This window comes from Stegodyphus dumicola, chromosome X1 (genome assembly GCF_044657685.1).
Source record: "Stegodyphus dumicola isolate Sdum_Otavi_A_Nest chromosome X1, ASM4465768v1".
In the NCBI taxonomy this organism is placed as follows: Eukaryota; Metazoa; Arthropoda; class Arachnida; order Araneae; family Eresidae; genus Stegodyphus; species Stegodyphus dumicola.
The window spans coordinates 80,077,411-80,291,272 of record NC_140780.1 but is presented as its reverse complement, the minus strand read 5'-3'; the positions used below and the strand labels follow the sequence as shown (position 1 = coordinate 80,291,272).

At 32.1% G+C, this 213,862-nt stretch overlaps 2 protein-coding genes, 1 long non-coding RNA gene and 3 other non-coding genes across 6 annotated transcripts; 3 read left to right on the top strand and 3 right to left on the bottom strand.

Moving 5' to 3' along the window:
- The first annotated feature begins 16,378 nt into the window (after positions 1-16,378).
- On the top strand, positions 16,379-108,130 carry LOC118186880 (gamma-aminobutyric acid receptor subunit alpha-6-like). The gene is made up of 9 exons (XM_035357049.2): positions 16,379-16,603; positions 76,110-76,276; positions 77,245-77,312; positions 84,683-84,903; positions 97,671-97,753; positions 98,175-98,309; positions 101,512-101,664; positions 103,266-103,531; positions 106,429-108,130. The coding sequence occupies exons 1-9, from the start codon at positions 16,560-16,562 to the stop codon at positions 106,720-106,722; spliced, it is 1,431 nt and encodes a 476-aa protein (XP_035212940.1). The 5' UTR covers positions 16,379-16,559; the 3' UTR covers positions 106,723-108,130.
- LOC146993203 (uncharacterized) lies at positions 22,222-26,855 on the top strand. Its single transcript, XR_015038553.1, has 2 exons — positions 22,222-22,321; positions 26,691-26,855. It is a non-coding gene; the product is annotated as an uncharacterized LOC146993203 (long non-coding RNA).
- Positions 73,203-73,275, top strand: TRNAT-CGU (transfer RNA threonine (anticodon CGU)). The gene has a single exon. It is a non-coding gene; the product is annotated as a tRNA-Thr (tRNA).
- An 11,737-nt stretch (positions 108,131-119,867) lies between the features above and the next one.
- LOC118186879 (gamma-aminobutyric acid receptor alpha-like) lies at positions 119,868-199,554 on the bottom strand. Its single transcript, XM_085808168.1, has 10 exons — positions 199,322-199,554; positions 196,073-196,182; positions 167,079-167,146; positions 164,513-164,733; positions 161,005-161,087; positions 160,143-160,277; positions 147,039-147,041; positions 133,630-133,782; positions 127,552-127,829; positions 119,868-120,933 (listed from the first exon to the last, which is right to left on the bottom strand). The coding sequence occupies exons 1-10, from the start codon at positions 199,552-199,554 to the stop codon at positions 120,601-120,603; spliced, it is 1,617 nt and encodes a 538-aa protein (XP_085664294.1). The 3' UTR covers positions 119,868-120,600.
- Positions 124,935-125,042, bottom strand: LOC118186884 (U6 spliceosomal RNA). The gene has a single exon (XR_004757856.2). It is a non-coding gene; the product is annotated as a U6 spliceosomal RNA (small nuclear RNA).
- An 8,069-nt stretch (positions 199,555-207,623) lies between the features above and the next one.
- Positions 207,624-207,731, bottom strand: LOC118186883 (U6 spliceosomal RNA). Its single transcript, XR_004757855.1, has one exon. It is a non-coding gene; the product is annotated as a U6 spliceosomal RNA (small nuclear RNA).
- Between the last annotated feature and the right edge of the window lie 6,131 nt (positions 207,732-213,862).

Here is a 213,862-nt window from a genome sequence, read left to right as displayed (position 1 = left end):
AACTTAGCTTTGGGATACTCTTTTCACTCATTTTCTTTGGAAGGGGCATATTTACTTCTAAAATATGTCACGACATATGAGGTAGGAAATTTAAATTATTATCAATGTCCTTTATGTATATTTAATTTTTAATGTATCGAATTTATGTTAGAAAAATTTCAAATAGTGCATATTTTACGTGAGGCAAATATATGCATCACTTTCATATATATTTATTTAAGAATTCTGAAAGTATCTATTCAAGCGATGCGTAAAGGGGAAGTCGTAAAAGGAGGCAGAAATATATTTAATATCATAATTTTAAAATGTAGTGTATACAGTATTGATGCCACTGCCGTTATATATTTTACGCCATTACATGAACTTGGATTTCTTTTGATCACTGGAAAAAAAAAATATGAAATGTTTACGTTTAGTGTCAAAGTAACAAGTTTTGAAGCGAAAATTTCACCCACAGTTAGGGAAACTACTTTTCCATAGTAAAATGTTTTAACTAATCTAAACACATTGCATTAAAATAAGCAATTAATCTTATAAAATTACGTTTTTTCGTCAGAACAAAAATTATTAAATTTAATGCCATAATATATCAACTAAATTTATTTAAAAAATAATTTTTAAATACATTTTTATCAATTAAGATCCCCATTTTAACTACATTCCTATTACTTCAGTGATGCTCACGTACCCAGAGGATTCCTATAAATTCAAATGTGAAAAGTCATAAACCTCTCCAAAATCTGCAATGGAATTTTTTATTACGCGCAAAATTGTCATGAGAATTTGTTATCAGTAAAGATATTAAAACAGCATTTCTTTTTTTTATCTTACACGAGGCTAAATATCATTATGCTTGAAGTATTTCAATAGCCAAATTTCAAATAAAATATCAGCTGCTGCTTAACACTGAAAGAAATAATTTCTGCTTTGAAAAAATTATCAAAAACCTTGAAGATGCCTTCAGTTTATTACCTTCAGTTAATATGTAAACTCACGTGCAGCCAAAATAAAATTCGTAGACAGAGTCATGCATAGAAAAAGGAAATCGAAAGACAAAAAGCGATTTAAAAACACTAAATTTGAATTTTAGTAACTTAAATATTTATTTTATTTTTTAATAGTCTGTAGAACTGCAATAATTTAAATTCATTTAATTTTTAATTTATCCAACTGATAACTTCTATAAACAATAACAGATTTTCGTAATTAATGAAATATATTTCTAACTCAATATATTATATGTTTCCATATATCAGAATCTTATATAATTTCATCAGTTTTATGCATTTTATATTTTAATATTTTTACAATTTACAAAATTCTTTTTGTAAAATTTTTGGACATTAAGCTTTACATTGAAGTGTTCAGATTACTCTTAGATATCAGACTCCTCGCTTCCCTTTCTTTACTTCTTTTTAGAATTTTCATATTATATATCCACAGTTGTTAGAGTTGTGAGAATTTATGACACAGAATAAAGATGAGAGATGCACGAATTTTATAAAACATAATACAGGAAAGGTCATTTCAGCAGGTAGATAGATACAAAAGTGAAGCGGAAGTATTTATTATTAAGATAAATAGGCGTACTAATCATTGCGAATATAACTAGTCGATCGTATTATTGAAACGAATGCAAAGCTATTAGGATTTAAATGTATCACAGATATCAAAAAAGTACAAAATTCTGAAAGTCAAAATTCTTGAGGAACCGCTGATGCAGCAAAAATATTTCACTTCTTTTGCCAGGAATTACTCACTCTGCATATATTACAGCTTTCAGAAAAAATCTAATACCCAGGGAAGTTGCAATCATGAAACATTTTATATCCAGAGGAATTCAAATTCAAGGACTGGGTTCATTCCTGTACGTAACCTTTAAGTCCTATTCTGCTTTTAAGTTATACAGTAAAGTTTTAAAGTAAATAATTTAAGTTAATTTCAGACCTCAAAAAATGAAGGCTTTGTTGCTACACCTTAAATTGGTTAAGAATTCATAATATAATATCGTACTGTGACTTTCAGTCGGATATCGTATTTTTTGCATAGCATTAAAATCGTTTTAAAAAAGTTTCGTGTGTACTTTGAATAGTTCGCTATGCATTTTCATTGCGTTTCCATCCTTAAATCACAGAGAATCATATAGCGAAATTAAAACAGTTTAAAATTTGTTGTAAAATTTCCGACCGAAAACTATATGTTTTCTATTTTAAACCATGATCACGTAAAGATACTCGAAGTTATGTATTAAAATACTATAGTTACTCTTTTTTTAACAAATTCCTTATCAGATTTTAACATTAGAGGTATTGCGAGCATCTAAAATTACTGATGACAACGTTCTAGACCCCACTTTGTTTTCCATGTGCGCAAGTATTTGACTTGGCTTTACAGGTATCCAACCTGTCATTTTTCATGGCATTACTTTTTTCATTTATATATATGCTGAAAGTCTATTTTAAAGAACCTATTCTTGTATTCTAAGAGCTCAATAATGCCCAGCAAATCTTCCTTGGCAAGTTTTTGCCCGAATAAAATCTCCTTATTTTTTACTTGAACGTATAGTTGCTATTATTGTGACAAGGCTTTTGTTAAAAGCTACGTCATATTTTTCACCTGTCTTTAGATTAACATTAAATTAATTTTCTTACGTGACATAATTATACTTCAAGACATTGCAAGGAAAATTAAGCAACAGGTTTTCGATTATGGAAAGCGAGAAGACCAAGTGTTTTATCATTTTATTTATTTTTCGGGCATCTGCTACTGATTTTTAAACTTTACAGATGGTTAAGGGAAAGTCTATCTTCCTCTCAGATAGTATAACAAAGTTAAAATAACAATTAATCATTGGGGGGGAGGAGTTTGTGTAGTGTGCAATCGGTTGCATGCATACATTACATTTCTTCACTTAGCGACAAGAAAGAACGTTATCATTGTCAGTTTTATGTATAACAATAAGAGAATAAGAGGTAAACATTGAATGCTTTTAAAGCAAATCCCGGTAATGTTTAACAAAGCATCAGTCACAGGGCTGCATTTTGTATAATATTATTTGTCTGCCATGACAGTGAAGATTTTTAAAGTTTATTTGATATTTAGCAACTTGCAGAAAATCAATGATTTACACCATTTCAACTTGCAGAAAAGGAATTACCATTAATAATATTTAATTATTTTATCTTTGAAATTATCACCTGATTAAGTACTTCGTATAATATTTTGTTTCTTGTAGTTCCGATATTTGATATTCTGCCGTGCACTGAGAGGCCCAAGATACACGGAACCCAAAGCAAGTGAAGAACGCATGAACTATAAAACGATATCATATAAGAATACATTACTATATGAATGTATACCACGTTATCATCTGCATCTGAGACTTCAGCTGATTAATTTCAAACCTAGGAAATCCTTTTAAACTTTAAACTTCAACACAAAGTTTTTAAAAAACCACCTTTTTTTTAATTTGATAATTTAATAGGAAGGGCTTAGGAATTTTCTTTACTTAAACTTTCCCTTAATTCCTTACTGTATCTTTCACAGCCTTACATTAGAAGCATTTGTTTAAAACACAGGTAAAGCAAATTACTATTGAAACTACAGGTCCAAACACCCACTGCGCAAAATTCAAGTATAAATTTACAGTAACAACAACTTAAATTAATAACTTAGACGTATAATCGTAGCTTTAAGTCTATCTGAGTCATTTACCTCGCTTAAGTGCAGTACGTTTTGGATACAGCAAATGGAAAGCACCCGGTAAAAGATCTAATTTCTAAAGGAAATAAAAAATTATTAGTAGAAACTGTAGTGAAGCAGTATTATATTTTCTGAGGTCGAATCGAACCTTCGTATTCATGACTCATTTTTTTTTCGTTTGCAAACGAACAAAGAGAAATATGTGCTTTCAATGAGACCACAGAAGAAGTTTCAAAAAAATTCTGGCCAAATGATAAGAAATGAAAACTTTAGTGCCATCAAGTGATCGAAACGCAGACCATAAGCAATTAAGAATTAAGCCGTATTTCAAAGCTAACGGTAACTAGTTGTTGGAATTCGATTATTTACAAAAATCAGACAGATTTTGGTGGATGCGGAAAGACTTCAGGATGCTTGTTTCACCAGTAGATGTTCTTGAATAACTTTGACTCCACAGAACTGAAAAGCGTAGTTTCCAAGGAAGAAAGTAGAACTTTATAGCATAAATTTCCTGGTTTTTGGTGCGATTTTTAAGGGTTGCCTTTTTTGAAGGGCGCCACACTAACAAAGAACGAAACAACTAACCCAGGAATTTTGCGATGGTGTCTGTAGGGACCGAACTACGAATTTTATTAGCAGAAAAAAAATAAGTGAAAATTTAAGCTTATGTAAGATAAGTGAAATCTTGTAGCTAATAGAAAGGAATTATAAACTAACTTCCAAATTCTTATTATCATGTGAAAGAAAGAATGCTTTATCTTGTGATAAGATATTGTTTAACGCTTTGAACAATAATATGGTATCTAAAATTTCTAAACTTAGAGAAGCCAATTTCTAATGCGTGGTTAAATGAGCTTTACTTAGAAGATTGACAAAATTTGGAATGAGACGGGCTGCACTCTAAGAAAGGTTGACGAAACAGAGTAGTAAAAAAAAATAGATTTAACGCTTGTGACTAGAATATTAAAGAATAGAAGTCAGTTATATCTCTGGAGTTCAAAATTGAACTGAATAGTAGGATCTGCTCAATTCATGACTGAAAGAACTTCGCTATGACTTCAAAGGTAAGCTAAAAATAGGTTGTATTGAATTCATAATTAAGAAAAACTTTGGCTTCTAGTTTAAAAGAGAAATAAATCAATCGAACTATTGAATTCATGATTAACAGAACTTTAATTAAATCTACATTACTGTCTAGTAGAATAAATGCGTTATTAGCATTTATTCTACCATTTTAAACTGAGCATATTATAGAAATTAATTCGCAACAACAATCCATCTAAATGTCAGAGAATAGGACTGGGGGGGATTCACTTCGCTAATTTAACAGTCTATCAATAGTAATCATTCTTAAATGAAGTGTGTTTTGATTAAGACAAAGAGAGATTGATTTATCAGCTTACTTTTACGAGAAAGAAATTTTCCGAAGTCATTTTTAGACGTTTCTGCATACGTTCTACTGATTATTAGTACATAATGATTGTATATTGGACCAAAAATGCTAAAATTATTGGGAGAAATACTTGTTACCTATATTTTAAATATTTGTACAGAGTGGAATATCAGCTTTATGATCTTTGAGAAGAGAAATCTAGACACTGCGTCTTACCTTTTATTAAATATTCAGTTATCAAACTTTTTCTTTACTGATCCACAACACTTGCATCATAAAACATTTTCTTGAGTTTGTTAACAAATTAAAAAATATTTTTTCCTTTAATATCAGTATGGATTCATTCGATTAAAAATTATTCAAAAATACTCCAGTGATATTGAAATATTTAAAAGAAATGGAGTTTCCTTTTTTATGCATCAAAACTGGTGAAATAGCTATTATGATCAGATTTAAGGATTAGCCATGGCAATTGCTCTCATTCTTTTACCGGGTGAAATTTGAAGGCATTCTTATGAATCCAAATTACTTACAATATTAAGCTCCCTAAATTGGATGAACTGTCTTAGACAGAAATACAGAAGATTTAACTATAGTTAACTCAGTTACGCATACTAGTTCGTTTCTGAACTTGTATCAATCTGAACTCAGTAGATCCTGACACTCAGTTCAATTTTGAGCTCAATACATCAGATTAACTTCAGGTGCTCGACATTTTCTTGTCAGGCAATAAATCCAATTTCAGCGCTGCTGTGTATCGTAAAACACTTTTCTCCCCTATTCAAAATCTTGTTTTTCTGTTAAGCAAATATTGACATAAGTATTTTCCGTTGATTCAACTTTTGCATCTTTTCGGTTACTTTTAAAATAGAATTCATTTCTTAATGACCCTGCTTCATGCATAAATTCCTGTTTCATTCAGAGTATTCTTTTTGACTGCTATTTAATATTTGAAATTTCGCATTAAAAAACAGGCAACTCATGTTTGATAATTGTAGTTTCATAAACCCCGCATTTCAGACTATTGTTCCTTGTGAAACCAAACTTCGTAGTTTTTTGTGACTAAATTATTCAAAAACTGTTTTTAGGACTTGCCTCAAGTGCTTTGTACAGCTGAGGTATCGGAGATGAGGATGTTAAGCATATTCTTCTTGAGTGCATTCATCATGTCCAACAGAGGAAAATACTTCAAGCAATTTTGAAGCATCTGTCTGTATCTTGGCCGCCAATATTTTCTGATCTTTTTCGTACTAATAAGATAATTTCTGCATTCCAAAACTTCATTCACAATACAGACTATTGAGTTATCATTATTTTATTTTATTCTTCCTTCACTAATTTTCTTTCTTTATTTATTATTTTAGTTTAGTTCTTGTTTTTTATAATGTTTAGCCATTTGCAGTGCTATTGTACATTTGTTTATTTAGTGGTATAACTTATTGTGTAAGCCTCCTTGTATACGTTGTAGAACACGAGGAGATAAAATTAGAGTTCACACAAACACACACACAAAAAAAAGTTGGCGACTTGAATTTCCTAGAAGGTTTTCAGATTCATAAAAATCTTTATGTTTCAGTTAATAATCAAACTTCTAAAATATATTTACCACTGATCTTTTAGGGATATAGTTTTTAATCCTCTTGCTTTCACCTTTACATAAAAATATGATGTTAACTATTTCATTTCTTGTTATTTGATCAGAAATTTCTTGAGGCCTGTTCTGCGTTCTCCAGTAAGCTCATGCTTCGTTTCGCCTCATTTTCTCATTCACAGTTGAAGGACAAAGATTTTATCGACTTTTAAAATTACAGAATAACACGGTTTGCTTACTTTAGCCAGCTTTTTTTGTTAATTTTTATTCAGCATTTTTATGACAACTTAGTACTGTGCTTAAAACTCATCAGGTCGGCTAAAATCAAAGAATGGTACTCTAAAATTACAATTAATCTTAATGATTTAAGTTAATCTCAGTGAGATTAATAAATTATCTATCATTGTCGGATCTTCTTAACTCCATATATTTGGCCATTGATTTAAAAGTGGCGAATTTCTGGAGAAAATCGTTATAAATAGAAAGAAGATAGATAACAAGCTGAAGGAGTAGCTTTTTAGTTAGAGTAAACGAAGTAGATTCACTCAAACGGCAGTCTCATCGAACAGAAAGGATGACATACTGAGCTAAGCCCACGAGATGGTAAGCGTGAAAACGTTAACTCTTTAAAGCGAGTATAAAAATATCATTTTATTGTGTGATTTAGCCGTTTCTAAAGAGCAAAAACACAAAGAACGAAAATCCATGATGAATAAATACTCACCATAAACTGCTATTCAAGATCTCATTTTTGGTGCGAGTAAAATGCGAAGTAAAATGCCTTTTACCTATTTGGTGGGCAACTAAGTAAAATATTAAATATCTAAGCTAAGTAAAATGCATTAAAACTAAGTAAATATTAAAATCTTTTAGCTAAATTCTCATTAAATAAAACCACGAATCTCATTTTACATTTAAAGCTTCTCTCATTTTACATTTAAAGACACGAAGGATTATAAACATTTATGACAATATATACATAAGGGCGCTTTTATTATATGTCCAAGTAAAATAATTACTTTTTAAGCCCTCAATTTACATTCTGTTTATTTTTCCATGCCTAAGGCTTTGGCAAAATCTTTCGAGTTTAATCTATTTTTAAAGGTAATAGCATTTTACCTATGACTTAGTTTAAAAAATAATAGATTTTTACTTTTACAAGATTTTTCTTTTATTTGTTAAGACGATTTTCCGGTGATTTGGCGCAGTTTTAAATTGGGAAAAATTATAATCACTTCTAAAAGAATTCCGCAAATTATCTTATGAAATTTCCTATAAACCATTCCCTGATTCAGAATGATTTAATAGCGAAACTCTTGTAATCTAATAGTGTGTGTTTAATTATGGCAAAGCACACTAAGGCTATCTGCCTAAGGGGAGGGATGTCCTCGTGGAGGACTTTCTAAGGGAAACTGGCTCGTATACACGTTACACATGGGGAAAACCACGAAAACACCCATGCAGCCAGCCCGTTCGCGGGATTCGAACCTCGGACCGAACTACCAGTGTTCAGCGACTTTACCGCTCGGCCGCTGGTGGGCTTGTAATCTAATATATAAGTGTTTTGTTTCTGTTATTACTAATATAAGTAATAGGTTTCTGACAAGTATGTTTAAAAAGGAATCACTTGTTGCCAAGAATATATTTAAAATATCAGCATAGCTTATTTTATTAAAGTACAATCTATTAAACTGAAAATATTTTTTTCTCAAGATGAAAGTTTTATTAAAGAGTGTTCACTTTTATAGTTATAATAGCAGCCAGATATTCCCAGTACGATTAATCAATCACCGGAAAGCTTATATGAGTTCTTGTTCTTAGATTTAAAACTATCATTTTTATTTTATTTTTTAGTAATGATAAAACATCCTCAGTATTTAATTCCGATTTGCCAACGTATACCTTACTAAATCTCACAGTCAGTTCTTAATAACATATCCTAACTCCCTCAAGACTTTTAATTTGCATTTTAAATTAAAACAGAACTTGGCATATCAATGCAACAAAATAATTCATTCAGAAGGAATATGCTTCTTAATAAAAGTTTGATATTTTTCGTTGGCAAAATGTTTATTACTAGAATATTTACTGTTTAGGTAAAGGATGAATTAGTCATCTAGCGTATTTCTAAAGAAAATGTTAATACTTGAAGGTAGAAACTTTAACGTAATTCAATAATTAAAAATAATATTGCAAATAAAAGTCATGCATAAATATTTACAGCAAAATAAAGAATGACTTTTGTAACACTAAGTACAGGATTAAAATTTTTAAAATATTTACTTATGCAAATTTAATTCAATGTTTCACTGATGGAGAAAGTTATTAGATAAACAAATTCAAATAACTGCGACATATATTACCACTAACATTAGTTTTTAAAAACCAGAAGAAACATTTTCGACCGTTATAGAATTAAATATCCGATTTCGGTTCCACTTCTTATTAAGGTATAAAATAAGTGTGGGACAGTGACATAAGGAAGTATTTTATAAGCAATAAAAATATTTAACATGCCTAAACCATACATCATATTTCAATTAACCAATTTTAAGTATTTGTTAATTTATTAGTGCATCCAAATGATTAAAATATTATTTCAATCATCATGGAACAATTTTCAGTATTTTTAATTTATTAATAAATACAAATGATTTGAAATAAAGTTCCTGAAATTTGCGCTAGTCATTTAAATGCTATGGCAATTTATTATTGATTGCTGTATTATAAATAAGTAATAAAATAAAGGAATACAGAAAGTGTTTAGTCAAAGTAACGACTAACAGCATCAATAAATTACTGCCAACAAATGGACAGGATGCTTATACCACGCACGAAAATTTGAACGTGAAAGTAATGAAATATTCATTTTTATGGTAAATAGAAAACAATTAGGTAAAACGTTTCCCTTAAAAAAGGTCCATGTGCCACATATGTGCATTCGTAGTTAAAGGTATTAAAGAAGATGAAAACGCAATTTTGAACTCATACGGTGTATTTATTTTTTTTTTTAGTTTCCAGCATTGATGGGGCTTAGCTTTGTTTTTGAGCTGTGTATGCTGATGAGTGTTGACTACTTAATGTAATACTTTTGTAGATATTTGCGTAGTACGGAACCGTTCATTGTGGTTTAATTTGTGAGAAAAATGAATGGAGATGTAGGAAGAAATGAATATCTTACTAGTTCTATCCTCTTCGAATGCAATTCTTATGTTTGAGGTAACAGGGGACATTCTTTTACCTCATTCTAAGCTGGTCGTAATGATTTTTGCATAATTTTCAATTTATGCAAACGATCACGATATTCCGATAAAAACCTTTAGTATCTACTTCATTCAGGACAATGAAGCATACTTAGAAATGCTTTGCCTAATTCAATTTTAGAGCTGCGGCAGCACACAAATATGATATAAAGCTTTATGACTTCACATATTAAATACCAAGAAATAGGTGAAAAGGAGACATAAATCTTCTGGCCGACCATCTTTTGATTTGTCAATGAATCCCATTCAGTCAGATACTTTAATAAGTTAAGGATAACTGAAGAAGCTGCAGATGATCTGTTCATTTCCAGACTTGTAATCTCTTAGATTTAATTTTATCAACCGATAAAAAATAACATGTTTTGCAATATTTCCTAAGCTTTATGATTATTTTTAACTGCAGGCTACGTAGAATTCTTCGATTTAAAACTCATGCATGTCCTTATCCGATCTGTTACATGGTGACATGGGACTTCATTCTCTAGTGGTTTTCACTGTTACGTATTGGTTATAGTATTCAGCAGCCTTTGTAACGCCCATGCTTGCACCAATCTCGAATAATCAAAACTTTTCTCAAATTGCAAATCTAACTTTATCAAAGCCGCTTTAAAAATTAACTTGATTAGAAAAACACGAAAGCGAAGTAAAATATCAATCCTCTCATAGCAACTACTAATATTTACTGCTTAAATAAAGCAACTGCTATTTGAGATATATTATAAGATATTTTTCCCGCCTTCGTGGTGTAGTGGTTTTGCACGCTGGGCCGGTATCCAGAGATCCGTGGTTCGATTCCCGGCGAAAGCGTTGCTAATTTTTCATCTCTCCTGGTTCCAAAAAAATACTTAATATCTCTACAGTGGCGCCCGAACTAAAAGGGTGTTGGATGATTCTTCTCCTCACCCAGGATTTGGCGATTGGGTCCCCTAAAAACCCCAGTCGCGCTTTAAAAGGGGGAGTATATAAGGTATTTCTCCCGCCTTCCTAGCATGCCTTCGTGGTGTAGTGGTCAGTACACTGAGCTGGCATTTCAGAGGCACGTGGTTCGATTCCCGGAGAAGGCCACTGCATATTTTTCAATCTCTCTTGCTTCCAAAAAATCCTAATGTCTCTATAATCTCATTTGTGAGTTGTCCTACGGTTTGATACAACTGACATGCAGTTAGTAATCTTGCGAATGATGTAAATGTTTAAACTGACAAGCAGTTAATTATTTTGCGAATATCAATATTTGAGGGTTGATGGAAAATCTTACTTTACAAATAACGCGCTAACGTCGAAATTTATTTATTCGAGATGTCCCATTGTTTTCATAATAAAGGGCTAAAATAGAGTAATTAAATGAAACAAAGCTTCTGTTAATTTACATACCGTTCCAACAAAATGAGCATCCCTTTTACTCATTTAGAAATATTTAGCCGTTCCCCGACAGCGAAATGGAAGCTTACACTATCTTCCTCATCTTGTATCCATGTCCCGGGGCAACATGGGGAGTTGCAATTCATCTCGGACACATCAGGAAAATAAAATAAAAAAATAGAATAAAATCATCATCGGATCATTTTTGATTATTATATCTTCCGGCACACCCCTCATCTGACAACCGTGACGGGATATATAACTGAGAAATTCACTACGTCCCTGCAAATGCAAAAAAGCCTCGGCTTAATGCAGTTTCTGCAAAATTTAAAATTACATTACGGGCGAAATGCGTAATTCGAAGAACTTTTTACTTCTTTAATTTATCCAGCAAACTTGATATGATTTAGAGGTTATCGCAAGATGTATTTTTATCATAAAATTCATTAAAAAATAAAATCAGTTCAGAACGTTCCACAGCTTTTAACAAATTGCATAAGGGGCTGGAGATTCGAGGATGCATTCTTAAATAAATTACCTTCCCTGACTTACAATATTTAAAAATAATTATTTGGAAAAATTTTAGAACGTGAAATCGCTAAATTTAAATCAGATGAAATAATAATAAGCAAATGAATTGTGTTTTTCCCCAGTGACAGTTTATAATAATAATGACAACAGAAATCTTTGACATTTCCTACTGATGCCAATTTCAGCAAAACCATTAGGATAACAGGTGTATTTTTTATGTGACACCTTGTACTAAATAATGCAACACGTTTTTAGGGAGACGTTTTAAAATACTTTCCAGATCTCTAGATTTGTTAAAATTAAAAATAAATAAAGGCCGCCTAAATTATAAAATTAAAAATTCGAAAAAAAATGAGTTCGAGAAAACCCGGAAGAAATATGTCGTACACATAGCATAATTAAAAGCATTTCTTCTCTAAAACACATTGAAAGTAATGAAAATAAGGAAGTTCAATATACTGTCACTTAAGATCATCATGTACCTTAGTTTCTTAATAAAAAAATAATATCAATTGCAAATATTGTTGCAATTGGTATTATTATCTGCAACTACTGTTGCAATTACTGCAACTATTGCAACTACTGTTACAATTCATTTGGAATTACAGCTCTTTATTTCACTAATTCAGGATTTTAGCTGATTGCTGTAAAGTTAATTTTGGCACTAGAAAAATATTACCGTTTCAATTTTAATACGTAAAGTCAAATTATAACGCATTTCCATCCTCCATTCTGCATGTCTTCGTGGTGAAACGGTAGCACACTCGGCGCGCATTCGAGAGGTCCAAGTTCGAGTCCCGGCTAGGGCACTGCTCATTTTTCACGTCTCCTTCTTCAAAATAACTTAATGACTCTACAGGGAAGCCCGAACTAAAATAGATGGTGGATGGTGGATGATGATTCTTCACCACCAGGATTTGACGATTCGGTCCCTTAATCCCCAGCCGCACTTTAGAAGGGAGAGTATATAATGTATTTCCTGTCTCCTTTCTGCATGCCTTCGCGGTGTAATGGTTAGCACAGTCGGCGCGTATTCGACACGTGCAGGTTCGACTCCCGGCGAGCGCATTTCTCAATTTAACGTCTTCAGCATAAAATATCTAATACTCTAAATAAAAATAAAATAAACAATAAAAATAAACTTTTCAACATGAGAAGGAAAAATATTTTCAATTTAATGGCCTATGCTTTAATAAAATAGGCTGTGCTGCTACTTTAAATAATTTTTGGAAACAAGTGATTCTTTTTAAACATACTTGTTAAAAACCTGTTACCCATATTACTAACAACAGGAATAAAACACTGATATATTAGATTACAAGAGTTTCGCTATTAAATTATTCTGAATCAGGAAATGGTTTACAGGATGTTTTATAAGAGAATTTTGAATATAAATCTTCCCATTTTAAAACAGAGTGAAGTCACTGGGATAAAAAGTCTTAAAAAATAAAAGTCCTGTAAAATGGAATATTGTTTAAGGGGACTCACACATCTTAAAATCCACAAGATCTTTCGAATATGTGACTGTTGCAAGAATTGGGATAACTTATTTATTTTAAAAGCAATTATTTCCAACCTTTTACAGCTGTCTACATAATATAGTCGCTTTCTAAAATAGTAACGAGAACGTTTGTGTTGCCTCAAATATTTTTTTATAATTTAATCCACTTTGTGACAAAATTTTTTGTAATATTTCCACCTTGCGCGCGCAGTTTAAGACATTCTATTGCATAATTTAATTCCATATTTAATATATAGCTTTTATAACATTTGGAAATTACTGTGAACCCAAAATTCTAAAAATTTCACGTTAAATTTTTATTTTATTAGGAGTTGAATTTATAAAATGTATTTTATTAAAAAATTTTGTAATGTTTTCGTGCATAAAATTTTTTAATATTAAAATATTCATCAGATTTTTGGTTCAGTTAGAAAATAATGTCCATATAAAGAATTCAATTAAATTTCAAATATGTACCATTAGCCATTTTTAAAATATCATGCTCGCAAGATGGAAACATGACGAAACCTTTTGTCACAAAGCGGATTAAATTACAAAAACAGTTGGTGCAAAGAAAACTTTCTGGTTACTAGTTCCCAAGGCAGCTATATTATGGAGTCAGGCATAAAAAGTTGGAAGTAATTGCTTTTAAAATAAATAAAATATCCCAATTCTTGCAACAGTCACATATTCGAAGATCGTAATGGGTTAAGGTGTATGAGCCCCCTTAAACTAAGTCATAGGTAAATTGCTGTTAACTTTAAAGAAAGCTTAATCTCGAAAGATTTTACCAAAGCCTTAGGCATGAAAAAATAAACAGAATGTAAGTTAACGACTTAAAAAAGCAATTATTTTACTTGGTCTAACATAATAAAATCGCATTTATGTACAATTGTCAAAATGTTTATAATCTTTTATGTCTCTTTACTGCCGTAAAACTATGCACAGGAATGCAAACTAAATCGCCGAGAAAAGAAATTTGAGACAAGCACTTTAAAATAAATTCATCACGTTCTACTTACTTACCGGAAAGAAACCTTCATTTTAAAATGAGATTCATGGTTTTATTTAATGAGAATTTAACTAAAAGGTTTTAATATTTTACTTAGTTTACCCATCTCCTTTACCCACCACAGAGAAAAAAAAGACACAACACAAAATTCACTTCCCTTTGTTGATGCACCAAAAAAGTTAGATCTTGAGTAGAGGATTATGGTGACTATTTGTTCATTATGGATTTTAATTCTTTGCGTTGTTGATCTTTAGAAACGTCTAAATCACATAACAGATATTTGTATACTCCAGCATAAAATACCTACTGACTTAAACGGATGCTGATTAAATCTATTAAAAAAACTCTTGTAGTATAACTTTTCTGGCTGAAATCTTATTAAAAGAAGATTTTTTAAAATACCAATTACTCATGCTTAGTTTTTCGGATTCTTTTCCTGGTTGTCCTGTCAGTTATCTGTATCAGCAGTTTAGTGGTATCGCATACGTTTATGTAGATATTAAATTAGGTTTCTTTAAAAAGTTCTTAACAAAACAATCTTTCTTTGGCACATAGTCGTTAAATGCTCAACAATAGAGCAGGATATGAACAGAAAAAAATAATAAATGCCATCCGTTGAATAAGCATAGCAGCTTAGAATTTATGCATGGTGTCATTTTCATGCAGTATTCAAGACAAAAATTTAATAGTAACACTGTTTATTTTTCTATTTACGTTCTCGTATTTCATTGTCCTGTCAGTTTCGTTGTCCTGTCAGTTATCTGTATCAGCAGTTTAGTGGTATCGCATACGTTTATGTAGATATTAAATTAGGTTTCTTTAAAAAGTTCTTAACAAAACAATCTTTCTTTGGCACATAGTCGTTAAATGCTCAACAATAGAGCAGGATATGAACAGAAAAAAATAATAAATGCCATCCGTTGAATAAGCATAGCAGCTTAGAATTTATGCATGGTGTCATTTTCATGCAGTATTCAAGACAAAAATTTAATAGTAACACTGTTTATTTTTCTATTTACGTTCTCGTATTTCATAAACATAAATAATAGCTTAGCTTTACTTATCTCGCTGTATACCTAATATATAAATATATTATGTAAAGTAGCAAAATAAATGGACAATAAAATGAAGAGATCAAAACCGAAGCATACAAATACGATAAAAAGAAACTCCTGTAATCACTATACTCACGCAATGAAATAGTTATCTTAGAAAGCATATAAAAACAAGTAAACAGTTAATTAATAAAAAGTCAGAAAAAATTGTATAGGAAGCTAAGGCAGCTACAGTAGCATTTGAAAATGTTCCCGTGAAATTAAACAACAAAATGAAATGCATTCAATTCGTTATTAATTGCTACAAAATAAATATTTTTATAACAAAAGGCATAGCAATAATAAATACAGCCTCTTATCTGGTACCTACTTTCGAATTTCTAATTTTCTGTATATATGCTCGAGAAAAAAATTTCAAAACATCCTTTATTCGCTAGTTTTTAAGAAAGATTCCTGATCAGAATTTCAAATTTAAACCTTTCTTGGAGAAAGAGAATTTTCATCCGTTAATAGTGCACTTTAGCGTGCATGCATGAAACACATTCTACTATCTCTGAAAACAAATTAAATGCACTAGTAGTTCAAATTTGGTAATGCGTAAATAAGAAGAAATTAAATTTGAGTTCTAGCTCGAACAGCTAGACTTTGATCATATTTAATGCCAACTACATTATACACTGGTCTTATTAAATATATATTATGTACACCTGAAACTTTTGTCGCAGGTACTTTTACATCTTCAGTATAGTTTTGTTTGCTTCCCGTTACATTTATGATAGCTGTTTTCAGAGAAAATTATTTGACCTACCTTTCGGGGAAACATAGGCAAATCAAGGGTATGAAATCAAATATGCATCTGTGCAAACCATTTTCATTTAATTTCGAGTGTTATCACGTGGTTGAACGAACTTCCAAGTTGACCACATTGGCGCAATCGCTTTAGCTTCGATGACGTATGCGATGGTTGTGGAGGGTGATGGGAGCTCCAGAAAAGGTGGATGGGAGAGGTTAGGGAGCACGTGGAGAGCGCGTATTTTCTATCCTTGCCTCTTCCAACTCCCCGCATCCTGTAAAACTCTGAGAAATGAGGCTCGCAATGCTAAATCTTTACATTACTGACTGAACAACTTGCACTGGATTCGTTTTGAAGAGATGTTGGTGTTTTACACGATAGCCTTACTTGTGCAACAAGTCAGGTAGGAAATTTTTTAGTCTGTTTGAAAACAACTTCTAAACTGTTAATTGTTTAAATGAATTATTTTATTAAAGATTTCTGATGAATCCGCTTGAAATTTAAGTCATTTATAACTACTCGACAAGTTTTCTGAGTGGCTATCACTTGACAAAGTGAACTAGCATGCAAAATAAAATCTGAGTATCGATACTTTTCACGAAATAATGTAACCAAAGAAAGGTATAAATGCACATAAATATGAATAAAATTCAATTCGAAAGTAATATCTTACACGTTCAATGGTCTCATTTCTGAAATTCAAATTGCATCTTTTCCTCTGCATAAATGACTTCTTTTTATGATGTAAGACAAAATATATGATTCAACTTCAAATAACTTGCATTTGAGAAAAATAAGTAAATGAAAAGCTTGTTTCGAATGTGTACTGCATGATGTAGATATAAAATTAAAATTTTTAATAAACTGTGCCCAAAATTTAGTACAATGTGCTGTGCAATAAATATGCAACATACATTACACTTTTCTTAAACGAAGTAAAAAGTATATTTTAATGAGAAAAGGTGAGTTCTTAAAATTTTATAAACTCTCAATAATGAGCGATATGACTGTATTTTAGCGGGGAAAGATATTTATTTGAACTATTAACATACCGAAATCATTAATAAGTAATAATCTTTATTACAGATGTTACCAATTGAGGACCTATTATTATAAGATTTTTTTAAATAATCGTTAATGTGTTGGTGAGGTAAATTAAAGTAGTTATAAACAAAAGGTAACATACTTAACTTCGCCATTTAAATTTACTATGTTATTGCAATCAACCAAAAACATAATTATTCCGCTCTCATCTGTATTTCATTTTGCGCTAATGTTTAATTTTTTTCAGAAACTGAATTTCAGGACTTGGTATTAAAATGAGCTATTTGTATTAACATCACTACCTGGAAATTTTTTGGAATATTAATAATATTAAAGCTGTTATATATCTCAGTCTGCGTGGCGCGCATAGCTGACAAATGTAATGTTTTTTTAATGCAGCAAGGATTAAGCGTCTGTCTTAGCAAAATGTGTAAACATTAATATGGTATTAATATTTCATAATGTTATCATTACGATACATCAAACAACTAACGTATTTTAGAAAGCCCTTAAAACGATCGAACTGTAGTCGCTTTAAGTGTGTCAAATGTATCATGAAAGCACATAACCTCATTTTATAATTAAAAGAAATTTAAAAAGGTTATATAATTTGTTCCTCTTTATTATTTTATTAATTTTATTGATAGAAAAAGCAAATTAGAACAATCTTTTCAATGCATCAAAATTTTATTATTTCACACATATGTCTTTTAAAGGGAATACCATGCACTTTTATTTAATATACGTGTACTTACAATACGTTTCTATTTACAACAATTTGCATGCATAATAAAATATCCCTGAACTTATAAATTGCATTTATAAAGCTAAAAGTTACTTTTTATACAGTTTAAATACATTAGCACACGTATTTCCCTAGAGAGACAAATTCTTGAATATTCAAGTGCTTGGCACATTGTTATTCTGAGATTTTAAGCCAAATATTATTTTATGCGATTAAGCTTGATATTTTCTTTTCTTTTATTGATTTTGTTACTATTGAAATTTTTGTAAAAAGCATAAATTAAATTTCTAAATTTTTGATAGATAATAAAACAGAAATTGATTTTTAGAAGCAATCGAAATTCCTTTCTCTTCTGCGGACATATATATGTTTTCCCTGTAATTGGTAAAGAGATATAAGAAAGTAACGTTGCACATTTTAAAATAATTTCAAAAGCACAACTATATTGCTTGTACGTAGGTCATTATTTTGGATTTAGAAGACAAGCATCACTTTAATTCCAGCTGATTATTGCCCAAAAGTAGTTGAAACTGTTTTGTTACACGTACTGAAATGGAATTTACAGAAATGTTTATTTCTTTTCTTGTTTACTATTTTTAGCGCCTATTTAAAAAGGAATTGAAAGAGAGAAATATCTTGAAGTTTTCCTAAAGTTCTTTTGCCAGCATTCACGGCCTGAATTGTTGCCACACTTTAGAAATTATACAGCAATGCTTCAGTATGTGAAACTGAACAATGACCAAAAATGTAGTAATATTGCAACAGAATAAAAAAAAAGAATGAGTTATAGTGGTTTAGTCATAATCTATCAACGCGCATGTTTTCTTTAATTATTAAAATCTTTAGAGCAATGGTCAAATAGATTGCTTACTTGGAGAACAAATATGCAAAGCAAAGGATGCAGATGAAGTAGGAGAAATAAATGTGGTATACAACTAAAAATGAAACTGTTATTATTTGCACAAGAAACGTTTGTGCGAACTATATCATTAACAATTAACGAAATATTGTAAAAACAATTATTGATATTACCTGCTCACTACATTACAAAAGGAAAAATTGAAGCAATTGTGCAGATAGTTAATTACAACTTTAAAGAGTGACAAAAGTCGCTCACTGAGCTTTGATGTTTCATATATATCCCATTCGATTCTGTGAAAATTTCACGTTTATGATAAACGCTATTTAATGCTTGCTAACACAGTTTAAGGTTATATACAAAATGTTAGTTTTAAAGGACATGCCATATTTCGCCTAAAATTAATAACTTTAAAAAATGCTTTATCTTCTTTTGCTCTCATGAAGCATAACAATTCAATGAGCTTTCATTAAAATTACAGCTGGCATATACACATTTGAATTTTCATTTAAGTTGACTAATAGTTATCAAAGTTACGTTGATTACGTTGATTCTTTCCTGTGTGCCTTGTTTCGTTACGTACTTGCTTAGCCTAAAGGGTTATGTAGATTTTATGGCAAGCGCTGTAGATTAAAATGAAAACGAGAATCATGACAGCCGTGATTTATAATCCCGACTTGTTTCTTACCGCCACTGCAGCTTTCTTTTAGAAAGAAAGATGCTGATAGAACAGATGTGAATGCCTGACATTGCACTGTTGGTAAAAGGTAAATATTAGCTGAGCTTTATCTGTCCAACCAGTTAGTGTTGTATCTTCGCCTGGATTTATTGCGAATGTAGCTTAGTTAAAATACCGCCAGCTTCAGCCAGCTGATGGGTTAAGAAGACTTTGATGTAGTGTTGCATTATTTCAATTTAAATTCATTAATTGTGAGGCTATAAAGTTTTAAGTTTACCTTTACGTTGGGTGTAGTATCTTGTCTCCACTGTCAGAATTTAGGAAAGGGGATAACGTGCTGTAGAGGCCACTTCTAAAGGTAGCTATATAAAGTCACCAGAAATTTTTTTCCATCAGGAATCTGAAGAAATCCGAAGGGCCTTAGTTGGGATTCAAACTACTACCCTTCCGAATACGAGTCGAGCATACTTCCAGTAACACCAGGAAGGAATGCGGAAAGATGGAAGAAAATACATATACATATTATAAGTTATAGCAGAAGTGCTTGAGTAGTAAATACCCTTAGACATTCTGTGTAAACAATTGAATTTTGTATTCTTATAACCTTACCAGATTGTTCTTTTAAAAGAAAACGTTTTCAGAAGTATAAATTTGAATAAATTATGCATTAGAAATTGTCCTATGCTACTTTGAATAACAATAGAATAAAAATAAATAAATAGATGCAATTAATTATAACCATTCATACATTATATGCAAATAACCAAGGTTGAAAAACAAGGGCAAATATTATTGAATAAAACATTATGACAGAAAAAAATGCAGCAAATCTTAAAAATTAAAAATTATTGCCATTAAATTATGGAAGAAGAAAATAAGATATTGTGTAGAAACTTTTATTAAAACTAATATATAATTATTTAATTTACCCGTACAAAAGTTTCAAAAGTATACACACAGCACACTTCTTAACATTAATTTCTTATAACTGTTATCTTCCAAGGAAATTTTATATAACATGTGAATGACATATAAATGTTCTGTATTTTCAAAGCCGTTCACTGTTTTTTGATTTTTCTGGGCATGCAAAAATCTACATCGTTATTGCTTAATAAAGTAAAAACCTTGTATTTTAAACTTCTGACATACAGTCAAATTTATAAGTAGCTCGAAAGAGGTTATAAGGTATTTCTCCCACTTTACTAGCGTGCCTTCGTGGTGTAGTGTGGTTCTGCATGCTGGGACGGTATTCCAAAGGTACGTGGTTCGATTCCCGGCGAAGACGTTGCTAGGTTTTCATCTTGCCTGCTCCAAAAAAATATCTAATGTCTCTACAAGTTTAATAAATGTAAATTATAGACTGTGAAATCTAGAACCGAATTGCTTTCGTAGATCAGCAGTGTCCTACCCCAGTTGAAATCCTGGCAGTCTGTCTCTTTATCTGAGGTTTTTTATGGCTCTCTTCGTGTATAATACGAATATGAACCACTTTTGCTTAGAAAATGCTTATTGAAGGCTTCTCTTTCTTTAAGCTTATGTAACCTTAAATAATTAATCTAATTAATTTTTATCAAGCCTTAAGATTATGATCATATTTCACACGCTTATTTGGGCACATTTTATTTTAAATTTAACTAATAAAACACCTATTCCTGCAGTATTTTGTATCTGCTTTTTTCTAACATCTTTTGGAGATGTTTATAATAACAAAGTTTTGATTACTGCTTCTCCATACTAAGATATATCACGATGTTTTGGAAGTGCAATATTTTCAGTTCCTTTTTCTGTTAGCTTGACCGTACGATGAAGGTTTTTGATTGCAAGCTTTGTCATTACTTTGTTTCCCGCCGTAGACTTCTTTTAAATTTGTTTCCTGCATGAACATTTGATCAAGGAAATTTTAAGCCAATGCATTTTAGATATGAATAATTTCAATTTCTTATAATATCTTACTTTAAAAATAACGTTTATTTCGAAATTCTAATTAGATTAAGGTGAATGGTGATAATTTTTTATTACTGCTGAAGAAGAAAGAAATCAGTAATAAAACTCTTTCCTCGACTTAAGAGAACAGTTTAAAGAAACCTCGTAGTCAGTAGAAACCTCAGTCACTGCCAAAGTTAAGAGAAGAGAAATTACCAAGCAAATTTGAATACTAAAACTCATATAATGTTTGTACTACTGTAAAATCACATTGTTTGTTTATCATTTTATCTATGTTTCTTGATTTAAAAATTATTTTTGATTACACATTGTTGCTTTCTCTCCCTCATTCACATTTTTATAAAAAGAACAGATATATAGAAAACGATTTAAAATTCGCCAAATTTTTCACAGTACTGTAAATCACACAGAAACTGGTTCATTTCTATGTAAGAAACCTTGGAAGTCCTTTTTAAAGGTACGTCAGCTTCAGTCTTATATTTGTTTTAAAAGTCAGTCAAAACTTACAGCTATTACTATTACTATTTACTGAGCGATCACTTATTTACGTTTCAAATTCTCATGTGCCCCACGGAAGTGCACTGTAAAAAAAAAGTTCGCTCTTTACAGGCAAAAGTTTTGTAAAGTTACAGAAATCAAAAAGTTACAGAAGAATTTCCTGTAATGGTAACAGGTTGAAAGCAAACTGTAGCGGTAACATCTGATTTGCTTGTAACATTACAGATAAAATTTCAGTAGCCGCGCGGAAGAATCACGTGACTGACTGGAAATTAGCCAATCAGGAGAAAAGTGTTTGAAAGCTAGTTGCAGAAAAAAACATGGCTGAATGCATGTTGGTTGTATAGCGCAGGTAAGTAAGAAAATGTTAACAATTACTACTTGAAATATTTATTGTTCATTTTATGCAGATTATTCTCATGCACTTTGCACTGTTATATGTAGTGAGTAAGTATTTAAACGTTTAAGCTTTGCGATTAATTAATATCAGTGTTCGTAATGTCTAATGAGTTGAAAGAGTGCAAAATATTTATTCCAAATGCAGATCTAATAGTAGTATTTTGTCATTGTGCATCCGATAAATTACGCCTTAAATTGCCCGTATTATTATTTAAAACTAATTATTCCAAAATTTAATCACTGCTTGTGGTATATAATTGAAATGGTAATGTGGTTGTTGAAAACAAAACTAATCATTTTAGCGTTCTTTTCCAATCGTCTGACCAAAGAACATTTGACATCTTTTTCCCGGCAGGCCTTGCGAGAAACGTTTATATAAACATTTAGAATTCTGAATGTAATCTATATATTTTTTTGCTTACAAGGTTTAATTTATTCTTTTTCTAGTATTATCTGATTAGTTATACCTGGTTTATAATTCAGTCTAATATGTTTATGTACGACTGTGTTATGAAGTAAAATTACAAAAACTTGAACAACGCGGTCGAGAATCTCGTTTATTCCTTTAGTGTAATAATATTTTTTTCATTGGTATTAATTTCTTACGAAAATATTATAACTCCAAAATGAAGTAATTATATTGATTAAAAATATGCCGTATCATACTTTTCGTAATGTTTTGTTGTACTAACTAGATGCAACTTAATTATTCCATATATTTTAATATACCAATATCAACAGGGGAAAAATGGAAATGACCTAAAATATTTTTCTAACAATTCGTTAAACTAATTATAAAACAAAACTAAAATTTTGTGCATTATTTCCAAAAATACCATTTCATTAATATTTTATAAATGACAACATATATTATATTGTATATATAACTACCATTGCATACTTATAAGTTTTTAAACATTTAATGTAGAATTTATGTTGGTTTTATTTTGCCCAGTTTTAATACAGTTTTGAAGTATGATAATCTTGTTACTAGGATAGCATGAATCTGCTAATACAAGTTTAATACATTTCTTGACAAATATTTCTCTTATTCATGTAATATAATATATAAATCATAAAATAAGTTTTCTTAAAAATAAATTATTATTGTTTATTGGAATTTAAAACAATTCTGTATCTGTATGTTGTATTAAAATTAAATAATAATGAATTTTTAATGAAGCATTGATTTTAGCATTAACAATATAAATATATATATATACACACATGAATAAATGGAAATGCAAGCTACTTTTCCTTACAAAACCGCCCATGAATATATACTTCAAGTGCTTCCATACTTCCCTTTAGGCTGATAGCCTTTGCATGCTTTGCCATATTCTATCAATCCAAATGATGCAAATATGCAGAAAATTTTACCTTCTTTGAAAGTTAATACCGGAAATAAAATTCAGTGCATTTGTAAACTACATTAGTTTTCTTATAGCTTGGCATTTAATTGCCCTATGATTTACTAGTCCAAACTAAGGCAGAATTCAGATATCGTTCAAATAAAAGAAAATTAATAAGGTCTGATTTTTAGACGTATATATGAAGATTTATTTTTTTAAATATTATTTTAAGTCAACCAAATTAATTTCAAATTTAAGTAAGTATTCATGCCTTTCAGTAGCATTATTTTTGATATCTTAAATTAAATAACTGAATGCAATATTTCTTGTTAATAAAAGAAAAGCAATGTTATGAAAGACTAGCGAAGTGGATTTGCAAGTTCTAATTACGAAAGGTCCCATGCTTTAAGGGGTCATTTTTAAAAATACTTAATTAAAAAAAATTATTTAACGTAAAACTTCCAAACTTCACACATGTGGAATATTAATTCTATATATTTTATCTCATTCTTATTTTATTAATTTCATAGCATTTCTTGTGACACTAGTAGTAATTATTAATTAAATTTTATGCAGTTTCTGATCTATGTTTTGATTTTGTTATTAATTACGTTAGTTTACATAAGATTTAAAATTATGTAAGGTACAAAAACCTTCTGCATCTATTAATATATGCTGAAGTGAATGAAATTATGCCAGTGAAATTTTTTAAAATCAAAAACAAATTTCTGTGGAAAATTAAAGTTATAAATTCTAAATGCAAACAAAGGAGTGAATTTGAAAGTTATCAAATAAGCCAAAGTTTTGGTCATTTTTTCAGTTTTGCAGAAGAATTTTTATACTTTGCAGAATGGGAATATGATGTTTGGTTTTGTTAGTATTAATTATTACATACATTATTGAATTATTGCAACTTACATTGCAACACATAATTTAGCTTAAAATTTATTTGAACTTAATTTTCTTATTTATTTTGATCATGTATATTTCATGTGTCATAAGTCTTTGAAATGAACTTAATTCTCATCCTATTTATTTATACAATTTTTTTAAAGAAGAAAAAGTCACATTTGTTTTGCTTAGTTGCACACGAAGATACATGTCTATATATAGAGAGAGAAAGAGGAGTTATGTTTACTTGCAGACTTTTTTCTTCCTTTTATATTATAGTATGAAAATCAAGGGGGAAATTGAGCAATCAATTTAATTTTGAAGGATGTGATTACAATAAGATCATAACCAATCAAAAATATTAATGAATGAACTACTGGTAACTATCATAGTATTATTATTTAAAAGAAACCGACATTCCAATAAGAAAGTTTAGTAACATAACCATTTAAGTTATCTGATAAAAGTAATTTTCATTCCTACTTCCCTATACCTTGAATTTCACTCTTAGTATTGCCCACTGCTACTTCCTAGACCTCAAAGCATTTAATGCATCTGGAACTGCAATTTGTGTCTTCTTCTACAGCATGCAAGTTATCACCGTTTAGTTTGTACTGCCCCGAGCAATGATCTTCAGAATTACCGTATTGCGTTGCATATTCCACCCCACCGAGCTTTAGAACCAGATTCTGAAAATTAAAAAAATATTTACATAATTTTCCCCCTTTTAATGCATTCAGAAAATGAATATCCCAAGATTTTAAAATGGATTTATCAACATAATGATTGTTTTCGTCATACTAACAAAGGCAAACTTTTGCACACTTACGGCCCCGTTGAATCTTTCTCTTCTAACTGTTGAATATTATGTCAGCCTAATACAAACAATGATCTATGATAGTGAAAGCAAATACCAACTGCCATTCACTGTGCAATTTTGCCATATCAGCTGAATGTTCACCCTAGCAAGCATCGGACCACAACCTTCTCTAATTATTTATGTATGATCTGAGGCCTAAGGATTTGCAAGAACAACAATGAGAATGACAGAAGTTCAAATTATAAAGAAGAAATAAGATAACTTATTAGATGTTGCAATTATGTGTATTCTTATTGAAATAGAGGTTTCTTTTAAGTAAATAATATTGTGATAGTAGTAGTTTATCCATGATTACTTTTCATTTGTTATATTCTTACTGTGACTCTGTCCTTTGGAAATTAAATTATTCGTTTAATTTTTCCCTCTTAATTTTCAGAAGATAAAATTAGTAAAAATAAGTGGGAATATGGCATCAAGAGCATTAGATATCCCAATTTTCTTGAAGCTGTTCACTATTATTGTTTCATCAATGATAGGCCATGCACCCAAAATCCACTAGCAAATCAGTTAGTAAGATGAAAATGACCACTATGCGGACAAAACATTTAGGGTAACTTGTTTTGTGAGCGCCTTAAGGAAGACAAACATTACCTAAATCTTTAAAACATATTCAGAATCCTGTGCTAAAAGAAAGCTAGGGGGAAAATGTTGTCCGAGTCCCAGTGATTCCTTTGGACGAATATGTAATATTGTTTTAGAAATTTAAGGTAATAAATATAATATTTTTCGAATGCTGAAACAGTTCGAGAAATTTATTCAAGTTCTGAATTCTGAATATAAGTATACTGTATATTATATTTAATAACTATGGTGGCTTCATTTATGAAAATATTTGAATATTGGCTGTTTTTGTACAATGAACCTTCTCTAAGCTAGCTATACGTGATTCCTGAAAATTTTGATCTTTAAATGATAGTGGGCATCCTAGAGAAGTTATGTTTACTAATTAGTTATTTTATGAAGAATGCTGGTTAAATTTAAAAAGTGATTGACTGAGGTAGCTTGTCGTAATGAGACGGCTCACTGTAATCCAATTTTTTAAAGAATTTAAGCTGTCCTTAATTAATTAAGATATTATAAAGAAATATGATTAAAAGTGTTATATAAGCACATGTTTAAAACATCTATTAAAATAATTTTTATAAGCTTTTTAAGAGCATGATTATGATTTTAAAAGAAATGTTTTTTTCTTTATTTAGGAGACATGGTTTACAAAGAGGAGAAAAACCATTCATTTTTTCCAAGCAGTCGAAACGAATTTTTATGAAATGTTTATTAAATTATATTATGTTATTTTTTAATTAATTCTTTTTTTCAGGTTTTATGTAAAGTTTATGAATTAATAAATTATTTTTACTTCTGTATTTTAATTAGCATATCATTTGCTTCATAGTGTTTCACAATAAAATTATAAATTCAATAAACTTCTTAATTAACATGCTGTAATATAGAGAGAGCATAAAGTTTGTTTTCTGTTGTCACACGTTTATTTCACAATTTTGTATGCGAATCTCGAAATTTATAATAACTATAGTATCACTTTCGAAATGGTAAAAATGGTAAATATTAAGCTTAGATTTATTACATATTATGTTTGTAAAAAATTATAGGTAAAATTAAAATGCATTAAATTTTAAGCTAAACTGAAGTATTAATTTTAGAAATAAATTTCTTAAAGGCATAGTTGTATTAAGAATTTTAAGGGAAACAAGGCTTTAAAAATTAAGGTCAGTTGGCAAAGTTTTATGCTTATTGAAAAAGCATGACATTAGGTTTTTAATGAAAGACTTCTATCTGTTAATTCAAAGGAAATTATTTGAAGGTAAGTAAAAAAATTATGCATTATTTCAAACAATAGCAGACTGTTGATAAACACTGAGTGCAGATAAGAACAAAAAAATTAGTTAGACGTTGTAATTCAAGCGTATGAACAAAATTTGAATTCCTTGTAGTAACAAAATGAAGTTCATTGCTATGTTGAATTCTTTAATTTACTGAAAGTGTCATTTTTTAGAAGGAGAGAATATATTTTTGAAATATGAAGAACAGCTGTTCTGAGTTCTTCATAGAAATATTTCACAAAATGTCTTTTACTGTAATAATATGATCATATCAACATGCAACACGTTTACTCTAAAGTTAAATCTAAAGCAACATGTGTCTATTTTAGCTAAAATTACTAAAAAGAAAGTTCTAGAACATATCTTATTAACTTACACTAAAACATGCAAATAAAACATACTATTTTTTTCAGCTATTTTACAGGGCAAATATAAGGAGTAGTATATCAATTTGAACTTTTAAATTAATCAAAATGATAATATGAAAGGCCTTTCAATAATATCAGACATAAGTTTCTCTTCATAAAACAAAAATACTCTGCAACAGACTAATGTTACTTTTTGAAAAAAGAACATTGCTGTTGAAAGTGCATCTTTTAAATTAATGCTATGAGGTCAAATTGACTAATTTAAAAAGCCAAACTATTATGCTTCACTTGCATATATCTGTATAATGATATACACATGCAGATATTGTTTTACTCAAAACATCTTGATTTCAGTATATTTTATTATAATAAGCATCATTTTAGACAAAAAAATCTATTACTTTTATAGACATATCCTTTAGTATTATCTATGAAAAATATATTCTACACACATAATTACTTAATGGGATATTAGAAGGAAATAATCTGAAACCTTTACAGATACAACCATTGGAATTTTACGTAAGAAAAGTATCTTCTACTCACATAATAACTTGCTATAATAATACAAGCAAATAACCTGTAACGGTTACAGATATATCTGTTGAGATTTTACATGAGAAAAACATGTTCTTTTTACATAATTATTTGCTGTAATATTACACGCAAATAATCTGTAACCATTACAGATATATCATTTGGGAATTTACATGAGAAAAATATGTTCTACTTACATAACTATATGCTGTGATATTACAAGAAAAAGATCTGTAACCATTACAGGCAAAACGCTTGTAACGTTACAAAGAAAACACCTGTTTCTGTTACTCAAATAACCCATGGCATCCCAGTTTCCATGAGTTTTCTTAGTAACCTTACAGATTTTTTTTTACAGTGTGTTACATTATTAAAAATTAAAATATTAAGTGATGGTAGATTTTTCTGTTACAAAACTTAAAACGTTACATGCGCCAGACGTATAGTATTAAAACATTAAGACGTGAGCTAAATTAAATGTTATAGAACGAAGAAAAAAGAACTTTTTATTTTTGATATACTCTATAAAAATTTATCTTCAAAGAAAAATTTCGCTTTCTATTCATACATAAATTAATGTGAGTTTAATTAAAATTCACTGTGTTGAACAAAAAAATCAGAAAAGTGCAAGCAAAATTTGAAAATTTATCTCAATTAAATATGATCTCTTTCAAAGTAGTTGCCACATGTATTATGCAATGATCGTAACGCGTTGTCTATGACTGTAATGTCCTTGACGTCTTTTAATGGAAAGACGTGTAGTGACTGAGACTAAAAGTCCTTTACTGAATCAAAATAACGACGTTTAATCACTCATCTGAACTAATCAGAAAAAGATAACAAGGATAACAAGATTGCGTCTGCCACTAGCATAAGCCTTAAACACCATATAGGTGGCAGTACGATTTTGCACAGCTCCGTCTCAATTTTGAAGTTAAGCACCCCGGTGGACGAATCCGAGAGTCTCCTCTAGCCACCAAACCATTCAAGAGTACCTTCGGCTCGCCGTATATTTTGAGTGACACTGTGTTGCACATTCACTACATACAAATATGCAGCCCTTCTCCAGGATTCGAGCGCGTGCCCTACGATAGGGGAATCAGAACAGCTCTTCGGTACGGCAGTCATTGTTATCGTGATGAAAATATTAAGTTCTCATCTTCTACTGCAGAGGTATTTCGCTGCGAATATTTATGCTCAGTAATCTCAAAACTTCGCAATAAATCACAATATTATCTGCCCGACTAAGACAATGTTTCGATGAACATAATCCACTTCAAACAAAAACACCTATTAACGTTGTTTTCACTGAACGTTTTACTTCACTCTGTTTTTCTCTTATATGTTTTTTTAATAACTATTTAAGATCCTTTTATGTGTCCAGAAACTTCGACTCAGGCAATTTACGGTAATGAATCAAACTATTCATTCTATGATGACCGGGGCCCACCAGCGGCCGAGCGGTAAAGACGCTGAACACTGGTAGTTCGGTCTGAGGTTCGAATCCCGCGAACGGGCTGGCTGCATGGGCGTTTTCGTGGTTTTCCCCATGTGTAACGTGTATACGAGCCAGTTTCCCTTAGAAAGTCCTCCACGAAAGGCATCCCTCCCTTTAGGCAGATAGCCCTCGTGTGCTTTTCCATAATTAAATACACCAACACCAACTATGATGACCGTAAAGAGTATTTAAGCCGAATCGTAGAAAATACTATACACGTTTCAATTAAAATATTTCAAGGAAGAATTCCAATCAAAGCATAAATACTGGGATTTATACATATAAAAATGCTGAAGGGAAATACATTGAGTATGAAAGATTCAAAATATGGCTGTCCGTGTTTGGTTACTTTCTGAGCTACCTGATCTGATTGACTACCGAACAGCGTAAGATCGCGTAAAGTTCTTTAGCGATGAGAAGAGTGTATTCCTGAAACTAATGATTTAATTACAGTGTAAATAACGAATGATTCTTCTATAAAATATACCAGAGGAATTTACGTAATATTATAACTAAAATATAATATTAAAACAAAAGTGTTCTTTTGCATACAAAACTAGAATAAGTAATTACAGTACTGGTCCTAAATATTATTAATTATAACTTTGCCATTTTGAGATGTGATTTGTAATCAGTATGAATACCTGAGATATCTTCATAATAATGCTTAATCACCCATTTGATACGAAATATCTTTATGTAAGTTTTGCATCGATTTGCTTCCAGCATTTAAACTTGCCAGTTTTAATATTTGGCCTCTCTTTCGCTTATTTATTCATGTTACTCCCAACTCCTCCTCAAAATTAACATACTTTCGACTTCAAAAATTTAAGGCATCAAATACGGTGCAGTAACTGCTGGGTGAGTTTTATTATAACTTATAGGCCATGATCATATAAGCTCAAAAATTACTATTGCCTAGATATTGATGAATCCTTTCCTCTGATATCACACTTTCCCTAAAAATTTGTGAGCTTGCACAAGACTTAACTGTAAGCTTATCTTTCCTTCTTTACTACTCGCGATTACCCGTTTTCTCAACTTTTCATACCAGCACCAATTTCAGCAGCTCTGCGTGATACTTTTTATCATTAAGGTACATGATTTAATGAATATTATGCTTGTGAGAAAGAGTGAAAGGTTTTGAGATAAACGGTAAATTTAAATACTGTATTTTCAACTTAATTGCACAACTAACAGCACTCAATATACAACTTATAATATGCACACTTTATATCAATCCTAAGGATTAGGTGTTTTCCTCTTGCTTAAAAATTCTTCAACTACTTGTCCCTAAATGCGATTAGATTCACTTTTAAGACATCACAAGTGTATTAATGATGGAAATGTACACTATCATGCTTTGTTAATAACTAGAGATCATGTGCTTTTTATTTGATTTATACTCAGTAATTCTGAAAGTTAGTCTTATTTTTTAGTATCGTTCAAATTGAAAACAGTTTGTGCATATATATGAATATCAAATATTAATTCGCTTTTGAAATGACTAGTGACTTTTGAAATGACTCTAAATTTCGTTTGCCTTGCTTTCTGAAGTTACTTATCTAGTTAACGCTTAATATTCGAAGTCAAATATAGGACAAACACTGACACAACAGTATATGGTTTTGAGTTCTTTCTCAAATATATTTTTATGGGTTGTTTTTTTAATGTATTAATTTTTCTTGTATGGTTTCTTAAGTCCTTTTTGGCTTCTATTTCTACTTCGATTTTTTGTTTCTATCTTTCTTGAGTACTTAAAGCGCTCATTTTATGCCACAAACTTCCTGTACATGTATAGGTATGCATTTGGGTACATATGTGAAGCATACTAACTATATCAAGTACACATATTTTGCTTAAAATAAGACTCTGTCCAAAATTTAGTGTTTTGTAACGTCGCTTTGTGATGATTGTAGGATTAACTTACTATGAACTGTTAGGTAGCAATTTGACTTCAGAGAAGTTTTTTTTTTTTTTTTTTTTTCAGGTATTTTTCAGGTATGACTCTTTGGAGTTGTACCGATTTTTATCTTTACAGCAAGGAATACGACCTGTCATCTTCATTTCAGTCTTGTTAAAAAATTAATTTCTCTTTCGTTAATTATATTGGTAAGCCAAGCTTATTATTATAAACTGCGTATTTCTTTAAGACATTTCACGAGTTCATGAAAACCTCTCTATTAAATATAATATGAGATTGATGTTCGGACGAAACATTTTAGGAACTAGAAATAGTTAGAATTACTGCAGCGCGTAATTATTATTGAAACATTAGAACAATATGCTTGAATTTCCTAGAATTACCGTAAAAGTATCCGTGCCATATCTGCAATTTACTACTCTCCGGCAGCGCACCTACGCCCTTGAGCGCGATGATTTTTAATTAGTGATTTACCAATACTTCTTCTTTTATATTAATGTCAACTGAGATAGAACGGCATAAATGGAAAAATGTCTCATACAAACCTAAAATTAAGCAGGTCAAAGGCTGAATATACGAATTTCGGCACGCTTTCTCTAAACACTAGTTTCAACAACCAAATAGGCAACTTTCGATTCTGTCTCATTAAGCAAATGTGGGATAGTAATCTTTTAAGAAGCCCTCTCCTTAGATAGATAACTGTCACGAGTTCAAAGTCATTATTTAATTGAATCTAGTAAATGAATCCGGTAAATGATGTACTTTTTCGGTTAAGAGGAAAGCAATGAAGTAAATTCCTGTCAAATTGTCTTGAATTCGAAATTATTTTCTTGATATTGCATTTGTTAAAAAGAACACACTGTGTTCTGTATGTGTAAGAGAATACAAACCAGTGTTTCTTAAAATGTCCTCCATGAAAGCATCGTGCACTTTAGGCAGTCGAATAATCCTCGAGTGCATTACCATAATCATTTAAAGGTGCAAGCAAACGTTTTAAGTAACAAATGCTAATTATTCAGAAGTATCTTGTAGCGATAAAACAGATAAATATTTGGAAAAACAGTTGTAACAGAGGCAATGTCCAAATGAAGACCTCTAACATGTAGCTAAGATTAAAATATAAACGGCGAAAATTAGTTAATGTAAATTTCAATCAAGATGAATAAAACTGATGATCATTTTAATCTGCATAAATACAAAATGCATCATCAATAACGTATTAAATGCTCTAAATTAGGTACTTTCAAAGGAAATTAAAATCTAACAGACGAATGTTCTCAGCTTTATTTTACTATCTTTCACTGCAGTAATATAAATATGTAATAACAATTAAATTGAGAATGGAAGTAAAAATCATAACTATTTGATAAGAATAGTACTGAGGGTAACATAAAGGTATCAAGTAACAAAATAACAGAAAATTTCAGGAACATGTTTTCTATTCCGACTCATCGTGACTTAATAATTCTCATAGGTACAGTCGTGTGTATAAATACTTATGATAAAAGAAAAACAGTGAGAATAAAAAACCCGAACATTATCTTCCATTTTTTTACTAGTCAGAAAAATATTCATTTAGATTTTAAAATCGGGTTAATTCAAATAAAAACCTATAGCAATAATACAGGCAAGTAATTATGTATACCTCTTACATTTAATGAATTAATGGCTTATTAACATATGGATCTAAAAGCTGAAAAGATCTTAATTTTCCGTTTTTATTAGACATGTTTCTTTTCTTTCATGCCATTTAATCCTTTACATTTTTGTATAAACTAAGTTATAAACCATTTAAACATTTAAAGTAATGTGTTAGTGTAAGAAAAACTAAAATTGCACCGCAAATAACAGTAAATAACATGAAATAAAGTATTAAGTTATTTAAAATCAAATGAAAATAATAAAACATATGAAGTAATACATTATTTTACTTTTGAATAAACAGTGTTTTGAAGATCAACAGCATTACAAAAAATTTAAATAACTACGAAAGACGACGAAAACATTTTCCGTAAATTATTAAGGGAAGAGGAATTTCTATTAAGGCACAATGTAGAGTCATTAGGATTTTTTGGAAGCATTTTTTTAATGAAAAAATAGTAGCCGCCTTCGCCGGGAATCGAACCACGGATCTCTGAAATACAGGCTCAATGTGCTGACCACTACACCACGAAGGCGGGAGAGATACCTTATAACTACAAATTATAATGTCATGCTTATTTTCTAAAAGTGCGTACTCTATTAAAGTTCAAAATGGCGTAATTTATCCCGCAATTTGTAGCACGGTGATTTTCTTAAAAGATTTAAATACATCAGAAAATATTAATCCAAATAGCAACACTGCTCAATTACACCTTAAATAATTCATTTTTCTGATTATATTTAGTATGCAAATATTACATATATTTTTATAAAACTACCAAAAAAAAAGATATCTGATTAAAATCAATGTATGAAAAAATGCTAGGTTTTACTTAACTCTTAATAAAATGATTTTATTTCATTTTCTAACAATGAAATGCTTAATAATTTACACCTTCGAAAGGAATTCTGGTTTCACTTACTTCCAACTATTCTTTTTTTCAAGACCTGAAACACTACCAAGCGTAATTCTTGAGTTGAACAGATCAGAGATGAATGCATCGACGATATTACTGACAAATATACGTATGTTATATATTTTGTTGTTTCAAATTACAAATGTTCTAGGATTAAATATAATAGTAAAAATAGTAATAGGATAAATATTTCCTTTTGGGTAGTTATAGAATATTGCTTAAAGAATTATTTATTTCTTCTGCAGATAGTTCTCTTAATTACAATAGTCATGTTACACATATGTGTAATACAGTAATTTTTCTCAAACTATTCTTAAATATGGGCATTTAAATTCCGTTTTTATTTGTGGATTTAATTTACCTCCAAAATATGTCAATAATTAGCAACATCGTACTTAAAACGTAAATATTTTTAAATTTATTTTCTCATTTGTGTAGACATATTTATTACGAACTATGATAAAATAGCTCCAAATGAATGAAATAAAAGTAAAAAATAGATTCGATTATGCTTTCATTATTCAATACTTGTTTAATGTATTTGTAACATAATACTTGCCAATACCGTTCCGAAATTATGATTAATACTTTCTCTAATTGCCTTTGAAATCTTCATCATTTGGATACGATGAAATCTGGGAAGATCTTTGCGTGGAAAACCGTGTAGAATATTATATTTAATTTCGGTTGGATGTGTTGAATGAACCTCACTTACTCTCCACTGAGAGACATGACAATCAAAACTAACTTAGAATCGTATCGATAGAACATCGAATTTCAGCTAATTAAAGGAGTTTAACGCATTTGTTTAATTTCTGCAGTTTTAGAATACGCTGAACAACGTTTTAAATTGAATAAAAAATTAGAAAAGACCTTTACCCTTTAACAATACTAAGTCTCGCATGCTAGATGGAATTTCAAGAATTTTAATTCCTCATCAGCATTTTTTGTGAACAATAATAAAGCAATGCTTGCCTTCATTTTACGATGCAAATTTCCTTTTTATTGGATTGCTGGGTTCTTCCGAGTAAAATACCATCGTCTTATAATGTTAGCAACATTCGCATGACTACGTTATATAGTACATACATAATTTTTAACAATTATGTACATATATGTATACAGTTAGATTAGGTTAGGTTGTTTGAATATGGCAAAGCATAAGAGATTGTTACCTAAAGAATGGGGTGCCTTCGTAGAGAACATTCTGAAGGAAACTGGCTTCTATTCACGTTACACATAAGAAAATCACATTTATGTAGCCTGCCCGGTTGCCTGAGTTCGAAACTAGGTCGAAAGCGTATAATAATACATTTAACGCGCATATGGCAGCAATAAAAGGTGTGTAATTTATTAAAATTCAAAATATGTTAAAAACGTTTTGTATACCTTGCGGATAGTACTCAGAATAAAATTTTCTTAAGAAAAATTCAAATGGATTGATAAATTTTAATCTTTGAAAAGAAGAAAAAGTATATCAATATAAAATTAAACTCACACCACTCTTATCCTACTGGGCATGCCGAATTAACGCTTCTTCATTTCAAAATTCAAACAGTTGTTGCACTAATATTGCAGATTAAAAATGTAACTCTTCTTTTTATTATTTCATGTTTTTTGCATCAAATTTTCATTTATCATTTCTTCATACGTTGTATTGCTTGTATTTACATGTTCTGATTTTTGGATTTGGTCTGCTGAAAAAGAAAATAATTTTTATTAATTCATATTTTATTTTTAAGGTTTTCTAGGCTTGTTTATGGTTTTGATGCTGTAATTTTGCAATTTTTTTACTCCGGCCTCTATGGTTTCAAATTTTAATATGTTGTTATCTTTTACTATTATGTTGGATTCTTGCATTTACATTTTTGTTGGATTTGGTCTGCACAAAGAGAAAAATAGTGTTAAGATTTTTAAGCTTTTCTAAACATTTTTATGGTTTCGGTGCTAGAATTTTGCAATTTTTTTGCATTTCTTACTTTGACCTGCAAAGGTTGGACCTCATAATGAAACAGTTTACTTTGATTAATTTTCTGAGGCTATTCCAAGAATTAAACTCTAATTTGGGTCTTTGTAGTTCTGAAATAGCCAGATATAAATACTTCTTCCACTTCACCTCGATGCAACGAAAAATGTAAATTGTTTCTTTTTTTTTTTTTTTTTTTTTTTTTTAGTTTTAATAATTTTTTCGCCTTTCATGCAATTGTCCACAGTGTTTCGAGTTTTTTAATTTCGTATACGGTTTGTTCGGAATTAAATACGAGATGGATTTTAAACGTATTAATTAAATTTATTTGATTTTCATCACACACATGTGTTATGAAGCGTGATGATGCAGAAGCATTAATAGAATAAATTTACAAAACCTACATTTCGTAGATATGGATCCGTTATAAAGAGCAACTTGGCAGCCGAAGCAGATTAAACAATCACCTTTATTTAAAAAAAAAATTACATTGCCGCCACAGTCAACATATCACAGTACTTCTACCTTTCTTTAATTTTTACAATTTTGGTAGCTTTTCAGTAAGAAGAGAGCAGCAAGCAGCAGTCCAGCTAAGCCGAAGTGTACAAAACAATTAAGTTGTGCTCAACATGAAATCTTAATCCAATCTAGTGCACTGAGAACCGAAACTAACTCATTTTGAATAAAGATTTCATCCTAAGCGAATCTTGCTTTCTACACTTCAACGTAGGCAGTCCGCTGCTTGCTGCTGTCTTCTTACTGCGAAACCATCAAAAATGTAAACGTTTCAAAATAAGCACGTGTAATGTGCCAAGTGGTTTGTGACCGCAAGATGTTTTTCAAAAGATAAATACTTAATCTGCCTCAGCTGTCCAGTTTGCTCTTCATTATGGATCAACATTCTGCGCAATCAATATTTCTACAGCATCATTACTTCTAAGTTTGCTTTCATTATACACAAACAGAGTCGGGGACATATTATTCAGAAAAAATATAAAATTAAATTATTTAATAAGTAAAAAATGTAATTTCCATAGCCGAATTATTCTAACAGTTACTAAATAAAGAATTAAATGAAAACTTCTGATGCAATCACAATTGCCTGTAATACCATTAATTAAAATTTTGGGTATTTAAATAATATTAAAGTTTAGAATGTACCGGAATTTTTAAATTAAAATAATAATAAATAAATTTCTAAAAGATAGTTTTTCTGTCAGATAATATGAATATATAAATATTGGTTTCAAGTTGATATATATATATATATATATATATATATATAACTATAATTTAAAAGTAAATTCTTCAGGCTATAGCCTATGAGCTAAAGTGATACTTCATTCCTTTGCAGAAAAGTATAAACACAAAGTAAAGATCCAATTGTAATGCAAAATGTAAAAACATAATATGTATGAAATATTAAGAAAAATAGCAAAAGATGAATGCTTAACTTGATTCATATTTAAAAGTTAATATGTAGAATAAAGTGTAAGCTATTGCAAAATATATTAGGAAAAAACTACAAAAACATCTAATTAAAAAAACACTAAGTACTACAAGCAGCAGTACATGGAATAATTAGCCTAATTCGAACATCACCATGGACTTTTCAAGGGAAATGCATGATGACATTCGAACTCTTCTGCTTTTTAACTTCTTAATTTTATGTCAAATTTTGCAGCTCAATGCGCAAAATTCTTGACCTCCCAGGTCCTTTTTAGTTTAGTTAATATGCCTTTCTTACGTTTTATATAACTATAGATATAGACATATAAATGGCCGCCACACGGCATAGTGTTTAGCGACGCTGACTCTCATACCGAAGGGTTCGGGTTCGAACACCGAAGAAGGCATGGTTGTTTGTAAATGTACAGTGTCTGTGCGGCTTAGGAGCACACTAAATATGCAGTGAGCTGAAATTCCTCTCGAGAGGTTGGGTGTAAAGGAATAGGGGTGAGAGACCCTCGCACCCGCTCTTTTGGGAGCTCTCTTTCAAACTTGGTGGCGGAATTGAGCAAAGTCATACTGTTACCTGCATAGCGCTCAACGCTTTTGTCAACGGCAGGCGCAATCTCGCCTGTTTGCCACGATGAATTTCGTGGGATTGCTGTGATATAAGACAAGCGAGATTAGTCACAACTACAGATATATAAATGCCAAAATTTCTAAAATCTTCAGGGACTGACTTGATGTTCTCTACAGCAATTTCTTCAGACTTTGATTCTAAAACCATGCATAATATTTAAACTCCGTACTATTTTACCATATGTTGTCACGTAACCAAAATTGTCCTAGTCTGAATGCCTACTTTATTTGATTAAATTTTTAATTTCGAGTCATGTCCACCTGCAGCCGAGCGGTGAAGTCCCTGCACACTGGTAGTTCAGTCCGAGGTTTGAATCCCGCGAAAGGGCTGGATGCATGGGCGTTTTCGTGGTTTTCCCCATGTGTAACGTGTTAATACTAGCCAGTTTCCCTTAGAACGTCCTCCACGAATGTATCCCTCCATTCCGTGTAGTGCCTATGGTTACCATCTACTCGAAAGTTGTTTGTTTGGACAAATTTTTGAAACACCAAGCAAACGTTTTACTTACCTTGCTTCAACAGTCTACTACTGGTGGATTTATATTGTTTTATTCTGAAAGCTTTCCATTCATTACTGTTATTTAATTCCTCTGAATAAGCAGTTGAACTTTTCTTTAAAAAATGTCTGCAGGGAGTTAGAAACATATTAGTCAAACTTTAAGAGTTTTTTACAAAAGAGCGTGTATAAGCAAACTCCAGACACGTGTTAGAAGGCTTTGTTTACCAGAAATTGGCCTTAGATTGGTTAGCGATTATTATTTGGGGTGTTGATATTGTGACATAGTTCTGACATTAACCTCCTCTCAAGAGTATTGGATGAAATTATACTTGTCCACGAAAGACCTGCCATTTTTTAACGCTTTTGCTTATTCATGAGCGGACGTTGTGAGGTACGTATTTCTGCTGATGAAATGAAATTTTTACAAATATATATATATGTTTACAAATATATTACGTTACTTGTATTCCTTAATTTTTTTCATCCTCTATCTCTAGTACATTTGGAAGTCATTCGCAAGCTACATATTTCTATGTATAAATGGTTTGTTTTTTTATTCTTGAGCCACTCACGAAACTTGTCTAAGACTTACGTAATCACCTTGCCAATCCAGCATTTTTACTAATGAATTTCAAAAATCATTTTCAATAATTTTCTCTTTAAATATCTGATATAGAAAATTTTAGCATTCATAAAAAAAGAAGTGAAGTAAAATGTAGGTGGCAAGAAAACTATTTTCTAAGTGGATGTATGTCATACTAGGGAGTTAAAAGCCACTTTTGTTAATAAAAACAACAGAGCTAGTGTTCAGTAAAAGTTATCAGCTGAATAAAATGTACAATATATCAATTATAAGTACTTTAAATCATAGTTTCTACCTCCAATAAGCATTATTGTCAATGTGATTTTCCTACGATTCGTAAATCATGTTAAATATTAAGTTACGATGTAAAAAATCCCTATCTATTACAATGCTAATGCGTTTAATTTCAATAATACTGTTGGACTTAGTTAATTTTATCTCCAATCATTTGTAAGCACTTTTAAACTATTAAATTTCTTTAATTCAAAATAATATTCTGCTGCATCACATGCTTCTGTCTAAAGTAGTTCACAACCTCCTTGTAATAGTCTCCTCCCATAATTTCAAAGCTTTTAAAAAATAGCACTCAGATTTGTCTAAAGTTTTCAGCCACAAGCACTGGATGCGTTAATTTTTAAACATAGAGCAAGCCATGAATATTTAAAAGTTCATATTGCGTTTCAAAACGAGTACTTTTCATTCATTGAAGTTGATAACTTGTTGTCCCTTATGAATTGTTTCGTTTTTGAAAATAAGCATAAAAAAATATGCGAGCATTTTCAACAATTCCATTTAGGTTCGGAATAAGCTTATCAATTTACTTTTCCTATTAACTTATTGATTTTTTTTCAATAATACGTTTCAGTAAATTACTAAAAGCTTATAATACTCATATACTATTCTTAAGCATTTAGTTCTAATGCTTTTGTTAATTTTGTTAATTTAGTTCTAATGCTTTTGTGTTAGTTAGTTCTTGTAATGTTTTTGCTTCAGTTAGCTTAGCTCTGCTAATGTTTATGCGTTAATTAATTTTCAGCTTACTGTATTCTAATACATTGAAACTTTCACGAAATTTGCGCCAGTAATGCTACTACACAATATCTTATTTGGAGCTATATTTATCTGAACGTCCTAATAATTTAAACAAATAAAAGATAATTAAAAACTCGTTTTTGGAAACTGTTTATTTATATTTGAAATGAATACATGTAAACTTATATACAATTTGTATCGTTACTTTTAATTATTTTAGAGCATCAGCATTATAAAGCAGGATATTTTTAAGCCTACTGAGCAAATTTCTGCTAAAATATAGGCTGTATATGTAGGTCATATATATTCTGGAATTTGTTTTATATATTCAATTTCTGTCATATGCAGAAGAAGTAGAAAATAAGTGTTGTGTGAGTAGGAAAACGCTTAAAATACGGACACGTTTTGACGATTCAGATTGTTTCAGTGGTTTCAATACTTGAGAGACTTGAGGTTTAATTTTTGATAAGAATATAGCTCTCCTATCTATTCACCATTACGTCATGAATGATTACATTGGGCGTTGTCCGATTACAACCAGTAAATTTCAGAGATACTCTTATCCATTTACAGTTAAACAGTCTAGAGCGAGTTTCACTACATAGAAAATAATACTTACTTCTTGCTAATGCATGCAGTATTTTGAACTACTTAATATTTTTAATGCTTGACTGTTTAAAATATTGTATTGTATTGCAGATATAAAAACTCTCAAATAGAGCCCTTGTAAAATGCAACTTTACAGGCTTGTTTTCTAGAAACTAGTTAGTGTGTTGTAGAATAATATGTACTATGGTTTAATCAACAATTTAAATGAAATTAAGTTTTAAAATTTTAAACTAGTATGTTTTCTTAATTTTTAGCAACCCTTGGCTGCGAATTCTCACGTGAGTCTCCTCATATTATATATAAAACTGAAACCCCGCTCTTCACTTTGATACTGATGTAGTATACAGGAAACAACTATCATTAAACGAAATAACCAAGAGAGGGAAGAAAAGGAAAATCGAAATATTGTCATTTCTGGAAACTACTGAATCTTTATGAATATGTTTGAATCTATGTTTGAAATCTCCATCGTTGCATGTTCCTAGCTAAAGACGCAAACGGCTGCCTCTTCCTTTTTTCGACTTTTGTGCTGACATGACATTTCGGAACAATGAAAATGATGAATTTCAGCGTTTTCCAAAGCTGATTAGCTCGAAATTCCCAATTGATTGCAACTACTTCTAAGTTTTTATGGATGCACTATCTTCGGGATATTTTAGTATGTAAATAAATGCTCTTTTGAAACTTTCCCTAGACTTATTGCATATGAGTAAATAAAAAAATCGTTCAGTTAGTCGATTAGCGAATTGAAGAATATCCTTTTAACTGATGTACTTTCAGAAAGGTTTTAAATAGTAACAGTTAATCATGATAGGTTGCATCTGTGTCAAGGATTTAAAAAATCGTAATTTTTTTCCAGTTAACAGATCACATGGAAACAAATTATTCGAAATAAAATTTAAAATCTCTCTCATTAAGTGTGCGTTTTATATGTATTCATAATTCAAAACTACAAAAACATATATAAATTTTTCAGCAGAGACTGAAGGAATTTTCTTTGTAAAAAATTATTATGTAAATATTTTGAAAAACTGTCATTATAAATTCACTTTATTCAAAAGCTGAAAAATACCAATAAATAAATAAAACTCTCAATTCTGTGAGACGTAGTAATAACATATTAACTGCTTTAGATGCATTTTTCAATTTACTCCCTTATGAAGAAAGCTGTAATTATCCTCCTTATATTATATATTGTATAAACTAGGCATAGTAAACTGACAATTTTGAACGGCCACAAATTCTAAATAATATTTTTTTGTAAATCGATATGCATATGTTCTTACATAAGCACAGTTTTATTATTAATGTCATTTAGCTCTGCTTTCATCTGTGCATTTCCGATTGTTGTTAAATTTTGTAAATTTATAGTTACATCTCAAACAACATTTATGTAAAAAGTTAACAACAAACGAAAACGATTTCACCACCCCTGCTAATTGGATTCTTATTACTATAAAGTACAAGTGTATAAGACAATTTATTTTCACTGATATACATCAAGCATATATCCAAGCATTAGCTTTTAGGAAAATAAATAAAGGCAAAAAATTTCAGAAAATTAGGTTTGTTTTAAAATACAAATTGTTGCCGTTATGACATCAGATAGTAAATGTAGTAAAATAACTTTAGATGTCAAATATATATCGGAGAAGATGGTGCATAATCTGTTTTCATGTTTTATAGCCAATTTTTTGAATTGGAAACACAAGCAAATGCACAAATATACGCTATCTTCAACCCAGTATTACGAGTAAATGATCTTTAGTGATTTTGTTTCAGTAATTAATAAATCATTTACAGTAACAACGATTATGGATTAATTAGACAACTTCGGATGAAAAAAGCAAAAACCAAGAAAATGGTCTTCCCAGAATGTTTAATGCTGTCTCACTGTTAATTGAAAGATTTATTGTATTTTATATGTATATTTAGTTTTGAAACAAAAATTGCATCCAAGTTCAATTTGCAGTTATATCTCTCAAGTATCCATGCGTTTAACTTGCTAAGCCAAAAAATAACAGTTTTTAATCTTCCTCAAAATTTTTATGAATTAACTACTCAAAACGGTTTTTACATAAAGGATTTTGTAGATTAACGCATTTTTCTTCGAATGTGTTTCTTATTTATACTGAAATTATTTGTTGGGATCTAATACTTTTGCATTTTACAACTAAACAGAACATTATTGCATTAAAGGATGTGAGAAGTACAATTAAGTAATAAATAAATAATCAAAAATTTACATGGACGTTTATATCTTTATTGATTGTTTATCTTAGTCAAATTGGCAGATTAAAGTTATAAGTTTGGCGATTACTTAAACATACCGCAATCATACTATTTTCAGATTTAGTTCTTTATAGAATAGGTAAAAGATTTCAACAAAAAGTAAAGCATGTATATATTTATAAATCAATATGATATGGAAATTAGTCGACAGCAGTTTAGAGACATTATACTAATTACACCTAAAATTAAATGTTTTGTAGTGATGTTACATATTTAATGGAATTCAAATTAAATTGTTTTAAAGTCTGAAGCAGTATTTCGGTTGCCAACAAAGTAGTTTATCAAAATGAGTTAGCAAACATAATATGGCAGTTAATAGCTTGAGTCTTTTATATATCGGTGGTTTGGTCAGTTCTTTCGGTTTCATAAAATTGTTCATTCTTATAAATTAAATATGCATTTATAGTATTGATCTAAGGAAATAGCGGTTTCCTGATTTTGAATTGTATGGTTTAACAGAATTTAAAATGTCAAATGTTTTGTGAAATATAAATATCATCCTTAAAAATGCATGTTTAAATATATGTTTTGTTACTCAGCGAATGCCATCTTGTTTCACTATTGTAGATAATAAACGTTATCGCCCATTTTGGAGGAGGAAAAAACTCATGCAGCCCTTAAACTTTCTGAGCATTACGCATTTTAATGAGATCGTAAATGACAACAATAGAGCTTTTTTCAGTTTCTCAGTCTGGCTGAAAAAATAAGGAACAAGAAAAATAATATTTCTAACACTTTTTCAATATCCTATCGTATTTGGAAAACTTCTATTCTTCCACATTAAATATCAAGGAAAAAAAAGGCATTTTTCACATGTAAATTGTGTTTCCAATGTACCAGTCCTTCTGTCAATTGTAAGAATAACTGAAATTTAAAAGGCAGAAAGTATTTTAAGATTAATGAGGGAAATTTAAAACTCAGACTGTATTTCTTTTTTGTAGCATCCACATAAAGCAATGTCTCTAATTTAAATTCGTAGGCATAGTTTTAAGTGGATGTATATCAATTAATATCTCACGTTGATAATTTACAGTTTCTTATTAAAATTGAAACAACCGATTTACGTAATATTTTACTCCTTTTTTAACACACAAAATTGTATTTTTCTATTTTAACCACCTTGAAATTAAAATAAACGGTTTAAATTCCTTAGAATGCTAATAACGAAGAGAAAGTTAAGTTTTATACCCCTTTTACACTCTTTTTTCTTGCCTTGAATATCATTCCTACGACAATAGAATACGTACTAATAGAATAGAACTAACACTTTTGCTTTATACAAAAATAATTTTTATTTACATGGTTTACAAAAAGAAGGTCATATGTTTCATCTGACATCTACTTCAAATACTATTTATATTACTTCAAAGTACAATGTTTACTACTCCTACTACTCTAAAATTAAATATTAGTTCTTGATTTACATGAATCGATGAAATTTTCAATCTACGTCATAAAAGCCTACCAGTAAGCAAGTATAGAAAATCATACATAAAGAGTTATAAAATATTCTTAATACTTCATATCTTAGACAGAAACAATTTATTTTTTAAATTTCAAATATTATATTATTAATATTTAAGTTGCTTAGTTCTTGGCCACTAGAATGCTTTGTAAAAATTTCACAACTTCCTTCAAAATAATAGGAGCTACAGTACTGTTGCGTGCGTACGGGTTCGTTTGAATTGAATGCACAAGTCCGATGAAAAATGAACAAAATTTATTATTATCACAACAAAAATGCTTAAATTTCTTCAGATATTTGTTCAGTATTACAATATCTCACAGTAGTTATCTTTTAACTATTCAAACGTTCAAGAGAACTTAATTCAAAACAGCTAGAGAAAGCTAATCCGCGAATTCACTACAGTCAACAAAAGCAGTTTTCTAAACAAACATTTAAAACAACAACAAACAAACTAAAATCACACGAACTGAGAGGATTTCCTCCTTTTATAAGATTTTAAATCGCGCCCGAGAATTTTCTGGAACTTTCTCGAAATCAAGAAGAGATATTTATTTATTTATTAAATTTTAAATGCACGTGCTCTTGTACTTTTGATTTTCCGGCTTAGCTTTCCTTTAATATTCGTCACGTGCTGCACTGCACGGAGAATAAAACAATTTAACTAACATTAGCTATTTAAATACCAAATCCGTAACAGTACTTTAAAAATTTTGATAACAATAACAATCTCTAAACTTTATTGCCTTAAAAATTCCTTCTATCTCACTTTTTACATTATATTTCATAATCTCTCTAATTTGTTTTATTACACTTTTTTGTTAGCAAATTAAATAATTATATTTCAGTCCTCGTATAAGTCTTTAAAAATTGCAAGTTTCAGTTTTATGCTAATTAATTTTGATTACCTCAAAATGTTATTGCACTTTCATTAGTTTAAAAGTTTATTGCACTCTTTACTTAGCTCGATATACTTTTGCTGTTACTTTAGACAATTAGGGGTAATTTATTAAAAAATCTCGAAATTAATAAAAATTTTCTTTCAGAAATTATAATTTACTTTTTTAAATGCTTAAAACCCAAAGCATGCTTTTCCGTGTTCTTATGTACTAACAAATTAAATTTTAATAATAAACAACAAATTAAAATTCAAATAGTTTCGAAATACAAAATAATATTCACATTACTAAACTATTTCAGAATTAAAAAGTATTTGTAAATGAAGCAATGAATAAGCTTTCTACTTTATAATGATGAGGTTAAAAGACTGGAACTTGGAAGGCTGCCTCCCTTTAACTATTAATTCTAGATTTTTTAAATAAATTCTTTCTTAAGTACAGTCGGAATTCAATATCGTTTCAAAATATTTTCTGAAAACTTCATATATCTAGGCTCTTTTTCATTAATCTGCCCTTAATAAGCTTATTTTAGAAAAGTTCTTAAATTTATTCGTTTACGAAACTTCTTTTTTTTCCTTTGACTGACATCATATCTAGGCATCTATGATTTTTTTAAAAGACAAACATTTCACCATTTACATCTGCTATCAGCAGAATGTCGATCACCGTTTTGTAGTTGATTCTGATATGATATGAATGTAAAAATGTCGCGGTATATGGTATATATAAGTCGAACATTACTGTGGTTCATACCAGCGCTACTTCACTTATATGTGTGAACCAATTGTCTTTTTACATTAGTACTTCGATTATCCCAAATCCGAACTGAATTTCGAAAAGTAGAATTCCAAATGAATGTTACATATTCTTCACAAACTCAATCTTTAATCTTTGTGAATATTTCATATTCGACTCATGAAGTTCGACAGCATCTTTTTTTTCTTTTTTCACTTTTTGCTTTCCGTTAGCCATTTCGGTTTTACCTACGCATCATTTTCATCATATTTATTTTAAGCGGTGACAAGTTGAAATAATTTAAATGAAGTTTTACTTTCTAATAAATCGTTTTTAAGTTTTTTTTAATATTTTAGCAAAACCACAATTTTAACCTTATTTACGAGATTTATGCTTCACCTATGAAATGTGACTAAAGTTAAAAATACCATTAAAAATTAAGTTTAGATTTGTTTTTCTTATTTACCTGCACAAATTTATATTCTTAATATAAGTAAGCTTATAAATACAGTAAACATTATGAATCATGCAAGTCAAATATATGAAGATTTTGACAGAAAGAAACTTAACAATTCTTTTACCTTTTTGCGATTTAAAATTACCTTTTTACTTACCTTAATAACTTAAAATATTTATGTGAAACTTTTTAAATGATATTTCCCTTTATATCATTTTGTATAAATCGCGACAACGTAGAAGAGACTGACAGTTGCTTCTACACGACAATGTAATTCCTATGACTAATATTTGACAGATAGGGCGTTTAACATAACCTAGCTTAAAAATCTTATGAAACATTATGTTAGTAGAACAAAGTATTTAAAGTGGAAATAAATACATACTTATGAACATAAATTCACGCTAGTTCATGTCATGTGTGTCTATGCAAAGAAAATATTTTTCAAATAACATTCACTGCCAATATTGTATTTTGCCCTTCTACACAGAAATCACACATTATACAGTTCATTAGGGTTGTGGAGCAGGAAACATGCAAATCAAATGTGCCTCAAGAGGAACCGAACCGCAGATTTTCCACTTGCTACCTAGATGTATTAATCCCTCACACCATGACTCTACTCACGGAGGAATGTGAGAATTCTTTCAAGTTTACCCAAGGATTGGACTTAGCATTTAGACGTTCAATTTAGGATCATATAAAATTTTCAAAATAGTATTACTCTGTAATTTAACAGAATTTTAGAAGCTACGTTTGGATTGTCAAGAATAAAAAATTATATGTATATACAGCCAAGTGCACAATAAAGTAACAAAAAAAAAATAATTACACCGAATGTATACGAATGTTACACTAGAGTTAGAAACATTGACAGGAATCTAAAGGAAAACAAAATGCAAAGTAACGCTGTATTTTTTTTTTCATTATACAAAGTGCAGAAGAAGTCTACTTCAGTGGCTAATATATATTTCTAGCAGACAAATAGATGATAATCAAAGATTCAAGACCATGTGCTCTGCTAAATTAAATATTCCCTTCCAATCCAAAGATTAATAATCATGAAATCAAATAATCTAAAAACATAGGGTCCAGGTAAAATTATAATTAGGTGAAAAATGACTGTTTGATGACAGTCCCGCTTAAATTTAGAAAGTTTGCAGGCTTAATGGCGTCCTTAATGCAGTCAAAATAGATCGAATTAATTGCTTCATAATGCAGTTTAATGATCAGAGTAGTTAAAAAAACTTAGGTAAATGTATGGAAAATTGTATGAATATTTTGGATCGAAAAATAGTCTAGAGGATAATAAAATGCATTTGCGGTTTTAAAACTTTTTCCATAATCATAATAACATTCGACTTATTTCTAATTATTAATAGAATTTTTTAGCTTTCATCCATTCAATGTTAGATTAGGAAAGACCATATTAATATTACCCTTCTCTATTTATTATATTTAATATTCCCAAACGAGAATGGAAAAATTAACTGTATCACAAAAACGAAAAAATTATTCGTACGCTATACTGCCTTACTAAAACCTTTCTCCTTATTAGTTCAAATATTTCTATAAATCAGTGGTAAAGGCTATATTTCTATTTAAAATTGTCTTTCTTTATTGTGTTAGCTGAAGCATTGACATTTTTTATATTTACATCTTTATTTTGCATACTTTATTTCTTATTGCACGTTTTCAAGTACAACATCTTCCGTAGTAAACAACGATTTCCAGACAGTTTTGCTTTTGAAAGATATGCAAACAAATATGGCAACAGTACACATCTTTAATAAAATCCTTTTTCCATTTTTTGAGATTCTTTCATAGTTTGATTCTTTTTACAGGCTTAAAGGAAGACCCACAAAAACCATATATTGTCACCATATTCTGTCAAACCATATATTTGCGATATTAAAATTTATGAGTATTATTAGCTATTTATGAATGCAATCATAAACGTCAACCTTGCGTAATATATAATTATCATGTATAAAATTTAGTGAAGAACAATTCCTTCTTTAAAATAGCGTGAGTGGTATTTTAAAGAAGATACGTAGAATATGTTTTTTGACAATTTCGCCATACGATTGAACAAAAATCTGTTCTTCAATGCCTCTCTCTTCGACCTAGTTTCTATAAAAATATTATTTATATATAAAAAATGATAATCATTAAAATACTACATAGTTTGTGGGTCTGAAATGTTTTATGACTGAATTTGAAAATAATCTGAATTAGAAGAAAACAATTTCGTCACTACTGAGGATTTTACCCAGATTTCTTCTAATTATGCATTTCTCGTTTTATGCTCATAGGATTTCTAGGTACCTTAAAGAAACCAGTTTTTTCATTACTATATAATTCCCTAATTACTTATTTCATAATTTTCGAAATGCTCTAAAAAAGATGGTCTATAAATGTATTGTTGTTGAACACTTTTGAAACCGAAGTTATGGATAAGGCGAATTTTTCCTAACAAGTCCGATGATTCTCATCTTGCATCTTGGTTTAAAAAGATACCAACTTTGGTCCCTATTTGATTTCTTTTTATGGTTTGAATTATTTTTCAAAATGGGATTACTGTCTGCTGTTTCAATCAAATCTTGATATTCTGTGGTTCAAGTTTCCTTCATTCTTCTTTCAATAACTTCCTTTCAGGAAAAATGTATAACATTTATCTAAGCCTTTTTTTGTCTTTGAAGTTAACTGCAAAATGAGCCATACAAACTTAAGTTTGCTTCATAAGCTACTAAAGGCCACAGCATCGGTAACTGTTTTTTATAAAAATGGGTTTAACATTTTCGAGTCGCCTGTTTAATATTTTGAGGACAAATCATACGTAGCTTACATTAACAGCCGTTTCGTGTTCGTTCTAACTCATCCATGACATTAGTAAACATTAGATCGATTTACTGCTTGATAACTACAGATTTCCCCGCATGACCTGAAAGGTTCTCATAGCAGATTTAATTGCTTTAGTTTTAAATGGTATAGTACTTAATGTTATCAGCCTTTAAATTCTTAACTGAAGATATGCTACATCAGTTCAAGCAACACTTGCTACTTACTATTCATTCTGAAAGCAGGCTTAATTTAAAAGAGACAGTTTGAGACAGTTCAAGTGAAAACTTCTACTTAAAATACATTCTGCAAGCAGACATAATTGAAAAGAGACAGTTTGAAGCTATCATCATGAAAGATCGATAGACCATTTTGCAGAACTGGTTGAAAACGTTAGTCCTAAAACAGTATAGATTCCCTGTGTAAACTTCGTTTTACAGCTTTCATTTCAAGATATTAAATTTTATATATTGGGTGCCATTTGTGTAAATAATGTATTCTGAACTTCAGAGCTTTTGTAATTATCAGTAAATGTTACGTACTTGTCGAAAGATTTAGTTCCTGAAAAAAGAATCACGGTTATAATAATCAAAATATTTAAGCAACCCTTTTAAAATTCCATTTAATATTAATTTATATTTTGTATGTTGCATTTATTCTTTTGTTTTTAATTGTGCTACCTGTATGCGAATACAAGTTATTTAAATTATCAGAAAAATTATGCTCAAAGAAGCCTTCTGTACCAAAATATTCCAAAAAAAATAAAACAATTTCCTACATTTCCTTCAATACGAATCAACGGAATGTAGAATCATTTTGGAAAATTTAAATTTCTGGTAACTTTTATGCCGTTGTAAGTTGAAAAAAAAAAAAAGATCAGCGGCCCCTGATGAGATTAATGCTGAATTGCTGAAGGGTGACGAACCTGATCTGATTAATACTATACATGCTATTGTTTACAGGGTTTGGACATCAGAAGAGATGCCCATTGAATGGGATGATGGCTCTATCAGTCCGATCTTTAAAAATGGTGATAGACAAGACTGTTTCAACTACTGCATAATTACTGCTACTCATCAAATTCACGCCCTGAGGTAGATTTTGGAGAAAATAAGAGAGTACAATATTGGCACCTGATATCTTTTTATCGACTTTAAAGCTGCGTATGAAAACATTATTCGGCAGAAACTATACGAGGCAATGGAGGAATTTGGAATACCGGCTAAGTTAATTTATCTAACAAAAGCTATACTTAGAAGAGTAAAACTTAGAGTTAAACTTATTACTGATTTATCTGAAGTTCGTTACACTGACAAAGGTCTATAGCAGGATGATGCCCTGTCCTGTTTATGTTTCAACCTGGCCCTTAAGAAGGCTATCAGAGCTTCTGGTCTTATGAATAGAGAAATTATTTACCATAAGACAATACAAATCTCGGCATTCGCCGACGACATTGCTTTAGTGGGTAGATCCAGAAAGTATGTCGCAGAATGATTCAATCTATGCTGAATGATCAATAAAGCTGAATGATCGCAGAATGATCAATAAAGCTGAGGCAACAAAATTAGGCCTAATCATAAATGAAGATAAAACATAATTTTTAGAAATTGCCCATAACGACTACACTTTTGAAACTGTGGCGCAATTCAAGTATCTTGGAACTTTTGTCACTAATAATAATGATCTATCTTTGGAAATTAATAACAGGCTCATTACTGCAAATAGATGCTACCATAGTCTTAAAAATCAGTTCAAATCTCGATTTATCTGCCATAATACTAAACTTAATCTATATAAAATCATGTTACATTTCATCACAATATGGCTGCGAGTGCTGGGCAGTGACTAAAATACTTGCAAGTAAACTACTGATCTTTAAACGTAAAAAAAAAAAAAAAAAAAAAAAAAAAAAAAAAAAAAAAAAACTAAGAAAATATTTGGCGCTGTTTGTGAAAATGATATTTGGAGATCAATGTGTAATCATGAAATCTACAGAACCTTTAGACAGCCTTGTGCTGTTAAGGTCATAAAAAGCCATAGAATTCGATGGTTTGGTCATTTATATAGAACTGAAGACACAAACCCAGTGAAACAATTCACATTTACGAAAGCTATGGGAACCTGAATGCGAGGAAATCCACCAATTAGGTGGCTTGATGCTGTTGAGGATGACTTTAATACTATACATAAGGTAGACTGAAGGAGTGTTGCAATTAATAGGTCCAGATGGCGTACATTAATTGAAACGTCCTTGCCCAGCAGTTAGCTCTAAAGCCTCAGAAGAAGTTGCAAAAATATTAAAAAATTGCCAACGGAAATCTGAAGTGAGTTTAATTAAAAGATTTTAAGAATTTTTTTGGAATATTTTGGACACGTCTTACCCTCAAAAATATTAAAATAAAACAAAAAATTTCAATTTCATAATGCATTAACCATTTTAGGGTGATTCATAAGTCATGGAACAAACTTTAAGGACAAGTAAAGTATTCTGCAACAAATATTTTTTCATAGAAATAGATGGGCGCAAGTGACGCGGAAAGACACAAATACAAATAAGGCATAAAAGTGTACATAAATTGTTTACTTACAGCATCGTGATACAGTTTTATCTGGATTCTCGTAAACAAAGGCCTTCAAATGTTCCTATAACAAGTAATTGAGCCTCGATAAATCAGGGGCTCGGAGTGACCAACAAACTTACCCACCGTGGGCAGTTTATTGCGTGTTAGAATAATATGCCATCGAGCCCACATCCAGATATCACGTGTCATGAACATATCGTGTATTAAGACAGTATGATTTTTATGACCGATCATACGCATGTCTGATCGAAATTTATGGACTGCATGAACTGTGGACATAAGCATTTTTAAATCACTTGTATTGTATTTTAATTTTAGACTTTTATTCCTCATTCATGTATATATATTTCAAAATTTCTTCACTTAAATCATGTATTGAAATATGAAATCTTGTTAACCATCGGTATAGGGCAAGTGTTCCCATTTATCATTAACTGTACTGAACTAAAACCAGACACACGCAGGCATGGTAATCGAATTATTATAAAGCAAATCTGGTAAAACATCTTGTAGGAAAATACGATAACATCTGCCATCAAGTCGCTTTGACAGCAGATATAGGTCAATCAGAGTTTCGTTCACAATAACTGTTCACATAATCACAGGGAAGCATATTCGCAAAGTAGCCTGTGGTTTGAGGATTCTCATACATGATACATGTTTAGATGTGTAACATGAAAACACCTTCTCGTGTAGAAAATCGTCCCATTTATGACTAGCACCTGCGGTGGAAAGTCTGACTGCTATGCACTGTAAACATTACTGGTAAAATATCCCACATAAAGAGTAATTTTCCGTTTCCGAAAATTTAAATTCACCCAAAATTAATGATTGCAATCATGATTTGTTTTCGAAACTGCCACCTATGCGACATACAACAGCTCTTTTACTTGTAATAGGGCTATCTTCTGCAAGGTTATAAAGTATAACTTATGATTCTAACAAGTTATTTTATGCTAATGTGCTATCATAACAGCCTAATTCCCATTTTCCTGCCAGAATATAAGTTTCTAGCTCGCGCTGTATTTAAATGAGGCAGAAAGCACAGAGTATTTAAAGGGAGGTTTTTAGAGTTTAAAATAAGAGAGCGTTCTGCCTGCTTGAAGGCCACACTGCTAAATTTGATTCTCTAGCGGTTAGTATTCTGTGACGTTGATTTGTTATTACCATTAGGCTTGTTTAGGCCGACTTCGGTCACAGCTAGCTTGCGTTTTGTGAAGCCGTTAGATCATACTTAACTTCTTAAGTTCTATTTCATCTATTAGCTTTGATTTTAGCCAAAATTATTGGCTTCTGTATGCAAGAGTTAGAATAGTTGAATCATTGTTCAACTTTGTTAAACTTTAAAGTTAAATAAAGCGTCCTTTACACCCTTTCCCTGTCTCTGTCGTATTTACAAGACATAGTGAAAATTCACTAACTGTCTTTTAGATTTCCGATCTAATTTTATGTTACCTAAGAAGGCCAGACCTTATAAGGTTCAAGATGAATTCATCCACGCCTAGAAAGCATGCTGGTCTTAGTCGACTTGCGTCTGATCTATTAATGTCAAATGCTACTTGGTAATGTCAAATGCTATTCCAGCAGCGGCTGAGCAGCAAAGTTGCTCGGCGATCTGGGGTTCGAATTCTGGCTAACGGGGTGGCTGTATGGGCGATTTCATGTTTCTTTCCCATGTGTAACGTGTATACGAACTAGTTTATCCTAGAACGTCCTCCACTAAGTTATCCTTCCTGTAAGCCAGATAGATATGAGTGCTTTGCAGTAATCAAATAAACGAAACCAAACCATAAATTCGGCACTATTGTTATAATAAGAGCACCAAATGTAGTAATAATTAATGTGCAACTGTGATAATAGAAGTGAGCCGCTAAATGTGATACCGCAATAACCCAAAACGTGGATACATGCAGGATGAAATGTGTGATCTAAAAATAAATAGAATTAAGTTAACTTACCCCCAAAGGATGACACTTCAAATGATGTGAATTACGAGAAATTTATTGTACCTTGACATCGTGAAAATGCAAAATAATATTATCATAAATCAAGCAATATAACACGACATAAGACAATTTACTACGTGCTACTATTTTTTAGTCCTAACATTCGTGCACAAACGCGTTAAAGATCCAGTCTAATAAATCTCAGTCCATCTTCGTTGCAGAAAGTTACAAGATACCAGAATTGAAATTTTATAGGGATGGAGTGGCACTTCGATAATGATTTCAATATATTTTTTGGAACATGTGTCCAACTCAAGATGCGACACGTGCACGGAAATTCCTCTCAAGTTGTCAAGCACCATTCATCTACCGCAGAAGCCAACATCTAAGTCAATTTGGGTAAATTCTTCATCCGCTTACTGTTATTTTTTTTTTATTATTTTAATTTTTTTTATTTTATTTATTTATTTATTTTTTTTTTATAAAACTGCATTCTCTTGAAACTATGTGGAGGTGGTCGTTAGCAATGCACGAAAAGGAACAAATTGCAGACACGCATCATTGCAGGTGAGGACGGTCAGAAGTCCGCCCTACACCTTCGGAGTCTCGCAGCAGAAGAGGCCGAAAACCGGTTGTCATCGTCAACCTCGCTCTGTTATAGAGCGATCGCAGTGAAGACTTGAAGCTGAATAAATGTGGAGGCTTGCCTGCACAACTATAACCACTTAAATGTTTTGTGATCCAGAATTCGTCGGTTTTCTTCTCGAAATAACTGTACAGATATTCTGCGTTACCATTTGAAGACCCCTACATTCAATGAATATGTGTCTCGTCGGCATTCATAAAGGTTTCTTACATAATCGTAGTTGGCATGGTTCATCAAATGCATAAGTTGATGGATGGTAAGTCACGTATTCTGCTCCGCGAGAAACAGTGAAAGCAAATCAGTCCAAGAATAGTAAAAAACGTTTATTATTACTACTGGTTGACTCAATTTTCAGCATTTATTGAAAAACTCGTCAGTGATGCGGCAAATAAACTATTTATGTTTTCAGAGTCTGCTCCTCAGAGCTTCACTTGCAACAATATATTCCTATGCAAACGTTGACTGTTTTAGTTCTCTCTTCCACTCCTTAAAATTCATCTCACGAGTTAAACAGGGTGCGTCAAAAAATGTATACACACTTTGAACTCTCATAGAAAATTTATTTTCCAACCTACAATGTTATATTCCTCGGAATGGTAAGGTTTATTACATTTGAAAAATAAGTGTGTGAGGGATGTGCAAGAATGCCTGGATCAATATGTACCAGGCCCGTGGATAGGACTCAGGTTACCAAACGAGTTTCCTGCGCATCTCCAGACATTACTCCGCTCGATTGTTTTACGTGACACAGTCAAAGATAAAGTGTACCATCGTTGACTACATAACATTGACACACTCTGGGATGAGATTCAAGTGGTGTGCGCAGAAATCCCATTAGACATTTTGGTGTGAAGTATGGAATCAGTCCTGACTCGTACTCAGAAATGTATCGAAGCTGTTTGAACATTTACTTTAAACACCATTTAGAACATTCAGTTTGACCAGAAAGTACACTTATTTTTCAAATTGAATATAATCTTTGTCATTTCGAGAAATTTAACCTGGTAGGTTGGAATATAAATTGTCTATGATAGCTCAAAGTGTGTATACACGTTTTTGACGCACCCTGTATAATAATCATCCTTATATTTTAGTATTATTTTTCTAGTTCTATAAACTTTACTTGTCTGAAGTAGTTCCTCGAAGTGAAATTCAAATGTCATTATTGTTCGAAACTACATATATAATATAAATGAAATAATAATTATGATTAGCAATCTATGCCAGAGTTTAATTTCTACGAAGTCAGCATAAATAAAATGATTTTAATTCTCTAATATTTCGCTGAAATTGAATAAATACGTTTACATGCCTGCACAATGATTTTGTTTTCTTACGATAAAAGTCACTTTAAGAAATACTTTTTCCTTTCCTTTGTTTTTGTCCTTCTTTTACCTTAATTAGTATGCATGTTAGCTTTTATGCTTAGTTCTCTGCAGATGCTTACACGTATGCATAGTTATTATGCTATAATTATTTTATTCCTAAATTAAGATGCACTCTTAATAATTTGATGCACATTTCACAAAGCAATATTAAACATATTATGATCCATCTGATTTGATGACATTACGACATTTTTCTCATGACTGACTCTCCCATTACTTATGACAGTTTTATACATAACAGTAAATATAACTCAAATTTGATCGTAACACCAATTTAGTATTTTTAAGTTTAATGTGTAGTTTGAACTTATTTGAACTGCAGAGATTTGATACATTTTCGCATTTTGAAAAATAAATTTGAGGTTCTCTCTCATCTTCAATGCATTTTCAAATGAAATTAATGCATAAACTAAGATTAAATTTCGCATAAATTTAAAATTACATCTAGTAAATTTTGATTTATATAGCATATACAGATGGTTTTAAAATTGTTTCTCCCATTTTATACAGTTTTTATTGGCTTGTATAAAGAACAAAAAGTCCAATTTCTTCTAGTTCCTCCTCTTCATGCAGAAGCAAAGTAGCATTTTGTGAAGGATCAACACTTCATTGAAACATGAGGTTCTAGATATTGAAACGCATAGAAGCCCGTTTAAATATTTGATCGATAGTCTTCTGCTAGAATTACTTAAGTTTACATAGAGAAGGAAAGAAAAATTCCGGTACTCTAGAACCTGCTTACACAACTCCTCTACCTCCGTTTCAATTTCGAGGAGAAAGAGCTATCACAAATGCAAGTCTTTCGAAATCAATGCAATCTCTAACGCTTCACAGTCCACTGATAATTTTTACCGTGAAGTGTCGAAATTTCAATTCGTTTTGCATTTTAAAGGCATTTTGTGTTCTGCATGGGGACAAAGTAACGACGGATATCTTTCAAAGTTTTAAATCTAAGTTGTATTTCGATGCAGTGACCTTCTGAACTCATTCCAGCTTTACGGGAAGCTCAGAATATAGATTTGAAGTTATAAATTTGGCATTCATATACTGTTTCTCATTGAATACTAACACGGATTCGAACTAGATCGGTATATTTATCAACTCCATTCATCTCTACGCCTCATTAATGACCCTTATTTACTGACATATTATGAACCCCAGCAAAGGCGACGAATCGACATTTTTACTATTCTTCTTTAAATGCATTTTCAAGGGTTTCTTCCGATGTTTCTTAATCATACAAAGAACAAAGCAGAAAGATACAAATGAACAAATTACTGTATACTAAAATCTTAATTTTCAAATATTAAACTCCGTAAATCCGAAAGGAAAAAAAGTTAAATACGATTATTTTCGAAAAAATTAATTTAAAACTGTCTTTCTAAATTCGAAATCCTGACCGTACTTTCCCCTTCAACAACAAATAAAAATACTACTTTTCTTTCTCTAACATTTTGCACTGCAAACAAAATTTGTACTTCGATTCTTAGAGATTTCATTCCAGATATGAAATGTTTCGAAATCTGTAGTATATCTTACCAGCACGGTTTTACTTACTCTTGAAATATAATAATATTTTTAAAAGAGTTTTTCGTTTATATTTTGTTTGTAAGTATTTTTTTTTGTTTTGTTTTGTTTTTGTTTTGTTTTTGTTTTTACTTTGATGCATTTTTATGGCTTTGATTTGTTTCTGTTTATTTTTTAATCTTTTTAATGTATTTTATATGATAATTTTAAGCTGATTTATTGTTTAATGTTTAGTTTCGAATTTGTGGTCAGTTATTTTGTTTGCAAATATTTACTTCGTGCGTTATCTGGTACAGCTTTTAATTCTGAGTTCAAGTAATACTGAAATTGTGAAGAATGCTCAGTGAACCAAAGACATAAGCTGAAGAGGCCCTTATTTGCTGAATAGTGTAACTTTGGGGATGTGCCAAGATGGTGTGGGTAGGTAGCGTGCGTCGTTTAGCGTACTAAGAAATAAGATGCCTTATTAACAATATTGTTTAATTATTTAGTCTTAACGAGACAACAAACAGTTATTACAGCGAGTACATTCCAATCGCATAACAAAAATGCGACGGGAAAGTGCTCCGTCAAACAAACTGATACGGTTGCAAGTACGAAACATCCCGCCCGGCGTTGAAATATTACACTATTTGAAATTTAAAGAAAAAAAGTACGAATACAAACTTACAATGACCTAACATACAATAATGATACTGATTAATAATCCATTGATAATAAAATAAATTATTCAACAGTAGAAATATAGTTATCTATAATGGGTAAAATACAAATTTTGGTCTTCTGAAAACACCCTTTGGCGTGCGTACGTCTGCAATTCTGGCGTTTCCATCAAGACCTGGAATCACCTTAATGATTTGACCCAAAGACCAATTCCAAATGGGAAGTTAAGAGTCTTTTAGAAAAATGAGCATGCCAGGAGTTATATTTGGCCTTTTAAGCACCCACTTAGAGCGTTGTTGCATATGGATTAGATAGCTGTTTTGCCAGCATTTTCAAATGGTTTGAACTAATTTTTTAGTCCTCTGCCACCTAATTAGAAGATTGTCTCTTTTGTCAATTTAATTTGGTTCTGGGATGGCGTTTATCGGTTTCCCTATCACAAAATGTCCAGAAGTTAATGCTTGAAAATCATCTGTAGCAGTAGATAAGGGTGAGATTGGCCGAGAATTAAGGATGCTGTCAATTTTAACCATTACTGTTAGAAATTCTTCTAGAGTTAGCTTAGCAGAGCCTACCACTCTCTTTAGATGGTATTTGAAGTCCTTTACACTCGCCTCCCAAAGACCGCCGAAATTGAGTGTTCTAGGAGGCAAAAATTTCCACCTGATACCTTCTGAGGATAACAGGCTCGAAATCTCCTCACTGTTTAACATTAATTTATGCAAACTTTTTAACTTGTAGAGACATTAGGATTTTTTTAGGCAAGATGAAAAATTAGCAACGCCTTCGCCGGGAATCGAATCGCGGACCTCTGGAATACGTGCCGAGCGTGCTGACCACCACACCATTCCAAGAACGTGGGAGAAATACCTTATATACTTCCCCTTTTAATGGGCGACTGGGGTTTTAGGAAACCCAATCGCCAAATCCTGGCTGTGGAGAATCATCATCAAACACCCTTTTAATTTGGGCGCCACTGTAGAGACATTAGGATTTTTTTGAAGCAGTCAAGATGAAAAATTAGCAACTCTTCCGCCGAGAACCGAACTGCGGACCTCTGGAATACGCGCCCTGCGTGTAGACCGCCACTCCACGAAGGCATGCCAAGAAGGTAGGAGAAATACCTTATAAAGTCTGTAGAAGCTCCAGTGAAGTTGGTTGCGTTAGCGCTAAAAATTATTGAACTCTTTTTGCGTCGTGCAAAAAATCTCTTCAAGCAGCAATTAGAACTTCTGAAGTAACATCTGACACAAATTCTATGTGAATATCTTTAGTGGCTATAGATAAAAATATAACTACATAGATTTTTTGAAAGGTATCCTTTCTCGGCCCTTTGTATTTAATTTCAATGGGTCCACATAAATCTATTCCTTCATTTAAAAATGCTCAACTAGACATTACTCGCTCTAAGGAAAAATTTCCCATGACCTGGTTGCAACAACTGGTTTATTCTCGAAGCATTTCACACAGTCATTGACGACGTTTCGTGCCGTACTTCTACCACCAAGTGGCCAATATTTAATATGAACAGCATTTAGTAGGGCTTGAGGACCTACGTGAAAATCTCGCTTGTGACAGTATTGAAATTTTAGAGTTACTAGTTGATTTCTAGCTGGAAGAATAACAGAATGTTTACGACTGAAATTTAAATCTGAATGTGAAAGGTCTACCATCAACTCTTATTAATCCGTAGATGGATCTAAAAAAGGGATTCAAAAATTTAAGCTTACTCATAGTTGGAACTGAAGATCTCCTTTCTAAAGCTAACGTTGATAATCTGTGAAATCTGTGAAGAAAAGTTAGAAAGATAATTTCTAAAAGTGGTGATATCACAACGTTTCATCAACCTCAACAAATTCACAAGATATGGTGGCAAATATTTTACGTTTTCGCTGCGTTGTAAAGACGTCATAAAAGTTGTCGGAATCTTATTGCAACTTCTCGGACCAGTTCGCAACGTCTTTGCTACGTCATGTGCTACTTGGGATTTAAGTCCTAGTAAAATTCACAAAGGCGGGCAATTTTTCTTTAAGCATTATTTCAATATTTTACCTGTTCCTATCTCTTTTAATGTAAGCTGACAGTCACCACACGCATGTTTTGCATAAATACCTTGGAATTATTTTCGACGACAAACTCAATTGGATTCCCCATGTGTTAGATCTCAAGAAGCGTACTGCTGTGATTGCTCAACGCCTTAAACTTATGAAGGGAATCCACTGGGGCTTAAATCCACATCTTCTTAAAGTTTTATATGCAACAGTAACTGAAAAGATTGTTTCATATGGTGCTGCAATTTGGGCAGCACCAATGCAAGGACGCAAAGTCCGACATTTAAATAGTATACAGAGACCATTTCTCTTAAATATCACTCGTGCCTTCCGCACATCACCAACTAACGCCCTCGCAGTTGCAGCTGGAGTCTTGCCTTTACCTATTGCGGTTGAAAAGGACGCAGCTTATCAGTTGATTAGACAACTTGGCTGTTCAGTTCAGTTTGGAGATCACTCTTTCTCCTCCCATGATTATGAAGCAGCAATAAACAGAGAAGACCAACACCCCTCCCTCTATGGTACGGGAGTTAAAGTTAATCTCAAACCGAGTCATCAAGTTTCTCATGCTGATCTGGTCTTTTATACTGATGGCTCTAAATTGGAAGATCAGGTTGGCTGTGCATATATAGCCATACTGCAAGATCAGACAACTCTTCACCAGTGGAACTGCCATCTGTCTTCTTTTAACAGCGTCTTCCAGAGTGAGGCTATTGCTATTCGACAAGCAATACAAACAATCATTAATCATCGATATTCACATTCCTATGTTCTTACCGATAGTCTCTCCACATTGTATGCCATTTTAAATCCTCTGCATTCATCCCCCATTATTGTGGACATTCAAACTAGCTTGTCTCGACATAAAAATCTACACATTTGTTTAGAATGGACAAAAGCTCATGTGGGGAACTACGGTAATGAAACTGTCGATAGGCTTGCTAAAGAAGCAGCACAGAATCACGAGATAACACAGACCTTGACGGTTTCACGCCCAGTATCTAATCTAAAGCGTCACTTACTTCTCACAGCCATCTCTTTGTGGCAAAATGCATGGAGTTCGGAGGAAACTGGTCGCCGAGCATTTGCCCATGTCCCTAAAGTAGATTTAGACCGATTAATCATGCCACCACAGCTGATCTTCTACATTACGGGCCACGGGCCTTTTCCCTTATATTTCGAGAGACATGGACTCTCTTCCTCAGCACTCTGTAGTTGTGGACAACTGGGCAATCCAGAACACTATCTAATCGATTGTCCACTTACTACTGAATTCCATATTCCTTTTCCACCAACGGATAGGACTGCCTTTAGTCGTTTTTTGATTAAGCAACGGCATCAAGTCAAAAAGATAGTCCGTTTAATTGACAAACTGATGAATCTGGGACTTGATCTTTGTGCCTTATAATATCGACATATGATTCAACTTCTTCAACTGCTTGTATATATTATAACCCATCTACTTTTATGCTCTGAAGTGTTTGTAACCATTGTAATCTATTGTAATCCATCTGTTATAAGTCGCTGTGTATAGCAGCAGTCAAATATTTGTATATTCTCTCTCAGCATCTTTTTCTAAGTGCAACCAGGTAATATTGTCTATAACAGCTGTCCTTGTACCTATGGTACATTTAATACCAGGTGCTGTTTAGTATCTGTATATCTTGCATTTGCCTATTTACCGATGAATAATAATGTTATCTTTTGCATATGCACATTTATTATCAAGTGCTGTTAAATATCTGTATATATTGAATTTGCATATTTATCTGTTGCATATGTATTGTCCTAATAGTCTCTTTGTTGTCCATAGCAGCTATCAATGTACTTATGGTACATTTTTTACCAGGTGCTGTTAAATATCTGAATATATTAAATCTGCATATTTACCTATGAATAATAATGTTATTGTCTTTATTTTTATCTTTTGCCCATGTATTATCAAACATATAACTGTCTGTATTCCCTCATAATGCACTATGATAATATCTACATTGAACGTGTTTTGCGTTTTTCACTGTATAATAGTATATAATATCTTGGCATATTTAGTTGGGCGTATTAATGGTACATTGTTTGCCAGTTGCTGTTAAACATCGGTATACCATATACTTGCATATTTGGCTATACATTATACTGTTACTGTCTTCTTTTCATCAATTGCCCATGTAATATCATTCATTTAATTCTCTGTGTAATAATAACACTGAATGTATTGGGGTCGCTAGAGATTTTCATTGTATAATATATCCAACCATTATCCATTGTTTTAAATATATCCATTGTATTTATACCAACATTGAATGTATTTTGTGTTTTTCACGGTATAATATATGTTCATAATTTGTGGCATACTTAAGTCTATATTTCATCCTTTGCAAATGTATAGTAACACATTTAACTGTCTGCATCAATTTATTTGCTGCATAAGGATCACAAGTGTCATGATAATTTTAAATGTATATTTGTGTTACCAACACTGAATGTATTTTATATTTCTATTGTATAGTATTGTATAGTATCTACTGTATCGTATCGTATTATGGTATTTTTTTTTTTTTGTATTGTATAGTATCTTATATCAATTGGCTTTATACAGGTTAAATATGTTAATTTTTATTCATTATAATCGTTTAATTAGCTTTTGTATTGTATTGTATTGTAGTATTGTATAGTATTGTATGGTATCTTATATAAGTTATCTTTTATGCAGGTAACTGCATCAATTTATTTGCTGCATTAGGATCACTGGTATCATGACAATTTTAAATGTATTTTTGTGTCACCAACACTGAATGTATTTTGTATTTTCATCACTAGTGTCATGACAATTTTAAATGTATTTTTGTGTCACCAACACTGAATGTATTTTGTATTTTCATTGTATAGTATTGTATAGCATCTACTGTATCGTATTATATTGTGGTATTGTATTTACTGTATCGTATTGTATTGTGGTATTGTATAGTATTGTATAGTATCTTATATCAGTTGGCTTTTAGTACAGGTTAAATATGTTAATTTTTTTTTTGTATTGTATTGTATTGTAATATTGTATAGTATTGTATAGTATCTTATATTCGTTAACTTTTATGCAGGCTAAATATGTTATTTTTATTCCTCATAATCGTATAATTAGCCTTATTGCATGTTTTTCCCACAATACCACGTGATCAAGTGTATTGTACCGCTATTGCATTCTGTTACATTGTATTCTTTTATTTTTATTTCTTTTGGTATATCCTCTCTGTATTGCTGTAATCATTTACATTCATTATTTCACTATGTTCTCTATTTTTATGTTATATTGTCATTAAGTCTAATTCTACTGTCTATATTTTATTCATTGTATATTATTGGGCTGCCCAACATCAGACTGTACTTTAGCTTATGTATATTCTATATTTGTGTGTATTACACCTTTGTAAAATTTTTGCTTATTGTCCAAACTCGCCCTTTTTGGCCCTGCATGCTTTTGTTATTTTATTTAATAAATGTGGGGCCTGGGCGGTTGTTGGGACTGTCTTTCGTGGGCATTTGGTCTGTTGGACTGCCCCCGGGTTGAATTTGGCTCTGGGTTTGGGCGCCCGGCGCGTGGCGTCTTGTGATTCCTCTTTAGGCTCTAGATATAGGTGGACGTGGTGCTATACCGATTAACCTTTTGGTAAAGGGACAGTGCCCACGTCCTCCGTTGCTTATCGCTTATAATGTACGATCTGTATCTTACTATTCTGTGTTCGGTATTCTCATGTTGGAAGGAGTTGAACGTCTTAAAGAGTGCAGTGTTGCCAGAAACAATATACTTGATGATACTAAAATATATACACTGAAAAGCAAATTATTATACACACTGCTCAATTCTGTATCTTCCAACTTTCTGCGCGAATAATAGAAGCAGTGTGCACGGAAAGAGATGAAGTGCTTAAAGAGAGGTGATGGTATTATCCCCTAGCAGATCTGCCCCCCCCCCGTAAATCTACTTCAGAGTATTGTGTTGAATCCAGAGAGTGAAGACACCGTTGCAGCTCGTCGACTCAGGCATACTCGAAGAGTTTCGCAAAAATGGGTCCCCGCGTTTCATCGCTAACCCGGTGTAAACAGGATGCCGATTTTCAATACGTGAGAAGTTCGAGAGTGACAGTGGAATATCAGAGGATGTAAAGTACTAGGAGAGAGTTCTTGGCTCCCTTGTCATGGCATCATTCATCGTCTTAGGAATTCTCTTGGGAGGGGTTTTGAGTTTTTCACTGTAGCTTGGCTTTGAATTAGACTGTACAGGAACTTCTTCCGTACTTTTAAATGCAGGAAAATTGGTCTTAGATTTTTCCGGAGCTGGAGGGGATGTTTTCTTATTTTCAAATCTTTCCTTATATGTCTTATACCCGCGGTAAGACGAGACATGTCCTTCTCTGCAGAAAATACAGATGAGTTTATCCTCAGGATTTTTTCGAGCAGATATTGCTTCTGTGTACGTCACCGCACTTCACACACCTTTCCGGATTGTTACATAGGTGCTGAGTGTGTCCGAAGGCCTGGCAACGAAAGCATTGCACAGGCCTTTTCTTCGGGTTGTGCTTTTCAATTTCCATATCAAAGCTGAATATATTGTTCAGGTGAAAAATGATGTTTCCGCTTTGATTTCTTTTCAACTCGATAACGAGTATCCGTAACTTCTCAGTAACACCTCTTCTTTTGCTGGAAAATTGTCTTACTTTTATCACAGGAAATTTACGTCATACTAGGTCGTTAAAAATTGCCTCTTTCTTAATGGAAGCCGGTATATTCTTCATGATTACTTTAAAATTTCTTTCGCATTGCAGAAGGAATGTATGGAAAGGTATGGACTTTTAGAGAATAGCTCCATCATTTTCGATAATCTGCTGAGTTCTTTAAGTAGACGTGAATACTTCTATTTTTGATGTTAGATTCATGCTTTTCCGAACAGTGGGATTTGAAGAGTTCGTCTATTTTCAACCAATCAGTAACGTTCAATCGGGGAGGGGGAATCTCTGAAGTTCCCGCTACTACTTCGTTCTCATTTTCTGGCTTATTCAGCACCTCAAAACGGATTTTTTGCACTATCTCCATTGTTTCACTCACTTTTGTCGGTTTAGAAGTTTTCCTGGGAGAAATCCATCTCTGGTTTTCCGTCGAACTCAGATCTGCAGAGCCAGGCTGGGTGATTTTGTGAGTTTTGAGTTTATTGAAGGGCTGGGCTAGCGGGATACTGCTATTTTCCTTCACAAATTTCAGATTATTTTCAACGCCGTGTTCTTGTATTAGCCTTAATATTTCTGCCTCGCTTAGTTTCCTGGATCCACCCGGTTACGCATTTACATCAGGAGTACTCTATTCTTCAATCTTGGGAACTGATTTCTCAGCCTTTTTTCCTTTTCCATTCTTGAGGATGTTCTGGCTCTTGAAAAATTCACTCTTCTTATCCGGAACAGGTAGGGATATCGCAGAGTACTCAGAATTAGCTTTACTTAACTCCTCATCCATACGCAGCTCGTCTCACAGATTCTCTAGAGGATTCATATCTGGGGGCCTTGAAGACTAGGTAGGTATCTCACCTCACTGCCATCTTCATTGAACCATTCCTGTGCAACGTGTGACTCATGTGGGGGCGCATCATCCACCTGATAGGGCGGGATCAGTAAGCGCGTGTAGGAGTGTAGATGATGAACCAGCAGCTTAACCTATCTCGAACTCGTCAGTGTTCAGTTCAGCGCATATATTTCACAAATTAACGACTAAGGCATATATTTTACAAAATAGTGCAATGCATATTTTGCATAAAATAACGAGTCCTCAGATTTAAACTAATTATTATCTCACATTTAAATGTAGTGTTTACAAAATGCCGGTAGATATCTTACGGATGCTGGTAGATACGTAAGAATGCCCCAAAGCAGTTACACTCAGCCACTGGCATGTACAACGCCTATCTTACACAAGGTATGCAGTACTTCGTGCAGTTTATACCACACATGAACTCCTTCATCCTTCTACAGTAGATGCAATCTTGATTCACTTGACCAGATACTAGGTAACCATTCTTCAACTATCCAGTATCGGAGCGATTTGGCAGACTGAGCCCGAAACCATCAACGTTGTCCTTTTTAGCAGTGGAATCATGGATGCCATTGAATGTTATAACCGAACTGTGCCATTTCAAGACGAACATTAATTGTGCTGACGCTGAGCGAATCACCTGCACTCAAATCTGTCGCAGTATTAGGTAAGATTGCTCTTTTTCATCGATATGACTCTAAAAGCACCTCGGGCATAAATCCACACTGATCGCTTGTTCCGATTGTGCTCATTTTCTATTAACTAAATATCCTTAACATTACAATACCATTAAGTAAACGTCATTGTAAGAATAGCTTATTATAGTTACATTTCAATGTGATCAGTTATTTAAATTCCAGCAAGGAGGTTTGCTCTCAATACTAAATTTTAATATACGTCTGTTTCACATATAGGTGAGTTAATCATTTGATTCTCATAATTGTAACGCAATATTGTCCTGAAACATTCTACAATTAGTTTTGAATATTCATATTACTTTTCCATAACAATCAACAAAATAAATAGAGTAACAAAACAACAAAACAAATAGAATCAACAAAACAAATAGGAATTGGTTTTTGATTATATTTTTTTAAATAGTGATTTACAAAGTTTTACTTAGAATATCGTTTACACAACAGGAAAAGAAGATGAAATAATTTAACTAAACAGCTTCACTAATCATATTATAAAGAGAAATTCAAATTATTCCGTTGCTTACCTAATTCAGTTGCCAGCTGACACTTTTTTAATTCATGCATGCTATTTGAAAACAGATACTAATTAGTACAGAAATTTATTATTTTTTACAGTTTTTCGCTTTAAAAAATGGAACTTTTAGTTCTAAATTCCAAAATTCGCATTTTTATGTAGTTATTTTTTTATATCTTGAAAACATACGAACTTTGTAGATGAGCAAAAGTTTCTAGAAGTTTGCCTATCAAGAATTAAAACAAAGCATGTATAGCACCAACTCAATTAATTAACGCTTATACCTCAACAGTGCAATAAATTTACGAAATAAGTTATTAAAAATAACTTTTTATTTATTAAACGTTTTTTAAAAGTTTACTTTTTACTTTAATAAAATGCTTGTGAAATTCTTTTTAAAATTTTTATCAAAGAAAACACATCCTTTCTATTCGGGAATTTATTGAACTTGTAAACAGATTACAAAGACGATGAAGTGGAAAAAAATTTATTCTGCAGTAAACTTTTCAAATGATGTTTCACGCTTTGCTTCGGGTACTCACATATTTCTGTGGTGAATAAACGAAAACGTAAAGTCCTTAGAAATGATTTCTGCAAATGTTAGATAACTCAATGCTCCGTATAGAAAATCAACGTCTTATTTTTCAGACAAACATACAAAATGAATTTTTAAGGCATATTTTTAACACTTGAAACTTTAGAGATGGAACATTGAAAAGAATTCTTTTTATTTTACATCTTTATACAATAGAACAGGTATTATTTATAGAAATGTGCCTGAATTCTGAAGCATGGCCCTTTACATCTTTTATTATCATCCTAAAGGGATGACGTATTTATTTCAGGATTATTTTGAGTTAATACTTATAATTGTTATAACTTGAGCTACGAAAATATTATTCTTTATTTAAAATATACCAGTAATCTGAAAAATTACTCACTATTTTATTTTGTTACATTAGCTGATGAACGGATTGATAATTTACGCTGTATTGCTCATTGTTACATTATCAACCAGCATCCGAATGTGTAAGACTGCAGAATGCTGGCAGTTTTTTTCATCTTCTATTCTCGGCAAACGCTCTGCCTCAATAGCATTTCTATGGTTTTCCATATGTACGGTGAAAAGGAGCTAGTTTCCTGGGAAAGGCTTTCAGAAAGCGTATCTAGTAATACAGATAGCCGTAACATTCTTTGTTGTAATTAATGTACTAACGCAGCGTAATGTAAAAAAGAAGCGATAATTTGTTCTCTTACATTATTTTGAAGATTACACTGCTGTGTATTTAGAAACGTTTCTCCCTTTAATTTAATTTCTGTGGATGATTCATACAGATTTTTATCCAAGCATGGCATTCACCTTTCGCTAACACATATCCGTTTTAAGAGAATTCAGGAGTTATATGAAGTTAAAATACATTTTAAAATTATTATTTATTCATTTTAATATAAAAGGTCTTTAAATATGAAAACTAAATCTATCATAACTACTTCCGCTTTGCATAAATCGAATTACAAAATCTTTATTTTTTGTCTCTTTAATTTTATATATATCAACTTGCGTGATGTTATATAAAACTACAACATTTGTTAAATAAACATACACTGACATGAAAGCTGTCACACTGACTGTTGTGTCTGACAGGAAAAAAATTCGCCATGAAAGAACAATTGAAAGCGAAGCAAATTTTGCACATAGACAGATAATTAAGCATTTAATAATTGCTTTAATTTTCAAAGATATATAACAATAAGACGTATAGTTATACAAAATATAAGATGTCGCGGCTTCATTTTGGGTATTACATTCTTGAACACGTGGTTACATCTAGCCAATGAATGTCCAAAATATAAAACGCATCTTGTGTCCTCTTTCACCATGCGTTGTTGATGTGACCCACAAAGTTCATCTATTTTTCGGAGAGGATTAAATATGTTCAACCGATGTCTGATCATCTCCCACAAATTCTTGAGTTTAGAGAAATCGGAGGATTGAGCTGGCGACGTAAGTATTTACACATGTTGAAGTACATTCCGGGTGAGCGGGTGAGAATTACAATGTGTAATTCCACGTTATCTTACTGAAATATAACGCCTTGAATGCCCGTAAAATACGGAAGAAAATGGGACTGCAGCACGAAATAAACATAGTGGTATACCGGTAATATAGAAAATAAACATAGTGATATCCCAGTAATATACCTGAACTACTGGCTGGAGGTGAAAGGTTATTTATTAGCTCTAATGTCACCGCAACCGGTATTTTACCTAAACGGGCCGCGTTTCACTCGAAATCGATAGAGACATTCGCCCAATGGCTACGTCACCTCCATAGCGTTACGCGTCGCAGTACGTGCGAGGCACATGCGAGCTTTGTCACTAAAGACTACATTGTCCCATTTTGCAGTCTGCGTAACTTTGCTGCAACACCATTGCAAAGGTTTAAGACCATACCATGTTATTAATGGAAGCTTTCTCAAGGGACAGTTAGACGCCAATTCCAGTAAACAATCGTTGTCAAATTGTCCACGCCGATTTAAAATTAGATAAAAAAGCAACCTTAGTTTGGTTCAAATTCCGAATAAAATTCTATAAATTTCGAAAGCGATCAGACCCCTTTTCAGCAGAGACAAAAGCATTTTTGCACAAAATGGGAGTTTTGCAACCCTGTTATAGATAAAGCAATGAGGTAGGGCAAACCTAGAATGACTGTAGCAAAGGAAAATGCTAATAAAATGTGAAAAATTAAGATATTAGAATTCTGAAAGTTAGGAAGAATTGGACTAGAATTAATTTCGATAAGTAAGAAAATAGTTCTTCATGTGAAGACCACCAAGGAAGTTCGGTTTATCAACTGAAAACGTTTGTGGGTAATTTTCGCGAAACTAAAGTTAAAATACTGTTTAAGTGCCCAACTATGATTAGTTATTGAAAATTTGTTTATTCCTCTTTTAATTACATCAGCCTAGAGTGATCTTTGACTTTTCAAAGTTTAAAAGAGAATATGTTAAATTAAAGAGCGGAAATCAGTAATTACAAGTAATGAAATAATATATTTTTTCCTTTTAAGTAGCTAATAATAGCTGGAGAGATAAGCGCAATTTTGACTTATATTCTAAAAAAAATAGTATAGCTCCTTCAGCTGATCATTCAGATTTCCTTAAATCCCTTCCCTTCTACAAAATTTCATCTTCTTTAGTTAATAACATTTATTACAGTCCAGTTCTTCTTAGTACTTTCAGAATTCAAATATCTTAGTTTTTTCATGTTTCAAAACTGCTTTCCTTGACTGGAACAAAAAACTCATTTTCGCTTTGCTCCGCCCATTGTTATCGATATGAGATAGTTGTCGCTCGTCCCCCATTTCTGCAGTTTTTCCGCTGAATAAGAGGGATCTATGTAATAGCTTTCGAAATCCAGATTGTTTTATTCAAAATCGTATGACACTAAGGTTACTTTTCTGGCTAGTTTTAAATTTTACATTGATGTGTATTCATTTTAATTTATTATTATTGAATTCGCAGTTGAAATATTCTGTACCGTTACCAAACCGTCTCCAGGTACCTTGCATCAGATGCAGACTGAAATTTTATGACCACAACTGAGTTATCAGACTACGTTTCCTTCGCCATACGACAAAAAGGCCTACCAGTAGCACAGACGTGGAAGTCTCTTCGTGAACTCAATCGTTTGTTCCTACGTCATGTTTAATGGCCATTGCCTTGCCTTCTTCATTCACCCAACTTAAAATCAGCAGAAAACTTCGCATATCGCAGCCGTGACTCTGCCCAAACTGATGATTTCGTGTGTTCTATGAATGCTTGTATTCCACTTGTTAATCATCTGATTAACTTGCAAATGCAATTGCATAACTTGTGCATATGTAAAAAATGTACATGTCATTGCGTATGCTCTCTATTTTCTCTGTAAGCTTTGTATTTGAGTTCCAGTTTTCATAGTACCTTTTTTCCCATGTAAGCAGTGTTTTACGAAATTTTCCCTCACCTTCATCTTCAGTTTGAGTGATGTACCTGCAACCTAGGGCTTAGAAGTATAAACTCAATTCGTCCACATAATCCTTACAGTTTCCAACACTTTTATGTCCTAAAACGTGTGGCAGACATTTTAAAATAACATCACATTATCTTTTCCCTGCTTCATATAAATCATCTTTACCTTAAAACTTGTTCTTGGTGTAGAAAACATTTGTTTTTCCTTTTCCTTAGAACTACTTATATGCAAAACGTTTCCTTTAAAGTAAACTCATCATTTTTATTTCAGAATTTATGAGACCAAATTTTATATGTTAATATGTCATTTACTTGTCAAACTAATGCCTCGCGTGATTGTTTTTTCTCACAAAGTATAATATGTTGATGTAGACGTCATTTTGTACAGTGATTATTTTTGCATGGAAAACAGTGTTTCATAAAAACTTCTTGCATTTTATTCAGTATATCCGCAAAATTTTAATAAACGAAGTAATGCCGAAACATATCATTCAGATAACATTTTTTTTGTATAAAACAGAGCAAGAAAATCTTAAGAACAAAAGTCAGTAATTTAAAGGAAATTTGAACCAATGCATATGCGTAATTAAAAAACGACTTTATAGCTGTCTAAATAAAATTAATTTCAAATTGAATTTTGCACAGGAAATTTTTTAATTTTTTTCATCTTTTTTTCAGATGTATCATATATATTCGCTTATTACAAATAAGACATTAGGAGCAGGTTTCGAATCCTGGTAAACTTCTTAAAGATTCCCATAGAAGAAATCATTATTAGAGATTAGAGAATATGAACTTTTGTTCTGCCTTAGCAAAACTAAAAACTATTGTCACAAACAGATAACAACAAATGCATTAATTAACTTATTAATTCAAAAATTTTAATTATAATGGTAGATTTTCATGATAGGTATAAATTTACGAGGAAATATTTTAATTTTTTTTAACTTTTCATCGATATGAGATAGTTGTCGCTCGTCCCCCATTTCTGCAGTTTCCCGCTGAATAAGAGGGATATATGTAATAGCTTTCGAAATCCAGATTGTTTTATTCAAAATCGTATGACACTAAGGTTACTTTTCTGGATAGTTTTAAATATTACATTGATGTGTATTCATTTTAATTTATTATTATTAAATTCGCAGTTGAAATATCCTGTACTGTTACCAAACCGAACTTACTAAGACTTTTAATCTATGCATACATATGTACTATTATTTATTTTTTTAATTTAAGAAAACAAATACAAAAATAATCATGTTCTATAAAGTATACCACGAGGCTTACAGATGTATACAAGCAACTCAATAATAATAGCATGGTAATGCATAATAATAATAATAATAAAACAAAGGAAATATAACACAATAATAAAACAATGCAATAACACGCAGTATCTGTGTCTGGAGAGAATAAGGAATATATATATGCAATACAAATAATATTTATTATAACAAGAAAATACTGTAATTTGGCGTTCACTCGTATGTATGAACAAATATTACTGATGAAAAGTAATTCAACAGCTATAAAAGTTAATTAAAGGGTATTTAGATTTGTTTATCATTAAGAAGCATTTTGATGTTTGAAGAAACGCCAGCAATTAAATGTCAGTCGGAAAGTAATACTTATAAACTTAGTGTTTGCAGCTGTGCTGTAAATGATTATAACCTTATGTTTGGCTTAGATTTAGTCAAATCTACTCCCAAACACAAGCTTGTTGCTTTGCTAATTTTATGTTTCACTCTGGCGTGTTTCTCTTCTGTCTTGACTCTAATTTTAGTCAAAAACCTAAGAAATTCGTTTCGAGGAAATAAATATATCTTAGAATCTTTAAAATATGTCATTCGTTCTTAAGCTGGCTTTCGTAATCATGCCTTTTTTTTTTTTTTTTAATTAGGATTATTGGGTATTTCTCCCGCCTTCTTGGTGTAGTGGTCAGCACGCTCGATGCGTGTTCGAGAGGTCCATGGTTCGAGTCCAGGAGAGGGCACTGCTCATTTTTCACGTCTTCTGCTTCCAAAATACATAATTTCTCTACATTGGCACCCGAACTTAAAAAAGGTGGTGGATTATGATTCTCCGCCACCGGGATTTGGAGATTGTGTCTCCTAAATCCTAGTCGCAATTTAGGAGGGGAAGTAGACTGAGTATTTCTAACGCCTTTTTGGCATGCCTTCGTGGTATAGTTGTCAGCACGTTCGACGCATGTTCAAGAGGTCCGTGGCTCGAGTCCCGGCGAGGGCATTGTTCAATTTTTTATCTCTCATGCTTCGAAAAATCCTAATGTCTTCACAAGCTCAGCAGCTTTTTTTGGCCTTTGGGAAGCATTCCTTTACTGTTCTTTCATCAGGAAATGGTTTTGTTATTCTTGTCAAAATTAAACTAACAATGTATTTTGCATAAATTGCAGAATCAACTATTAATGAGGTACTCTTAATATATTTTGGTGCAGTATAAGGTATATTTTTCAGACCAAATGCTTTTTGATATTATTATTCACTCACGGCAGGTCAAGTAAACAAAAGCGTCTTTATTTTAATATGAAAAGGAAAGGAAAAATACTCTGGTTTTGTTAAACTAATAATTCTGCTCCGCAAACTTCCGTTTTTTTTTTAAATTTTATTTTAAACTTAATACAGATCTTTATTTATGAATAAGTATAAAGAAAAAAAAAGTAGACATGTAATTTTTAAGCAAAAGATATATATTGCTCTTAAAAGGAACTATGATATGCTTAAGCTTTGAAAAGAACACATGTTGGTAAAGTTTCTGTGAAATGATTCACTTTTCTTCGGAAATGGTTAAAATGTGTTTACTCATGGACAGGTGAGAGTACAAAGGTGGTAGCTAACCAAAAACGTGTACCCCTTTCCATGTATTTTGAAATAAATGTTTCGGATGCTTTTTGGAAGAGTCTCAAGGGATCCGAATTTTTGGCGCTAAACTGAAAAGGCCAAACGGCAGAACTGTCATCCCATGCAAACATTTTTCAAATGATCACTTAACGTGTTAATGTTAAGCTACTCATTTTGCCTGCATGTTTCGTTTCAGATAAAGGAAGTGAAAAAGCTTCGGAGAGTCTCTAGTAAATATGTAGCTGCAGGGCCTAAAGTTACTCCTCAATGGTACAAATCGTGGATATAAAAAAAAACAGCTCAAAATTTAAGAATGTTCAGATATCGAAGCTTTAAATGGCTACAGAACTTTGTGCTATTATCAATATCAATGATATTCAAAACTAAATTTCGATAATATGCAATAAATTTATTTTATGCTTGCACAGCATTTTTACTGTCTCCCTGTCTTTATACATGTATATATATATATATATATATATGTGTGTGTGTATGTATAAAATCAAATGAGATATCTATGAAGACTTTTTCATATATGTATGCTCAAAAATGACGTGACATTTCTCCCCCATGGCTCACATATGTGCTCTCAGCTTGTCTCAAAAGTGGTAGAGAAACATAGCAAGCTGACAGTTTACGAAAGTGACAGCTGGAACCTATCATACAGATATTATGTAACAGCCAACACCTAAATCTCTCCAATGAACGTTCTCCAAAGAAATATCAATGCGATATACTAAGATCTAAGATCGATCAGTTTCTCTAAGATCGATCTTTTTTCTTTAAATAATCTTCAAATGCGTTTTTCGTATTATTTAACACGTAATTTAAATAGCTATTATTAATATGTAGTATAATTTTATAAATGAAAAATGTGCTTTCAGACATTTATTTATTTGTTGAAACGGATTTTCAGGTATTTATTTTATTCTTGAGTTAAGTTGGCATTTAATTTTTCCTTAATTTCTTTTTACTTTTTTCAAGCGAAATTTAATAAGAATTTCAATTCCTGAAGATAAAAGGTTAATCATGCGCTTGCGCTTAGAAACATGTTTAATTGTTTCTTTTGCGTCATCAAATTGTTGTTTTAGAAATTTTAGCTGAACCGAATTTAGAGCAATTTGTATTATACAACTGTTATCACATTCTGTCCTAAATAGGAAGTTTGCTTGTTTGCTTTGTTTCGAAACAAAAAGTAGACTTTTGAATGATATCAAAGTAACAATGACACATTTAGCAGTCAATGAAACGTTTTGACATGTGTGGTTATCTTAGACGTCAAATATTTTCTCCATATTCTATGAGCCATACTAAATAGTCAGTCTAAAATACCTGCCAGTTTATAAAGTTAATATGCTTTCAACAAAAGGCGCAAGCACTTTTAATATCTCTCATTAAGAATTTTGGATATAATCTTTATAATGATGTAAATAAAATAAGAATGAAAATGAAATTGATGAAGGCACAAAATTTAGATGATGATAATGCCATTGTATGACCATTATTGTCAGAAGTATCTACATTATTCTCGGAAGCTTACACATGTTTAAGAAATATCACTGAAAAATGTGTGACTATTAAAAGAAGTTATTAGTAATTGTATATAATTATTTTAATTTTTTACACAGAAGTGTAAACTTATTCTAGCATTTTATTCGTGTACATAAAATAAAAGAAAGAAGCTTCACTGCAGATCAAAAATATCGCTTTAATACACGAATTGTGGTGCACTTGCTGTATTTTTGAAAAAGGAAAATTGCTTTCATCCAGTTTCACTAAGTATAAAAGGTGAACAAAAGAAGTCTATAAACAATTGGAATTTTTTTATAATTCAAAGACGATTTCAAAAGTTTACATAAAGAAATATATTTAATACATTAAGTGAAGCACCATATTTATAAAAAGCTTTATTCAAAAAGCTCTGTTGTCTTACACTTTAGCCACCTATTTATATCAAATTTCATTGTAGATGTCATTCCAAGATCAAATTTCCTCAGACACCGTCGACAGGTGGTATGGTGTCTACAAATAAGCCAAGTGATGCTTCTACTACACTGGAATTAAGTAGAAACATTAGCACGGTTCTCGAGCATTTGCTGCGTAACTATGACAATCGTCAAAGACCAGATCATGGAGGTTAGTTTCTCAATATAATCTTTACTTAGCATAACTAATCATAAAAACTGTACTTAATTTGTAAGCACCAGGTACATGTAGATTTATTTTTCGTCTTTCCTCTGTAGTATAATTTTTACTTATGTTAAATTAAAAAGATTAAAAATACTGAAAAATAGCAATGTTGAAATCCAGAGTGTTTCGCATACTTCACGTATTTTATAGCGTCATATGTAGCGAAGAGAAATTGGCAAAAAGCTTCTTTATGTGAAACTAATTTAACGTAAAACACGGATTGAGACGTAAATAAAATGCCCTAAATCTTTTTTGCCCCATTTATAAATTTATGTTGCTTTTAATTTGTTAAAAGAATCAGTGTTTCCAGTTTAAAGTTGTACATTCGATGATTGTTTTCGAATACTAATGAATACTTAAGAATTAGAATTTAATCATTTTCAAAATAATTTATTTCAATAATACGAGCTTACGTTAAGTTAATTTTTTTTTTTTTTTTGCGTGGAGTGTTAATTCTTTTACACGCGCAGTGTGTAAAGAGTAATCATTTATACTTTTACAAACTTCATCAAAGCAAATGTTTAGAAGTAATTTTATTCATCAAAATAACTACCTTAAAATATTTTTAATTTCTTTTCGCATATTGCAAACATTATCTAACCCATTTTAGTGTACTTCAATCAGGTATATCATGAACTATGAAGCAAACACTTTACATGATTGTTTAGATTTCCCTTTTCAAACTTTCTATGTTTAAAATTTAGACAAAAACACATATATGTTATTTAATCTTCAGTGAAATAAGCATAAAATGATATTCAGGGTAATTCTTAAATATTTGTTTCAAATTTCCAGTGATAAATACGTGAAGAATGTTACAACTTTGAGTGTTTTTAGATTTATTTATAAATTTGAATTTTTCGTTGACTTTTCTTCTCTTACAGTCTACATGTAATTCTCTGTTATCTTCATAGGTTCTCCAACAATAGTGACGACCAATTTTTTGATTCGAAGTATGGGGCCCATTTCGGAATTGGATATGGTATGTGAAAGCACTGATTGCCTTTCTTTAACATATTTTTCGTAAATTAAATTTTATATGTAATGCGAAGTACTTGCATGGGCCTTTTTTCTGAATTTGGATGTTATTTTGAACTTAAGAACCACAGATAGGTGTTTAATTGCCAGTAATGGCTATTACTGTAAGTTTATAACAGTATTTGTAGCTGTATTCCGCTATCAGGTTTGTTCCTTCTAAATAAAATAACTTTAGTTATACGTTGCTTCACTTATATACTAGTTATCATTATGAATTCCATTATGAACAGTTAGAAATTATTATCCACAATTAGAAACACATGATCACGGCCCTCAGATGTATAAAATAGCTCTTTTTTCGAAAAACGGTTAAAAAGATTAATAGCTGTCAAAGTTATTTGAACAATGATGGATAAAAATGCATAAAAATGTAACTATCTGAAAACTTTTGGCCTTAAAATGATTAAGCATTTTGCAACTGTTAAACCAGAGATGCTTTGGTAAATAAATTCAAGCTAAATAAAGGTAACCTTAACGATTAGGAGATAATTTCTCTCTAAAATGGAAATATTTGTGCTTTGAATTCTGAAAATGTTGTGATGCCCCAATATTTTACCGATTATCTCCTAACTAGCTATGAAGCAGAAAACAAGGCTATAGTTTTAATTACTTTCTTGTCTTTTTTCTTGGTTTGCCGTGATCAAGGTATAACGTTGCTGCAGCTTGTTGAAAATTTATAGGCTGGCCTCAGAAAGAACTACGACAATGCCACTAGTTTACATAATGTATCACAAAAGAGAAATAAAATTGTAAACCTCAATAGATCGTATTCACGCTTATTGTTCATACTTGCGTTATGAATTAGACAACTTTCTCTAATTCGATAAAAACGTTTTCTCATTACAAAAGAATCCAGATAGATTTTGCATAAAAATTGTTGACAGCTGTTCATCTTAACAGAAGTGAATACCCTGTCTTTACTAAGTAAAATATGAACCTATAACATTTTGGACAGTTTCTATCAGCATACGCATTTCTTGGTCTTCGTTTTAAAACTAAGTTTCTCTGGAATGAACATATTTTTTTTTAGAATAATATCTATTATCATGTTAAATTTGTTTTACAACCTATGTAAAAACTAAAAGCCCGCTATTAGAGTATAGAATACTATATTAAAACTTCAAGGATGTGTTTGAAACTGAGGAAAAACGTATTACTAATCAAAATGTAGCTCAATAATCAGAACTTATCTCTGGCATTGTTATATGATTCAGTTCAACGACAGTAAATATTTAGTTTCATGAATTTACAAAGTTAGATGTTATTTTCTCTTTGAAATAGAACCGAAGCATTTATATGACTTAATTATATTTCTAAATTTGTATTTAAAAATATTTTAAATCGTTAATTCTTTTTTGTGTTGTTAACTTAAAATTTTCAAATTGCAAATGAAATTACTTTTAAGTTTTTTCTGAGAAATTCTGGTCTATTTCAGAATAGGTCTTCTGTGAGATACACATATATTCACTTTCGAATTTTATTAGACACAACTCTACATTATTTCAAATGATATATAAAGAAAGGTTGTACTGATAGTTATTAATTCATCACTATTTGAACTTAAAAAGAACTTGATGAAGTGTGACAGCTTTTTTGACTTATTTAAAAACCTTAACATTAAAGAAATATATCATTTTACTCGTACTAGAACATTTTTATCACATATTAAGTTGAAATTCTTAATTTTCGGCAATCTTTGGCAGACGATCTTTAAGTATGGCATTTTATTTGCAAATAGAATATATTTTAAAAGGACTTCTTTTTCTAAAAAATCTAAACATTTTTCTGGCATCTGAATTAAATTATCTGCTTAAAATAGTTTTACTGTTTTCCAAACATTATAAAATTTTTATGTTTAAAATAGAGAATTAATCCGATTTTTAAAAGTCTGAGATATTTTAGCACGTGGTCATTCTTCAAAGAGACAAAAATGGTGAGGGTTAATGCAAATTAGCAGTTCATTAAGTGAATGTTTTGGAAGGCACCAAAGTGAAATTCAGGGCCAAATTTTTAATGCGAATATTTAGGAAATTCCTTGTCTCATTATTTCAAAATTTGGTACTGATGTATGAATTGAGACGTAGCGGAAAATTATTTGGTATATCATTTCAGCAAAAGTTCGATTTTGTGCCTAAATGAATATGTTAGAGCAACAGTATATATAAATCTAGTAATCGTAATAAGTCGCGCTTTCGAGACAAGATAAATGCAAGTTGAAGTTTATTGATCAGCCTAATAGAAATGAGAGATATATAACAGTCTCCTTCTTTTTCAAATCACTGTTTTTGCATGTTCTTCACAAAGGATTTTTATGCAAATTTGCGGCAATGAAATAAAAATGCCTTTGAACGCTGTGTTGTAACCGTACAAGAGCATTTCAGCACTATATTAATAGAAAAAGTGATAAAAATTAAGGAAACATTTTTGGAAAGTAAAATATAATCATGCAAGCCTTTTACGAAATAATCCGTTTTAATGCTCATTTACAATATTTATAGAGGGAAAAAATCCCTGAATAGAGAGCGAAAGACTCCAGTAAATCAGTAAGTCCTGAAGGTTGGATTCACTGATTTATCGGATGTTATTATCGCTTTCTGGAAACCAATATATGCCACAAGAGACGCGGCAAAAGGAAACAAGCAATAAAATGTTTGCCTATCGAAAATTCAATCGAAAAACTGCTTCCTGTTCGTGACATTTTTCTACGAAGCCAATTGCATCTTTTATATAAATGCCAAACTTTTTCTGGTCTTAAAGATCTTTTGCCTTCAGAAGAAAATAAAATACTTCTTACCTTTATGTAAATTTTTATCACTTTGTGTTTACCTCTTCTGAATACCGTTTATAAGTAAAAGGTTTTTTTTCGGTAGTGAATTTCGCTTTAGCTAAATAAATAAACTGAATGAAATATTTTGAAAGCTCTCTAAAACACCAGACTTTAGAGCATCAATCAGCTAAATTCATACGTATTCAGGCAGGGTGAAATTATTATGAGACGACATTTTTTAAACTGTATTGAACCTCTGAGGAAGGTGAAATAAACGTAATTTTTAAATACAGACATTAATTTATGTTTTAATTTAGAGGCAAAAAATAATATCATAATTAAAATGTTTTCATGAAATAAAGTATATTATTCAAATAAAGAGCGTTTTCAAAATAGGATTTAACATTTTTAAGTGTAAAATTACTAAATAAAATATTAATAATTTTTATATGTCCAAAATGCGAAATTTTAAGATTATTTAATGAGAAGTGCGAGTTTTCATATCTCGAAGTGCGTGCATCCTTTAAATTTTAAGTAAAAGTGCGGATAAAATTGAAATGCGTGTCTTAATATTTAACGCGATCTGAAACGAAAATGGCTAATATTCAATACGATGCAGTCCCCTTTATTATTTTCCGCTAGCTTTGAATAAGAAAGAAAAACAAATAGCCTTTGATTAGGAATCAAAATTCGTCAATCGCACAAAGCAAAATATTACTGAAAATTATGCGGCAGATTGCAATTAAGTTTACAAGTAAGTCCAGTTATTCAGATATAACAACAATTTAAGAACTAATAGTGTTATAAAATGTTACTCTATTAGTTTTAAAATATCTAATCTGGAGTGATATTCAGTTAACCGAAACTCTTAAGTTTAAACCTTAAGCTTAACCTTACAGTCAATAAAATGTAAATGACAATTTTCATTTAAAAGCAGTATTCTGTAAAGGTTCTTAAAGCTATCAGCTTAAATACTAACTTGATAGAAACGCAAATGGTAAAAAACATAAATTATTCACTCTATTACGTACACTAGAGTGCAAACGTTAAGCAACTTTTCTAATTTTGACCGTAAATCTGAAGAAAATCAACTGGGAGACATGACGTTCGAAGAGGATTCTAAAGGGAGGGATGCCTTCGTGGAGAATCATCTAAGCGAAGCTCGTATCCATTTTACACATGAATATAACCATGAAAATGTCCATGCAGCTATCCCATTCGCTTGGATCAAACCCAGGTCGGACTACCAGTTTTCAGCAATTCTACCGCTCGGCCACTGGTAGACATTTTTTAAGTATCACTATGTCTTCTAAAGCTATTAAGAACTAGGAATGAGTTGCGCAACAGAAATCGCTGCGTTCCTGCTGTGTGGAAATTCAGTTACAGAAATCATTACAGTAAATCAATTTTTTGTTCACTGAGAAGGGATATTTAAATCCGAAAGAATTATCATAATTAAATGGCAGCTATCTGAACAGTAACGGGATCTTTGAGTCCTAGTGACAACCGAATCTTTGCGCATTGCAATTATTATATAAAGCAAAATTTTTCTTGCCTTAAAAAACAACAGATTTTGATTTGACTCATCCATACCCTTTTTCCTTTATCTTTGTGACAATTTCTGTAAAACAGAGTGTATGCAAATAAATATGCTCATTCTATAAGGTTGCCTTTAGAATTCAGCCTAATCTGCATTTATTACAATTTTGCACAACATTATTATTTTTATTGTATATAAATAAACCTAATTCTCTAGACTTTTGTCCGATATCAGCAAAGTTTTCCTCAATTTTGATAAAGGTGTCCAAATCTTCGTGATTGTGAATTCACTCCTCGCGAGCTAAAATTAGTAAATATTTATCAAAATCTACCAACAAGCACCACCAAAAAATAACAAAAGCTAAATGTTTAGTTCTAGATTCCGTTTCGAATATTTGGGAGTAAAAGTTTGGTTTGTAATGTTTTGGGAGGTCAGTGTCTATTTGTGTATGTCTGTAATAGAAGCTTTAGTTAAACCCATTCCTTCGTTAAACGCATGTCTTCTAGACAGATTGCAGACTATTTATCTGAAGTAAATACTTTGAAACATTCGTTAATTTTAAATCGGATAGTTCGAAATTTTGTTTATTTCGAACAAATCTCGAAGTACTACAAGCCACCGGCCCAGCAGTGACCGGGTAGTAAGAATGCTGAATATGGTACAAAGAGTTTTACATACTTTTAGAACAATTTCGATTAAGAATTGAAAAAAGCGAATATTTTAGAACAAACATTTCTGGCTATAGCTTATTATTAGAAATGAGAAGTACTCTCTGCTAATTTTAAATTTGTTCTTTTTTCAAAATGACTCAGGTAAACAAGCTATGGATTGAAGGACATGTTTTTTGTGCTTCCCGATATTCCTATCACATTTTTCAAAAATGATGCGAAATAAATGGTAGTAAAATATCTCAGTGCCAGATAAGTATCATTATTAATCGGAAAGGAGAAACTTCCAATCATTATTTCAACATGGAAATATAATACCCAAAGAAAGAATACCCGAAAAAGGTACGTACACTTTTTAGTTTTTAAAGGTGAATCGTTTGTAGCAGAAGAAAATCCACCATCGCAGAAATCACTTAAAAGGTCTTTAAATACAACTACTGTAGCAACAATAAATAAAATAATAAACCAAATTAAAAATGCTAAAAAACATTATGCTGACCAGCTTTTACAGGGGCATGTGGCTCAGTGCAGAATAATTTGTAGATTCCGGTATCAAAATTAGTTAACAGATCATAAATTGAAATACATAGAGATGTTTGATGAATCATGCGTTTAACCAAATAAAATAAGGTCTATTTATTATCGAAAACGAAAGAGAAGAAAATGTACAAATCTGGTTCCATCACTGCAAAGAAAGTTTCAGTAAGCAAATTGCAATTGTGTCAAGATTGTTTTACAATGGCAATTTGAACGGAAGAAGTGGAAAAATATTTAAATCCACTCAACCTACTAGCAAGATAACGTTTACGTCCTATATTTACAGAATAAATTTCCTTTTTTTTTTTTTTATCCCGGTAACTTTCAAAATATAAAACTTCTTCAAAACAAAGCAACAAGTCATACTTCGGAAGGTACCATTTTAAGATTTATACAGTTATTGCATGTAATATATTTTCAACGCATTTCGGAAAATTTTTCTGAAGTTTTACTTAGTGCTATTGAGCCTTTTGTCTCTTGAAAAGAGCTCTTTCTAAGCACACAACGCAATAAAGAATAATCTGATACTTTGTATGAGCATATAATGTCGTGATTTCGAAATGTAGCTTAGTTGCGGAACCCGGACAATACTCGACTGTCTATGCAAGCCGCCTGCGTGTTCAGACCTGTTATCTGACCAGACATGAGATTTTTTGAACAGTTACCTTTTCATCCTTTTCGAGTAGTTAATTTGCCTCGGTGAAAATTTTACATGAGTTTTCTGAGAAACTTACAAAGAGTAAAACTTGGCTCTATGCAAGAAATATAAATATATATATATAACAAACATTCTCAATTCGTAAAAAGCTTCAAAAGAATATAGTAAAGTTAAATAATTTTCTTGCGTCATTGCTGCAAGGAATGAAATTTGAATTTAACAAACATTCTCTATTCTTATTATATATATATATATATATATATATATATAGCGATTGTGTGGATCATTTAAAAGTCCGAATCGATATGTGCTCATGAGTTATTTTTGTTGCCATTGCAGTGGTTAATTGCGCAATCAGATGAGAGTTTGTATGTATTTATTCATACGCACCAATCAAAGAACTACAATATCGACTGCAGTTCGAAAAATTATCCGAAGATATCCACAGTTAGTAGGTTTAAACGGACAATCACTTAACGGTCGTTTTTCTAGTGAAATATGTGTTCATAGATATTTAAAAAAATTAGATGAAGTTTAAAAAAATATTTTTAATTTAAGGAAATTCATTTAAAATTAATTTTTTGAAAAACAGTCACAAATTCGAACGCGTGTTAATTCGAAACTGGGTTCGATTCCAGGTGAACAGGCTAGCTCTATATGTATTTTTAAGGCATATCCCCAAGTGTAACTTGACTAAAGCCATTCTTGAATATGACCCAGTTAACTAACGAGGCCTCCATCCCATCTCAAAGACAGATTGCTCGTGTGTGCTATTCAGTAACTTAATCTGATAATTCAAGCAGTTATATTGAACCCTGCGAGTTCACATTAACAACAGTCCACTATACATTCAGATTCAGAAAAGTATGCACTTATTTTGTTTCCTTATAAGTCTTACAAAGTTTGGGTAGATAATATTAGAAGCAATTGCAACGTAATAAAGAAATGTGAGCTTATTTCGCCTTACTTTCTCATTATTATATGACTAGCATTCTCAAGTCAAGATTGTAATCAGTTTTTTGTAGTATTTGTTTTATTACTTACGAAAGATATTTACTCTTGTAATTATTTTAATAGTTAAAAAATATATTAAATCTCATAACTCACAACTTCTGTTCAAAGGATGTGATTGCATATCTTCTAGGAATATTCGATGGATTGTTATTTTCGGCAAAAATGGACAGATAGACGCCTGATGTTCGAAGGCCCTATTCCAAGTCTTAGCCTTAATATCAAGATGCTAGAAGGAATCTGGAAGCCTGATACATACTTTCACAACGGAAAAGGCTCCTACTTGCATACCATTACCCTGCCAAATAAGCTGCTACGAATATTTCAAGATGGCCAAGTCCTTTATTCCATGAGGTTAATTCTTTTAACTAACCTTTAAAGAGATATCTATATTTGTATATTACTGGCAATTATTTTTCTCGAAAAATAAACATTTGATTCACGTTTTTAATTCTTCTTCCAATAAACTAATTTAGAGATTTAAATTTTCGCGCAATTGACTACAGTGTTAATAACAAGTGATCTTTTGTTCGGTGTAGTACCATTTAATAAAACGAAAAAATTTTGCCACAGAGACAAAATAATATACAACTTGTATGACAGAGTCTCCCGAATTTGGATAGGAATCCGATAGAAATCATTTAATAATAAGCTCTTGAGTGAGTAAATTCTTTCTATCTACTACTTCCATAAACTGCAAGTATGAGTATGGAATGTCTTGGGTTTAATTTATTGATCCATAAAGAAAAATTTACTTACTTCTGGATCTATGGGACCCTATTAAAAGGCAAATTTATGCTAATAGAATGTATTCAAACCAGGCAATCACTGACAGTACTTTGTACTAGATTTATTACTTTTGTTAAGTTTTAAATGTTTTAATACGTTTGCTATCAAATCTATTAACATATTATTCTTTTTAAGTACTAAGAATAAAAATAACAGGAGAGAGTTAGACATGTAAAAAGTATTATCCTTCACTTCGAGCGCAGTGCAACATACTATTTACAACATACTATTTAACAAGCCTAATCACTTTAAACTGGAATACAAAATCCAGAACGTAAAGCCCATTTTCTTGTTTTAATATATGACCTACGAAAAGTAGTTAATCTAAGATTAAACATTTCGTTTGTTTGAATATTATATAATTTTATGAGTAGGAAATAAAATAAAAATTATCATGAAATACATTTAAGGAAATCTTTAAAAAATTATAAATAGCACTAACAGAAAAAATAAATCCAGCTAACAATGTTTCGCTTTTAAACTTAGAAAAGGAGCGAGAATGAAAGCTGTTTTAAACCTAGTTTATACAAGCGTGAAATCTTAAAAAGATATATTAATAATTAAAAAGATATAAATAATATACTTTAAGGTTAAATACGTTTCAACTGTTTTCCGTATTAAAAATGAGCAATGATTTCGAAAATGTGAGAATAAGTTTGTTTTACATTAAAATGTCACTTATTCCGAAATATCCAAAGCTAACTGAGCTAAAAAGCTATGCTAGTAGCTCCGAAGCTAATAGCCTTCAAGATCTCAACTTCATGGTTTCTTGAATAAGACTTTTGAAAGGGAAAATGCTGTAAGAGAGTAAGCAATTGCTACTTTAACGACATGTGTTGAAAGTGAAATGAATTGGAGCTGGGGTAGAGTGACGTCATCTTCTAAAATACATGAGCATAAGACTCAGTTTAGATCGCGAAATAAAGTTTGGTTTTTGTGCCTGTCTTTGTACGTGTTTCGTGTGCTTCAATAAAGTATTTTCATGATTTTCGAAATCCCTTTTGTCTTCCTGAACTTTCGAGAACATCCTGCATCGTGTAGACGAGAACCTATGAATTAAATTTTGGCTTTTAGTTCTCAACATAAGAACGTAGAACTCCAAAACCCCCTTACACTTAACTCACTTCAAGTACTTAGGGGGAGGTGAGTACTCTCGGAGGGACGGGTGTTTCTGAATTTAGAACTTTAAAGTATTCCCTGAAGATGGATTTGAATTCGTTAAAACCACAACAGAAGTCATTGAGAACGTTGTTTACTGTAAGATTGAAAAAAACTGAAAATGAGTTACAGATATAAATGAATTTTTCGTTTTAAAGGTTCAGCATATTTAAAAGTCCCACAGACATCAACATTGTACGAAACTGTACACCGGTGATTTTGAAGAAGCCGAAACTTACACAGACGGGCATTTAGAAATATATGCTAAACTGAAAAAGTGATTGCAAGAAGCCTCTGTAGCTAGAAATGAAAATAAAGCAAATTCAAATTTTCGAAGATTGAGCTGAAGAAATTTCAGGTGACCCAAAGAATTAAATGTCTTTCTTCAGCCTATTTTAGAAGCTTCATGAAGACAAGTATCAATCTGATGAATATAAGATGCAATGTATAGTAAATTCGGTGGAGCCATAGTCGAAAGCTGACTCAAAGTTTTCCGGCAAATGTGGAGAATTATCCAAACTTCAAACAGTTAGAAAAATGATTTTGAAGAGATGATTTACTTGTCCAAATTTATGTTCATGATTTATTAAGCATGAAACGAAGAACGCCGTGACTGGACGAACCAAGAATGATCTGGTAACTTTATATGACAAACTAAGAAGCTAAACTTGGGAGCTTTGGAGAAATCTGGAAAAGCGCAAGAAAATCGTTTGTTAGTAGAAAGCTGCTTCCCTGAAGTACTGCTAATATGAGAAAGAATGAGAAATTGAGTCAAGTGGATTCCAAGAGCTCCCGTAATTTAGAACAAATAATGGATTTTCTTCGTCAAGAAACCATGTTATTAGCAAGAATGGGGTTTGATTCTCCCTTAATTTTAAAATGAAGAGCTGTGTCCTGAAAAAACAAAAGAAGTTGAGTCTCCGAAGGCCTCTGCATTGGTAATTCTTGATAACAATACAGGTAAGCGACTTGATTAAAGCGAAAACATCGCAGACGAAAACGACAGGGAGAAAACAAGACCACTGAAAATATCGCCGTGTAGAATATTGTGGGAGAAAAGAAAGCAAGGAGAAAACATCACAGTTCTAAACTTAGTGATATAAAATATCGTCGTGTAAAATAACGTGGTTCAAAAACCTCGCAGCTTTAAAAAATCTTTGTTCAAAATATCGTGGTAAAAAATAAACTGCCTGCAAACCATCGCACGATGTAAACATCACAAACATTCTTTTCAGGCCTTAAAAGTTTTAAATACGTACTTGCAAGTGATTTGTGAGAACAAGAATACTTAAGCATTAAAAAACTGAAAGTGATTAGAAAATTATTAATTACACGTTTAGCAGCTAATAGAATTTCAAATTTATGTACATAATTATTAAATGTCATTATCTAATTAATATGTTTTATAAAGCGGTACTGGCAGTTTTCATGAAAAATATAGCTTAAAAATCATTCGAGAGGGAAGATGAGAACACATGAGATAAACTATATTAAAACTGCTTAGTTAATTACAAAACTGTAAAATTCTTTTCTTTCATTTTGCTACTAGTATATTCTTGTAGTAAACTTTAAATCTAATTTTGCCTCGGTTTATTCGGATAATTAAGATATAATTAGATAACATAAACTAACTTTAAAAGCTACTATTTCGGCTTTAATTCTTCTATGAAGATAGTCGCCTTAAAAGATGGGATTTAGTACTACTGTTTAAAGATGTTCAAAGTACAGCTAAGCATTTTAAGAGATTTCATCTTAGGTAGATGTAGTTCAAAATATATTATAAATGTTCAAGCAACAGCTAAAAAACTTTCGAATAAAATATATATCAGGAAAAGTTGAATAATATTTTAATGTACTTATAAAAAGTATCTAAATTCAAAATTAAATATAAGGAATCCTCTTTTAAAGCGACCATTCATGATTACACATGGTTTTAATCTTATTGGATGTTATCATCTTAGAAAGTATGCCTATGTTTAATACCTATGTTTATTTATGTTCTCAAAAGCATTGGTCGACTTAGGAAGATAGTGACTAAGAAAATTCACTCTACTTATATATTATTTTTAAAAATAACCTGCTTTTAAATTTTCTGGGTATAATTTTAAATTTGAGTCTTTTTAATGACTAGTATAAACGCTAAATAGTATGAGTTAATATTAGTTTCCCAGTGGTGAAAGTGCTAAAAGCTGGCAGTTAGACCCAGCAAACGAGCTGACTGCATCAGCTATCTTAACAGGGAAATCAAACGCGAAATTCAGGATTTCCGCTCTGAAAAATGGAATTCTTTGCTGGAAAATATTGACTTGCAGCTAGGGACGGTCTGGAGAATCGCACGCTCGCTTCGAACCACAAGGACCAATACCATTACTCCAATTCATCACATGGGTAACATACACCATTCTGAGACTGAAATTGCGAACTTAATGGCTGAAGAATTAAGCAAAGTTTTCCAGCCCCACCCAGAAGAGGATACCGAGCATGAAAGAGAAATTCAATACTCCGTTACCTCGCTTAATGCCTCATGCAGCACTCCATCTAACTACTCATGCACCTCATGTTACCTCATGCAGCACTCCATCTAACTACTTCGATCTCACCACCCCCAGAGAAGTTCGACAGATTGTCAAAAATCTTAAAGTTCGCAAGGCCAGAGGTTTTGATGAAATCAGTAATGACGCCCTCAAGGCCCTCCCAAGAAAGTGTATTGTGCTTCTCGTGAAAATCTTTAATGCCTGCATACGACATAGATATTTTCTCCAGCAATGGAAGCACAGCATCATCATTACAATTCCGAAGCCGGGTAAAGACCCGAAATTAATAACTAGTTACAGGCCGATTAGTCTGCTTCCTGCTTTGGGAAAAGTTTTTGAAATAGTTCTAAAAACCAGACTTACCAATCAGCTTGAGAGACTTGACCTTATCGACAGTTCGCAATTTAGATTTCGAAGCGGTCATTCCACTACGCATCAAATTTTAAATCTGGTTGAATATATTGCAGGCAACTTTCAAAAAAAGAAGGCAGTCGCTGCGTGCTTCCTCGATTTCAAAAAGGCATTCGATCGAGTGTGGCACGCAGGACTTATCCATAAGCTCAGCAATTTCCTGCTCCCGGTCAGCTTTATTCAATTTCTGATCTCATATCTTTACTGTAGAACATTCCAAGTAAAGTGTGGAAATGCAATTTCCATAAAAAATATCATTTACAGTGGCGTTCCGCAAGGAGAAGTCCTCGCTCCCTGTCTTTTCAATATATTTATAAATGACCTCCCAAATCCCTTGGATTCCAAGATTCTAAAATACGCCGACGACACGGTCGTACTTACGGATTCTGTCAGCCCGTCTCTTGCAATGGAAAAACTGCAATTCAAAGTAAATATCGTTACGAAATGGTGCGAGGATTGGAAAATCAATTTAAATTCTAGTAAATGCTGTGTTGTGCTTTACAGACGCTACAGGCAGAATGTAATTGTTAATACGGATATCAAAATTAAAAACGATACAGTTCCGATGGTTGACTCCTATAAGTATTTAGGAGTTATTAGAGATGGCAAGCATACCTTTAAATACCATGTTACAGCCGTAGCGGAAAAAGCGAATGCTGCGTTCTGTGCCCTTTACAGCTTGATTGGCAGGAAGTCTAACTTATCGATAAAAATCAAGAACATTGTATCTGTCCTTAATCAGACCGATTATGTTATACGCAGTGCAAGCATGGGCGACAGCCAACAAGACTGAGCGTGCTAAACTAGACATAATACAAAATAAAATACTTAGAGCGATTGTGAACTCACCGTGGTTTGTGAGGAACTCTCAAATTCAAAAGGATCTGAATGTGAAGGCCATGCATGAACAAATTTTGATCACTTCACATAATTTCTTTGAAAGCCTTAAAACCTCTTCCTACGCTTCTATTAGAAGCCTGTGCGACTATGACCCTACTGTTGAATATGTGGTCAAAAGACCCCGCACCATACATCACAACCCGTCTTGGTAGTTGTATTTATGTAAATAGTTTTCAGCTTTTTTCTATGTTTTATAATTAGACTTTTGTTATTTTTGAATGCAACATTTGCCACCACTTTACTCCCACGATGTTTTTTCAACGGCATTTTCGCCTTGCGTTACGTTTTTTTTTTTTTTTTTTTTTTTTTTTTTTTTTTTTTTCCCTCCGCGACATTTTCATCTGTGATGTTTTCTGATGACGATAGATTCACGCTTTGTGTGATTCGGTTGGCTAAAGTAGTTGCATAAGCGAAATAATTGTGGCATTATTGAATAATTCTCCAGCCTTCGTGGAGGACATTTTCTCCACTTAGGAATAAAACTGTAAGACACGCATTGTTTGGGGAGATGAAAAAAAAAAAAAAAAAAGGTATATAAAATATATGCTACCGAAGTCTGTGATTTAAAAAAGTCATATACTTGTTGCTTTTAAGTCGTTTCGGAGAAAAGGATATGCGGATTTATTCCAAAAATTGATGACTGAATGATGTGGTAATGCGCAGAATCTTAAAAGAACTGAATAAAATAGGTTTAACATATTCTTCCTGCGAAGAAAGTGAGAATGACCTTTTTTGATTTGGGCTGATGTTTGGGAAAATTGCTAAAAGCTTCTTTGAGGTAGATTCAGGTACTGAAACATTGAAAACTAAATTTGGGTGGACGCTAACTGGAAAACAGAATTCATGTGCAAGTGATAGCATTTTAAGTACTTTGTATATGCTGATCAGAAATTTTCCTTTGAGATCATTATGAGAACTTGAAATTTTAGGAATAGAAGATTCATCCCAAACTGTTCAACAAAAAGTTTAATCTATTTTGAAAAAAAATGAAAATTCTTCCCGACGGAGGATTCGAAAAAGAATTGCCATGGTAAAGTGATTCTATGCATTTATCTAATACTGAAGAACTAACCTGGAAGAGGCATGAAAAAGTGATTAATAAGTTAAAAAATGGTAAACTTCTTAATAATTAGCAAAATATATTCTAGAAATGAAAAAAAAAAGAGTATCTTTGAACTTGTGCCGGAAATTGTAATAAATAGCGAATGTCACTATTTGCTTTACAGACCAGTAATTAAATAAGTAAAACTTCAAACATCCGCTCCTTTTGTGACGCTTCTAGTTCTCAGAAAGAGAAACCTTCTTTAAACGATTGTTTATTTAAAACAGTAATCTCAGAGAAATGATACCCGATACGCTTGATCGTTTTAGAATGTATCCAAAAGGTACCGGGGGTGCTGACAATGAGAAAGCTTTTCTGACTTTATTTGTTGCACCCCGAAAGTATAAATTTTTCTATATTTTCTTTCCCATGTAATGAGTATCAAGAAATGTGTAGACATTAACGAGTTGTATTTGGAGTTTTTTCTAGCCTTATTTGTTGAATGCAACTATAATGATCTTTTAGAAAACTGACCCCCACCATATGATGAAATTGCTCAAAAGTCGAAAAACTCATGCAATGTGGACAACTGCGAAACTAAAGTTTTTAATACTAACAAACAAATTCACTTTATAGAAGAAACACATAGGTCTGCAACTACTGGTTTCGAATGCAATGCTCAAGTAAGGACTTCTGTGGACACGGTGTATGATTAGTATTTTAAATTAACGAAATATAATTAAATTGCGTATGAGATACCTATAATGTCAATATGTAAATAAAAAACTTAAACAACTAAAACATAACCTTTCATAGACTAATATAATGAGATTTCTCTCGACTTTTAATAATTATCCGACGTGTGTTAATTTTATACTTACACGTTTAGTTCGGCTGTGACAATGAGACAGTAAGATGTTAAGATACCCTAACAGAATGAAATAAAATCAGATATAAATTTAGACTTTTATTTATCTTATACTATTTTTTTGCTTGAATTAATAAAAATATTTTTGCTCGTTGTCATCCGCTTCCTAATCTCAGTGTTTCATAATTTCGTTTTCTATATTTTAGGAAATATTATATATATTATAATTGAAATCCGTTAAATACGCAGTGATGTCTAGAATCAATATTTAATTAAGTAAAGCTTGTAGCCACCTTTTTTTATCTGTCATATGTACATACATGCCTACGCACATATGCATACGTCAATTTTGACTAAAATAGTACGTTTAGCTTTTTCCCCACATAAACAAGTTTGTATTGATTTAAATTAATTTAAGCAATAGCATATGCATGATAAGCTTGACAGAGCTTTACAGTTCAGTTCAGGCTGTAAGGTGCATATAAAACCAGTTATTGTTACGTTTTTATATTACGTTAGATTTTTTGCATTAAACATAAAACCGTTCACATCTAAGCCAAAAACAAATCACTAAATATGTTCTGAGCAAAATGTCATTTTTGTGTGTTAAAGGTAACATTGCTATCTTTATAACTGCAAATAGCATTTTCTGTAATTGATATAAACAATTTACTAATTCATTCCGTTAATAATAATTCTATATTTAAAGAAACTTCTACTAATTTTTTGTAGTAACTGTTTATAATAATTGCTGAAAAGTGCTTTTTCTTCTATTTGCTTATATCATTATCGCATTTAATTTGAGAATAATACAGTGAAGGAAATAAATGTGGCGGTAAATTGTCTTTTGTGGAACGAAAAGATTAAAGGAATGAACCTCTTGCTTCGACTTTTCTCTGATACACAAGTTAAAGAAAATCCTCATTTACAGAATCTTAGTTATGTAAACACTCCTACAATTGAATATAAATTTAAGATTATTTGCTTAATCGTCGTACATCAGAGTCTAAGCCTGTAGGGTCATTAAATTTGTTGAAGGAGAAACAGGAGAAACATGCAATGTCTTACGGAGATTCGGATACTTGACCACCATTTGCCTGTCAGGCATGCTTCCAATTATACCCGCCACAAAGGTATGAGTTAAGGAATGTGAAAAGTACCTTACAAGCTATCATTTAGTTAAAACTACTGTTTAGTGCTCGCAGATTAAAAGGAAATGTGCCTGGAATATAATGCAATATGCATGAGGAAGTGCTTAATTGAAATTAGTAAAACGACAACGAAGTAAATATTTCTACATATTTTAACATTTTCCTAATTAAAATCTTTTCTTGTTGTCATGACAACAACAACAAAATTTTAAATCAATACCTAGTTTCCGAACCTTTACCCTTAATCAGCAAAACGTCCTACGGCTCAAAATTTGAATATGTCTTTATGCATAAAAGTAAAAGCAATGCATGTTTATGCAACTCTGTAGTCGTGTTAAGCGTTTTGTATATATCTAAATCTTCAGTACAGCATTTGCTTTTGTAATACTGACCGCACTATTTATCATGTTCCATTTGAAAACGTTTGCCATTTATTGAAGATGTAAACGTATGTTTGCATTTATAAAGGTGTAAAATGAGTCCCAAAAGATGTCATTTTTTAAAGAGCAGCAAATCAATGTTATTTTTGGAATATATTTCAAGAAAACATTCAGGTCCCAGTTAGGTTTTTAAAGAAAACACGGTAATATTAGAAATGGAAGCGATGGATAAAGGCTGTGTATCCTTGACAAACGTTTAGGTAGAATATCTACCGAAGGGACACAAAGAATATATCCTAGAGATCACCGGGGACATTTAGAGTTATATTTAGTAATACGTTCCTATTAACGCACGAAATTGATACAGGAGACAATCGGATGTTTAGATCAAAGGCTTACAAGTATTATAAGGTATTTCTCACGCCTTCTTAGTATGCCTTCGTTGTGTAGTGGTCAGCACCCTCGATGCGTATTCGAGTGATCCGAGGTTCGAGTCCCGGCCAGGAAATTGCTCATTTTTAATGTCTCCTGCTTCCAAATAACCTAATGTCTCTACAGGGGCGCCCGAATTAAAAAATGTGGTGTATGATGATTCTTCACTACCAGGTTTTGACTGTTGGGTCCGCTACTCCCCAGTCGCCTTTTAAAAGGTATTTCTGCCACTCTTCTTAGCATGCCTTTGTGATGTAGTAGTCAGCACACTCGGCGCGTATTCGAGAGGTCCGTGGTTCAACTCCCAGCGAGGACATTGCTCATTTTTCACGTCTTCCGCTTCGACATAACCTAATGTCTCTGCAGTATGATGCGGTTAAGGAAGGAATAAACGAGGGAAACTTTAGTGAAGTTTTGGACAATAAGTTTATAATACCTGTGTCAAGTTCGGTAAAGTTACGTAGGAAAAAAATACGTAGGCAAAATGCCTTACAAATTGCGAAGATTTGCAATTGATTACCACACTCAATAAAATCACGAATTACTCCATTTACCAGCTGCCTATTTTTGAGGAAACTTTCCATGCTTCCATGTGTCATTATGCTCATATTAAAGCACTTTTCTGTGAAACTTTGTAGACATTGCAGAACTTCTTGAAGAGAAAATAGGCTAGTTATCTTTCACACACATCGAAACCAATCCGCAACTGAGAATTAAGTACATAGCAACATCCATGGTACCAGCACAACTAAGATTGCTAATATGCAAAAAAACTTTTTTTCTTACCTTTATGTCACATTTTTGGGTTTGCAATCAATAAAGATTGTCACCTAATGAATGAAAATACTCGTTCCTATCCCGCCTGACTATTGTCTGTTTCTTTAATTTTAAGAAATTCCTTTCCGTGGCCCGATTTGACTCGTAACTATGGAACCAACAGGAGCGGAAAGGGAATTTTGAGACGCCTACTTTTTTCCCGTCACTTCTCTCCTTTTATCGTGTTTCGCTTCATGAAAAGCGCATTAAGCTTACCATTGCAAATGGGGTGCTGACAACGGTCTCGAAGTGTCTATTTTAATTAACAGACTGTAGTGACCGACAGTAGAGTTTTATTTATCGGATTTAAATCCAATATATCGCGTGTGGAATATATTAGAATGTCGACTTACATCACTGCAGCTCCCCACCTAGTGACCAAACACGTTTCGTTCTATCTCTACACAGCTGTAGCACCAATGTTTTCCTATTCCACTTTATATAACATTTCCCATGCTGTTACTTAAATTTATTTTTTGCATAAGCAGGCCAATTTAATGATAAAATAAAGATCGTGTACATGTCCCATGATTTAATATTTACCGCCGTTATATTTATTTCCAAAATTTGTGATTTTTTGCCATCTTTTTCATTTTTCTGAGAAGTCGGTTAAAAATATATTGGAGCAATCCAGAATTTATTTTTTTTATTTGCTTTAATGTTAATCAGTGATATTCGTTTATGTTTTAATAAAGTATAGCATTATTACTATTATTATTATTAGTAGTAGTATAGCATTATTTACTATTTCTGCCAAAAACATTTTGTAAAACACAAAAGTCATTTATCAGTTTGCAAGTACTACAAATGCGTAATTAATATTTCCATGCAATTTTAATTCTGTAGAATACTTATCTAAAAATCCTGAGAAAAATCATTAAATTAGAGATAGTCTTTATTTTTATATAATGCAAATAATGTAACGAGTTGGCTATTTTCCAATACTGAAGCCTCCCACTGATTTCCAGAACACAAAATCTGTAGGACTCTTTGAATAAGATCTTCGTATTGAAAGATATCGTATTATCGGCAGTCTTCATAACAATGCAGTCTTTTTATGGCAGGCTTTGTAACAATGATTATCACTCAATCCAGAAACACTAAAAACCTTTTTCTAAACCGGTATTTCAATTTTAATTACCCGTGTTTAAGGACATTCTTTTAATTACGGACAGCAAATGTTTCTCTCTTCAATTTGTGTATAACCCCTGAACATAATTTCATACTTTAAATATTTGTTCATTTTTGTCATGATGCAGTCAAATGTTTAGCGCTTTATTTTCTTTAGAATGAGTAAAAACTTTTACTAAATAGAACTACAGGAAACGGGTGGCTGTATGAAAAGTTAGCATTCGTAATTTTAAACAAAATGTATTTTTTAAAACTTTAAATGTCATAACATAACATATTCGAGGTTCAGACTTGGTGCCTGAAGGTGCAGTTGCTCCTCGCTCCCTATTTTTTGGCTTCGCTGATTTTCTTTGCGTTTTAGTCTATGTGTTAATTGTTTGATCAGATAACCTGCTCAGTAAAAGTAGGCGGCCAGTGTAACTCTGATTCAAAATCCGGTTACGACCACGTGCAGTGCTGATAGCGACCACGTGTTTCTCCGACTCCTTTGCCGATGCTTTAATTTTTTCTTCTTTTTCCTTTAGCTACCTTTAGCGACCTTTAGCTGCCCTCGAAATCGATTGAGTGTTTTAATATATGTACGCAAAATACAAGGTTGTTATTGCGATTTTGATTGACACATTGGCGTGTTTATCTTCTATTCTATGCGTATTTGTATTATTATTAAACATTTTTGTGATTGGAAGTAGATATCTACGATCAAATGTCGGAAAAACATAGCCGCAAGAAAGAATACTGTAGATTTTTGTGCTATTCGAAAAATATCTGTCAGAAAGTTAAAGGCAGGTAGAGAGAACAAACAAGTGGATTTGTAATGGAATATGTGTGAGGAAATTATACCTTGATATGGTATATGACGATGATGAGTAGTTGGTAAAAGTGTTCTACTGACGTAAATCGTCATTTTATCTATGGGGCTGCGACAGAAACTGAGCAGCTGCTCAAATAATGTTGTCGAGAATCATGCTGTTGTACCTCTTTTGAGTAGCTGATCTGTTTTAACGGAAGCACCAAAGATAAAATGCATGCCGGGGAGTTCCTTCTTCGTAAAGCGGTGGCAAGCTGGTTGGTGTGAAGACGTTTAAATGTTTCAAACTCCTCCAACATTGGCAACATGATACGCGTAAAATTTGGACACCTTGATTTCTATGCTACAGATTACCATAATCATACGAACTGTCTTTCGCAGCATAGCAGTTTCACTTTTGAAGGTGCATTTTGTCTAATAATAAAAAAATCTTACGTGAAAATATTAATGAGTCTCCATATGTAATCTGCTTTTGGCTGTGCTTTTTCAATGCGTATCTGCTACAATTTAGTAAATTTACCAAACATTAATATAAATTTAGTATTGAAATAATATTTAATGAAATTAAAAATTACTAGTGAGAATTTAAGATTATAACCATAAAAATAATGCTGTTAGTGGATCTTTTTTTTACTTTTCTTTAATTTCTTCGTTCATTTTATGGTTGCAGCTTTGCCTTATTTATTATTTTGGTTTTTCAGGTTAACCATCAAAGCAACGTGCCCTATGTTATTGCAGAATTTTCCTATGGATAAACAGTCCTGTCCTCTAGTGTTTGGAAGCTGTAAGTCGCAAAATAATCTGAAATGACTCATTTGTGATCTTAGTCTAATATATGTTCTGTAGTAATTACATTATGTAGAGTAACGTATACAATCCTTGTTAATTCTATTCCATATATGTCGAGATCTGTATCGCAATTTAAGAAGATTTAAAAACAATGCCATTCTGTGATAGTTGTGACAATTCAAATATCATTTTTTTCATCCATTCGTATTTTCATCAGAATAAAAGCTTCTTTCCCTCATAAAATCCAGCATACTCTCAATGAAGTATGCTTTAAATATTTACCACAAGCCAGAAAGTACAATTTTTCATATTGTCTCTACTTTTGAACTATCTGCATAACGAGCATGAAAAATTAATAGCTTCAAGGGGCGTTCTGGAAAAAAAGTTACTTTTTCCTACTCTATCTTTCATTACAGATGGCTATACCTTGGATCATCTGATGTACCAATGGGATCCGAATGGTGCTGTTAGTCTGAATGAAGGTTTAGTTTTATCTCAATATGATCTAATTGATTTTCCAATGAAAAATGCAACTATTAGTGCTAAAACAGGTGAGTGTCAGACTCTTAGCATTTTGAGCGAGTCATCTAATTATTTTACTCCAAATGTTCTGGCGTATGTGACTAAGGTGGGAGGGTTATGTAAACAGAAGTTTGTTTACGAATTTTAAGTTTTATTAAATTCGTATTGAATATCGTAATGTTCACAATAAGTTAAATAAGAAAAGAATTTGTGCCACAATAATTAAAAATAGTGGCATTACAGCTGCTCGAAGTTAACTCCTTTTTTTTGCACGGTGCTGGATACAAATGGTTCTAAATATATAAAATCAGTAATTCAAACATTTTTCTTTTAAATATGATCTTGCGCAGATATTAGACCTAAATTCAAGAGAAAAATTCAGGACACAAAAAAGTTCGATTTATTCTTTTACACACAATTTGTTATAAACGGTATTTATTATTGTTTTTTCATGGTAATTTAGTTTCAAGATATCGTGAATACGTTTAAGAAAATCTGTGTAAAATTTGAAGTCTATTGAATTTTTTTATCTAAATTTCATCGCGCCCGAAAACAATGCGTCTTGATGAAAACGCGTTGAAAGTTTTCGATAGAAAAAAGTAGTTCTGAAGTCATGAGTAAGTGAACATACCGCTGTATTACCAGGGTCAAGTAATATGTCTTCCTGCTCTGCAAAATCGTTTCATTTAAGCCGTTAATTCCTACTTAAGAACTGCTCTGACATCTTCTCTTCTGCTTTGGCACCATGGAGACCTTGCTGTGGTGTGGTGTATTTAATTATAGCAAAGCACACTAGGGCTATCTGCCTAAGGGAAGGGATGACTTCGTGGAGGACGTTCTAAGGGAAACTGGATCGTATACACGTTACACATGGGGAAAACCACGAAAACACCCATGCAGCCAGCCCGTTCGCGGGATTCGAACTTCGGCCCGAACTGCCAGTGTTCAGCGACTTTACCGCTCGGCCGCTGGTGGGCCCATGGAGACTTTGATTGCTCCATGGGAACTTTTAAATCTCTAGTTTAATTTACAAATAAATTTTGTAAGAAATAAAAATAATCGTCAAAACTTCGAATCTACATGCTCCTCTCCCTTTAATATTGTCTTAAATCAGATAAAATTAGAAGTGCAGTTCTTTTCTTGTAATAAGTGTACAAAATACCTTTATACATTTTTAACTAACTTTTATAAATATTACGCCATTGTGATTAAACGAATATTAATCCTGTGCAGAAATCTGAAATCATTTCAAAAACTCAACAGTATGAAAGAGAAACTACGATAATGTTAGAATCATTTAAGATTGCGATCATGAGATGTGCTTGATAAGGGGTTTCTTAAGAAATTTCGACAGCTTTTTATCTGGAATCGAAATCACAAACATTGAAATCATGAACCAGTATACTAATTGTTACACCACAAGAGTATGTGGGGAAAATGCTCTTTTGTCTTTGCAAGATTTTACTTCTGATTTCAGATTTTTCTGGGAATATATCAGTTAAAGTATAGTGTTTAAAATTAAATGAATAATAAAAATTATAATATTTTACCCTTCATTTCAGTCAAAAGTTGTGCTTAAGGAAGGAAAAAATGAATTTAGGAAAAAAATATTTTGATTGTTTCACTATCCACGGATTGTAAGAACTCTATTCTAGTATGATTTACTTCTTTCAACAGTCATAAATTTTAAATCCCCTTCAATTAAGCAAATCAATTTCTTTTATTGTTTTCCATGGATACTGGTAAAATAAATGAACAGGAAATTATCTATTCATTTTGCGGGGGACCACACAAAAGTAAGAAATTTGTAAGTTCTGTCCCCCACAATTCGCAGTCTTCGAGCTGTTACAACGTGTGAGACAACATGCTCTAACATTGCAGAAGCAATAATTCATTCAGTAACGTCTACACTTGACATTACAAGAGTATAATTTCACGACCAGTGTCAAGAGATTTTAGTCACTTGCACTCTGTCATCAGATCCTCTCGATTTAACATTGCAGAAGCAATAATTCATTCAGTAACGTCTACACTTGACATTACAAGAGTATAATTTCACGACCAGTGTCAAGAGATTTTAGTCACTTGCACTCTGTCATCAGATCCTCTCGATTTCAGGGAGGCTGATGGACCAATGAGCCTGTTTCTCCTCTGACATAGTTTCAGCTTTAACGAATCACCGGACGTAAAGCATAACCAATAAATTAAGAAGGCGCGACTAATTCAGTCTGTAGATTGTTTCGGATATAGCAACAGATTGGATTGGATTATTTAATTATGGCAAAGCAAACGAGGGCTATCTGCATAAAGGGAGGGATGCCTTCGTGGAGGACTTTCTAAGGGAAACTGGCTCGTATACACGTTACACATGGGGAAAACCACGAAAACGCCCATGCAGCCAGCCCGTTCGCGGGATTCGAACCTCGGACCGAGCTACCAGTGTTCAGCGTCTTTACCGCTCGGCCGCGGGTGAGCCGGATATAGCAATAGATCAGAATTCTTTTAAACTATCTACTAGAAAGACTCTTGCCGATAGCAAATCCTCATATAATGAGGACTGCACGTACAATAATTGTTTCTATGGCTTCAATTTTGTTATGTGTTGTTAATAGAGTTTCTCATAGATTCATAATAAATATGTCTTAGTTCTATATGCTGTAAGTAATACGCAAGCTAGACAAATCTCAAACTAGTCAGTTACCAGTCCTTTTATGGAGCCACTCTATCAGCGCAGTGTAACCGTCACCACCCCAATTTTAATACAGTTTTAGAGAATTAGATTATAAGCATTTAAATAATCAGGTACTTAAGATTTTTTTCAACAGTGAAAGCTAGCTTTCTGTATGAATTAAAATTTTGATAGATAATGCATTATTTTCAAACGTTAATAGTGCATAAAATTCAGACAGAAATAAACCTTTTGTGTGCCTACGTGTGACATCAGTTTTAGATTTAACAGCCAACAGCAACAAAGAATGTAAAGATACCTAAAATAAAAGTAAAAGCTGATGTTAAATGAAGAGATACTGGCAAACATTCTTCGTACTATGTGTTGAAAATTTTTCAAATGCAATACTTCATTTGTATATATTTTATGAATAAATATGAAACAAGGAAATCTTTAAGCAACACTATTAAATTTATTTATAATTTGATTATTAATGGTATTAATTAAAATACAAAACTGCAACAGTAGTCTGATTTCCTTCAAACATTATTCCATTTTTTCAGGAATGTTTTCTGTTCTACAAGTGAATTTCAATTTACGTCGGCATATGGGTTACTTCCTAATCCAAGTTTATGTGCCATGTATTCTCATTGTTGTGCTATCTTGGGTATCATTCTGGATTAATCGTGAGGCCACAGCTGATCGAGTGGGTCTAGGTAAGTACCGAAGCGTTTATTCAAGATTTTAAAGTAAGGCTACGATGCGTTTGAGCATTTTAAACAGCTGAGTGCTCCAGGCTGCTACTTAAGCGCTCTGAAAAAGGATAAAGTTAAAATCAATATTCTTATGCAATTATACATTTTTCCTGTCTCTAAGTTATATGTGGAAACCTGAAACTGGAAAAGCACTTGTTTCTGCTTTGTTTTGGTAGAAAAATGTGTTTTTACACTGGTATCTTATGTGAATGACGTGAAAGAATTAAGGCTAAAATTAAAAAATAGTTATGTTAAAATCAATATTCTTATGCAATTATACATTTTTCCTGTCTCTAAGTTATATGTGGAAACCTGAAACTGGAAAAGCACTTGTTTCTGCTTTGTTTTGGTAGAAAAATGTGTTTTTACACTGGTATCTTATGTGAATGACGTGAAAGAATTAAGGCTAAAATTAAAAAATAGTTATGTGTAAAATCACTGTTTCTTAACACATATTAAAATTGTATTTAGTTTTAGAAATAAAATAACAGAGCAAATCAATAACTGTTTGAATAAGAATTGATTGTGGAATTTTAAACTTTTGAGAAGCAGGGAAATATTTTCTTTCGCAAAAGCATTTGCAAAATATGCTTTCCTAGTATGACAGTTACAAAAATGAAATTGTAAAAGACGTCTACATTAATCTTATAACAGTAATAATTCTTTCCTCATAAGCTCATTAAGAAAAGTATTCTCCATTGTATATTAAACTGATATTTTCTGAAATAACATGGATATCGAAAAAGAAATGTCACGCCCCATGTGAAAAAAATTTTACAACTCTGCTATAAAGACTATTTAATTATTACCGTAAAGCTTATGATATAATTTATTTAAAAGGTTACATACAGTTTCTTGGCATTATCACATTCCTCTGTTAATTGGGTTATTTTGTATGTATATCTGGCATAAATCGGCATACCTATTAAACTATTATTTGCAAAAAAAGAGCTTCATTCTTACTGAATGAAATTAGAAATGCTTAGATTTTACTACTGTAAAACATTTGTTTATTATTAAATATTTCTTATTTAAGTGTCGAAATTTGTTGAAACAAGCAAAATTTATCTAATTTCTGCTTCAGGTATATTTATCAAGCAAATGTTAGTGTGCACTACCAAGTAACTAATTAAAATTACTAGATCTTCAACAATGAATGAAAAGTTCATATAAAACATAAAAATACGTCACATACTAATAACCATTAGCTGCTTAAAATATATTGCTATATTTTCTGTTTCAAACAAGTTAATGTAAAATTAAATTTAGCCATCTATATTGCTATATTTTCTGTTTCAAACAAGTTAATGTAAAATTAAATTTAGCCATCTAATTCTCAATAATTTTGAATTAAAATTATGTAAATATCCGTATTATATGCCTCACAATATGTATTCAGAATATCTTACAGATTTGAGCTTAGAAAATTATTTTCTAATTATGGGAATCGTCTTTGAAGTTTTTATTGTGCTATCGTGGTTGCGTTTGAGACTAAATATACGCATGTCATAATGGAATGAAGAGGGATAAAATTTAAACTCATTTTCCTCTTTTCTTTTTAGGCATCACCACTGTCTTAACACTTTCAACCTTTGGCCTAGACACTAAAACAGATCTCCCAAAAGTCTCCTATCCCACAGCCTTGGACTGGTTTGTCATTATGTGTTTTACTTTTGTAATTGCTACGCTTCTCGAGTTTGCCGGTGTTCACTATTTTACGAAAATTGGGAGTGGAGAATTCCCTTGCGTGGGCTCGGGATCCGACACGGAAGAAGGGTTTTCAAGGGTCTTACAATCAGGTCCAACGACTGTTAGTGGCAGAGATATGGTAAAATTGTTTCAATTTTTTAATCATTGTAATCTTTCTTATCTTCGAAAAGTTGATAATAATGTTTTTTACATTATTCTAGATGTTATTTAGAAAAGCCAAATATGTAGTTTAATGCATCGTTAACACAACACTTAATTTATCTTCCTTTTTTTTAATTAATAAAGAATAAATCTTATATTTTGAACAAAAAGAAATTAAACCCATTTATCATATTGCAAATAAATGTTATTATAAATAGTATTTAAATATATTTATAATTATAGAAGATAAATGATACTGAGTATTCTGTAGTTATTCTAGTACATCTTGTCCAAAAAGGTATGTATATTTAAGACGAAATAAAAAATATACCTTGTTAAAAAATTTTGCTGATTAATTGTGCTGAAAATTATTCAAAATATACCCATATGTAAACTTACTGATAGCAGAATTTTATTATTAGAAATTTATACCAATTAATTCCGAATGTAAGACTACCTGACACGTATGATGACCCTGAATGTTTTTATTCTTTAGGGAGAAAATAAAAACTTTATGTTTGAAAAGGGTCTCAGATAAAGGGTCAGGAAAAGGCTCTCGAGGAGTTTTTGTAATTATTTTTACCGCAAGCTGAAACAGAATAAACTTTTTACAGAAATATATTGGTTTAACTAGAAAACCCCTCATTCGGACAATTTTTCTACAACGACCTAATCTGAACAAACTGATGATTAGGTCTTCACGTAAGTAATGTGAAATTAAAAATTAGTTCGTTTCAAAAGAAGCGGAGAATGAAGAAGCATCAATTAATTATAAATCCCAGGCCGGTACATATATTTTTGTTATTTCTACTGTAGCTTAATTTTCCAGCATACCTGGTATTTCTCTAAACATTCAGTTTCTGATTTATTGATAAGATCAGTATTATAATCAATGTATCCCATATTCATTCATTGCACATTTAGCAAACTGGTATTTTTATCCCATGCTCGTTCTATTCTCAAATGAGGCCAAACATTTAGTTCCAGGGAGCAAATAAATCTGCATTGCAAGTACAGTATAATATACTGTTTTAATTCTTCCTACGAGAAATGTAGTCGGTCTCGAAAAGAGCGGATTTCTTTGGACTCGGCTTTTATTTTAAGATTTTTCTTCACACTTTTTATGGAAAAGAAGAAAAAATTGAAATAAAATCATAGATGTGAATGTTTGCTATGAGTCATTATGATTGAATGAAATTAGTTACAGCAAAAATATTGTTTGTGAAAGTTCAAAACATGTACTGATATAGGAAGGAACGCAATTATGTTCAGGGGGCAGGTATGTATACCTGACATCAAAAAACAGATTCCACCGAATAAATATTAATTTGTCTTTTTTCGTGTAATTCCTTAACTAAATAAATTAATATTGTAAAAAAAGAATTTCATCTTTGTTGTGCTTTAAATTCTCATCAACGCATTTATTTTCAAACTTTCTTAAATGTGAAACTTTTTCCAGAATTTCTGGCAAATTTTAGAGTCTCCATGAAAATGTTAAAAGCATTTCACTTCATATTTTAAAGAAAAATTAAGTAATGAGTGATTTATTATCTTAATTTTTAACATTATATTGTGCATGAGAAGAGTTTTAAGTGGGGAATATACTGTCCTGTATTTCAGCCAATGAGCTATTTGGGCAAGTTCGATGATTTATTTCTAATGCAAATTTATATTTTCTAGTTACACGCAAATGTACAAGCGGTACATCTGTAACTGTTCATATTTATTATTAAATTGCGCCTTTATACTCCTATACAGTTTTATTCTCATGGGGTAAAATAAATTTTCTCTCAGCATTTATATTTTATTTCTACCTATCGTATAAAACTTTTGAGTTTCACATTGAAACGTATTATTACTTATATAAACCTTTCCTTTTTATATGAAGTGAGTTAAAATGTTCACAAATAATATACATAACATACCTTTAGAGACCAATAAAAATTCTAAATAATAAAAAATAATAAAAAAAAGCGAAGATGAGGTTTAATTACCTTATCAAATCAGTAACAGTATCACATCGTAATAATGTGTAAACACTTTGTCCGAATTGTAATTAATGTCAGTTTTATTTAGTATGAGACTTAACATTAGTTAGTGTGGAAATTGCAATTAATGTTAAACCTAATTTAGAGTGCAAGTTTCATCTAAATTACAAGTATGTTTGTAATAAGTTTTAAATCGTTTATCTGAAAATATTACATGCTTCATTTTAAGAATACTATCGTCAAAGATCAGATTATTGCAAAGTATTAAGAAAGAAATTGCTGGATGGTTTCGTCCATATAATCAGAAAAGCTTCTTTTGTAACGCATCATAAGAAATACTAAATGAAAATATAAATTGTATTCTGAAAATAAAACACTCAAATTTAATGCTGAGTTCCTTACGTTTCCAAAATATATATTATGGCAGGCAAGAAAACTTTATATTTCCTTCCTTTACCTTCATATTTTAAAAAATTGAAATTTCTCATCTTCATTTAAATTTACTAACAAGGCCTAAAAAATGGAGCAATTTACTTTCACATATAATTTTCCAAAGGATAAACAAATACTTAGCCTAGTAATTTCATTTACGGATCATGGGGTAGTTAAACAGCATTTTGTTTCAATGCAGGACTGTGTAAAGAAACAGTTATTTTGCTTAAGCGATGTGTTAAATTTAATATAATGCAGAAATTACGACTGAGAATTAGAATGTTACCCATACAAACTTGCAAAATTTTATGTCATAGTAAATATATTTTTTTCCTTTTCAAATCATCATTTATTGCATGTGGTTTTGCATTTCTACGCGGGACATGCATGTAGTTCTGTATTTATATACTTTGCTTATTTTAAATGTTCCGTACTTTGTACCTTTATTTGACAGGTTACATACCCTAGTCCTATTCTGAGATCTTCCAAAAGAAGGCGACCTTCTGGACATTTGCCTAGCTGTCGGGATCTAAGGATTTGCTGCATTCAGTTCTGGAACTGCATACTGGCAAGTGAAGACTACAAAGCTGCAATGAGACGGCGGGTAGCGCCAGATGCTGTCAACAGTGTCAGCAAAATTGATGAAATATCTCGCATTTTATTCCCTTGCTGCTTCGTGGCGTTGAATTTATTTTATTGGTTTCTGTACGGAAGTAAACATCAGTCATCTACGTGGGAAAATATATAAATAGGATATAATTTAACTGTGGCATTATTAGCATCTAGATTTGCAAATTTCGAAAACGTGTTCATTTACATTTTTTTACTTATGCATGAATGTAAAATGGGCTTTTTATAATTACCAGATAAGCAAACAATAATTTTATGTATTATGCTAACTACAGATAAATTTCGAAACATTCTTTGTAATTTATAGAGCTTCTTTAAAGTATTTTTATGTGATTTTTAAAATTATGTACTATCTTTTAACTAATTGAACATTTGATTAATTATCGTTTCTATCTGTAAAGTCGGCTTTATCTTTATGCTTTAGTTTCTATAGCATGGTACTAGTCAGCATAATTTGTGTAATAAGCTGGCTCATTTCCATTTTCCACAAAAAGATTTTCCTTAAATAAATATTCCATGTATTTAAGAGGCAGATAAATATACTGTTATCAATATGTTCTGTTACAGTTACATTTTCATATAATTTTTGATTAAATTTAATACCTAGTACATTCAGTAAAAAAATTGAGAGAAATTATTGATAGAAACTGATAAAATGAATATTGAGAGAAATTGATAAATTGAATATTTAAATAATTCGCCCCTCCCATTTTTAAAATTCAGCCAAATGTTAACTATTTAAGTGAATTTAAACATGTATGAAAAATTTAGTTTTCATTTCTTGAATCCTAAAATTATTTAAATTTCTTTCCTGTTAAAAATTCTTGAAATGATTTAAGAGCTTTTTAAATTGATACCAGTGTTAATATGGGAATTAACTGCTTCTAATATCCAGGTACTAATTTCATAGTACTTTTTAGATGGAAACCCTAATTCACTTTTCATCCCCATTTCGTTGTTCAGTCTTTAAATGTTTAAATGCCTTTTCTTTGGCGATAGTAAAATCCAAATGATATCTTAATTTACAACCTCAGAAAGAAAAAAAAATATAAGAATATTTCCACTATCTAGATGGCTATGTTTACTTTAGAGATTTTAACTTATTTTATTTGAATTTAACTGTTAGCAAGTTCCCTGCAGAAAATTAACTTCTTTTATTACTAATAAATAAATAATTAAATAAATAAAATAAATCCCATTTTGAGAAAACATTGATGTTAATAATCCCTTTGCTATAAATCATTTATGTTTCCTTTTACTGAAATGAAGATAGAGCCATTATCTGAAAACAGAATGTAAATTTATCAACGATAAACTTAAAATAAAAATTTTAAAATTTTGATGAATAGGATAAAGCTTTTTCACATATATGCATGCAATTTTTGGGCAGTAAAATGTTGTTATATAGACTTCTGTTTATTTCCGAAAAATGCTTAAGTTTTTTATATTTCAGAATATTAAATTTCATTTGTATTGACTGCTATGTGTTATAACTATGTCCCAATAAAATATTTTTGTTAGATGAATATTTTTCTTGTTGCAAAACTTTCAGCGAAATTATTAAAACATCTGGTGGATTTCTATAAGGCATGAATATCATTTCGGAGAACTGAATCATAGCAGATAACAAAGTAAAACAGTTTTCCGTCACATGATTTCTGAAAAATTCGTTTCTAATTGTGTAGAAAAGGTGATACTCTGTAGGCTAGTATAAATAATCTCATTCATTTAGAAATTAACTGCAAAACTGAATATTTTGGTACCAAGGGTTTCTTTTACATAGAAACAACCGAATTCATTTAAAGAATTGTCATGACATTTAGATTGGGACATTGAAAGTAATTTATTACTGAATTACGAAGTGTTCCCTACTAAAATTATTAGCTTTTTCGTAAAGAACATAATGCATAATAAATTATTCAGTGAAAGGTATTTTTCCCTTTAAACCAAAATTGTTCTGATAATAACATTTTATTAATCTGAATGTCAGTTACTTTACAAAGCTTTTACTTGGTTCTGTTTCAGCCAGGAACTCATTTTTAAGTCATCATTTTTTTGTTTGAATTATTAAGTAATAACTTAAATTGCGAACTGTACTGTTTTGACAAATATGCAACCTAGCTTTTTCCTTAGATGGAAATTTTAAAAAATTCAACAAACTTGAATTAAGGAATTACACTCTAAGTTCAACAGTACTTGTTCTTTACAACAAGTTTCCACCTGTCTTACAATATTTTTTCTTACTAAGCGCCATAATTAAAGGCAGAAATATCAATACCACTGTGAAATCCTGTGGTATTTAAATTCACGATATGTTTATGATGAAGGAAAAAGAAATATGATTAATTATTTAAATAACCTGAAAATTCATATTTACTTAAATCTTTGGGTATTTGCAGTAATAAGCTTCGAGGTTATTGGTGCATTTAGATTAAAACATTTTGTTATTATTTTGAGTTTAACTGCATCGCTGTGGGTTTGGATTTTTATATCTAGAAATACATCACTCTAGGTTAACTATGGTAGAAAAATAATTTTTCTTTCAAAACACTTTCAACTAATTTTATTTTATTTAATAATTGCCTTAATATCTTGCTGTATACGTTTACTAAAATAATGAAAAATTGAATTTCTTATATGACATATATTTGTTCGGATAAACACAATCTTCCCTTGGGCCATGCAAGATACAAAACCAGGCCTACTAAATTAAGTCAAAAAGAAAAAAATGAAGAAATAATCGTAAAACCAGTCTAGATTACAAGCTTAGCACAAGAGACATACGAACAAGATATTAAGTAATAAAAACAAACTACTTCATTTGCCAAGAGTTTACAAATCTCCAAAATTGTTAAAAAGACATGCCGTGGGTGAACCAAAAGCAGGGAAGCAGAAAAGGAAATGTTCCACATTCTCTGAGTGTGTAATTTTTAGAGCACTCACGCAAATCATTTGGGTGAAGGTTAAATCTGCGAAAATGCTTAGCAGAATTTACATGCAGCGGAATAATAATAAACAGCGGAATTTAAAATTTATTAAAAAGGAAATTTGAGCCTGTGATTAATGAAAAAAGAAATCCTTATGTAGGGCATACTCTGAATACAAAGAAAAGCTTATTAAGCTTAATCATTACTAAAAAAAGATACAACCGAAGCTTATATTAAGCTATATCTAGACATCTCCTCGAATGTGCATATTTTAAAGATGGAAATCTTAAGAAAATATGTTTTAAATTATTTTTAATCCAAATATCTCATTTTTATTGTCGAATGCAATTATATGGATTCCCAATTTCTCAGTACATTACTTTATTAATGAACAAGGAAATTCCATATACAGATAACTTAGCATAAATGAGATTATAGCGAGGTAATAAGATTTTCATTAATATGTCCCACCGTATCGCTACGTTTTAATGTGAATGCAATGTTTCTTCCCTTCGATAATCTTTATTTAGCTGTGCGTTTCTCTTTTACAATCTGTCAGAAAACAATCGAAGAGCTTTTCTTAGCTATACAATGCATTCATTAAATTCAAATAATTTTAATTAACATATTTTAATTTTACTGGATTTTATTTTGTTGTTACCCTTAAATGGAAGAATGTCAGACTTCATTAACCTTTATTAAGTTTGTATATTTAAGAAGTGAATCACGAAATTCATCGACCATTGGATTTTCAGTTATTGAATGCCTTGAAATGAGTTATTATACATAATTTCTTTCTTTTTTGATATTTGCATCAAAACTTTTAAGGACAGCAGTCGTATGCTTATTTTTAGAACTGAGCTTTTGGAAATTGAAATTTGGTTTTATTAGCCATAGAAATGCATTCCATAAACTTTTAATTCGGTTAAATTTTGAATTAAATAAAATGCCTGAAATAATTATATTTTCAAAGAAACAGTAACTGCTATGAACTCCTATTTAACATCTTATTTGAATAGATGATAATTTCGAAACAAAGTTAAAACTATTATAAATTGTAAACCTATTTGACAAAATGTTAAACTTCGATTTAAATTAAATAATTAATAATATTTTTTCACTTTTGATTTACAGCTCTGAAAATTACTGTTAAAAATATGTGAAAATTACTATTTAAAAAATCAAACTATTAAAAGTGTCGTGCGTCATAGCAAAATAGTAACATATAAAGAAGTGTACATTTGCTATAAAATTCAGAAAAATTTTCATAGTAAATATAAATTTTAACTACAGTGCAACAAAAGTTGAATCCATAATCGAAAAAAAATCTCCACCTTTAAAAATTTTAAGTTATTCAGCTAGTGAGTTAAGCAAAAAAAAAAAAAAAAAAAAAAAAAAAAAAAAAAAACATTGAATTCGCTTATCTATATTCGTTATTTATATTCGATATAGCGGCATAAGGTCTGCCAAGACATTCAGGGCTGAGCTGGAGGTGGTTCGAAAGCCACGCGTGATATTTAGTATGAACTGTCGCAGTATGGATGTCAGCAATCTCATTTTTCTTTCGTCATCGGCAGGACCCACATCACAGCTCCATAAGTGATTATGTTTGTGATGGCACGGCTTTATATAGGAGCTTGATGATGTAAAGGTTCAATCTTCACTTATATCCTTACATCCTGCGTAGCATTGTAGGTGCGCCTAATTTGTATATATTTTAATTTTTAACATTTCATGATAAAGATGGAGTCTGGTTGATGGACATACGAAATGGAATCCGTTGGATATGTTAGGGAGTTTTCAATTTTCTGCGTTTAGAACGTTTTTTGTATTTCAGTTTGCGATGGTCAAGTTTCAAAGACTTTCGCCCCCCCCCCAAGTTTAAGAAAGTCCCGCCAAGCTTATTCTTAACATACAGATAAAAAGAATTTAACTTCCGCTCATTAGAAAGTTAATGTATTGTCATTAATGGTAGTTATCCATACGCATGGTTTCAGTATTTAATTTAAGTTTATAGAAGATAACTGTGCATTGTAATTAATATGTTATAAAATAATGTAAAAGCTACAAAATTTCAAATGTGACTATTTCGAATGGATCAGCCTAAGTCAAGTAAGTTAACTTTTACAGAGTTTTACGTGGCATAAGTGCTCCATTCATGTAGAGAAGACTAACAGCTACAGTAATTTAAACCATATTCTTGGAACTGATTGCTACCTATACATTAAGAAAATAAATTCGAGTTCTACTTACTACCTTTCTAATTTGTATAAATTATTATTTTTCGTGTTTATAAAGCGTCATCTCTTTCATTTGTAACGCCAAATGAAAGAACGATAAAATGACACTAAGACTTTCCCAGAAATCTTTTAAACATGTATGTAAATCACAAAATAGTTCCTAATAACTGATTAATGCAGGCGAACTCAAATCGAATCCTATACAGAAGTAACTTTTCCTCATTCTTGCTACAAGAAAATTTAAGATAAAAATTATTCAGGCCTATAATTCGACAAATTTTGCCTAAAATTTAATGTGTTTGGCCGCTTTGAAGAAGAGTCATTTCAGTCTCCTTAAAAACGCACAGGATTTCTTTATAAAGGCGTCGTCAATTTAAGGTTGAATTCTGCTTAATTATAAATGTTTAACTGACGTCTTTCATCTTTATAACCCAGAGTGTTTCAGAGAGAACGTAATAGTCTCTAACGTAATAGACCTATAATTCCAATTTAAGAAATAAATTAAATAAAGTGGGTCATTTTTCAAATACACTGTACGATCAATTTGATCCTTTAACATCATTTGTAAAAATATATGAAATTGAAATTTTTGCTCAGGTTGCGCAGAAAAAAATTTCAGTTAGTAAATTGCTTCTTATAACTAGATTAGTCAAAAACTTTCCTTCTTTGTGCAGTCAAAATTTTCGAGATATAAATTAAAAATTCTGGGGTTCATATATAATTACTGCTAAAAGCATGATAAGTTTTTATGTTCATTTTTAAACAATAACCTTAAATAGAATAATAGCGTTTCTCCCTGCATTTTTGCGTAGTGTAACAGGCATCATACTTGCCTAGCAATCGGAAGATCCACGATTTGAATCCTGGAAAGGGCAAAGTTGATTTCACAGTTCGAACTCCGAGGAAAATCTAATGACTCTACATTAGCGTCCGACTAAAAAGCAGTAGATCATAATTCGTCACTATCTGGATTTGACTGATTAGCTTTCACTTCTCTCTCCCTAATGACCCTTTAAGTTGGTGAGAATATAAGGAATTATATTTCACCTTCCATGCTCTCGAGATGTAACAGCTAGCATCCGGCTAGCAGACAGAAGATTCGTGGTTCAAATTTTAGACAAGTTTCTTACTCCGAGAACAATTCAAATGTCTATCCTGTAATAGTTTATTTACCAAACATAGAACTGCTAATTGTGTAGAACAATGAAAAAATGTTTATGAAGCTGCAAAAAATTTTAGTCGAAATTTATACCAGAATTTGATACCATACCTGCTCCAAAAGAAAATTTAATTTATAGGTTTCATATAAATTTAATTTGTATTTGAGTCAGGAAAAGTTTACAGCAATGTATGTTAGGTTGCCTACATCCCAGGGCGTTCTAATTTGTAAGTAAAATTTTAAAATGATTTTAAATTGCTTGTTTCTCAATTATAAATCTTAATGTTTCTGCAGTTTTCAGAAACCATTGATTCTGGCAAAGTTAAACCATTTTACGCAAGAGAAATATTTAAATGCACCTCTGTTTCATTTAAAACAGTCTCAGCAAAGAGAAACTAAAAATAACTGAAGAATGACTGATCCAAACAATAAAACTTATCATGATCCAAATCCTTTCTAAATTTTTTTTAATGGCCGTACGCTTTCTTTAGTAGCTGTGCAAATCCGACACACGCGTGAGTGAAACTGTCAATTTTTTCACTTGTACTGTAATTTACCATTGCAGGTTTAGGTCATTAACTTTAATTTCTAATTTCAAGACATAGAGCAATGTGAAAATTTTAAATAAGTAACAGACGAAATGACAGCGTCACATGCAAATCAAGGATAATGAACGTTTATAGTATAAAAAGAATGCGTTCGATTTTTTTTTTTTGTTTTGTTTTTTGAAATCTTTTTGTCAAAATCAAATCAAAGAATGAAGAAAAACGAAGCACATTATGGGGCAAAATGTTTATTGCACACGAAAAGATTAAATAGATATTTGTAAGCACTAGAAACAAATATCACAAGTTTTTTTTCTTAAACTCCTAATGATATGCCCCTCAAACAAAGTATGCATGAGGTCAAAAAAGTAGAGACCTAGAAATCTATGTTTTGAAGACTCTTTTTATTTTCCAATTTTAATTCAGCATGAAAACAATATATTGTAAAACATGAAATAAAATAATGTATATATATAAGAAATTAACTTGGAGCTTGTTTGGTATGCCCAATGTCACAATATATATTTATAATTTGATAAATATATTTTAAACCATTGTTTATGCAATACAGGACATTGAAAACTTGCAATTGATTGCATTTTATTTCACTATGAGAACAGCGCATTATGACTTACACACATTAACAGTTTACGTCAATTAAGACAACAACATATTACGATTTAAAACCTTTTACATTTTGATTCAATATCAAAGCAGTACATTATCACAAATGAAGTAATCACCATATAAATAGATAAATAGATGGGAATATAGCATTCAGTATGCCTGAAATGTAGTTTTCACATCGGCCATAATATGTTTTAAATGCGAGAACACTTTTTAAAGCGTTAATTATTCAAAGTGAAACATCAAAAGCTCTGAGTATCTTGTACTTTACTTCAGTTATGAAAACATTGTACTAAAATTAGCATATGTTTTCACTTTTCTTCAATATAACAACGATATATTATAATTCACAATCTCTTACACATTTCTTCAATATGAGAACAATACATCGAAAACTTAAATAAACATCATTTAAATAGATAGAAGAATACCAACAAGCCAAACAGTGGCATCCAATACATATATGCATGCAATAAATACATTTTAAACCACTAACAGTTTAAATTAACCATTTTAAACCATCAGTGTTAGACATTGAAACCTCATCGTCACTTTCATGTTACTTTAACAACACTACAACATCATCGCTCACAAATTCTACAACTTTACTTCAGTATGAGAAACATGTGTTACAACAAATGAAGTAAACATCATTTAAATAGATAAAAATACAGAATCAAATATGTTTAGTATGGCTACCACCGGCAAAGATAAGTTTATAAATGCGAAAAACAGATTTTTATGCATGAGTATTTCATATTAAAGTTAGATATTAAAACCTTTATTTAAATTCTTACACTTTACTTACATATAAGAATAATATTTTGTGATTTACTTATCATTGCACTTTAATTTAACACAGGAATAATGCATTGTAACAAATTAAATTTAGTATCATTTAAATTAGATAGACATAAAATATTAAGCGTATCTGATTTGCCCATCATCAGCCAAAATGATATAGTCATGAAAATGAGAAATAGTTAATAGTCAGTGTGTTAAAAATACACTGATTATTCAATGTTAAGCATAGAAGAACTTCCAGCTTTCATAGCGTATAGCTGTTTCTTCCCACATTTCCGATTACATCACATGAACTGAATGCGTAACTGTGATTCTAGGAAGTTGTATATAACCAATAAAATAGAGAAAAAAAGATAAACTATAGAAAAGTGATAGTTGGAATGTAGCAGCAGGTGTCGTACGATATTAATTATGCATCAAAAGCGAAAAGTTATCTCCATAATAATCATAAGCGCTTTGTAAGAAGAACTAAAGAACAAACATTAGCAGTGAAATTTATCTTAAAAGAGTAAACATTTAAAAAAATTGTTTGGGCAGTGTTTAAGAAATGCAACCTATGTCCATTTTACAACTTGCTAACTGCTTATTTAGCACTAAAATTTTTTTGAATGAAATAAAGCAGTAATACTTTCAGATTATAGAACCAAAATTACGTGAATTTTTACATAAGCATAAGAGCGATCTAATTTGAATCAATAATGAAAATGGCATGTGCACTATTTTTTCGCACTGTATTTACATGTCTGCAAACATTTATGTGAGTTTCTTCTCGCAAATTAGCGTATGAATTACTTCTCATTCAACGAAGGTTTTGCCCAAACTAAAACGCCTTGCAATGTTGCAAAAGAATTCAGTCTACAGTTTTTTTCTTCAGTAATGCATTCAGGTCTACCGCTTAAGCTCTGTCTTCATTATTAATTTCTGAGTATGAATTTACCTCGAATGTTAGGTGGTTCTTGTGGTCACAGCATATACTGGCCTAGAATTTAACGGCTTCAGTTGTTTTACAGGTTATGTTTATAGAAGCTTATAACTCATAAAAACCAAACAAAAATTCCATAATTTGTAATTAGATTTTATTCATCTAGGATACTTTTCTAACACTAATAATTCTTAAGTTAATTGGAAAAATCTCAGTAACTGATTTCCCCTGCTTTATTTATCTCGAAATAATAGATTTTACTATACATTCCGCAGCTTTGAACTGGTATATAGCGATCATATTCACTATCTAATAAAGCTTGAAGTCGAAGGAGAAATCGCAGAGACACCTGCCATCCTTTCAAGATGAAATTAATTGAACTACCTATCAACATCGGTAGCAGAATACATGTCTCAGTGAGGAGATGAGATGCTGGATGCTGTGTTAGACTATTTCTGGCAAGTCTCTACATTAAAAAAGTGTTTAAACTATTGTAGATTTTGCTTTGCATCGCAATCCATTATCTAAATTACTTTGTTTTAACTATTCAAAAAAATTTAAGAAGACATTTTTGTTTCGAGGTTCGAGGGTTTTTTTTTTCCATTTCCGAGCTGATTAAATCATTTTCTTATACTGATGGTTTTATGTGTTTGTTAATCGGATAGGTTATTAAAAATATTTTAGAAACACTTCTCCTACTTTACTTTTTCTACTTCCTTTATTTGTTTTACCTACTTTAATAGAAAGATTACTTATGAAAAAAAGCACATTTGTTAAAAAGTCCTATTAAACTGACTTGCAATTTTATAATAAAATTTCTGATTATGCTTCAAGTAGTAAATGCAGTCATTTTCGCTTTAGACGTACTACAGTTTCAGAGATCTATTTCTATCGTCGTGCACAAGCAAAAAAGAATGTTATGCAAGATTATAGAATCCTACAGCTATTTAGCAAACTGTAATAGTTACTTATAGTAAGAAGGTGTAAAAGTCGGTACACCCCTTAGAGGAGACAATAATCACTTACATATAATTAGTTAAAAATGTCTTTCGTAATTAATAACGAGTAGAAAATAATGATTAGCAATTACAGACTTCCTGCTTCAGATATGCAAATTTTCATGAATATGTGCTGTGCAGTACTGTAATTTTCTAGGTTTAATAAACCGTTTAGCAAGTCTTAGAGCGGAGAATGATTCTTGCACAACAGTTTGTCTAATAGAGATTTCAGCATAGTTTTCTCTATATGAAAGGACGCATATTGACATTGTCGTTATATTTAATTGTCCTAGCATTGCTTAAGCACTCATTACACATTTTAGTTACCAAATTTTAAATAACAGTTCAATTTTATAAGCATATTCATTTTAAACAATGTAAAATAAGCTGTACATCAGATAGGTGACTTCACAAGGCTGATAATATTTAAAACTAATTATTATTATTAATTATATTATTAAAAACTCTTATTAAACGGTATTAAAAACTCTGCACGATGTTATTATTTCAATATGATATAAGAACTTAATTTTTCAATTTAATTCTTGGGTTTGTAAATTGTAAAAGTTTCACTGAATGAATAAATGCACCAATGTTCTTAAATAATATGCCAAATATATTTCCATAGGGAATGATTTATCTGAGAAGTTATTAAAAGTATTTTAATGCAAACTCAAGGAAACCTTGGAAAAAATATTTATGGGTAAAGAAACTTGTAATTTTGCTTTTAAATTTCAATAAATATATAACATGCAGGAATATATCAAAGTATGTTGGATCATTGACAAAGAAGCATTGTAGATAAGAAAACAAATAATAAAGTCTTTTGGAAACTTCTAATGTCCATTCCCGGTCTGTATAATTAACAACTTTTGCACAAGCTTTTAAAAAGTTTATTTAGGTGGTCATGACACGCTCAGACAGTGCATCATCCAACAAGGATCGTGTATTTTTGTGCGAAGTGAGGAGTTGCGTTCTGCATTTATGCTTCCAAGATAATCTCTTACTTTACATACGGTATATAGGTTACGGTCATTTAAGAGAACCCAGATCATTAGATCTATTTCTTCCCACAGCAGCATTTTCTGAACACAGAATAAACAAAAAAACCAGACGTTATCATCCATTAAACCGAATAATTGTCTAACGGCGCTAGAGGATTTCTTTCATAATGTTCAGTAGCCTCCTGGTAATAACGCTGAGCATTGAAGGATTCTCATTTTAATACCAACAGCTCTTTACTTCTCATAAATCTTTATTGAATCACTTCTGTAATAGCCAGCTTCAACAATGTTTTTGCCATCATGCACGAGGCAAGTTTCATGCCGCAGGTATACTGTATCCTAAAATTAGTCTAAAAGCAATCTCCTATTTGAACAGGCAACAGCTTAGTATGTTTTGCGCGTGACGGAGTTACTTTAGCAGTTTGTGGATATAGATTGAATTACCGTATTAAATTAAATCATGGTCAATCCCTCGATGATTACCTATTCAAGGGCAGAGATGCATTTGAAGACTTCATTTTAAGGGAAATTGATTCGCATTTACTTTGCTTATGACTAAGGGCATAGAAGCTAACTTGAAGCACACATTTAAATATACTCAGAAGTGATATTTTTCTCCCCACAGTTGATTGCAGTTCTTTAATCTGCTAGAACATGACGCGGTGGCATCGTTTCCTCTGTTACTGTCACATGATGATATTTGCTCAAAATTCTTTTGAACAGCCGAGGCAGACCTTACGGTTGCTGATAGGTTTCCTGAAAATTGTTTCCATAACCATGCAACTACATATTCGCATACATGCAATTCCGATTTCATGTGCTCTCTTGTTCTATTAGTCTTTCAATTTGTCCAAAATTCTGGAGTAGATGAAATCAACTATGATGAATTCAACTATGCTTAGTAGATGAAATCAACTATGCTTTATGGATGATTTTGTCTATAGGTCGTCACAAACAAAATAAAAGGAAAAAATGAATTTTTTGAAATCAGGCACTCAATTCTTCTGGATTTATTTCCGTACAGAAGACCTCCCCTCTGTCATACGATTTTTAAGAATTTTGGGAATTCCTAGACAGTCAGTTGCATCTGCCTCAGTGTATGTCAGTAAATGATGTTAGCAAGTTTCTCTACTAAGTACTTACATCTCAGTCCTATAATTTGCAATTTTTTTCTGACTCTTGATTTATAGACATCTGGTTATAGAAACATGTAATAGTCATTATGGAGGAACTAGAAGTTAAGGGAATTAATTTCATAAGATTTCATGGAAAGTTAAGGCATCGAGATCGTATGTCTTTTTATTTACGAAAAATTATTGGATGTTGAGTTTGTGGAGGTAAATAAAATTTTGACACCTATCGATAAAATTTTTGTAGTAGTTGTTTACTGAGCAAATGTTGCATACATGATGAAACGAATCAGAAGCAAATCTTCAGAAATTCCGTTTGTTACCTAAAAGAACATATTTGAAAGATGTCTATTGCTATTTCATATAAAACTTATACAAATCCGGAAATTTATCTCGACTTCTGCGATATGGTGTTTAATTATATTGTAAGACAAGCATTTATAATTATTTGTAAAAGAAAAATTAAAGAAATTAAATTACTTGTAAATGATATTTTAATAGGTAATCTAGCAGGAAAATTTTTTTATTTTTGTGCAAATTTAATGTTGGAAAGACGATGAAAATGAATCGTCAGCTGGGAAATTATTTAAAAGATTTTTTTAGTTTTTAATCACTTTTATACACCTTCAAATGCATTATAAATGCGTAAGAAAAGATGAAATAAGAAATGAATACGAATTGGTGGAATCTGTAATAAACAAATCTGCACAGAAAAGCATTCGTATATTGTTTATATTTGGAATAAAATGCATTAAGAATTACTTAAATTAAAGTACAAATGTTTGTTTATACATAAGACATTTGTGAAGGAATTGAGAATTAACGGCAATAACATTAAATAATTTGTATAAAATTAAAATAAAATATTTAGCATAATATTTTCTAGACAAACTATGCAAATGAGTATCTAAATAATGTTATAAATAGATGTCTTAAATCATTTCTTATGAGGCAGAAATAAGAGGCATTTAAAACAGTACTATACTTTTTTTTAGTTATGAACATTTTAATTTGAAGACAAAAGAAATGCTGCCTCTTGGGAAGATGAGAAAAATGACTCGTAACTGAAAATGTTCATTTTTTCTTAATTTTTTAATTCTTTTTTATTTTTCAAATTTATTTTGTTTTAAGAGGTATAAAAAACACAGTAAATAACCCAAAGAGCTGAGCTTATTGAAGGGAAAAATTGGCGAATTGGAAGTATTGTTAGAATGAGTGTAGAGGTAAAATGATATTGTTTTCATCAGCAAACAATTTAAACAACTACAATAAAAAAATACTAAAACAGCAAACAGAAGTCTCGAAGGCCCTAAAAATAAAATCAAGATATTATTAAATGCACTTAATGTTATCTATATGTACGATTTGCATCTATTTTCTAACTTGTAAAAATAAAATCTTTCTTCCACTGACTCTTCATTAGTAGTTAAATAGTTATCTAATTTATTCAAATTTAAAATTAGATATAAATGCATATTCTCTTGAAATGTTCCCTTTAAATACGTTTTAGTTACTTCCGAATGTAAAGAATATTCCATCCTTCTCATGTCTCCGAGTACCCAATTATTAACTTGAAAAATTTCCGGTGGCTAAAATACCAGCATAATCTAAATTTCTATAGCGAACGCCTTTCTTTTGGGTTATCTGCTATCATTCAAATACGTAAACCAGTAAATTAAATTGATGAACAAAAATACAAGTGGGAAGACAACGCGAGAAGCCTTGTCTACCTTGCTGACACTGTTCAGCTGGAAGTGTGGCATCGATCCTCGGCGGTTCATGTAAGATTTTCTTCTATCTTGGAGGGATATACTTCGCCTCGTGCGGGATACGCAGCCATTTTGCGAGACACCTGTTAAGGGCACATCATCCGCAGTGGGCAAATTTGATTGCTGTGCTTGGCGAGATAATGAGGGTGAAGCTGTTCCTTCTTCGACTGCCTCAGCTGCTTCCTCCGTGCAAAATATTGAAATCTAATTAAAAGAAAGATTCACTTATAATGATTGCGTTATGCTGCATTTTACTTCCCGTTAATATTAAGTGTGCACGAAATATTTCTTGAAATTCGTACGCTTAATATTAGCACTGGAATAAAACTTGAAACTGATGGAATAATCGAAGTAACTCGTAGCTTGCATTTCGACAAATACGTCAATCATTGTCCTTAATTAAGTGTCCACTGTTGATCCAAATAACGTCGCGCTTCTGCTCATTTAGGGAAAATTATTCGGAATAACTTAATGGGATACTGCTAAATTAATAAGTAAATAATGGCAAACAGTAAATTTCCACAGGCATTAACACATCATTCTAGTTGATAATAACTCAGGCTTCGATAAATGCTTGAAGTATCTAACTTTGAATTCTACCTCTGGTTAACAAGGGAAATCAATCAATTAAATAATAAATGTTTGTCTCAATATGTAAAAGCATTTCCCATTTTAATAAATTATTTAACTAATTACATGGAATTAATAGTCAGATGGCTTGAAAATTGCGTCACTCTCTTTTAACTCTTTCGCATCGAGAGAGGGCAAAATCTCAATTCCCCAAATATCGAAAACGCCCGTATCTAAGAATTTCTCCTGGAATGCTTTTCCTTCCCCTATGACAAGTTGAATACTACAGCGCTAACAATAGCCTTACTTAAGTAAAGCGAGAACTTCTTTCTTCGACGCTTTGACACTGTGGTGAAGTTCCCCCTTGGGACGGGATTGCAACTTCGGGCATCAAAAGCTAAACACTGACAGTAAATAAAGGAAAGGAAGGAACAAAGGAAACAAGGAAGCTACTTTTAGTAGCTTCAAAAGAATGATTGACATGTGATTTAACAACACCTGAAAGCAATGAGTAATGCAGTAACGTGATGGGGGAAAGCACTTGGTAGGAAATTATTCAGGCGTTTCGGGCGTCCAGCCGATGTCTGAATACTCGGGCGTTTGGGGCGACTTCGATGCGAAAGAGTTAATACATTTATTGTCAGAGTACAATATCAGGGTATTGTTTTTTTATAGCAGAGATAAAATAGAACAAGTGCATGCATAAAAAATTACGATTAAATGATGGACCATGTACGTTTAGGACCTCCTAAACTGTTACATGTAATAATTTAGAGTCTTGAAACAAAAAAAATCCCTTTTGATATATTATATTTCACTGCCTAAGAAAATTTCTAAGATAATAAGAAATATAACAGAAAAAATTTAACATTATGTTGTGTAGGCGAAAACAAAAACTGGAAAGGCATAGCTTTATTTGTCTCGGAAAAAAAAATTATTCAGTGCTTTTAACACTAGGCATTAGAATTTTTTTTCAAAAGCGCTATTGCTTGTCGTAAACTGAATTTACTCTCTTACGGCTAAATCGTTTTCATAAAATTCCATATTTTCCTCTCAGGTAAATATTTAACACAAACACATAGCTAGATAGTACAGTACAAATATAAATAATTACATATAATGCAATAGCATATGGCATGTACACTTTTGCTCAAAGCTCGCAGCAAACAGACAATTGTGAATAATTAAAAAACAAAATTCCGTGCATTTGACTAAAATTTACAGAGTATATTTTCTTGGAAAGATGATATCAGAGCAAAAAATAAAATGACTACAAAGTAAAATGTTCGAATTTTGATTTTTAAAACTTCATTAGACAAAAACAGCAATAAAATTTTTATCAGTGATAGCGATCTAATACTGTGCATGATAGCGGAAATACAATTTTCATAACGAGGTTTATGTTTCCAGTAACAGAGCTGATCAAATTTCTCGATGGTAATCCCTGTTCTTAAGAAAAGTAAAATGAAGACCATGAAAAACACGGGAGAACTAATGTAAGACAACAGGTATATAAGTCCTTTTAATACTTGGCATACATATTTTATTTCACTTCTGCTTGCGTAACAAGCCATCGTAGGTGATTTTGTTTTTCATTTTTCTCAACCAGAATGCCAAAACGAGAACATGATTTTGAAATCCCTATCCGCTGCATCAAAAAATGGGCTAAATTATTGAGGTATTATAACGTATTAATCCACCAGAATGCACGCAAAATTTTTCATTATTGCCCCTATTCATACTGCTAAAGCAAATTTTCTGGATATGCTAATTAGTTATACCATGAGAAAACGCCCAGGGTAATGCGATAACTTCATACAACTTTAAAAAAATACTCTTCGGCCATAGATGAATATCTCGGATATCCGTATTAGTATTTCCTGAACACTGTCTGATTCCTTGCCTAATGCTTCCAAAGTCAGCATTTAATGAACATTAAATTGTATCGGTATATCGAAATGCCTTCGACTGGCATTCCTATTGACCTCTAATGCAATATAATGTTCAGACGGGCTTTTAATCATTGTTTATATTGCGGTTACCTCGTATTTCATGCAGCAGTCAAACTTCGCAGTTTTAAACACAACCCATATTTGTTTGTTGATTTTAGATAAAGCAAACCACATAAAGACAGGAAGGATTCCAAATGACAAAGGAAGGATCCCTTCATGGCAGACGTTTTACAGGAACTTTTCGTTTTCATGCTACATAAAAAATCGAAAATCTCTTGAAATCAACACATTTGCCACGATCAGAAAAGCAGGATGTTTAGCGGGTTCTGTGAAGAGACGGGAAAATCCGCTCTTTAGTGGGATTGGAGCAGAACGGTTCGTTCACTGAAATTAACCGGTTCTTTTTTACACTCACCGCTCACTAACAACAACCTTGACGAAAAGGATCTGAAAAGACGACAGAATAAAGAGCAGCTAAGGAGGATGGAGCGAAGGACAGAAAGAATTGAAAGCGTATAGGGATCAGGACAATTGAGCCAGGCTGGAGCGAATAATGAAAGAATCTAACGACGAGTGGAATCGGAAGTATTGATTCAACCGAAGGCTAACTCTCTGAACTGATTTCTTTTAACTACTGATCAGAGATTGCATAAAACCTCCTTTCTACGCAGAACTAACAATAAAATTATAGAATATTTTTTTTTCAAATAGTTGAGAAATGATAAAAATTAAACTCATAGTTAGTATGGAAGGATAAAAATTTTTTTGTCCCTAAAATGGAAGAACTCCATTCTTTTTTCGCCAATCAGAAGTAAGCTCATTCAGTAAAGTGAATCAGTTTGTAGAGACATTAGGTAATTTTTGGAAGCAGGCAAGATGAAAAATTAGCAACGACTTTGCCGGGAATCGAACCGCGGACCTCTACAATACGCGCCCCACGTGCAGACCACCACACCACGAAGGCATGCCAAGCAGGCGGGAGAAATACCTTATATACTCCCCCTTTAGGGCCCAGTCGCCAAATTCTGGATAGGGAGATTCATCATCTACCACTCGTTAGGGCGCCACTGTAGAGACATTAGGTAGATTGTTAAAGCCGGACAGATGACAAATGAGCAACCGCCTTCGCTGGTAATCGAACCACGGACCTCTGGAGTACTCGCCCAGCGTGCAGACCACCACACCACAAAGGCATGAGAAGAAGGCGGAAGAAATACCCCATAAGTTCATGAACCAATAGCACATCTCCATTCCTGGTAGGTTTCTGACAAGAACTCTCCGTGAAGTGCCACTTCGTGCATTTTTTATGGAATCGGAACAAATTCATCAGCTTTTTTAATCAGTTCTGGAGTAGATCAACTCTAGCTCTGTGTTCAGCGGGCTTAATCTCAAAGCATTAGTAGTTAGTCCTAATAGCAAACAAAAGTGAGTAAGAATTATCTTGTGTTCAATTGAGGTCCTTTATCCATTGACTTCCTCGATGGTTTTGTCAAGAAATCAAGAGTTTTATTCGAAGTTCTCGTATTCAACTCCAAAGAAGATCATATTGAATTTTTCAAGATTCACCTTCCTTTCTCCTCAGCTATTTTCAGCAAGACTTCATTTCGAAAGACGGACTAACCCTTGTGCGAGTTTATTTGAGGTACCTAACCTAAAACCACGTTTTATACCAAACGTGTTTGAATCCAGGAGAAGGCCATGGAGGCTGCAGGTGTCATTCTTGCGAAGGGGACATGTTAATCTTCTCTGTATCGTTCCAATTTTGGTATATGTACTCTAAAATCTAGACACATAAAATACACATCCAACTGAAGTTCCTCTTGAATGGTTTAGTGGTAAGCGAAGAAGGACGGGACACCCCTGGACCGTATACGCGAGGATCTTCCTTCAAAATTGGGACGAAATGGGAAAACTCGTACTCTTACTTACAAGGTGCTTAAGGCCCATGCCAACTACAAACACAATTCTGCGATGCTAACCATAATACAATTTGTGAATTTGTTTTGATGTTACAGAGAAAAGCGAGAGGTCTTTCGGCTAGTTTATGGCTGCTTTAAGTTTTCCATGTTGCAAGGTATACGTTAGAAAACATCCAAGTCTCCTCCTGGACTCGAGCCTGGAATGATTCGGCAGCCAGCAAATCAAACCGCCATGCTGATCGTGGCGGCACCCATATTATTAAGTTATCTCACTACCCGAGAATTTTTTTTTTTTTTTTTTGCAATTTTATGTCCATTGCTAATACATTAAAACCTTAATAATGTCATGCGTCAACGCTTTTTCCCCTCGATAGACCGTGCACTCGGACTTCCGAGAAATGAACTTTATTATTTGAAATCATCTTAAAACAAAGACTTGGAAATTTGCCAGTTACTAAAGTTCAGATTTTCCCCAATCTCGTCTATCATTCATAACAGATCTTCTCGATCTTATAGTTTGTATTTTGCTGCAAAAGAGGCCAATTAATAGAGCGAACAATGGACCAACAGTAAAATTGCTTCATTTTTACTCTTTCTTTCAAACTGTAAACTGAAACTTTCATCTGTAAACTGATTACCGTGGAACTTGAATTGTCTAGATCAGCGATTCTCAACCGGTGGTACGCAAAGAAACACAGTATTTTTAACTATTAAATTCAAAAATCTCATAAAAAAAAACAGTTCATAGAAATCTCCTGCGATCAAACTCTTAACTGAAGATTTACAAAACAATACTTATTAACTTTTGGCTGAACCGAAAAAAAAAAAAAGAATTTAAAAGCATTTCAAATAAAGCTATTAAATTTTTATCACCATTTAGCAGAACCTGTTTGTGTGAACAAGGATTTTCTTCCATGTTATGCTTGAAAAATAAATACAGAATAAAATTAAAAGTGGATTCTAATTTAAGGTTAAAGGATATAAGGTTATTTCTCCCACCTTCTTGGCGTGCCTTCGTGTTGTAGTGGTACTGCACGCTGGGCCGGTATTCCAGAGGTCTGTGGTTCGATTCACGGCGGCGTTTGCTAATTTTTCATCTCTCTGGCTTCCAAAAAAAATATCTAATGTCTCTACAATCGAAGTGAAGTAAGTCCAGACACAAAGAAATTGATCTCCCTTAATAATTCAAATTGATTAAGATAATTTTGATAACTAAATTGGTAACCAATTTTCAAACTAATATTTTTTATGTGTGCATGTTTAATACAAATAGACAATAAGTTGCGCAAATGGCAGAATATTTTTATTGAGAAATTGAAAAATATACACTGTAAAATGTAATGGCGGTACTAAGGCTTTTCAGTATTTGTTTAGATGGTACGCGTTAGTCAAAAGGTTGAGAACCACTGGTTTAGATTAACTAGATCACAACCCCACCCGGATGACTATGTTAATTTTTTTCTGTAGCTCAAATACGTATTTTCGCTTATGTAAATGAAGTAATTTATTTTTTTGCTATGACGTTTTAGCTTCCTAATGCAATATTTTTATTTTTTTAGTCAGAATACGAAATATGTTTACACAAGATTATGGAAGCAAAATACTTTATTTTTGCTTCCAAAAAAAAGTAATATGCCTTCAGATAAATTACTTTAGTTCTCTTTAATTGAATTCTTGACTGGTAATCATTTTTATTAATTATATCAACAAAATCCCAAAAGCGCGTAAACATATTAAGAGTTAGGTTAATATTAATGGGCCTCGTAAGGTGGTGTGGTGTATTTAATTATGGCAAAGCACACTAGGGCTATCTGCCTAAGGGGAGGAATGCCTTCGTGGAGGACCTCCTAAGGGAAACTGGCTCGCATACACGTTACACATGGGGAAAACCACGAAAACGACCATGCAGCCAGCCCGTTCGCGGGATTCGAACCTCCGACCGAACTACCAGTGTTCAGCGACTTTACCGCTCGGCCGCTGGTGGTCCTTCCTCGTAAGGAGAAAACGCGTTCGTTCGAAATAACTGGAATTCTACTTCAGTACAGGAGTTTTTCAGTTAACAGTCTTACTGAATATAAACTTAAGTTTCTTTTCAGAAGCAAAAGCAATTCTGATTGAAGTAAAAATTAATTAAAAATACTTGGGTTCACAATTTCATTTAAAGAAACAATAAGCCATCTCAAATGTTTTACTGCTAAGTAAGTGGATTTAAGTTTCAAAGAATAGACTTAAATCTACACTGCTTTATTGACTTTTATTTTTAAGACTGGCATTATTTGTCTGAGCTTAATGCATTCTGCAGAACCAGCTGTTATGATTCGTTTACTATATAAAGTAAAGGACATTAAAATAAATAAGAATTTGTTTTCTTTGATATTTACCTTAGATGTTTCTGAAGGATTGAAATTAGCATCTATTTTCTGACAACTGGCTTGATCATCTTCGCTTTCAGGTAACTGTGATGAAGAAGTAGGAAAATAATATTCTCCGCTACCAACTTTTGTAAAATGATGAACGATAGCAAACTGAAGAATAGTTGCAAATATAAAACCGAAGCTGATAGCTACATAGTAGTCCAATGCAGTGCAGTACGGAACCTTCGGGAGGTTGTTGCGACATTCTAAGCCTAAGAATGTCATTGTTAACACAGTCGTTACACCTGTTTCAAAATAATAATGTTTCAGTGAAATCCCAAAGGGACAAAAAGGATTATTTTGAAATTTAAAAATCCTTAACATTTTTTATGAAGTTATGTAACAAATCACATTAAGAAAGTTATTATTATTATTATTACTATTGTTGTTATTATTATCATTAGTAGTGTTAGCAGCAGAAGTATAAATTTTCAGCAGCAAAAGGAAACAATGGAATTGCAGTTTGATGCCGCTAAAAAGAAATGAAATTAGTATAAGAAAATTCTTCACATATAAAAAGAAACTCGGTAAATCCTTTCGCTGCAGTGCAATTTCTGCTGTAAATACTATAGGATTACATATCAAATACTGTTCTAAATTACAATATACTATGTTCCAGACTGAAATGGCGGCATTAAAACATGAAATATACTAATGATGAGATAAACTAATAAGTACGCATTCTTGTTTTCTAAAACATTATTTCCAATTTTACAGTTAGTGCCAACAGCTTAAAATAACTAAACTACAGATATGAAAATTTAATACTCTACCGTTTTATATCACATCCCTTTCAAATCAGCTTCAAGAGAACTGTTTGCTTTTTGCAATAATAATCGCGTATTTGTTGACTAACTCCGGCGGTCTCATTTGCCTCTGGTTTAATGTGACCAAAAACAAAATTTTAATAAAATAAATGAACTGTTCTTAAAGGATAAAATGCCTTTCAAGCGAGAGCAGATAGTAATATAACGGAACTGTATAAAAATTGAATGCGCGGAACATTGTCTTCCCACAGCAATCTCGACCATGAGCACAAATACCTATGTGTCTTCCCACAGCAATCTCGACCATGAGCACAAATACCTATATATATAAAATATGTGGGATTCAAATAAATTGTTTTATCCTTTATGCAGTACTTTGATAGAAAGATGATTTATATTCTCCGGCAATGACTTCAAACTCTGTAAGTTGCTGCAGAGTAAGAGAGAGTCCTTTTCCATTGCTGAAAACGTTTAACGATCAAGCTAAAATGACAAAACATCTTATATTTCCATATGAAAAAAAGAAACGAAAGTTCACTATTAATGTGCTATGCACCATAAACTTTACTTACATATTCCTTATACAAATGCTTACATATTCCTAAAATTTTCTTTGTTAGTTTATTGCAAATTCAATCTTTGTCAACTATATATTAATCTGTTATGAGAAAATCGTAAAACATTGATTTATTTAATATTTTGACAGCATTTATTACCTGGATTAATTCTGATTACTTCAATAATAGTCTTCGTTAAATCATTACTTTTTGCCGCTAATCAATATATCTTTATTTATACGTCTAGCTGTTTGCATTATGAAAAATTCATATTTCAGTGGGATTGCAAAGTAAGGTATCAAAATTCGCAAATGAATGCAAAACAAAAGTATTACTTTCCTTTTTCTAAGTGTTATGTGAAGTAAATTGCATATTTACAATTATATCCACTAGATAGCTTTGTAAATTAGAATCGTGAGTATAGATTAACAGGTCAGATTCGAACTAACCTGTGACAGTAAGAGCTTTAAAACTGTTATTGTCACAAGTCAGCAGAACGTAATCCTACTATGAAGTAACATGTTGTCCAAACTGGAAGAAAATTAAGCATCGAATTCTGTGAAATTCATGCAGCATCAGGCATCACTCCATGTTTTTCTTCCAGTATTCAACTCTTAATCTCAGTTTTGAAAATAATTTAGCGATAAGTCGCCACTTTCAGCGTGAATGGTCAACCAGATCTGTAGATTTAAACCGTGTAATTTGGGGTTACATGAAGTCACGAATATATATACATTACAGAATCTGTCTGAGAATCTTAAGTTAATCTGTCCAACAGCGTGCACCAAATATTCTTAAAGAAATGTTGATTCTTTCATCCATATGTCCTGATTCTCTTCAGATTGTGCTCAAAAACAACGGCTGTCACATTCTATGTTTATTATGAAATATTAGTTTGAGTCGAAACTCGGGTACCAGTAGCCCTCTGAAGGTACAATGTCAAGAAAATGGAGTTCATAGTGCGGTTTCTTCTGGCCGTTAGTGTTACCATATTTGCCGGCGTATAAGACGCTCTTTTTTTCTTTGAAAATAGGTCTGAAAAACGGGCTACGTCTTATAGGCCGATGCTCAGATTTTGATTACATTCATTTCTGGAAATTTCCTCTATTCGGAATTATGTGATTTTTTTCTGTTTCCTTGCATAGTGTGGGAATATTAAAGTTACGTAGAGTTAAGTAAATGCGCATGTGCTGTCATCGACGATGACAACTGGGTTCATTTAAACTTTCCAACTTTTGTGAGCGACTTTTAGATATGTGAAATTTCTACTGTTCAGTTTTTTTATTCGCTGCTTAATGTCCATCCAGCGCAACATGGAACAGGTATTCATGCCCACCCAATGATGCTCAATACCCAAAATATTTCGGAAAATGCAATTTGCATATATAAAGACGGTTCCAAACTCGATGAAGGAGTTGGATGCAGCTCTGTAATAATATGTAACAATAAAGTTTTACAAGCATGGAAAGGGCCCATAGAATTAGGAAATACGGTATTTCAAAAAACAAAGCTGAACTGGCCGCAATTAAGAAGGTTATCGTAGTGACGGAACAATTTGATGGGCACACCAGGCAGCCTTTCCGTTATTTATTCAATCCGTAATCCCTATCATCCCTCTACTTAGATAGCTGATATCCAGGCTTTGCTTAGAGACAGCGAAAATTGAAGAACTATTCATATTACTTAAATAAAGGCACATGATGGATACCAGGGGAATGAAGAAGCCGATGAGCGCGCCAAAGAAACAGTAAGAAACATCAGTGCTCAGCCTGTGCCCATTCTGCTACCGAGATTTCATCTCAAGAGACAGATCTGGAAGAAGGCATTAAAACAAAAGCAAGAGAAATGGGATGCAGATCCTCAAGGTAGAAGAGCTTATGAATTTTATAATAAAGTTTCCACTGATCGACTTATCTCGGCCCCCTTTGTAACAAGTTGTAACGGGCGACGGCCCCTTCCCTGAGTATTTCAGTAAAAGGGGATTTGTCTCATGTAACCTCTGTGTGCGCGGCGAAGCTGATACTCCAGACCATTACACAACAGCATGTTCACTCACAGAGACCTGGCACATGCGGATGCCACTTGGTGATACACCATTCATGCGCTTCTTCATTAAGCAGTCTGCTTTGCTTAGAAAACTTAAACTCATAATGGAAAAACTGCAGGCTTCGGGACAGGACCTTTGTCATGTCACCTGGTGCACTAGAGATTCCTGCCCAGTCTTTCGGTACTAACTGTCTTATTTCTAAGTGTCTCGTTGTAGGGTACTAGTGTTCTTGTGCAGTATGTTAGTGTGCTATTTAGTGTGTGTATGATGGAAACCTGTACATGAAAACTTTGAAGTAACTAACGCATCCACAGCAACTATATATGTAAAATGCACCAGGATAACTTGTGTGTGTTTATATATATATATATATATATATTGTTACGAATTTGGTATTTAAAAAGCTAATGTTAGTTCAATTATAAATTAAATGGTTTTATTTCCTGCGCAGTGCAGTGCGTGTCGAATATTAAAAGAAGAAAGCTAAGCCGGAAAATTAAAAATACAAGAGCACGTGCATTTAACATTAAATAAATAAATATGTCTTTTTGGTTTCGAGAAAGTACCAGAAAATTCTCACACGCGATTTAAAAATCTTATAAAAGGAGGAAAACCTCTCAGTTTGTAGTAGTTGCTTAGTTTGTTGTTGTTAAGAAAACTGCTCTTGTTGATTGTAGCGAATTCACGGATTAGCGTTCTTTAGCTGTTTTGAATTACGTTCTATTGGACATTTGAGTAGTTAAAAGATAACTACTTGGAGATATTGTAATACTGCATGATAATTTGGGAAAATTTAAGCATTTTTGTTGTGATAATAATAAATTTTTGTTCATGTTTCATCGGACTTGTGCATTCATTTCATAACGAACCCGTACGCACGCAACAATATATATATATATGTATGTATCATTGTAGTACGGGCCTGTAACCAAGAGTAATGTGTTCAATTATTAATGTGGAATGATTATGTACGTGCAAAAGCGCACGCATATGTAAAACAAATATTATTGTATCAATATATTCCTGGTGTTTAAACCAAGGTGCACATAAAATGCATTACGGTAAGGTTTAATTATTAGTGTATAATACTTATGTAACATCTGCAGTGTGTTCATCACTGTACAATTATTGTATTGTGTAAAATGTTTAAATATCAGTTTAAAATGCTCAAATTTCAATATACAGCACCAACAAAAGTTTCTATTAACCTGACTCCTGACACCGCGCTTCTGGAGTGCCAAAGAGTACCCGAATAGTCTTAGTAAGTCGCCCGGGTGTCCGGATCCGCTCTCACCTATCACCTCCTCAATTTTCTTAAATGTGTTAGTAAGTTATGGCTCAAAAACAACGTTGGTATTACTATAACATAGCATACAAGCTACATGTGATTGCGTATCTAAAGGACATGGAAACAGGGCTGCAGAGAGGCATTTCGGACCACCCCCAGCTGAGAAAATGACAAGAACTTGGTGGAATCTGGAATGCAAACAGAAACTTCTCATGCTGTGTTAAAATTCACTACAGAATTTTACCGCATAATGCTATATTATCTTGCTATAAAATTCGCCGCCGAATTGCACGACAGAAGATACACAATTTGCAGGATATAATGACATACAATAGACCCTTAAAATGTTTTACAGCATCACTAAATGTGATCAGGTATCAGAAGCAATAGCTCTCTCAATAATAAGGCACAGTGTGATGGCCATGTGCTATTCTGGAGTGACGTGACGTGACAGCGTTGACCATGCCTCCTACATAAACGAGTTCTCCAGTCATCCGAGCTAATTTATCGCAGAACTCGATTCGGCTTCATTGCGATGCTCTGAAAACTCTTCTGCCTCGATATTACCCCCTATAAAGCTACGCTGTCAATGCCCAAAAGTAACTGGTAGAAGTCACAAATTATGATAGTACTGAACAGTCTCTACCACTCTACCAGTCTTCTGACACAGTGTTTTTTTCATTTAGCACAGTGTAAATTTAAGAGGTGAGAGTTAATATATCTTATTAACATACAGAGCATTTTTCAGTGTATTTGTAGCACCTCGCCTTTTGAAATGCCATCCTCCTACGCCTGTTGTTGCACCTTATGGAAGTTATTGACATCTGATTGGTACAGATATTTTATCAACATGAAAGTAAATAACACTACCATATAAGCAACCCGTATTGATACTCAAAAAACGAAAATTGTTCTAAGGAAGTGGAAGTACATGACACGCTCGCACTTTTAGACAATACTTTACTTTTAGCACTTTTACACGATACTTTTTACTTTTAGCCAATGTAAACAGGGAATAAGTGAATAAATATAAGTGACCTCATATATGCATATACCATACAAAAAACCCCAAATAAATGCTTGAAAATCAAGTTTTTTACTTATTTGTTCAAAGTATGCACCATATTACTTTCAGTAACCCATACAAACAAATAAAAAATACCAAATATTGCACAATAATTTATTTTACAACTCTATCGTTTCACAGAAATTGGCAGAATTTTTCTCATTATAACAATATTTCATCGCATTATTTTTCATTTATAACAATAAATACTTAAAATAGTACAGCTGTCAACAAATCAAAAAAGTAGAAAAATGTAAATTTAATAATTCTTGATAAACATTATATTAAAAAATACAAAGTTTCGCTAAGAACGTACTCACCCAAAGCTATTCGATCAGCTGTAGCTTCTCTGTTAATCCAGAAAGCAACCCAGGATAAAACAACAAGCATCGTACACGGAGCATATACTTCTATTATAAAGTACCCCATATGTCGTTTCAAATGGAAACTTACCATCAGCATAGAAAAAGGGCCTGAAAATAATTTTACAAAAGATTATTCAAGAAAGAAAACTACCACACTTTTTATCTTTTAGTTCCAACTTTGAATTTTGTCAAGTTGTAAAGATACTTATTTCCGGGAAGGAACTATAAAAACCAATAACACTATCGCCAAGATTTGAACTTCGGACCTCACGATTGCCAGCCGAACGTACTTCGCGATGTAATAATGCTTACTACAAAGGCACTCAGTAAGGAAGAAGAAATTTCTATACGAAGTAACATTTTTAAATGAACTGAATGATGTAATTTCGATAACTATAGGTTGTATGCTTTTCAAGAAACGTACGAGTAAGTATTCTTCTTTTGATTGCATACGTGAAAGCCTGTTGCTATCAAACAAGCACATATATAGCTGAAACTTCAATTTTGTGGAAATATAAAGTAGCATATAGATTAACACTTTGCTTTTACTACCTTTGCCTAAATACTTTTCAACATATCTTTGCCTGAATAGATTATTTTACTTCAAATAAGATACTTCCAAGGTGTTTATCTTTTCTGTCAAACAAATGTACAGAGGGTGTTTACACATAGCGTGATTACAGCTGTTTACAGATAGCGTTTACGGGCCGTTTAATTAATGTTTAAACTACGTAGAGTATTTTTTTAAATATTCAGTCTGACAGCATTTTTCTGGATCGTGATTTCCATGACAGAGGAGCTTTTCATAAGACTTCTAAGATTACTGATTTCCATTCCTCTTCCATTACTTTCCAGAGTCCATCAATGGTAGTGCGTTTGCGTTTACAAAGAACTCTATTCAAGAGACCACAGGCTGAACAGCACATAGATGAAACATTAAGGGACTTTGCAGAAATACATTGAAAAAGTACATATGCTATACTTTTATGGAACTATCAGTCTTCATCTTTTATGGAATAAAATGGTACTTTTCGAAGTATGACTTCTTGTTTTGTCTGGATAAAGTTTCACTTTTTGAAAATCATCCGGATAAAGAAATTAAATTTCTTCAGTAAATATAGAAGTAAAACGTACTCTTGATTTTAACATTTTATTTTCAATCCAAATGAAAAGGTTCAAAAATAGTCGCTTTGTAAAGAAGTTCTACTATATAAATAATGAGGCAGCAGCAGCTTTTCACAGTCTGTAAATGTTGTTGACAGGGAACGTAGGAAGCAAGGATCCAAAAGGACGTTTTAGAGGTCAGTTACTTATAAACATATGTTTGGCATGTACGTGTCCAATTCAATCCATATTAAATTACAAGCAAATCTAAGCAGATAGCAGCAGTTTCAGTCAATAATCGTCTCTTACGAACAAAATTTAAATTACACGAGCTACTTGTATGACTATTATTGTCAGCACGCGACAGTTGAAATGGCATGATAACTAGCAACCAAATACTGCATTATAGTGCTCAATGATGGCAGTAGAGTTTCCCTAAGCAACTGTGTAATCATTTATAGGTTTGACAAAAATTAAGTAAATGTCTAAGACAGCCCATTACAAAGATTACCCAAACGTTTTTCGGAGGGGAAGCTTAGATGCTATAAATTACTTTCTCCGGTAAAGTTTTGTAACTAACACAGGCATTTTGAAAAATACTGTATACACCAATATTAACGTAAAGCCCGTATTATTGATCTTTCTGCATCAAACAGGAAATGCGCTGTTTCAGCAAGTAGACTCTATCTCGCATACCGCCTATGCCATAATCATACCAAACAAACAATTCATCAAGTGCCCTGGTTCAAGTGTTCCCCTCTTGCAAGTTCATGGAGGTAGGAAGTAAGATGGAGTCGCCCTAAACAAGTTTCTCCCGTACCCTGCTCTGAAGCACCGGCGATCCCTACGTGGTGATCAAAGCATTGGGTCATTTAACATTGAGTTCAATGGGATTTGACGCGTTCGGATGTAAATATTTAGTAATTACGTCGTAAATATACATATAAATGTATATATATTTTTTTTCTACAACACTTCAGAGTCCTAAGTATGTGAAAACAACATATTTTTAAACAACATTTCATTCTGAACGGAATTAAATGCTATGCTTTTCACAGGACAGTTTTCTCAGAATGGTTTAATTTGAATGAAATATTTTCACAAATTTTCGTTAATTACATTAGAAAAAAAATTAAGGTAATTCGATTTTATTCGGTTAAGGTACAAAAATTAAGATCAAAGTTTATTGTATTATTAATATTAAAATTATGCATTATTTCTTTTCTATTTATAGAGCTTCTTCCTAAAATACTTTCTTAAATATGACATGATTTTTTGGCTTCTGAGGCATCTTTTAAATATCAATTTATAATTAATGCTCTATTCGGTGCATTTTAAATTGGAGAATTATTAGGAATTAGCGAAATACTTTAAATAGTACTTGACTTTCTCTGAACATTTCTGAAAGGGAATAAAATAAGTTTTTTTTTTTTTTTTTTTTTTTTTTTTTTTAAGTATTATTTAAAACTTGTAACTGAGTTATTATAAAATGCAAGGGGAATAATTCTTTTAATTATACTTATCAGATTTGTTTTACCCTTCATTTCAACAATACATATTCCAAAACTCTTTATTACGTTCTTAAGTGCGCATCTTTACAATACCTTTTAACAGATTGCTTTCCAATACGAACAATTCTTGCTTAAATAGTTCTATAACGTATTTGTCAACAGGATTTCAATTTATGTTTACAATTCAATATTAAGGTTATTATATATTTAGATAACATTTATAATCATTATAAATTAGATACATTTAATAATTAGATTTCTTCACAGTACTTTCGCAGTTGTTTATGATCGGACCTCATTGGCAGGATATACAAATGTTTTCACCTGCGTCGATTACCCTAGTTTCAAATTCTAAATAAGCTATCTTGATGATGTAGCACGTTCACATGGTCACATCATCTTGACTGCACATGGTACTTCCGCCAAATTCGCAAATGTATCCCTCTTCTGTTCCACACATTTGTGTAAAACTGTACATAGTTTTACACAAATATGTGGTTCCAAATCAAGGAAAAACTAACTTGTTGGCATATCTGTGTGTATATTTATTAATTTTGACGAGGATTGCAGCATTTGATGGTAATTTTATTTTTAATTAACCCAAATAAGTAAAACGTGTAAGCCCAAAGTGATTATTTTTCAGATATATAAAATTAAAACGATGGGTTTGAAATGAGCAGCAGTAAAGCCTCTCCTCTAAAAAATTTTAAAAGGTACATGTTACAATAATATATGGATGTGAAAAAAAATTGTTTTATTTAAAACATTTTGACGTTTGGAAAATAAAATAAAAGTAGCGAATACTCTATCAAGGGTATCGAAAGACGTATATAATTTTAAATGTACCGTAAGGTATTTTTCATTCTTTAAGCATAACATTTTTCTTAAAATCTACATCTTTGTAGTGCAACAGCTTAGAATTTTATAAAACAAATTCATAATCAAAATCGCTGTTGTTAGTTATCGAAAAATAACCAAGATGTGATTTTTGCGTAAATGTCACTAAACTATACAAATTGCTATTATCCATCACACTATGAATGTTTCTTTCATGCGAAAGTGTCCCTTTTTCGATTTCTATGGAAATGTCGTGTGTCGAAATACTATCAGAATCTTGTCAAGCGAGCTTCTGAATGTAAACAAAGAACACCCCATCTGGTGACCCAAGCTTCGAAGCAGTGCTTCACCTCTAGCGCGGGTTGGCCCCTCCTCCCTTTCCTACCTCCATGTGCAAGTTAGTCAGGTGGGGGCTAGAATGAAACAGAACATTTCCCATGTTCAACCTTTTGCAAGAGCAGCGTCTCAGAAGAGAGTTTGGAAATTGGAAGAGTTAACAAAAGAATAACACAAGAGAAAGAAGAAGTTAAGAACCGTTAACAAAAGAATAAATCAAAATCAGGATTTAGTCTCAGCGTTTAGAAATTGAAAGCTATGGAGTAACTTTTCGGAATGCAGTATTCGACGTCAGTACTATCGTACGTTAGCTAAACGGAAGACTCCTATTACATCATAAATCGGTTCATTTCATTCATTAAAAAAATTATTAGTCCATGAATTTTATTGATTTAATGTATTATCTGTACATATTGAATACAACTGGCCACTTCTTACGTCTGGAACCCTTTCTTTCAAATAACTCTGGAATTTTCATGTGTTAAATTAAAAAACACATGCATGGTATTCTGCTTTTCGTTTTCACCGGTGAGTAATAATATAATTAATTGAGTTTTGGCATTCAATACCAGGAATGTGATTTGATTGCATTGAAACTACACCTTATGTTTCCATTTCAATCTTGTTACGAAAAAGAATTTTATCAAAATATTTCTTTTATCTTTATTGGATGTATAATGTTTTTATACCTTCGTTATTTTACTTCATATACTTTCATTTATTAATGCGCTCGTTCTTTTAGATGTCGCTATTTAAAACTTTTAGTCATAGTTACATTAATTTTGCTGAAATCAGGAACCTTTTCGCAAGCTTTTTTACGCCTGACCCAGTGTAATTTTTAACACACTGAAACTTTAAAAAAAGATGTCTGTCATGCCATAAGTGCATTTTCTAGGCGAAATAATCGCAGGCATTCTGCGAATCCGAACACTGAATGAACTTGAGAGTGGATTCCCTTCCCAGAAACCCTTATCCACATCAATAGCGCAGAAGGCAAAATGGTAATGGTGAAATGACGGTAATCACTTTTCTGAGTTATTAAGGAACCACACAGGAATTCAAATTTCCATTGCTAGCTCTAGTAATAGAACGTACTGTTGAGGGCTGCCCTAAGGGTCTTGCTAACTTCACGGTAGACTAAGGTCTTTACTAAGAATCGATGTTGGTTCTCACTTTAATGTTGATTAGGTCTGATAAACTCTTAGTTTTTCAAGCCATGCGTGATAATTTAAGTCCATGTTTATGGAATGCATTTCAGGTTTACTTTTCCTCAAGTTATGGATTTAGCTATATGTCATTACGAACAAATTCATATGTAAATTTAAATCGTTACTTTTTATAAAAATTAAAGCATCGCAGGTTTAATTAAAAAAATTAAAGCTTATTTATTTCTCGATAGATTGATTTCGTGCTGCAAACATATCTCATTTCTAGTACGTTTAGACTTGGATATTTGTGTTTACTATATTATTTCATTATGTTTTTGTATTTTTCATTTAATTAATTATCGTATTACGTACTATATTATATAGCATAAATTTTTACTTTTCTTAAAGTTTTCCTTTAATGTAACTTTTACTTCAGTTCCTTTATTTCATTATTGCTTTGTTTCAGAAATAATCCAAAGTAGATTATCAGAATAATTGTTTTATGTACTTATGTTTGAAACAGAATATTTTCCTTATTTATTATGAACTTTATAAAACTTAGGGCATTGTATAATTCCTGTGAAATATTCTGTTATTTCAGATAAAGCATTACAGAACCATGAAACATATGAAGAAAGTAAAATTTTATAATATATTTTAAAGACCGGCAAAAGATTTTTTTCACGAGTTTTTCCAAAAAGATAACTTATGCCACCTAGGAAGGGAAAGTCTCTCTATGAGCAAACTAAGTTTACTATGCTTCAAATCGTAATTTCCTTTCAACTGGAAGTGCTCTCCTCAGAACTAAAACCATTTTCTTCTTTTGTATGAAATTCGTATTGCCTTGATACCGAAGTATTTTGTTAAAATTATTCATGTAAGTAATTTGCAGTATTTATAATAAAAGAAGGAATTTATACATATTCTAATATACAGTCAAATATTGCTCACCAAAGTAACTGAGCTTGCGCAGTCTGTTAAAACAGAAAGCGCGAAAAAGAATAAACTATGATGTAGTGTAAGAAAGGAAGTATAAATAAAATGTAAATACTTTTTTGCGAACGAGGCTTTTCACTAATGCGACATACATAGGGTATGTTAAGATCTGATTAGCGCTTTCCTTTTCTTGACAGAAATAAGGCCAAATATAGAAGATATATATATAATTATATGATAGTATCCTACAATTTTTAATGCAATTATGACAACAAGCTTTGTCAAGAGCAAACAACGATAAAGAATGGTGCTTTTTATTCGATAGACATGCGCTGACATTTTTGAGAAAGTTCATGACATTAATTTGCAGCTCCATGGAGCTAATAAAACTCATATCAGTTGTATTTTTACAGGTTATTTTTTATCTTTGTTATTTTAATACACAATCTACATAATTTCATCAGCTTCCCGAATTGTCATCTAAAAAAGATAGTATAACTTCACAGGAGATTGAAAAGCTCAGTAACACCTTTCACCCACTTCTCCCACTTTCCCAGCGCGCCTTCGTGGTGTAGTGGTTCTGCACGCTGGGCCGGTATTCTAGAGGTGCGTGGTTCGATTCCCGGCGAAGGCGATTGCTCATTTTTCATCTTGCCTGCTTCCAAAAATAGCTAATGTCTCTACAGTGGTGCCGAACTAAAAGGGGGTTGGATGAGGATTCTCCACACCCAGCATTTGGTGACTGTGTTCCCTAAAAACCACAGCTGCTCTTTAAAAAGGGGAGTATATAAGGTATTTCTCCCACATTCCTAGCGTGCCTTCGTGGTGTAGTGGTTCTGCACGCTGAGTCGGTATTCCAGAGGTCCGTGGTTCAATTCCCGATGAGGGCGATTGCTCATTTTTCATCTTGCTGCTTTCAAAAAATACCTAATGTCTCTAGAACTTTATCAAATTTAAATCAGATATGGGAACCGATTTTAGGATATTTTGAACTTGAAGTTGTATGACTGGGAGAAATATATTATTTTACTGAAAATAAGCTGAAACTAATGTTACTTGCCAAGAACTACTATTTAATTTGAAATATGATGAAGTAAGTAAGTATAATTTTGACAGCGGTGGATGCAAAAACCTTTGGCTAAATAAAAAAAATTCTTCATTAGATTCAAATATGTGAAAAATTAAATTAAATTTATAAATAACTTTCCATACGTCTAACTTGTAGAATCAAGCTTTAATGTTGTTGAGAATTTTAAGACCAAATATAGAAACCGTCTGAAAATTTGAGATCTGAAATATGAAAATCTGAAAAATAGAGAAGAGATCTTTGTTTGTTCCGTATGAAACTTGAACCAAACATTGAAAATTTAGTCTCGCAGAATTAACCTGAAGGATTCCAATAATAATTGTTTAGAAGTTTTACATTTAATTTTCATTTTATTATATTTAAGCAGTCAGTTTTTTGTTATTTTTTAGTAAATTTTTAGTAAAAATTGCAAGCAACTTCTGATGATTATTTAAGTCGCCACAATTATGTATACATGTCCTTCAAACGGTGATGAACAAAAAATATTATTACTAATTTAGGAAAAATGGAAGTTATTTGTCTGTTACTATGTACCTTACATATTAACTGACATTTAATAACTAAATATCAACAGTAGAAATTTTTATGTCCCTCTCCAAATCTATAAAATTAAGAAAATTGTTTTTTTTTTCCTCTTATGTTTCAGAAAATTGTTTTTTTTTCCCCTTATGTTTTTTCCGTATGTATTCATATGGAAACACGGCAATCTGAATCTTGTTTTTGGAATTAAAAGTATGTCATAGTAAGATTTGTTATAGTTTTTACAACAAAATACATTTTAAATTTCAATATCAACTATAACTTACATTTAAAGAGACAATGAATTATTATATATAATTTCAACTTAAATATATTTTGTAGTTTTTCTTATTTTAAGTTTGTGGAGTAAAGTTTGAAACGTGAAGTTAAGAAAGTGTATTTTCAGGTACTTTTAATTGCTTTGAACTTCTAAATTAGCCAATCATATAAAATGCTTTTATCATATTTTCGAACAAATCTAATGCACTGTAGAACTACTAATGATGATGATAATACGCAGATAGTGGTAATACATATCTTCTAGATATCATCAAGATGATTGAGTAATCTTTCTTCATTAAGGCTAATACATATTTAATATAAATGAAGGAATTTTATTTTTTTCATTTACCTAGCTTACGAGGTGAAACCATTTTTATTTCAACAATGATTATGTATGTAAAAAGAACAAAATATTGTTATCTCCGTTCAATGAAATCAAAACACACTTGGTATTTTATTTATTAAGCCCACTTCTTTTTTAAAATAAAATAAAAGAATAAATTCAGTTTTAAGCTCGAAAGTTATAAAAATAGCCTTGTTTTTCTCTAGATATTTGTTTGCTTTTAGGAAAATAATGCATTTATTTCAGTTGAGAAAGGATTTCTTGGTGTCAACAATGAACAGAAATATATACAGAATGAAACTGCTTTTGTAAGATTTAAAAACTAGATGTTTTCCTGATGGTATGCGAGGAAATATTATTGATATGAAATGACGTGAGACTGAATACTCAATTAGAGATGAGATGAATGTGTACGGTATGGTTACTGACTTAAAATAAATTATTTGTTAATGTAAGTGAATAATATTGTCTTACATGTTCATCTAAATTAATTTAATAGCTTCTTAAATATAAATATATGTAACACCTTTTATCAGCTTGTGCGTATTATTTCGGTCAAGGAAAACGTTGTATGCAACTAAATTAACAGTAAGCTTGTAGAGTTCCTCACTCTTATTCTACTAAAGTAAGTGTCGAGGAACCTAATGAACTGTTAAGCGACTCATCGCTTAGTTCAAATAACAGAAATCGTAAAGTCAAGAAGGGTTAACTACCCTTTATTTCACCCAAAATAAGATGAACAGTTGGCCCCTTATTCGGGCTTACAACAAAGCCTCCACTCGAACTTAAAATCAAAATAAGAAATGAGAACTAAGTTAGACCTAACTAAAAGATATTTAGGTGGAGCTAATAGAAATCTAACGTAGTTGGCGTTTAATTTAAACTAGCAGGCGAATATCAAAAGTCACGTAATATGCGACCGAGCGTAACAGCCACTAGAAAGGCTTAGCCCGAAGGTAAACATGAGCTACTCAGGATTCCTAGCTCTCTCGCTCTAAATAAGTTGAACCTTCCTTGAATACTACGTCTTACTCATTTGCCTTTAAAGCGATTCTTAAAACTTATTCTGCTAAGGAGTTGTAAGTTGAAACAAGGATCGATAGGAAAGCACAATTAAATTTACAAAAATCATTTATAAATTAAAATATACCTTGCAAGCTTAATATTAAACAGCAGAGAACAAGTGATCGGATTATTGTAATTCTGGAAAGTGGGAAGTGGATAATTGGAGTTCCTGTATAATAACTTTGAAATCAAACTATGTAACCTGAAATAAACTATTAAAACTAAGAATAAATTCCCCCGAAAAATCTATTTATATTATGAAAAAAGAAAGATGTGGAAAAATAGCTTGAATTTTTTATATTATGAACAACTACCAAGGGAAAAAATAGTTGGTAGAACTTGTATTTTATAAACTTTTTTGGTCGGATCGATCAGTTAACAGTACAACAGGCATAAAAATATTTAATCCTAATTATTACAGGGAACTCAGATCTTTGCCTATAAAACTCGCTCTTTCGTACAGAATTAATGTGATACTTCTTTTCCGTGCTAGAAAATTATAATCAGTAATTTTTTTAACGCATAGCCTTATCATATCGAGAGCTTCGAATAATTTAATTGTGAACGTCAAGAATACATTTATTAATTTTTTTGGAGAATACTAAAATATAATCAGCAAACTTGTAATTACATAATTATTTTTAATAGCCCAAAGTTATGGGAAATGAAGATCATTACAACTTTCCTGATCTAGAAAAGTTGTCTACTTAATTTCTCGTCACTTAACAGCTGGAAAATAAAGTATTATTTCATTATTAGAAATATCCAACCAAGTTGCAACTCTGATAATTTAGAATCGAAGTTTTGCAGCTCAAGATTTGTCTCATTATTCAGTTCTTTAAACAAATAATATTATTGATAATAATATCGACTAAAAATTCTGAGTTCAAATTTGCAGTGTATATCTTTCTTTAATCTTAGATAAGTAACGTGTTCCAGACTTGAGAATTTTAATTCTTAGAGTCTCTTTCAAAGGCAAATATTGCTTGTTGTTAGAAGATATTTTGAAACACGCGTAGGTGGATGCTTTACAAGCTTTTTTTATTTCCCTTGAAAATTGCTAAATTTTTGCCCTTAGAACTTATAAAGATCTTAATTTAATGTTCAATTACAATTTAACGAAAATAGTTTCGTTAAAAAAAACTTTTGAAAAAAGTCAGAAATACTTAAAAGCCGAAATTTATTAATGAACAAATCTATATATACATACGTGTTCGTCGGTTTCCTACGTAATATTTAGTAGTGCCTTTTCTTTTCTAATAACAGACTGAACCCTTTGTAACATCATATTACCGTATTACAAACGATCTTGGTATTTATTGTTGAAGAATATAATCTCTTATTGAGACTATAATGCTTTTTAAGATTTCAGTAACATCCAGGTGATTCTTTGTCTTAAACATTAACAAAGAAGAAATGCTCATCATCTCAAAAATCAGTGGCCTCATAAATATACTGCCTGTTAAATAATGGACAGAGACATAGGCTCTGGAGCTACTGTTCGCAGTAAACTGTTTTCCTTTTATAAAGCAGTCTGTGTTTAAACTATTAGATTTGATGCTAGATCTGAAGTAATATCTGTGACCTTGGATCTTTTTCTCTTGAATCTAGATATGTCTTTCAGATTCTTGCCAGCAAGAAACGGAATGTGAGACTCAAAACGAATTATGCTTGCCGACATCTTTTTAATATTCTTACCGACTTCGTAGCGCTACTTTGGGTGCCAGCGCACTGTAGTGTTTAGGGGAATAAAAGAGCAGTATTTTTTTGGACAAAGAAAGAAACACATGTCCACGAGACGCAAAGAAATTGTATGAACTTTCATTTTGCTGAAAGACTAAGTGATATGTAATTTAGCATAATTCATGCTTCAAGTTTGTGCGTAAAAGCTATGGAAAAAACTTGGCAATGTCTCCTGGACAATATATGTAATATCCCTGATTCTCCTTGTGCTACAGCTGTTGTATCATTCTAGCTTTTGACTAGACACGATTGCCTCGATGCTTCTGTTTTACATTAGACTCGGGAGTCCTCTAGGGTAGATATTTATTTATTAAATGTTAAATGCACATGATCTTGTATTTTTAATTTTCCAGTTTAGTTTTCTTTACTATTCGTCACGCGCTGCACTGCACTGTTCCCTTTGTGACTCTGACAACATATAGACAGGATTTAATAGTTTTAATTCTGTCACCCAGAAGTACTGGAAAGCAAGATGTCTGATGCCAAAAGTGTCCAAAGTTAAGCATTTGTAATTAAACAAATAATAATTATGAGTTTAATCGAATAGATATATCATGTCAGCCACTTCATTTATTTTGCATATGTCTTGCATCAGAAACATAAAGGAAATTTCTCATGATTTCAGTATAAGTGCGCATCATGATTTTGTTTGCTCCTATCCCAGTGATTGCTCTTAAACTGTCATTAACAAACAAGAACTACGGCATTATTAATTCCATCAGCTATAAGTAAGCTTTGAGTATGTACTTTCATTTGCTTCAATTAATCATTCAGTAAAACATTTTGAATTCTATTCTCATTGTATGCTTCTTAAAACTTTTAATACAACTTTTCAGTACAAAACCTCATGTATTGATATTACATTTCACAAAATTTGAATTTCATTTCGGTGAAATTTGGAATTATCCAAATTACCAATATAAGGAATTACAATTATCCGGATTACCTATTAATTCTAAGTAAGTAAAACTACACTTGTTTATAGCCGCCCAGTAGGTATAGTGGTTAGGGGAGCTTACAACGACATTAAAGAGCCTGGGTTCGAATCCTGGATGGTTGTAAATGTAAAACGTCTGTGCGGCATATCGGCACTCTAAATATGCGGCAAGCCGAATGTCCTCTCGATAGGTTGATGGTAGAGGAAGAGGGGGTGCGAGACCCTCTGACCTGCCCCCCTCGGAGTGCTCTCCTTCGAAATTGTGGCGGAAATGAGCAAAGTCGTCACCTGTATGCTGCTCAAGGCTCTTCACAACTATAGGCACAATCTTGCTGTATTTGCCCAGACGAATTTCATGGGCTTGTTGTGATGTCATTGTCAGGCAAGTAAGATAAGTCACAACACAACAATATTTGCTTATAATTCATTCACTTAATTATAATTCATTTTATAAAAAAGTTTTCCCCTCATTCCTGCCGGAAAACAGCTTGAACTCATAGACTGCACCACTTTTCCATCAAAGAGAGGGACTTAGGGGATGAACCGACCTCATCTTCGCAAGAAAAAGACATCGACGACACAAACATGGCCTTCTGCGGGAATTGGAGACTATATAAGGCTTGACTGTTTGTGTGCTATCGATATCAGTCCGATAGTCATCCTTCGCTAATCAGCATATCATGCACGTCATATATTTTGTTAGCAAAAGTACTGAATTTATTTCGACTCACAAATTGGGATTTTAGATTACTGCTACATAAATTTAATAGTCTTAGACTGCGAATTAGGAATCGGTCACCTCTAATAATGCATTTTGTTTGCGAAATTTATGTTTTTTGATAAAAAAAAAAGTTTTGGAGGCAGTGCTGAAAAACGTTTTCTTAATTCTAGCTCCTAACTAAGTGTATTTTGTGTGTGTGTGTGATTAGGGCAAAGCCTCGAGGGCTATCTGCCTAAGTGGAGGGATGCCTTCGTGGAGGACTTTCTAAGGGAAATTGGCTCGTATACACGTTACACATGGGGAAAACCACGAAAGCACCCATGCAGCCAGCCCGTTCGCGGGATTCGAACCTCGGACCGAACTACCAGTGTTCAGCGACTTTACCGCTCGGCCGCAGGTGGGCCCTAAGTGTATTTTATTTTTACCCTTCCTATTTTTTCCATAACCTTTCATATCCTTATTTCTTGCAAACCTTCGGAAATATTTGTGTTAATGGCATTATTTTAATTCGCTACGGAATGTTTATTAAGCTACTTAAGTGTTAGATGTAGACAAATATTAACGCAGTTGAAAAGCATGAAAAAGCAATATTTCTTAAGAGCTATAATTAAAATAAAAGAGAAACACGTCAAAGTGAAACATAAAATTAGAAAAGTAACAGCCTTGTGTTTGGCGTAGATTTAGTCAAGAAATTATCGATTTCGAGGGCAACTAGGTACAGATTCCTCTTCATTAGGACCAAAGAGTTCTTGCAGATTTCTTTGCTGCTGATGAAGAGGGACCTGTACTCTATACCCTCTAATTAATTTTAGTTTAATCTCAAATGTCTTATAAGCATTAGGTTTTAAAACTTGACCTCAGAAACTTCCTTTGTCTTATTTCCAAAGATCCATGTAAAAGTTATTAGTTTCGAAACATAGACGCTGGAATTTAAAATCGCAAAAATAGATTTTAAGTTATTTGTTCTGCATAAAAAAATTCATTAAGCAAGGCATTGAAAATTATGAAGGAAATTACTCTCCATACTCGGCACAGTAATTTTGCATGTGGCTAATTTTTTTCATGGTGCTGGAACCGAAAACAATTATATCAGGAAATTCTTAATATAAAAAACAATAAGTAATCATTAATATAATCCTTACCACTTGAAGACACAATTTTAAATAAAAGACACATTCCTTGAAACACTGAAAAAAACTTACACGTTTCCAGGGCTACATTTGCTAAGTAGGAACTAACGCAAGAAGCAGTGCTTTCTCTTCTGTGCTAATGCGTACATTGAAATCGAAAAAACGTTATTTTCAAATTCTACAGTCTCGTCCAATAATTTTGGATTAGATAGCCTAATCGGAATAGATGCCATAGCACGAATCCCAGTTATTAAGGTTTTAATTCCGCTGTTTTGATTTCTAATACGTTCGTCATTAATTTAAATGCCTTTTGATTTATGTATAAACAACTTCCTTCAACACTTTAAGTGTACGGAAAACTGAAGAATGTTTAAGTAGGTAAAGCATTTTAATTAAAATCATGGTATCTTGGTACGTGTAGCTATCAAGGTGACCTAGATATTTCAACCTTTTATTTGGAAAGGAGCATCTCTGTCTGCCTCTCCCAGTGGCTTCGTAAATATACATTTAGTTCATTGATATGTATTATTCACGTTTTCATCCTACTATATGCTTATGAATCTGATAACAGATATTTTCAAAATTCCAAATTTCAAGCAGATGTGCATTCAAAAGTCGTGGATATCAGTGATTCATTTTAATGTCTATTTTGTACTGGACTTCAACTCAGTATCTCTCTTCCTCTGTAGACTAGTCTTTAAAATAATCGAAAATGCGCAATAGTGTAAAGCAAACACGATTGCTTCTTTTATGTAATTTGTGTGCATTCAGAAGAACCTTAGAAACAAGCAAATTAATTGAAGAATGAGAAACTGTGGTTCGTTAGCTGGCACTTATTTTTGTTTAAAATTAACAATGGCCCTTTTATTAGATACTAAAAGGAAGGAGATTTAGGATAAAACATGGACGTACTTTTTTTCTAATAAAATACTTCATCAATCATAATGACCAGCGGCAGAATTAACGCATTTCAAGTGGGCCTAAAAAATCGATAATTTTATAAAAGTATATATTAAACAAAGAAAAACGCTCTTATACATTACTTTAAACATATATTTTTAAAATTACATTTAACTAGATTTTTAACATATTTTATATCAATAATTAAAACTTTGAGGTTGTATGTAATATCGTAAACTGATACAGCCATTTTCAATGTGAAAAATAACTTTGGACAATGCAATTTGCATTAGCTTATTAAATTTGTTCGTATAGGGGTTGCTGCTACATGAAGAATAAAAGGCAAAGCAAGCAAGTTTTTTTTGTGGTAATTAATTGCCCTATAAACTCAAAAAAACACTTCCATTGCAAAAAATTATGAATTTTTGTTTTCTTGTTGTTAAAAGTAGTCTAATTAGCCCTCCTAAGATAAAAAAGCTAATGCTAAATCTTAAACTAATGCAAAGCATCTTTAAAAGTTTTATGTAAAGGTACATAAAGCTGATAAATAACAGAATAGTTTTTATACCAATTTAAATAACTTTCTTTCTTTACGCTGCTTTTCTAGGACTGGAATATGGTTTCCTATTTCAAAATATTTCTTAATTCGATTATGTAATATTTAAACTGTATTAATAACAAAATTAATTAAATTCTCAAACAACAAGCTTTTGAATTGAGATATTATCATCACTCCTTTCAAAATAAATACTTATTAGATTTTATTTCCCAAAGTAACATTAAATGTTGCGTTGATTGATTTAATGTTTTTAAGATTCTAGTAAATGAAATTTAATAAGTTCTAATATTTGAGAATAATTATTCCTAATGCTTGTGAACAACACAAATTGTAATGTACAATTTCCATTGCGTTTATAAACGTTTATTAGAATAATGCCTTTAAAAGTTAGATGTTGGTTATTAATTTAAAAGAGAACATAATCTATTTCTTAATAGGATAAAAGTTATTTAGGAAATTAAAATATCTCAAAGATTAGCTGAAAAGAAACGAAATTATTTGAAAGAAATACTGCAGTGGTATACACAACTTTGGAAGCTAAGAAGTGTCTTCTTCTATTCCCAAGATAGAATTTTGAACCCTTGTTTACGATGTCAGGAGCATGCGCTTGTTCGAGTTGCAATGAATTATCCAATTTTAAATTCTGATGTACTTTTGGGTATTATTTCACACTTCTATGAGTCTTGTGATATTTGATTTGACTTTTGATTCTGTTCTGTACAGCCCACCTATTAGAAACTTTATAAATTTATACTTTATCTATGGCCTTAATATGCATTTAAAATCTCAGATTATCTAGAACAAAAATAAAGATGTTTCCAGTAGCTTAATTTCATCTTTGTTAACTTATTTGTGCCCAACGAAGGAGCAGTCCGTAAAATCTAACTAGACTGTATCATAGTGGATGGAAGTTTTGCCAAAGTAGATTATGTTTCTTTACAGCAGTTGTGAAGAGCACAGATTTGCTTAAAAATTAATAAAATAATTTTATATTTCATTTAAAATTAAAATATGCTTAAGATAAATTATGTTTCTATAAACTACAATTTATTTATTTATTTATATCCTACAGCTATGAATGTGTTTCATGGTACGCTTACCTAGCTAGAAGGCTTGCGCAAATCAATAATCATCTTTGAGCAATTACATACTTATTACATGATAGTCTTTACGTTTAAAATATTTTTCTGTATTTAAGATTAATGATTTTCTTTACATGTTACAAGAATGCAACAAATGTATCTTATACGATTTTCACTTCGTTCGTATTTATTGCATGTAAATTAAATTGCATTAAAATGCCCTTTCTTTCTGGTAGTGTATATTGAAGTAATTAACGTGCAAAAAAGCATATTTACTCTTTTATTTTCTTGTAAAAGATCTTTTTCTTCTTCACAATAAAAATGGAAACTAAGGTATATGGGAAGATTTATCTTTGTCTTGAGACTGATCAAAACACTTCGAGAAAAAACACAGAAGGAGCACAAGTGATCATTATCGTTATTATCGTTATCATTATCATTATCATTGTCATTATCGTTATCATTATCGTTACACAAGTGATTATGATTATTCCTACTTTAGTCATATGATAATCTATCATATGACTAAAGTAGGAATGTTATACTTGAAGTTATTTTAAAAGAGAAACGATCTAAAATTATAACCACATTTAATCATATCAGAGATTAAGAAAAATTATTTGTGTAAAGTAGAAAATCAATATACTCGAGGTATATGACTTTGGAATTGATCCAGCATTTGGTAGTCTAAAACAGCGATCTTTCTTTCGTGATGGAAAACCTTATTTTAAGGTAACACTATGATTCAATTGGGTTAAATTCCGAAAAACGCTCAGATATTTTAACCATAACCGTTTCAAAACTATACAAAATTTTGTTGCTTTTGCCTAAATGATTCAATGAATGACAGCATACTTTGTAGAGTGAAATAGGCCTTCAAAATATTTAAAAGTGTATTTCGCAAATAGAGACATTTTGTATGCAAATGAGTCTGTCGAAAGTCTCTGAAATTCTGGGCACACAAAATAGAGTTTAATGGTATTTTAAATGCTTCCAGTGCATGTTTAGCTAGAAATATTTAAACACGGTTTATGTGTGTGTATGTATGTAAAGCAATGTATTAAATACTTTCGTTAATTTGTAAGCTTAATTCCTCTGAATTCGAAAGCAGAGACTGTGGGAAAATAAATGGCAAAAAAGATATTTTATACAATATGAAACTCTTAACAGTGTTGTTATTAATAACAACATTAATATAACTTTAGGAAGATCTATGAACGCTACTTTTGTTTCCTTCTCTATTTCTCAAAATTTTCCAATAGTGATCTTTAATTAAAAGAGCAATTAATACATTAATAATATCATTTTCACTTCCATTTTATCCTTTTAAAATGCGTAGCATATATGTCTGTATTTTCCAAAGTTGTTGTTTTATCTGCCTGAGATAGTTTAGTGCGATGTAATCAAGTTTTGTAACTTTGTTCAAATTGTACGGAAACGTAACACTTTCAAGATATTTAATTTTATTCATTGGATATTAAGCCGGTTAACTTACAATCCTGATACTGTTTTCTCTGTTGATTATGGAATAGTACAGAAAAAATTTCCAGAAAAAAATCTTTGTAATTTCTCATAAAGTTATAAAATTACTTTTCGCTTTTGTTATGATAGCTCATTGGTCGGTCGATCAGTCACTAATATAACTCACTGCAGAAAAAAAAATAGATATTCCTATTCTTTAACTATATTCCAATAAAAATGAAATTAGCTTAGGCTAATTCATTATCTGTAACGACAAAGTCAAGGGCTGTATACCTTTGATCACTTCATAGTGGAATTTCTAAGGAAGATAATATAAACTGCTCATTGCAAAATTCATGGAATACCTCCGTCAGTCAAAATGCAGACCTCTGTCAATCAAAATCTAATTTTCTGATCCTTCTCGCTAATATTATAAAAATAATTTTGTTTGAATTTAGTTTTCCGTGAGAATTGATCACTGAATGAATATGCATTATTACAGTCATATCGTAAAATATTGTTAAGTTTCAGTTTATTTCCGTAGATGTCTTATCAGCAAATCAAAATATTTCCGCATTTAATATGACCCTTTTATTTTATCCTTCACTAATAAAATGCACACGTAATTTTAAGATTCAGATCAGATCAGTTCAGAATCTCGAATACTGCAAACGAATTTCAAAATAAGTCTCTATTATGAACAGATGTTGACAGCTAACTGAAGTTAACCGAAATGGCTTCTGAGGTAAGTTAACTGTTATTTAGAAGCCATACATAATTCTATCGTTTCATGATGGTAAATGGAATTATGAATGGAGTAGTCGGGTTTCTCAAAATTACAGCACTAATCATATAATCGGTACTAAAATTGAGAAATTCAGCGAAACAGGTTTCAAATAATTACGGTTCTGAGAATCTCAGATTTCAATGCAATTATGGTATTTCCGTGCGATGTGTGTTTCCATGCGAAAATGTTTTCTGTAGAATATATCCTTTTGAGTATTTATTGTCTACAAAATGCTTTAGCTTACTCTTACCTTTTGTATTAAAAATAAAGAAGGTCTTAATAATGATAATTAAACTAATGAACACACAATACAGTATTGCAATTTTTAAAATTCTTTCAGCTGTATAGATTCGTATACTTACTTCGTCTTAAAAAATAAGAATAAGAGTTTGCTGCATAAATTTTGATATTTTATGATGTAAAACTTTAATTATTCTCAATGGAAAATATGCTGCAGTATATGAGGATTAAAAAGATAATATAGCTTGTAATGTTGCGCGCTTCCAACCTGCACGCAACAATAGTGGTGACTGCTGAGAACTGGAAAGTAAACAAAGTCTTGAGAAGGGTTTAAATCCCTTTTTATTCAACTTTAGAAATTACAAATGCGTGCTCTTGACGCTCACAAACTACGCCGACCCGGCGGTAAAATAAAAATAAGAAACTGAAAAAAAGAATAGTAATAAGTGACTAACTACGAGGCTCTCTAAACGTAACTAACCTCACCGCGTTCTAAGATACCGCTGATAATTCAGCAAACTTCTGAACATTACGTTGAAAGATTAACAATCTACCGAGGCAAGCACACAGGCCGAAACGCGGGGTTCTTCAATTTCTAACAAGCCACCTCCACGCTCGTGAACCAAGAAAGCACACTTTCGAACTCGTTTCCCTTCTATTTAACTCAGATTACTTCCGCTGACAATTTGAATCCTTGCGCGTTCTACTAAAATTTACATACTCTGGCATTGGCGATTCCAGGGGAAAGTAAGGCTTGACAGGAAAGATAGTTTAAACTTAAAATAAATGTTAGTTAAAATAAATATAAACCCTACAAGCTATAAATTTAGACGAATCATAATGCTGTACTTCGGAAATTTATTTGTCATATTGTTCAATGTCCATCTTTCATCTAAATGTTTAGAAAATAACACTAGCAATATACGAATAACATTACACGTTAAATATAATAAGTAGTATAAAACTGCATACTTAGCCTTCATTCATCAAAATTCATCTTTAATATTTCAGGGGCAAGTATTTTTTCACGATTTTGTTCATTTTCTTTATGATCTTGACAATTCTTATGTCTTAAAAATTTTTGAAATTTTAACATTCTTTGTGTGTATTTCGACTCTACTCTTGCCTTGACAAATTTATTTGAAATAAATTACCATAATTTATGGCAATACTTGGAAGGTATTTTCCTCTTCTTTCCAGCTTGGCTTTGCGCTGTAATTGGAAGCCCGTCTGGCTAATATCGGGAGGTCAGGAGTTCGAATCCCGAGAGAACATTGCTGATTTTTTTTGTTGTCGTTTCTTGCTTTGATAAATATCTAATTCCTATATACAAGTGCAACCTGAACTAAAATGTGGTTGACGATAATTCGTCGCCACCTAGATTTGGAAACCGGACCCCACTCTTACACTCACTCTTTATGTGGGGGGGGGATGGTTTAAGGATTTTTTTCCTTATTTATCACGTATCTTCTAGTGTAGCTGGAAAGTGAGGCCGGCTGGCAGATGAAAGATCCGAAGTTTAAATCCCGGGAGTGTATCATTGATTTTTTCACGTTTCCTGCTCCGAAATTAACCAAATGACTTTACAATTGGGGTCCAAACTAAAATGTGGTGGACAATAATTTTTCATCACCAGGATTTGTTGACTGAGTTCAATCCTTCTCAATCGACTTTTAAATTTGAAAGATTATATAATGTTTTCTCTCTCCTTTCCTTACGCCTTTGTGGTGGCTGACTATCATCGGGATGTCCGGATTTCGAATCCTAGCGAGGGCATTGCTCCTGATTCCTGCTCCGACAATCCCAATGGCTATACATATTTATAGTATAAAGAATCGTAGTAATGATAAAAACTATTTTTTCATCTTTTTATAATTCGTCCTTGTACTACACAAGCGGTTTAAATGTGCAGGATGCGATAGAAAAATAAACACGATACTCTTAATTTTGTACTGTACTGTAACAGCAATTTTTTTATTTTTTGACTAAAAACGTTCATATCACGAAACCAAATAGAAACAGCATCAATATCTTTTATTTCTGTCCCGTTCATTTCATATGCTTTGTACTTCTAAGAAGCAAAATTGCCCTTCTTTCCTCTCACCCAGGCTCATGATGAGCAATGCAAAATGTGTATAATAATACTATAAGCTCTGATGATTAACAAATGAAACGAATGAGATATAATTAAACATATAGCTTAAAGGTATTAAAAAATTATTTCTATATTCAACATATCTATCAGAACACATTTCAACTGCGCTTTGTTTATCTTCATGGAATCAGAAATCTGAAAATTCGCAAAACACTACCGAAAAACGCTTCCTATTTCTCAACCTAAATTTGCTGTCCTGATTTCATTCGAATCTTCAACTGCTAAGAAAAAGACTCATGGATCAAAATGAAAATGTTAATATCTTTAATTAAACCACGTTTTTGAAATACTAATTCTAATATAATATTGTTTTTATTAAACTGAATGTTGACTGGAAGTATCAAATTTCTCCATATAGTAATAATATACTTGTATTATTACAATTTTGTATTATTAATATTTCTGAAGCAGATGTCTTAAACAACTAAAAAGGAAGTCTCTTCTTTTTCCACCGATAATGATAAATAAAGAAGGTCTTAATAATGATCTACTGTATTAAGCCATCTACTGTATTAAGTCAGCTTTTTTACCAAAAGCTCCAACATCGGAATTATAACTTTACGCTCGTGCCATGTCCGCTGTATCTGTCCTTGGGATATAAATCAAATATGCTTGTTTGAAGATAGAAGAAAAAGAAAGACTGTTAAAGTTTACATAAATTTTATGATTTAAATAATCTCTTGTTTTTAACTGTTTAATATTAATTTGACTGAAATTTGTCTAGCAACCTGCAAAGAGGAAAATCGCCCTATTTTTTTTTTTAATTTGAGTTTTGAACACGATTATCTGCTTCCTCGTTTCTTCTCACTTTCTTAAATGTGTTTGTTTCAATCAAGTAATTGGTAGTTTAATGCATTCTTGCAAAATATGCATTTCTCGTATAAAAATTTTAATTTTTGAAGTTTTATGGAACAGTTTCATTTGTGATATCTTATATAATTTGGTATAGTAAGCATCCGGTACATAATGGGTCCGATATTACATGGATCTTATAAATCCATACTTGAAAAGAAATATGCAGATGTATAGGACACATTCTTGTGAATGGAACTGAAACTTCGCCCAGACAGAGAAAAGGAGCAGCGGAGACGCCATTCCGCCAAATACGAGTTTCGATTTAGATGTACAATGAACTTCATTTCGGACAAAATGAACTAACAATTATTTTAATCAAGTCTTGCCGTAAGCTCGCAGTGGCATCCATATTCATATGCAAATATGTATTTTTACATTTGCAACTTTATGTCAATCTTAAAATTCAATTTATTAAAGAATTTAAAATCTCATTAGACTTAGAGTATTTGTAAAGCGTATTGATAATTTGACCCAGAAGGCAAGCGCATCAACTATATTACTACTACTACGAACTACGGCCAGGAAAATGGATATACAGTTAAGTAAATTTGAATAGTTTTCTTAGAACCGTATTGCTGAAGATTTTATTAACTACAGAAGAGCTTACTTGATCATTAATTTGATTCCGTTCTAATAAGTATTAAATAGTCTTCACAACTGGAGATTTTATGAAAGAAGCACGTTTCCATTTGAAATTTGAATAAATGTGAACTGCTTTACTGAATTATTATAACAACTGAACTGAGTTATTTAAGATATTATTAACACAGCTTAGAACTTAGAATTGTATAATTATATATAAGATGCTGTCACGAATGAAAATAGTACTAAAAAAGTAGATGAATAAATAAAAGGAAAGCGATAAGAAGTTTAAAAATATAATTAATTCGTAGAATATCTGAGTTATTTGAATAAGAAACCGCAGATATAAAATCATTGGAGGAATGTGAGATAATTTTATAAAAGAAAGCAGAACAAATATTTAAGCTAGATCTCGAAATTAAGGGTACAATTCCTGAATTAAAAGACCTGGAAGTTGAAGTCGAAAGTAATGAGGTATACAGAGCGCCCATTATTTGCGCAAAAACGGAAGTGAAGAAATATATCTAATCTTTGGATAGGAACTAAGCAGATTTATCTTTGAAGAGGAACTTCACAATTATTTTGAGTAATTAACCAGATAAACGAAAAATAAATACATCGAGAATACACATAGAATTTTTAAGTATGACTTCAAATAGTTTCAGAAACTTTAATAGCAATCTGAAAATCTACTCATATTAATGGGCGTTTATATAAAGTTAATAAATACATTTCCTTTAATCTATCTTAAGAGAACCATAATTAATTAATAATTAAAACTTATTAGTATAAGAAAATAATTATGATTTAGCAGTGAAATTGCTTAAAAATATGAGGGGAAAGAAATTACTGTTAAGTCCCATATTGATATTTTTTTAATTTAAATGCTGCAAAATCTGGTTCCAGCTTAAAGCAATTGCGGGAACCATACGATACAAAAGAAATATAAAAAATGGTTTGCAAGCTCTTTGATGTTGAACTAAGTTTGTGTGGAAGTTTGTTTTTCCAATTTCTACTAAACTTATTCCAGATTCTATTGTATTAAAGTTTTATAGATAGCATGAAAAAGGTGATTCTTGTAATATAACAAAATCATTAAATTTTCTCGGAAAAGAAATAGAAACATGAGAACGAAATTTTTGTTTCGGCAAACAAGCGAAAGTGAATCTCGAACTAACAATTCTCTTAAAAGCTTAAAGCAGGAACACTCATTTAATGATTTCCCAGAAAAGAAAAATAGATTCCAAAGAGCTATAGCGAGAAAAGACATACTTCAATTCCTAGAACAACTGCAGGAAATTTGCCTTTTTATAATAATAATTCGCAGCCCAGAAGTGAAAACTGTCATAAAGAGCTTGGGAATAAAGTTGATAGCTTAATGCAAAACAGTAGATATTTTTGTGGCTGCAGACTGAGCATGTAGTTCGGTCAAGTAAATTAAAACAACAATTTGTTAATTGCAATGACAGACCCAAAAGTCTTATTTTTAACGTCAAATACCCTCCTCCTCGAGCTGAGATTCGCGTAGAGCTGATGAAGGATGAAAAGGTTTGCTAAACTGTAAACGGCCATGAATCCGGTTAGTGAAATTTATCTGAAAGCTACACTGTTATAGACTGCTCCAGCAAATGTTAAAACAAAGGTAAACAATTGCATAGCTCAAATTTTGATCCCAAAACATATTGAAAAGATGCGTTTACCAATTTTTAGAATAATTTCTCTTTTTTACAGCATAAAACATAGAAAATGAACAATGGTCTCGTCTAGATACGAACTCCAGGCCGTGACTTCGATTACACGAAAGTGCACTTTAAGGAGGGAGAAAATTCCTTACAAACTATTGGTAGTGAATTTGTAAGAATTTATGCATGCACAGACAGAAAAAATAACAGAAAAAAAACAGACAGATAGAAAAAAAGAACAGTGCCAGTTTCGTTTTGACTCACACATTAAATACGACAGAAAAAAGTAGTGTAGAACCCTAGAAACAGAAGTAACAGGTATTTAACCAATACATAGTAGAACGATTTCCAAATTATGTATAAATTCAAAGTTCAGTATTATGAATGACACAATCCATTTTAGAATTAAAGACGAAGAACCTTCGTTACTTATTGGCTGAGATACGTATTGGAAGATTGTTACAGGAAGTGACTGCCGAGTTTCTGAATTACTAGAGCGGCAGAAATTACATTAGGATGGTCCATGTGGAGAACAAAAAATAGATGTAATGCATCAGAATTTTTTAAATACTATTCAGAATTTGACACAAGTTAAAAGTACTTTAAAAATTGATTAGACATCCGAATTAATGGCAAACTTGACGCAGTTAAATGTTTAAGGAATTTCTAATAAATCTAATGATAGTCACAACTTAGAAAACGATGCTACTTTTACAAAATGTTTTAAATCTATGGAATTTGAGCTCAACTGATATACAGTTTGTTTGCGATGGAACTAGCATACAAGACAAGCTATTTCAGCAACTATGGATTTAAGAAAAATTTTAAGTTTCATGAACGTTATAAAATAGTGATGTATCCAAATTTGCAAGGTATCATGAGTGAATCGGGGTATTTGAAAACTTTATGCTGCATTAAAGTGTGATTACAGAACAGAAAGATACCCCGAAACTATTTTCGATGCATTGCTGCATGCTAAAGGCTAACTGTCACTGAATGGTAAAATCAGGGCTCAGTCTTTATTCAGGCATCTGCAGATTTTGATTAAATTTCGAGAACATTAGATTGGAATTGCAGGCAACATTCAGTTAGTCTTTCTTCAAATAATTTAGAGCCTAGAGTTAGAAGTGCAATGGAATTCTTATGGAGGGATAGAAATCTTATGGAGATTAGAAAAATGAAAATCTTGCGTGTGATCCGAGTAATTCGTTGAGCAGATCCAAGTCCATATTCATTGGGAGAAGCTATGATGGCTCATATACAGACAATGAGAATCCGAGTATCGTTTTAGATAATTTCTTCTACGGTGACCACCTAATAGTAGGTACTGGTATAATAAATAAAGCAACTGAAGAAGTAGCGAACGTTAAAATATGATTAGGAAAGGGGGTTTTAATATGAGACAATCGATTACAAATGACAACTCGTTATGCAAGATCTGGAAAGAGAATGAAAAGCATATTCAGAGTACATACATCAAAATTTTAGGTTATATCTGTAACAGAGAAAAGGATAAACTTCAAATTTAAATAACGCAAGTTACAGAAGGTGGGAACGATAAACAATGACAAAATTACTAAGCGAGAAATTTTGAAAACTATCGGAAGTTTATATGATAATCTAGGATTTTTAAATCCATTTTGCAAAAACGCGAATTTTATTGCAAGCAAGATGGAAATACGGACTTCAGTGGAATAAAATGTTACCTCAGGAATTGTGTAAAATTTCGAAAGAATAGAAACAATAATTATCACATAAACACAGTGTAGAAATATTGAGGCTTTACTTCAATAATTTGTAAAAGGAAAAAATAGAAAATTATCAGTTACATTAGTTTCCAGAAACAGTTAAAATACTTATAGAGCGGTATTATACCTTAAGTTCTCATCAGCTACATCTGTGAAAACTCAATTTGTAGTTTAAAAATCTCCTGGGACCTCAATTAAAAATTTCTTCTTGCCAAGATTAGCCAACTTATAGCTGCACTGATAGGAGCTAGATTATTGAAATCATTATTAGACATTTTAAAGAGAAATATTGTATCATATTTTTCGATTGACTCGATGATCGTGCTAAAATGCAAAAACATTGTAGGAAAGTAAGCAGTTTAGAACATTTTATCTTACAGTCTTATTTTTAAAGATTTTATCTCATACTGAAGACATTACTTTATCATCAATTAGACGTTTGTCTGGTCGTAATACAAATAGTAAAATATTAACGCAAAAGTCCTTTTTTATCAAAACATTTTTATCACCTTTTTTCTCTTCATTGACCATTTTACGTACCAACGTCAACCATCTTACTGATAGTTTATCTCTTATCTCAAAGGCTAAATGAGCTGCATGCATTATGCTTACGTGGTTTTTTACAAAGTTAAAATGTAATATATATTTAATTAGAAAGGAATCTTTCTGACCTGCGGACCGTATTACTCGTGTATAAGTGGAAACAATAGGTACAAACCTTTTCGTTGCCTTTCAGTGAGGTTCCCAGTAGGAGTTTCAGTGACATCAAACATGGACAGTTTCATGTCAGGTGCAATGACCACACTTCTAGCTGGATTCCACTTATACAGGATGTCCTTCTCAGAGTATCCAACTGCAAAAAAGCACATAAACAATGTTCGGTATTACCTAAAATACTTTTTGAAAATTAATTCTCGAAAGTAAGCGCTCTAAACGTTCTTTAAAAACCTTTCTAATTGATGATTCAGCTTTAATTTTTTTAATATTACATTAAAAATTTAGGATTTTGTTTTTCCCTTTTCCAATAAATTTACGTACTGTTATGCAAAACGTTATAAAAACGAGACTACAGGCTTCAGTTCCTTAACTATTCACCCCAGACTTGTAACTCCGAAGGCTATTTCTGAACATTCCGTCCTTTAATATCAAGAGTAGAAGGATATGTAAATGCAACAACGTTAGCAAGTTATAGATTATTTCATATTTCGCCATAAAAGAAATATGAATTTACTTAAAATAACTGACATTTAATTTTATGCTAATCACATTTAAGTTTACGCACCTGTTAAATCGAGATAATTTTCTTTATCTGAAAGTAATTTAATTCATGTTTTTATTACATTTTTTTATAAATTATTTACTGAAAAATTCAAAATTATTTAGTAAATGTTCGAAAAACAAATATATGCATATTGTCACATTCTAACTTTATGGATTTGCTTCAGATACTATTACAATCACAGCGACTCCACCGGCAACCATTCAATTTGTATGTTTTAGCGAAAGGCTTTTAACAAACAATTTTTATATTTTATCTTAAAACATTTACAATAATAGAAACAGAAATTTTATATGCTTACAGCTCCCAATTTGAAGAGGGCATCTCTGCACATCCATTGGAAAATTCTCTAGTTTCATAGGACAGCTTGCTCGTATTGTAAGTCTAAATGAAATGTAAATAAAGTAATACATAAGTTCACATACGCTAGAGATGACAAACCTTGTGAAATTTCAGAAAAAAATTAGTTATAGTTGGAAAAGGAATGTTGTCTAATTCTAACGGAGATTATTTGACAATTAATATGATAAATAAGTTTTGTTTCAAATTATAGCCACATTTCAATGGAATTTAGAAAAGATTAATTTTGTGAAGATATGCATCGCTGAAAAATTGAAATGTAACTTTTAATGTAATTTATGTAACTAAATATGATTATGTAATATGAAATGTAATTAATAGCATTCAGGTTAAGAATAAACTCCTACTTTTAAACTATGCCGCAAGCTAGTAAATTTGCAGAATTTTCTGATCAAAGTGAATATAGTGACATGAGTCAAGAAGAATAGGATCGATGTGTCGGGCTCAAATCCCGTAAAAGGCATTGATGTTAGCAAATGTATACTAACTGCGCACTCAAAGTAGACAACAAGAGTGAAGTCCTCTCGAGTGGTTGATGTAAATGGAAGGGGGATGGGAGATCCTTGAATCGCCCCTCGAGATATTCTGCATCAAAATTGAAATAGAATTTAACAGTTTTAGAAAAGTCCGACAATACCTACTATACCTTCGGGAAAGCACAAATGCAGGCCTTGCTTCAACCTGTACCTGTTAAAAAAACTGCCAGCTGTTCAGACGGTATAATGGTTAGTGACGCTGATTGCCGCAAAGATGGGCCCGAGTTCGAATCTTTGAGAAGACATTGCCGTTTGTAAGTGTATAAAGTTTGTGCCCCAAGAGTTCACTCAAAATACACCGCAAGCTGAAAGTCCTGTCGAGTTAGTGGTGGTAGGAGATGAGGAGACGGAGACCTTGAACGCCATAGGGTGTACTCCATCAAAACTAGGGTGCAGCAGTATATTTAGTGAGACGAATTGAAAGCTGTACAACCAATGGTGAAATTTTCGTATCTCTCCTGCTTGTACTGGTTTATACCTTTAATAAACCTGATAATTGTGAAGACGATCAGTGTTCATTAGCTCAACAAATCTTTCTTGTTTACGTTGTTCCTAGACATATTCTTATTTTTATTTTTTGAACGTATTTAAATTTTAATATCTATCCATCTTCATTTTGAAAAAATTTCTCTATTAGGATAATTTTAAATCATCACAAGCAAAACAGTCGCAAATAGAAAGGCGACTGGAGATACAGAGATTATTAGCCAGTTCTCCACCTCTTCCAACTAAGAAAACTTATCGAAAACGACTGCGTTAAAATATGAAAGATTAATATTTATTCGTAAGATTTCGAACATATTGCTTGCTTATTTATTTTCTTCTTCTTGTGAAGATTCGGATATGTAGTTTTTGTAAGCATTTCTTAACATTCTGAAGCACAATTATTATTTAAAAAAAAATCTCTCAATTTAAACGATTGCTACTCACTATTTTGCGTTTGTTATTGCTCAAAGTAAATAATCTTCTCCACTAAATATTAAATTTTTTGCTTCAAAATTCTGTCAAATCCGGAAATATTTAGATGCATCTTCATCATATTTACTTTCCTTGCCATTCTAAATTCATCAAAATTAATTTTATTTATTTCTATTATATAATACATGGTAAGGATAAATTATTTAATCATCTGATTCTTCATGAAATTTTGCAAGGAAATTACTGAGTATATAAACAGCCTATTCATGCTTCGAAATAGTACATATTGTTGCATTATTTTCTTCCTTCACGTTCGTACGGGGTTCGTGTGGATTTGGAGTGAATAACGACGATAGCACTTGATGGAATATCGAAACACACTTTATTGGCCGATATTAATCAGGACACCTCCAAAGTCACGTTTTACAGTAGTCGAAGATATATTATAAACTCGCTGGAACAATCAGCGACACAGCCTTCAGGCTGTCAAGCTATAATGGTGGAGACAGCTTCACTGCAAAGCACCAAAGTACAGCTCCCGACTCTGCTTGGTCGTTCTCGGAACTCCACGTACTCTCGAGACTCTCCACGCTACAACTCACGATGCACTTGACGACACACAAAGCATAGCTCCCGACTCCTCGGTTCAGTCGTTTGCGGAGCTCAACACATTCTCTCGACGATACACTAACCGCGATACACTAGAGACTCTTTTAATCCACTCGACGACACACTCGGCACTAGACTTCGAGACATTCGCTCAATGACTGACTGTCAGCTCGCTATACGAGGCACACTAACTCGACTTACCAGCAGGGTTATATAATGGTAATACTTTCGGCTTGTGTTCGAGAACATTTTGGGCTAAACCGGTAAGAATTCGTTCCAAAAGGTTCTCCATCTGTCCATGGTATATCGCCAATTTTGTCGCCAAATGGGCGATTTCTCGCCAAATGTGGCCACCATGCCGTCCCCCGTCATTTTATGGCATTTTATGGCAACTCTAAAACTGCTTTGCGGAGAAGCTGTCTTACCGCGCTTGGACATTTCGTAACAATATTTTACGTTAAGTAAAATGCAATACACATTATAAAACAACATATTTCTCTTCAGAGTTTTGAGTATAAAATTCATATAATTGTAATTATAGCATTTCGAATATTTGTAAGGTTTATGTTAATTAGCCATTTACTTTATTATTTTAGCTGTATTATTATTTCTACTTTCGTCATTCCTCACCAGGATACAAATTAGCTACTTGAATATAAGAAAAAAGTTCTTGAAAGTTTTAGAGAGAGTTTTGGTAACGTCCCTGACTTTTGTAATATTTCCTAACCTAGCTCTGAAAATTACTTTAAACCGGTATTAACCCTTCGTTAGGCGAGTTTGTTGGCGAAATTGAATAGTTTGAACCAATACTTGAGAAGAATTTTTATCATGAATTTCCCGAGATAATTATTTTAAATTTTAATCTACATTTCAGTTTTGTTTAAATTTCGGAAGTAGCGGAGATTTATATTGTAAGGTACAGCGATGCACTCTTATGTTTAAAAAAAGGCTGTAAGGTATTTCTCCCACCTTCGTAGCATGTGTTCGTGGTGTAGTGGTCAGCACACTCGACGCGTATTCGAGAGTTCCGTGGATCGGGTCCCAGGGAGGGCATTGCTCGTTTTTCACTTCTCCAGCATTGAAATAATCTATTGTCTCTACAAGGCTATTAAAACCTTCTTCTGAGCTACGGCGTTTTTAATAGACGGGATGAGAATTGGCCTGTCAGTTTGAGAAGGAACCCAAGTCTTGTTTAAAATGTAGGTGGTTCACTATCTATTTATTCTAAAGCAAAATTTAAAAAGGTTGCCGTTTATTAATTTCCTTACTTTCTTTAAAATTGTAAAAGGTAAACTTAAGAAATTTTTTCACTAATCATAAGAACTTTCTTCTTTAGTTATCGCTTTAGAAATACAAACATCATGAAAAAGGAGAAAAAACACTTACCTGCAAGAATATAGTACTCTTCCATCGCGATACAATCGAACAAATTTATTCGGCGTCGTAATTGTATGTAAATATGAATTTTTACCATTGTAGAAATATGTGTCTGGTCTCCATATTTTCTCTAACATTGATATTGAGAGTGCAAGAGTCGGCATTTTACTTGTGTAAGCGAGTCGTCGGTCAACCCAACTTTGACGGAAATAGCAATCCATGGAATACGACTAGAAAATAACAATCTTTTATAATTAAAAATTTTGTTATTAATTCGATGCACAAATTTATAGGAACAGAAGCAGGAAAAATCATTTATTTTTATAGTATTAAAATTCATGCTACTTTCAATTACCACCAAACAGACATAAAGAAGAGGAAAAAATAATTCAGAAATATATGAGATTCAGTAATACGTTCAGATGTATTAAATTCATTAGGTTTTAAAAATAATAAAATTTTCATAGTCAGTTTCTACATTTTGAAATCTCATATTCATTGAAAACAAAAGCTTATATTATAAACAACTCGCAAATAAATATTTGAAATATGATGCTTCTGATAATTTATGTCTCAAATTTTAAAAGGTATCCTAACAGCAAAAAATATTTCGAACACGCGTTATTCGGCAGTTAATGAAATTATTAGGATAAAATTAACGATTCCAGATTTATTTCATAAGCGAAGAACTTCCGGGAGTAAGAGAAAAACTGGAAAATCATTCTAATATTCGAGACTCAGTAATCAGGATACAAACTAAACATCAAAGGAAACGGAAAATTTTCTAGCGTATGATTAATCAACACGACTTATTTTCAGCAGCAAATTCTATTACTTGAAAAGTTTTTTTTTCCAGTAAGCTTAACATTGGAATTAATATAATGTACAGTAAATTTACGCGAAAAAAACTCTTTAACTAATTTCTAATATTTTGTCGACTTTCACCGAAATATTATAATTTAAAAAGTTAAAATTTTACTGTACTAGTTCAAGAGTTTACTCCACTATAGCAAGGGTGTCATGCTCATTAATAATTGATTGCGACAATAAATTTGATCTTGTTACAGTACTCGTTATCAAAGAGTTACAGAAGTTTTCAGCAAACAAAAACTGCAGAAACTAAACTAAAAAAAAAATTTTTTTTAATGCGGATACTGAGACAAGTGCCCAAAGGCAACAAGTTCTTTGAAGAAACAATAGCAGTTAGAATTTTATAAGAATATATTTAGTATCATTGAGTATCATTGAGGACAAAGATGAAACAAACTTTTTACAATATTAAATATCTTTCATTAGTTCATTCAAATGAAATGGTTGAATAAATTTAAACAACATGAAGTCATTTTATAAGTTATACTGCTCTTTGAAATGTTAAGCTAAAATGTATAAGTAAAATATTATGAAACGCTTTCTTTTCAGATTAGGAGAGAATCGCTTCAGGAGGAAGTGCAGATAGTAGCTTAGGAGCAGAATATGCTGTTACACGAAAAATGAACCAGTAGAAACTTAAATTTTGTATTTATACATAGATTGGCTTTTCTTGGATAATGCCATTTTATAGAGTGTTGCTGGGTTAAATAATTTTTAATAAACGTATAGAAAGGTATCTCCATAACCCACAACCGTTCATAATTACATTTCATGGAGCACAGTGTATATATCTATACGCAAAATTTTATTTTTAGAACTGATTATTAAAATTCCCATGAGTCTGTCTTATGCTAATGTCTTAGATCGGTGGTCTCAAACTGGCTTCTCGTGAACCGCATACACTCCCTTAAGCATTTTTATACGATTCGCGAAGACATTTTAATTAGGTATTTGTTTCAAATACTGTTTTAGTTAAATTTTAGTTATCTAACACTTTCGATAGTTATCTAACATTTTTGACATGATTTTTTTCATAGTTATCTAACATTAGTTATCTAACATTTTTTATCTTTTTCATTCCCGTAAAATTAAACATAATAAAGCTGAAAAAAGCCAATATTTTGCTTTATTGCAATAATTAATATTTATGATATTTAAATTTATGGATATCATTACGTTCTTTAAAAACTAATTATATTTTCAGGAGAATCCTTAATTTACTAACACATTAATGATATTGTGTTTCTTCTTAAGCTCGTAAAATACAGATCAAATACTTCAGGTCAATGACGAGACAAAGATGAAAATATGACAGCGAAATTACAAAAAATATTTTGACAGCAATAACTTTTATAATACAAAGCATTATTTTCTAAATATAATGAAAAATTTAATTGTAATATAAAGTGTGAAAACCAAATTAAAATAAACATTAAACATTTAGAATAAGACTTTTTATTATCTCTTAAATACTATCCAAACCACTAATTATTGTAAATTTACTATTTTGAGGGTAATTTCTAGCGATGTAAGTGTCTTCGTTTACATCGGATTAATTTAGTCACATATTTAAGTAATTTCCCATAGTGCTATTCGTCGCTTTATCAAAAACATCAAGAGAAAGTATGTTTCCCTTAAAGCGCTTCTGTCACTAAAAATTAAACTTAAATAAACTAACTAAAATTTAGCTGTAATAAAATCTTACCATATCCACTTCGGAGACAGGACCCATGCTACGGACCTCAATATCAATAAAAACTTGAGTCGCAGGACCTGTAAGATATTTAAGAGACGTATTATTTTAACATATTTTCTATCACTTAAATTTAATTTTACGATTGTGTTTTTACACCTTTTTAAGAAATTTTGCTTTGTTATATTTCTTTTCGCAAAATATCTAAATTAACATTCGCTTTTTTTAACTGATAAAACTTCTACATGGAAGAATGGAGTCTACATGAAAGAATAAAATATAAAACTAGGCCAAAAAATAAAAAAAAAATAAGTAGTCTTAAATTTTAAACTAAACTATATAGATTTCGAAGGAGACTGATATAGGCATATCTTTTTACCAAGAGCAAATAAATTTTGCGATGAGTAGATAGCTAAATGAATCGGTGAAGGAAAAAACAATTAAGGGTTCATATATTATTATATTTTACTTGGTATTGATTTTTGACTAAAATAGATAAATTTATGAAAATGCGAAAGGCTCAGGAAAATGTCTGCTCACTAGCAAGAAAAACATTTTCAGAATAATTTAAAAAGAGCTAAAGACAAATGTGGGGTTAAGGACCAATTATTATTAATGAATGAAAACTGATTTATTTGAACGTAAGGTTCGTGCTCTTCATGCGAAGATACATAGCTGTTTGAGTTTGGCCGATGGGTGCCAAACCGCACTGAAAACACATGCTAGAAATTTTCCAAGAATTGAAATCAGAAAAATGGTATTTAAAGATTGATTAATGAAATTCAGTAATAGGTGCGAAAATAACATGAAAGTTGAAACAAGGAAAAATTCAAACAAATTTATTAGCTGGTAAACTGGAGAAAATGTAATGACAATAGAATCATTGTGGCTTTTTTAACTACTGAATTTACTTTGTGATATTAAAATCAAAATTATTTTAAAGAGCTCATAAACGAAAAAGCTCTTTTCAAATCACTGCGCTCATGAGTATAAAAGATTTTAAAGAACTCGAGAGCATGATAAATGTAGGAATAAATCTGAATAATGTTTTTAGTTTGTCTGTTTAGCAGCATAACATGATTTAGCATGAGAATATAAGCAAACAAAAAAATGCAAAAGGTTTATGATAACCAGCTTCGTAAAAATCAAAGTTATTACGGATATTTAGAATGGCAAAAAAGCAAGGTAGTGTTCAGACTTAGTTTTAAAGTGTGAGCTGAGGGGCTGGAACAGTATGATTCATAACAGATAAAATTCCTGCTTATTTTTTTATCTATTTTTAAGTGCAAAGATGTCATTCTTATAACGAAACCAGAACAGAAATGACAGTTTTTCAAATGATTTAACTACACCCTAATTCACAAATATGCATCACGTTCTTCCCTGAAGACGCTATCCATAACAGGTTCGCCAGTTTGTCTGCAGCAACTGTTTTCTAAAAAGGAAAGATACGGGAAGGAGCTTAGCTAAATGTATTTAATTCTTCAAATCCGTAAATGTTCTGATTTTAAGACATTTTAGTACTCATTCAATATTAAGGTATACGCCGATAACATCGCGGCAAATACATCACGGACGAAAACGTCACGGAGAAAACACGCAAGGCGAAAACGTCGTACTACAAAACATCGTGGGAGAAAACATCGCAAAGAGAAAACGTCGCAGCCCTAAAACATTGTAATACAAAACATCGTCGTCGAAAATAATGCGGTTCAAAAACTTCGCAATTTAAAAACATCGTCGTCGAAAATATCGTGGTAAAAAATAAAGTATCTACAAATCATCGCATGACAATAACATCGCAAACATCCTTTTTTCAGGCTTTAATAACTGTAAATAGAAATATAGTTCTCATAAGGATTTGTGAGCGCAAGATGTTAAGAAGGATAATTTTTACTTTCACAGTTTTTTCTTGACTAGTAAATTTTTGCTGAAAAAGTTAAATTATTGCATTAATTAATTAAATGCAACTTATAGATTATACTTTTCATGTAAATTACCAGTAAAAACTTTATAAAAATTATTTATTAATGGCCTTTGTTAGTTAACTATGTCGGTTTAAAATTCTATTGAGTGCTATAAGTTGCATTAATTTTTGCTTAAGTTTCCTTCTTATTTTCTCAGCAACAATTTATTAGTAAATAAAAAATATGAAAGTAAAAATTATCCTTCTTTCCATCTTGCGCTCACAAATCATTATAGGAATATCCATTTACAGTTATTAAAGCCTGAAAAAAGCATGTCTGCGATGTTATCGTCATGCTATGATTTGTAGATACTTTATTTTTTACCACCATATTTTCGACGACGATGTTTTTAAACTGCGAAGTTTTTGAACCGCTTTATTTTCGACGACGATGTTTTGTATTACAATGTTTTAAGACTGCGATGTTTTCTCTTTGCGATGTTTTCTCCCACGACGTTTTCGCCTTGCGTTGTTTTCTCCGCGACGTTTTGGTCCGCGGTGTTTTTGCCGCGATGTTTTCGGCTGTAACCAATATTAACTATTGTCAAATTAAAGGATGGGTAAATCTTATGATAAAAAACTTTCCGAAAAACTCATTCACTATTTTGATGCTGACCAGTTAAAGAATTTTTTTTTCCAAACTTGTTTTTATACTGGTGATATCTTTAGAGTTTTCGAAGGTGATAAAGTAGTTGTAGAAAATGTTTAATATTCTACGATTTCGACTCATTCATACGTGCATTTCCCGTTTAAAGCTTATCATGTTGGTTTTACTATAACTTCTACTTTTGTCAATTTCCCCAGTCTAATTTAGTTAATGTATAAAAAAGCTTCTATTTTCTAATATTTTCCGAGAGCGCTCAGCAGCATAGGCTGATCGTCACTCTGTTCTTGCTTCGCTGCTGCTACAATCTGAATTGCGAACGTGAACTTCTTCTAGCCAGAATTGCTTTGATAGTACTTAATTAAAAATGGCAATTTTGTGCTTTGCATTATTTTTAATTTAAACGCGTGTTTTGGCTGACCGACAGGTGGAGGAATTCTGGTCTGTTATACTCTTAGTTTGTGTGGCCATCAAGTCGAAAGCGCTAATATATGTTTTATTTTAACCTTTACTGAAGTTCTGATATTTTTAGTTAGAAAGCAGATAGGACAAAAATTGTCTAACAGTTCTTAAAAGTGATTTGTTAGTTTAAATAATTAGCGTAACTATGTAAAGGCTTATTCTTCACAATTTTATCTTATTCGGGAACTCAATAATTTGAAATCCGTTGCCATGGATACTAATAAAATTCTTAAAACTTTACCCTTTTCTTGTCAGAAATGATAGTCTACTATAAATAACCACAACACCTATGCTGTCATTCTCTTTTTGTCATTCGCAAAGTTCCTCGGATTTTCAAGAAATTTAAATTAAAAGTTATTTTCGCATCAATAAATAGAACTCTTTGTTCAAAGACCTTTCCCTCACTTCAGTTCTTGGAAAATTTATTTAACATCTGGTTTTCACTATGGTTTGACACATAGCGGCCAAAGTAAAAGAGAATTTAAATTTCTCATTAAAAACGTAAACTGTAAGAACTGTAAGAAGTACTAAATCGTAATTCAAGAAGAACTAAGTCAATCTTTAAATTCCAAACATAGTTTATCCCTTAAATATAGATAAGAGTTTAGTGCAGCTAAGATCATCCACGAATCTTTAGCTGGTGAATTGCACTTCTTTGAAGTTTTTCCTTTAGTATTTTTGGAAGAAAAATTTATTTTCTTTAACTAATGACATTAATTTCATTCTATATTTTCAGAAAGCTTTCAGATTTCGAATATCTTGACATTTATCTTTCTGATTCCGCTTTTGCTCAATAGATGCTCTTTTTTCGTCTTTGCTCTGCTTATTCATTTCCCTATATATTTGGCTGCTTGCTTCTTTCGCATTGTAAAACTGCTTATCTTTTGAAGAAGAACCCATAACAGCACCATCAAAATCAATAAATATGTATTGAAAGCATACATCATTCTATGTTTATAATATTATTTCGAGTCTAATTTTATATAAATCATTTTATGTTTTTCAACGAAAATTGACGAAAAGCAAAAATGATGTTTAGCATTTAATTTTTAAATTTGCAGATAACTTTATCTCTGATCTACATGATTTAAATCTCTACAAAGGATGTATAGTAGAAAATGAATCATGTTATCAATCAAGCATGCATCACATTTCAAGCCTTTCATATTGACACAGTACAGGAATATGGAAATCGAAAGAGATGATAGACATAGGAAGTGCAACGTTAGCAATAGTGGCCCGCCAGCATAATATATCCAGACGTTGATGTGAAATTAATGAATCACCTTTTTTCTCTACCTTCTACACCAGAAGTTTCAAAGTTTGGTACTATTTTTAGTTATTAAACAATTCAGCAAACAAAACCGCTATGTAAATCACAGTCTATCAACTTCAAGTGTATTTTGCGGCATTTCTGAATAAAGTTGTGCGAAGTGCTTAATTTTCAAAACCAATCAAATTTGTTGATATCTTTAACGCAATATGTTGATACACATATTTTACAGCCTTCTTAAATACAGTTGGGCCATCTCACAATGGTCATTCCTTGTGTCTCTTTCCAAGGTATTTAGGGTGCAACTGGCATGCCAATAGATTTTGGTGAGTCATTTTTATTTCCTTTAAAAGCACTGTATATGTGACATAATTCGAAACTGTCTGATAGTTTTGAACAATAAATATATGTTAATTTAAATAAATTAAAAGTAGCTAAATGAATTATTATTTTTTTGTGAGTATTTCACGGCTTTTCCTCTAAATAGTTCATTATAAAACGAGATATTTAATCATGAAATAATTGTACTTTCCTTTCACCTAATATTTTATCCTCTCTCTATGTCAAATAGAAACAATCATAATATTTTTTATTAAAAATTTTATCTATCTTATTTCGTTCTTGAGAATAAAGCTCTCACTTCGTATGTTCCTTATTAGGGGAGTTGTAATGACATGAAATGAGAGCGCATAGTCATTTTTTTCTTCGTATACTCTGATTCTGTATTTTTAGAATACTTTTAGATCTAAAACTGAGTTAGATGAATAAAAATATAAGGTATTAAGCTCTCTATATTAAGAAGTTCATGTTGAGAGAAATTTACTGAAAATTTCTCTACAAGTTAAGAATAGTTAACAAATATATGCGTATTTAAATTCCATTAAAAACTTACACTAAAGAATTTGCACTTAGTTTCATTTATTGCTTGCAAAATAGTACAATCGCAGATTAAAGTTGCTGTTACTTTCTTATTAAATTTCACTTATCTTGTTATTATTAATAAAATTTGCATTGCTTTCAAATTATTATACTACGATTTAATACATAAGAAAATTCACTGAATTCTTCTATTACTAAACTAAATTTATTCTTGACTCAACAAACATTTTCACGCCTATTCAAACAGATAGCATAACTTAGCTGTTCGTTTGTAAAAATGCATATTATTAATATTAATAAAAATTAAGTGCACTGAAGAAGAAAATAGAGGAAAGAAATTGGGAAACATTTTGTAAAATCTTGAGTTTTTCAATACCCGATTAAAAAGTTCTGAATTCGGGCATTTTTTTCATTTCACTTGAAGCCTAAATGGAATGGCAGTAAAAGGTTCTGAGTTAAAAAGAACAATTACAAGAAGTAAGGCTAAAAAAATAACTTTTTCCCCCTTTAATGCTTAAAACCCATATTTTACGTGTTCATTATGTACTGTATTATACATAAAAATCATTTTTACCTGTTCGTCATGTTCCTTGAATTAGATGTGAGTAGCGAGTAAGTTCATGAGCATACATACTACATATTCGCTATATTATAGACGATGGAAAATGAAAATACAAATCTAAAAAGAAAGATTGGTTTAGAGGAATGAAATTTAGACAAAGCATTTGTCCAGGTCGCATATTTATTAGATTAATTTTCAAGGTCACATGTTAAAGTATGCGTGAGAAGAGCGATTTCAGATGTGAAATGGTGGTATATTAATAAACCGCTGTAATCGCCACTATATTGAATGCAAGCGGACAAACACGCATGCATTATGTCGTTCAGGTGTAGTACGTCATTTTGTGGGATAGAGTTCCATGCTTATTGCTCTTAATTAAATAAGCAAAGGTCCGTGCTGTGTGGATGACTGTATTGGTCGTCCATTCATGTCATATGGGCTCTATGGGATTAAGATTGGGTGCTCTCGCAGGCCAAGGTAACATAACGACACTTTATAGAGTAAATTGAGAGACAGCAGCGGTATGGAGACGAGCGTTATCCTTCTGGAGAGTAGCCTTTGCAATATTGCTCAGGAATGGAAGCACAACCAGTGCAGTCACTACTCTGATGCATAAATTTGCTGTCAATGTATGCGGTGTAACGTTGAAAATGATCCTGCTGTCAGAGGAAATTCCTCCTTAGACCATAACTTCTGGTGTAGGTCCAATGTGTCAACGCCGCAGATAGCTTGGTTCCAAGCGCTCATCTGGCTTCCTTATCATTTACATAAGGTCACTAACGGCACCAAGATAGAAAAGGGTGTCATTTGAGAATACAACAGATCTCAACTCTGTCCTCCAACGACAGGTAGCTCTAGCTTGATACGACAGGTAGTGGTGATTTGGAGTTAGATGCATTGGTATTACAGGCATCTGGCTCAGACATGCTCTTCAAGTAATCGATTTTTTACAGTTCGCTGTGTTAGTCTGGTATCAATGGAAGCTCGAATGTTTGCTGCATATGCAGTGTGCTGCGTCACAGGCATAAGGCGAATATAGAGGTCTTCTCTTTGAATAATGGCACGTGTGCGGCCGGACTCCGGCCTTCTTGAGTCTTCTTGATCAACACACGCGAAAACAGAGAATAAATCCTTGGGATGTCTTTCTGAAAAATAGCGAAACAAAAATGCACCTTCTCATAGCCCTATTACAAGGCCTCTTTCAAACTCATTAAGCCGCTGATGCTATATTCTTCGTTAACTTAAAGGTATTCTTGTTTCAATTCTTGCTCACAGCTCCCAATATGAAAGACAAACAAAGCCCACGAAGTTTACATCGCATATTTAAAGCAAAAGTGATTTGCATATTTATAGTCGAGCTACTAGCTGCACATTTATTCATCTAAGACGAAATCAGAATAAACATCATCTTTCAGATGTGCAAATATATTATTGAATCTTTTGAATCTTTTGTTTTGTGCATATTTGTTTCGAATTTTTAAGATACTGTAAATAGCGGTTGATAGATTTTAATTGCACTACAAGTTGCTGTTACAATAAACAGTTTAGTTAAGTTTCCCTTCTTGTGTTCTTGGGGCTTAGACTTCTATTTAAGTTCAAACACGTCAGTTCGTCTAAAGTGCAGGAAGGTTAAACAGGTATAATTTAATAATTAATTCCGTTTAACCTAACAAGCTGAAAATAAAAATATTTCACTCTTGAACATTTGAAGGTATTAATAAAAGTAATAAACGAAAATCAGTGTTATAGGGTTCTAGCCAGCAAATTCGACTTCTATTTCAAGCCGACGTACATGTAAGAGATGTGTTGCATTACAGCTGAAGACTGAAATAAAACAAATTATAGATTAGAGAAGAGAACTTAGTAACAAAAAGAGAAAATGAATATCTTGCCAAAGCAGCAGAAGGTAAGTCAATTTACGACTACAATTTGAGTAGCATTTATTTCAACGCAGAACAGATGCTTAAAATTTTACCTTAAGAATGTGGGATACAACATAGGAAAGCGGGTTCCCAGAACGTAGTGTGACACTTCTGAACGAAATCGAAAAATTAATAATGATAATAACAAAAAGAGTGCTACATATTCTGATTCGTATAAAGATCAAAATCGTAAATGAAATGCTTGTGTTTCCTTCTCTCAATTAGTACAGAATTCAAATGCATTTGGATAAGTAATAACTTATAAATTAATAGCTTTTAGGCTAGTTTACTTCCTCACACTGCGGACTTCGATTCGACAGGATTAACTATCTACTATAAAATACACACTTACTGGCCAGGTAGCTATAGCAGAGGACAAAATGAAAGGTTCTTCTATCGCACATTTAATCCACTAAAAATAATTTATCTCCCTAAAGGAGGTACCTGACTATACATACAATAAAACGTATCCATGAATATCGCTTAAAACAGCTGAAAGACAGGTGGTTGCTATTTGAACTAATAGAAAGATTTACCACAAAATTTGAAGAAAGTTACAGCCCAAATCACATATTTCACGAAGAAGAGTTTCATAAACTCCAGTTAAATACCGCTTCACAGTCTACCAAAGCTGAAACAGGAGCTTCTCTGCAAGACGAGACGTAGTGTAAAACTTATCAACAAAAAGGATATACTTAATACATTTACCTATATTCCTTTGCACCATTCATATTTTGAAAACTTACAAGTCATTCTATTGGTCTCTTAAAAAATTTACTGCATCAGATATCTGACGAAAAAAATGATAAATACGTTTCATGCTAGCTTAACTCAGTAGGAATGAATATTATCACATTCATTGCAATATTGTTCGAAATGTTCATTACACAAACTATGCACCTGGACCCTTTTTTACTACTGTAACATTTCCTACATCATTAGTTTAGCAACAGATATTTTTCTTTTTTCTATCTTTTATGACAGTTATTTTTCCTTGTATATGAATATCGGTTATTTTTATTACATTTTTAATAAATAGGTCTTTTTTCCCTTCAAAACTGACCTAGATAGAGTTGCGTCACATGCATTTTGAAGCTCAACAGTATACCGTGCGCACGAGAAACTTACGCACACCGTTTGGAGGCATGTTAAAGCGCGTACTTGGCTTTGCAAGTCTCCATGATTATTCGAAATCGAAATTTAATGCTGTCTAAATATCTAAACGAAATTTTACAGGTTATAAATCAGGTAAATGTCTGAAAATTTGCCTATTAATCTCTGTGCATTGATAAAGTTCTGATTCAACTACCACATTGTTTGTGCTTATGCATAAGTTACCATTAAAGTTCGAAAGCCGTTAATGTTCACGATATCTAGCTAATCTGCATATTACTTGATTTGCACTTTAAAGTGCGAAATCATCTACAAAATTAGAGTTTTTCATACTTTAGCTAGGTCACATATACGTTAGCGTATGCTGCATAGTTAAAGTGCAAAAGCTTGTTCCTCTCTTTCTTCATCCTACATAATAGAATAATCCGTTGGTACTAAACAAAGATTCAGAAAATGTGACTGCAAATCTAATGTTCATAAAATAGGTGTGTTTTTCACAAAGCCGATTGCTATGTAATTCAAAGTGGCCACCAAGCATTATACTGCCCTATTAAGTAAATATAATTTTATCATGTTTTTTCGAAAATTTATATCTTTAATTATAATAATATTTTTAAATTGTGTGATTGATTCTTTACATTCTACTCTATTCGTTGATTGATTCTAAACTTATACTGATTGACTGAATCTACCAACTTGATTTTAAAGATACATTATGTTTCAACAAACTTTGAAATCGAATTAACTGAACAATTAATCTGCTAGTTATTAAATAAATTAATTAGTAGCTAAATATTATAATGTTTAACTATTTGTCGGTATATTTTATCAACAATCTTCTTATAAAAACGAATAGAGTAGAACGCAAAGAATCAATTACACAGTTTAAAAATATTATTATAATTAAAGATATAAATTTGCGAAAAAACATGATAAATTATATTTACTTAATAGTAAAGTATAATGCTTGGTGACACTTTGAATTATATACCAATGGGCTTATTTAATGAAATTACTTATAAATTATATTATTAATTATTGAATAAAAGTGTAGTGTATTTTACAAGTAATAGCAAATAGCAATACTGAGCTGTTTTCTTGAGTATTAACTTAAATGTACAAAGATGATGCTGTTGTTAGAGAAATAAAAATCTTATTTTCACTTTAAGAAGGAAAATAACGTACAGATTATTTACTTAACATGCAGGTTAAATAGGTGTTGTGAAAAATGAAATAATTTTCCACCCTTTTGAGGATCAGTTACTTAATCTGCAGATTATCCATACAACTTAATTCCCTGATTTGATTTTGAATGTATATAAAATGATTACCTGACTTGTGTGCTTAAGCGGCAACACACATTTATAAACTTAGACTCCAGAATGTGTATTTTAAATTATGCTTGAAGTTCTGTATTCATTGCATGCAGATAAAAATTTTCAGAAGAAAAGCGAATACTGAATTTTGTAATAAAAACCAAATGCTCACGTGTCAGAAGCAACCAATGTCATCTCTTGAGCTTTTAATTTCTTAAAGAAAATTCTTTTGGATATTTTTAAAGTTTTAAGATTTCTTCCCTTGTTATTTAGTATAAAAAAACGTCAAAGTCTTATACATCAAAAACATGATTTTAGTTATGCACTTGGTGTTTGATTAATTGCTCCAATTTGATACGCCGCATTTTTTTATATATTAAACCATATCTTTTAAGTTTATAAGTTTCTTCATATAATAAATAATAAAGAAATCGCTTCCATTATCAGATGGTCACATTTAATCATTTCTTTTTTATTTAAAGTATCATTATTTTAGTAGGAATCTTTCTTTGCTACTAAAATAATGCAGGAATGCTGTAAGTTTGAAAGATTTACAGTGAGAAAAGGCTTAATTAATTCTCCTATGGTTTCTAATACATTTAAGCTATCATTCTGAGATTGCTACATTTGCTGGGTATTTTAGATTTTTCTTAAGCTTTTGAGAAGTGAATTGAAATAGATTATTCGAATATATCCACACATTTTCCAGGAAAGATCATAAAATATCCATTTATTATTAGAAGCAAGCGCTAAATAAATAATAATACTTTTTTGCGCATGAGTTTGTGCAACTCAATCTAAATTTAAATAATAACTGTAAAGAAACCAGTCAGTAGGTAAAATATATGAAATATAAAAGGATATATTAAAATTTATTAGACGTGATGTAAAAATGAACATTTCTTATTTAATGATATGAACATTCCTTATTTGAGGAAAGAAAACAGAACTTTTTGAATAAACATGATTTTTATGTACCCACATTAAAAGATCGGAATAATTAATAATCTAATTAGAAAACTTTGTAAACACTCATAAGAAGTTTCTTCTGCTATCTTAGTAATTGCGAATAACCTCGTACATATTCCTTGATCGATGAAAATTTCAAGTATTTTGCTCATTACAGAGCCTTTAACTAAACGAACTTAAGAGCGAAATCTAGAGTTAAACACACTAAGCCACTAGCAATGCGAGGTATCTTACTTTACATGGCACTTTTAATAATTAACACAAGTAATACGTTTCCCTGTAAAATCCAGTATTCATTGAATCCAGCTTTCGGTCAGACATCATAATTAATTTGATTAAACCTAGTAAACATTTTAACTTTTAGGAAAAGTTATATGCTGAAATGAAAATTACCTAAAATTAATACGCATTAAATGGTAAAAATATTAAGATTTAAATATATCTTTACAACTTCATTTTAGTTTTTGGTATTGAATTTTAAAAGTGACATCTGCAAGCTTTAATTTCCTTCACTTTTCTTTTAGCTTTAAATGAGATTTAAACAATCTACTAAATTTAGAAATACTAATTTGCATTATCTGTTTTTTCAGATTGCGACTAAGTTTCTCATTTTGCATACTTAGAAGATTAAAAATGTGTTGATAGCAAAATGCTTTGACTTAGGTGTGTTAGAATTGTAGTGATATACGGTTAGAAACTGAAACATTATTCCATTGAGGCTTTCAATAATATGAGACTTTCTAAGTAAAATGTTTTTAATTCTTATACCTTGCAAACATAATATAAGCAAAGTAAAATATAAGGTATTTAAACGTTGCAAAATTCTACATTACTTTGGGGAAGGTGATTTTTATCAAACATGCATTTGTTTTATAAATTTACGGAAAAGGATATTATTCCTACATCTTCTTTATTGTTCCTGCTGAAAGTTTTATCTTATGTATTTCAAAGAGAGCCTAGAAAGAAGAACTTGGAATTTCTTATCACAAGTAAAGCTTGAGAAGATAAAATCTTTTGACATTGGAGATACCATAGAAAGATGTGTGAATTTCCTAGTGCAGAATTTGTAATAGAACAGAATATAAAGCTTAGTTTACGGGTCTTGTGACCAATCATACTTCCCAAAACCATTCCTTTTGTTATAACTTTTAAAAGTAGTACTGATATTTTAGAAGTAAGAAACGTTTTGTTACTTTCAGAAACATAGCCTGATGCTCAAATCATATGTTGCGAATGTAAGGTTAACTTTTGCTAACATGCCGTTTTTTATCTGAATTTTTTTCTATGGCTTTTATTTCTTTCGTCAGCGATTAAATGAACGCAGATTTGGAGGAATTTAAATAAGAAACGAAACTGCAATTCAGAGATAATGCTCTGGTAACCAGAAAGTGTAGTTGTTAGTTTAAGACGAATAGCCGTCCACCTAACCGACCTGTGGATTTCCTGATTTTTTTGGGGGGAAAGGGGGTATTTGATTATAGCAAAGCACACTAGGGCTATCTGCCTAAGGGAATGGATCGCTTCGATGAGGATTTTCTAAGGAACACTGGCTCTAAACCACGAAAATGCCAGCCCGTTCGCCTGGAATCGAACCCAAGTCGGAGCTACCAGTGTTCAAGGACTTTACCGGTCGGCCGCTGGTGGGCTGGATTTGATGAATAAATGTTGCCTCTGATAGAATGCAAGGTTTAAATCCCCATTAGCTTGAGCGGAATCATTTGGTAATGGAAATGTAGTCAGTGTGTTGTACTCATTTATGTACTAATTGAGTTACTGAAAGCCTTAAAGTAGTGGTGCCTAGTATTTGTTTAATTTAATTTTTAATTGTACTACAAGACGCAGAACATGTAATCCTTACTTTCTTAATTTTACTTCTTTCCTGGGTTACTTACTTATTTATGAAGATGATAATTTGTCCGATCAAGTAGTGCAGATATGTTAAACAAATCTAACACTTAAGGTTGCAAGGTTTCTGAATCTAGTCGTATTTGTTAAATCAGGAAGAATGAATTATCAAGAAAAAATATCTGAGTATAAATTGCTTCTTTAATCTGTTATACTAATGAATCGCTTATTCAAAAGGAATTTGAAAATACTCTAATGAGAAAAATAATTCAGCTTATTATTAAAAGCTAGTTTACTAAATTTTCCTTGTGAGTACTATATTTAAAAGCGGGAAAAGAAAAATATATGATTGATATTACTCATAAGCGTATAAACTAGATGATAGCACAAAATCTAAATTTTATTTGTTAAGTTAGTTAAAAAACAGGATTAAGTAATGTTAATTTAACAGGGCATAATTTCAATACATACGATGAAATAAGAGTTAATTTCCTTTTCAAGACACTTTTTTACAGAATGTTTTTGGCTGCGCTTTGTTTATATCACCGTTTTATAACTTCATCATTTTGCAATATTTTCACAAATCTGTAGTTAAATATTTTACCTAAGCAGTATAAAGCACGCGCAAGTTTATTTTTAACATTTATTCCATAACATAATTTATTCCATAACATAATTCCCTCTTTCGAGCATACCTTCGTGGTGTACAGGTAAGCACACTCAGCGCGTATTCGAGAGGTCCAGGTTCGAGTCTCGGCGAGGACATTGCTCATTTTTTACGTATCCAGCTTCAAAAAAACCTAATGACTTTACATTGCATATAAAACTTGCTTTAAAAATTAAATGCTAGAAATATCTTTAGGTTATTATTTTCTAAATTACATTGTGTTTCAGAAAGCTGAATATTCACAAAAATTGCTCATGAATTGCTCACAAAAATTGCTCAGTTTAATTTAAAAAAATCCGCTTGCTAAACAGGATCACAGTATGTAATATGTTTCACATTATATGTAGTAGTTTAAATCGTTGCCCTTATTTTGAATGGTAGTAATAATAAATGGTATACAATAAATGCGTTTCTGATGTTTGCATTTTGCTATACCAAATGCGTAGGCTTAATGAACGGATATTCTAATCATAGTTTAAATTTTATAAGTGTATTTTAATCGACATGTATGATAAACTGAGATGAATTTAAAAAAAATTAATTAGCTTTTCTTTACAGCATAAAAGAAAGAACTTGCATATTACGTGTTAAGAAACAATTTTTAGGTGTTGGTGTATTTAATTATGGCAAAGCACACTAGGGCTATCTGCCTAAGGGGACGGATGCCTTCGTGGAGGACTTTCTAAGGGAAACTGGCTCGTATACACGTTACACATGGGGAAAACCACGAAAACACCCATGCAGCCAGCCCGTTCGCGGGAAAACAATTTTTAGAAAAATCTGTTAAATTAAGGAGTTTAGGAAACCCCTAATGCCGAAAATGTTAAATTGGCCAATTTCGATGTATCTTTTCTCAACTCTGCTGTAGATACACACTTCAAATTTTTGTGTAATTAAAGTATACTTATCTGATTATACTGAAATGAGTTTTTTTTAATATTTTGAATTTCAGAGTAATTTGCAGAAATTTTGTTAGGCATAATAAAATTTAGCCCTTTTCTCACACATTCTCATTTTAATTTTCTTTTTAATTTTTCTTTTAGTTTATCACAAAAAGCTCATTTCAGTAAGTATTAGGGATCATAATAAATAAACCATAAAAATTTTAGATACCTGTGAGCAATAGTTCCTGAGGAAAGGTACATCGAGTACAAAAAAATCACGTTTGGAGAAAAACGCGTTTTTATGTAAAAATCTGCATTGATCAAAGCAGTAGATGACAAATTAAAACTAGATTTTTATACAGTTCTAATTTTCATAGAGATTAAAGAATGGCATTTTTAGAAGGATAAAAGTGTAGAGAATATTAAAATGCAAAAATCCGAATTCGCCATTTTTTGAAGATTTTTGGTTTCCAACACCCCTTAAATAACTTGTAAAAGTACTAAAATTAACTATACCCTTAAGTAAATTTTCAGGTATTATGTTCGTTAAGCCCACCGGAACAAAGCGGTAAATTTTCTAAACTCTGGTAGTTCGACCTGCGTTCTATTCCAGGTGAAAGGTTTGGCTGTATGGACGTTTTGCCATCTGTAATGTGGATACGAGCTTTGCAAACAAATAAAATAAACAAAACTTATAGCTGTAAAATAATTTGAAATAATTCTTCTTTAAGAATTATATAACTATGAAAAAAGCAGCATTTTATAGAAAAATGGCACATATTTAAATGAAGTACTTTCATTCAGCTCATCCTGCAGCTATTTTTAATGAATATTATTAGAAAAATCAAATGGAGTCGATGCCATTCAAAATGTTTCTTACAATTATTGAAATTTTACAATACGAAAAGGCAAAAAAATAACCTAATGTTATCCTATTAGGTACTGTAAGGCATTTTCACCCTCCTCCCAGCATGCCTTCTTGGTGTAATGGTAGCACGCTCGACGAGTATTCGAAAGATCCAGGTTCGAGTCCCGGCGAGGACATTGCACATTTTTCATATCTCCTGCTTCAGAAAAATCTAATGTCTCTACAGTACTATTAACTGAAAGTTACAGCGTACATTTATTCCAGAAGGACATAAGCAATTCCATATAATAATGAAGCGATTGTTAATAAAATATACTGACAGTTGCTGAAAGATAGTAACATAGATTTTATGGTTGATCTGGTGCTGTAATTAAACGATTATTAAGTACAAATACTAACAATGTATTACTTATTTTTTCATAGTTAAAGAACAATGTTGATAGAATAAATCAATAGAATAAACTGATTGTATCTATCAGTAAACAATGCAGAATGCAAGGAATCGATTAAATGGGTTCAAAGTATTACTAGAATTAAAGAAACGAATTTTGGAAAACACATGATAAAAATATGATTGCTTAAATTAAAGATACTAGTAATGAAAGAGACTTTGAATGACACAGCAACTGACATGTTCGAGAAGATGCTGTTCGAAGCACGCGTAGCCGTTAGAAACTATGAGAACAAACTGCCTCAAAGAAAACGCTGGCGAAACAAGCTTAGAAAGAGGAAGGAGTAAGAGAATGTAGAGGGACACAGAAGGAAGAAACGAAAAATTTAACCCTTTAACGGTTTTAAGAATGCTAAAGTACAGCTTACTTAGGTCTTTTCTAGCACAAATTTTTCGTAAACCATTCCACACTTTAACGGAATAGCTCAAGTAACTGGCAGAGTAACAATGTAATGTACGCATTAAACGGTTTTCGAACTTTAATTACAACAGCTACAAAAATGAAGCACATTTTCATAAAAATCATCAGACTGTTATGTTACAAATTATATGAAAGTAAAATTAGTTATATTATCAAACGAGTAACATATTACTATAAAATATACAATAGGTTTATAGATTTTCTATAAAGAAACATAGTAATAATTGAATAGAGAAATACAATACCAAATGCAACTCGAGTGGACACAGTCTAAAAATTGGTTATTTGTCAGGCCGCGCATAAAAATTGTATGTCTCTTGAAACTGCCACATTTACCATGCCGTCTCATGATAAATGTCCCAGCAGCATCAACTAACAACGCAAAAGACTAAAAACATCCGCTATAAATGCATCTTAAATTAAATTCCTTTAATCCCAATACATAAATAATCATTTTCCTGCAAAATCGAAGAACATTGATTACATAATTTATACCTGGCATAACTGGTTCACCGAATATAGCTACCAGCCATGTAGTCTCAGATTCTTATCTGAATAATGAAAGTATCTGCTCCATCTTTAAAGTTATACTCTTTTCCTTTTTAAAAGTTCTCTAAATTTGACAACATTTCATTGTATTAGAATGGCCGTTTAGCCACGTGGGGAGAAAATTTACACTGACAAAGTTTCACTTTCTCTGAATTCCAAAATTCTTATATATGTAGCTTCACGAAACTGCAAGACAAGAAAATTATTTCTTTTTTACATGGCGACAAACCACCGAGCGAATATAACCACTAAACATTGGTAGTTTGATAAGTAAGCACGAATTCAAATCTTAACGAGCGAGTTGGCTGAATAAGCGTTTCCGGTGATTTCCTCATCCCCTTGTGATTACAGACCAGTTTCCTTTAAACAATCCTCATGAAGACATTCTGCTTAGGTAGATAGCCATATTATGCTTTGCCCTAATTTAGTAAATTCAAATCTTCTTTATAGAAAATTTTTATGTTTTTGAAATAAGCCCTAGATGGGAATAACATGGAGCTTTTCAGGAAAATTAAATTCATGGGTTCTAATTAAACGAATTTCAAATGAAAATATATAAATATCCAGCACTAAAAATGCTGTAGATATAAAACCTCCACTGTTATACTTAAAAATGTAAGACTTTGAAAAGCGTTAAACCAGTAGGATAAAAAAGTAATAAATCTACTGTATAAATTAATCTGTACACCAGTTTCTTTTTTATTGGATTCTGGTGGTGCCATTTTTCACTAAGCGTTGAGATTATTTATGTCGAAAATAATATGAGTTCTGATTATATGATTTCTCATAGTCTTATTCAAGTAAGTTGCAAATGCATAGGAAACTTTGTGTGAGACATGAACTGTTATTTTTCTGAAAATGACCAGTCGCGAGTTTATCTCGCAGTCAGAAATAAAACGGTGACGAAACGGTCTAGCGTATTGCTGCTCTATTTTCAGCAAATTGCACTAAATTGAAGAGATAAGTATGTGTGAAGTAAAGCCTGACTAAGAAGAACTGTAAAGATTATACAGCTCAATTAAATGGTTGTACTGCAAAATTACTTATTACAGAGATCATCAAAATTACATCAAAATGTCAAATTTAAGTTACTCAACCTCCATTCAAGTCGTCTGCTCCATTCCATTTTGGAGAAAAAAAGCCCCCCCCCCAAAAAAAAAATTCCATCTTACTTGTTATTTTTGTGAATTCCTCTTCGTTTTGGATATTTTTAATTGGGTGTAAAGTATGGGGTAACAAACAAACATGACGTAATTTCTATACCAAGTGTAGTAATGAAATAGTCATTCTTTTTAATTTTGTAACTCTGAAGACACCAGAGAATTTTCGAAAACGGAGAAGAATGAGTCGAAGAAGGGAACAAGATTTCGCAAAGCTAGGTGCTGCTCTCAGCATTCGAAGAAGGAAGGAATCAAGCACGTTTCGCTGGGCGCGATATGACTAGATACTGAGGGCGTGCCTCTTTGGATTTCCATGGATTGGCTGCTAGGCAGGAAAGAGAGAGACAAAAGGAGAAACGCCGGGATCTCGCTCTTTGTTCAAGAATCTTTGCCCTAACTTCGATTGTCGATAGTCGCTGATTAGATGCACAAGAACGGTGCTTTATTATTGCGAGAAGAAATGCTTTTCTCTCTTGGGTTGCTTTCTAATCATGTCCCCGCTTTATTGTTGTCTTCATTATGAGCTGAAATGGCAGAAGAATCTATTGGTAGAGTTAAACCATTTAAGCATCAGCGTTAAAGTAGTAAATAATTTCTTTACTTTTGACAAAGTCGGAACACAAACTATGAAAATTCAAGTAATTGTGATGCATTTTATTTCACTTACAAACACATGAGCTACCGTTAGTTATTGTTCATGACTATAATGCTCAGAAGATTAATGAATGGTAATTTGTTTGGCGTATTTTGACAAGGGTTAAGAAAAGTCTTCTTACTATAGTTTTACAATATCGTTTTAAGTTCAAGACAGTATGTGTTCTTAAGATATAAAGTAAAATGGAAGAAGCCACACTTTTTTCTTTCAATATTTTAAAGCAATATTTTTATTATAGCTCTTAGTAACATGTATTTATTCCTTTCGTATCTTTTTTACTTTTATTTTGATATAGTCACAAAATATCACATCCCTTCCCTAGATACATTCCGTATCTGAAATTAATTTAGATCCGGATTGCATCTAAGAATTGCAAATATTTCTTCATATTCCAAATTTTGACCATAATTTAATACAGTTTTAAATTTTGTTGAACAGTAAACATTATGAAATAATCTGTTATTTTTGCTGTTTCAAACGTCTGAACACTTGCAACATGAAGTAAAATATTGATCCCTATTTCGACTCGGAATAAATTTAAAGCACGTACCTTCATTTCACTTTAGAACTATGCCGATTTACAAGTAATACGCAAATAAAAGAGTGAAGATTAGAAAATAAAAAAAGTTCAGATATAAAATCAGAAATGTTGACATTTTTCACTTCATACGTTTTAGTGCAATGAAACATTGAATATACTAATACTTTATTAACTAAAACATGAAGAAGTAACTAATATATATGCAGTGAGTCCACAAAAGTTTAGGAATATTGTTTCAAAAAGTTCTAGCATTTCTGCCCAAGGATAACTCACAGCACTTATTATTATGATATCTCATTTTGCTTTTCCTAAAATATTATCTGCTTACACATAGATGTTTCTACGCAGTTAATTGTTTATTTTGATCGAATGAAAATTTGCTGTCATGGACTCGAGACCTGAGCACAGAAAAGCAATCACGTTTTGCTGTAATGTGATAGAAACACCAAGGACGGCATTTAAGATATTACATAAATCATACGAGGTAAGGAGTAAAAAATGAACGGTCTACCTTGACAGTCCCGTATAGATGGGAATATAGAAAATGTTCGACATTTGCTGCTAAAAAACCTTCACCTGTCTTTTAGAATGGTAGGTAATGAGCATAATATCAGCAAAGACATCGCTCACAAAGTTTTCACAAAAATGTTTTTAGAAAACGAAAAAAAAATTCTCGCACTTATAATTCCATCTATTTTCTGCTGAGCAGAAAATAGATGGAATCCCTGCATGTCAGAGTTTGATAAATATGTTAGATATTAATCCTCATTTATTCAAACAAATTTTGACTGGAAATGACTTGGAGAACTTTGAGTCAAAACAGCTGTCATTTGCTTCGGTAGGAGATGTTCACCATGCCTACAGAATCTTCGATTTCAGAACTCTTGAATAGAAATCAAAATAACGTGTGACTCGGTTGAAACTTTAATGACTTTTTTCCATCGGAAAGAGATAGTTTCCAAAATGTTTTTCCCTGAGGATTTAGTGGCGAACTGTCCAAAATGTTTTCTTAAAACATAAAGCAAAGACTTTTGAGGAAACTTTAGCTTCTTAGACCTGAAAATTCTCAGTCAGATAACTGGTTTCTGTTACATAATATGAAAAATGCCTTCACACAGTTCGATTCTCGTCAGTTAGTTTCTAACAAAGAAAAGTTTTACAATTCTCAACCACCCTTCTTAATTACCAATTTTTGCACCTGAAGAGTACTTTATCTTACCTAACTTGAAATGTCACCTCACAAGTCATTATATTTTAACGGGATTAAAGAGATTTAGAAAACCATAACAAAGGACTTATTTAACATTCCAAAGGATAAGTTCTATGAATGAATCAAGCAGATGTATGAATGGTCCAAGTATTGTATAGACTTCGAAGAACTGAAGTTTAACAAGAAAGAATTTTGCTGTTACAACTTTTGATTTTTTTATAAATATAGTCCTAAAGGTTTGGTTTTGTTTATTTAATTATGGCAAAGCACACTAGGGCTATCTGCCTAAGAGAAGGGATGCCTTCGTGGAGGACTTTCCGTATACACGTTACACATGGGGAAAACCACGAAAACGCCCATGCAGTCAGGCCGTTCGCGGAATTCGAACCTCTGACCGAAATACCAGTGTTCAGCGAATTTACCGCTCGGCCGCTCATATATATAGTCCTGAAACATTGTAAAACTCACTACGTATAATTTAAAACATACTGTCTGTCTGACAGCCACATAAATAAGTTTCGCTTAAAGAAAAACAAAATCATTAAATATTTTGAACACAGTAACGATTTAAGCCCTATTCATAATAAAATTCCTTTTTGCCCTGGTAATGATCTCCATTATTAATAGCAGTACGTTACATTGTTGAAACAATCCTGTACATACTATAAGGTTTTAGAAGCCATAATGTTTTAGTCAACTATCCAAGCTCTCTCGTAAGTGGGCACCTACATTAAAGTCCCTTTTACTGTATTATATATATTCTTGGTATAAGCAGATACTTTCTTACTAAATATTTATATGAAACCTAATGTTCCTATATTGTTTTACAAGCAGTATGTTCCGCCAGCTGCATTGTGTATACTGTCTGCAGCTCCAAAGGCAATTACATATAAAGTGACATATCATTGTTTTGTAAAGCAGTGTTTTCAGTGTGTTGTCTGGCAGTGAAGCAGAAAATCGTACAGGCGACAGCGGGACAATCAAGCAAAGATCATACCTGTTTATCAGGAACTGAGGAACGTGTGCTTGCATAGGAAGTGCGACGAATACTACAAAAGACGTGATACAACCGTCAAACAGTCCATGGTCATTTCCAGTCGTGCTTGTGAAGAAGAAAATAGTGAATGTCGTTTTCGTGCCGATTATAGAAGACTGAACACTGTAATCAAAAAAGATGTCTATCCATTACCTCGCACCGATGATGCTTTTCACTGCCTGGCTGGTGCAGAAGATTTCACTATGATACATATAAAGTCAGGCTGCTGACAAATGCAGGTTGAAGATGATGACAGAGAAAAGAGAGCCCTTGTGACTCCAGATGGTCTCTTTGAATTTACAGACATGACATTCTGATTGTGCAATGCATCAACCACATTCGAAAGGTTGATGGGCGCGGTCTTATGAGACCTCAAGGGGAATCTTTAGTTTCTCTATCTCGATGACATAATCGTGTACCCACCTGATTTCAAAGAACGGCAAAAATGCTTGAGGGAAGTTCTGAAATGTATCCAAAGAGCAGTGATGAGCCTAAATTCCGAGAAATATTCATTCGGCAAAAAGAAGCTGATCATACTGGGACGCCTAGTAGACAACATTGGATTTATCCTAATCCACAAAAGGTAGAGGCTGTAAGCCTGTTTAGGGCATATTAACGCAGAAAGCCCTGAAGCCCTATTGTAGGGCATTTTAACCCAGAAACAAGGCTGTATTCGGACGCTAACGGCTGTGGCAACGGTGCAGAACTGGTTCAGAACCAGGATGTCAAAGAAAGACCCATAGCCTCTTCATCTAGGTCCCTTACCGCAACTGAAAGGAACTTATTCTACAACCGAAAAGGAGTCCATTGACACCATTTGGGCAATCAGTAGATTCAGGCCATTTCTGTATGGAATAAGCTTCACGGTAGTCACGGATCACCTTTCTTTATATTGGCTGGCCAATGTTAAGGATCCATCTGGAAGACGCGCTGTGGGCTCTCAAATTGCAGGAGTACAACATCAATATCGTCTACAATAGAGGTCGCTAACACTCTGATGCCGATTCGCTATCAAGGAAGCTATTTGTCGAAACAAAAATTGAGAATGCAAGGAAAATGACTACATCCCTTTCCTCGTAGTAGTCGCAGACGACAGAAAAGAGCAGGAAAATGATAAACAATAGAAATCCCTCTTGACAACTTTCAAAAGAGATAACGTATGCGAAAATTATCAAATAAGAAATGGACTGCTATACAAAAGAAGCTATGATCTTATGAAACAGCAATGGCTCTTGGTAATGCCAAGACAATTTTGTAGCGATGTTGTAAGACTTCGTGATGGCCATTTCAGATTTGCCTAAACATACGCCCGAATAATGAGGAAGTACTATTAAACAGGGCTATATGGAAACATACGACGGTATGTATTACACCGTTGAGAACCCAAAGACAGAAATAACCGCCGTAACTTCCACCACCACAGCTTCACCCGATAAAACCTATTGACATACCGTTTATTTAAATTAGAATAGATTTACTTGAACGCTTTCCTGTGACCCGAAATAGGAACCGGTGGATTATTGTTTGCTCAGATTACCTTGGCAGAGTCACACTCACAGAGGCAGTACCAACTGCTGAGGGTACGGAAATTGCCAAATTTATAGTTGAAGAAATTGTACTGAAGCATGGTGTCACCAATGAAATGATAAGTGATCGAGGACGTAACTTATCCAATGTTATCAAAGAAAAAAATCAATTACGTCAAACGTCTCATATTCTAAAGACTGCCTACCATCTACAGACAAATGGTTTAAAAGAAAGATTCAACACTTTGGCAGACACAAAGACATTGGTAGACATTTATCCATGTACGTAGAAGTAGAGCGGAGAAACTGAGACACCATCCTACGATTTGTGACTTTTGCCTTTAATTCAGCAAACAAATCACAGATTGATACAGTCGATTTATTGTCGTCTATAGTAGAGATATCCAGACTCCTCTCGACATAATTCTTTTATCAATTACCGAAGATCTCGACGATAGTTATTTGCAACACCTGATCACCGGTGCTGAAGAAGCTAGACCGCTTGCAAAACTCCACATCTCAAAGCGCAAGTAACAGACAAATGCAGATATTGCGTGAGGTATCGACTTGTCACCTATAATATAAAAGACTTATTCTGTATCTTCACTCCAATACGACAGGTTATCCGAAAAGTTTTTAAACGCTATTTTGGGTTATTTATCGAATAACACAACAACTATCTGGCGTAGTGTATGAAGCAGAAAACACGGAACAAAACACGAGACGAGAGAGTTCAAAAATCATCGTTCACATATTGAGATCGAAACCTTATCATGGTCCAAAAGGACAACTAGATAATAGCAGAAGGCCCAATATTTTCAGGAAGCCGGTTACAAGCCAGACCAAATCGTAGTTTCGCTGTTTCTTCCTAAGATGGAGGAATGTAAGGAAAATTGTTCCTTTCGAACACGCATATCGTCGCTCAGTGGGTAAGACTTCGGATTCGGGAACTGAACTTCCCGAAACCTATCAAAGGCAAGTCACCAAACAATTGTTTATCTTTTAAGTTCCATCCTATTAATTTATTTCCTTGATCCTTTTTATTGTAGAATGTTATCCATGTTGTAGAACGTTCCACTTCGTTCATAAATTCATAATATTCATATTCGTTCATATTCATATTCGTTCATAAATGAGTGGTTAATTATTCCGTTCGAAAAAAATGTCTTCATTTGAGTACTTTACTCTTCATTTGTTTGATAAATTCACCTACGCTGCAATATAAATAATGCATTTTCATGAACTGTTTATTTTAAACTTCGACTGATAATGACCAAATGGATAAAATATCTAATCAACGGTACTGTGTACTAAGATTCTTCTGTTTCCAGAAGCAAAATTGATTTTCGTGACGTTCACTGTATCTAACGTGAATTCCAATTAAGGTTTATTAGAAAGTCCGTCCGAATTTATTTTAAGACAGGTCGTGTTCGAATGCTTAAGTGACAATAATAATAATACTAATGAGAAGAAGCCTAATCAGCAAATATTTTATTAAAAAACATTGATTTCTTGCTACTACAACTGATAAGAATAAACAGCTAAAGCCAAGAAAAATTCTCTACGACATTTGCACTAAGGAATGCTTGCTACTATCATATTTATGACCTTTCTATGCAGCATCTCAAATCATGCAAGAACACACAATGCTAATACGCAGTAAGAAAACATGTTAGGGCATTATGTCCGTGGTTCAAAGCTGCCATGATTGTGAGGAAAGTTTAACCCTTACAATTAATTTCAGGCGCCATAGGGCTGCCATAAGAGGTTACTCAACAAGCTCAAGCCGCTATCATGGTAAAAACACTGTACAGAAACAAGCGCAATATGAGAAATGGACAAAATGGCACATGGCAAAGGTTAATTACCCATACAGTCTGAGTGAGAATAGTTCCACACTTCAAATTGTAGCACACATTATCAGGATTACATTCAAGCAAGAAAGCCTGGTGCAGACATCCTGAACAAGATGCAACCAGAAGAAGGTTAGTTTGTATGATAATCTTTACATTCCGGACACTGAGCCTAAGCCAACAACTAGAGAAATCTTGAACATTTTTAGCACATTCCGAGAAATTGCCAGGACCAGATAGGATCGACAATAACATTATAGGTGTCGTACTTAGCGCACATGCTGATACGTTAAAATCTTACAGGATGTTCAACAAAGGAGTCCATGATTTCAAAATTAAAAATCTCGAAAACAAAACTCGATAGAGAAATACAACAAGCGGTATACTTATTGTAAAAGCCGTAAAACTGTTATATGGAAGTTTTGAAATAATAGTTACAAAAGCTGCTAAAAGACGGCGCTGTGCGCTGGCACCTGGTGACTCTAGATTGTGAATGGAAGTATGTTTAGGCTGGTTCCTGGTATTTTCTGGGTGCTCGAGCGCTTCAAAGCAGTCATTGCTGCAATTCTTCGGACGGATTTCCTTGGATTTTGCTGAATAAGTCCAGAAATAGTTGCGACATTTCCAAGAGTAACTATAGCTTGTCTGTGACCAAAACTCCATACCAGATCAACAGGCACGCTCTGCCTGTCCGTTATATATTTAGCGAAGAACTTGGGAATGGTTTCACATCGAGTACTTTGAGAATAATGAATGGTGTTTGAATACGACGCCTTATTGCCACATGACTAAATCTCTGAGATTCCATTAACAGAAACACACGTTGTTCAATGGAACACATGATTTCAACTTCTTCCTTCCATAATCTCTTTTTACGTTTGAAGGGTGGAACTCATCATTCTTACGTCTTTTGGAGCGCTGTTTATATACACTCTGTATTGCGATTACAGCGCCATCTGTTTTCAAATTTTGTACATATTATTTGGAACCACTGGTGTATTAACCGTACAGCTTTCCCAATAAACGTACTCTTGCTGCATTCCTCTACCGATCTTTGCTTTCGAGATTTTTAATCTTGAAATCAAGGACTCCTTTGTTGGACATCCTGTATATCTTCGCTTGGTGGAAGCAATCATTTCCCTGTACCTACTAAGAAAACTTAAGTGGCGGTATTTCTGAAAGGAGAAAAAGACACGTCTGAAGCAATTTCACATCAGTTCATCTGTCTTTTCTCCGATTTCGTTAAAGTGCTGGAAAAGGTTATTTTGCTTAGATTGAATTATTTCATCATATCTAACAGCATACTCTGGGTGCAGCAATGTGGCTTCAGAGAAGGAGTCTCTTTATTACGTACTTAATAAAATCTAAACGGAACAAATTGCATAACCTGATCATTTAAGTTGACATTCAAGACATCTTCGACTTGTTTCGGTAACCACTTTTACGAACCTTTTACGAAAGAGCAGAGTGCTTGACTCTGCTCTTTCTGTTTTTTGCTACAATTGCGTGCGACATTGAAAGTCTTGCATGCGCGGACGACTTTTTGATAGTAACCATTGTTTACAACAAAAGAGAATATGAAACGCATGCCCAGTAGACCGTGGATAAAATTTTCAACTGGGCAGAAGAACACCAACTTGCAATTTCAGCTGCTAGAATGCAGAATATCGTGGTAAACCACGAAAAGAGATAGAAAATTATTCCAAGAATAAAACTTTGAGGAGGAAACATAAATAACCTTCAACACTTCAAGTACTTCAGTGTTATTATAGATGATAGACTCACCTGGCATCAGTACATTTTACATCAGGCAAAGTCTGTATAAACTGTCAAGTTCTCTGTTCCATTTTAATCATGTACTAATAGATTATTTTTTTAGATTTTGCTCCGACTTGTAGTTAAGTATTCCTGTTGTGTTGATAAAAGATCGAAGCTTCAAATTCTAATGCACAACTAGCTATTAAAGTTCCTATTCCATGAAAGAAGCCCGCAATAAGCCTGGAGTTTGAGTGAAAGAAAGAACATGTTGGTATATGGAAATGATTATTATTTAACGCAAAGCGCACTCTGCAGGCAAAAATAATGGCATCTTTAAGAGCTATTAAACTCTGACTGTAATGACGATATTTCATTCGTTGGAAAACGAGTTTACTCTTTCTTTCTCCTCTCGTATTCATGTTACATATAGGGAATAGCACGATCACTGGAACAGCCAGCTCATCTACCTGTTATGCTGAAATAGCAAGCCCATTGGATTCAACTTGTGTTGAAATCCAAGCATTCAGCGATCTTAACCAATCGCTAGCTGGTGTGGTCTCTCGTGTAGAAGAAAGAAATCATACCAACCTGCCTCAGAAATTCAATTACAAGAGATGTATTGTCCCTAACACAGTGGATCATCACATAAAAACTGCTGGCGTTGGTCGCGATCCAATAACTGCAATGAGAACTTGTAGTCAATAATTCTAAGAGGAACGCACACGTCCACGACGACAGTAATCTAAAAAATACTCATTCAAATATACTTTCCACGTAGCTATTAAGAATTGTACAGCTACATGCGAACCCTTCTTTACCTTGTCATTGTAGGAAGGAAGCTTATCATCGTCATACTAGCATAATACCTTGAGCGATGGTATTTTGTGCAACTCGAGCACACATCTCGTTTACGTCCACTTCGTACTGAGGTCTTAAAGTCGTCGCTGTGCCATATCATCTGTGCCTATTTCCTATCAACAGAATAATGCGACATCGCATACTGCCCATTCTATCTCACGTTTTCTCAATGTAAAGAACGTTGGACTCTTAATTTGAAAGGTGCATTCTTCTTATCCCTCATCCAATGAAAACGGTTCACGAAATATTCTGGAGACTCGAACGACTTCTCGCACAGAGCAGAAGCCGTAAGGATTCCGATAGTCATAACCGCTATTCTGTCGCAAGGATTAATTCGCAAAGTCTATTCGGCTCCACTTCTAATAATTGTAAGAGCTAATATTGCTGCCAGAAGCTGGTGTTCAGGATACTAATTTTATTCATGTTTTGTAAGTCAAAATGACTTACAAAACATGAATAAAATACTATTTTAATCTTTTCATGCTTCCTTTATAATGCATTTTATAATGCAATAAACTTTATTCGGCTGACGGCTTTTAACCATGACATGCCCCACTGTCACCCAAGCAGTAGGAATGTGCAATTCTGGTAATTCGACCTAAGCATCTCGGCGAACGGGCTGGCTGCATGGGAGTTTTCGTGGTTTTCCTGGCGTGTAACTTGAAAACACGACAGCTTCTTTTGAAACGCCCCCCCCCCACGAAGGCTTTAATTTCCCTTACAAATGGGGCTCACTAGTGTTTGAAAAATTAAGTCGCTGCACACTGGTAGTTTAACCGGGACATTTTCGTGGTTTCCGCCTATATAACGCGGACGCGAGGCACATTCTTTTATGATATACAAAGCCTTCGCTTCCCTTAAGCACACAGTCCTTGCGTGCTTTGCAGTATTCAATTAAACCAAACCAATTTGGAAATGGCTTGACATTCTGATATAAAGACATCTGCTCTAATTTTCAGCCATCGAAAACTCCAGATCCAAGATCAACTTATTTTTAGCTATGTTATTGTGCTCTACAATTAGAATTTTTTACGATCAGGCATGAATTTCAAAATATTCATGTTGTTTCAAAATTTCTCAGCTTCTTGCTATTGTTAATTTGCTTAATTTTATTTAGAATTTTGAATTCACATGTTTCTGCTTACCTTAAATCCACACATTTATTATGTACAAGTAATTTAAATGAGAGATTTCAGTAGCGAATTGCTTTCTCACAGGCAATAAGCTATAATTTAATTTACACTTAAATGTTAATTATACTCTTTTCTATGCTGAGAATCTCAAATTACAGGTAACTTAGATGAATATTTTACGCATTTAAATAACACTTAGAAAGCTGTCAAATTGCTGAATACACATAAACATTCAAATCGTTATGTAAGTTTTTAGAAGAAATAGTGAAATATTAAGACCCTGTCAGCTGTGTACTCCATTTCGAAGTACATAAATAATGTGTAATATAATTCAGAAGCTTTTTACGATAATATGAGAAGATATTCCTAAATTAATATTATTCGTGCAAATAATTTGAAATTCCTAGAATAAGTACAAATTATCGAAGTAAACCACGCAAAATATAAAACAATTTAGCGTATATCTGTTCAGTCTATCATTTTACATTTTAATATCTCAACAGAATTCTGGAACAAGTTTTTTACCTCCTACTCCAGGTCTTAGATGGTAATCATATCCTTCCAAAAGGCTATCAAGTAGATGTGAAATATTCTGTGTAGAGCTCACTTCAGCATATGCTTTACTCGATTCCTTCCTGAAAAAAAAAAGAAAGACTTTCTTTTGTTTTGTATTAAAAGATTTGAAACTATTTGATGTTTTACATCAATGTACATCGATCATAAAAACGTAACGAAATTTGCTATAAAAAATACAGTTTCATACCACAAGAGCGTAAAAATGTTTCCTGAATTTTTATTCCTTGTAGCTTACTAAAGATTTCTGAAAATATTTTCATAAAAGGAAAAGTTTTAATAAATTAAAATGTCACTAACACCAACTTCAATAAAACCTACATTCCTATAATCTAAAGAAGATATCTGGAAAATAATAATATAATCTAAAAGAAAAAAGATTATTTTACTTGAGACCAAATCATGTACTATATATAAATTAAAATAACAAGAAGCTTTAAAACACTTTATTGTTTGTAAATGAATCTGCACTCTGTGAGAGTAGATTTGAATAGAAACTCTAGATAAGCATGCTATACTTTACTCTCTACATACCATTCATGTGCGTATGTCAACAAAGTATAAAATGTAAGGAAGTAAACCGAAAGAATTTGTGTTTTTGAAATTTATCAATAGAGTAGTCAATAGAGTGCCAACAAAGTATTGTTTCAGACATGTAGATATTTTTCGATTGTTGGAACCGTACAAATGTAAGTCAACGGTAAAATAAACATCAGAATATGAAGCTAGGGAGGAAATCAGCTAAAGTGGAAAATGCAAAACTTAAAAAATGGAAAAGAAAAGTAATAAATCCACTGATAATAGAATTTTCTATCATGCTCTGTCTCATCGCGGGCGGGAAACTCTTGATGTACAATCAACCATTACCAGTCATTAAACATAATTTGAACTTTACGTAATTTAGAAAAAAAAGGAAAAATATCAGTTGATAGTACCAATATTAGGCTTAAAACTCTGCAGCCCACCCCTTTGTGGCTGTTAATAATACATAATGAAAAATAAAGGAAGATAAACAAATGTGGATGAGGGTTTTTGATACAAATTATAAATTAAGCATAGCTATAAATACCCATAAACAGCTATAAGATTGGGGATTGATCATAAAAGAGCTATAAATGTGCAAATAAAACTGTAAAATTTTAAGCAGCTTTGTTTTAGTGCAAAGAATAATATAAATTAGCAATTCTTACACAAAACGATGTGTTTTTTAATAACTATTAATGGCAAAATTGCATAACTGCAAATATAACTAGTTGCAGTAGCCAAAAAAATAAAAAATGCTAAAAAACAAGCCCTGATAATGGAAAAAGATCCATTAGTGAAGCACTTACGTGCTTACACACAAAGTAGGGAAATTAAATTAAAGGGATCTTCAAACCAGTAACAAAATGTGTGCTGTCGTGATTAATCTCACTGGTCTGACCTAATCAGAATAAGCCCGCAAATGTTTTCGGCTCAAGGACTACAAGATTATGTCTGTCGTTAGCAACAGCCTTGAGCACTTTACAGAATAGGTGACAGTATGACTTTGCTCAGTTCCGCACCACTTTTGAAGAACAGCACTCCGGGGGACGGGTCAGAGGATCTTTCAACTCTCTTTTCCTACCAGCATCCTCTAGAGAGGGCTTTCAGCTCGCTTATATTTTGAACGTCTCCATACTACACAGACTCTATACATTTACAAACATTCATGCCTTCTCCAGGATTTAAACCCACGCCCTTCGGTACCGCAGTCAGCGTCACTAATCACTTACCTGTCTGGGCGGCAAGTAACAAAATGAATAAAATTGATTAACGTCAATGCACTTTAATTTTACAAATGAAAAAAGAAATGTCTAAAAAGCTCATAAAGTTAATAAAAACAATCAAAAATATTCTTAATTCCTATTGATCCGGTTCACTAATGAGCGATATTAAAATTAATGAAAGTGTTTGATTGGATTTAAAAAACGTGAATTAAAAATAAGGAAATAAATAAAAACAAAAGAAAAGGTTGGCATAAATCAAGTAAAACTAATTTTGAAAGCAGCAACGATCATTAGACAGAATGTGAGTAATGCAAATGACTCAAACTTTGCAAGTTAATTAAGTGAAACATTGTAAGCTAGTTTTAAGGCATGAAAGTTGTAGAAGCACTAAATTGAATAGTAAATTTGGAAAATATTAAAAAAAACTGTTTAATGAAAATGAAAAAGTAGAAGTAAAAATTACATTCTATAACAAAACATCGACGCACTAAGAAGGAGTTGTCCGATGGAGACAAAAATTGATGGATAGGCAGATTATGTACAGAATAGAAAATGATTAAAATTTCAGAACAATTGAATGATTTATTTCATAGTTACATAGTTACAAAGTATACGAGCTCAATAAGGTGTTGACCCACCTCTAGCTTATATGCAAGCTATCACACGGCGTGGTATAGACTGATAAAACTCCCGGATGGTCTCCAGTAGTATTTCTTGTCAAATTTGCTCCAATTGTCGGGCTAAGTCAACAACATTCCCTGGTAGGTGCAGTCACTTTCCCATCATATCGCTCTAGACAGGCTCGATGGGAGAGAGATCTGGCGATCTGCAAGGCCAAGGATGTGTTTGATAAGCTGTAAGACAATTCACAGCAACACGTGTCGTATGTGGTCTGGCATTATCTTGCTGAAAAATAAGGCCAGGGTACTGCAAAAGAAACGGTAGTAAAACCTGTCTCATAATGTTGTCGACGTACTGCTGTGCTGTAAATGTGCCTCTAATGACGACCAAAGGAGTCCGGCTATCAAGGGATATTGCACCCGACCACAACTCCTGGCTTAGGGCCTGTGTGGCGTGCAATAGTGAAAGCAGGATCGGCACGCTGCTGTGGGAGTTTCCAGACGCGTCTTCTATTATCTTCACAACACAGTTGGAAGCGGAATTCGTCGCTAAAGACTATACGTCCCCAGTCAGAATCATTCCAACCTGATCGAGCCAAGTACCACTGTAATCTGGCTCCACAGTGTGCAAGCGTGATTAGCAGGTGGCGTAACGGTCGGAACGAGAGTAGATTTCGATCTATCAGCCGTCTGTGAATGGTTTACCGAGGACACATGGGTGCGGGTCGCACGTCTTATGGTTGATAGAAATTAATCAGGCGCTGATCAGACAATCACTTTGTTCTCCCGATCTCTTGTGGCCCTAGGCAGTACCTCCTACATGTAGGTAGTACCTGTATGTAGGAGGTACTGCCCTAGGTCGACTGCTACCATCATGACGCTGAAATCTGTCATTGTCCACCCATTCTTGCCAGCATCTTTTAATCGCTGCATCGCTTCGACTCATATGACAAACGATTCTCCGATTTGTCCAACCTGCCTCATTCAATCCGATGATACGACCTCTTACAAACTGACAGTTGCTTGTAATGAGCTCAAATCCTGCGGCGAAGTATTTTTCAGGCATTGAAAGTTATCCTAAATCACAATGCAACAGAAATTTTTAACAATAGTTCAAGAATAGCTCCTTATATACATCTGCTGGATGCGCAGTTCCGATGCGCTGGAGATCGTACTATTGATTCATTGGACACCAAATTTTAAACATTTGCATATTTGGTCAAAAGATAAATATATAAATGCAATACAATAAAGGAAAAAATCTGATTATTTCAGAACTGCCGGAGCTTCAAAAAAATTGTAAAAATCAAATTTTAATTAAAATAAGGTACATCAAACTATTTAAAAAAGGGGAACAAGAAAGAAAAAATAAAACGAAATGTTACATATCTGGTAACATTTCTTTAGGAGTGCCACAAGATAATGAAAAAAGACAACCATGATTCTGAGCTTCATAATGAAACTTTAAAATTGTCAACAATTAAATTAAAATCATCAAATTTCTACAATTTTGCAACTGAAAGAGCTAATTCTTTATTGATGTAATTCAACACCTACATATTTAAAAATAAATAAATTGATGAAAATCAGACTAAAAGTACAAAACAGATTTAAATAAATTCCAAACAACAATATGAGTCACCTAAGAAATAAAATCAGGCAATTGAATTCCCTAAATGAATTAACAAAAGATAAACATCGGGTCCTGATAATCAAATCTATTTAAAATTGGTATTTGATTTTGAAAACTGTAATCATAGTGGAAATAGCGCAAATAAATAATCTGTAAGGTATTTCCTCCCTCCTTTCAGTATGCCTTAGTGGTGTAACTGTAGCACACTCGGCTCGCTTTCAAGAGCTCCAGGTTCGAGTCTCGGAGAGGTCATTGCACATTTTCAACGTCTCTTGGTTCCGAATAACCTAATGATTCTACTGATCAACAAGCCCCCCCCCAAAAAAAAATCTGAAAGGTTTCAGATTTTAAATTACGTCCATAGGGACCTTTTTTTTAACGTTTTGTGTGTTACCTTTATTTATTAAATATCATGCTCTTTGCACTTAAACCATAAAATTCAGTTCAGTAGCAATGCCGCAAAATAATTTTAAAATGAGCATAGCTTTAGAATTTCCGATACACAGTTCCGCGCCCGCTGGAGATAAAAAGGTTTTTTTTCCCCGCCGTAGAGTGTTGCCATTACTCGTTTTTAAATCGTTGAGTTTGTTACTCAAAAATTCGTTAAAGATTCACAAAATATGAAATCGATAATAAAACAAATTCCAAATTTCAAATTTGGGCTTCCACAGGCCCATATTCGCAGTAGGATTACGTCATTCAAAATTCGATGGCTGTATGTACCGTTGTTTTATCACAATGCGAGAAATATACATATATTTATGCAGACTTTTCATTATTTAATTTCTTCAAATATAATGCAGGACTTCATCAAATATAATGCAGACAAAATTTGGTGGCAACAGTTTGAAAAGTGAAACGGGCATTTATACTGATTGAACGCAAAATCGCAAAACGAAAACAATAGTCCTTCAAAGACAAGGCCCCTTTGGACTAATAAAATTTTTAAAAGAAATAATTAAAAATTTATTCAATTAAAGTTTTGAAAAATTGTGGAAAATAAATTCCGATAAACAGTTTTGGAAACTACACTAGTTTAACGAATTGGTCAAAAATACTTAAACTTTTGTCAAGAAATTTTTGAGACAATTAACATAACGTTATAATTAACATATTTACAAATATATGTAAGTGCAAACTGCATAAATGTAGGTAGGTAATGAAATTGCCACCCATGCAGGAAAGTGGTTAGTTGCCGACTGCAGTATTGAAAAGCCCAATTCTAATCCCAGAGAAGGCATGAATGTTTATAAGTTTATGGTGCCTGTGCGACAGGGTATATTTAATATACGACGAGCTGAAAGTCCTCCCAAGAGCTTTGCGGTATGGAAGAGGTGTAGACCTTCGGATCCGGCCCTCAGGGCTCTTTCCATAAAAACTGAGGCTGAACTGAGGAAAATCGGACTATCACCTGTATGGTGCTCAAAACTGTTACCAACGACGGACGTAATTTTGTACAACTTGGCCCGATAAAATTCGTAGGCTAATTCTGATTAGGTCAGACAAATGAGATTAGACACACAACAACCGGTAAAGAAAAAACGAAATAGTTCAAAATTTTAAATTACTTATAAATTAATTTTAAATTACTTACTGATACTTTAAATTAATTTTTCTGATAAGTTCGGTGTAAAGTGACAGTAGGAAATGTCGCAAATGTAGTTCCTAGTAGCATGTGCATGCATTTGAAATTTGAGTAAGTTTACAATTAAAAAGTAAACAAAATGGAAATAGAAATAAGCAGTCATTGTTGCAGGAGGCTGAATTCACCTTACAGGGCGATATAAGGTTCTCAAAGGAAATTAGCCGATCAGCCAGTAAAGGAAATAGAAAAACAAGTGGCAAATAAAAGTGTTACGAATTTGGTATTTAAAAAGCTAATGTTAGTTCAATTATAAATAAATATTTCTTGTGATAATAATAAATTTTTGTTCATTTTTCATCGGACTTGTGCATTCATTTCGTAACGAACCCGTACGCACGCAACAATAGTTTTAAAACTGCTTATACAGTATGAATTTTTTTTAAACGATGGTTTAAGTCAACTGTGATAAAATTATCAATTTTACATCTCCAGTTAAGTTTGCATTTATACTATCACGTATAGCCACACTTTTATAACTAAGATATAAATGGGTTGGTGTAATTTATCAAAGTTTTGTTAAAAAAGTTTTTACTAACTTTGAACGTCTTCATTAATTGTGTTAATTCCTTGAAAAATCATGAACATCTTGAAAATATCTTCGAAAAATCTAATGCTAACTGAAAAATAGCTAGTTTAGTCAGGTCGATTTTTTTTTATTATTTCTGGAGGGCCATTGTACCATTATTACACTGGTGTCTAAAATAAAAGATACAAACCAGTTTACAATGATTCAAAATACTTAAACAGCCAATATTTTAAAATTTTACCTAAAACATAGAAGACGGTAAGTGTAATGTAAATATATGGTCTAGTAATTGTTGAAACGTTAAAAAAAATTTTAAAGGAAACATGAAAAGTGACGGGTTTTAGAGTTTGAAATTCATCTATGTTTCTTGCAAGTAAAATCACAAGTTTGACTTACTTTAACTAAATATGTTCTCATTGTCCTTTAGATCAGTGGTCCTCAACCGGTGGTACGCAAGAGAAAAATAGGTGGTATGCAAAGAAACAAAGTATTTTTAACTATTAAATTAAAAAATCTCGTGAAGAAAAATAACAATTGATGGAAATTTCCTGTGATAGAACTCTAACTGAAGATTTTACAAATAATACACTTGTTAACTTTTGGCTAAACCCAAAAACGTAATTTAAAAGAGTTTCAAATAAAGCTGTTAAATTTTTATTGCCTTTTTGCACAACCTATTTGTGTGTATTTGCACAACCTATTTGAAAGTATTTTCTTCCAAGTTTCATTTGAAAAATAAATTCAGAACAAAATTAAGATTGGATCTTAATTTACGGTTAATTAAAATAAGCAGACATAAAGAAATTCATCTCCCTTAAAATGGCCCAAATTTCCCACTAAATTTTAGAATTAAAGTATTATAACTTTAATTTTGATAATTAAAATGGTAACCAATTTTTAATCTAATACGTTTTATGTGTGCACATTTAATATAGCCAATAAGTTGCGCAAATGGCAAAATATATTTTTTTAATATTTCTATTAACACATTGAAAAATAACAATTGTAATATGTTGGGGTGGTACTAAAGTTTTTCAATTTTTGTTTAGATGGTACGCGTTAGTCAACAGGTTGAGAACCGCTGCTCTAGACGATTGACTGAGACGGAAAACTAATTTCAGGCTTAAGGCTTACCATTTTATCATAGAGAAAAGTACTAGATCCCACATATGAAAAACGCAAGATGTATATATATATCTTTGTACTTTTAAACAGGAATACTTCTGACTTATTGTGAATAATTTGGTCCAAATCTCTCTCTTCAGCTTTGATTTTTGTCGCCTCAGTAATGAGGATTAAAGGCTAACTGAGATTGACTATAATTATGAAAGTTTGGCCTTGAATGTTGTCTTTCAGCTCGGGAGTGAGGTTGTACGTTCTTAGCAGCGCCAGTGTTCACAATAATAACTGCTTAATTGTCGAAGGATTTGTTCAAATTCCCAGCAAACGCCTAACAATCGTTAAAAAAACTGGCACTAGAAAATTTTAAAAGCTTTCCAATTTTTTTAGACTTCAAAGTAGGATATACTAACATATTATTTATTATTCATGAGGCCTTCAATTACTGCCATTCCAACAGATATGAGCTCTTTAATTTAAATTCCATGAGACTTGAAAAATAATTAATCTGGAAGTGTTGCTATTCGACATGGTATAAAACCTTTAACTAACCTTTTAATTTACATCTACAGTTGCTTAACAAATTGAAAGACTTAAAAACAATAAACGGTCTTCTTAATAACTTACACATTTATTTGATTTTTAATAACAGATCTAATGGATATAATGTGCAATGCATTTAATTGACATATTTTGTAACTTTTGACTTTTACTTTTTGCAGTTATTTTTGAAATTATTTTAATTACTAAATATATTTCTTCCTTCATATTTTACATATCTCTGTACAGAATTGGATTTAGCTTTGCAATTTTAATTTTAATGCTGACTAGCTCAGCAGCTAACAGCTTCTAAAAGAAGTCTTCTATCTTAAGTGGAAAAATGCTGGTGAAGATGTAAATTTTGATAAGTTATTTATGACTGATACCAAGACCGTTATTCATATTTAAGTTACTAAGCCAAAATATTAAAAAATGTTAACATCCGGTACATGTAACTTTACTACGGTGACGTAAATGACGAACGTAATTTACGTGAATGACCTGTTTTACGTAAATGACGAAATATTCAATTTACATGTTTCTACAACTTACGAGTCTGAAATCGAGCCGAAGTAAACTATGAGTTACTTAAAACTGACCATCGCAGTAAAAGAAGCTTAAAAGACATTTGGAAACTGTTTCATGCTTAAAAATGGATGGGATGGGAAATCTTCTTTGAATTAATACTTTTCAGTGAGGCAATAATGAAGTGACAAGGGACTTCTGAGCAGACATAGAGTGCAAGCAATAAATGACGAATGTTTGTATAACCTGCTTCTTCCGAACATTCGTTTAATCCAAACAAATCTCGCTTCTCCATTAGTTCGGATTAGTGAGGATCTACGGTAAAAGGAAATGTACTTCCGTAAAGAGAATCATCCACAACTTCATGTCCACTTATATGTATTTGTTAGATTATGCTCACATATACTGCATATGTTCTTATTTTATCATAGTTTTAGTGAAACAGTGAATTCTGATATTATGCAGCATTTGCTTCTGTTGGGTTTGAAAGGGGGGAAAGGAATAAATAGTCCCAATTTAATTTAACGTAATGATCTAACATAAGGATCTAACATAATTATTCAAATAATATTATTCAGTTACATAAACGCACAAAAGTAATAAAGAATTTAAAATTTAAGTCACTACTAGTTTAAGCATAAATTAAATATTATGCAAAAAAATCAAGAAATTTTTAATTATATGAGCAATATTTTCAAATTTAAACCAAATTCAATAGTTCTGTGTGCTGCTTTCGAAAGGTTGCCGGTGAAGTTTTTATTTAGGCATAACGTTATGCATGGAAGCAAATAGCAGAGAGAAACAAATAATTAAAATGTCATAGTAGAGAAAGTCAAATTTTTTATCAACGAATTTGAATCTCTGCTAAATGAAAATAATATTCCCCTGAAACTTTATGCTTACTTAATATGAATATCATCATAAATTTAAAAAACATCGACTTCAAATAGCAAAATAATCGCAGTGATGAAGAAGCATGACTAAGCATCTTTTCAGTTGTTGAAATTAAGCTGTGATAGTTTCATGGTATTGACCTCTTTAGCGATTATTATTCTTTACATGCAATTTAGTGGCTTTCTTAGACAGGGAGAAATGTAAAAAGGGAATTTTAAAAAGCCCTTTTATCCAATTTTCAAAATTGCTTAAATAAATTGTTAAAAAACAGGTTTTCAAAATTCATTCTAGCTTAAGAAGTAACAATAAAAGAATTATAATAAAATAATTTTTAATTATCAAAAGATACTTCATTAATATTTTATGATGATCATTTAACTAGTGATTATAAATAACAAAAATTATTTGATTTTATTTGTCTATAAAAATGTTAGTTTTGATTAATTTAACTCTAAGCTATTTTTAAGAACTTTAAAATCATGTAAACTAAAGCATTCAAATTTTCATTTTCAAATAATAGTTAAAATAATTAATTAATTGTTTTAAGATATTATTTTACATACATTATTCGTTAAAAAGTTAAGAAATAACATAACATTCATTATAGCCCATTTCGTAGGTCGTGAGCAAATATTCTTACTTTTCAAACCTGACTGCAATTGGCTCCGACATAGAATGTATACTCAACGTCTACAAATTTAATTACCATACCAGATTTCTGAAGGCATTTAATAGAATTCTATTCACATTTATATTTGCAAATTACATATAACCACAATAACATAAAATTTCACTTATCTGAAGAACAAAAATAAGCCCAGCGTAAATTTTCTAAACTTGAAACAACTTTTGTAATTTAAATACCGCAAACTTAAACATAGGAGTCCTCAACTTCGAAAACGCAGCAAATTGATAAATATCCCTAATTTTCGCAGCAGATTTCATTTCCTCCAAACCAAAACTCCGTTTCGTAACGCAATAGCATCGCAAGAAGCAATGACTTCATTCCAAAAACAAAAATGTCCGTTGATCTCATCCGCTGTTGCCACTCAAGCGATGCACAATTTTTCTACTGCAGTTGTTGCCAGACTTATTCTCGATGTATGTGAGAGGCACAACACCATTACAGCCAGCGTTATTTAATATCGAATGTAAATCGCAAACAGATATTATCAATATAACAACGACCACGTCTAGGGAATTCTAAAACAAAAGAAAGTAGAAACAATGCGAATGAAAAGGAAAACATAAATTTATATATAAACACAACACACCTACGAAAAATGTTTTAGTTCTTCCTGAAGTTCAATAGCAAAACAACAAACCGTTTTATTACTTTAAATATATGGAAAATATAGTAGAAAATCTCGACACCCATATGGCATGCCATGGGAGTCGAGAACGATACGTAACTTCTGCTTTTATAGAACTGCAAGATATAAAATGTTTCAGAGAAAACGGAAATCAACAAACAATGGTTTGTAAATAGGGAAAATGCGAAATCGAGGTTAATAAATTTGAGTAATACCTTATAGCTTGAAAATATAAGCTTGACAGCTTGAAACTGAAATTCTGAAGATTCAAATCGAAATTAGACCATGATCTCGAAGAACTAGCATCCAAAGAAAAATAATTTAATACCACTAGAAAATCTCCCTTCATGGACAAGCAAGTCCACAGGAGAATCTCTGCTCTTGCATGATTATAGATTATTTTGGGTACTTTCTGTTATGAACCTTTGCCAACTTCAGGCGATTAAAAACGATTAGAAATAATCCAAGAAAAAGGGATGAAAGCATTATAGATGCGCCTTAGAAAATGAAAGTCACTAATCATACTTTATCTTTGTTGGCGCATTTTACGGCAACGAATCTCGCCAATTCATCGCCTCCTACGAATGATGCAGGTAGAGTCGAACAAAAATCTAACTGACCTGACGTGGGCAATTCTAATGCGGAGCTCACAATTAAATTGTATTTTGCTTCAATGTAAATATTTGTACATGATTTTTATCTTAATACAATAATTAAAAAGAAGCAGTGAGGCTGGTCCGTCGATAAAAATAATCTTAAAGAGAATTAATTTAATCAATTTTGATACTCATAAATACTTTATTGGCACTGCTTTTGTTATAAGATAATTACTTAACAAATAGGCGATAATATGAAGTGAGGATTTAAATACACTGGTGGACAAAATTAATGGATGGAATACTTTTCTCAAATATCTCGAGAAATACTGAATAGAAATAAATGAAATTAGGTACGGATATAGCTTGATGTATGTCATTCTTGCGCATAGGCCATGCTAATCTTCTCTGTATCGTTCCAATTTTAGTATATGTACTGCCGCAGCAAGTACTGACAATAGGGTGTTTTGTTTTGTTTTGTTAGGGCGCAGCCCGGTCCACCTTGCAAAACAAAGTTTGCCATATGACCCTATACGGGCTACGGCAGTTGACAATAATGTGTACAAAACAACAATGAAAATGCCATTCATTAGCATGAATTATACCCAAGCGTCTAATGTGGCCCAAACTTGAAGCTGTTAGATGGCGGTGAAAATGTTGCTAATATGATGTGGGGTCGCCTCGACAGACAGCTTGCGCAACGATTAGCCATGCTGTTAAAAGAGATTTCAGGACTGCTTGTGGAAGTCGCTCCCACTCCTCCACCAGAGGAGGTTTTAGCTATCGAATGGTTCTGTGCGGGGGTTGATGTATTGCAATAATCCTCTCAACAGTCTCCCAGGCATGTTCAACAAGATTAAGATCAGGAGATTTGGCTGGCCAATCCATTCAGAGAATGTGCTCGTTCTTCAAATAGGTGGCCATATGGGTGGCCTTATGTGGTCGCGCATTTTCATCCATAAAAATGAACTCAGGTCCGACAACCCCCCTGAAAAGTCGCCCCTAAGGCTGTAGGACCTCCTGCCTGTGCCTCTGGACATTTACGGAACCAGTGTCACACACATGGAGCGGTGTGCGTACATCTTGCACGATCCCTGCCGAGACCATCACTCCTCTACCACCATACTGGTCTCTTTCCATGATGTTACTGCGATGGTATCGGCTCTCAGGTTCTCCCCATATCAATAATCGCCGAGAATCAAGCTGTAGACTGAATCTAGACTCATCCGTCATGAAAACATTAGCTCATTGAAACTGTGCCCAGTGTATGTGTAGTATTCACCATTGTAAAGAAATTTTTGTGGAAGGAAGTGAGGGGGATGCGAATAGCGGGATTTCTAGGCATAGAGTTCTGTGTCGTGGAGCCTTCTGGAAATTGTCTTCCTTGAAATTGATATTCCTGTGGCAGTAGCGAGGTCACAAGACAGTTGAGGCTGTAGATGACACTTGGCTGGAAGTACAAAATACGGGCCCTCATTAGTCGTTGTGGCTTTCGGGTGACCTTGATCTTCCGGACACTGTCCTGCTATTTTTAAACTGATTCCACAAATTAAAGATGACAGTTGGTGTTACATTCAATTATGTTGCAACCTGAGCTTAGGACTACCCTGCCTCAAGCGTACCCATTTTTTTGTATCTCATACACTTGTCTAAGCGATGATGTGTACACATTTCACCGAAACAACAACAAAACAAACCACACGATTATTCAAGAAAGACAATAAATATCACTACTGTGTTACAGAGCGGAATGAGATGAGCAGCTGGACGGCGACTTTTATTCCTCCTTCTGGCTTAGAGTCGCGCACAGAAGTACGTAAACGTATCTCAGCTACACCAGCTCCACAGTCATATTATATGGCAAACAACCGTCCAGGTTTTGAGTGGTATTTTAGGAAAAATGTGACAAAATGTTTTCCATTTCTTAATTTTGTCCACCAGTGTATATAAGTCATTTATAATTTCCTAACATACTGAATTCATTAAAAAATATAATAATGCAAAATATTTTCTTGCTTCAAAGGAAACTTCAGATATCGTTTTATAGAACATAGATAATCAAGTGTGTTTTGTAAAAAAAAAAAAAAAAGTCGATTTTATTTGAATGCGAATAGCAATGCAAGAAAAATTAAATTAAAAGAAAATCTTGAATACTGATGCAGTACTTATTATAGTAATTATAATACTAAATGTTTCTGCTATTTCAGCGTTATTTGTCTGTTTATCAAAAAGGAACATTTTAATGTTTCCATTTAAAAATTGTAATTTATTACATGTATAAATTTCATGAAATCATAATGTTGTAATTAGAAAATATTATAACAGATGTGATTTTGTTAAGAGTTACTAATGATGACCTTTTCAAAGAGGTAAAATTTCGTATATATACCTGTATACGGAAACAGTTAATTTGTATATATATATATGTATAGCAGCTTACGTTTACCTCTTCGCCTCAGGTGAAAAGATATCTAGGCATGGCAATCTAGGCAAAGATATCTAAGCTAAGTTATTACATTATATTTTACTGTTATTAGTTATGCTACTTTTTCCAACTTCTAAGTTAAATTTACGTATGTGTAATCTTGTTCTATATTTCCTAAAATAAGAGTTTCAAATTATTATACTTTTATACTTCTATATGCTTTAAAAAGTGTACATTTAGAATATATTCAATGAAAAGTATTTTTTGCTAGTTTAATGATACAAGAATAAAAACTAGTTTGTAAACAAAGCTTCCAATTTTCTGCATGGAGAATAACATATTTTGCGTAGTTTTTTGAAAAGAACATCTTTTCTCGTCATCTAAGTTTTCCTCGGCTTTTAACATTTTATAAACAAGAAGGGTAAACTTACAAAAAATTTCCTCTCTCTAAAGAAATTGTTCTGGCACTCCTTTATATCGAATAAAATGAAATGCAGGAATATTTACTTAAAGAGTTCTTTTTGTCACCTTACATACTAAGCATGCTGAGTTTTGAAATCTTTATCAAATTAGAACAAAAATTCGAATATTTGAACCATCACACAATTTTCTGCTATAATGCTCACCGTTATAAGACAGAAAAATTACTATTCCAATCCCATAAGTAGGTTTATTATAATATTGGTACATTTTGATGAATTCTTGGCATCTGATTCAGTATTAGGTTTTTAATGAATTAGTTTAGTACTGTGCAGGGAATAGCATTAAGGATTATCGAGAAAATCGAGGAAAATTTTTATTCTCAACGATTCCAATTCCGTCAGATAATCGCGTTTTCCCAAATCAGTATTTTTTCTCATATCTTGAAATTCATCTGCAGACGTATGATTCTGATGCTTGGGCACATTTGGGATTTCATGCTTCAGTTGTGCCTTGCCATTATAGGAACCGTATTCATTTGATGGCTGAGTAATTACTTAAGAAAGAAAACTTTCATCTCCTGGTTGGCTGGAAGATAATTTAGTCTTAGAAAAGATATAAGACTAAGAATTCTATTATATATTATAAAAGTATATAGTAATATAGTTCCTGTCGCTAAACACATATCATTAATCACCGTTTTAAGCAAAGCTTTTAAATACACTACTAGAAGCAATGTTGACGAAATGAAACTTAGGAAATTGTTAATATTAAGCATATTAATACCGTCTATGCATTTATTTAGCATCATAGATATATTTACTTAATATTATGAGATGCATTTAACAAATTTATCTCTACTTTGGGGCATTTTAACAAATGCTACCCCTTTTGCTGAAGGTATAAAAAATAAAAAGGACACCTAAATTTGTGAGAAACTTGTTAGCTTGTTTATTTCACTTTCAACGATAAGTTGTTCGAATGAATGTGCTGCAGGTGTATACAAGAGTTGTTTGCGTTAATAAATATTTTTATAACAAAATATGAAAACTTCAATCAAAATATTTCTTGCACCAGAACATAATGCAGGTTTCGATGCGCATGTTTTGCGCATATAGTGAGTTTCTTCTCTAGCTCAATGAGAATTACACTCGACATGCTTCCCTGTTAGTGAAGATTTCGCTTATATTGCGGGTATCGCGTTTACTCATTCTTTTCCCAATAGTCTCAAAGCTATAAATGGACTGCTTGGGCTGCTTGGATACTTGCCGGAAGTTTCTAAAGCACTGCAATATATTTTGGAGCCCTTGCTTTTTATCTGGATGGAATTTTGTGAAAATATAGTTTTATTAACTGGGATACAGGGTAAATTATTCAATAAGCAGTAATATGTAAAAACACAATGCGGAAGATGATGTATCTCTCTACTAGCGCCCAGAGAATAATCCTGGCGGACGAGATATTTCATCCATATTTACTTATATTTTAAGGGGACTCATACACCTTACAACTCATAGGACCTTCGAATATGTGATTGTTGCAAGAATTCGGATAACTTATTTATTTTAAAAGCAATTACTTCCAACTTTTTACAGGTAACTACGTAATATAGCTGCTTTCTGAAATAGTAATTAGAAAGTTTGTGTTCCACAAATATTTTTATAATTTAATCCGCTTTGTGACAAAAGTTTTCCTCGTGTTTCCACCTTGCGCGCACATTTTAAAACATTCTGTCGAGTAATTTAATTTCATATTTAATATATAGCTTTTAGAACAATTGGAAACGACTGTGAAGCAAAAATTCTAAGAATTTGATCTTAAATTTTTATTTTATTTGGAGTTGAGTTTATAAAATGTATTTTATTTAAAAAATCTGTAATGTTTTCCTGCATAAAATTTTTTAATATTAAAACATTCATCAGATTTTTGGTTCAGATAGGAAATGGTGCCATTTAAAGAATTTCATCAAATTTCAAGTATGTACCATTAGCCATTTTTAAAATATCATTCGCGCCAGATGGAAACATGACGAAAGTTTTGTCACAAAGCAGATTAAATTACAAAAATATTTTTGGCAAAACAAACTTTTTGGTTGCTAGTTCCCAAAGCAGCTACGTATATTATGTAGTCAGCTGTAAAATGTTGGAAGTAATTGCTTTTAAATTAAATAAAATATCCCAATTCTTGCCACAGTTACATATTCGAAGATCATAAGGGATTTAAGGTTTACGAGTTCCCTTAAGTAAAGATTAATACTTTGATTCTGATAGTTAATTTCTAAATTAAATCATGAAATTTCATCCATTAAATGATTAAAATATTAATACATGTACTAAATATTATCAGCAACAAAAGCCTGTGTCATCATTAATCACATTGTGGCACATTAAAATTTTGTATTCTTAAACATGGGCCATGAAAACCGTATAATATTAGAATACAGTAAAACTCCAATTATTCAAATCTATTGGGACAGGACACCATTCGGATAATCAAAAATTCGGATAATTGTATTTTTTACGAAGAAATGGTCTACCTACATTTTGATTAATTACTGTGTAGAGTTCCTCACTTTGGAATTCTAAGTTAATGTTGGAAGTGAAGAATCTAAGAACTGATAAGCGAATAATCGCTTGAGTTCGGTGACAAGAAACAATAAGATAGAAGGGTAACTAACCCTTTGTTATTCTAATAAGATTTAACAAAACTGCTCCTGGGAGTGTACAAGGAAAGCCCGCACTTGGACTTGAACTTAAAAGACTAAGAATTAAACTAAAACTAAGATTAACTAAAGATCATCTAAAAAAACTCGATTTGAACCTTGATAAAGCTATCAAGGTTCAAATCGAGTTGGCCCCTTAACTTATTTGACTACGAAGCTTAGCAAGGGCCTGAGTACGGCCGAGCGTAATAACAGCTTTGAGAGAGAGAGTGGCCAAAAAGGCAGACGCGCGTAAATCAGAAACTCTGATTCTCTCTGACTCAGTAAGTAACTTCGTGGTTTAAATACCGCTTCTCCTCATTAAATATTTGGCAAGATTCCAAAACTACGTTCTAGCCGGAAGTAGTAAGTTGAAGTTAAGAATTTGACAGGAAAGGAACTTTAAATTAAAATTTAACTGTTAATAAAATTACCATAATCCTTACAACTGTATGTACTATGTATATGTTGAAAATGGAAGAAAAAAAAATTGTTTTTAAAGAAAAAGAGGTTTTAATTTATTAAAACGAAAAGGCAACACTTCTACGTACATGCTATATAGCATACTGTACAGTACTTACAAGTGCTGAAAGTCATTGCTTGCTGAACATCTAGGTCAAAGTAAGCTGTTTGACTGTCTTCATTCGTTTTCGGGCAGCCAAGTCGCGCATCCGCTTGAAAATGAGAAGTTGCACTTGGTCACACTCGGGCTGACGCTCTATCCACTTCAACTCAGTTTCAAGGCCGGCAAATGCTTCCTAGCTAATTTTTTTTTTTTTTTTTTTTTTTTTTTTTTAAGAAGAAAGGTGATGAGGACTTTGGCGAACGCCGTTTCCACCAATCCGTGAGGGTTAATTTTGAAAACGAAGACATTTAACAACAAACGTTTTTACAACATTTTATTAATCATTTACAAACATCCATGCCTTCTCCGGAATTCGAACCCGGGCCCTTCGAGTAATGGCTAATGGTCCCGTGTCTGCTTCAACTTCGACATTAAGGTCGTCTTCATTCTTCTTCGACACTTTCAATAAGTT

Excerpts from the sequence above, each read along its gene's own strand:
- LOC118186880 (XM_035357049.2), top strand. The coding sequence starts at position 16,560 with ATGTTGGTGTTTTACACGATAGCCTTACTTGTGCAACAAGTCAG. Across the intron at positions 77,313-84,682 it reads CCATTTCGGAATTGGATATG|GAATATTCGATGGATTGTTA; the intron begins GTATGTGAAAGC and ends CATATCTTCTAG. Across the intron at positions 98,310-101,511 it reads AACTATTAGTGCTAAAACAG|GAATGTTTTCTGTTCTACAA; the intron begins GTGAGTGTCAGA and ends CCATTTTTTCAG.
- LOC118186879 (XM_085808168.1), bottom strand. The coding sequence starts at position 199,554 with ATGCCTGAAAAATACTTCGCCGCAGGATTTGAGCTCATTACAAGCAAC. Across the intron at positions 167,147-196,072 it reads TCTAAGACCTGGAGTAGGAG|GTCCTGCGACTCAAGTTTTT; the intron begins GTAAAAAACTTG and ends AATATCTTACAG. Across the intron at positions 161,088-164,512 it reads AGAGTACTATATTCTTGCAG|ACTTACAATACGAGCAAGCT; the intron begins GTAAGTGTTTTT and ends CATTTCATTTAG.